General features: G+C 37.8%; 1 pseudogene; it reads left to right on the top strand.

Annotated features, from left to right (window-relative positions):
- Positions 1 to 121802: 121802 nt before the first annotated feature.
- Positions 121803 to 287513, top strand: LOC148214601 (uncharacterized; annotated as a pseudogene).
- Positions 287514 to 288358: the final 845 nt, after the last annotated feature.

The raw sequence follows: 288358 nt of genomic DNA, 5'->3' as shown, positions 1-288358 counted from the left end.
TTTTAGTGCTATAACCATAATTAAATATAGGCCAAATTATTAATAAGTCTTCTGAAATTAAATTGGTTAAAAGTATTCCAAGTTGATTCATCACAATTTAGAAGACTTTTAATTAGAAAAAAGTATGTCACACTGTTAGTTATGCATTGTTTTATGTTGTATAGCATTTTAAAAAAATAACAAAATTAGAATATTGAAAAACATTACTGGCTCAGTGCTCTGCATTAATGTTAAAATCAACAAATAGGTAAGAGGTTAAAGATCATACATATATATATATATATATGTATGTATGTATGTATGTATGTATGTAAATAATATTATGATATTAGAATTGGAATCATTAACGAGATGCTAAATGAATGAACAAAAAGATGTAATTCAACCATATCAAGGGAGAACATCCACTAACTGATTTGTATCACAATAAAGCATCTGTCTTGTTCTAGACTTACAAACAACTCCATAAGTGCTGAAGATAAAGTAAGAGATTAAAAATTAAATTTTCTTCCAGGACATCTCCCAGCCCATCTCCAACTACATTAAATATAAACTTTTACCATTTTTTAATTTATTTAACACTAAATAGCAGTATGCAATATAAGCAAATTATTTATTTATAACTAGGGAAATGAAAAAAAGCAAATTTTCAATACTTTTTAATGCATTTTTAATAAAATTGTTATAAGGAAAAATTGCAAATACAAAAATTTATTGAAAACTATTTTTAATCACCCTTCCAAAGATTATAAGGCAAAATAAGATCTGATATTATCCCTACTGAAATTATATGATCTCGAAAGCATACTTTTCAATTATGAAAATCCTTCAAACCGAACTTTTAAACTTTAGTCACTCACCATGCCAAAGAAAACCTGTTTTTAACAACACAGATTAAAGCCAAACAAGACAGATAAGGACAATTACAAAAAATTTGACTAAAGTCAAGTGTGGCAGTAGAATATTTAAGGGCATGATTGCTAGGGGTTGTGGAGTATAAAGCAAATCCAGGAAGGTTGTACTATCAATAAAAGCTTTTTCATGATAATCATTTTTTCTAGTTGCATTTCAGATGTGTCTCTTCCTTCTAGCTTTCATATGATATTTACTTTCCCATTCTTCCCACCATAATCAAATTAAAACTAAATAGGATCTTATGCATTCAACATACTTGATGGCAGCATCAAAAGTCTGTCCTAGTTTTACATGAAGTTAGGACTGCAGTCTAATCTAATTTTGATATCAAAAGGGGCTGCCTCCCTTATCAGAGTTTTAACTCCTTCCTGTTTGAGAAAGCTTTCAACTTTCATTGTTGTTTTTTACAAATTAGAGTACAGGAAGTGAAAAAAATAAGAAAATAAACAGAATCTGGATATAATTTATCTTTTCTTTGATGGAGTTTCTGTTTCATGCTAACAGTCTAAATAGTTTTAAATGAATTTCTGATTAAAGGTAAAGGTTGAATTTCAGTTTCTGAAAAACTTGTGTTAAAACTAGAAGTTGAATTAACTACTACTGAGTTCAAAGATTTTAGAGAATTGTACTCATGCCTTAAAAAACTATTTGTAAGATTTTATTTATGATTTGTTTGGTTTGTTAGACAGTAAAATGAACAAAGTATCAGAAGAGTGTGGACACACACTTATTAGCATGACAAATAAATAGAAATCTAAACCTGAATGTAAACACAAAATGTTTTAGCTCCTGTGTTCAGCTGCTGTGAAATATTCTGTAGCTGATATTCTAATTATAGAACTGTTTAGGACCGAATATGTCAACTATGGAATTTGTTGTATTACAAAGAGGTTAGAACAGAACTGGGTAATCAAAGTTTGAGTTCTCAAACATGGAGCTCACTGTAATCTTTCACAGCCCAACCTTCTCCTTTATTAAAAAAAAAAATCAAATTAATTAACAGAACAAAAAGTATATCTACATAATAACACATATATATGCAAAAGTATCAGAAATATAACATCAAAATCATAATAGAAAAGAAAAAAAGCCTGGAGAATTTTATTATAAACAGAAGAAAATATTTGATCATATTGTTCAGAAATCTTCCTTGCCCCTTTGTAAATTATTATTATTATTATTATTATTACTACTACTACTACTACTATTAAAATGTTGACCACATGAGGACTAGGTATAGATTTCTATTTCTAGTGCTGTATAACTTCTTTCATCCAGCTTCACACCTAAAAATGCCACACTGATAGGCATGTAGTAAAGAAAAGCATACACATCTTTAGCACACAATGATTAGTCCAAAATCATATTAACAATCCTGTTGATTTCAGCCCAAAATGTGGCAATAATAGACAAGCAGAGAACACATGAGCTAATTTGCTAACTCCTGAACTGCATCTCAACTGTTCTTGGAGGTATCAATTAGACAGAAAGTTTTTGTTATTATTATTGTATTAACATTATTTTAAGATAATAGGAAAATACATTGACATTACTTAAAGCAACTCTCCACACTAGAATAAGACTTTCAAATTTGCTATTTCAGAAATTGAATAAATAACTGCCAATTTCATCTTCTTTCAATTTCCTAAAACATAAGTTACTGGCTTAAAAACACAATTTCTTTCTTCAACCCCAACTGCTATGAGATTTTAGAAAGTCCAACCCAGCTTAAGAAAACTGTTGAGGTAATAAAATGAGGGGAATTATGCCATTTTGTGCTTCCAGAAGGAAGACAGATTATCAATAAAATGAAATTAAGCAATCAATTAAATTTATCCTAGAAGGAACAGTGAATTTTTAAATGGAAAAATTTGAACGTATAATGACTCATTTGTATTGTGAATGTTGCAACTAAGAAACAGATTTAAAACATATAGAAGGTCAAATGTTACTTAAAAAGGTGACTAGCTTTTATGTTGGGTGGGGTGGAGGTCCTAATGAAAAACGAAACAAGGGAGAACGGAGCTGGAGGTCTTTATGCCTTTGCTCCCAGTGTGGCCTCAATTTAGAACAGGAGGCCCACATTCGTAATTCCTCTATTAACACAAATGAAGTCTTCTTCCCCTTCCAAAAGGGGAGAAGGGTTACTCTCCCTCTAGGAAACTGACTTTAAGGAAGAAGAAAAATGAACTGGTTACTAGTTACAGTATATCTTTAACATCATGTGTTATTTTACAGCTAAGCCTGTTTTTTCAGATTTAATATCTGAAAAAAATTAACTTGGCTGTACCTCAAAGCAAGGCATTCATGAGAATATGAATGCCTGTAAGACATGGCATATTGACATATTCCAAAAAACAGATGCTGCCAGAAATGGAAAACAAACTCTCCTTCTGGAATTTACTCCTCAAATTAGCTGGTCTATCTTTTTAAAAGCTCTTTTCTACAACTACAGGTAAAGGATGCCACTGAAATATTGATTTCAGATGGAAAATTAAAGAGTTTCCTCATTTCTACTAAGCTCCCTGGCTTTTGCTTTCATAGAAACCCTGTATGATTATTTGGAGGGCAACAGATTGGAGAAAGGAGCACTAGACTTCCCAAAGTGAACTAATATTCACAAGTAATGTAGGTTGATTTCAAAAAGGTTACTCTTAGTTCAAGTCTTGATTTCTTATAACTCTCCAAGCTATGTTTGTGTGTGTTAATTTTCTATGAAAGCAACTGCATAAAAAAAATAAACTTTAATATTTTTCTCTCCATTTTGGCCTGTTACTTGAATATTGCCCAAGCACTTCATGTAACAGAATTTCTTATAAATTCCCCAGCAGATTATTGCTGCCACAACTTCCTTAATGGAACCAAACATTGGTGGAAGTGTCTGCTAGTGCTTATCGGTTTCCTGCTAGAAAAATACTGTTAATAAGATGATGTCAAACAGAATATGTGGGTAGAGGGATTATTTATTTTATGGGATAGAACTTTTTAATGAAAACTACAAGAAGTCTAGTATTGGCTATAAATACTTCAGAACCCATAAGTATTTCTAAAAGCTTAGAATTTATACAGGCCATACATTTCTGTTCCTGTAAATCAGATGACTTCGTGATTCATATTCATATTAAATATTTATTATTTAAAATAATCCTGCTATTAGACTAACAAGATGGCCTTCTGAACAAGGTACTCTATAACTGTATAAAGAATCTATATTCTATAGATATTTTGGATTCCCGTAGCTTAATATATAACTCAGCATCAGGTTTTCCTTTGTATTTTGAGTTTACTTTGATTTGTTATTCTTGGAATTTCAAAATGTTGGAAATCCTAGAAGAACTGAATCAGGCAGGCAAATCTTTTCATAAATGAACTAAACTATGAAGCAGATTTTTCTCACTCCTGCTTATGGCTTGGATGCAAATTATAACACAGGTATAAATTCACTGAAGACAATAGATTATCACTAGAATAATGAGGGAGAACTTGACCTATGTTTTCTTGTGTCAGAGCAATAGATAATACTAAAATTAATCAAATCTAGAATTCACCAGGCATATAATTCTGTCAAATTCATACAGAAAAGCATGCGCATATACTGCAAATGATCCAGTACAGCTGTTGGCAAAATCCACAAAAGAAACAAAAGAGCATGGTGGTACTTTTAAGGCTATTTAGAAAACTTTGTAGACTTCCTCATTATATGATTATTTTAGAAATAAATACTTGCGTTTTCTCTCTGTCATGTTACCTTTTAGCAGTGGACAACTTGGAAACCTGACAAAAGAGCACAAATAAACTGTAAATGAATGGGTCAACCGCATGCCTGTATCCATGGAGCGCCTTGGCTTCTGCTGAAAATAAAGGCTGGTGCCCACCAGACAACAGAACAAAGGAGAGACAGGAAAAAGTAACTAAGCTGATCCCTTCTTATACCTGTGGTTCTGTCCAGAAGGCAGAAACAGGCAATCTCCTTTGGAAATCAGAGCTACATTTTCTCTGTGGGGTCAAGTGCTAGGGTTTCCTTCAAAGAAAGGAGGCTAGTCAAGAGAAAAATAAATGAAAAACTTCTTTACAAATTCTTTTCAACAAAACTCTTTAAAATCCAAGGGAAGAAGACAGTTGTCTTTTGATTTAAAAAAAAAAAATCAAAACAAATTTTAGTTCTTAAAATGGCATTTATCTACCATCAGCAGCACATCCCATCAAAATGTTGCTGTTAAACTAAGGAAGGGCTTTAGAAAGACCGCATAGATTGCCCAGACCAGTCATGGAGAGACAAATCATACCCCATCAAATTTACCAGAGTATGAGCTTGGCTAAGCCAGAAGCTACTTTATCAGCACATGAAATGGACCATATGGCTTTATATACTACATCCCTCAATATGTCTGATAAAGCAATGCATTAGAAAAAGCATTTTCAGTTTAACCAATAGTTTCCTCGCTGTTTGGGCTTCATTATACTTTAATCGCAAAATGACATACTATATATTCAGAACAATTACATCTACTTCAAGGCAAACTGCTTGGTTTTACATGTTGACTAACCACTAAAAGATGATGGTGTTAAAGTGCTGCACTCAATATGCCAGCAAGTTTGGAAAACGCAACAGTGGCCACGGGATTGGAAAAGGTCAGTTTATGTTCCAATTCCAAAGAAGGGCAATGCCAAAGAATGCTCAAACTATCGCACAATTGCACTCATTTCACATGCTAGCAAGGTTATGCTCAAAATCCTACAAGCTAGGCTTCAGCAATACATGAACCGAGAACTACCGGATGTACAAGCTGGGTTTCGAAGAGGCAGAGGAACTAGAGATCAAATCGCCAACATTCACTGGATCATGGAGAAAGCACGAGAGTTCCAGAAAAATATCTACTTCTGCTTCATTGACTATGCAAAAGCCTTTGATTGTGTGGATCACAACAAACTGTGGCAAGTTCTTAAAGAGATGGGAGTACCAGACCACCTTACCTGTCTCCTGAGAAATCTGTATGCGGGCCAAGAAGCAACAGTTAGAACCGGTCACGGAACAACCGATTGGTTCAAAATAGGGAAAGGTGTACGACAAGGCTGTATACTGTCACCCTGCTTATTTAACCTATATGCAGAGTACATCATGAGAAATGCCAGGCTGGAAGAATCACAAGCTGGAATTAAGATTGCAGGGAGAATCATCAACAACCTCAGATATGCGGACGATACCACCCTAATGGCAGAAAGTGAAGAAGAACTAAAGAGCCTCTTGATGAGGGTGAAAGAGGAGAGTGCAAAAGCTGGCTTGAAACTCAACATTAAAAAAACTAAGATCATGGCATCTGGACCCATCAATTCCTGGCAAATAGAAGGGGTAGAAATGGAAGCAGTAACAGACTTCATTTATTTGGGCTCCAAGATCACCGCAGACGGAGACTGCAGCCATGAAATTAAAAGACGCTTGCTCCTTGGGAGGAAAGCTATGGCAAGCCTAGATAGCATATTAAAAAGCAGAGACGTCACCTTGCCGACAAAGATCCGCATAGTCAAAGCTATGGTTTTTCCAGTAGTAATGTATGGCTGTGAGAGCTGGACCATAAAGAAGGCCGAGCGCCGAAGAATTGATGCCTTTGAACTGTGGTGCTGGAGAAGACTCTTGAGAGTCCCCTGGACTGCTAGGAGGTCAAACCAGTCAATCTTAAAGGAAATCAACCCTGATTGCTCATTGGAAGGATCGATAATGAAGCTCAAGCTCAGATACTGTGGTCACCTAATGCGAAGAGAGATCTCTTTGGAGAAGACCCTGATGCTGGGAAAGATTGAAGGCAAAAGGAGAAGAAGACGGTAGAGGATGAGATGGTTAGATAGCATCACTGAAGCAATGAGCATGAAACTGAGCAAACTCAGGGAGGCAGTGAAGGACAGGAAGGCCTGGCGCAATATGGTTCATGGGGTCACGAAGAGTCGGACACGACTTAACGACTAAACAACAACAACCAAATAAAACAGATCAAACAGCAAAGCCATGTAAGAGATCTATTCTTTTCTTCTCCCACTAGTTAGAAAATCCTTGTATTAACTTAGAAAGTAGGGAGTGATTATTTATGCCTGTATGATCTGGCACTGGCTCTCCTATTTTATCTATCCAACAGGTACCCATCAACATCCAGCAGTCAGGATAGTGCAATGGGAGCTCATATACACAAGATTATCTAAACAGACCATTAAGTGCTAGTAAAGTGACACATGCAAACGTCAGGTCAATACATTTTGTACAACTTGCATTCACTGCAAAGAGCAGGCAGCTTTTGAGCATACTATGTTTACACAAAATCAATTTTTACAAGCATCTAAATAATTCAGGAGCACACCTCAATAATAATTACATTTAGAATTCAATATAATAGCTTCTGACCTAATCTAGTTTATCCACATTTCTGCTTGCTTTCCTTCTATATCCCTATCTTTTACAATAATGAGGAATATATGCCTTTATATGAAATCTTTAGACATGGTTAAATAAGCAGCCACTGCTTATCAATATGCTTATTAATACATTATCCGATAACTCCTGTTATAACCACTGGTGTATGAAAGTATTGGAATAATCAATAAGCTCATTGTGGACATATGGTATTCTTTCAGTTTCTCCAACCCTATTCAGAACTCTCCACTCCACAGCATAAATCACATTCTCTTGAGAAATATATATGCAGAGTGAAATATCAAGTGGGGTGCCACATGGTTTGGTCCTGGGCCTCTATTTTTCAAAATATTTATTAAGAACTTGGATGAAAAGGTGGCAAGAATGCTTAACAGGTTTGCAGATGACAAAAAAGGGAGTAGGAATCAAATTTCCCCAAAGACAAAAAAGGAATTCAAAATTATCTTTGTAGATTAAAGAAACTGACTGAAAATATTGTAATGAAATTGAACAGAGATACTATAAATGCACAGGTATAGGATGAGGAAATACAGGCTCAGTAATTGTAAATGTAAAAAAAATGGGAATATTGTGAATTAGATGTTGAATATGCAGTGTGAGACCTACTTGCAAAAAGGCAAATGAATTTTACACAGCATCCACCTACAATAACTTCTAAATTACAGGAACTAATAGTTCACTTTATTATGAGTTGGTCAGATCCTATCTCAAGTACTATATCCAGTTCTGGCCATCACACTATACAAAGGATTCCGACAAATTGGAACAGATTCAGAGAAGGAGGTTGATTCTGATCAGGGGGTAAAAATTCAGTTCATCGAAGAGGAGTAGGAGTATTTAGCCTTGAAAAAGAAGACAATGTATATGGCAGCTGTGGCCAAGAGGGCTTTTGTACAACTTTGGGTGGTGTACTACTTGCACCCCATTCTGGATTAAGGGTACTGTGCAAAGTCACTTGTGCTTCAGTCACATCCTGTTTGGATTATTGCAATGTGCTCTACATGGGACTATCTGAAGAATATCTGGAAGCTACAGTTAGTCCAGAATACAGTGGTGTGAGCAATTGAGATATGCCTGAGAACATCCACATTATACCTTTGCTTTGCAAACTTCACTGACTTCCAGGTGCAATTCAATTCCAGGTATAAGTTGTCACCTATAAAGCCCATCATTTCATGGGGCTGGGATATTTGAAAGACTGCCTTTCTCTATTTTTTTCTACCTGCCCCATCAGGTCCAGTGGGAGGGCCATGCTCTGGATCCTATCTATTAAAGAATGTCATCTTGGACCCAGGTTGGACCCAAGAAGCATGCCTTTTCTGTCCCTACACTTGCCCTTTAGAACATCATCCCATTCAAGATTATGTATGTATGTATGTATGTATGTATTGAATTTATATGCTGCCAATCTCCCCCAGAGGATGACTCTAGATGGCTCACAATTAAAATCAAACATTAAAAACAGTAAAAATATAAATATCCATATTAAATTAGCTAAAAATAATACTATATAAAAATACTATATACATAAAAAGTATAAAATTCAAGATGATGGGGGGGGCAGAATCAATTATCCTGTGAGCCAAGTCCAACAATGCCAGCCCCCATCAGGCCCCCAGGCCATCTGGCATAGCCAAGATTTCACACTCTTCCTGAAGACCATGAGAGTGGGGTCACACTGCACCTCAGGTGGTAAGCTGTTCCACAGGGGAGGGCCCATGGCAGAAAAGGCCCTCTTCCTAGACCCCCCAGCTGAAATTCCTTGACTGGTGGGGTCTACAACATGCCCCTTCTGCCAGACTGAGTGGGGAGGGCTGATATAACAAGGGTGAGATGACTCCTCAGATAACCTGGTCTTGTGCCATGAAGGGCTTTAAAGGTGATAACCAACACCTTGAATTGGACCCAGAAGCAAACCAGCAACCAATGCAGCTTGTGTAACAGGTGTTATATGTGGCCCCCGGGGGCATTCAAAACTGTCCACACCTCTGCATTTTGTGCCAGCTGTAGCTTCTGGATACTCTTCAAGGGTAACCCCATGTGGAGTGCATTGCAGTAATCCAACCAGGAGGTGACCAGGACATGAGTGAGGGCCTCCCGATCCAGGAAGGGGTGTAACTGACACACAACATGAATTTGAGCAAAGGGCTAGCCATGACTGCCACCTGCTCTTCGAACAGGAGTCATGAGTCTAGGAGGACCTCCAGATTATGCACCAGGTCTGCCTGGGGTAGTGCAACCCCATCAAGAACCAAGGATGATAAGCTCCTAGATCTTGAAGCTCCCTGTAACCACAGCCACTTCATCTTACCAGGGTTCAGTTGAAGCCTGTTGTCCCCCATCCAGGTCCCATCGAGATTACAGAGGCCTTGACCTTACTGATCTTTCAGAAAGCCATTAAGACCTGACTCTTCCCCAGGCATGAGGGATGGGAAATAAGCTGAGCCTATGGCATATTATTAATTTATTGTTGATGGGTTTATCTTGGTTGCTGTTTTTGTTATGTTTGTATCTCTATTTGTTGTTATATTGATGTTTTTAACTAGGTTCACTGCCCAGAGTTGCCTTTGCAAAATGGGCAGCCATATAAATAGATTAATTAATTAAATAAATATTATAGCCCTCTTCCAAACCTGAAAGGATGTCAAACACATAAGATCAATAGCTGCTCCCTACTGTTGATATAGGACATGGAATAATATATCTGGCACACAGAAAGGCAGATTCCAACTGAATGTTAGAATAAACGTCCAGGCAATAAGAACAATTCAACAGTGGAATTTATTGCCCAGAGATGTCATAGGTTCCCCTCCGCTGGATGTGTTCAAGTGATAGTTATTCATCTATCAGAGATGTCATACCTTGGATTACTGCACTGAACAAAGGGCTGGCTCTTTCCAGCTCTATGATTCTATAGGAGAAATTTTAAATGAGCGACTTCCAATTTTATGTCAACTATTTATATGTTTAAGGTAAAAGACAGCTAATCTCTTAACATTTTAGCATCTTTTTTGACATTACAGACAGGAAAGTCTGGGTCAACTAGCAAGTGGATGGCAGATACCTGAACTCCATGAAAATGGAAGCAAGATAGCACAATCTAATTGTGGGGAAGGGAAAACACCACCTCCTTGTGAGTAACCACAGCACCAGAGTATGAATGCCTATAGATTCAGGTCTTACTAAGCATAAAGGCTGCTTTGAAGAAAATGCAGGTGTTGGGAGGTTGGAGCAGATACTTGCAGAGAATGTACCTGCTGGATTACCCATATCAGGGTTCTATAAGCAAGCTGTCCCCCACCCCGGCTACCTGGGACTTAGCTCATTTCCCAGGCAGAGAAGAAAGGTGGTCCCTTATGCTGGGAAGCCTTACTCAGAGGGAAGGAAGGAGGCAGAGACTACTCAAGTCAGGAGTTGCTTATATTCCACTGAGGCTGGAAGGCTGATTGAGATTGTTGGTGTGAGTACAGGAGAACAAGCCTTGAACTGCTGCTGCTGAACCCATTTACTTTCTTGGGTAGATATTTTACTTGCAGTCCTTGGTTTGGACTGCTGAGGCTCCAAAAAGTCTGTTTTTGTTTTCAACCCCTGTCCCTGAATGTTCAAGGGACTGGGAAGACTAAACTTCAGTAGATTCTCTACATGTTGGAGCATTTAGTGTTTGCTTTGTTACTTGCTCGTCAGCTCCCCACCTCTGGGTCTACAAAAATCTCTGCCACACTCATGAACATTTTGTTTTCATGTGGCATAATACTACTGAACTAAGTTAACCTCAATTTCAAGTGCATTTTCTAAATAGATTTGTTCCTTTTTGCCTACAGAGAACAAATGCATTGGAGATATACATTCATATTTGCCATGGAGATGGATGATATTATCTGCTCTGTAAAGTATGCCAGAACAAACCATCTGAAGCTACTTTTGCCTATGAATCTTTGAACAAATATGTGGTGGGTAGGCAATTTCAAATGATGAGCCTTTGAACTGTTTTCACTGTCATTGTTCCAATCACAGACAGGATTGGAACAACAATGAGAGTTTTATAGAAAGCTCTTATCAGAATGTTTTAAAAGGACTTCCCAGAAAACCTTGTATTCAACCATACTCACTGCTTACAAGCATTAGCACAAATAAAGTACACAGAGACACCGAACACTCTAGATCAGGGGTTCTCAAAGTACGGCCCGCAGGCTGGATACGTCCCACCAGGGTCATTTATCCGGCCCGCCCGCCTGATTGGCCGCCGCCGCTGTCTGTCAGAAGCGGAAGTGTCGGGGCTGTGTCGGGAGCTGCAGGCGATGCACGAGGAGGGAGATCGCAGAGCCGGACTATTCTACATGGCAGGTATGCCGGTCTGGCAGCTCTCCTCCTCTCCTCATGTTTTTTTCAAACTATAGTCCCGCCCCCCAACATTCTGAGGGACCGTGAACTGGCCCCATTTAAAAAGTTTGAGGACCCCTGCTCTAGATCTACAGAAAGGGAGCAGTAACACAAGTATGGCAAGGTTAGCAAATTAGGCTGTTAAAGCAGCTCAGGTGAAACTCATAAGTCAACAGGCAACTACATCTATTTTGCTCTTTAAGAAATATGTATCTAAAAGGTCATTAAGACAATATGGCATCTTGCTCTCATCTCCCTTCCTCCCCAGTTGTTCTAAGGGAGGATGTGTTATTTTTCCCCAGTGACTGGTTATTACTGTTTTCCTCACTGCAAAAAGCAGTTCAATATTTGTGCAAATACATGTAATGTTGGACAGAAAAAGCAACTTTGTTTATTGAACAAGATGGTGCAGTACACAAGCTGCTTAAACTAAAGAGCCCATATTGTAACACAATAAAGTGACATGTTTTCACCTCCAAATGAAAGTTGCTAGATTGTTCCTTATTATGTGCCACAAATGGGAGCTAAATAGTAGGGAGGTGCAGTGCTTCAGATCTGATTCAGGAGAGGTTGTAAAGCACCAGTCTGTAATTCATTAAAGTAGCCACATCTTCCAGGATTGCATGGCTGCTTTGTATGATCATTTATAATGTTAAAGTAACAACTTTGCACTGTACATGAGATCAGCCTTTTCTAGGCTGGTACAATGCCTATCATCTACTGTATCTAATATATATGAAAGGCATGAAGTTGGGGAAGGCAGCCGTAGATAATGGGAGAAACAAGTATTTGTATTTTCCAATTCATAGCCTATCATTATCAGGGCAATCTAGACCAGAATTACCGGTCTTTAGCAATTCATGATTAAGGACTGTGGTGCTGCCATGTTTGACTGGCCCAGGAAATTGCCTTCTGGAGCTTTGAAATGTATGCATACCTGGCCAGCTCCCCAAGGAGAAAAGCAATAGTACTGTGTAGGTGAAACACTGAAGCTAAAATTTCCCAAGGTAGGTAGGTCAGTTATGTCAATAGCCAACTGTCACCTACAGCAGATGATAAAAAATGCAAAGCAAGGTGTCTCTTAAAGTGTGGAAAAGACTGGCAGGAACAGTGAGAGATTTAAACTGCAGAGGGCATAAGAAAGGACTTCGGGCTTATGTTTACAGAGGGCAAGCAACTGACTTAAGTGGTTTGTATTAGTATGCAATAAAGATATTTATCTAGCTATGCTCTGTAAAGTGTCCAGGTTGCTTTTGCCAAGTTCTAGCCAGCCCAAAAAGGGAGCCTGACATATTGGTAGGCCGTGATTTGTTGACTAAACATCAATTGGCTGAGAATACTCTACATGTTCAACCAAACACCAAACGTAATAGCTTAGTACAATGTAAGAACTGAAACTTTACTCCCCTTCTTTACAAGCAAAGAGTCATATAGTGTTGCTAATGTGGTCTGTGACTTTGATTGCCATCAGTGGGTTTGTCAATATCCAATGTTGGGTCTAGCCCTGGCTTCATTTATTTATTATTTATTTTTCCTACAGGTCAATAATCCTTCTGTCTCAAGGGTGTTGTGATAGTAGGAATAAAGCTGAATATATGGTGTATAGACAAGGATGCTCCTTTTATGTCTTTAACTAAAGTACAGTGCTATAAATATTGCACAGAAAACTAAAAACACAGGAACCTCAAATTACAGTAATTCTGAAAACAAAATAATGGTTAGCAATTGAAACGGACACCCAATCCATCCAAGCTGATATAGAAAATGTGGAAAATAAAACCAAGAGTGAATGAAAATCTCTCAAATCCATAATGAGCTGATTTTCTTGATCATGAGAGATCAAAGCTAAAGTGATTAACTGATAAAATGAAACTGAGGCAACTAATATGCTTCTATGCTAGTCTGGCTGGGAAAATCTGCCTGTTGTTCACAGAAAATGATTATTCTGAGCCAGAGAAAAAGAGATTTGCAGCTTTAAGTCCATTGCTGAACTCCCCTTCCTATTTATAGATTTGTGCCTGAAGATCAAAGGCAGCAGAACAGTAATGCAAGTAAATGTGCGAAAGGGAATATCATGAAATATGCATTCCTACTCACTAAGTATCATTTTTATTATTTCTTTTTTTCATCAGTTAAAGATATTTTTTTTCTGAACCATTACTAACTGGTTGTAGCAGCACAGAATATCTGAAGAAAGCCTGAAGAAGGTCCAGCTAAATCTGTGGCTGTTAGGATGGGGCTACAATCGATTCAAAGAAAATTATTCCAAAATATAAATTAAAAACAGAATTACTGCTTTTGTATGAATCTTCTCATATTACATTTTCTGTATTCCTGTCTCATTCACTGCTTTCTGTGTGATCAAAAGTTAAGTTCTCCAATTCTCAAAAATATATAATTTTTAATATATAAATTTTATATTTAATATATAAATTTTAATATATATATAAAATTATATATACACACAGACACACACACACTGATATACATTGCAATTTTTTTTTTTAAATAAGAGTGGATTTGCGTGTGAACATGCAATCTATAACACAGTTCAACTGCTACTACAAACTCATGGTGAACTTCTGTTAGTCAGCTTATTTCAATCAAATCTGATTTCTTCCAGGCTCTCTAAAAGGACATGAATTACTGCTCTAATAGAATTTTCAGCCCACTCAGAATTTAAAAAAAAGATAAAAACAAAGTATGAAGAATACCTTTTGTTTCTGCTAGGGCTTATAAGCAGCCTTTCCCTGAACATGTTCCAACAGTAGCTGTCATTAATAAAATGTATTGGTTTGTTCAAACATCTGCAGGTCACATTATTCCTTGACAAGGCAGAAAAAGGGAAAGGAATACTTAGGCAGGTTATTAATCACCTCTTGCAATTTCCTCTGTGACCTAAAATAAATATGTGCCATAGCAGATTGTAAAAGAGGAATAATTAATGTGAATCCCAGTAATATTAGGAAAGAAAAAAAACATAGCTTCATTGATCAAATTAAAACTGGATTATTCCAACAATTTGAATATACAGAGCTCAGTGGGAATATGACTGAATCCTAGGAATGGGCAGAAAATTGTAAATATACTTGGCCATTCTGAGGTCTTTACTTTGATGCATTTTTATTGCATTTCCAGTTATTATAATATCACTTTCTATTCAAAATACAATTTCACTTTTCTTTAACTTCATTCTCCCAACTGTAAATCCATTTAGGCTGTTTTTACATGAACTTGCTAAAAAGGGTCAGTGAGATAATGGTACTTATTTTTCTGCACATTCCTTATAACATACATACTTTTGTATGCATTTATCTTAGTTTGAGTCCTTTTGCAAGCGTATATATATATATATATATATATGAATATGAATATCTAGCACATTTCCATTTCATATATGATTTATCTTGTGAATGATGAAGTTATGAATTACACTGATAGATTCTAAGAAGTGCAGATTTTCAGATATAAGTGCATTCTAGTTCATGCAAAGATTGAGGTAACATATAAAGGTGGTCCTCACCTCACTTACCGACCATGATTGGGACTGACAACTCCATTGCTAAGTGATGTGATCATAAAGTGAAGTGTCATGTGACCATGCCAACTTATGACATCACTTCCAGCTGTAGTCATTAAGCGAATCACCGCAGGTCGTTATGTGCAACATCTCATGACCACAACTTGCAACTTCCTGCCATCTTCCCTGACTTTGCTTGTCAGAAAGTGGCTGTGAAGGGTGAAAATGGGGATCACATGACCATGGGATGCTGCAACTGTCGTAAATGCAAGCTGGTTGCCAAGCTCCCAAATTGTGATCACGTGACCATGGGGATGCTGCAACGGCTGAAACTTCGAGGACTGGTCATAAGTCTCCTTTTTCAGTGCCATAGTAACTTTGAATTGTTGCTGAATGAGTGACTGGTAGGTGAGGACTACCTGTACACAGTAAATTCATATAAAAATATACCCCAGATTCCTTCTCCATCTGTTCTTCCCTACTCAAGATCCATTTGGAACAAAATAATTATGCCAGCTGTTGGTCACTGTAGGCAAAGGATTTCAAGAACAAAAAGGGAAAGTGTTTGGTAGCAGCTTTTCAGATTAACACATTTTATTTCAAGGCATAAGCTTTCATGAACTGTAGCTCACTTCATCAGATGGCTATAACATGCCTTCCTCTTCCAAGGACAAGATGGATAAATGCCTAACATCATAAGGCATGTAGTGGAGCAAGCTTAAACCATGATTTCAGAAGCATGGTGACTGCATTCCATTCCACACTATTTGTTGTTAATTGTTCTGAAATCAAATTCAAGCATGGCTTCTTGCAATGCAATGCAACTTTAACACAGAACAACTTTATCTAAATAGGCTGCAGTCATACAGCTAACTTGAATGATGCAGGTATTTCTCTGATAATACACAGCATCAGTAATTTAAAGAACTATGACACACTTTGTAGGTTTGCTATGTTCTTTGCTTTATAAGGGGGACACCGTCAGGATTCGCAGATGATTAGTCAGTCAGACTTTTAAAGCTTATCTGCTGAAACCTCAACTAAATGATACAGTCCAGTGACAGAAAAGAAGGAACAAATCCCCTGTGGCTGGCCCTCAGGGACACCTTCCATAACATCAGGCACCTTTCATTTAAAATTTACAAAGAGCACACCTGGAAGTCTGCTTGTAATTAGGAAGTGATAATGAATCCCTCTATCAAGCAGGACTCAGGCTGTCATCGGCTTTGGACATAAGCTTTTCCACAGCTTTGGAAACTTATTTATTTAGGGATATGCCAAAATCTGTGGAAGTAGTAGTACAAAGACAGCTCTGCTTTGCTCCCTTTGGAAGAAGCCACATTTTTATAAACTTTGCCTTCCATAGTCAGCCTGAGGATTCAGCCATTCTGTGGAATAAAGACACAAACTTAAAAGGAATTCTAATAAAGGTAAAAGTTGAATGTGACAGATTCTGGAAATCTCTTATGTCACACCGCTGAATTTTTTTGGCATAGGAGCAACGGTGTTCAGCTGTTATGAGGAGGATTCTGGCAGGAAAGTCAAATACAAGATAAAAGCATGGAATTGGGAAACTTATTAGCAGTCTACAATAGTTACAAAATGATGTGTGTGTGTGTGTTTATAATACAATTCAGCTTCCTGACATGACAGTATAAATCACCTATCATCAGGCAAGATTATGAGGTTGATACTAAGACTGTTTCATAAATAATCTGATTAATATAGATTTCTAAAGGAGACTCAGACCAAAGAAGAGTGGGAGATTATGAGCTTAGGAAACTGGAAAAATAGAACTACCATGAAAGGAAACTGTCAAGGTGGATAAAGGGGAAAAGGAAAAGTCATTAAAAAGAAAAGGCATGGCTGTAACCTCTGTAATTTATTAACTTTCAACTGAAGAACTTGCAACCAATAGAACATTATTTTCAAAAAGTTATTCCTACACCTGCAGAAAGGCCAGGTTTTGGGGAGAACCTATCTGGATGTTATTCCCTTGCTTAAGTAATAAAGGAAATAAAATGGGGTGCGCTCTCTCTCTGCCCTTCTGTCATTTTGGCCCACTTTATCATACATTCTTTCACTTGTACTTCTTCTGTTTCAACTTTCAATAAAAGTTCATACATTTTAGCAATTACATGTTCATCATTTGTACACAATTCTATTTCAAACTCAGTCTTAAAATGTTCACAACCATAAACTCTTTTGTCTACTTTAAATCTTTCTAATAATTGTAAATAAGAAAACAATTGACAATTATATCCCTCTACCACCAGATCTTCTCTTGATTTTATCTTACATTCCCCTTGACAAAATTCTAATATCTCACGATAATTTAGCCATTTGTGTTTGCCTATTATTTCTCGTCTATAAAATGCCTCTTGTACCAAGAGCCCCAAAGGTGTTTTTGGGCACAATCTGGGTTTGTATCTATTCCATATTCTCAATATGGCATGTCTAACTTAATGATTTTTAAAATCTGCATTAACCTTGACTTTGTCGTACCACAGATCCCGATGCCACCCAAATCTCAGGTCATGTCCTTCTAACTTCAAGAGCCTTCTATTTCTGAGCAGCACCCACTCTTTCATTCAAACCAAACAGCAAGCTGCAAAATACAATTTCAAATCAGGGAGACCCAATCCTCCTCTTTCCTTTGTATCTTGTAACACCTTATATTTAACTCGTGGTTCTTTCCCCTACCACACTAATTTAGATATATGCTTCTGGTACTGTTTAAATGGTGCATCAGTTGTCAAAACAGGTATTATCTGAAACAAAAACATCATTCTAGGCAAAACATTCATTTTTATCACAGAAATTCTTCCCAGCAATGACAGTTGTAATTTCTCCCATCTTAACATGTCTTTTTTTAACTTTATTCCATATCTAACAGAGTTATTTCGAAATAATATACAATTCATATTTGTCATAATGATACCCAGATATTTTACTTTCTTCTCGATCTTAAAACCCATTTAATTCCTCAATTCTGTTTGATCTTCTATTTTCATATTTTTGTTAACAACTTCATCTTCTGTTTATTAGTCTTGAAACCTGCTAGTGCACCAAATTCTTTTAATTAATTTTTAATTAGTTTCAATTGCCTTTAAAGGATCTTCCAAAACCAACACCAAGTCATCCACAAAAGCCCTTAACTTATAAGTTTCTTTTTTAATCTTTACTTCCATAATCCTCTCATCTTGTCTTATATCGCTATTCAGTATTTCAAGAACCAAATAAACAAGAGAGGAGACAGTGGGCATCTGTCTTGTTCCTTTTTGTATCTCAAAGGGTTTTATCAGATATCCATTAATAATTATTTGTGCTTTCTGTGAAGTGTAAATCTATCTTACCCATTTTATAAAGTTCTCTCCAAAATTCATATCTTCCAAAACCTTGAACAAGAAAGCCCAATTCAAATTGTCAAAGGCCTTCTCTGCATCTAAGAAAATCAAAGTGGCTTGTTTTTCTTTAAGTTGCTCCAAATATTCCAAAATGCCCAATACATTTCTAACATTGTCCTTTAACTGTTTTTTAGGTAAAAACCCACATTGATCCCCATGAATAAAACCTTGCAAAATTATGTTCAGTCTATCAGCTAGAATCATTGTGAACAACTTTTAGTCATTGTTCAATAATGATAGCAGTCTATAGTTTCTTGTTAAAGTCAAATCTTGCCCCTCTTTAGGTATTAGTGATATACTGGCCTCTTTCCAACTCTCTGACATCTTTCTTTCCTCTAAGATAGAGTTCATCATGTTTTGCAAAGGTTGTAAAAGTTCATCCTCAAAACATTTATAATAAAAACCTGATAATCCATCTGGTCCAGGTACTCTTCCTGGTTTAATCTTTTTATAGCTTCAAAAACTTCCCTTATTGTTATAGCTCCATTCATAATCAGTCTCTGTTCTTCTGTAATCCTTTGTAAATTTTGTTTCTTTAGATATTCATCTATTTTCTCTAGAGAGATGTCACTTCCTTTATACAAGTTGGAATAATATTGATGAAATGCTTTTTGTATTGCCACACCGTCCATTAATACGGTATCTCCCTCTTGTAATTTCAATATCATTTTCTTTTTATCTCTTTCCGTAACTTACACGCCAGCCCTCCTTGCATCTCCTTATCACCACATATTGGTAGCTTGTTACTAAACTGATAACAAATAAGCAAGTTAAGACACGTTTATTATCCAGATTAGAAATTATGATGTCTGCAAACATGTGAATGTACTCAGCTTATAATCAAGATAAATGAAACTAAGCATACATTCCTTACTATTGTTATTATTACAATAACATTAATGAACCTTTACCTCTGTGTACAGTCTTGGTTCCAATCAGCCAACCCTGATAGTGAAATGCACAATTAAAAGAGAAGAGCCATTTAGAAAAATCTTAAAAATGCTAGTTCTTCTACAGTACTCCATTACAGAAACAGTCAAATAGAGATAATTGGAGAAAATGACAGATGTTAAACTATGGACTAATTGAAGCACAGCTATATAAGGGCATTACATGATTATCCCAGTGATGGTATAAACATGACTAGGACCTTTGTTTCAAAGAAGTTTCTATCACTTGTTTCCAAGAGATCAATTACTATGTAAAATCATCTGAATAATTTCAGAGCTGGGGCAATTTTTTACACAATGTTATTGATGTCACACAAACTGTTCCAGAGATCTGGCTCATGGTCCTGGCATTAATCTGAAGGAGGAAGTGGGCAGCTACATATGACCATATGCCAAGTGGTTGCTAACATGGCCTGAGTGTAATCACATGGGGAGCCAGATGTTTGTAGCAACCAGTTGCATGGAGATGAGCATTTTACCATGCACTTGCTCCAATTCAGATATGCAAGAAGCCAAGGGAATGGTAACATTTCTTGCACTGTATGGCTTGCCAAAACAGATGGCCAGCTTCTTGGACAGATTACATGCCTACGATGATAAACCACCATTGTTTACACAAGATCTTCGACACAATCATAAACTCTCAGGGGTAAAAATAAAAAACTATTAGGCTTTGGATAAATCTAGTATTTAGTTCAACTCTTATTATTTAAACATACAAAGTAAAAGTAAAAATATGGAGTTAAGTATATGAAATTTCAGCCCCATCAATAAACATGAAAGAGATGTGAGCATATAAAAATAATTGCATAAAGAGCCTTAACATTGGAGACATTATATCTATGTTGATGGAAGAGAAGAGAAGATTCTTACATACAAAACAACAAGAGTAATGCAGGAAACTCTTTTAAACAGGCTTCTTAAAGCCTAATTTGTGTTTTAAAAACAAGAATGAGATTCAGGATTAAGCCAATAAAGAATCAAAATTAAATTCACTAGAATTAAATTCAGCTGACATCAAAACCTAATCAGATGCAACCAAACTGCAGTCATTACAATAATTTAATTTGTGCGGCTGAGATTGGTTGAGAATCAAAAGGGTAAGCAAACAGATGACAAGCAGGGAGAGAGATGAGGTGCTGAAGCAGAAAACAAAGAAATTAAATCTAGTAACAGGTTCCAAACAACCAACCAGAAAGTAATATGTAGGAAATCAGGATATCTTGACCAAGGTGGTGTCTTAGCAGATAAGTCATCTTAGTGGCTCTTTGTCTGGAAACAAAGGATTCCTGTAACTGAAGATGGTAGTTCTATTACTTGGCCTGGATTACATATAATGCTACATATTGAATCTGCCGTAATCTTAATAAAATCTGCTGATGGAAACACGAGTCATATATAACCCATCTACCTAGTCCTCTTCAGTACAGTCTCCTAAAAGCAGATTTTAAAGGGTAAGCGCCAAGGAAGATATGCTATAGCCAGTTGTACCACTGGTCCAACTAGCCCATATTGTCTACTTCAACAGTATGCAACCTGTGATTGTAATGTTGTTGTCAAAATCCTTTCACATAGCCTCCCAAATTGTATTTCAGTTTGTGACATCTTCAGGCATTCAGTGAATTGAATGATTTTTGAGGAAGGGAGGGCCTGAATGGATAAGACTCACATTTCTAAATCACTATACTACTGACCTAATGTAATAAAACAAAACCAGAAAACATACTACCCCTTTCTGAGGAGCAGGAAAAAGATCCTAGTCCCAGCTAACAGATTATTATCATACCCATTCAGGCCCTTCCCTCATCAAAAATCATTCTGTGTGACTCTGGTCATTAAAAGATTGCCCAATTCTGGCCTATACTGATTACTAGCAATAGTCCAGGATTTGAGGCAGTTGTGCAGCTGGCTCATTTTGGACACTACCTTAATGCAATTAGGGGGGATCTCCTTTGGGCAGTCTTGTATATCTCTTTGGAACAAGGACCAGTTTGTTGCCAAAAGGTATAATATTGAGAAAATGAGCACCCTTAATTATATATGTGCAGAACTAGCTGTCCTGTTAATTATTTTTTAAAAAATGAGATGATGGTGAACAACATTAGCCCTGACCATCTTTGCCAACATGTGAATGAAGATCATGCCTATTTACTGCTGCCTTCCAGGTCACTGGAGAGTCCCTTGATTAGTCACCTGGGAACACTGATTTAAGGAGAGTTTCATGCTCCAGTTGGAGATGCCAAGGATTCAACCTGAGATTTTCTACATGTAAACCATGACCTCTATCACTAAGTTACAGCACTTTTCCTCCACCTCATATATGTTGCACTTCAGATAACAAATGGCTAACTATTACCTTCTAATTCTGATCTGAGTAGAATTGCCAGTACAATATCCTTGAGTAATGCTTAACTTTGCGATGAATTATGGTCCATGTGTTGTGGGGTTTTTTGTTATAAAAAGTTAATCCACAATGGCAGCATCCAGCAGAGTAAGTAAACACAGTCTTCCTATATAGCCACATCACCCGGAATGCCAACGTTTCTTTGCAAAAGAGTCAATTCTTGTTCAAGGGATCTTCAGCCTTCAGCTGAAAAAAATCTAGGTGGGAAATTGTCTAAAGACCTCAGTACTGAGCCTCTGGACAAGAAGCAGGGCTGACCTTGTTCTTCTTTAAAAGTTACTTACCCAATAATAATTTATCTAACCCTAAGTACACAGTTTTAATGTCTTCTGTCATGTATTTATACACTATTGCGCATTCTGATAAATGTTGCTTAGTGATTGATCTGCAGTATCAGCTCTAAAATAATAATAAGGAAAAATGTTACTAATTCTCCTAAGCTGTGAAAAAAGTAATAAAAATTAAGCCAGAATTCTGAAATATTAGGACATATAGAAGAATCCAACAAGTTTCCTTGTAAGTTAGGATCAAAGAAGAGGACTATGTAAGATTGTTTTGCACTTGAACACAAGGGTACATGGAGATGTAAAAACTGAATTGCAGGAAACCAAGGATATATGGAACATCAAGCAAAAATAGCATTGGTTTATATTATATCAAACCTATTCAGAGTATGTTTAAGATTATTAAACCCAGACAAACCTATGGGGAAGAAATGTACATTCAGTGGAAGAGAACACTCTTTTCCATTCATGAAAAAAAAAGTTTCAGGTTCAATCTAGGTAGGATTGAGGAAAATTTCAGTCTCAACTACTAAAGAAAAAGTGGCTTAAGGACCGCACGCAGTCTTTGACTGCAAAAAATAAAACAGGAAGAGTTGCTAGGGAGCTCTATCCTTTTTATCCACTGGCCAGCTGATCAGCAGGAAATGGTTCACTGGTTTCTTGCTGCCACTGATGGCAGGACAGTAAGCGGTCACTCAGCAGATTGGTGGGAACCACAATCACTATTTTCTCGCTGTTACATAATCAAATAAACAAAATGCCAACAAGAAATCAATGATTTGCAGTAGTGACTGGAAAAGTAGGATGAGGAAAAGAGACAAATGAAATACACGTGAAAGTGTGTGAATTTGTATATGCATGTGCTTATGTGTGTGTTTGTGTGTTATAAATAAAAGTGAAAGTATAGATGAATAGGTACCAATGTAGCACTCATCTGAAACTAATCACCTGTGTTTCCTGCAGGTCCCCTAAAATCAGCTACCTGTGCATGGAGCTCAGACGGAGTCACATGCTTTTCTGGTTGGGTCTTTTTAGCTTTGTTTTTCCCAAGGGGCTGCAGTGGGTGGGTCATTTGTCCAAGGTGGGAGAAACCAGTTTATCTAATTGGGCAGGGATACTTCATATAAAAACTGTTCTGGACTTCTCAGCAGTAAAATGTTGAAATTTAATTAATATTGTGAGCCTATTTGAAGGCTTAAACAACAATATTTGTTTTTTTCATAACTAACAATACATTTTAAACGGAGGTTTAGGGTCTGTGGCACTGCCCATGTGTTGCTCATTTGTGTCTTACAGAGCCACTGTCCTCAGTATGGACAACCTCCAAGCTAGGTGGACCATAGTCTGATTCAGACCAAGGCAGCTTCTCATGTGCCACTGCAGATGACACTGATACACATCATTTTGTATGAAATGAGATTATTTCAGTAATATGCATTTCCGTATGACAGATACACAGATGTGATCAGCTCGTATTTCAAGAACCAGATATAGACATGCTCCAAGAACCAGATAAGGTCTCAAGCTTTACGTAGGTAAAGAGATTGTGATAGAAAATACTTTTTTGACTATTATGTGGGATGTGTGTACAATATTGTATAATGACAGTAGGTTACATCAAGACACTGTGTGATGACCCATCAAGTATTTGGCAGCAAGGAAGAAAGATCAATAATCAAAGATGTCTCATAATACCTAGCTTGGTCTCCCATCTTGTATCTTTCCTTCTGTAGGAAGTACTATGGCAGTGTGAAGGCTCTGGACACTACTAACACTCCCAGCTGTTCCAGACATCACAGGCAATGATGTGGGATGCTGGTGGCAACTGGAGATTCTCACAATGGACGCCCACACCAATCTCAGCAGACTTCCTCTTTTTTCTTTGTATCTTCCCTTTAATCCCATTCAGTTAAAATCATGTTTATTTCTAGTGCAGCTGGAAATTTTATATTTATTCATCCAGCACAGTACCAAGGGTTTTGGCTGGCAGCAGGCTTTGTGGAATTTTTCCTTCTTTGCTATTTGATCCTTTTAACCTGGCAGTGCCAGTGATTAAAACTGGAACCTTCTGGACACAAAGCATATGATGACACTACTGAGCTCTAGTTTCTCCTTGAACAAGCAGGCACATTTTTCAGAGCGTATCTCTCTTCTCCAGTTTGCCATGAGTTCAAGAACTTGATTCCTGTATCTAGTGTTCTGTACTCATGGCTTGGCTTATACTTTACAGTATGGTATACATTCCTTACATGTAAAATAAGAGTGAATATATATTATGTAATACAAGATGTCCTGGATTATGTGTGCACCATATAGTATACACTGATTTCTTGAATATCTGAACAATGTAAATGACCTGGAATTAACTAATAACACAATGAATATTTTTTATGTATCCTTTTTCACATTTGGCTTTTGGTAAAGCAACAAGCAAACAAAATCATAAAACTGGGCCTTTCTTTACCAACAATTTTAGAAACCAGCTAGGAATGTTAATGAGGAGATGTTTGGATAGGACTATATCAAAAATATAATGATTTAAAAATAAAGTGCAGAGACATCAAAGGCACATTGAGTTTATGGTAATAAAGGTCTGGAAGAGAGGTTGCGATTTATATAATCATTCGTATTAACACTGAGAAAAATCCTCTCTGGCTTTAAACACCGTATCAGACAGATATATTTCCTACACACTAATTCCTGCTATCATCATTGCAGCAAAAATGCAAAGGGGAACAGAAACAGCCATCCCACATATCAAAACGGGATGTATTTCCTCTTCCGCAAAGCTTTCTCTTTAATACGCGCCTCAGCTGATCATTGTCATTGTTCTAGATAATGAATCACCTACACATACATTTTCAAGTGTAATGACACTCTTGCTTATTAAAGACCTCTCAGCTGAAGGGGCAGAATATTATGAACTGGCCATTCCATTCATTTTCTTGAATATGTTATTCAGTATTTTATGCTAAAGCAGCAATACACCATCCATTTTAGTACAATAATCCTTATGTTCAATAAAACTGAAGTGCTGCATCATAAATCATTATACTCATTTATTCTACATTAGACATATTAGACTCTCCATTCCATAATCTATTACAATAAGGTGGATTTAAATATACCCCAAGGAACTGCAATAATAACTTGAAGACCAAATATAGCAACTGAGGATAAAATATAGTTAACCTAAAATTGCACTAGCTGAAAAGACAGTGGTGAACTTCAAATGAAATTCCAAATGTGTTATAATATAAATCAAATAAACAAGCAGCTGAGAAAGAGTTGAACCTGCTCTATGAAGTCTGATTAAATGGTTCCTAAATACTTTGCTTAGATTTTGCTTCTGTTTCTTTAACTTATTTAGGAAGAAAGAAGTTCCCATTTAAAAAGAAAGTGTTATGGGCACCATTATGAAAACCTTCCGGGAACAAGCATATATCCATTCTACTTTAGAGCTTGCTTTTCCTTATGCTTTTATATGATTATCTTACGTAAGGTCTAATTTGCTGAAGGTGTGCATTTTCTCTTCCTAACAGTTTATCTTTCATTTTTATCATTTTCTTTTTAAATCCAAGTGTTCAGTGGCAACATTCCAACTGGTTTTAATGGAGCTAATCTGGCCCCTCTGGCTCTATCCAGCACTTCTTCATGTGGTAAACAGGAAGCTGATAAGTGAAAGGGAGGAACAGACAGGAAGAACCTTATTTCCTCTTATTTCAACATCTTGTTGTTTTAAAACATCAAGAAAATCAATTTAAAATATCTTAAAAAGCATACCAAAGGGAAATTAATAGTGTCAAATATCTAAAATGCATTAAAATATGTAATGAAACATTTTAAAAAAAAACTATCTGGTACCCAAAGCTCATCAAACATACGCTAAAAGAGCCAGTCAGTGGAGTTCTTCTGCAATGAAGAAAAGGGAGACAGAGTGTTTCTTTACTGGCCAAGATAGGATTTGCTCTGGCTTGCCTTAGCAACTGTTGTCCAGTCAAGGAGTTATATTATTTGTGGACCTACCAGAGTGTCCACAGGATATGATAAAAAAATGTCAAGATGGCAGCCACAATGGCATGATGCATGTAAAAACAGCTGGAGCTTTGATTGCATTGTCATGGCCAACATCGTGATTTTTTTACCATACCCTGCAGATACCTCTTGGGCTTACTGTGGAAGCCACAACAGTAGCTAAAACTGTGCTGAAAGTAGGAAACTTTATGTGTGTATTGCTTGATGTGCAATAAAATATTCTTAATATGAATTGGATAGTAGTACAATTTTTAAGAACAAAAAAATATGGATTTGCAATCCAAAAAGATTCTGTATTCACAAGCTAAAAACTTCCTATTGTTGAATACTGAGAAAGATCTCAGAAACAATGGAAAACAGATGGCAGACCTGCAGTAATACCATAATTATTTTGCTATAAATAGATATGTTTGACTCAGGGCTGCCACACCATGATGCAGCATGAATGTAGTACATGGCAGACCAGAATCCTTGTATAGTGACCCAAACTGCCAGCATAGTGTTGTTACAACATTGGAAATCAAATTTTTGGCCTGCAAGTTAATAAATTTAGCAGGTAGACATTAAGACTGGAAATACGTGCTCCAGTGTCAAACAAATTGTATTACTCTTGGCCAAGCACAGAAAAAGTACTCTAAGTGAATACACTCTAATTACACAAAAGCAGGGTAGAAGCCATAAAAGGGCTACAAAACCATATGCAATTCTCTAGCAATTGCATTTCTGGAAGTAGGTGCATTGTCCATTGATCATTTGAGCTCTGTAAATTAATGTAAGTCCTTTACAGGATCAATATACTTACAAATCCAAGTTCTTCTTAAGATTACTTTGAGTATTACATAATATTATCTATGTCAATATTGGATTGAAATTATTATACTACATATAAGTATAGATGCTATAGGCTTTGATGTTACCCTGTGAACTTTTTATTTAAAATCTGGCATCTACTATAGCCAGTCATCACTCAGAACATTTTTCAGGTACAGAATATTTTATGTATACATATACATATACAAACATATACACATAACACTTATACATACATATGCATACACAAACATATGTACACATACACACACACATGCTCATCTACATGGAAACCATACATGGATGAGACACAAGAACTTGGAATTGATAGCATGCTACTACAACAGTAGACCTAATGAGAGGAGATATATGAAACCATGAGAGAACTATGGATGGATAGAAGACCTACATCCACACTAACTGAAAAACAGCTAGTTACCCAAATGCTTCAACCTAGTGAAGAAGAAGCTGCTGTCACAACTTGAGATAGACCAACTACACATTACATCCCAGACTCAAGAAAACCCAGAGAAGATGTGCAGCCAACACCTGAAACTAGAACATCACTGCTACCCCCTCCATTACAGAGCACAGCAGCTGATATGAGGCTTAAGATCATGGATAAACTAGCTACAATCAACCCCTGAGACATATTACCAAGGCTCAGTGGAGAAGTACCATCAGACAGTCACATGGGAACTATGATGAGGTGGCAAGGAAGACAGCAATATACAAGTACCACCAAAGGATAAGATAGGTCCTGAAGACCCAGCTCAATGGGAAGAACAAGATCCATGCATCAACACATATGCCCTGCCAGTCATCAGATACCCTGCCAGTATAGTGAGCTGGTTGAAGGAGGACAGGGAGGCTGCTGATATGATAACCTTCACAATGTACAGAGGTTTCCACCCCAAGTCCAACACCTAGAAACTATACACCAGCTGGAAAGAGGGCGGGTGGAGTCTGGTGAATGTCAAAGCCACTGTCTTGGACAAAATCCAGAGCATCCAAAAGTACATCAGTAAGATGGCATGCAAAGATGAGCTGCTGCGAGAATGTCTGAGGCAGCAAGTTCAAGCAGAAGTGCCATGGCAAGACAAGACTCTGCATGGGATGTACCATTGACAGATAGCTGAGGTGGCTGACACTGGAAAATCTTACCAGTGGCTGGAAAGGGCTGGAGTAAAAGACAGCACTGAAGCACTGATCATAGCAGGACAAGAACAGGCACTAAGCACCAGATCCATAGAAGCAGGGGTCTACCACACTAGACAGGACCCAAGGTGCAGACTGTGCAGAGAAGCCTCAGAGATAGTCCAACACATAGTGGCAGGGTGTAAGACGCAGGCAGGAACAGCATACACTGAACGGCACAACAAAGTAGCTGGCACTGTGTATAGGAACATCTGTAGAGTGTATGCGCTAGACCCTCCCATATCCAGATGGGAGATTCCACAGAAGGTTGTGGAGAATAACAGGGCTAAGATCATACTGGTACTGGTCAATCAATCAGACATCATGGTAGTAGACAAGGAGAAGACAGTGGTGGTGATAGATGTAGTGGTGCCAAGTAACAGCAACATCAGGAAGGAGTATGAGAAGGTGGAGAAATACCAAGGCCTGAAGGAGGAACTAGAGAGGATGTGGAAAGTAAAGGCCAAAGTGGTCCCAGTGGTGGTAGGAGCACTCAGGGCTGTGACTCCTAAGCTGGGAGAGTGGCTCCAGCAGATCCCAGGAGCAACATCGGAGCTCTCTGTCCAGAAGACTGCAGTGCTAGGAACAGCTAAAATACTGTGCAGAAGCCTCAAACTCCCAGGCCTCTGGCAGAGACCTGAGATTGAGGAAGACACATACCACTCATAGGGGTGAAAAGGTTTTCTTTTCTTTTTTTTTACGCATACACATATACACATACATCTATACACACACACACACACACACACACACTCATCTACATGAAAATGTACTTATTTCAAACAACAGTAGAAAGAAAATCTATCAAAATATATTTAGACATACATTTACACTTCTAAAATAGAAGTGTAAAATTAAAATTCTATCTTAATATTTTATAATTCTATTAAAATGAAAGTTCCACAGTAATCTAAAAACCTCCTCCTATGTCAGAATTTAATTTTTAAAACTCCAAAAAATAAACTACAGAAATCAAAGTTGTTTATTTTTCATACATTATTTTTTTCCTTTTTAAATGAACCACCACTTCAGTTTCTTTACAGTATAAGCATATATTTCCATCATTTTGTCCTTTACCACTAATTAGAAATCCAAACAAATTTATCTAGCATGTTGTGTGTGGACCAAAGTAGTGTTGAACATAGATTATGGCCTGTGATTTTACTCTTCTCTCATCACAGGTTGTCATTATTTAAAATGTTACACTTGGGGCTGACTGATAAGTGTAAAAATTGTTCTTTTTTAGAGACAAAGAAAGCAACACTTAACATCCTCTGGCTGTTCAGAACTTTTCAGATGGCTACTGCCCCTCTTTGACTAACAAACTTGACCTACTTCCCTAAAGATTTTAAATACCAATTAGGCAGATGCTCTTGTTTGAAGATCAGCATTTCTTCCTATTCTTTTCTTCTATTAAAATACAATTTGTCTTCTTTTATTAAGAAAAGTAACTGCAGTTTTGAATACCCTTTAATGAAGAAATGTTAGAAATACTACAAAGGCCTTTTTGCTATGGCTACTGAAGTTGAGATATAGATAGATAGATAGATAGATAGATAGATAGATAGATAGATAGATAGATAGATAGGGATAGGGATAGGGATAGGGATAGGGATAGGGATAGGGATAGGGATAGGGATAGGGATAGGGATAGGGATAGGGATAGGGATAGGGATAGGGATAGGGATAGATTAGATATAGATATAGATTAGATATAGATATAGATATAGAGATATAGATAGAGATATAGATATAGATATAGATATAGATATAGATATAGATATAGATATAGATATAGATATAGATATAGATATAGATATAGATATAGATATAGATATAGAAATAGATATACACACACACACATACTTCTGGCCAGCACAGATGCTAATTTGAGAAATACCATGCACAAAAATGCCACAATTTAATTATGTTTTGCTGAAGAATCTATCACAGTCTGGTTCACACATTATGCTAAGCCATTAACTATGATTTACAAACCATTTACTCACTGAACTAAGCCAAAACCAATTAAGCCAGATTCTAAGATGGACTGAGATTCAATCCATCCCCTGACAACTTATAAGGATTCCTAAAACAAATGTATGGTTCACATATAACACTACAGTATAATTCAGCCTTCTGAAGAAAAGTCAAGGTGAATCTTAAGGGTTTACCTCCCCCACCTTTCTCCAGCAAAACTGTAAGGAGGAGCTTTACAGCTTTCCATTTTTTAACAGCATCACTCCACAAATTAGTCTTCTCATTGAGAAAAATAGGATAAAGGAGCATAGCAACGCTTCCCTTTGCCTGGCTCTGAACATTTAATCCTAAACAACAACTAAACTTTACTATTTTACTATTTTACTCAAAAAGCTCTGCAATGATAGCTTTTTTTGTTGTTGTTGATGATGAGCTTTACATAGAGCAGGATGTGCTGGATCAATATTTTGTTTTCAGTAAGGAAACTGGTCCAGCTTATATTATGCAAACTTAATAAGCATAGATGCCCACCTATATGCAGACACAAACCAAAAGAGAGAGGGAGGGAGGGAGGGAGAGAAAGAGAATCGGGCAATAAGCGAATGTGCACGTATTTTTATCCTCAATTTGTTTGGAATTGCAGCTCACATCGGTTCCAACCAAGAGAATCTGGAAAGCATCAGGCCACATGCTCCAGGATAGGCGCACAAATGCATTTTTTTCTCCTTTGCAAACAGATTTAAAAAAAATTCTATTGGTATAAAATGATTGTCACCTAAATAGCACTGGCATTACAAAGTAATCATTTGGTCTTTAATAGATATAAGGAAATGAAACATTTATACAATTCATCATGAGCTAAATTCAAATCCCTAGTAAATATTCTAACCAAATACGCAGCAGTAACTTCTCAAATGCAGTAGAATGAGATAGTATTTGCTGCTGATATTGATCCAACCTTTGAATTACTTCAACCTCTGGATCAATATCAGCATGCAAATCCTATCTCATTCTACTGTGTTTGAGAAGCTGTCTTCCTAAAGACATATATGAGAGATGTTCACATATACAAATAACAGATATACACAATAAATGTCAGGATCTCCAACTGAGAGCTAAGATGGTAGAAAATCTGACTCCTCAAGAGCTTCTGTATTTTGCTGTGTGTGGTGAACTGTAGGCCCACGTGACAAACCTCTCTCATGCATGGCTGAATGCCTCCCCCTGCGCTTTGACCATTAACCCATCTCTTCTATGTCCAATATAGAATACATCTGATCATCCAAACTTCTAAGCAGTTAAACTTTCTCAGTCATAGCTGCTCTGATTCGTGACCTGGAACCAGCCGCTTTCAATCCAAATGCAATGACAGAATTATTACACTTCCTGAGCAACTGGAGAAAGAAACACTAGCTTTAAATTCAGCCGAAAAGACGGAAAACGTTCCTTTCAATGGTACATAGCTTTTTCCTTTTTCATGATACAGTGATTTACTGAAAAGGGAATCAGAATTTAACAGGACATTTTCTTCTTTCCTGTGCCCAAATTCCCCCATAGTTTGGGCACAGTTACTTTGTCTAAAAGTAACAAAGAAGAGGTTTTCTAAATTAATGTTTAGACTCAATTAGAAGAATCTTTCTTCTGTTAAAGCACAATTTAGAACATGTAATGATGGGTTGCTGGTGTTTTATCAAAACTAATTCTCTACTATAAGTACATTTTAAACCCCTATCAAGTCAGTTTCTTCTATTCTGTCTGCAAAGCTCTGCAGTTCATCATCTCCAGAGACTTCCACTCATCTCTATTTATATCTCACTTATGCTCCTGCTGTTACACACACAGCTAAGAAAGATGAAAAAAAAATTAAAGCAGAGCGTCTCCAGAGTCCCTGTGGTAAGCAAACTGCTGTCATGAACTGAAAGAAAAAGGCCAGCAGCAATGGCAAAAAGACAGGGAAATTCACTAGAACTGTGGCTCCCTTAATGGTCAATTTATGCTCATTGCTATTTAATTGGGGAGAACCTATACCCCAGTAGTAAGGAGCATGTTTCATGTGTAGGTTTGACATGCGATATTCTATTTCAAAGAGAACAAGTTTATAAGTAGATGATAGGAAAGACCTTTTCTTTTTTTCAGAAGTGCCATTGTCTTCTTCCTAGGGCTGAGAGAGAGGGACTGACCCAAGCTGGTTTCATGCCTAAGCTGGGACTAGAACTCATGGTCTCATGGCTTTTACCCTGGTGCTTTAACAACTACACCAGACTGGCTCTCCATGTCTGTAATACAATAGTCTAATAATGCTGGGATTTACTAAAAGCAAGATGAGTCCAATAACAGTTTTCTGAAAGCATTCATGACTCTTCATCCATCTTTATGTGCCAGTATTTATTAGGACTCCTGATACAGATGGAAGAACATTTTATCGGATCCCCATTTTTAAGAAATCAATCTACTTTTGGACTAATGTGTAGATTGGAACAGTTATCCATCACACTGCAAAATTCAGGATACTGCACAAGCTGGACTTTAGCTGGAACATTGTTTATTTTTCCTGTAGGTTAGAGGACATTGCATTTCTAAATATGAAAATAAACAGCATATCTTTCTTGTGTTTTTTCCTTAAAATTGGACAGATGTAGATATAAGACAGAAGAGGTTTATTACCGAATATAAGTAAAACTAAAATGGACAAGAAATAAACTGATAAGTCCATCCAAATCCTAATCCAACTAATTTTTCCTAGCATATGTTTTATGGAAATATTGTCAAAAGACTGAATCCAGGATATTTGTCTTGCGCTACTGAAATCAAAGAAATGTAGAATAATTACTCTTTATTTAAATGAATTAAAGCATGGCTAAGTTATCCTGGACCTAAATGAGTACATTTTCCTAAAAGAAGAATGTAAGACAAAAAATAAAATTGAGTTCAGCAGAAAACCTCCATTGCTAATTTTTATTTTTGAGAAATTGAACTAAATGTCACCCAGTTAGTTCCAGGAATAAGAAACAAAATGAGAAAAAGGAAAATGAATGGGAAAAACATGAAGGCAAGTAAAAGGATGATGCCAGAAATTTCACTTTGCCTATTAAAAAGGCACTGCTCCACCAAACTTCCATCTTCCTTTATTGGCATATCACCTATTGGTATTGGAAAGATAATGTAGCACATTTGACATCACATTCATTTTATTGACCATAGGCTGCTATTATCAACACATAATTCCAAGCCTTAGCTTCAGAAATGCTAATGTTCAAAAAATACACAAAGCCCTAGATACCAATATTTGCCTGGAGGGCAAGAACTTCTGTAAATGAGCAAATGAAGAGGGGGGGAGGTTTAAAACGCCCAAACAAAAAAGTGCTGCTATTCCTGAAAGCATCTGAAGACATGTATATATATATCCAGAAAGACTGCAATAATCTAAGGCAATGTAAAGATGCTTGAGGAATTCAACTCTGCAAATTCCTACAGAAAATGGGCTGACCCATACGATGCAAACAAATCTGTGGATGAGAACTTAGGTATCCACTGAATTGCATACAGTACTGTTGTGCTGCAATTCTACTTAGCTTAAACAGATTAAGATATCTTCAAAGAAAATAACATCTTTAAGCTTGGGTTTAATTATATATTTGAGCGTGTGTTTGAAAGGATGTTCTAAAGCACTGCAGATTAATTTAATGCAAGCCCATTAAAACATTTATGGTGACAATACTGTATACAAAAACCCCCACAGATTGATAACAGGCATATTCTCTCACCTCCAAGACAGTTGTTATTTTTTCCAGATCCACACACTTTTATTCTTATGTTTGTACACTATATTCAGAAATCAGGCAGAGAGTATCACGACATCAAGATGAGCAGCCTCAATAACCATTAGCTAAAATAGCCCAGACGTTTATGAAATAGTCCAGGCATAAGCTCCAGAATCATTCTGGAAGCTAACAGGGAATACTAAGATAGTGGGGTGTGATGGTTGTGTCCCTTTAGCACTAATGGAAGACCACTTTGTTCACTCAGACTTTGGGCTGAACCAGATGACTACAGCTACATAAAATACTTTTTCAGTTAATTAAGGCTGCCAGGACATTTGGGTAACCAAAATTTAGGTAATTTATTCTACAAAAGTAGGGATTGGAATAATAGCCTTATGTAGACATCTGCCTACATTGGTAAAGGGAATACTGTATAGGCACATCTCTAACTTTTCTGAATGAAAATCAAGAACCAGCAAACAACTTGTGGATGCTGGTGGTGGTGGTGGTGGACAGTGAATTCCTCTTCCCTGTTCAAGGCAATCAATAAACAAGCGTGAATGAAATAAGAAAAATAAAATAGGGCTAAAGATCAAGCAGAAAATCAAATAAAGACGCACAAACAATTAAAAAAGACAAATGTGCTGCAATTTAAAGCAAAGTATTTGAGACGGAGCCTTGCCATGCCGAGCTCCGAGCCAGGCTTTTGGACAATGGCATGCAAATGCTAGCAAGTCAAGACTTTTCTCCAAACTATGTTTTCACTAAAGATTGTGCTTTTTTCCTGAATAATAGTAAATGACACGTGAACTTCATATGAACTATAGGTCATGCAAGGATTTAGCATTGGCATTTTTAATCTAAAAAGTCTGTTCCAGAAAATCAATATGTTTCAGTCACAGTATTCGAATGCAATTTTCTTCATATAACAGAGCTTCTTTCTTTCTCTCTTTCTCCCCTTCTGTTTCTCTCTTTCCCTGTCTCTCTTTCTCTCCTTTTAAAGGAATAATGACTAATTTCCCATTTTTCTGTGAAACAAGCAGCTGTGTTATAAGGTAATGGCATCAATAACACATTACATGTAAACAGAAAATGAACAAAAAAATCATTCAAGGCCCTTTTCAAACCAGTGTGCTTTTCATCAGTGCTATTACTGGTTCCATTCACATTATCGGATTGAACCATGCTGCATAACCAAGGTGCTGACAAGCCTTGATTACTCAATAACTCCTGTATTCCTTTCGGGCAGGTTCACCGAAAGGACAGGAATGCAGGGCCTTCCTGTGGAGCAGACAGCTTTCCACAGAGACTCAAGTCAATGAAACCCAATGCCCTTGCGGCTCCACGCACCAAAATGGAGCTTTGCATTTCCTGATATGTATTTATGACTTTTTTCCTCCTTTGTTCTCTATTGTTTTAGATAACAATTTATTGTGCAGCAGAGAGGCCAAGCCAAACATTTTAAAAACTCTTTTCATAACACTTGGAAAGGGGCAAACAGCTAAGCCAACTCTGCAGTAAATCTGCGGTTGGCTCTTTCCCATGCTGCAGAGTCAACAAATCTGCTTCTCATCCAGGGCAAATCCAGACATTGCAATAACAGTGGAAACACAAATCCTGTATCCTAAGCCCCCAGGATCCTCCACTCCGCCACTAGAATGTTGATCAGTAGCTTCTATTCTTGGCTCATTGTTCCAGCTGAGTTTCCCCCTTTTCTTAGCACATTCTTTTGCAAGCCTTCATTAAATAATAATAAAATGTTTACTTTGTAAATGAAATGCTGCTTAAATCCGACACTGGAGGAAAGGGAATATGAATTCACTCTTCCTAACAACTTATCTCGAGGTGTTAATGAAAAACAGCTCTCCAGCTTGGCTCACAGATGTGTCTATCAGTCCCAAGCAAAGCAAAGCAGAGCCTTTCTGACTATACTATCACATGAGCAAGCCCAAAACTCTTAAATATCCTGATGCAAAAAAATCAGCCCCTATGCTATAATTTCAGGGGAACTCAAGGAGAGAAAAATAATACTTAACTGTAAATCATTAGCATATATTTTTCCAAAGAATTTTCCAAGGCCCAAGATTCTCATTTACATCCTTTACCATAACTAACATAAAGCATGTATAACTAAAGCTGTCAATTAAGTTCTAGGAGTAGAGGTTTGCCTGTCATTATTCATAATGCACTTTATAGATGGAAAATGTTATATAAACAAAATCAGTAACAGTTATTTACTTTTCATAATGATTATTTTTATCTATGTGTTCCAACAGATTCTCTAGAACAGTGTTTCAATCTGTGGACTTCAGTTTTCAGAATTCACCACACAGCATGGCCATTCCTGAGAACTTTAGTTGAGGGTGCCATGTTGGGAAACGTTACCCAAGATGTTGTGGCAATGGGAGTAGTAGTTCCAAAGTTGGAGATTAGGTTTTACATTCAATAATATCATTATAGTGAAGTGCTTTAACTTTCTTTTTAGAAAGATATGGCACTTGTGCTTTGGAAAGAGAAGGGTGGGCACCCTCTGGGTCCTGTCTATCAACGTCTTCTTGTGGAAACCAGGAGGTGCACCTGCCCTCTAGAAAAAGATATCTCCCTGGAGATTCATGGAGTTAAGATGTTCCAAAAATTACTTAAAACCCATTTTTTCTCCCAGGCCTTGGGTTAAGATGGTTGTGTAGTCTCTTCTAGCTAGCCTAGCTTGTTTAATTTAAGACTGGGTGTCTATTTTTCTGGTTGGCCATGCATCATCATCATCATCATCATCATCATCATTATTGTAAGCCTCCCAGAGTCAATGAGGAATTGAGCAGCCTCAAAATTTGAATGAATGAATGAATGAATGAATGAATGAATGAATGAATGAATGAATGGTGTCAAAGCACATTAAGTTACTATTTTGTTAGCTTAACAATAGTCAAATGATTACACATTTTAAGAACAAAAGTGATAGAACATACAGTATTTTGGCAAAAAATAAGATAATGATACCAGAATGAGCATGACTTCTCTTACAGCTGGAAGTAGTCTGCAAGAAAAAAGTATATATTCGTCCAGCTCCACTTTCTCAATTTCCCATGTTGCCTATAGAAAGATGATATAAAAATCTTGTAAAAAGGATCACAATGAAGGTTCATGGGCTTTTTAAGAGGCATTTGCTATGTTTCATATGATCTTGCTGAGTGTCAGAGAGTAATTCCCTAGGACTTGCTTCTGATATGTCCTTAAGCTGGCTATTGGGAGCAAAAGGCAAATCTGTTGAATCACTCTGCAGTTCAAGTTTCAGTTGAATCTTGTTAGTCTGGTTATTAATTTTAGGACTCATTTACTGTCCTTACCTTCTTTGTCATGTATTTATGGGTCATTAGAGTTCATAATGCTATTAGCTATCTGAGTGGTTTCATTTTGACTTCTATTGTTATTTCTCAACACCGGCTGTCAAAATTGCATCTCACACATGATATCATTGGCTGAAAGCCAGAAGAGAGGGCTACTGTTAGGCTAGGTTGTAAAGCAGCTATGAATTATTTTGCAGGTTGCTGAGATACCTCAGAATTTGTTATTTGAAGTTGGTTGACTTGTTCCTTGTATTATGTTTTGAGGACCAGCTGCTATTGAAGAGTTAAGTGAATCTACATATAGTCCCAACAGATCTTGTTTTAAATCATCTTATCTTGAACAGTGAAATAAAACAGTTTAGTAGCAGAGAAAATAGAAACAGAAATTAAGACAGTGAAAAGCAGCTTAGAAATCAATATTGAAGCACAATGACAAAGCACAGGTGTAAACAAATCATAGGAACTTACTAATAAAAAAAGAGATTTTTCACTATCTAGAAACTGCAACCGAGAAAGCTCTGTTCTGTATTCTTATCACCATTTATACCTCTGACTATACTAGGTACTGTATATTGGGACATGGGTCTCCCCTGCACAAGTCACTAGGCAGGAAGACCACATGAAAACAGACAGTCCTTTCACATACTCTTGTCCCAAATTGGTATAGCTATAAATGAAAATTTGGCTTGGAATTAAATGGAAAGCCAATAAAATTCAAATCATACTGAAATATTGTACAACTCCAATAGATTCTAGTAAGATTCTAGTCTCAATATTCATTCAATTATTTCTAAAATTTCTGTCCCACTTTATCACTAAAATCAGTCCTATCACACCAAAACCTTAATGAAAACTGGAATTTACAGTGAATTAAAAAACTACTTCTCAGTCAGTTCTCCTACTGACCTTTCTAATCTTTGCACCAAGTTATTTCAAGAAACTCCTGAGTCAGACAGAAGGCAATGGCAATAGAGATTTCTTTGGGTATCTCTAACTCCCAATAGAATACTTTTCCCCATTGGAAACTGGATTAGAAATTATAGCTCCACTAATATGGGAAAGCCATGATGTATGATGGATTACATGGATTACCATATTACTATAGATGAAAGGTCAATTTCATTTGTTTGAGTAAATCTGCACATCTAAAGGAACTCCATAGATATTCTATGAGCATGTGCTTTTTCAAAAGAATGCGTATACACTCATTTTAACTGGGAAGGACATTAATCCATATTTCCCTAATGCTGGATTAATTGATTGATTGATTGATTATAAAAACAAAATTTTTAAAAAGTACAAATGCATACAAAAAGTTAATGTTGATTATGCATAATTCTATCCCTGGACATGCCCTTATACTTCAGTAGCCGGCCAAAAAATGCACACCTAGAACAGGTTCAATATTATCTACTCCATTTATTGGTTTTAAGTCTGCATTCGATCTAGTTCCAAAATCAAGGCTATGGACTAAGCTTATGAATGCCACCACTGATAGACAGTTACTGATGATTATGCATAATCTTTATAAGAATCCTAGAATCAAAATTTGATGCAGTATGCAAGGCCATCACACTAATGAGATTCCATCTTACAGAAGAGTGAGACAGGGATGTATTTTAGCTCTCCTGCAGTTTAATCTGTACATAAATCCAAAATAAACAAATTAGAACATCACCCCCCAAACCTAGGAAATAGGCATACTGCAACTCTGTTGTATGCAGACAATGTAGTACTTCCATCACAAATGTTGGACTTAAACAAGCTCTGAATGCTCTGGCCAATTACTGCTCTGAGGAAGCACTTGAAATCAGTTATAGTAAAACTAAGATCCTGATCTTTGCAAAGAGACTTAACTGCATGCCTGGAAGATAAATGGCCCGAGTATTGAACAAGTGAATTCTTAGGGTCCAGTCTAAATTCCTAAGGACAATATTCCAGATAGCCCCTCACGTTCCATATGTAGTATTAAGGAGGGAAGCAGCATGCCTGGATCTGCATCATAGCACATTGGCTTAAGTTACTATTTTTTTCCCCATAGGTTGGAGTTCTTTCCTTATTGAGGACAATTACAAATCAATATGGTTCAGGACAATCTCACAAAAACTTCAACGTCTTGGTTTTTCCAGGGAGGCATTCTTAATGATGATTATGAATGTGCACTCAGTGCATTTAAACAACGTATTAAAGACCTGGAAGCCCAACAGGACCAGTCTCCTCTCCCCAAAAATGTTTTTCTGAGCAGTCAAGCCCCTTTTTACAAACCAGTGAGATACTTACACCACATAACTATTTCCAAATTCCAAAGGGCACTAACTTTGGCACGCTTTAACAGTGTCCCCACAGCAGTTTTGGAGGATTGATACAAAAAAGTCCCCTATGAACTGAGACTGTGCCCCTGTGGACAAGGGGCTATTGAAAGTACAACTCATATGCTGCTATACTATACCCTCTATAAGGACTGAAGGACCACCTTACCTGGGAAATTCTGATCTTTTTTATGTACAATTGTTGTTATCAGATCAGTATGGTTTAGTCTCCTTGAACATACTGCCTGTAAAATTAGGCAGACTTTGACTGTCCACCGATGAACTCACATACAATTGTATTATTTTATCTTCTTGTTGTTGTTTTTTTTACTTATTTTTATTTTTAATGTGTTCCTGTTTGCAATTCTGGTCAGTGACCGTAATAAAAATGCTATTCTTTTTTTTTAATTAAAACTTTTATTAAGATATATTAAAAGTGCAGTTAAAATACAAATCAGAAAGTATTGAAAATTCTATTCTTGAAGACATGTTTTAGTCCAGACTCCCTGCTTATGTGGGCTTTAACTGTTTTAATTGTTTTACTGTTTTTTTGGATTTCTTAAGCTGCCCAGAGTCATCTGGAGTGGGTGGCCACACCAAATCTAATTAATTAATTAAAGTGATGGACAGTTACTGCATTTTAGGAATGATTATCAGCAGGAACTAGCAGTCAAGAAATACACTGTACAGTGGAACCTCGGGTTACGAACGCTTCTGTTAACGAACTTTTTGGGTTATGACCAGCTCCGGCCGCAAAATTTTGCTTTGGTTTGCGAACTCCGCCTCGGGGTACGAACAGGATACGCGGCCATTTTCCCTCCCGTGACACGGTCCGCAGCCATTTTTACGCCCCTGACACGTGGTCCACGGCCATTTTCCGCCCCTGACACGTGGTCTGCGGCCATTTTTCCGCCCTTGACGCATGGTCTGTGCCCATTTTTCCATCCCTGACGCGTGATCCGCGGCCATTTTTCCGCCCCTGACACGTGGTCCGCGGCCATTTTCCACCCCTGACACGTGGTTGTAGGGAGGGGGACTCTCCCTCCAAGCAATAGCCGCCTCCCTGTCCTCCACGCCAGAACGGATTAACGGTAATTACATTGAACCTTATGGGGAAATTTGCTTCGGGTTGAGACCAATTCGGGTTGCGGCCAGAGTCACGGAACGAATTAACGTAAACCGAGGTTCCACTGTATACTGCACTGGTAGGGTAGCAATGAGGCTTTGGAAAAGATATTTAAATGCTGTAACTAATCTATACCTACAAAGAACCGAATACTGCAGGCAATGCTTTTCCCTGTGACACTCTATGGAAGCATAATTTGGACTTGGAAGAAGCAGGATAAAAAGAGAATTGACACTTTTGAACTTTGGTGTTAGAGAAGACTCCTGAGAACACAATGGATACCCAAGAAAATGAACAAGTGGATTGCAGAACAAATCAACCCAGAGTTTTTGAGGCACTAACGACTAGTTCAAATTGTCATATTTTGGACCCATTATGAAGACACAGCTCTTTGAGAAGTCCATAAGGCTGGGAAAAGTGGAAGGAAAGAGAAGAAAAGAATGACCTGAAGGAACAGGTTGGAGACAGATCATCCTCGAGATCTACATGGTTGCTAAGAGTTGACACTGACTTGATGACACATAAATAGGTAACATGAATGGATAGGTTTGACCAAGATGAGAAATACAGAAAAAGTGACTGGATGATGTGGAGACCCAAAAATGAATGAAAATGTGAGTGGTGAGTATTTGGGTATAAAACAGTCTGTTTGTTTTAAATAAATGTTTTAATGTTTGCATTCATGTTACCTTTAAGCATAAGCTCAAGCATAAGCTTTTCGGTATAAAACAGTCTGTTTGTTTTAAATAAATGCTTTAATGTTTGCATTCATGTTACCTTTAAGCATAAGCTCATTTGTACACAAGGCAAAGGAATAAATATAAATCAGTAGTTGATTTGTTTATGGTGAAACACTAAAAAAATTAATGAAAGGTAGATTAATAAGTCCCAAATATAAGCCAGAAATATTTTAATAATATCAAGAATCTGCTGGGGGAAAATAAATATGGAAGGAAAAAAATAAATGAAAGAAATTAAAATGAACTATAGGAAGAGAAAGTACAAGCCCTGTATGAAAACATATTATAAAATAGATTAATTTCACAGCAGAATTACTGGCAAGTAGATGAAAAAAAGAAGACATAGAAGCTCCTTGGCAGAGATTGAAAGTAATTATGTTACAAACAGCCACAGAAGAGTATGAAGTTATGCTAATGAGATTAGAATGTTTAAGAGAAAAACTACCTGTAAAAGAATGGTTACTGTAAAAAATAAATATGTGAGAAAGATTATATATTGTGTATATAGAGAAAAAGATAGTTACAAAAAATTAATAAAAAGTACCTAGGAACAGTTAAGATTAAAAGAGGAAGAGAACATGCAGCACAACAAAAAATGTTCTGGAAGTGGATGAAGAGGGCTAAACAAGCAGCCTCCAGCAGAGTAAATGGAATTAAAAATAAAAGAAATGAAATAATTTGTGATAAAACTGAAATGAGGGAATGCTTGGAGTGTTTAAGAGATTTGTTTGAGAATGATAGTGATGTGGACGTGTGGAACTTAAATAAATGCTATAAATGTTAGAGTCCAAGCACAAAAAAGATGAAAAGGAAATAAATTCTATGAGAATGTTGAAAAATGGTAAAGCTGCAGAATAGACGGTATAACAGAGAAGCATTAAAACATGGATGTGGTTTGGTTATGGAATAACTGTGATTTGATTAATGTGTGTGTGAAAACGGCACCAGGGTCTGATGGTCAGAAGGCTGTTACTCTTTCCTTACATAATGGGAAAGGTAGCAAGGGGGAATACAAAAACTACGCAGTAATTACTTTGGTGGCTGAGAAGGTATTTGGCAGAATTTTGATTGAAAGGGTGCAAGAGGTGACAAAGAGCAAAATTTGAAAGTATGGTGCAGCTGGGGCAAGGCATGTCCAGACCAGGTTTTTCTTCTTCAGCAGATTACTGAGAAATATATGAGCCTGAGGAAAAAGTTTTATTTAAAATTTGTTGATTTACAAAAAGCATATGATAAACTGAAGAGGTTTGAATTATGGATATATTTTGTGAATGTAGAATTGAAAGTTGGTTAAGGAATGCAGTAAGAGCATATATGATAGAAGTAAAGTATGAGAATAAATGGAACATTCAGTAAATGATTTAACAGTGAGCAGGACATAACCCTAATAAAGGATGTGTGATGACCCCATGGTTAATGCATTTATGTATAAATATTAATAAATAAGGAATGCTTGTCATGAGGTCTGTTTGTTACGGACATGAATGTATGTATTCTTTGATTCCATATTGTTGGCTGAGAACCTGAATGATTTACACCAAATGTTTGATAGGTTTTACAATGCAACAAGGAATGTACATCTAAGCATTCATGTATCAAAGACCAAAAAAGTTGTCTTTCACAGGAAAAACTGAGTGAACAATTGCAAGTTATACATGAGTAGCAAAAAATAGAGTAAGTAGATGAACTTGTATTACCTTGGTAAACTGTTTAGTAAAGACAGGAAATGGATTGAGAAATTCTAAGACATGGAAATGCTGATGAAAAGGTAGTGGGTAGAATATGTCTTATGGTGAAGAATTAATATTTGTGAATAAATGAAGGAAAAAAGTCTGCAACAGCCTGTTTTATTACATGGAAGTGAGAGTTGGGCCAGGAGAAATAGAAAAGTAATTTGCATTCAATTTATATTATTTTCTTTGTATTTATTCTTTAATTAAATGTATTCAATTTAGACACCATCCAACTCCAGATGACTCTGGGTGGCTCACAATGTAACAGTGAAGATCAAATCATAAAACAAATATATAAAGGGAGAATGACAATGAGAAGAAAGGGAAGATTGAGAAAGATGTGGTTGGATGAAATTAATGGGATCCTCAAAAAGAAAGTGAAAAGTTTAAAGAAAATCACATAATGTCAAGGTCACATAAATAACTAACATTAACTTTTTTCAGCTTCTCCTAAAGAAGGGTTATTGGCTTAGGAGCCACATATAATTTCTCCAGAACCAATATCCACTGTATAGTTTCAGGAGCAACAATTGCATCTGAATGAAATAGACCAAATAACAAGTGCTCAGATTGAAAATACTGTCAAGAAGTGAACCTCAGACTGCCTCTCTTCTTCCAGCAGGCTGCAAGAAAGGTATCAGAAGCTTTTGCTTCTGCCTTCAACTAATTTCTGTTTTAGTATTATATCCAAATGATGGTTAAACAAATCAATTTCAAAACTTGGTTCTTTCAATAAAACAGGTGAAACATTCAATGACATTGAATTACAAGTTAATGAAAATGGAAACAGGAATATCTGCCTACCACCTTGCTGGAGGAGCAAACCTAAGGTCTGTTCGTATTTATAATAACGTGGTGTTTATTATATCTGAATGTAGTCATTATGTTGCCTATATGTACTAGACTGTAAAAGCTAAAAAAGTAGAGCAAGGTTTTCCACAGTATTCATTTATTTTACAGCAGAGAATATGTCTTCCCATTATATAAATTTACCTCCAATTGTTTGGCCTTAATTGGGTTGTGGATCAAGCTATAACTGTCGCTGGAGCTGAATGGGGCCACCAAAGCCAGCTTTATACATTTGTCCCTAAGGAAAAACTTTACTGAAAAGCAAAAATACTAATCAAACTCGTGTATATTATGCAATACTGAACAACATGTACAGGAAAATAGGGTAAGGGGAATGGGCAATGATTTACTGGTGGAACTTCAAACTAGAAGATGATAAAAGTGGTTGCATAATAAAGAAAATGTGCTTGTATCAGGAATAAAAATACTGCAAGTTTTTAGAAAACAGTAAAGACTGAATGTTTTTATAGAACATGACACAAATGGGTTACACAACAAGAGTAGTATTTTTATATCAGTTCAAATAAATAATATACAGCTTACTTTTAGATAACGGTATATATTCAACAATCCTTTGTCCCATAGCTGAAAAGGAAAAAAAAATTGTATTGGAATAGATGAATCACTTCCTGGCAAAGTAAACAGATTAAATTAAAAACAAATGCTTCTATTTCCTCACTCCTACTGCTATTTCGGTTACACATACACACACACACCACTTCAGAGCAAAATATTTGCCTATCAAACACTAGACATGATCGAGTTCATCTCTCATTTGAACAAGTAACAGAAAAATGAAAATAAATAAGAAAACGGTCTCAGAGAAAGAAATGAATGATCATATAACCATTTATCTCTACATATAATTAATTCTACAGGTAGGCCTAGACTGGATAATTAAGGTGGCATTGAAGATGAAGTGTCAAATGCAGTCTTTTGAAAACAAATATTAATTCAAGCCATCTTCCCAATTTGCTATCTTCCAGATTTTTGAGACTGTATCTCTCAGAATGCCAATTCTAAACATTCTGGAAGTTACAGTGCCAACCTATGTAGAAAACACTAGCTTTAGGAAAATTAGCTAAAAGCTACTTTCTCAAAATCCTGGGAGAAGAAAAACTATTAAAAAAAGAAAATAGCCATGCCTGACAGGAACGACTAAGTTTAGGAGTCATTCTTAATCAGAACTCAATTACAGCACACCTCTCTCTATAAATTTCACTCAGAAGACCAAGACTACAAAATGCTGCACGGGCTATATCCCTCTGGCCCCATGTGATGAATGTTTAGAACTGTTAATAGATATCTTGGATGATGGGAGCTTGTCAAACAGAGGGCAAAGTACCGACTTTACAAGAAACACACTCTCTTTGTTACACCTGTGGTTGTTCATCCACTTTAATATCTAAATATGTTCTGCTCAGAACAGTTGCAGAAGATTTAGGCAACTTTTGGGAACCAATGTGGAATTTTGAGAGAATGCTGAAACATTCTCACATATAAACTAACATGAAGGCAAAGCAGTGGTCCATGCCAGTCTAGCTTATGTCTTTTTTTTTTTCTGTGTAGATGGGCAGACTTCAAACATAACATTGGTCTCTAAGAATATCTAGTCTATGTGGAAATCATTCGACTTCCCTGAAATAAACAAATGAATAGATAACCATATCTAATTATAGTTATCTTGATAGATAACTATCAAGTCAGATTGGGCAGGAAGCTTGATGGATGCCAATGTTCATCAGGAGTTATTCAAACAGGTTGCCTATTCCTTGACCAACAGATTGCCTTACTATGACTACAGTTATGAATCCCAAACATTCACCAATGAAAGAAAGCTAATGTCATCATGGTGAATTGCTGAAATCTATACATAGGAATTATGAAATATATCTCTTTGGTAGACATATGCAAAACTATGCATTTTATGATTCCTTAACTGCATGACATATATACAGTCCTGACTGCATCCTCTTAAGGATGCAAATATACATGAGAGTGGCTACATTTGACTCTTGTGATGACCCTTGAACTGACATACTTTCTCATCCCAAAACTTAGGCAGGAATGCATTTAGAAGCCTGAAAACTCTGCCATCTGTTTCCAAGAAGTTTTACTTTATCATTTTGTCCAGTTCCAGACACTCTTATTTTAAGCTATTATTAGGCTAAAGCAAAACCAACTTCAAAATCATGGTCATGAAGATAATTTGTTTCAATCTATTAAGATCAGCCAGAGTTTCAGATTTGTACACAACGCTATTACTGTAGTTAAGTGAAAATGGAGGTTTCTTATCTTCTCCTCAAGGCTAAGGCAGAGAAGGGAAGGGCACATGTCTAGAAATACATTCACACGAGCCATGATAGGTAGCAGCACCTAGATGATCTTGAAAAAGCTAAGCAGGGTCAGACCTGCTGGAGAAGTAGTTGGGGGAGTAAAGACCCAGAAATGCCAGGGCTGTAGGGCAGACTGGAAAGTATTACATCCCAAAAGAAGGCAAGGCCAAGACAAGTACTTGAATTGATAATGCAAGCACCAGAAGCTGGCCTTGACTTGAAATAGATTTTTTTACAGTTCATCATTAAATTGAATGTCTGAATGTAATCAGTATGTGGCCCATACCCTACTTAAGAATTTCACTAGTTGCCCATGCTTAGAAACCACTTGAATCCTGAAATAGAGAATATTTCTGTCATTGTCACCTGTTGTATGTTTGTTTGATTTTCTTTGAAGAAATATTTCTACTCTACTTTCTGATCTCTACAAGCAAAGGTTAATAGCTCTTGTAATAACTGTACCTTAAAGATTTTCCCCCTTATCTTTGTTCCCTGTGAGAAAGCAACAGAGAGTAAGAGTATTCTGAAGTGCCTTTGAGCAAAATCTTGTCTTGCAATCGATGATCTCTAACTCCCTTTCTTGCATCAAAGGCTTTGAGCTACTTTCATTGCATTCCTTCCTGCCCCTCCTTCGGATTCTGACTTTTTGATGACTTGATAAAACTAGGGATTTTTTTTCCCCATTGCGGTTTTCACAGGGATTGGAAATTACACGTCAGTCACAAATATCCTTACTCTTGTCTGCAGTGACATGAAACAGAAAGCAGGCTTTGCTTATTTTGTTTTCTCTTTTTCAAACTGTCTGCTGAATGAGGGCCAAATTCAAGGCAAAAGGAGGTTTTATGACAGGGCAACCAAGAATCAGGTATTTCACTTACTGTATTTTAGAAGTTATTTGTGTGATTTTCAGCCTCAAGTCAGTCTCCAAGTAACTTGGGCAGCCTTGGGTCCAATCCATCTTGACTGGGGTAAGGAGTGGAATATTTTATAATCCACCTCAGGTAGCAAAGTGCCTTTGGCTGAGTTTCATGTGATGGGAGCAGATTTGTGTATTTAAACAAAGATTTGCTCCAAAACACAAAAGAAAGAGCACCGAAATGTATTTTTAATTTTAGAAAAAGTGCAAATGCGTAGCACAGATTCTGCTGCTCCAGGCATTCCCTCTCCAATACGAAGTTCATTAGAGGTATAGCTCAGTTGGGAGAAAAGCACTTACACAGAAGGCTACAGGAAAGGAAGTAGCAGAAATGACTCTTCATTTGCATACCTTCCTCCTATTTTTTTTTAAAGCCCTCAACCCTTCTTTTAAAATAACTGGGGCATGGAGAATTCAAGGATGTGCTGTGAGAGTGTTCAGTTTGGCCCTAAGAAAACCTTAAACCAAAAGTCTTCGAATGTCAGGCAGCAAGTTGGGAGGTGGGGGTGGGAAATGGGTATAGAAATGATCGTGGTGGTGATGATGATGTAGCCAAAATCTCCATTACAAGGCAAGAATATGGGTAACCAAACACAAAAAGCTTTGTGGAAAATGGGGTGATCAAAGAAGTTAAAGATTAATATTCCACACCAAGAACAAAAGGATGCTCTATTGTGGCCCTGTGCTTATTCCTTTGAATATAAACATTGTTCTGAGAACCATTTTTTCTTTATACAATCTTTAAAGGATAATAAATTAGGCCTTGGACAACCATACAAGCTGCTACTAGATGTGAATGTGAATGTGTCTGTAGAAAAGGCTGACTTTCAATCAAAGTCTATTGAAAGAATAGTTGGATTTTCTAAAGAAGCATGTTGTGCCTATTAACCAACTTACAAAAGGGGCTATTTTCTTGATTTATGTTTGGTTGCTATAGTGATCTTGCAATTTAGACAGGCAGATGAAGCTTTCATTTAACAGTCCCACAGGCTTTCCCTCACTATTCAGAAGGCATACAACTACAGTAGATAAAATACATTACACAAACATATTGTATCTATTAGATATCCTAAACCAGCTTTAATCACTCTCAAAAATTTGCTGTGGATAAGTGGAATTAATTCAGACCCTTGTACTTGGAATCATTTTCACACACATTGAAGAAAGAGTTTTGGATCTTTCTGCCTTGGTTAACAATTTTTTTGTTATTTTCTCCCTTCTCCCAAAAGAATGTCTGTTTAATCTGGTCTTGGAACCAGGCTCGGACCTGGTTAGTGTTTGGATGAATGGCCATAAGGAAATCCCAAAACTGTAGGATAAACTGGGAAGTAAAAGAATTATCCAGAAAGAAGGCAATGGCAAAGCAGTTCTTTTTTACTGCCAAGAAAACCCCATGGAAGCATCCATGTAGTCAACAGGAGTTGAACTGATTTAAATAACAAAACAGCATAAAAATAATACCTTCCATATGAACTTGCTTTGGCCTCAGGGACTACAGTGGATTTCCCAGCAAAGGCCAACTGATCATCTGGAGCTATGTAGGAAGCCTGGGCAGGACAGTTACCTCAAATCTGAAACAGCAGAAATGACTGTAGATTGTCTTCAAGCACCAATTAGCCTGCAGCCCCCTGGGACAAAGTCTGGAGAACTGCAGACCAGGAATCCCCAAATTATCACATAGTGTCAGGTGATGGACACAGCAGCAATTATGCTCAATTTAATATTTGATATACAGCATTATTTACTATTTTTTAAAAAAAACCTAATTAAGGGTTAGCCACCTAGGCACGAACATGATTACAGATACTTATCAGATACAGATATTTCTCCCTTAATCTTTCCTGTAACAAAATTATGCGTATTCCCAAATTAGTTGTGCATGTTACAACTGGAGCAAGGAAAATGCCTAAAGGAGGCCCCCATAGGGTCCATGGGATCAGGGTCCATAGGATCTTAAAGCATACAGACAAAAGGTAGTATCCTGCAAAAGAAAGAACTTCACCAGTATGTTGGAAAATATTCTTCCTTTAGATTTCAAGATATGAATCTGTGCGAGTTGGCAGTGCCTCTTTCCCAAAAGGGGAGGGCAGGGATGTGTTAATCTTAAAGTATGGCAATGGCTGATTATGTATTAGACCAGTGTTTCTCAACCTTGGGAACTTTAAGATTTGTGGACTTCAACTCTCAGAATTCCCCAGCCAGAATTCCCCAGCCACACATCTTAAAGTTCCCAAAGTTGAGAAACACTGTATTAGACATTCCCAGTTTAGGACAAAATCAACATTTATACAATATGCAATATTGAATAAAATACGTTTTCAGGCTTACTCAAGATGAATACAGAAGAGAAAAAGATAATTAGTTTTGATTTCTGTGCTCCAAAATCAGTTCAAAGTCTTTCATGTTCACTCTGTTTCCTTCTGCTGTGTATAGAACATTATAATGTAACATTATCAACACTACCTTTCTGATTAATCACATGCTTTAATTACACATCTAGCATTTAATTTTGTTTTGGTTTTTTCCCTCAAAAGCCATATGACATTGTTAACTATTATTCAAATATTACTTGTTAAGAAGAGAAATGGACAAATCAGTATTGGAATTTAGGTTTTATTCAATGCTACTGCATTGACATAGGTCATCTGACATCTATGCTCATACAGGATTTGGGTACATTGACTTTGACTATATTCTAATATTTACCATGCTGCTAATGTTTCTGAACAGCTATATATCGACTCAGTTCTCAGTTCTTCATTAGAAAGTGCTGTTTGTTTGAAATTTAATCAGCTTTATAAGGCTAGACATCCTGTAGTCTTATATTACTAGCTGAACTACAACTCCTAGCTGATTTTAACAGGCACTACAAGTTGTAGTTCAATATTTGACTTCTGTTTTCTGGAAGTAAACCAATTATGTATTCTTCTAGTGATGTCACACTTGTAAAATGTCTGCCATTTTGATATCTAGCCTAGTTTAAATTAGCCATGGGGCTCTCAATGTGACTTTGGGCAAATCACTGTCTCCCAGCCTAACCAACGTTACAGATTTAATGTGAAGATAAAAAGGAGAAGGGGAAGTAGACAAAAGGAGAGAGCCACCTATACTGTTTTTAGCTCTTAGAAAAGTTGGGATAAAAATGTAATACTAATAAAAATCATATTTTTAAAACATAAAAATAATTTTTAAAATTATGCTTAATATGCAGATTATTATGTTTTATATTGCCAGTACAACAAGATGTGATGTAACCTTGCTTCCCTGTTTTCGAGTCTTGAAGGATGTAAGGTAGGCCTCTAGCCAGCATGGGGCTATCTTTTGATTTTACTTGATGATCCAGACCATGATGCAATATCCCGCTGATACTTCAGGAAGAAAAATTAGGGCTAAGAGTTGCATCCATGAAATCCAAACTTTCCCAGTAACAGAGAGATAAAAATGAAATAAATAATTAAAGTTTTATATATTTCAATCTTATGTATGTACATATGTATGTATGGATGGGTGTATTTGGGTGTACAGGTGGTCCTTGTTAAGCACCACTTGTTCAGTGACCGAACTTGCCATGATGCTGAATGAGAGGTAATTACAACTGGTCCTCGAAGTTCCAGGTGTCACAGCACCCCTGTGGTCTTGTGATCATGATCCAGCGCTCGGCCACCTGCCTGTGTTTCTGACCATTGCCGCGTCCTGTGGTCATGTGATCACAATTTGCGACCTTCCCTGCCAGCTTCCCACAAGCCAAGTCAGTGGGGAAGCTGGCAGGAAATCGGAAGTTGTGATCATGTGAGGTCCTCGCTTACCGATCCACATGATCCTTGCTTGGTAACTAGGGACTGCCTGAACTGCTGTCATTAAGCACCATGGTCCTGTGATATTGCACTTTACAACCACATCACTTAGTGACAGAAATTCCAGTCCCAATTACTGCTGTTAAGCAAGGACTACCTGTATATTATTTATGTATTTGTTAGATTTATATCCTGCCTTTTCTTCAGGAACTGAAGGCAACTTAAATAACATTCCCTCCCACTATAGCCATGTGGGGTAAGTTGGTCTAGGAGAAATGATTGTCCCAAATTCCCCTTCTATGTCCAAAGTCTCCTAAATCCTTATCCAACCTTTTAATTACCACAGCATACTGGCTTTTATTAAGTGTTCACCAGGACTTTGTCTTAAACCTTTGGAATTAGGGCACCTGGCAGTTCACTATCCTTGTAACAGACTTGGATAATTCCCACAACAATCAGAGGAGTTACTATTGTTTATGCCACAACCTGCAGACAATCGTCTTTTCCCCTTCTAAGGTATGTTTTTGCATTAAGTTTTTATTTTATATTTATATTACATTAATAATATAATTGCATCTGTTGCATTTTGCTGTATTTTAATAATTTTTCATTATATCATGATACCCTTTTAATCTATGCAACATTTCAAGATATTTGTAGAGAAAATCATGTTTTTGAATGCACACACATGTGTAAAGTACTGACTTGAGGGGGAGGAACCATAAACTAAAGCCAAGCCATGCTATTTGAACCCAGGGGAACAGTAGAGGTTGTAACACATACAGGTGAGATAGCTGAGATCTAGAAGTTGGTATCTATTGCATAAAGGCACATGTGATACAAATGAAGAAGCAAGAACAGCTAGGAACAAAGAGGCAAGTCTATCATCACAAGAAGGCATATAGCCTAGAGTAGAAAGGGTGTCTTTCATTCTTGGGGAGCTTGAGGAGTGTATGAGCCAAGTAATTATTCTAAATGAGTAGAGCTTGTTCTTTTCCCTACTCTTCTTGGGAAGAGTTTGGTGGAGGCTATTTATTTCAATATTTATGCTTCTTGGGACTTATTAGTACAGAAGCTTAGATAGGGAGACCATGATTGGAGTGGGACTGAGAAAGGACAGAAAAAGTCCTTTCTCAACCCCACTTTTGGGATTGCTCATATTATAAAAAAGTTAGCTTTTGCCCATATTACAAAAAACATATTTTATTAAATGAAGAGGAGGAGTTTTGGAGGCTGCCTGGCTCAGAAATTCATTATTACACTTCTGTGGGAGAAGCAACTATTACAAACCCATTTCTCTGGAAAAACTGGTCCCATTTTAAAAGAAAGATTTAATTTTAAATAATTTGCATTTAATTTCACTGAAAGCAAAGAACATCTCTTACCATTTGAACATGTGACTTTGGGGGATAAGATCAGAAGTCATGGCAAAACTCCATTAAACATTACTTTTTGGTATAAAATCAGCTTTAGCATCACTCTGAAAATGAAGGCAAGCCTTTCACTGTAAAGTTGATGCATTGTTTGCATTCAGGTTAATTATTCAACAAATGTTATTCATCTGTTTTGTATCATTCAACACCTGCAAGCAGGGCCAGTCCCTTTCAAGTGTCTAAACAAAACACAGGTTTAAATTTAAGTGGCAACAAGAGCTCTAAGAATTCAACAGAGACTTAATACTACCCAAGCAGTCTTGTTTGAAGATGTTCTAACACTTTTCCCAAGCTGGTGCCTACAGAAAATGTTGGATTTCTAATCTTTTTCCCAGTCAGTAAACAGCTGCCTAAGGATAATTGACACTGCAGTTCAACAAATCTGAAGAGCACCAGGCTGCAGACTAACAGCTTACTACAATTAATCCAAATATTCTATTGAAGAAAACTTAAGCTACCAAAGTTTTCCCAGACTTCTTGTGCTGTAGTGCATCGATCAACTCCAAAAATGTTTTTTTAATTTTTTGAAATGATACTGATGAGGAGATCATACAGATGGTGTTATACTTGGAACCCTATTGTCCAGACTGGAAAACGATCTCCAAATAATTTTTTTTTAAGCTGAAAGACTGTGTGCCTTAATTATGTGAATTTTTAATGGCCTGCACATTTGTTGTGTTATTTGCTCAATTAGCTCAACAATATTTAATTACTTAGACACTAATTCCTTCCCAATGTACGTTCCTAAACCAATCTTTCACCATCCATCTCTTACCAAGCTTTCTAAAGTTTTGTTAATTTGGGCCATCTTAATGGCAAGCAGGTGATGGAAATTCTTCCTCTAAACATTTAGGAGATATGTTGTTAGTAAGTACAGGGTTTACTGTATAAACATTACTCAGCTAGATGAACCATTAATCTGACTCAGTAGTATGCACCTTCAACTGGAGCTATGAATGGAGAACTTCAAAAAATGTAATGTCCTTTAGAAAATATTTTTTTATCCTTATCCTTTCAGTTTCCATGGCTGAAAAATATAGAAAAATGGAACATGAATCAAATATAAGTACTACTTGTAAAAGCTTTCATGCCATTAATGCAGAGCTAGAATGGATCATGATTCATATATTCCTGTAAGCTCCAGTGGTTTTCTTCAAGGCAGCCTTCCCCAACATAGAGACTGCCGACTATACTTGATTGGCACAATTATTTTTGAATAGGGGTGTATGCTTGATTCAACAAATCCCACAGAATTAACACTTCAAAACAGTAACTGCATGTGGCAAACCAAGATTCCTATGAATTATACAAACCAACCAAAATATTTTATTAATTTTATAGTGCTTTGAAGCATTGTAAAAAGAAAGGGATGGGTTCATACATTGCACTAAGCCAAAATATGATCGCTTTTGGAGTAGCATCTTGTGTTAATTCAGCCACTGTGGTTTGTAAGCCATGTTTAATGGCTTAATGCTAATCTGAATCCAGCCAACTGTGGCTCATACAATAAAGCCACTAAATGTATCTTAGCGCAATGTGTGAACTAGATATGGTGAAACTGAAACAGTATTCAATTTCTCTCTAAAACCCAGGAGAGAAGGGAAAGAATGCAGTGAAGTAATTGGCAGCTCTATCTTCTAAATACAGAAATACAGGTAGTCCTCAGTTAACAACCACTCATTCAGCAACCATTCAAAGTTATGACAGCACTGAACAAGTGGTACTTGAGACCGGTCCTCATAGTTCTGGCCATCCCAGCACCCCTGCAGTCACGTGATTGCAATCTGGGCACTTGGCAACCGGCTTGCCCTTACAATAACTGATGTGTCCCATGGTCATGTGATTGCCATTTGCAATCTTTCCTGTCAGCTTCCCACAAGCAAAGTCAGTGGGGAAGCCAGCAGGGAAGATCACAAGTTGCTCCAGCAAGTCTCCCTCACCCAGCAGCAGCCACTTTAAGCCTCACTGCACTCACTCCCACACCTGGTAACAATCATCTCAAGCCTCACCGTCCTCCTGCCATGCTGCACTGGCCAACCCCACACCCCCGCATGTCCTCCTCCACCTGGCAGCAGCACTTACCTGCTTGATGGCCTCCTTGTGAGCCACCTGGGACTTGCAACTTCCTGCCGGCTTCCCCACTGACTTTGCTTGTTGTAAGCTGGCAGGAAGTTGCAAGGAGGTCCTTGCTTAACAACTTGGAACCTCGCTTAACAACAGCAACGGGCACTGCCAGGATTGCTGTTGCTAAGCAATGCAGTCACATATTGCACTTTATGACCGCATCACTTAGTGATGGAAATTCTGGTCCCAATTACCATCATTAACTGAGGACTACCTGTAGCTTGCAAATAATTTTCTAGTTACAACTCATTAGAGAAAACTTTGGTCTACAAAAACTGGGGGAAAGGACACTGAGTATCAGCCACAATGCATTAGCGTATAATGGATGACCACTGGAAATCATTAGAAGATTTTAAGAATCATATCTAAATAAAAATAAATATATCTAAATCTGGATTCAATCTAATGACATGTTTATGTTTTAGGAGAGTTCCCATTCAATAAATTGAATTTCATGAATACTAGTCATTCAGTTAACCTTTATCAACACAAATTCCTTTTTCCTTCATTTGCATGCTTATTTTTTTCCACTTAGACTATTAATTGATATATCAGTCTTGGTATCTGAAATTTAGGGATGTGCTACATAAGCTATCACTGTTTGAGATTTGTTGTTGTTGTTTAGTCATTAAGTCGTGTCTGACTCTTCGTGACCCCATGAACCATATTGCGCCAGGCCTTCCGGTCCTTCACTGCCTCCCTGAGTTTGCTTAGTTTCATGCTCATTGTGTTTGAGATTATGCTCCCCTAAAGTTTACTGTCTAGTTTCAACAGTGGGCAATTGACAGACCATGGAATATATGCATTTCCCATATCTTCCCATGAGACTCCACAGCCAACATTGAACATTAAAATGGTTGAACTTCACTTCGTTTTTTTTATGTTTATCTATGTATATGTTTATATTCTAGATTTACACATTTTATTGAACCCTTAAATCACTTCATTATAAATGATGTGCCTTCTCTTTGGTTAAATATATGTGGTGGTACATGTCAAAGGCATCCTCTTTTTAATTTTGCTTTAGAATCACTTTTCTGTATTATTAACAATTCTATTTAAAAAATCATAGATCATAGTAGGGGAGGCAGAATTTAAGATTTTGTTATATGTGGATGATAAGTTTTATAGATAACCCAGGAAATTCTATTCCTAATCTCATTTTGTGAACACATCAGTTTAGCTTAGGGCAGCAGTTTTCAAGTCCTGTGCCAAAGCACATTTGTGTGCCGTGAAAGGTCTGCAGTTATGCCACATCAGTGAGCCATGAGTAAATGATGGGAAGTGCTGTGCAGCTGCGTAGACAGAACCCTGCCTCCGTGATATCACCAGGGGCAGACTGTCAGTAATGGCATGTGGAAATGACCTTGGGAGACAGGGAGAAGAGACTGCAGCCAAAGGACCAGTCAGATTAAAGGCAACTTAGCCCGCAGCAGGAATGTGGGTAGGGCAAGCAGCTTAAAGGGACCCTCCCTAGTTTCTTGGGCTATAAAGGGGACGGAGGGTGGGAGTGGAGAAATGTACTTTCAGACTTGCAAGATTCTGCTAATGTAACCTTACAATAAAGTAGAACTATGCAGTTTTGTGACCTGGAAGTCCCGTCTATGAGATGTGTGCCATAAGATGAAAAAAGGCTGAAAACCACTGGTATATAGTCTGATTACTTTCTAAAATGGAATAAATTCAGACTGGTATCATTTAGATTCAGAATAATTTGACATGTTCTGATTCTTTTATATACCTTTATATAAAGGTTCCTAGGAAGTTCTCAATTGGTAAAATTCAAATTTATCTCCTTATTTTAACACAACTGAAGTCAGATAAATGTAAGATTAATTTAACTCTGAGGTTAATTTAGAGCTCTATGTTTATTCCTTCACATTACTTTAAGCAAATTTATATGATATTAAATAACTTTCTCTGGCAGTGACGTATTTCAAGATTTTGATTGTATTTATCTTTTGAGAAAGGTAAATTTTCAGGTTCATTACTGATGTTAAATTTAGTTTGGTCCCTAGAATGAAAAATTTCTCTTCTTGCTCAATTTGAAAGCTACTATTTGACCTCACTGAAATCTGGCAAAGTACTCCTTGTTTAGTGACCGAGTTCTGTTCCAACAACCAGGCCATTAAGCAAAATGGTCACTAAATGAACATGCGACTGAGAGAGAGAGAGAAAGAGATACTGCAAAGATCACTGGTTGCTGCTGTCTCATTCAGATAAAGTTCACTCGGGCAGCTCCTCCCAATAACTAATTTTTAGGAGATGAATTTAATATTAACTGTTTATGCAAAACCAGTTTGAAATAACCCAGCAGACAGTTGCATTTTTTAGTTTTTTTAAATCTTTAAATGTCTTAATAGACCAGAAAATTATATTTAAAGTATATTAGACACACCAGAAATGCTCAGTAAGATTAGGCCATAATTACGGTTTAATTGCACTTTGAGATGCAATTCAGGTGAGAAAGTATTAATTTATGCAGTATAAAATGTCCTGTTATTGTCATACTGTGGTCTGAAATCCTCAGGATTGTAAATATGAATTTAGACTGATTGTTAGAGTTTAAGAATACATACAGTTTGGCTATGTGTGTGATATCTAGAACACATTTTTGATGCCTGAGAGATGCCAAAAGAATCACTGGAAGGACAATCGTATGCATTATTTACAGTACTGGATTACTAATAAGTCTTGTCTTTGAATTCGGCTTCTCTTGAGAAAGGGACCCAAAAGTGAACTTTCAGGCAATTTGGTAAGCTGTCATAGATTACTTTTAAATTGTTGGTTTTTTAAAAAAAAATTCTAAAACAAATTTAAATTGTTAAACTTCTTAAATGTGTGCTTTTTTGTTAATGAACTTACTACAATAAAAAAATGAAAAAGAAACATAGCAAGCCACCCGCCATACCCACTGTAATTTGCTTAATAGTTGCTCCTATAAAATTTGCAATTTTTCAGTTACATAATACAGTTCCAGTGCTGAGTGACTTTCTCAAAATACCAAGAACATTTGTAAAAATACAATATAACTGAGGAAAAATGTCAAGGCATTCCAGCTTGTAAGAAAAATAGTATTGCTGACATTTGTTAAGCAGTCCTTACAGCTTGTAGGGTTATTGGTCTGGCTACAGCCGACACTCAAATCTTCTGTTTATCTTCAGGCCAGGAGACGCAGGCAGTACATGATTTTCTAGGCTGACCTGCTAATGACCTCCATCCAGGCCTGGAGGGACTAGTATCTCTTGGAGTCAGCGGACATTTAACTTTGATGCCAGTTCAACCTGGGAATGGCCCTCAAAGAAACTGCCAGATCCCTTGCCTAGAACATGACATAAACTTGATTAAATTAGGCTTTATTCACAGAAAATATGTCTCTTATGCTAAAGTTAAAGTATCTATTAAAAAACCAAAACAAAACAGGGAAGCTTGAAGGGTGGGAAGAGGAGGTGTGTCAATCTGATTCCTAACTAGTTTATGCTGATTCCTATTATATTCCCTGGGAATATAATTATATTGGATAGGGACACTTTCTTGATCACTTAGTTGCTTTGTGTTCATTTAAATGGTAGGTGATTAAACAATGAGCAGTATCAAATTGACACTAATTTTCCCAGAACTAAAATTCCCCACAGGACAATTTCATCATGTACACACAATCATTTCCAGATGCACTGTGCTCTCTTGATAAATTACAGAGCATTTTTCATTCCAATAGGCAGTTAGGAACAAATGGCAAAGACACTAATATCTTGATATGCACAATGCTGCCAGGACATCAGTACATTGTGTGTTTTTCAAGGTTTGCGCTGGTGCACTTTCAGAAATACATTTGAAACCTATGAACCATGAAGCACTCGGTCTCAGCCGATGTTGACTATGGTGTACGTGTGTTAGATGCATGAAAAATACCTTCTTTTTTTAAAATAACTATATCCCAGTAAGGTTTCCTAAATATCTAAATGATGGCCAGGAATCATAAACTCCCCTAGATGGTTCCATGCCAAATTAAATTAAAAAATGATTTCTACTTAATTCTTTTATTAATTTTTCAAAGGGACTGAAATCTTGCAAGATCTTCAACTATGATTATATTTTGGAGTTCTTTGGCAGGTGTGTTCCCAGGGCAAGATCAATGAAATCTCACAAAATTTGACAGCCTCTTAGTTTCTTAGTATACAAAGATTAATAGCAGACAAAAATACTATAAGATTTCCTACAGACCAGTTCCTGATCTTAAAGTAAAATCCAGCAAGCACCGCTATATAGGAATATAGTACCGGTCATTTTAGCCCAGAATTGTTAACATAGACTAGCAGTTGCTCTGCTGAATTTAAGACAGGAATTCTTCTGGCCTGTCTGGAGATAATGGAACTTGAATTCGGGATTTGCTGCACATAAAGCATGTGCTTTACCACTAAAGTACTCCTGTTTTTGTTTGATGGGACTTCTAGTAAAACCCAAATCAAATTCCTATAGTAGCAGTACTAAGTGAAATGTACCCACAGGAAACATAACAGCATCAGAGGCCTTGTTATTGAGGCTAGGATTTAAACATCAGATTTTAAACACATTATTCTTCAGAAAAATTTATCCTCTGAATTTTTTAGAAGACACTAGATTTATTTTTCAAATAAAATGGTTTACTCCAGTCTTTGTACTATTTATACTATGAAGCACCCATAGCCCTTCCAACCATGCTGTTTTTAGGATTCAGAAAGGAGGCCATCAATAGAGTGTGGATGGCAAGAGACAAATCTGCAGTTGGCAGTGGAAGAGAACTGAAATTAATGCAGAGAATCCAAAAGAGTAGTGGGGTGTGTTCACCATTTTAGATCTTATAAAGGAAAAAAAATCAAGCATATTTTATTCTGAAAATATATGATTTTTAAAAAATATTTCTGCCTGAGATGTTCTTCCACTTTTATTAAAAATACTTGGCCTAATTTTCAAGATTATCCTACTTTCACTGTCTTTAAAGGGAAGCACTTTCTCTAAATCCACTTATACATCAACTGGCTGTAACATACATACATACATACATACATACATACATACATACATACATACATACATAAAAAAAATTCCCCTCTCACACCTATGGGTGGTACGTGTCTTCCTCAATCTTGGGTCCTCTACCAGAGGCCTGGGAGTTTGAGGGTTCTGTGCAGTATCTTAGCTGTTCCTAGCACTGCACCCTTCTGCACAGAGCTCTGATGTTGTTCCTGGGATCTGTTGGAGCCATTCTCCCAGCTTAGGAGTCACAGCCCTGAGTGCTCCTACCACCACTGGGACCACTTTGGCCTTGACTTTCCACATCCTCTCTATTTCCTCCTTCAGGCCCTGGTACTTCTTCAGCTTTTCATGTTTCTTCTTCCTGATGTTGCTGTCACCTGGCACTGCTACATCTATCACTATCGCTGTCTTCTGGTCTTTGTCTACTACCATGATGTCTGGTTGATTGGCCAGTACCTGCCTGTCCGTCTGGATCTGGAACTCCCACAGGATCTTAGCCCTGTTATTCTCCACGACCTTCTGTGGAATCTCCCATCTGGACTTGGGGGGGTCTAGCTCATACGCTGTGCAGATGTTCCTGTACACAATGTCAGCTACTTGGTTGTGCCGTTCAGTGTATGCTGTTCCTGCCTGCATCTTACAGCCTGCCACTATGTGTTGGACTGTCTCTGAGGCCTCTTTGCACAATCTGCACCTTGGGTCCTTTCTAGAGTGGTAGACCTCTGCTTCTATGGATCTGGTGCTTAGTGCCTGTTCTTGTGCTGCTATGATCAGTGCCTCAGTGCTGTCTTTTAGTCCAGCCCTTTCCAGCCACTGATAGGATTTCCCAATGTCAGCCACCTCAGCTATCTGTCGATGGTACATCCCATGCAGGGGCTTGTCTTGCCATGGTATTTCCTCCGCTTGAACTTCCTCCCATGTCTGCTGCTGCCTGAGGCATGCTCTCAGCAGCTCATCTTTGGGTGCCACCTTACTGATGTACTCCTGGATACTCCGGGTTTCGTCCAGGACAGTGGCTTTGACACTCATCAAACACCCCCCCACCACCCTCTTTGTGGCTGGTGTACAGTCTCTGGGTGTTGGACTTGGGGTGGAAACCTCCGTACATTGTGAGGAGTTTCCAGGTCTTCCTTTGGCCAGCTCACTATACCGGCAGGGTATCTGATGACTGGCAGGGCATACATGTTGATGGCATGGATCTTGTTCTTTCCATTGAGCTGGCTCTTCAGGACCTGTCTTATCCTTTGGTGGTACTTGGATGTTGCTGTCTTCCTTGCCTCCTCCTCATGGTTCCCATGTGACTGTGGGACGCCAAGGTATTTATAGCTGGTCTCTATGTCTGCTATGTGGCCCACTGGTAGTTCCACTCCATCGGTCTTAACTACCTTCCCTCTCTTTACTATCATCCTGCCACACTTCTCCAGTCCAAATGACATCCCAATGTCCTCGCTGTAGATCCGTGTCAGGTGGATCAGTGAGTCGATGTCTCGTTCACTCTTAGCATACAGCTTGATGTCATCCATGTAGAGGAAGTGGCTGATGGTGATTCCACTCTTGAACTTGTACTCATATCCAGACCTTGTGATTATCTAGCTGAGGGGGTTTAAGCCTATGCAGAACAGCAGTGGGGACAGTGCATCACCTTGGTATATGCCGCACTTGATGGCCACTTGTGCGAGCTGTCTTGAGTTGACTTCCAGTGTTGTCGTCCACAGTCCTATTGAGTTCTTGAGGAAGGTCCTTAGTGTCCTATTGACTTTGTATAGTGCCAGGCATTCACAGATCCATGTGTGGGGCATTGAGTCATAGGCTTTCCTGTAGTCAATCCAGGCTGTGCTCAAATTGGTCTGCCTAGACCTTGAGTCTCGGGTGACTGCTCTATCTATAAGTAACTGGTGTTTTGAGCCTCTGGTGTTGTTCCCAATGCCCTTCTGAGCTGTGCTCATGTACTGGCCCATATGGTCTTGTAGCTTGGCAGCTATGATGCCTGATAGAACTTTCCATGTTGTGGGGAGGCAGGTTATTGGCCGGTAGTTGGATGGCGCTGTTCCTTTGTGAGGGTCTTTCATGATCAGCACTGTCCTTCCTTGTGTTAGCCAGTCTGGGTGGGAGCCTCCTGCTAGCAGTTGGTTCATCTGTGCTGCTAGGCGTTCATGCACTGCTTTAGTTTCTTTAGCCAGCAGGTGTGGATCATGTCCAGGCCAGGTGCTGTTCAGCTTTTCATGTTCCTGACCCACTGTTGGATGTCTGCTACTGTCGTGGTGACTGGTTCCTGTTCTGGGAGATTGCTATGGTCTGCTTTCAGGTCCTGCAGCCACTTTGCACTGGTGTTATGCGTCTTCTCTCTCTCCCATATGTTCTTCCAGTACTGTTCAGTTTCCACTGCTGGTGGCTCAGCTGTTACTCTGTGGTTGCACTGCAGTTGGGAGTACACTTTGGATGGTTCTTTGGAGAACAGGGCATTTATCTTCTTGGCCTCTGCTTCTCTAGTGTATCTCCTTAGCCTGGCAGCCAGTGCTGTGAGCCTTTGTTTAGCAGTCTCTAGGGCTTCAGATGGAGTCAGGCCCATATATTTTTTCAGTAGCCGAGTCGTATCCTTAATCTCCACATGCTTCTGTAGTTCCACCAGCTGACTGACTTCTCTCCGAGTTGCCTTGATCTTAGCCTCCAATCTCATTTTCCAGGGTGGGTATGTACTGCTGTTCTTCTTGATCGTGTAGCCAAGCATTTCCAGGATTACAGCGGCTGTAGTATATACCAATTCATTGGTTTCAGTTATGGTGGTAGTAGGGATTGTCTGGAGGGCTCTGTTGGCATCTTCTAGCATACTATCTGATGGTACTTCTCCACTGAGCCTTGGTAATCGGACTCGAGGGTTGACTGTAGCTAGTTTATCCATGATCTTATGCTTCATATCAGCTGCTGTGCTCTGTAATGGAAGGGGTGAGAGTGACATTCCAGCTTCAGGTGTTGGCTGCACATCTGCTTGTTCTTCCAGGTCTGCTTGAGTCCGGGTTGTAATGTGTGTGTGTGTGTGTGTGTATATATATATACATATACATATACATATACATATATATATATATATACATATACATATATATATATATTTATATTTTACCAAAGCTTCCTATCATATCCTTTACTTAAATGAAATAAAGAGGCTTTCAAAGGCCAGCATTAAACAAATACTGTAACTTTTCTCAGGAACCAAATACAGTAGGCATAATTCACAGAGTACTTCTCTCATTGCAATGACTGGAATTTGGAGCCAAGATAATGTCATTTGATAATTAAGCAATTTTTCAACAGTTATGAATATGTAGGCTGAAGTCCCACAGGAATTTAGGATAGCATGGTAAGAGATCTCCATACACAGATAGACACTTAAATCTCTTGCCATTTAAGAAAAAGAAATCAGGAGGTCTCAAACTGCAAGTGTTTACTGATCATACATACACAACAAGCCTTGATTTGAGAAACAGAGGGAAGGGTTATTATATCTACAAATGCAGCTCCTTAGGAAAAGACACATTATTATGGAAATGCTGTAGAATTTAATAAAACCTCTTTGGTCACAATTTCATTTTTTACAAAAGCCTGCATCATCTTCTACTCCAGGTACATTGTGTGAAGAACACATCCTCATCACAGAAGCTTCTGAACAATACATTTTGTGTTCTACTTAACTAATTATTAAAATTAGTAATTATTAAAACAACTACATCAACTCCCAGTCATTAAAATCTTCCTGAACAGAGCAGCATGACAGCTTAGGCTATTAGAAAACTTGGCAGCCACCCAACACCTACAATAGCTTCTAATTAATTGATCTCACCTCTAATCTGCTATTGTTGCCGATCATTTGTTTGGCCTACGGATCCTATTGCCCCTTTCATTTGATTGTATTTGTTACTGTACCCTTTCTATCTCTTTCAATTAAGTACAGGTTAAGTGGTTCAACCACAAGAGAATAGGAGATAATGGCACCAATCAAAGTAATCTCTTTAATTTGCTAAATGGATTACAAGGAAACCCCAGCCAAAGTGAAGTCATTGCTGTTGGCCTTCGCTTGAACCATACACAAAGAGTATTAACCCATGAAGTGCCAAACCTAATACTTCAGTACAATTCATGCAACCTGGTACATCCTTATCACAGATCTGGCCATTGTACAGGTATTCTCACTCTAAAGTACAGCCATTGCTGGCATCCGCCCAACTCAGGTACAGCTTTCAAAAGTAACACTTTCATCTGGATAAAGCATTCAAAAACACAGCATAGCTCAAGTCAAAACAAGTAGATTTATAATCTCTTTAAGGACAAGCTTAGACTTCATTTTTCATATTTGTACTATAAATGCAAATTAAGGTTCATAGACATTCCTGCTTTTGCTGACAGAGCGAAATTGCTAACAGTAAACATGCTTTGTCCTTAAAGTGGTGTGCAGACTTTCCTTCTCTCCCCACCCTTTTCTAAAATGTTCAAGAGTAGGCCAGCGGCCAAGAGAGCTACATGTTCACTGTTTTGGCTCTGTGTGTCCTTGACTTATCAATCAAGCAATGGATTTGCAAATGTGAACTGCACAGGACCAGCAGTTATTTTACTTTAGCATTAGACAGCAAAGAGGGACCTAGAAAAAAAAATGGTGCAAATGTGCAGAAATTACAACTGTTTATTATCTAGGATGTTTTTCAGACTCAAGATTCATGTTTAATTAAAAGATGCATTTGAAGATCCACTTTTTAATTCACTACCACTGATTTATACAGGTAATAACTGCTGTTGTTGCAGCTCAACTAAATCAACCCAACAGAGCATCTTTCTCCAAGATGGGGGACTCTAGATGTTGGGTATCAAGCCGCCTATTCTCCAGCCAGCATGGCCATTGCTTAAAGGATTATTGGACTTCAAGTCCTGCACTTAATCCCTGTCTGCTAGAATGGCATCGCTGCTGCTGAATTCTGCACAAAGTCTTCACTTAGAACAATAGCTTGAATGTGCTTTTGAGGGAGATGAAGAAACATCAATAACCTGTAAAAATATATAAACTCACTCTTCAAATGGCTGTGACTTTCACACAGTCCTTGCCAGAAAAAGGACTGTGCCTTTCACCACAATCTTCATCCAGATTCTTGTAATGAGGATAAAGAAACAGGCACTGTATGTTGGATGATAGTGAAGTGCATTAACTCTCTTTAAAAAGAAGTAGGAGAAATATATAACAACAATTGGCTGAGCATTCTGGTGCAAATCGACATCACAGCTTATGTCTAAATCTGGTGAGTTGCTGATAGCAATAGCATTAGTGCGTATGTCTGTATGTGTATGGAAGATGAAAAAGAGAGGGCAAAAGCACATTTCAGTATCTGTGTGACTCTTGCTCCACATAATAGATTTATGAAAGAAAACTAATACTGTATTTCAAAATGCTTCCTTTTAAAACTATTTGTTATAATATCAAATCTTTTATTAATGTTCAACAAAGGACACGTAGAACTGCAATCACATATATAATTCCATATATGTGATTCAAATTTGTATGTGAAAAGTTCTTCAACAAAAGTCAAACAACTATAGGACAGGAGTTAATTCAACTAATTCATATGGGACCATTTTAGGCTTTTGCCAGATGACATTGAGCATTTAGAATCACACTACAAAGCAATGGTTTTCCTAGAATCCGGTACACATAGATGTTTCTATACACGGAAGCTGCTCAGTTGTTGCAGAGTCTTTAAGAGGTCTATCATGTAATGTTTTAATCCTTTAAAAGGAACATACAGTGAAGGTGTCTCACATTGGTGTGCTAATACAAGTCCAAACTTGCAAGATTTGCAAAAGGGAAGAAGCAAACTTGCTTGTATCACATGTTTTGAAGATATTTTTGCTTTAGCTTACAGCATCTGCACTGCCATGCTGAATTATTTGTGACTGCTGGAAAAGGTGTTTTTTTTTTTTAAAGGCTAAGGCTCATAGTGAGAAGAAGGGAAAAAACCCCTAATCAGACAATGTGGGAGGAGGAAAAAAAAATAGAAAGATACCCACGGGAATCACCAGTTGGCCCTTCTCTAATGTGTTGATCAAAATGTATCAGTCATTCATCACAAATGAAAAAAACAAAAGCTGTTCTCAAACCACTGACCAAGCTTAATGAACTGCAGAATTTTGCTCAAGCTGCCAACCACTTAATTCTATCTTATTTGCACTCAGGTTGCTGTAACATTAGCTATAAGGGCATAAAGACAGTATCTACCTTTGCCACCACCACCTGTATAAGATTCACGAACAGAGGCAAAATGCTCAGGAAGTAGTTATTTCTTCACTCTGATATGACCAACTATATGCCCTTTGATCATCATGCAACTGAACCCTTATATTACACAAAAATAAAATGCAAAGACATATCTTTGTAACATAACCGTATGAACAGATTTCTGATCACATGACTGGTGAACAAGTGAAGGCATTGGCTGACCTGGGTCACTGTAATGCTCTGGTCCAGGTCACATGGGTGTACTCATTAAGTCTCATATGAAGATGTAAGCAATGCTGCAGAGGCTAATAGGAAATAATTCTACAAACAATGGTAACTAGTGACACACGTACAAAGGAGCAAAATGCTATTTTAACAAGGGAAAACCTCTGTCTAGACTTAGGAAGAGGGGATAATCAATTAATTAATGTATGCCACACTTTGCCATCCAAATGCTTGCAGGCTGGCATCTTTAGAAGCAACTTTCTGGCAGAACTTAACATTTGGACAGGTGTATAGCAGCAGAGGCTGTCTTCCAGACAGTCAAGGCTTAAATATTAAAATCAAGACCTTGAATTGTTCCCAGAAAACAGTTGGCAATTAGTACAGGTATGATCTTGATATCATGCACTAGTTGCAATGATATCCCATTTGGTATCAGTTAAAGCTTCCAGACAATCTCATATTTATCTACTGAAAAGTCAAATCTCCATTTAATCAATGGTTTCTAGCTAAATGCAAATAAATTGTTTAGCAAAGCAATCAGTGAGTAACTGAATATTTAATAATTGGCACAGCTGGCAGGGTAATTTAATAATGGCATGTATTTCAGTTGAAGACAAGCAAGGGTTCTTTAGAATGAGGTCATTATGCTTGCAATAAGATTTTAAAAAATCATCTCAGTTAATAAAAATAAAAAAGAATTTAAGAAACAGAGAGATCAGGGATTTTTTAAAAGGAAAACAGAAAAAATGTCCTATATCAGATTATGGTACCTCTCGAATAGACCAGCATTATCAATAACTTATCCACATATCCATAACTGGAATTCTGGAATTTATAATCCCCAAACAAGTAGTAGTATCAGGAAGGGGAAGGCAAATCTACTCTGAGAATCTGTAATTTCTATCTGATGCTTTTTATATGAGATGTCAATGAGTGAATGTTCCCAGTAAAATTTTTCAGTGTTACTTTTCAATAACTTCCAGAATCTTTAATTATTTTAATGATTTTAAAGTACTCTATTTTTTATCATATAAATTCAGGTTCACAGATACAGACTTTTATTTTGCATTATATTATTATTGTTGGTCACACAGTCAGCCAGATGTTTGGACTGGATTTGGCATTTTATCTACCTATCGAGTCCTTATTTTCCAACCTGAACTTCCATTTTGGTGGTGCACCGTTTGGCTTTTTTTCTTGTTTGTTGATTTTGCATCCAAGATACAGTGGTGCCTCGGTTCATGAACTCAATTCGTTCCACGATTCTGGTTGCGAACCGAATCAAATTTCCCCTAAGGTTCAATGTAAATAAGGTTAATCCGTTCTGAACCATATGTTTTTTTTTAACCACAAAAATATGAAACAAAGTACAGTACAGTATAGTATGAAGAGAGAGAGAACACTAACCTTGCTTGAGGCGACAGCAAAAAGCTTCACAGCAAGTGTCTGTCTGTGACCACGATCTTGCCTAGAGGAAGCCACGACCATGTGTCAGAGCAGAGAAGATGGCCGTAGGTCGCATTCATCACCCGATGCGGAGTTCGCAAACGGAAGCAAAATTTTTCAAATGCTGCTGTTCGCGAACCAAATTGTATGTGAACAGAAGCATCCGTGAACCGAGGTATTACTGTATTCAGTTATAACTGCAGCCATGCTGTACATTAGATGGCTTGTTTCTTGCAGTGAGCTGGTGCTTATATTTGTTATTACAGTATTGGCTTTTTTTAATACTTGTGCTAGCTGTTTCTTTATAACAAGCTTCAATGCAGGCAACCTTATTCTGTTCTTTTTGTGCTGTTCTAGATGCTCAGTCATTTTTTGTTTCAATTCCTCTTGTTTTCTAGTTAGAGGGCTTTGTTCTTTGTGAGGAGAAGGCAGAAGAGAAGGTGCCTGGTTTGGGAATGAAAATGATTCAGTAGCTATGCTGGCTTCCACTACTCTCCCTGGTTTGCCTCTACAGTCTGAGCTACTTCTGCCAAGGCTTTGATTTCTTTGCCCTGGGTAGACCTTTGCAGTTCTTCTAATTCTACTTCTGTGAATAGTTTATTTTGTATTATAAATCAACATTGATCTGATAGCCTCTGTTCTGTTATTTCTGATTCTGGATGTTGTTCTTTCCAGAACTGGTGCATTCTGTTCAGATATCCTCTTCTTGTTGGACTTGATTTGTAATAGCAGAGTATTATTTCTTTGTTTTCAGTCTTCATATATTTGTGACAGGTAAACAACTTTTCTTACAGTAGTCCTGCAGCTGCTGGTTGCTCAGCCAACAGTTCTCTTCTATCCATGCAAGAAGGAAGTTCACCACTGAAAGTCTCTTTATTGGAACAATGGAAGCTGACATTACTTCTCCACTCTCTGTGGCCCAGTTAACGTAGGGAGGGAAAGGAAGCATGTTAAGAGAGCAAGATCTTGGATCCACAGGATCTAAAGCTGTCCTGCTTCTAAATAGATCCCAAAACAACCTCAATCACTCCACTTTTATTCTCTAACCATTGTATCCAGCCAGGTTTTGAATGAGGGTGCTCTGCCATGAACTTCTCCCCAAGCCCCACTTTAAGCACGGAGGACTTCTCTGTCTAATGCCATTTAAAGTCCATTGCTGTGTATTAACATGTAGGCTGAATACACACATCTGGCCATGTAATTTGTCTGGTTTTGGCTTAGAGTGTTGTATGACTACAACTAGTGTACTTTATAGACTGTCATTAATAGCTTTGTGCAACATGTGAGCTCAATGGCAAAGTCTCTTTGTATGCTGGTATGGGAGCCAACAGATAGGTTTGGGAGTATGCAGAAAGGGCAGCACAGCATTGAACAAAGAGGAAACGGAGGAGGTCTGGAAGCCCACAAAACATCACACCATATTAGGTACACCACTGGGGCTAAGTCTTTTGTGTGTGCTCTCTTTCTTTTAAATTGATAAGGCCACCCAACTCTATACCAATTCTGGGCAGCATGCAATAAAAGCAGGATTAATTGTATTTTAAGAACCCAAACAATGGAAGAAAAACCACCATTGACTCAATCAAACACACAGGACCTGCCACCCACTCTAACCCAAGGCTTGGGAAAAACGTCAGGTTTTCAGGAGTCTTTTAAATATGGCCAGGGTACGGGGCCAGATGTATCTTGAGGGCATGGTACTCCAGAGGGAATATGCTGTGACAGAGAAGGTACACTTCCTAGATCCCATCAGATGGCACTGCTTAATAGATGGGACCTGGAGCATAACAACTCAGCCCAATTGTACAGGCTGGGCAGAAACCACAAAAGGCAGATGATCATTTAAATAGCTGGGCTGTATGCCATGAAGTCATTTGGAAAGACAAGCACTTTGAATTGCATCCAGAACCTTACTGAAACTCATAGAGCAAAGGTGTTACATGGGCCTGACAAGGTACACCCATAATTGCCCATACCACTGCCTTCTGGATCAGCTGTACCTTCTGGGTAGTTTTCAAGGGTGAACCCATATTGAATGCATTGCAATAGTCCATGTACAGGATGATCAAAGTGTGAGTGACTATCTGGATGGCCTCCAGGTCCAGGTAAGGGCACAATTGTCAGATAAGATGAATTTGTGTAAAGACCTTCTTAGCCACAGCTGACACTTGCTCCTCAAGCAGGAGTTGTGAGCCTAATTGCACACCAGTCTATCAACTCCATCAGAGGGGAAGTGTAACCCCATTCGACACTAAGGATATATGCGCTACCCTGGCTCTCCAAGGCATCAGGAACAATATTCTAAGACTTGCCACTAAAATCTTCACAAAAAGTTGCTAGGGAATGAACCTGGAACTTTCTGCACACAAAGTATATGCTGAGTCACTGAGTATGGATCATCTCTATTTATCATCCTATATAAAGCACTTCCACTTCCATAAAAATAACTCTAAGAACATCTGATTAACAACATAGCAGGTTATGGATTTCTTATAAGCTAGCAAACAAGAAATAGAGGAAGTTCAATAGTATAGACATTTTACAAACATGTTAGAAGCTGTTTTGTTCCGATGCCTGGAAAACTCTGCAAGTAAGTCCATATAAAATAAATAAAGGAGAGCCAATTTAGTGTAGCATTTAAAGGTGCTGTATTAGAAGCCAGCAGACCATGAGAACTAATCCTGCCCTAGGCACATAAACCAGCTGGATGACTTTAGGCCAGTCACTCTCTCTCAGCCCTAGGAAGAAGGCAATGACAAACTACTTTTGCAAATGTTGCCAAGAAAGCTATGTGGACTTATGTAGTCACCAGAAGTCAAGTCTAATTCAAAGACAGGCATGCACACACATACAAAAATCTTCACTTAGACGTATATCATTGGGTTCTAGGAAAACTGAATTAAGTCAGAGTTCCTTTTTCTGATCAACAAATGGCAAAGGAGAGACTCTGTCACTATTGCTCTCTGTTGGTTGGGATCAAAGTGTGATATAGAGGTGAAAATATTCAGTTACAGGTAATAGGCATGATGTCAGCTGTGTTAATTTTTCCAGTATCCTTGCCAGCTGAGTTACCAATAAAGTTACACAGTGAAGAGCTTCACTAATGAAACACAATACAGTAAAGGTGCTTAATGCTATCTAGTATCCTGCTGTATTATCCAGATCATCTTTTCCCTTTTGGATTCTATTGTTTAAACAACTTGTTTAACTGGCAGAGATCATCTACAGTTTGATCACAGTCTACCAAAGATGCTTAAATTCAGCACAATTTTATTGATTAGATGGCCAGAAAAATGTCAGATGTTGAGTTTACAGGAGAAGACTGAGGAGATTCTAATTTAGAGCATGAAACAAGTGTGAAACAAATGCTTGAGCGTGGCTAATTCTCAACACTATTTTTCCCATTAGACTTCAGTTTAATTTGAACTTTGAGAAAAGAAAATGATAACAGATGTGACACACATAGACATACTGTAAGGGGGAAAATAATACATAATGAATCAATTCTGTATTCAGATTTTTTAATGCAATGAAAAGCAAATACATGAGAATTCTGTTAGATCACTAGTTGAATTAGTCTGATTCAATTATTAATTTTTAGTGTTGAAGCTGGGACTGAAAGCAGAAGCTGGTTCAGCCCAGTTTATAACTGAGAAGATGCAGTGGATTATAGGCAGTGAATACTGTTGGATAGGAAATGATGCCCATATCCTGACTATAAAGTTTTTATGGTCCTTTCTGGTCAACTGGGTGATGCAATTCCAGAGCCCAGGAACCTTCTATTGGCTAAGATACATATGCACGTAGGATACAGCAATACACTAATCTTATGTTATGTATTTAAGTACAGCCCAGTTAGACCAAATTAAAGACTATCTGTTCTAGCACTATGCCCACAGTAAGCTGGATCAGGGCTGGAAACATCCAGACCACCTCTATATAGCAATAGTTCTAGTTCTTTGCTGCTAATGGTTGTTTGTATTTCTGCAACACCAATCTGGATGCTATATGGTAGGTGAAATACTTATTGAGGACTCAGAAGGTTATGAAAGTATGAGGTACCTCTCATTTATTTTCATAGCAGTTGGTTCTCCCTGGAGCAGCTGCTAAGGAAAGGATTTAGCTGTGTGCAAGTGTGAGCCTTGAAATCTGCAAATTCATCTCCAGAATTCCATTCTTGTGTTAAAACTTCCCTTTTTATTAAAATACTGTAACTAGCAAATTAATGTATGGTTAAGAAAGAAGAAGTTCTAATAACATTTCAGCCATTTTAGAGACTGCCAGATTTGGGATTAGGGGATTTTGCTAAACTCTGACTGAAATGATTCCGTGGAATGTTAGTTGAATCATATTAATGGGATTTTCTGTATTTACCCAATGTAGTCCATTTAGCACTTTCTCTGTACTTTATAACAGACCTGTGTAACCTAAGGGCTTTGGATGTGCCCTTCAAAGTCCCTCCAAAATTTGCCAACAAATTGTTTTTATTATGAAAGAAGAATTATACGAGTCACCATATGAGCTGCCTTAATTAATGTAGTATAATTTAATCACATCAAATTTAGTTCCTGTCCTACCTTTATCTATTCTTTTAGCGTGCAACCCATGACATGCCACACAAAGACTGAACGATCATAAAAAAAATTCTGCACCCAATTTATAAGATGCAATTGCATCATTCAACATAGAGCCTTTTTTGCATTAAGGAAGGTAAAGTAGACAGGAATACAGTAAATGACCCAGACAGAAGTGTCCTCTAATTGTAAAACAATTCGCAATGATATCAATCGAAAGGAGTCACTCTTTAAATGTTGTTAGACTCCATCTCCTCTCCATCCATTCATCAACAGAAACAGCAAAGTCACTGCCTATCATCTGGAAGTCCATTGATGGCTCATGCCTGCTTTTAGTGCATAGAACTACAACTTTTTGCCCTTCCAAAATAACACTATGTTACTCTGCATCTCCACACATGTCTACTCAAATATACAGGAAGCCTAAGTACAGTAAGATTTATTTCTAGGTAAGACTTCATAATCCTGCAGTATTATATTGCTGCAGCAAAAGTATATACAATTGTAGCATCTTATTACGCTTGACCAACTATATATACCATGTCTGCTTTTCACAAAAATTCACGAACTAGGCAGACAACAAGCAGCGAGCTCTGGCTTTCCAATGTGGGTTGACCTTTTCGTCTCTTACGACAACTTCTCCTGAAAAGCACACACACATGCACACATACCGCTAGCAATTCTTTTTTAATAGAAATGCAATCTGTTAAATCAGCAGATGACATTTTGCAAAGCAAGGGAATTAGCATTACTGCCTGATAATGTTTGCAAATTTTTATAAGTCAGGACTACTAAAATTAGCCTTCTTTCCAATCAATGATAAAATTAAATGTAGTGCATACAATCCAGCATTCAATTTAGTAAACCTGTGTTACTTATTGGGGAAAAAAATAAAGCTATCCTTAGTTTTCTTTTTATGGATGAGGTTTTTGTAAAGATTCACCAATATTTTTCTTTGACTCTTTGAGTTTGAATTTCTAGCAGTTCTTAACCTCCCTATGAAAAATGACACTGAAAAGAAAAAATGGTACTATCTAGATAACATGGTACATGTTGAATACATAAAATCAGTACACTGATTAGGAATTTTATCCAAAATAACACAAGATCTTATATGATTCATATAATATGAAGAAGAACGTTTAAAGAATTTTCACTCAAGAATATTTAAAAAGAGCACTCACGCACTTCCTCTCTCTCACTTTCTGTATACACAAACACCTATTCCCACACTTTGTGCATAGCTACATTCTACAGATATTGCCATTAATTTCTCACCTCAGGTAGAATCTTGGTGGTTCTTCCAAGACTGTATCATTTAAGAAAGGAAAGAATTTCTCACTCAAAGCTTCTCCCATGTCAGGAGCATTTTGCCTCTGGACAGCTAGACTGACTATCCCATCCATCTGTCCCTCTGTCCCTCCCTCCCTGGAATTTGCCCATGGCCACAATCCTAGTTGACTCTAGTCAAGCATTCTCTAGATTTATATACATTGTTTTCAACCCAAAAATTATGAGCTCTTGTCAGGATGACAAAGCAGTGTAAGTCATACAACATGATTTATCTATGTCTCCTTTTCTGGAGAATTAGTAACTTTTATAGCTGGTCTCTGACTTCTTGCATTTTTTACTGATCTATGGATGTATATATTCTAAAAGATCACTGAACTGGATCTTCATTTAGAGAGATTTGGTTCACCTCTGTAATGAAAAAACATGATGCGCTATTTTCCTTAGTGTTATTTTCAAATTCTGGTATTGTTAAATGAAGATGGTTATTAGCACCCAATATTACAAATCCTAGGAAATACTTTTTAAAAGACAAAATTGCCATTTTATTTTATTTTTAAATTCTAGAATCCACCTCCCCCGCACCCCAGTTGTCTTTCAGGGTTATTTCTCCATCTGTGCACAAGGCACCTGAGGCAAATGTTTATTCTTAAAAGACCATTTACTCTATTTGGGACCCATCTGCAAACACCACAGCATAGCAACAAGAAAACATTACAAGAAAATATTACCTCTTGTGGGAAAATGATTACCATCCACCAGTTGGACATGTGATTAGCAACAGAGAAAGGGAAGAATCCATCAGCAGACAGCTATTAAAAGGCCGCAGCTGAAATGTTGTGTTTGTGGTGTGCACTTCTGCACAGCAAAATGATTAAGGCACAGTCCAACATAGACACGCACACACACATTTCATAATACAATGAAAAAAACCCAGGAATTACAACCCTCCCCCCTCAATCAAGCTCTAGCAACACTCTTTAAAAACATATCAAGAGGTCCAGCTAAAATCTGGTGGAAATGCTGAATTCTTAAATAAATTGTTACCTCACCCATTTTTGTTGGCACCGGACTTCCCCGAAGCCCAGTTGTACATACCATTTACCAGATTTGGTGTAAGTAATTTTTAGTTTTGGGGGAACTATTTTGTTTGTTTTACTTGAACCCGCAGGTCCATCAACTGGAGTTGGGGTCAGAAGGGTGGATCTGCTTCATGTCAAGAGCTATACGCTGGGATATTTAGCATATACAAACAAATGTATAGTGACTGTAAACAACTGGGAATCAAAGACACTTATTTGTTTGCTTGCTCGTTCAATTTATATAGCCAATATATACATTTGCCAATCTTCTATAAATATTCCAACAATCCCGAGTAAATTAGAAATTACCATTCTGCCCCACTCTTGAGTTGTTTCCACCCAGTTTCTCCCTATATGTTATTTCAATAAATGTGATAAATATGCTAATTCCTACCAGACTGACAAAAGCAAAAATACTTCTGGATTCCTTTTGTATAGCTAAGACCTGCAGTTTTAGCTCAAGAGTTGCCTACAGTGTTGCAGTGATGTATTGAATGGGCAGGACCAGAATCCCCCTCCCCTTTCTTTTTTACTTTGGAAGAAAGGCTGAGGGTTGCTTTTAAAAAATAAGACAGGTGTCTTATGCATACTGCAACTTCACAAACCTATTTTACTTGTATGAAAAAGCAAACATGAATCTCAGCAGTGTGTTTTTGGTAGGAGGGATGAAAGGGACAAGTCTTCACAACCACAAATGAGAACAGAGTAGAGGCAGCAAAGGATTCCCAAGTCATTTGTGTTTTGTGAGACACTTATTTCCAAGACACACATAGCATGATGATCTATACTCTGTAACACAGATCAGGTACTGGTAGTCCCCAGGTTAAGAACACCCAGTTTACCGACAACCCACAGTTAAGAAGGGAGCCTACTGTAGCAAAATTTGAGTTAAATATGTACACAATGATTAAAGTTAAATACAGAATGATTCAAGTTCATTACACAATACTACTTATACAGTATTATACAATAATACTGTTCCGGCTTACATACAAATTCGACTTAAGGACAAACCTTAGAAACGGAACTTGTTCTTAAACTGGGGACTACCCTTGGCCTCTAATGATCAATCAAAGACTGAAATGAGCTCTAATGGCCAGATTAGCTCTCTTATATGATACAACAAAATACTGAAAAGACCTTAAAACGGAGGAGGAGAGGAAAAACTTTTTTTTTTTTTTTTTGCATAGCCTGTTCTTAGTTTCACTTATCTGTCCAGAAACATCTGCCTCACTTGTGTTCTCAAAAAGCCCAGGTTGGTGGCTTTCATTCTTTATTAGCAAGACCCTTCCTCTTTGTCTAACAAACCACAGCTTACTTCATTAAGGAGCATCTTCTGGAAGTGGATAAGCTACATTTCTGACTGATCATTCACACCTAAGCAATCAGTTATATCTTTTGTCAAAACTGTTTACTCTTTCACACTGTGCCAAAACCATTAAGAAAGAACACTGAGCAGGACTGGTTATTTATCCTTCTCCTTTTGACCTCATAGGGAATTAATCTTAAACTTCCCATTTAATGATCTGAACAAAGAACCACTGTAGAAGACAGCCAGTTGCATGGAGCAATAGCTACAGAAAGCCTTTGATTGATAAATATTCCTTCCCACCAATTTTTTTTCAAATGGAAAAGAAAATTAAATATATACATTTCCAGCCATTTCAGCCATGGTTATACAGTACATTCACAAAAAAGAAATAAATAAAAATTGAAATAAATGGAAAGTTAAAGACAGATCTTTACGCTACATTTAATAAATGGAACAAATTGATACTTTTGCAAATGGTTAATATTTGGTTACTTTATCTGCTTGCTAATATACATACAGGTATTTTTTTCATTATAAATTTATAATAAGGAACAAAATTTCCTTGCAAGCTGCTTCCAAGATCACACAGTTTATAAGATTATAAATTTTACTCAAGCACACGTAGAGATTGTCAAGAGAGTCTTCTGCGATTTCTTACACTCTAAAAGTCTTGAACTACAATGCTTAGAATTTATCAGGACAGTCAATATGGGCACCATGTTGGAAAAGGATGGTGTTATTATATACACATACAGTACATACAGTACATACACAGTACATACATACTGTACACATAGACAGGTTTGCAGATGTAACTTAATATTTCACAGTAAATATACAAAAGAGACCTGTGATATTTGTTTCTAAGGTGTTCTAAGTCTCACTGTTTTATAAAAGAAAATATCTTTTACAGAAATAGCTCTATCTAATTATAAGGAATTTCTCTGACGCTGCTTCATAGATTATGTGATTGCTCAGCACATGTTTTAGATAGTTGATCCATTAGGATAAAAATGTATTTTATGTCAGGTGTAAACATATACTGTTAGGGGATGAGAAACATATGCTGCAGATATTTGTATACTTCATTAGCAGGAAGGCTTTATTTAATTACAGTAGAAGCTATTGTTCCTACACTTAAAAAATAATAATATCCCAATTTCTCTGTATCTCAAAGTTCTGTACCAGTCTTCTCCAATAGTCTTCTCCTACATGGTGACCAGAAATCCCAGGACTTGTGTTACCAATATACCTGGAATGTCCCAAATTACAGAAGGCTGGTATAATTTAAACACTGAACTAAATGTTTGTGTTTTCTTTGTTTCCTGCAACTACCAAGAATTACCATGACCCTCCTTTAATCCATATAGCCATAAATATCATAATAATACATCTGAAAAAAAATATAATTCTTCTCTAGAGATAACATCTCTACGTACCTTATACAAGCAAAACTAAACAAAGGTACTTTTGCTCTTTTTTATCATTTTTAGGCCCAAATACCACCTGCTATGCTCATGGAAGACATCCTTAGAGGCAACAGAGATAATGTATAGAAACCACATAAGCTGAAGACAACCACAGAGCAAAGTGAATGTGTGTATCGGTGGGCACAGCCCAGAAGAATGGACAGTGAATTATCCCTGATGGGAGCTGGCCACACAACTCTAAACTTTAGTAGCACTGCCACTAAACATGTCACATTAGACTACATTTCTTAGATGTCATGCTGGGCCTGAATCACAGTGGAACATGATGTAAAAGGTCATAAAGCACAGCAGTATTTCAGGATATGATCAAAAAGATCATACTGATTAACCCTTAGTATGATTTGAAAAGTCATTTTCCCCCTAGAAAAATACATGGCAAACTACATTTAAAAATTCATATATTTCCCTATCACTTTCACCTTCAACAATCTATTTCCATATTTTCTGGTCTTCAAAAAAAAAAAAAGAATCAACAGAACATTTTGCTGCTTGATGCAAAAAAATGAAATGGCAACCCCTCCTTAGCAGAAACCAAAATTTATACTGGCAGGTGATTTTTGCTTCAAAATTGATAGGATAAGAGTTTCTACTGTGGAACATACAGCTCTTTCCTACAATAGCTAGAAGTGGGGTGGAGGGTGGTGACAGTGGAGGCTCCTGAGAAATGGGAAACTAGCATCCACAATGGGAAGCAGCTATCACACTCCATCTAATAACAGGACTAATCTCAACCTGAATGTTTTCTGCGTCCTTAGTAATGTAGAAAATTCTATACAGCACCAGTAGGAATCATTACCATCTTACCATATATCATTTTATTAGAACCATCCACTTTATATGATCCAAAAATGCCAAAGTTATGCTGGCAATTGCCTGCTGTGATAGCTGTCTTGACACTTTCCCAAAAGAAAAAAGGCTAAGAGTGGCAAAGCTATCCTTGCAAGTGTTCTGCCATCAACAAGAGAAGCTCTACTTTATCTGATCTGCAAGTTCCCAAAGAGCAAAAGCACTATATGGACAGCTGCATTTCATCTGCATGGTGAAATTATGACATTATAAGTGGGCCTTTTGAGAAGGAGGCATTGTTTCTCATTTTAAGCCTCCCTCTTAATGTTGGGGGGTAGGGTGAAGATGTCAGTTCTTATACTGAACCATGGTTTACTAACCAAAGCCATGGATTTAACTGAAACCACACTTTATGTTCTGTCAAAACTAAGCAAGTTATTATGGCTTAGTATGATGATGAATGAACACAACCAATACGTTTATGGAACAACCACTTTACCTGTCTGAATGGTTTTTAGAATGCACAGTTTATGCAATGAACTGGCCAGGTTTATTGGGTGCAATGAAATTACAGTATTCTAAGCCCCATCTAAAACTTTCCTGTGCTATGTATGTAAATTGCAACCTGTCTGTCAGGGAAGCATGTCAATCACATCTGATCATCATGTTTGGTAAACCTGATGCTTCCAAAGGAATCTCCCAAAACAGATTTTAACAACTAATATAGAAGATAATCTTTTTCTTTGTGTAATCCTAAACAATTTTAAAAATCTCTTCTATCTTCCCAAAAGCTCATAATAGCACATTTAGCATTAAGAGCTGACCAGAATGTATTTTTTCCCTACATTTTCCCCCTAACATTGTCACTTTGTTCTTTTCTCTCCTGTGTCTGTTCTTTGGCCAGTAGACACCAGATATGTTGGGACCACAAGTCCCAGAAATCCTGCATAGCATAGCCTTTGGATAGCTAGGAATCGTAGCAGTTACCAGCCCAAGGAAGGCTACAGTATTAATTAGCATTTGACTAAATGCTAATATATCTCTTCCGGAGATATATAACTGGCAGGATCCTATGACCAATTATATCTGTCATTTCCACATTAAATTTAGGAGTCAGTATCAAAATATAAACTTCCAAAACTTTAGAAGCAATTTGGCAGCATTTATAACCAGCTTAGATTGACTGACTAACTCCCACCTTTTCATTGAAGGCAATATGCACATTTCTTCTAATTTTCCTCTTAGCAGTCACCCCAGGTAGAATAGATTCAGAAGTAAAGATTGGTCCAAGGTCTTATGGTGTGCTTCATGCCCAAGTGGCAATTTAAACTATCCAACCATTGCACCATATTTTAGAACAGGCACAGGCAGAAGGAAGGTCCTGGTAGATGTTTAAATGATTTGCAATTGATCAAGAAGATTTGGTTCACAAATATGATTCAAACAAGGATCAACAAGTTTGATTCCCATGGAAAGGTCTCATTTTTATCCTATTTAAGGTTTAAGGTTCCTCAAATAAATGAGGAAATTGGAGAAAAAAACCAGGAATGTATTATTCCATGAAAGTCTTTGTGAACAAGCTCCAGCTGTTAACCTTAAACAATTTTCTGGGCTCAGACATCCTTTAACCATCAATACTGTGCCTGCTTTCTTTAACTACTATTTTGCACATGGCTCCACCTGTTAGACCTCAAGTTTCTAGAGTAAAAGAAAATCCCTGAAAGCTCATTTGTCTTACAGAATTATCTTCTCTTCCAGTGTCTCCATGACCACTTGGCTTTCAAAGATGAATATTCTTATTTCCATTTAATAACTTAACCTAAATTTAAACAGTTAAATGAGAGGCAGAAGTCCTCAAAGGAGATTACATGTAATACATATAGCTATTCTCATTCTCCTATAGTAAAAAGTAATTAAATTAATTAGGGTGAATCCATCCCTAAACCTAAGAAAGAAAATCTCCAGAAGTAATTGAACAGGTTTAAACAAACTGACTATCCAGGAACAAATTCTTTGAGAATTTCTTTGAGTATGAACATAATCTTACAGAGCATCTTTGATCCATGTTACTATAATACTTTGGCTACTCAAGGAGTTGAAATGATGATGGAGAAATATATCAAGCTATAAAGTACTATGATTCTTTAAAACAGGAAAGGGTTGTGATTCAAAGTCAGAGACAAAGTCATCTGAAAATTCAGTGTCTTGATATGAATCAAGTGTTTGGCAAAGGTCCACCATTCTTGCCACAATACTCAATTCTCTGGAGTCGGCATAATTAGTTGCTGTCACCATCAGAATCATTATTTATAACAGCATTTGGAAGACCTAGGATAGATTCAGTGATTTACCATCTTCATAAAAGCCAAACGCAATTCCTATTTCCTTTCAGCCAGCTTGTCTATACCTCATTATAGTGCAGCGAACAATAATGATCAGTTTGTTGTCAACAGGATATACCAATAAATGTTCTTTGTATATGTGTCATATGAATTTCTAGTTTGGTTTGTATGTGCATCTCTTTTAAAGAAAACTTTATATTAGCAAAGTTCCATATTTGTATGATGCAATCATTGGATGAATCCCTGAATCCCCCGCTTCAGTGCTAAGAGCTGGCTCTGCTGCCTGAAGGAAAGCTGCAACAGATTGCTGCTGCTGCTGCTCCTACTTTAAGTAAGTACTTAAAGGGAGAGGCCTACAGTTAAATTTGCTATCCTATACCCCAATATCATGATGATACATTGAAAAGACATTAGGCTAATGCCTAAAGGGGACTATTGTACAGAATGGAACTTGGAGATCTCTATATAATGTTCTGACTTTACACTTTTCCCCTAATCACTCAAACTCATTACATTCCTTTCCCCAAATCCTATTCCATTCCAAGCCCTATTTATTCTTCTGATTGGAAGCAAAGAGCAAACCCAGCACAAAGTCATTGTGCAAAGGCTTTTGGGGTGGTTCACCATTGTTCCTACATATGACTATATGAAATACAGTCAATTATGCTAACAGCCCTGCACTGCTTTACAGAGTAACCTTTGTTTTTAGAGGTAGAAATGGGTAAGCAATTGTCAAAATTGTCAATAATTTCATCTGGAGGCAAGTGACTACACAGGGCAGGCAGCAATCAGAAATCAGGCATCTTGAGGTCCAGTGATCAAGGGAAACAAAAAGAAAATCTAGTGGCTTCAAAAAGAAAAAATGTGCAAACTAAGGAAAAGTGGTAGATCCAGAGCCTTGTGTCAATCACCTTCACTAGATGGACCTGCCTTCTTAAGCCAGGGAAATTACATGCAATTTCTGAACAGCCTGGCTACTAGAAATTGTGGATACCAAGGAAGCTACCACTTGATCCCTACTAATAACAGTCAGAGAAGTAGGCTAAAGCTGTTCAACAGTGCTTATGTAAGAAGGAGGGCATGAGCAGAGAGGGGCTTCACTACAGATATAAGAAGTCCCACAGAGTTTTCCTTAGCTGCAAATGGGTTTGATAATTTCTGCATGGGAAATCAGTTGACCTTCCAAACAACACCTTGAGTTCAATGGAAGGAAGATAGTGCATAATTTGTTAAAAATATACCACAAGCTGGGTCATCATTCTGGAGGTCCTTCTAATATTGTGGCATGCTGTATCATAACAATCGCAAGAACCAGTATGAGACTGTAAAAACTGTATTAATTTCTGAAGGAAACCACAAAGGAGAGTCTAACTTCCCTCTTTTCCCCCAAGCAAATGTCTCTGAAGTAAGTCATATGCCCAAGGAAATCATTTGCACTGACTGGATTAAAAAAGACATTTCTCAATAATTTTTGGATACATTTTGTTTTTCCTCAAGAATGAACAGGGAAAACACAAACAAAGTCACTGGGTGGAGGAGTGCTCAGGGAGCCATTTCAAGAAATGACATACAGTATCTGTCTTTTCTATTATGTTGTACTCAGCCTGATGTTATCATTCAACTGTAGCACATCAATTGCTAGACACTTTCTTCATTAGATAGAGAAATGCATTATTAGTTTGGCTTCTGGATGATACATTACTCTAATGCATCATTAGAATGGTGTGTCACATCAGCAATGCATTACTGTGAAACATGATCAGAGCAATAGCTCACTCAATGCCAAATCTTACAGGATGCCAAAATCCTTTGAGGCAATGGGGGAATGACTTTGACTCATTTCAAGGTATCCGTGCTATAGCAGGGATTTATCCATAGGTTCACTATTGTTGAAGAACACACAATTTTGGAACAGATCAACATTGTTGAAGTTAGAATTTGTTTCAGTTACATACATCTTTTCCCCAATATTCTATGCCTTTGTTAAACACTTAGCATCACCACTGCAGAGCAGAGATGGCTGGAAGATGAATCTGGATCCATTGCTCAATTTCTAGGCAAGCTGCAATGTGTCCAGAAGGGTTTGTGGACCCTCCCCAAAATTATAATGCTGTAAGGAAGGTAGCTCAGAGTTACCTGAGTGAATTTTTGCACAGAGGTTTGCAAAAGCTATTTGTAATCAGAACAAATCTCTAACAAAGATTTGGAAAGTTAATTCTACGTTAATGTCTTCTGCAGTTTTGTCTGGTAAATTATTGTATTTAATGAACAAAAACAACAAACCCAAAGACAACATAGGTCTAAATCATTATTTGCATCATTATTGGTTTAAAAATTCAGAAATGGCCTTCTTTATGCTGTTGAACATATAGAAGAAGATACAGGAAGATGCAGACTGGATCCTTAATGATTACTATTAAAATCCATTAAAGAAATATATTAATGAAGAAGATTAATGAGGGCACAAAACCTGCATTTCATACTCCAACATTTTGCTTCTTTATTTTTTTCCCAGATTAGTCAATAATTATCTTCTCATGGAAAAATATAAACCACTACTTATGAGACATTAATGTATTCTTAAAAAAAATCTTTCTTTTACATCATTTATATCCTGCCCACTTTATCAAACTCTGAGCAACTCACGCAAGATTAAGAGCATTTAAAACAATCAATATAATCCAATAATTAAAATGCAGTGGGTTTTAAAAAAATAATAACCATCCCATGCTCTCTGCAATGCAAGTCCAAATGCTTGTTGGAAGACCCAGGGTAGGTTGTTCTAGAGAGGTGTGCTAGTTACCAAGGCCTGTTTATGGATTCTTATCCCTTAACCTCCTATAGAAAGGGGGTCTTCAGTATTCCTTCCAGAACTGATCAAATATGATGGGCAGATTCTACTGGAGGAAGATGCTCTTACAGATTTCCTGGACCCAAACCATGTATGGCTTCATTCCAAGCACCTGGAATTATATTCAAAAACATACTGGCAGCCAATGTAGCACTTATAATACCAGTATAATACTGCAAAGTGATTCTTACCTGTCTACCTGCAGGTTGCTGCATTCTGTACTAACTGCAGCTTCCAGGTAATCTTCTACTGTACAATTGCACTACGTATACCTAAAGAATTGTCTACTCCAAAAGAACTTTCCTATTAGTTGTAATAATCAGCAGAAAGCCTCTCTGTATCTTGCCAGCAAGAAAGGCATGTTATACAATGACATAAGGCAGGGATTGTTTTGGTATCAGCCTCTTCATTATGAAATGTTATTCTGTCTTTATGGCTGCTAGACAGGCAGCTGAAGCTGCAACTGAATGCGTAATGTGGATTGAGATATATTCTGATTAAATTTGCCCCTTATAATGATAAACTTAATTTTTGAATAGTATTATTTCTCACAGTGTTTCACCATAGTCCATCCACTTTAACTACTCTATTCTTATGAGCCTAATAGGAAGGTCAATTACAAAGAAACAGACATAATTTCTCCTTAGGATTCTCCAAGCAGACCATACTATTGATTGGAAAAGATAACCTGTCACTCAAATTTTACATTAAAAATGGCGCCAAAGTCTGTAATCAACGTCTGCAGCATTCACATCTAAGAGGACAGAATTGCTCCATCTGATGTGGACATCCTCTCTGTATCTGCTGGCAATTCCATAAAGGATCCTTTTCCTGAATACTTAAAATACTCAAGTGGGCTCAGAAAAATATGAGTTCAGAAGGTGTTACAGAAGCAGTGGTGAGGTGCAAACATGTGTTGCTAACTCCTTAATTGAAATGTATATTTTGCTAAGCCCGCATGTCTACCATAAGAGCAAGGAAAACAAGTGGGTCCTTCAATGTATTGCTGACAGATTCAGCAAAGTCCTTGTGGCAGATCTGAAGCACCTTTCCCCACTTCGGATCTGAATACTGCATACCAATGAAAACCACCCCACCTAGCCAGCCTGCATAAGCTGCAGAACACTGGCTAAGTGAAAGGAACACGAGAGTCAAATCTGAGGATGTGAACTTTCTCTGCTTTTGAAACTATTAATAAGGAACCTTTAGAGCTTGGATAGGATTGTAGACATGACCTGCACATCTGTAAAACGCAACAGGAAAATTTTGATAGACTAAGATAATAAAAAAGTTATAGCTTCACTTCTCTGGATCAATGCCAAATAAAGGTCTCAGTCATGCAAACACATACACAATTTTTATGCTGTATCATTTTCATTATCCCATTTTCCAATTATGGGATACTGGAAGCCCATCCAGAAATATAAGATCAAGTATATTTTTTCATTATTTTGCTCAAGATAGTATTACTAATAAAATCAAAACTATCCATCTTAGGTTGATGAAATCTGGCCCAAATGTAACACTGAATGAAAGAAATACCACATTTGATGAAGACCGCTTCATATTTGGCCAAAACAGAGCAGTATGAAAAAATGTTTTTAATTTACAATGTTTGGGAAGAAATAATTTGGGGGAACAGCAGACGTAAATAAACTGTACCTTTTGACCATTTAGATTTCTTGCAAACATTTTACCACAATTCTAAAATTGGCTTTTCAAAAAACCAAGATCAGCCGAGAAACAGAAATCTTTATTTGAGGACAAAATCCCATTTTTTACCTGCTCGCCTCTCCTCCTCAAGTCTGATGATATTATCATTTTGAACAAGGCTGGGGTGTGCAAAGATCGTATTTTCCAATTCGCTGGCTTTTTGAAGCGCAAGGGGAATTTGTAAATATTTTGTTCCTGTACCTTAAACCAAAGGATTTTGAAAAAATATATAATGGATATAAAATATAGGAGCAAGGATTACATCATTTTGCACTGGGAAGGAACGTACATTTTGTATTCCTTTCACAGTATGGCAGAAGTATATAGATGCAATTTAGTCAAGCATCTATAGTTGATACAAGATCTGTATGGCTACTCTCATGGTTTCCTGCAAGTTAGGCAATGTCTTGAAATGTATTTGCTTTAAATGTTGTAAGGATATGTAATTTAAGCAAACATTACCACACTGAAATCTGTTTAGCAGAATGTTATAAGCTTCCTCATATTGCCTTTTCATGTGCTTGTTAACAGATAATGCCAAAGGGTCCGCAAATACAGGTAGGTCACAATTAGTGTGAGTCTGAATAATGCGTTATTCAATTTAGTGTGATTTATAAATTGATTGTTGTTGTTTAGTCGTTAAGTCGTGTCCGACTCTTCGTGACCCCATGAACCATATTGCGCCAGGCCTTCCTGTCCTTCACTGCCTCCCTGAGTTTGCTCAGTTTCATTCTCATTGCTTCAGTGATGCTATCTAACCATCTCATCCTCTGCCGTCCTCTTCTCCTTTTGACTTCAATCTTTCCCAGCATCAGGGTCTTCTCCAAAGAGATCTCTCTTCGCATTAGGTGACCAAAATATCTGAGCTTGAGCTTCATTATCGATCCTTCCAATGAGCAATCAGGGTTGATTTCCTTTAAGATTGACTGGTTTGACGTCCTAGCAGTCCAGGGGACTCTCAAGAGTCTTCTCCAGCACCACAGTTCAAAGGCATCAATTCTTCGGCGTTCGGCCTTTTTTATGGTCCAGCTCTCACAGCCATACATTACTACTGGAAAAACCATAGCTTTGACTATGCGGATCTTTGTCGGCAAGGTGACGTCTCTGCTTTTTAATATGCTATCTAGGCTTGCCATAGCTTTCCTCCCAAGGAGCAAGCGTCTTTTAATTTCATGGCTGCAGTCTCCGACTGCGGTGATCTTGGAGCCCAAATAAATGAAGTCTGTTACTGCTTCCATTTCTACCCCTTCTATTTGCCAGGAATTGATGGGTCCAGATGCCATGATCTTAGTTTTTTTAATGTTGAGTTTCAAGCCAGCTTTTGCACTCTCCTCTTTCACCCTCATCAAGAGGCTCTTTAGTTCTTCTTCACTTTCTGCCATTAGGGTGGTATCGTCCGCATATCTGAGGTTGTTGATGATTCTCCCTGCAATCTTAATTCCGGCTTGTGATTCTTCCAGCCTGGCATTTCTCATGATGTACTCTGCATATAGGTTAAATAAGCAGGGTGACAGTATACAGCCTTGTCATACACCTTTCCCTATTTTGAACCAATCGGTTGTTCCATGACCGGTTCTAACTGTTGCTTCTTGGCCCGCATACAGATTTCTCAGGAGACAGGTAAGGTGGTCTGGTACCCCCATCTCTTTAAGAATTTGCCACAGTTTGTTGTGATCCACACAATCAAAGGCTTTTGCATAGTCAATGAAGCAGAAGTAGATATTTTTCTGGAACTCTCATGCTTTCTCCATGATCCAGCGAATGTTGGCGATTTGATCTCTAGTTCCTCTGCCTCTTCGAAACCCAGCTTGTACATCCGGTAGTTCTCGGTTCATGTATTGCTGAAGCCTAGCTTGTAGGATTTTGAGCATAACCTTGCTAGCATGTGAAATGAGTGCAATTGTGCGATAATTTGAGCATTCTTTGGCGTTGCCCTTCTTTGGAATTGGAACATAAACTGACCTTTTCCAATCCTGTGGCCACTGTTGCGTTTTCCAAACTTGCTGGCATATTGAGTGCAGCACTTTAACACCATCATCTTTTAGTATTTTAAATAACTCAGCTGGAATACTGTCATCTCCACTAGCTTTGTTGTTAGCAATGCTTCCTAAGGCCCACTTGACTTCACTCTCTAGGATGTCTGGCTCAAGGTCAGTGATCACACCAGCGTGGACATCAGGGACATTAAGATCTTTCTTGTATAGTTCTTCTGTGTATTCTTGCCACCGCTTCTTAATCTCTTCTGCTTCTGTTAGGTCCCTGCCTTTTTTGTCCTTTATCATGCCCATCTTTGCACTAAACGTTCCTTTCATATCTCCAATTTTCTTGTAGAGATCTCTAGTCTTCCCCATTCTATTGTTTTCCTCAATTTCTTTGCATTGTTCATTTAAGAAGGCCTTCTTATCTCTCCTTGCTATTCTCTGGAAATCTGCATTCAGTTGCTTATATCTTTCACCCTTGCTTTTCGCATTCCTTCTTTCCACAGCTATTTGTAAAGCCTCATCAGACAGCCATTTTGCTTTCTTGCATTTCTTTTTCTTTGGGATGGTTTTAGTGGCTGCCTCCTGTACAATGTTACGGACCTCCGTCCATAGTTCTTCAGGCACTCTGTCTACCAAATCTAATCCTCTAAATCTATTCATCACCTTCACTGTGTACTCACAAGGAATATGATCTAAGTCATACCTGAGTGGTCTAGTGGTTTTCCCTACATTCTTCAATTTAAGCCTAAATTTTGCAGTAAGAAGTTCATGATCTGAGCCACAGTCAGCTCCTGGTCTTGTTTTTGCTGTCTGTATAGAGCTTCTCCATCTTTGGCTGCAAAGTATATAATCAATCTGGTTTCGGTATTGACCATCTGGTGATATCCATGTGTAGAGTCGTCTCTTGTGTTGTTGGAAAAGAGTGTTTGCTATAACTAGCTTGTTCTCTTGACAGAACTCTATTAGCCTTTGCCCTGCTTCATTTTGTACTCCAAGGCCAAACTTGCCTGTTATTCCGATTACTCCTTGACTTCCTACTTTAGCATTCCAATCCCCTATGATGAAAAGGACATCTTTTTGGTGCTAGTTCTAGAAGGTGTTGTAGGTCTTCATAGAAGCGGTCAACTTCAGCTTCTTCAGCATCAGTGGTTGGGGCATAGACTTGGATGACTGTGATATTGAATGGTTTGCCTTGGATACGCACTGAGATCATTCTGTCGTTTTTGAGGTTGTACCTCATTACTGCCTTTCCCACTCTCTTATTGACTATGAGTGCAACTCCATTTCTTCTAAGGGTTTCTTGCCCACAGTAGTAGATATAATGGTCACCCGAATTAAATTCACCCATTCCCGTCCATTTCAGTTCGCTGATTCCCAAGATGTCGATGTTCAATCTTGTCATCTCATGTTTGACCACATCCAGCTTGCCTTGGTTCATAGATCTTACATTCCAGGTACCTATACAATATTGTTCTTTACAGCATCGGACCTTCTTTTCGCTTCCAGATACATCCACAGCTGAACATCCTTTCGGCTTTGGCCCAGCCGCTTCACTCTTTCTGGAGCTACTTGGAATTGCCCTCCGCTCTTCCCCAGTAGCATATTGGACACCTTCCGACCTGAGGGGCTCATCTTCCGGCGTCATATCTTTTAGCCTTTTAACATTGTTCATGGGGTTTTCTTGGCAAGGATACTGGAGTGGGTTGCCATTTCCTTCTCCAGTGGACCACATTTTGTCAGAACTCTCTGTCATGACCTGTCCGTCTTGGGTGGCCCTGCACGGTATAGCTCATGGCTTCACTGAGTTATGCAAGCCCCTTCGCCACGACAAGGCAGTGATCCATGAAGGGGATAAATTGATACCAGGTTTCATTTAATGTGAGCTAAAATACAGTTAGTGTGAGGCTAGCGCATACTCAGTTGCCATTGGGATTGTAGACACTAATGGTTGTTTGTGCAAAATGGAGAAAAGGAAGGCTCCGCTTGAGGAAAGCTCAGGAAAGAAGAGACTCATTTTGAAGAACTACATGCGATGGAAGACATGAGCGGGGAGGATTCTGGAATGGAACTTCATGGTTGCCAGGAGGGGGAAGAGAGGTTCCAGGGAAAGCACCTCCTCAGCCCCAAGCCAGAGTGTGGGAAAGTCAAGAGGAGGAGACTGGCCCCTCCCTAAGGGAATCATGGTTATAGCTGCTGTTGTTGGGAATTAGAATTAGTCTGGCGAGATTCTATTAGGTGTAACCTAATAAAGGAGCTGAGCTGATTCTCGACTGTCTTGCTGTTGTTCTTGGGCTGAACTGACACTACAGCAGAATACAGGAATTAGCAGGTACATTTTGGATATGGATTTATCCTTTTTTACAGTTATATAGTATTTCATTAATAAACATATAAAAATCTATGTTTAAAATTTTTAATTGCCTGTCAAACTGGACCCAATTACCCTATTTTCCATAGAAATATCACTTCAAATAGTGCAAATTCGAATAATGTGGTCATTTCGTGGAATTCATTAACCACAGTAATCGAGACCTACCTGGACCAGCATGCTTGTAGTCTTGCATCAACCAACCTAACAGATTTGTAGTACAAGAACCCTGTTTTTTTCAACAGTTAACTTACAACACACATATCAATGTACATACTGTTCAAACAGACCAAGGATTGCATTTACTTTCTAATATATAAATATCTCTTCTATTTTTTTAATTATCTAGAAAGCCTGGTAAAATACTTGCAAATGGCTCTTTGCAGTACAAGCTTCTTCCGTGGCACTTCTGGAGAGTCCAAGAAATTTCACAATATTGCCATCTTCTCTTTTTCAGTGTCAAAGAAAGAGTGCTTGGCTTTAAAAGGCTAAGCAAGATGACCTGACATCCCCCTATACTCTTCGGCACTCTTGTAGCTGGTATTTTATTATTATGCTTCAAGAATCAAATCATGGCATAGGAAATAATCCAGTATCCAAATCATCCAACTTTCATTGTGCTGACACCACATATATATGACTACTATTTAATGTCAGCTATTAGCACATTCAAAACAATGTTCCAAAGAGGCAAACTTGGTGTTTACCTATATCTGGTGCATAGTATCAGGGCATCTGTCATAGCCAATAATATTGGTCACAATATAATGATTTTAAAAGACTGAAATCATGTGAAATATCAGTGATCTCAAATGAGAAAAATGAAATCTTACAAAATCCTATGAGATGTCACATCATTTAAGTGTTCTCGATAAGGGCTTAGGTTGAGAGCCCAAAACACTGTGAAAGTTTGCAAAGTTTGTGATGTCTAAGTTGCAAAGCCTGTGATGTTAATTCTGATATGTAATGTACGTAGGAAGAGATCTTGGTATTAGATTATTCTTCAGTTTTAAGCCCTTCTTCATCTGTCTTTAATTTAAATATACAATGAAAATGGTAAAAGAGTGGCGGGGGAGGGTGAGTATAGCATAGTACAGTACAATGCAGTATAATACAATACAATAGTTCCTACAAGGAAAAAAGAAGTGTTTACTTTGAGGATTTCTCACAGTTTTTTTGAACAAGATAATTATGTTTGATAGCACATCTGCCAGCATCATAAAAACTTGAAATCTTAAGCTGTTACACAGAAATTACTTTTGCAAATCACTTAGGAGTATTACTGATGTAAGCCTATTCTATGTGAGGAACTAAGTGATTCAAGGACAAAGAGGATGACAATGACTTTCCTTTCCCTTCCGGGCTCAACTAACTGTGTCACTGTTTCAGCATTTTAAATTGGAGATAACTGTGCTTAATAAGCAATTGAGTATAAGCAGATGCAATTGAAAAATTCATTTGCATTACCTCTAAAATAATATGCAACAAAGACATACAATTCATAGCCAAGGCAGGCATTAGTTTTGAGAATTATTTTCTTAATGGTATACCTTAAGTAAAAGTACATGTAGGATTGTCAAGGAATAAGTATCACCAAAATCAATGGGTAGGCAGGTACAAGATTTTTAAAATGACTGTTGCATGAACTTTTTCATTATAAAGCATAAGTATGTATTAGGTGGAGAAGATATAGCTCATCAAAACAACATTTGGGGGGAAATAAATAAATAAATAAATAAATACGGTAATCTCTGTCTTGTATCACTATTTATAAATGTGTTATATTTTCAGATCACTAAGAAATATGCATATACTTAAGGGAAAGATTAGTAGGTGCTCAGATTGCCCAGGAATTCACTGGTATCACTATTAATATAAATGGAGGGGACTACCATAATTGTACTATGAAATATGTTCATGGTTCAGCTTTTTCCATAAAACTAATGAGATTGCCATTTCTAAAATGATGACCATAAAGTATCACTGTTTTGGAGGCATCAAAACATATGGTGAAAGGCAGAGATGAGATATGGAAAGATCCCAAGATGATTATCTTTTGTAAGTAATAAGTGTGATTGAGTATGATCTATACCCTATCAATATTTTTTTCAAGGATACAAAACCAGAGTAACAGAGAATATTAACACAGAATGGTAGTGATAATAAACCACAATTCCTCTTCTAAAATATGAATTACATATAAATTAGACACATTATGAGTATATACACCTGCATGCACGTACACACAAAGTTCTGCAAAAAGCACAGATTCCCTAATTTTCTGAATGTTCACATCTTTTTGCCACTGAATGTTATCAGAGCTTCATGTGATTTTACTGACATATCAAATGAGTCCTAGCAAACTAGTTACACCAAAATGTGATGCTTTTTTGTGTATTTGATAAAATGAAATTTTTAACGGGCAGTGACAAATTTGATATATAAATAAATAAAAATAGATCTTCCAGCATACAATGCACTTAAGATAAAACGTAATCATTCCCATAGAGATAAGAGGGCCAGTGGTATGAGTACTTCACAAACAATCAGGGCAGATTTTGGCCTGTTCTATCCTATGTAAATCTCATAACCAGTAAAGTTCTTACCCATACAGACTATAGAGGTAAGACATGCCTCACTCAAAAGAAATTTCTGAAGATCTTTGTAAAAAAAGTCATTGAATTCTATCAATTCTAAAAAAGGTTAGTGTCAGTGATGCCTATTCCTTCGGAAGGGTATAAAACTGTTTCTAAGATCCTGAAATATTTGGAATAATGGTGAATCTTCTCAAGAGTGGCTGTCCTGTCTAAATCATTCCAAGAGTGAAGTATAAACTCATCCAGGAAGTGACAAAGAAGCCCAGAACATCATTCAGGAATCTGCAGGCCTATCCTGCCATGGCTAAAATCCATATTTATGACTTTACCGTAAGTTTTTTCATGACTCAGAGTGGGTATTTTATACCTGCAGCCCCTAAATTGTTAATTGCCAAAACAGTGGCACAGCAGCCCAGTATAAACTTTCATATACAGGTAATCCTTGCTTAATGACCATTTGTTCAGCGACCATTTGAAGTTATGAGGGCACCGAACGAAAGGTACTTAGCCCAGTCCTTGAAGTTATGGCTGTTGCAGTGCCCCCACAGTCACGTGATCAAAATTCAGGTGCTTGGCATCCTGCCTGCATTTATGACCACAGGGTGCACTTCAATTTCCCCTCAACTTATTAGCTCAAAATCCATCTATCTCCTATAAGGCTCCTGCCCTTTTTAGCTAATCTTCCAATCCATAAGATGCAGAACTGGGTCCAGCAAACTGCTCTGTTTGGGTATGTCACCTGATTTCCTTTTATGCATGAGATTGGATAAACCAAAGGAGGCTATTAAACAAAGATATGGAACTCCAGAAGAATCTTGTAGCTGCCCTGAGACTATGCCAACTCTATAATACACAAGAAAACTGCAACTCAAAGAATACTTACACAAGTTATCCTATTCCCAATATTGCTGGACCTTCTCTAGGGTGACCTTCAATGCCTTTTCCTCTGCAATCATGGATGCTAGATATGAGACACCCTTTTCTCACAGAAGATGCTCCTATGCCAAGTTGTAACCTTGGAACATGTGTTCCTATGGTGTAAATTTTACAAGGAATTGTGCACTAATCCAAACTTTAATAGAAAGAACACCTGGTTATTCTGAACAATGGTATTTAAATTTTTTCCTAAACAGAGGAACCCTGATATCCCCTATACAATAGCTAAATTCTGTACTCAGACCTGACAACAGAAGTAGGTAGTTTACTTAATTAATTAGATGTTATTGTATTTTTAAATGGATAAGTGCCAGCTACAAATGCAATAAATAAACCATTCTAATGGATCACCAGGCTACAAAAGCAATATCATGAGTAAGTACACATCCTGGGGGACAGTATCTGCTACTGTATTACTTTTTGACAGATTCCTACAGCATAGGATCTAATTTGGATGAGCAGAAATTAAAACTGACAGCAACTAAACTTCAAAATCGGATACAAGCAATGATTCTTTGTCATTTTTGGAAACGGACAGTAAAGAGACAATGAAATCCAGCATTCTGCAGCACTACTTTCTTCTTTTCTTCCTCAAATGTGCTTTGAAGAGTCCCCAAAGCTTCCTGAGCAGAGTTCGGATTGCTGTGGTGGGGTAAATTCTCAATTCTTTGTTATGCCAATAGAATTATCTCCACCAACCTACACTGGATTTTATCTAGAAGCTAGTATAGAACGTAAAGATATAAATAAATACTTACTTGCTGGTGAGGGTATGTTGTATCGATTGGTTGATGGATTGCCTTGAATGCCATGAAGAGTTGAAAGTGAAAGTCCTCCAATGACAGGAGGAAAAAGTAATGGGTATGGTGGCCCAGGATAATGAGTCATATGTCCATTGACTGTTGGTACAGAACACGCACGGCTGCTGGTTGTCATGATTATGCCTTAAAAGGAAGAGATGCCCACATCACTGCTCCATAGAAGTCTGGAAACAGGACACCTAGTCTGGCGATACACCATGAGTTAGTTTCTCAAGAGACAATTCCTCGTTTTTCCTCCCTACTGAATTCTTCCAGTCATTTTCCTCGTACATTCCTGCTGCAATAATAATCTTTCGTTTTTGTTTTTAATATGACCACATATGGGGGACGGCTGTTCCACTGTTGTTCCAAGCTTTTTCTTTTTTTTCTTGGAGCAATAGGTTCACTCTACAGTTGCTTGTGGAAGTGTTCTGTAGGGGACAGGGAAAGGCAGGATAGAAATAAATAGAAATTACAAAGACTAGCAACTCTGAAAAATAATCTTTTTAACTAAATAGAAGAATAGTTAAAGTTAATCGTAGTTATCCAATAACAGATAGACAGTTATCGTAAACATGGTAACTTTTATCATGAAGAACAGCCAAATCAGGCTGACATCCAACAGATTTTGAGTGGAAGAAAAAGCTAACACATGTTTTGTTTAGCTCTGCATCCAGATATGTGAGTCTCTTCTCCACATTCCCAGAAGTGTGCTTTCTTCCCACCTCCAAAATGTGATCAACAAGAAGACAAGGCCACTGGGGAATTCTGGATTAAGTATTTATTAATTTTAAATTAGGAGCTCCAAGAACATTACAATGCTGGGTGTGCACAATTAACTAAATTACTATTATTTGGAGCTACTGTATAATATTGCTATTTAGGGTGTTGTTATGTAGTGCCAAGGATAAAACAAAGGAAAAAAACAGGTATCTGTGGGGTTTTGCTATTATGAACTCCAACATAAAATTGTGGAATATAATTTCAGTTATAGCTGAGTTTGGATTGAGAGACAGAATTAGGACTGGGTATTCAAACCTGGTTCCTGTCTCCACACAACCCAGACCCTTTCAGGATCATTTTACTCCTTTAAGGGAAATCTGCAGTAAAATATTGCAGTATTTGTTTTCCAATGTTCCTTCCCAAGAATACATCATTTCATTCCCTGTTTCTCAGTTTTTCTTTTTTCTTACATCCCGTCCTAGGATGGTTGCACTTGGAATAACATAATATGTTTGGACATAACTACAAACACAAATATATATATATGTACACATAAACACACACACACACACAGAGAGGTAGAGACAGAGGTTTGAACCCAATCCTGAATCAGCTTTGCAAGAAGAAAGCCAAATTAAACATTCAATTATTATTTTTGTCAGTATTATGATAAATAAACATTAAAATTTGCTAGTTTTATTTTTCTTAGAACAATAATCTAATCAAACCGTGATAAAGTTAATATATATATATATAGAATCATTTTTCAATTTTTCTTTTTTTCTTCTGAAGTACTAGCAAAGACCACCTTGGAAACAGGAGATAGATTGGATAACAACAGGAACTCAAATGAACAGTAATAACAAATTATTGTGAATCTGCCTCTCTGCCTGCAAAATCTCACAGACACTCCTTAATAAGGATGCATATTTATATTAATGTTGGTAATCCAATATATGAGCCTCTCACTTTTACAGATAGAACTTCAATACAATATTATCTTCTATGCATTCTAGTGCCCAGCAATTTCATTATGATGCAGGCTATCTTCACATTAGTCAAAACTCAACAAATGCGCTAGGAAGAATACTCAATTTGTTGTATGAGAAGCATAGTAGCAGGGCTAATCCTCTAAGAGATAATCCAGAGCTCACCTGAGATATAAGGCTCAAGCAAACATAAGCATACTTTTTCAATGATAACTACCATGAATGTAATATTTTCAGCATAATACCCAAGGAGCTCCAGCAGGCAAGTGAGCCCTGAACTTCAGATAAAAGAGAGGCAATTTCAGCTAATTTTGATCTCAGAGCAGACCACTGGAGCAGAAGTACAGGGTCCAGATCAATAAAATGAGCAGAATGGTCCCCTAACAAGCAGGAATAATTGGAATCAAATAGATTAGAGTCAGACATAGAACTAATAAGGAATTGATCAATGGATCTGCTGTAAGTAACTAACCCCCACACTTCTAAAGATGGGGATCCCAGGAATCACAAAATCACCAAGTTTGGAAGGAGTCATTTAGCTATTAAATTAGTTCTCCACCTAGTACAGATATCCAAAATAAATACTGACAACAGATGGCTCTTTACCCTCTGCCTGAACACATCCAGTGAAAGTATCTTACAGCTTCCCTAGGTAGCTGGTTCTATGTTAAGATGATCAACAAAATCTGCCTTCCTGTAATTTAAGACTATTATTCCATATCCAGCATTCTGGAAGGCTAGAGAAGAGGTCTGGGCTTTCTTCTACGTGACCTCCCTGCATATATTTGAGAAGTTTTATATTTTGTCTCTGTCATCTTTTCCTAAGGCTAAAAGTACCTAGTTTCTTGCAGCCTCTCCTCATTCATTCTTACTGCCTCTCCTTGTTTCTTTTTCACCCATTCTCCGAATCTTCTTTAAAGTATGGAGTCCAGAACTGGATGCAGTACTCAAAGCAGAGCCTGACTAATACATAAAATAGCAAAACTATTATTTTCTATGATTTGGGCAATATAATTCTACTGCTTGTATAGCTTCAGCAACTATGTCACTTACAGTCAGCTTGTGATCAATTACAATTCCAAATATTTCTCACACAAATTGTTTCCAAGCTGGGTATTCCTCATCCTATTATCTGTCCATTTGATTTCTTTGCATTTGTCTCTATTAAATGTCACTTGGTTACTTTTAGCCCTCTAAACTTCAAGATAATTTTAAATTTTGTTTCTAGAATATGAGTTCTTCCAATCCATTTGTGGTATCTGCAAATCTGATAAGCATTCTCTCCATCCCTTCATCTAGTCTAAATGAAAATGTCATGTTCCAGACTGAGGACTGCTTTTATGGCACTCGACTCAATACATCACATCATCATGACTAATAGTTATTCTTGAACATCCTTTAAGTATGATTTTCAAACCAACTGTGGAACCAACTAGTAACCAAGACATTTAGACCTATACTGATTAGTGTCATGAGTTACTTTGTCAACTCTTTTGTTGTGATCCAGATATAGTGATTTCAAAGATAAACTATCTCTTCAACATTCCCACAATCTAAAAAGTGTGAGAGTATGCTGACAAAACTTGATAAATTCATGATGGCTTCTAGTACTTCATTATGACCAGAATATAAAATTATCTTTCTGCCTAATTGATTTCAGCCCTTCTAAATAGAATTAGCAAGTATACAAGCCAGATAGATAGGCATATGCTCCAAGAAGCATATGCAGGGAAGGTAATCCAAATAAGCAACCTCTTGAAGAACTAAATTATTACAGGATTCCAGGATTTTCAAGGTTTCTTTTCAAATTGTCCAAATAGTGAAAATGCATTCTTACTAATATGAACCAAGGCATCCGCACAACCAAAATGAATTAACCTGGAGAAATATGATATAGACATACACAATGTACACATACACACACATTGATAAGGAATACAAATAAATATTGGGACTAAGATTACAGCACAGCCTTCTCTTTCAGTGATAGCCAGAATGCCCGAATAAGTTCTCCAGAGCTCACCAAACAGGTAAGGCTAAAAATGTTGGTCCCTTGGGGAATTTCAGGGGCAAGCTAGGTTCCCTTACATACTGTAGATTTAAGATTCCTTTAATTCTCCTTCCCCTTAACTCTCCTTCCCCAAATCCAGATGACTTTTCTCGCTGAGGTTAAAATGGATAAAATGCAAAGCTTAAGGCAGCAATTTCACCTCGTAAAAACCTACCAAAAGTTTTTTAAAAAAAAAAGTTCAAAAATTTCAGTGCCAGCTACAGTATTTCACTAGTATTACCGCCCCACCCTGTTCAACATACAGGCATGGCAGAAAGTACTAGTGTAGACCTCAAGTTGAAAAAAGTACTCACCGCAACACAATTTAGAAACTCAAGACCTTTTTAGCCTTAGGTTAGCACAGGGAATAGATTTAGGCCTTGCAATGCATACAAGTAACTTCTTATAACGGCATCCAGACAAATCCATTAAAAAGTGTTGAAACCTGCCCACGGATGGCATCTCATACAGTTCAGACTGAATCTTGAGTTTGTTTTTGTGTCTCAAGTGTATCGGTGAGGATATGGCAGAGGGGCTTTTTTTCAGTACACGTTGCTGCTTTGTCTTTGGTACTCCTTTTGTGATATAAGGTGCTAAAATGCCATTTCCGAAACTATTTGTCAAAAAACTAACATTTGTGCACCATCTCTTCTAACTTTTGGTGAATTAATTTCTTGCAGTAAGGAAAGCCACAAAGAAACTGAAAGCAAGTTCAGGATGCTTGAATTTCAGGGATGGAAACCTTCAGATTGCTGTGGGCCACGCCACTTTTTTGTGGTGGTAGGGTACCAGCAGGCCGCCAATAACGCAAAACAATTAGGACTGCATCATATACTTAGGCAGCCTGGGGATTTTCTCTTTTTTCCCCTCCCTCAGAGGCAATGTTTCCCCCTTTCTTTAAAAGAAAAACTGTTCTAAGGCTATTTTTGCCAACGTGTGACAGAGACAGGAAGGTCTCTGACGACAGCATTACATATATGCAAATGTTTGATTGTTTTATCAAAGTTCTGTATCATTCTTACAATATTACAGCTTAAAAGTTCTGTATCATTCTTTTAAAAACCTATCAGACAATTCATTTTATAAGCAACTTTTTCTAACAAATGCATTTTATATTCAACTTCCCCCAATACATGAATTTTTATATGTATTTGCACCAAGACAGGCATTTTTTATAAGCAAGTTTTCCATCTGAGAAATATTTCAAGATGAACATTGTGAACACTGTGAATTGTTTGTCTTTTTGAGCTACAAATTGTTTTGGCAGATTGTTCCATTTTGTTTGAAAAGAAATCCATGACAGATTTTTCCAGTATTCCTAAAACATAGTGGAAGTATTTCTTAAAGTCATCTGTTATATGTCCCTTCTCTGATTTTACAAAAAACAGTATAAACTATAAATATGTTGCTATTTCATTTTGGTGAAAAATATATATCCTGATGCACAATAACCAGTGAGCTATATTTTATATTTAGTTTTCTCTATTACTTCACTTTCAAATAAATTACACAAAAATCTCTCTTGGAAAATAATATTACATTCAGAACCATCTTTAGTGCTCTGGTGTGGAAAAGAATAGCCCATTTGCTGATACTCAAGCAGTTTATTAATTTAATTTATTGTAATTTTCTGCCATCTATGATGCCCTTTTTGTATTCAGAGTTATTTGTTAGGCATATTCACATTTAAATTTAGACCATATGCATTTGCATTTCCACAGAATCTGAATTTCCCCAGAAACACAGAAATATTCAGATGGAAAGGTAACTACTGCTATCTTTAAGACAATATTGCTTATTAAATTTTATGGAAAATACTGAAAGACAAATGTCGTTGTAAATCTCCAGTGCAATAGGTTCTATGAGTAGTTGATTATCTTGATCAACTGTTTTTAAATTACTTTTACAATCCTCACAAAAAGTCATCATCAATTGAATGCAGTTCTGTCCTGTGGACTTGCATGCTTATAAATCAAAGCCTCTTGACCTGAAAGCAACTTTTTTTGCAATTGTGCACACCATCCAAAGGAAGCAATTAGGTATCACTAGAACACATGTAATGCTTCACCTTTTTTTTTTCTTCTCCTTCTTCTCTAGTATTTTGTTCCCTTGCTTTCCATTACATTGGGCTTTTTTTAAAAAATAAGTACTTATCATACAGCTCTTTCTGGTCCCCGTCATACCTTTCAAGAGTGGTATAAGAAGTGAAGCTGAGAAGGCAGATACAGGGGGCTCCAGGATACAGAGGGATTATTAAATATATATCTCTGCCACCCAAGAGCACCAAGCAAATACCTGCTAAACTTGAAAAGGTGGGAGAAAGAAACCAAGAATTTAAACTTTGGAATATATATATATATATATATATATATATATATATATATATATATATATATAAAACAATTCTAAGATTCTTTTCTCTGCATTGGGCAATCAACTGTTACATTTAAGGCTTTATTTTTGTCTGCAATGAAGAATCTACTCTAGCCAAGATTTACTGCCAAGCTGTAGTGTGAGGCTTCTGAAGCAAAACACTGCCCTCTCTTTACAACTGAAATGATACCTGCATCCTATAATTCATTTTATGTTACTTTTATATTTAGAATTGTATATGTCACCCTTTAAAACAAAAACTCCTTTGGACAAGAACAGTCTTATATCCATCTGTGCACTGATCTATCTTCCCTATTGATCAGTGCAATGTATGTAAATATCTAAAATGCATTGTGATTCTTTTTTTCATTCAAAGCTATATATGCACAAGCAAAAAATAGATAGCCATAAGAACCATAAGAATGTCATTTATTTTCAAAATTAGGCTATTACTAAGGATTGTTAAGACGTAGACACGGGGAACAAATATTGCTAGTAAAGTCTTGTTCTCATCCCCTATAAATTGACCTGTATCGGGTTAATTATGTAGACAGCATACATTTCAGAAAGTACTTATTGGTTACAGTCCTTCCAGCTTTAATATTCCAACATACACAATTTCAGTAAGAGGCCACAGAAGCTAAGAACATTCACAGAATACACAGAAATGACCTTGGAGAAGGAATGTGACAGTAAAACATAATTTAAGCATGGAAACGAAGAAAATATTAAGAAACTTAAACTGACTCCACTTTGACTCTCTTCGGAAGGAAGGGAGGGAAAATTCAAGATTTTCAAGATTCTGTTATTATAGCCTATAACAATAAAAAATAGAATTCTAGCATTTCTTGTGGAGCCTTGTTTCCTGACCTAGCCTTCTTTAAGGGCTAAGAGAACATGCCAGCATAGCACTAGAAAGAAAGAAATGGGAAATACAGTCTTCTTCTCTCCCCACTACGATCATGAATAATTGGGAGTGAACTGCAACATACTTCTAAACAAAATGGAGATTTCTTTTAATTGTCAATGTCTTGTCAATTATAAGAAAACAAACTTATTTTTCTAGATGTTACTATTTTCATTGAATTGTACTTCAATGTTAGCTGAAAATATAGTTCTAAACCTAAGAAAAATAGATCTCTCTTACCTGATAGAATAACGGAATTATAATTTGCTTTTCTCAGTATACTGAGATATGTTTCTAACTAGTTCTCTTTTTTTTTCTGGCAGATGCTCAAATATTGTCAAGCCCTTGATATGACAAAGTCAACATGTTTTATATGAAAAAGGAGGTTTCTCAATGCTTCTATTTTCCATTCAAGGAAAGATTTCAAGCTTATCATACTCCAAATGTATGCTAAACCAAAGCAATTTTTGCGGCTTGCATAAAATGACAGCAAATTGATCAGAAAAGGCAAAAGAAAGTAACAATAGCTTGGAAAAACAGACCTTCCATTTTCCTTTCACTTAAAGCTTCTACTTGAACCTCTTAAGAATCTGACAGAAGATGTGTTTACTTCCAGATAAATTAATGGGTCTTACTCCCACATGGCAGCCTGCCCAGTGACCACAAAGCTATTAAAAAAGGCAAAGAGAGCAAAACGCCAATCCATAAAATAGTTCTTTGGGGGGGGGGGGTCAATCACTATACAAGATAAACCATGATATCATCAGCCTGATGTGATTTTGCTTAGAATTGCTGTTGCTTCTAAACAAACTTTAAAATACTTTTTAAAGAAATAATCATAGTTTTAGTCTTCTGACACCAAGATCTGCAGCTTTTTCCAGGCTGAAGGCTGCTTTTGGCCTCATTGTGCTGTAGTGTCCTCCAAAAAGTAGTTGGCAGAACCAGGACAAAAGCAGCATTTGATTTAATTTAATTTACATGTAAACCTAATTAAAATTAATTATATTTAATATGATTACTGTTCAGTCAGGTAGTTGGCAGGAGCAGGACAAAAACTAAATTTGACTTAATTTCATTTACATTTAAACTTAAGTAAAATTAAATATATTTAATAGGATTACTCTCTGGTCATGAGAGTGCAGTGTTCCAGATTTAAAGGCAAAAAAGTCTCCTCGAGTGTGCAGGAGTGTATAGATAACACCTGTTGGCAATTCCTTAAACCAAATATGTCTTTCCTCAGGATTCTGCAACAGCAGCGCCAAACCACCTTCTTTCCTTTGAATCCAAACCATGGCACAGATCTAGTATTGAACCATTTCCCCAGTATCTCAGATCAAAAATTAAAACATGCTAACAACTTTGGAGGTTTCTGGAGGCTTTCCAAGGCCTCCTGTAGCTTGGGGCCTCTTGTCTGCACAGCTCTAGCTATTGGATCTGTGCTGCATGTGAAAATATGGGGAACCAAGGACATCTGAAGGTGAAGAAAAATCCATTTATAAAATTTAATCCCACTAAAGGTAGGAAAAAACAGTTTCATTTGAATTTTTAGTGGCTCACTTTCTTTCACTACTTCACTAAACAGTTTAAAATTAATTTCACCTTAAAATAATGGTTTTCTAATTCTCAAAGAATGTAAAGTAATACTCAAATTGTCTTATAACAGGTAATAAAAATAACATAATTCTACATAAAAGAGAAATCATATTCACTTCTCCATAGTTTATCTATGATTACAAGAAGCTACTTACTGCATCTTACAGTAAAATAAAATCAACAGAACAGGTTAGGTATGATACAAAGGTTTTTTTAAAAAGCATGTGATGTTGGAGATTAGCTGTCAAAGTGTTATGTTTCCTTTATTAATGTATCTCTGCGAAACTAAACAGCATGAGCAATCTAATAACAACCATTCTTTGAGGACTGTTCAGCGAGCAGAAGGACATCCAGTTATTGTTCGACCCATCCCATTGGCCCATATATGGTTTGAAAGCACAATAGAAGGAAACAGGAAACTGAATGGTCCATCGGCATTATCTTATTAGCTACTAATGGATATCTGAGAGGAACACGCATCTAATTCTGAAAGGCCTGTACCGATCTCCCAAGTAATAACTCTTAATTAGCAGATTCTGTTTACAGATGGAACTTAATGTACCCTTTTGTCTGGAAGAGATACAGGCATCTTGAAGGAAAAATACAAATGGGTTTTTTTCTCTCTGGCATAGAGCAGTTGCTACAATTCAAATAAATAAAAATAGCACACTGATAAAAAGAACACACACATACACACTATCTTGTGGTTTAGATACTGAAAGTTTAATTTATAAGATAGTACTTCTACAAGCATTGAACAATATTTTTGATAAAACACTGTCTGCTTCAACTTGGTGTACTTTTGAAATATTCAGCTCTCCTAATGCTCTGACCAACATGGCTATTAATGTGCTGACAGACAACTCCTAGAGTGGCCCATGCTGGAGAAAGATAGTGTAACACCACCTACCTCACTTATCATATAATCGGATGTATCTACTAAACCTTTTCCCCCAAAACCAAAATCATACTAGATATTTGAACTGTAAAATGCTTGTGTGAACTGGATCTTTTTCAGTAAATGCACTGCTATTACCCATATTAAGTTACGTATAAATAGTTGTACAAGCATCATGCTCCTGGGAGTTGCTGTTCTCAAAAGGAATATACATCCCTTTGTTTCATTATCCATTAAGAAAAATCTCTTTTCTGTTTGCATTCCATAACTCTTTCATTAGTCAGCCATAGCTCAGAGAATTCTGCAAGGAAAGATAAATGGATGGGTCAACGGATGGGTTAACAATTTTACTGTTTGTAGAGCCCTGAGAAGCCAGATGTAGGAGAACTTGATTGTGTTTATGTAAAGGATAAGTGGTGAATTTCCTGTGCTGTCAACTTCCAAAACATCCTGCAAGGGAATGCACCATAATTACCTCAACAGAGATCAGGCAGTTTCAGAGAATAGAAATGTTTTATCCTTCTTACATATAATACTGTGATTATACCCTACAGCTGCAATTATGTACACTGTTTTGCACACATACAAGGTATTGAAATCAATGCCTTATGCTAGTCAAACTTTGCCTACTAAACATACATCTTTTCAGAGTTTGATTGGTATTTCCTGCAAAAGCAGTGCTGTGTCAACTCAATATTCTTGAAGTAGTGTGTAAAGTAAGACTAAGTTATGTGACTCCAATACATAAGGACAGAGCCAAAGATATGGTGATCAGTTGTACCAAGCTGTCACAATGATTCTCTTAAATCTCTGTGCTTGACATTTATCTCTTTTGATGTGTGAATTGGTCATGAGCTGCTCTGGAAAGTTATATGGCCATTAAGAATACATGAGGCAGCATCAGCGATGTGCCTAGAAAGGTAGACCACAGGCTACACAGCAAGATTCTTGGCTCTGATAAAGCATATATTCTTTGTCTTAGAGTCAATTTGCACTTCCAAACCAACATTAAATTTAAGGAGCATAACATTTTAGGGATGGAAGGTAGTATGTGTGTCAAATTGAATGTGTTAGGGGCCCCACAGAGGGCGTAGGAACGGAAAAGTGAGCATGTCCAGAGTATAAAGTGTCTGTGTGCATAACATCTTCTTTCATTCTGCCATCTGGAGAATTAAAAGAGAAAGGGGGATGGATGAGAACAGGAGCAGCAAGAGGACAGAAGAAAGAATCTGGTGGTAGCAACTGGATGCATAACCAAAAATCAGTGGGCTGGGAGCTGTTCAACTGTCCTTGGAGGGGTCTCCTGGGGTCCATGGGTCATGCAGTAAATACCTCTTTGTTTCTGATGCACAAGTGCTGCAAATGCTGAGAGGGAGAGATAATTAATGGGACAAAACAGGCATGGAGGGGAAATTTAATTTCACCCTTTCCTCTCTATTGAAGTAATCCTCTCTTTTAAAGCTGCCATATGTTCTGTGGGAAAATCTCCCAATGAAAACCTGCTCATGCAATTTGTCTTTAAAAATTGCACATTAGATGCAGGCATATTCCACAACATACCTGATTTGTCTCCCTGATCTTTTCAAATAATCTTAGCAAACCGCTGCAGTGGTACGGCACTGCAGAGTTTACTAAGAACCAGGTAAAATATTACAAAGCGAAGAAAGCAGGGGTGTGATTTCCTTACCTTTCTCTGTATTCCAAGAGATAAATGAACTATTGCAGGCTTGAGGAAGCAAAAGTACAAATGACTCATACTTCCTTTCTAAAGGCCAGTGCTGAGTTCTGTGAAATTAAGTTGCTAAATTGACACATTATAACAAAATCCAAAGAACCTGTAAAATTAGATCTTTAAAATAACCCAGCAGATGTTTACAATGTAGCGTACAAGTTCACAACGTCACAAAATGTCCAAACATACCATTCCTTTTTCCTTCCTTACATACTCGGAGATCACAATATGCCTCAAAATAGAACCTGGATGATATAGGGGAGAACCAACCCATTTCCCCCCGAATAGAGGATGCACTATTTTTTACTACTTTGCTCCAGGTCCTTCATTTATGAGCTCAAACACACTTCAATCACGCTAATATTTTTGCCAGGTCAGCTAGAGATACTAGTGAGTTGGTAGTGATTATGTATCTATTTTAAAAGCTGTATTCTCTATGTAGTTTCTTGTCAAAAGAGCAATAAGGAAGTAACTCTAGGAAAGAACAACCATTAATTGGGAGGGAACAAAAGGATGTGATGACTCAAGAGCAATTTCATAGTCAATATTTTGCCTAACAGGGAGCCAATAAAGCAACTGCTACATGCATAATATACTAAGATAATTTAGTACTGAATTATCTGCAACCACTGCGGGAAAACCTCCCCACTAATAATGCTATGAAAACAAAAGGAGTATTAAGGACCAATTTTATTATTATTTTAACTTACATTTCTACAACTTGATGTAAATAGGTAGAAGTATCACTTAGAGAACAAGTGGCACCACCACCTTGTATCCAAGGACAGCTGGTAGGACCACAGTGATCTGACACAGTCTGCCCAGGCCATTTTTTTTAATGCATTATTTAATGCAAAATTGGTCCTCTGGAATGCACAGGCATCCACAGAAATGGCTTTACACTCCAAGGTTTTCTTATGGGTGTGCTGTGCATGTACAAAAGGCATGGGACTTGCACTGCCCTACCACAACACTGCGTTCATCTCTCCCTCCCCAACCCCATGGACAATGCTGATCGAATAACTAAAAATGACATATGTAAGGCTCTGAATCTGCCCTAAGAAGTCCATGAAATGAAAATTTAAAAATGGTATCTTTACCATTTTTCTGAATATTTCCTTTATGTAAGAATGCATAATAATGCAGAAATGAGCAAGATGAACCTAGCAAATGACACATGATATAGATACATGGAGCTACATTTAATGTAGCAAAATACGTTGCTTCTGAGTATGTGAAAATGTACACACATCTATCAACAGTATCCCTTTTACTTACTCTTTCAACTGATTAGGGATTTTTCATTGTCACCTAGTTTCCCACACCAGACCTCAGCATACACTGCATTGCTATTACCATAAAAGCATCACCCAGAGTTTGTTTTCAGCCAGTATACTTTTCACATAACAGCCATGTCTAGAATTTTCTTTTTTATGAGAAAAGTTGTGATACACATTCCACAAATAATGTACCATATTCTACTGATATACTGTATATGCGCTAGTGCAGGGATGGAATTATGGCAAGGAAACAGACAGAAGAGAAGCAGGAACCAGCCTTTATTTTTCCTGTCCTCTGGACCTCTTAAAGTCCTCCAAAGGATATGATACCACAAACCCCACACTACATTCCCATTCTGCAATCTTCTCTCTCTGCCCCACTCCTCTCACTATCCTGCCATTTATGCCTGAGGACCTCCCTTCATTTTATAGCCACAAAAATAACCCTGTGAGGTAAGCTGAGCTGATAATGACTGGTCCAAAATCATTCAGTAAGCTTCCATAGCTTTCTGGATCTTGATCAAATTATTCAACTTAATAATCAATAATATACTGAGAGAAAGAAAAAGTGAAAGAGTAATCTTTTCTTTGCTCTTTGGCCTTTGACATATTTTCAGTATCAGTTTTTATATTCTTGAGCATTCTTCTTTATTGTACACATTATTCACACATAAAGGAGATGTGAAACAGTTATATTTTAGAGATTGTTCTGGATGGGGGTCAAGATATTCTTCAGAATTCCTCATCTGAAATTTGGACTAGTTTCAACTAGTTTAATGCATGGCAACAAAAATCAGAATTGCTAATAAGTGCCACTAGGCCACAATCAGTTTTGGATAAGGAGAGCTATAAAAATACAAGTCAGACAATTAAAACTCAGATATAATATTATGTTGCTATAGGACACTAATTTGACCATGTCTTAGAATTGACAATGAAGACATCAAAGTGATGGATAGCGTCTGCCTTTTAGAATCAACCATCAACAGTGAAAGAACAAGTAGTCAAGAAATACGCCACAGAATAGCACTTGCTAGAGCAGCCATAAGACATCAGAAAAGATATTCAGATGCTATGATGTGCCTATACCTACAAAGATCAGAATTGCAAGCAACTGCATTTCCTGTAACACTCTAAAGAAACAAAAGTGGCACTTGGAAGATGCAGGATAGGAACAGTATTGATGCTTTGGAATTTTGGTGTTGGAGAAGACTCCTGAAAATACCATGGACAGCCAAGAAAACAATACAGTGGATCACTGAATAAGTCAACCCAGAGTTCTCGCTTGACGTACATATGACCAGGCTCAGCAGCAAGGTTACAGTGGCAATGAGTATACTGTTAAAAGACCTGAAAGACCAGATCAGGGACAGATAGTTCTGGAGAAAATCTATCTATGTGGTTGCTAAGAGTCGACACTGACTTGATAGCATGTAATCAATCAATCAATCCATTCATCAGTGTACTTAAATTTGAGGAAAGAGAAAGAAGACTCTGCAATATTTTAATGCTTGATATGAGTACAGTAATAGTGATGCAGCTTATACCCAGTGCAAATAAGCCAAAGAGAACTTCTCAAGGTGAATTGGATCAATGCTAACTGTGAATTAAAATATTGGGAAAACAGAAGATATAATGAAATGCTGATGTCATCAAGAAAAAAATAACATATACAATGCTTTAACATGTACCATTGTTTGCACGTGTGACTTAGATGAAAGGGGATTAGGAGGAATGAGAAACTGGAAGAAGCAAGAAGCTGCAGAAAAAATTCTAGTGCCAAAAACCTCCAAAAAAATGATAAAACAGAGGAAGCATCTGCCAATCCAACCCACAATTTACAAAACAGAAGTAAGGATATTCAGCTACTTCCAAAAAGTGAATTATTTCATTTAAACTTCAAAATGTTTTCAACATCTTCCACTACTCAGTTGCTGACCTACTCTAATTCTCAGAAGTCAATTTTCTAGTGGTGTCATATTAGTTTATAACTCTGTAGATTTCTGGTTGAGAACTTCCAGCTGCTGGGCCATCAATCAAGAGTAGTGGGCAATTTCTATAATTAAAAGCACCGGCTTTCCTATCATCAAGTCTTACTGCATACAGAAGGGTTTTTTTAACGTTACAATATGTCGAACATGATTCTCAGAGACAATACACTAGTGCATATGAGCAGGCAAAGTGAATAGTTTCCCTATACAAAGGAAAATAAGAAAAAAATATTCTGGGTGATCATACAGATTACTGTTGGTTATTGTGTTGTTATTGTTAGGATTAGTCAGAAATAGGATAATCCTTAACTGATAGAGAAAGGTATGACACTATGGCACTTGGAATACGAAATACATTTGTACTTTTCACAAAGGTATGAATCTATTTCTTTTAATCCGTGAATGTGAAAGTCCAGAAGCAGTATATCAGTTCAGTTACATATTTAGATTGCCTTAGCATCTGTGATCAAATTTATGAATCAAGTTCAAAATATTTATCAAGTGTTCAATTTCATAAAAGCCAATCTTACTTCACTGCATTAGCAATGTCATTACACTGCGTTGTCATAAATTACCCTATACACTTGGTATTGACCCTGAATCCAATGCCAGATTTTAATGGACCAACAACAAGATGATTTCTGGCACCCTGTGCAACAGCAATCTGATGGGCATTACCAAAGCCTACTGGGGCAAAAGGGATGTAGTATGAAAACTAAAAAGCTGAGAGAGGCATCTGCTTGCTGTCATCATTTTAATTTAGTTCCAGTGCTTCTAAGATCAGAATCATTAGATAATGATGACAGCTGCCATTGTCAGATCTTTCTGTACAGGGGCGATGGAATTCCTGTACTTTGCACCAGTTAGCAATCTATTTGACACATTTTGCGCCAATTTCAAACACTTCTAAAAGTTGCTCCACGTAAAGAACATTACAGTAGTCAATCTTGGCTAGGGATGTAATGATACAGGACAGGATTCAAAGAACCATTTCTATAAAACTGCCTCTGAAACTAGAACCAATCTGTGATACATACGAAAGTTAACTGATCAAACAAAAGTTTAAAAATCCTATTGCATATAATCTGCTTACCTACAAATAAGTGCAAGCTGCATTTGCTGAATAGCCATGGATTGACTTAAACTCTACACAGCTTACTAGATACCTATTAGTATGTAGTTTATATTTCTAGATAAGATTAATCATGTGCATATTTATAAAAAAACACTTCATAGCAAGCTAATTTATGAAATCAGAAACATCACATATTGGCTAGGAATTCTGGGAGTTGTAGTGAAACATATCTGGGGGTACCAGATAGGGAAAAGCATGGCTCAAATTTTAAATAGTAATGGAGCATTGTTACTATATTACAAAAGTGTTGCTGAACATTTATTTAATCACCACCAACCTTATTTGTTCCCATTGATTTCCAATATTCATCAAAATGGAAATTAACATTTTCCGTCATTATGATGGTTATAGTTCCTTTGGAAAAAGAAGAGAGGTACATACTCTTTCATGTTTCATTAATTCTTTTATTAATGTGGTTTGCCTTCCACTTTCCCTTTATTTCCTTCTTACACAACTACTCATACAAACACACATGTACGCAATGTTTTCAGTCATCCGCTCATTCATTCTCTCTTAGGTACTTTGGTATCCAGAGTTCAACAAATACTCTCAACCCTGTATTTCCATGTTTGCACGTGGGCTGTCTTCTTTCTCTAGTGGTCCTTTGATTTTTTTTTAGGACCCCTCCCCAATGCTGCAGACATGCAGTAATTCCAAATGGAACAATTATTTTTATAGTGGTAACCTTATTCTTTCCTGCTGAACCTGCTCTCTACAATGCCCTGTAAGATAATTCACCTTCTGCAGCACTGGAAAGGCAACCAAGATGGACCCAAAAGTACCTCAGATCTGATTCTCATGAATCCCCCCTCCCTTTTGGTATTGGCCTTCCCTGCATCCCAAAACCTTGATATCAGTTCAAAAATGACATTAGACCTGGACTGAAATAAGAGAACATTTTCATTCTTTTTTATGCATACAAATGCTGCAGATTCACTCAGATATTGGAAACAGCTGCCTTTAACCTATTCAATCAATCAATCAATCAATCAATCAATCAATCCCATCACTCTATTCTCTTTCAGGATAACCAACTTTTTGAAAAGTACAGAAAGGGAGTAAGAAATAGAAAGCTGAAGAAATGAAAGGAATAAAATAAAAATGTATTTTATTATTATAAAAACCATTCAGAACACTATTCCATGCACACATTGGCTTTCATTCTTTAAGCATCTCACTCTTTCTTTTTAAGGTTCTCAGTAATTCATCCAACTTTATCTTATGATTCCTCCATTCCTGCTGACAAAAACAACGTCCTTGATCTTTTCACAATGTTACATTTTCTTGCAACAGGAGGAGGAGCCATTGTTTTTGTATGTTCATGTATCCCAGAAGAGAGCATATGCACCACTCCTCATGCTTCTTAGTGCACATGTACACACACAGACAGACCCAACATGAGGAGACAGCAGGAACACAAACACACACACAGTTAAGAGGCATTACCTAACTGTACAGAAAATAGAGATGCTTCTTATGGCCACGGCTGGTAAGGGAGTAGAAAGAATTCTAAATGTCATGTTCTGCTTTCCTTACCTTGTTTTTAATTTCATTTACTCAGCTGTGGCTCCTTCTTTAACCCTCTTCATCCATTTCTAAAGCAACATTTATTTTCATCAAAATCACTCTGTATATTCTCTCCCTGTTTTAACTATTTCTAGTTTTCATTGGCTACATTATTTGTAACTATCTTGTTCTATATATACACAATATACAGTGTCGTTCTCAACTTTTTTTTGCAGCAATCATTCTCTTATATGATTTTTTTTTCTTATATTATTTCATCATTCCATCAAGCATTCTTTTTCATACATCCCACTGGTGTAACTCCACTTCTGTGGCACTTTCTAACATAACTCCTTTCACTCTATCCCATCCTTACTGTCAGGCCCAGCCCAAGAACAACGGGGAAACAATCCAACCAAGTTCAGTTCTTTTATTGCTTATGCCATATAGACAGAATCTTTCCAGACTAAATCTGTACTATGCAAACCTAAGGATATACCCTGGAAGATTCTAGGGAATGGATATTCTAAGTCTCTTCCTCTTTCCACGCTCCTGCTCTGGACTGTGTTGCCTCTTGTCTTCCCCCATTTTCTTCCGGAATGCACTCCCTCCTTCCTGAGAACCTAGTTCTCTACTGTATTCCATCACGCTTACCTTCACATTCCATTAATTCTGTTGGGAGTTTAATCCAGCTTCTAATACTCTCTTCTGAAACTGAGGCTTATAAAGACAATACACCATATCACACAAATGATGGGGTTGAGTTTTGGGTGAATATGGCACACTTCTTTGTTTTTTATGACTATTCTAGGGATTACACATTTCATCGGTTTTCCACTTTCAAATGGGAGGAAACTGTGCCTTCAGATCTGAACAATCAAGGTCAAGGAAGACTGAGGGTTACTAAAAGGGGTCTTGATGTCCACATGTTTGCCCAACACTGCTTTAGGAATTTCTATTATAAAACCTCTGGAAAACAAAAACTAGATAAATGAAATACATTAATGAAAGGAAAAATGAATCTCTCAAAAGAGGTAGAATTCATGTGTGATTTTTACTTTAATCCTCACCGTAACCATGTGAACTTAAAGAACCTTCTAATACTCTTTATACCCTCTTTTTAAAACAGGCCAATGTTGATTAATAAAACATTATATTTGATAATATTCCTCCTGCAACAAGGAGCATATACGTGCATTCTACAAAACACATGAATGTATTTTGAAAATAAATTATTGATTGACTTTGTATACTACTATTTTTAGACTAATTAATCCACAGAGGTAAAAAAAGTATAAATGAAATAATTCATCTATTTAAGTTTATTATCTCCCATTGGCAGTACTACTGGAAATAGACTATAGCGGGCTTAAAATTTCTCCTGTCCTTTGGTCTGACAAAACAGCATAAAATAATTTACTTTCTTAATATGCTTTTCACAAGAATGAAAGGCTGAATGACTTTATGTAAGATTTAGAATAAATATACAATGAATGAAAAGCTTATTGAATACATGCTGTAGAAAATGAAAAGCATTGTTTCATTGAATAGAGACAGAGAAAAACTACACCGCGAAGAGATAAAATGGAGGAACCATGATCAACTGAGAGTAAAGTGCATAGAATAAAGAAGATAATATCTCAATGCTGTAAAATGTATAGAGTTACCAGTAAGATCACATTTGATTTATTTTACCTTCAGCCTCACTTTTAAGACTTAGTAGAGAAAAGTCAAAGAAAAAGAAATTTGCCTCCAATTCTGGGGACTCAATCTTCCCATAGGTGGAAGATATCCATGTCAAACAACAACAAAAATTCATCCAGAACCAAGTAGAGAAGAAGAAAAAAAAGACGATTCACTGTTGAAAAAGCTTAGAAAGGTTAAGTGCCTTTTAAGGGGAAAAATGTTTACATTAGAAATATGCAACTTTGCCTTTGAATGAAGTTGTTTGGGGCAGCAATTCAAAGAACAAGCTAGACTCAGACAAAAATGTGAACAAGTAAAAAATGAAATGGCATAAAAAATTAATTTATACAATATAAGTCCATTCTTATCTTTTAATAATATAACCTTCTTTCACATTAATAATCACAATCTGGCAGGAATTTTTGGAAGGGCTTTAGAAGCTACCATCAAGGCTTACAGGTTATAATACAGTCATAAACTAAAATGCTACACTATTTATATTTGGCTCCAATCCACTGAAATAAAAATTCTGCATAGCAGATGTGCCTCCACATTCATTTTTTTGCTTTGTATTATTAACTTACATTCTTTCATTCTCTTCCATTTTAAATGTATTATTTCTACTTGCAAACATTCTCTAAAAGAAAAACTCTTTTACATTGCTTATCCACTGGTGTTCCATGAGCAGTATATAATGCCAAGATCTTGATGCTCCATGAATCACAGAAGCCACTCTCACACACTAGGGCTGAATTCAGAAGTTTTTTATACAGATGAGCTGCAACAACTGAAGTGACAAAATAGACAGCAAGGACACTGGGGAACGAAGACTGGAATCTGAAAAAGCACAGGTTAAAGCCCTGTTGAGGGTTCACGCTATCACAAGTAAAGGAGGATTTTTTTTCTTCAGCATGCATAAGAGCAGGCCTGCTGAATTAGAATTGTAAAAGAGGTGATTTATATTTCTGCTTCTTCCTCTTTGAATTTGTTCACCAAACTTTTAGTGGCTTGTGATATGATATTTTTGTCATTTAAAGATTCTCACATTCAGACAGCGTAGACCAGGGTTCACCAAAGTGATCAATTTTTTTTTTTTTGGTCTGCGCTCAGTCATTGCTGACCCTGCAGTGACTGCTTGGACGAGTCCTTGCAGTTTTCAAGGCAATTGTTTTTCGGAAGTGGTTTGCCAGAGCCTCCTTCCTAGAGCAGAGCCCAGCTGGCGAGCGCAGGAGGCGGGGTTTCCGTTGCTTCGTGCCCTTTTCGGGCGTGCACGGTTTTTCACGCTTACCGGCAACTGTTCCCAACTCCTTTTTGCAAGGCGCCGCCAGCATTTTTCCTCCCACCAAGTGAGAGTACCCATTTATCTACTCACGTGAGTTTTCGACCTGTTAGGTTGACAGGAACTGGGGAGGAAACAGGAGCTCACCCTGTTTAACGCGAAGGCTGGACTCGAACCGCTGAAGCGTTGACCATTTCTGGCTGGCAACTTTCAGCGTCATTAAGCCGCTGCGCCACCGCGTCCCCCAAAGTGGTCGATATTGACCTCTAAAGATCGATCTGACTATTCATTGTGGTTACTGTTGTTGTTTGTAGTACTATTAGTTAAAGTAGTACTTATTACATTATTTTCATATAATGAATATTTGGAGGTTGATGAACAATCTGAAACTTCATGAAGTAGTCATGAAGAGCTGAAGAGTTTGGGGGCCCCTGGCCTATACAAACCATTTATACTGAGTTCATTATAGTGGTGTCTGGCAGCTTCTCTCATATGGCTAGACTGGATTAGTTTTAATCTGTGATACCAGAGGATCTGGGAAGGCTATTGGGACTCATCCAATACTTCTTCTGATCAGTGATCAAAAGGGTTTGTAATTTCTACCCGGGAGATTATTAGAGAGGCCTTACTTAATATCATCCATGTTTCTTTAAGGGAGGATAGAAAGCTTCCACGTTTAAAGGAGACAATTATCAGACCTTTTCTTAAGAAGTATTAAAGCACTTCAAATCGTGCAATCATAGCATGATCTCTCATCATCCACTTTTGCAAAAAAAGTAATCAAGGAGCTGGTAGATTGCTGTCTGTTTTAGAGAAGCTATTATCATGACTCATTTCAAACTGGCTCCAGCATGATCATTTTAGGATTGAGATTGCCATAATTATCCTGATGGATGATCTTTCAGGATCAAGACAAATAGTGTGTCTCTGCTAGCTCTTCCTGACCTATCAGTGACTTCTGATATTTATTTATTCAATTTATATCCAGGATTTCTTCTATGCTATTCAGCTAAGAATCAACCTTGGTATTTTCTGGCTCATCTAAGGTATTTCAGAATAAGAAGCACTGCTTTACAGTAGTTCTTTCAGGCAGATTTAAAATAGTGTCACTTCAAGGTGTTTGCTCCTACAAACAGGTGTTATTATACGGAATCCTTGAGGGCTCCATTTCATCTCAAATACTTTTCAATATCTACATGAAAGTGGCTGGGAAAGGCTATCAGGAAATCTGGATCTGAATGCTGTTCAGTTGGGGGCTTATGGGATCCAATCTCTTTCTAACATTTTCAGGTAATGATGCGGGGTCCCACTAAATGCCTGCCTGTAATTGGTAAAGGGTCAGGTGAGGCAGATCAAATTGCAACAGAATCAACACAAGGCAGAAGTGCTCACTTTGAGGGGTCATAATTCCAAGAAAGATGTAGGTCTCCTTGGTCTGGAAAGAATTAAGCTCACCAGAAGGAGCAATATACAGTTTAGGAGAGATTCTGGATCTCCCTGGTTTTCCAATGCCTTTTATTAGTTTCAGCTTCCCCTTCTTGGATAACCTCTAGATTTGACTCCATGCAGGTTACCTTGGTGTCTAGTCCAGAAACTTCAATGTATACAGAACTCAACAACAAGAATTCAAAGAGGCCATATCACATCTCAACTAAACTGGCTGCCATCTACTTTGCAGCTACAATATAAAGCATTAATTATTACCTTTGGGTTGTATATGACTTGAGTCTGGGTGACTTGAGAGGTTGCCTGAAAGGTTCACCACCTACAGCTGTCACAGTTATATCTCATATTAACTTGAGTTTGAGATTTTTCTATACCCACCTCAGCAATCTACAACTCTTTTTTGAGATGCAGTGATTGACATATTTGGCAGCTTCTCAAAAGCCTTTAAAATACATATTTTAAAAAGCCTCAGAATATTTTAAAACAGTTTTGATTAAATTTAAGATTTTAACAGCCTGTTTTAAAATTTAAACAAAATTTAAGCTTTTGTTTTAAAATTCTTTTATGCTTTAGTTGATGGCAATAGAAAAAAAAATAAACAAATGAAATAAAAATAATCTGGAAAAATCCCCTCAGGATTGCAACATGCTTCCTTTCATACTGCATCAAGGTGGGTGATGCAATAAAAGCCAAAGTTTGCATTTAGATTACATTTGATTTTTCCATCAGGAAAATACATTTGCTGATATTTCTCTTATGTTACAGATGATAATACTGAACACAATTGTCTTAAGCAAATGATAGAAAATGTACAATAAGCATGACTTGTTTTATGTAAGAACACTTGCATTTATTTGAGCCGTATACACCACAGCAACTATTAAGAGGACAGTATGAAGGGGAGGGGAGAGGAAGGTGGAGATCTGAGAATAGGGTGAATGGACAAATCCTGAATCAAGGTGGTTCTGTAAAACTGCCTGCTCAACTTTTGAACAACTTGAAAAGAAATAGCAAAAGGAAAGAAAGGGTAATCTTTCTATGATAGGGAGAGAGAGAGAGAGGGAGAGGGAGAGGGAGAGGGAGAGGGAGAGGGAGAGGGAGAGGGAGAGGGAGATTGATTTAACTCTACAGTGCTTTCCACCAATACTAATTTCAGAGAAGGGAAAGAATATCCACATTTCTGTTTCCATAGAATGGTATAGAAGCAGAGTTGCCCTTTTTTTTTTTTTTAGTTCTTGAAGGAAGCAACAACTGGCTGGTATATTTTTACAATACATCTCCAAGAAGCCAGAATGAACATTCAGGATCTTATTAGCTGTAAAAAAAAAAAATGAGGCAGCTGAGCATACCATCTCCACAGGGATATTCAACAAAGTGGAAATTGCAAAGAATGCCATTCTCCTCTATCAAGAACAGAAACAAAATGGAATTCTACAATAAAAAACAGAGCAGAAGCCTCATTATCATGGAAAAGACCACTGCCAAATACCCCTTATGCTATTTTTTTTATTTTTTATGTTCTCTTATTAACAAATGGTTGTTTATTAAAAGTGATTTACTGAACAAAGAATCAGGCAGAAACTGGCCCAAAGCAGCTGGTTGTGGAACTAATACAAATAACTTGAATGATATCTTAAGCCGCATTATGCCAATCATATGCCCTGATTGAAAAGCTTAATAAAAACAAAGACAGCTAGTTATCCATCAATTAAAAATATTTATTTTCTTGCAACCCTTTTAATGTTTCAGAAAAGTTCCCAATTAGCTATCATCACAAAACTACAATGGTAAAGCAATCAATCAAAGATTCAAGTTAACATATTATATATTAGCACTTGAATAAAAAGGCAGTTTGAGCTTCCAGGGGAAAGCATTATAAATAGCAGGGGAAAGCAAAGGAACCTCTCCGAGTAAGATCTTGCCTAGCTGAAATGCCAGTGGTGAAAAATCGCTCTCTTGCTATTGAATTCTGTATATCTCATAAAAGAGACACCTGAAGCAGGGACTGAGTCATTTCAAAACACAGATCAATAGGGGAAGATGCCTTTTTCAGCTATTTGAGTCCTGAGACTTTTGGTTTCAGAAGGCTGCATCAGCTCTTTGAAGAAAACAGGCAGTTAGTGAAATAGTTCAAAATTGAGATTGCCTGTAGAAACCTGGCAGTATCCATCAATATGGATTCTTCAAAAGTTGACATACATACAATGTATTAAAATAATCCAGTTGGAATCTAACCAGAGTACAGTTATCTCTGTCCAGAATGGTCAAAGCTGGTTAAACTGCCCTACGATGCCAAGGACACCTGATCTCCAGGGGGAACAATTTACCCCAAATAATTATTTCAGAGGAAAGCAACACCCCCATAAAACTGGACAACCACTCAGAAATTAATAATACTTTATACAAATGTTTAGATGTTGCTCAACATAATTAACAATGCTTTCAACATTGTAAAAGTCATTTTTACCGATATACATCATTTCCATTCATCAGATTGATACTGTTCAGCCTGTTCTAGATGAGGCTTCATCTCCCTTAAAAGACAATGAGTGGAGCTCCAGCTTGGCCACCGAAGGCTGAGCATCAGTTGGGGCTTCTTCTGAGCAGAAATATTAAACAATATCTAATGCTGATTTTGTAAGCTGTTCAAAATCTTTGGTAGATTCAGAATTCCAAATTGTCAACAGGGTCCAGTTAGTGTATTATTTTTCACCAATACTGAAACGGTAACTTGTAAATCTTTTTCCAAGCATAGTCCAAAGCCCTGGTGCTTACCTCTAAAACCTGTTATGGCCTAGAACTGAAAGCCAATGTAGTATTCTGGTCACGATGTTAGATGAGACTAGAGAGACCAAAGTTCGTCCAACTTCCGCCATGGAAGCTCCCTGGGTAACTCTGGGCCATTCACACACTTAGGCCAATCTTCCTTACAGGATTGTTCTGGGGAAATTGGAGGAGGGAGTACTACATATGCAGCCTTGAGATTGTAGAGGAAAGGTAGAATATAAATCTAATAAATAAAGTAATGGCTGTTCCTATGCAAACTATTTAGGCACAGGTTATACAACAAAAGATAGTTTATAAGACATTCCTTATTTTATTTATTTAATTATTTATATTTCAAATTTAGATACCGCCCATCTCACGAAAAAGTAACTCTGGGCAGTTCACAATAAAACAATAAATATTAATTAAAATACAATAATGTATTGTAAAAATACAGTAAAAATAGAATAAAACCAAACACAAATGCAAATAATAATATCTTCCAAGATATTGATGATCAGTAAGATGTTAACATATGGGAGCATCTTCAAGGTGCTAGCCAGCCCCAGGGTTGGTTGCCCTTTTGCCCCATGCCAGTTGGCAGAGCCAGGTCTTCACTGCTTTCTGGAAGGACAATAGAGTTGGGGCCTGCCTCACCTCTGTGGGGAGAGTATTCCATAGGGTGGGGGCCACGGCAGAGAAGGCTCTCTTTCTGGACCCCACTAGTTGCCATTCTTTCATCGACGGGGTCCGCAGCATACCCTCTCTGCCTGACCGGGTAGGACAGGTGGATATAATGGGGGTGAGATGGTCCCTCAGGTAACCTGGTCCCATGCCATGTAGGGCTTTAAAGGTGATAACCACCGCCTTGAATTGGACCCGGAAGCAAACTGACACCCAATGAAGCTCACGCAGCAAAGTTGTAAGGTGTGCCATCTTTGGGGCATCTAAAATTGCCCGTGCAGCTGCATTTTGAACCAGCTGAAGCTTCTGGATACTTTTCAAGGGTAGCCCCATGTAGAGCACATTGCAATAGTCTATACGGGAGATGACTAGGGCATGAGTGAGTGACTGGAAGGACTCCCGATCCAGAAAAGGGCGTAACTGGTGCACAACATGTAGCTGAGCAAAGGACCTCCTGGCCATGGTTGTCACCTGCTCTTCAAGCAGGAGTTGTGGGTCCAGGAGGACCCCCAGTTTATGCACTGGGTCTGTCTGGGGCAGTGCAACCCCATCCAGAACCAAAGATGGTAAACTTCCAGATACAAAGGAGCCCCCAACCCACAGACCCTTCATCTTACCAAGGTTCAGCTGAAGCCTGTTGTTCCCCATCCAGACCCCACAGCCTCCAGGCACCGCAAAAGGGTAGTCACAGCATCACTCAGATCACCTGGGATGGAGATGTGTAACTGGGTATCATCTGCATATTGATGATACCTCATCCCATGATGGCAGATAATCTCACCCAGTGGTTTCATGTAGATGTTAAAAAGGAGCGGGGAAAGTACCAAACCCTGCGGCACCCCACAAAGGAGGGGCCACAGGCTGGACCTCTCGTTCCCTATCAGCACTGACTGGGACTGGCCTTGGAGGAAGGAGGTGAACCAGCACAAAACTCTGCCATCCACCTCCAACTCCCCAAGCTGACCCAAAAGGATACCATGGTCAATGGTATCAAAAGCCGCTGAGAGGTCAAGAAGAGCAAGGATGGATGTTCCCACCAGATCTCACAAAAGGGTGACCAATGCTGTTTCAGTCCCAAATCCGGGCCTGAAACCCGACTGAAAATGGTCCAGATAATCCGTTTCATCCAGGATCCTCTGGAGCTGCAATGCCACCACCTTCTCAACCACCTTCCCTCAAAAGGTGTGAAGGAATGGTTCGATGAAGGCCGTCCTCGAGGAGATAAGCATTCCCTTAGCCCCCAACTGGAGCGTGGGACAGTTAAGAAGATGAGACTGGCACCACCCTAAGGAATTCACGGTGTTTTTGCTTGCTGGCTTGGGAAGTTAGATTCAGTCTGGGGTGATTTCTGTCTGGAGGTGGAAGCTAATAAACGCAACAGAACTGTATCTGCACTGTCTCGTGGAGTTCTTTGGGCTGAATCTGACAAAAGGGAAGGTGGGAGACTGGACAAAATTTGTCCAGTACAGTGGTATCCAGTGATGGTTTCTTGAGGAGGGGGTGTACTATTGCCTCTTTGAAGGCCACTGGAAACACTCCCTCTCTCAAGGATGAATTTACCATTGCCTGGACCCACCCACACGTTACCTCCTGAGTTGCCTTAACCAGCCAGGAGGGGCATGGATCTAATTGACAGGTGGTGGCATTTACAGTCCGGAGGACCCTGTTTACTTCCTCAGGTCCAACAGGATCAAACTGTTCCCAGATAAAATTATAATTTAGAAGCATTAGAAATGGTTAAAAAAGAATGAAATGAAGCATTTCAAGGCCTTTTATTCAGATGATTGTAGGTGATTGGTACCACATCAAATCACTACAACATTTCTAGAACTATCTTATTTTAAGTTGGCATCACTGTATAACAAGGATTCCATCAAGTATCTCTGAGAGAGGCAGAAAGAAAAGCTTTGCCTTTTGGAGAGCTATAATTTTCCAATGGTTACAATAAATATACTCTTTGAAAAGAAAGGTCAATTTCTGAATAACCCTGAATAGAAATATATTTGCAGCTAAAGCAGAAGAGAGGCTGCAGAAAAATGAATTTGGCAGTAACCACAACAATTATTAAAGCATGAAGAGGATGGGTGGATGGTTAAATAATGAAAACTAAATCCATATCCATCCACCCACTTACTTGGCAGTGATAATCATTCAGTAAAAAAAAAAAAAAAAAACTTCCTGTATTTATATTCTATACGTCACAGCATCTTCGAGGAAGGATCTTTGCAAAGCTTCTAATAACCCAAGCCTTTTATTTGCAGAAGACACTTTTCCTTCAGTGTCCAACAAGTTCCAACTTGCTCGCTCAAATGCAGTATGGCGGCATTTTACATCACAGTATACTTTTTAAAAACGCAATCAGAGAGCAAGAGAAAGATTGTGCCTACGTCTAAGACTAATAATATAATATTAAATTCTGATCATTCAGCTTTACATGGAAATACTACCATAGATGAAAAAGCTCAGTACTAATCTAGGGGAGCTCCAGCCACACTAATAGTAACTGACTCTTAACCTGAATAAAGGTTTGTAGGATTAGAACTGACCACACCCCTTCTGAACATAGTGCTGGTTTATGAAGGCAACTTCTAATAGAGCAAATGTACAATGATAACCATTCTCATCTTCTGACTATGAATCCAGACATTTTCATACATATTATGGTCAATACTCCTGCCTCATGGTTCTTAGGAGAACTTTAAAGACAGTTTTATTCACTGGACCTTCAAACTGCACTAAGTTTCACTAGTGTCCATCTTGGGGGAGGGTTGACTTATTATTGTTATTTTTATCATTTTGATTTATAGTTGCTTTCACAATTTTAATGTGTTGTAATTTGCCCAGTCTTTTGAGTTTCAGATTAGATACTGTAAAAGCCTTAAACAGCTTGAGATTAGGATTTCTGAAAGGACTAAGAGCTTCACATGACAATGACTGCACGCTATATTATTGCTGATGACCTTTGGAGGGCTCGGGACAGGGGTGGTGCAACTGTCCTGGCTCTCCTGGCTCTCTTAGCAGCTTTCGATACCACTGACCATGGTATCCTGCTGGACCGCCTCCAGGGGTTGGGAGTAGGTGGCACTGTTTTGTGGAGGTTCTTTTCCTTTCTCTGTGGCCAGTTTCAGTCGGTGTTGGTATGGAAGGAGAGGTCGAGCCCTAGGCCCCTGCAGTGTGGGGTGTCTCAGGGATTGAGTTTCTCCCCTCTCCTCTTTAACATCTACATGAAACTGCTGGGTGAGGCCATCTGACGGCACGGGGATGATACCCAGCTATACATCTTTATTTCTGGCCGGGTAGGTGATGCTGTTGCAGTGCTGACCAAGTGACTGGAGGTTGTAAGAGTCTGGATGGGAACAAACTGACTTGGGCTCAACCTTGGCAAGACAGAGTGGCTCTGGGTTTTTGGCCCCCAAAGTCATCTTTGACTCTGGATGGGGTTGTACTTCCCCGAACCAAGCTGGTGCACAATTGGGGGGGGTCCTCCTGGACTCACAGCTCCTGCTTGATGAGCAGGTGGCAGCCGTGGCTAGAGGGAGCCTTTGTGCAGATTCATCTCATGCACCTTTCCTGGACTAGGAGGCCTTGTACATGGTCACTCATACCTTAGTCACTACCCATTTGGATTACTGCAATTCTCTTCCACTACTTATTCTCCCCAAATATCATTTTTGAGTACTGTGCTAGTAGAACCCAAACTGCATGAAGGCAAGCCATCTTGTCATCTAGAAACATTACATTAACTCAGCACTCTAACAGAGGCCGTCTCTTGTATTAAACTAGACAGGGCTATCTGATGAAGAGTTCAGAGTTGCAGAACATTTACTGTCAAATAAACCGTATGCTATTATTACGGCATTTGAATTTATAAGACACTCACTTGTTTCTATGAAAAGGAAATCCATGATGGCTAGAAACTGGTAAAAATCCTTTGGTTACTAAAAGTCTAATATATTTACCACCTGTAGCAAATAGTTATGGAAAGCACTGAGCCAGTGCAGAGAATCTTATTCCCACAGCAAATCCTACAAAAATACATCTCACTCACTTGCATGAAACTCTGTATTGAATTGATAAGGACTCATTCCAGATACTAACTTATTGTTCCATAAAGATCCCTAAAAAGGCAGAAGTAAAGAAACATTTCCTCTAACTTCTGGTATCAAATGCCTACTATTGCCACTGATAGCAAGAGAAGAAACATCTATTCCCCAATTAAAAATTACATTCTGCATATGTTATGCCTCTTGATGCAGCCCAGCTGTTCTGGAATATACCCAAGAAATTTTGTATTTTACAATAAAAAGGAGTCCATGGATTTTATTCAGATAGCATATTGTTCAGGAAGAAAATATGCTATATTCACCTGCATTTGTGCAAATCATCATTAAGCAAAATTGCTTATTTAACTCAGACAAAATTACTTTCTATTAATCAAGATGTATAGAACAGGGTAGAATTGAGATGGGTAGTTAAGGAGGGAAGAATTTTATAAACTAAGATGCATGTGTGGTGCACCCTAAATGTTGTGGCTATTCTTTCTTTGATTCTTCAGAATCAAAGTATCATCTCAATCATCTCTAAGGGATCTACTAGTTTTGCTGCCACTACTAAAACCTTTCCTGATTTGGAAATTCTTTTGGTTCTCCTCCTTCTCCCCCACACATGAGATAACATCACATGATGGAACATGAAGAAGGTATAAACTATTATTTATATAATTTGAGCAAAGAACCAAATAAACTTTTATTATATACCTCAAGAAAACTTGTAAGAGATACCTTTAAGAATATAACTGAGGTTAACTTCTGCCGAGTACTCTCTCAGCCTTGCATCTTGGGCTACAAACAAAAATCTTTGTTTTCTCCAGCAATAATTATCATTGCAGTGACAGAAAAACAGGTGCTATGTCAGACCCACTAACAATGGTCTACTTCATTTTGTTACCAATTCTAATTTCTCAGCCATTTTCATAGGGAGCTCTGCATAGAATTCCTTTAATACTACACATCAAACTCATAGCAATGTACCATCATATTCAAAGATTTGTTAGTCAAGATTAACAGTTATTGGTTTTTATCTCAAGGAGCAGTAGTATTAATATGCTATTTCTAATCAAATTAATTCACTAATTCCTTGATTCAGAAAAATGAAAAATATCCAGATGTATCAATAAAAAAAATGTTCATTTCCTTTTTCTATAATATGCCTTCTTCCTAGGAGACTGCAAAAGCTGTATACTATGGCAAAAAACTAACTTCTGCAGTACTCTTACACATCTGACTTTCTTTCATCGTAAAGAGAAATTAGAAATCAAAGTGATTAAGGAACTTGGACAAAATAAAAGTTACACTGCATTTAGAGAAAATGAATGGGCTTAATGAAATTATGCAAGAGTATAGAGAAAACTGTTCTCCTTCACTCGTAATATCCAAACTGTGGGGCATTGCATACAGCTGGGGTAGACAGAGTACTCCTATATGAAACACACAGTTAAAATACAGAATTCATTTCCTCGAGATTGATAGAGGCCACCAGCCTAGACGGCTGTAAAAGCAGATTTCATAAATTCGTAGTAGATAAGGCTATCATTGGCTATATGTTCCCTCTGGGATCAGATACAACCTGTCTCTGATTACCAGTAGCTGGAACACAACAGCAGATATATATCCATTTATTTCCTGTCTGTAGGCATCTCATAGTCTCTGGCTCTCCATTGTAGCAAATGGGATGGTTTAATCCAGCAGGGACTGACATACTCTGCCGTTTCTTTGTTCTGCCCAACTTCTGAATACTGCCCTGAACTAGCTGAGAGCTCCAGAGAACCTGGCTGTAGTGTGAATAAAGAATGTTAGAGAATGAAGTAAAGTCTATATCAGTGTTTCTCAACCTTGACAACTTAAGATGTCTGGACTTCAACTCCCAGAATTCCCCAGCCAGCAAGCTGGGAGTTGAAATCCAGACTTCTTAAAGTTGCTAAGGTTGAGAAACACTGGTCTAGATCAGGGCAAGCCAAAGAATCATTAAGACCTTGGAGAATACAAGCCAGAGCTTTCTACCTACATTTCTCTCAATAGTCAAACTGAAGCCTTAAGACAAGCTGGCAGGATCTGACAGTCCTAGTTTGAAGATGCCGCCAAGTCCAATATGGCTGAGGATTCTTCCTCCCAGGCTAGGGGTAATGATAAAGCAGTATAATCAGCTTGAGGAACTCCGTAAGGAAGCTCCTGAACACAGAGCTATAATAAAGGCTTTTCCTCGATGACCATAAACAATCACCACAATGGAGCGGAATTGCCTTTTCTGGTTCTTCCATTATAATATGTGCAATCATAAATTTCCCAACTAGCTGCAAAACTTAATTAGGGTATCCCGAGCAAAGGCACTGAAGACCTGGCTGCAAATTGAAACTTTCTCTTCACTTCCTCAGTACTGAACAATATATTTGTACAGTGGTACCTCTAGTTACGAACTTAATCCGTTCCGTGACTCTGACCACAAGTCGAGTTGGTCGCAAGTCGAAGTAAATTTTCCCATAAGGTTCAATGTAATTACCGTTAATCCGTTCCGGCGTCCACGGACCACGCATCGGGGCGGAAAAACGGCCGCTGACCACTCAGCAGGGCGGAAAAATGGCCACGGACCACGTGGAACGGGTGGAAAATGGCCACGGATCCGGTTCGTAAGTCGAGGCGAGTTCGTAAGTAGAGGTAAATTTTTGGGGCCGGAGCTGATCGTATCTCGAAAAATTCATAAGTAGGGGCGTTCGTAAGTAGAGGTACCACTGTACTGTAAAAATAATGCAACATAAAGCAAACAGTTTTAGTATACTTTTATTTTGCTTTTGTACTCCGCTTTTGTCTTTTTTTTTTTGATTCATGCTAAATTTAGCAATAAAAGCTATCTGGTTATTAAACAGAATAGCCGTTATGTGATATTATTCTCCCTCTTCCCATGATTCACAGTTATTTATATGGGCGAGGAACCTGACTGGTGGGGACTAAACTGTATATGGATCGCTATTTATTTCTCCCCAGTGAGTAAGATATTCTTGTAAAATATCACAGACAAGGCCACTGTAAATGCAAGATAATTACCAACCAAGCCTAGCATTTGTAGAGCTAGCTTGAACATGCCACGAAAATGCAACACTGTTTAGGATTACAGTGAAAGTGTTGGCCAAGGGGTCAGATAAATCAAGATATTTCACTGACACTGCAAGCAGACATGAAAGCCCTTTGATAAAAAAGAATGACAGCTAGCTTGAGTTACAAAAAAGCTACAGTATGTGGGATGGAAAAAAGAAAACCTTTTTTATTTACCGCAAAAGCAAATAGCAAGGCTTCTTAGAGTTTAATCAGCAATAGCAATAGTTGGTTAAGTTGATAAGGGAAAAAGAAACCCAGGTTACCACAATTTGTTGTTTGACATCATACTGTGACTATGCTGTATGTTTTTTCTGCAGAAATTTTCTTCATTCTGAATGGCTTTGTTTTCAAAGACATTTCAGGCACAGTGCTTAAAAAAAAAACAACTTACCTTAAGGGAGGATGCATTCCCCATTGATAAAAATGACTTTATCACAACTAAGACAAATATGGAACTAAGGCCTAAGACACATGTAAATACACGCAGGGTGTAACCCTGGATTTTGTTCTAAGCAGAGTTTGGTAACTTGCAGCCCTCGTTTTTACTTCATGCAACTTTTATGCAAATGTCAAGTATTTTGTGAGCAACCAAATTAAGCCTCTGGCAAAAACCACTGGTCTTCTCCCTGACAGAGGATATCCAAGAGGAAGAGAGGGTGTGCAGGGAGTGCCAAGCAAAGTGGAAAAAAGGTCAGAGAGAAAAGCTTGTGCCCCGCTGTGTGCTTCAACCCTACCCACCTTCAGCATATAACTCTACCTCTAACAGATAACTTTAATGAAAAAGGTTGTTCATGCCTGCTCTAAACTCCATCTCTTTGATCACCCCAAAACTAACTAGTTGGATAAAGAGATGTGACCCATTAAAATTGATAGAACCAAATATATTTATTATTAAACCCAAGTCCAATTCAATGGGTAGCTCTTGACAAATTGTTTTCCCCAAAATCTTCTTGTCCTCAATATAGGATATACTATTTATGTACAGTTAAAATGTGTGCACAAAGAGACCATTTTGACTTTGGTTAGTTTCTTTCACAGCTGCTATGGTATCTGGCACCTCTTATTTCAACATTAGTATATCAAGTGGGGCAGGGAACGGTTAAAATACTCTAAATATCTCCCATACATTAAAAATATAGCCCTCTGGTTTACACCCAGGAATACTTCAGTGACAATTAGAGGCCCAAGGATCATCAATATAATATGGAAATGGATTCGACATGACTTAAGAATCAATTCCCAGTGAAGGGCATTCAGCTCCCAATCTATTATCTGGAGTTGTTTTTTTTTCCTGAATGCAAAATTGTCCGTTTTATATTATGCTGCAACTTTAAATAACATTACTTTTTAGGTCTAAATATATTTTATTTATATTTATATTTTGAGTTGTATTATTTCTCAAAAGCAGTTGGGTTCCTTTTTCTTTCTTTTACTCGATTATAGTAATTCCCATCTCCTTCTCCCTCTCACAGTATTTTATTGAGTTCAAACCCTCTAGCCAGAATAATCTCCATCCCAAAAATATATTGTGATGCAATTAGTGATGCACAAACTACTCTTTTTAATGTTATCTCAATGAATACATTTACTTTAACATCTATTCTCCTAATAAGTCATTTTGCAGGAGTTCACTGTTTTGTTTTCTTTTCACAAACATGGATGCAGTCCGTAAGAGACTCTTCACTATGATTAATGGGCTCCCATTGGGCATACAGAAAATTTCCCAGTCTGGTTCCCTTGAGAATGCCCCATAGTGTGGATTTCTAGGCAAAGCTAGATTAAAAGAGGAGGAGCAATCACTATAGTCTACGTACCCCACAGCCATCAATTACCTACAGTGATAAATCAACGTTTTCAGCCAGAACAAAGACTAGTGTAGCAAACAAACAAGGGCAGTCACAGCAAATTGTTTTGAAGCAGAATATAACTCTCGAAAGGGACAATGGAGCTAGCAAAGACACTGGCAATATCATGATAATGTGCTGCTGTTTCATGAAAAATTAGGCACAGCGCATCCAATTACTTCTGAATTAAATTGAACAGAGGTCAGCAAAAAAAGAAAATGGGGGAGTAGTTACTTCTCTTTCCCAAATCTCCTCTTTGCCTCATTGTTAAATGAAAGCAACCGGGAGACATTTTTTTCTTTATGATCTTAAAAATTATAAGGCAAATGTGTGGAATCTCTGGTCCAGCAGATGTTGCTTCAGAGAGGCAATCGTCAAAAATGATGACAATTATAGTTTAGCAATATTTGCAGGCCACAGGTTCGACACTTCCACTGGACAACAATATTAGAAATTTAAGAGAATTTTCCAAAGAATTTGGATACACCCACAGATATCATGGTTGTAAGTTGCTATAAGAAAAATATATACATTTAACTCACGTTATTCCAGAACTTCCCACTAATTTTTATTACCAGATAATTTATTTTAATTGGGTTTTTTTACAAGTCATTTAAATTTCACTCCATCCCCTCAAATCCCTGTAAATATCAAGATTGCAGAAAACCTCAGGGATACGAAGTGCCAAGTTAAGAGATTTAATAGCTATTCTCCTATTTAAGAACTGACCAATTATTCTTCAGGGGGTTTCATTTGCCTATTTCATAATCTGTGAGCAGATTTAAAGTGTCATAAACTGAAAAATAATCAGAACTGTGGTTAAAGTCTGTGGGAATTTGAGCAGCAAAGAGAATCTCTGGTTATAAAGTCCAGTTTTCCTGGCAATGCTGTGACAGATGTTATGATATACTAACTTCCACAATGCTCAAGGCAGCATGAAAAGGCACCCTCCATTAAATTTCTCCTCCAGACTAAGAAGCATGGGAGAAATTGCCAAGCACTCCTAGAAATACCTTAGATTTCTTGGAGTGTTTTCAGAGGAGCATGTTTGATCTTCAAGAGAACAGAAATGGAATTTCCTGCCTAGCTCACATTCTTTTTCCTGACATCAGTCATTTGCACACAAATAAACCACATTTAGAAATACGATCACCTTGATTGATCCTTGGGATACAACCTGGAAGCATTTTCAAACCTCACTTAATGGTCTAAAATGAGAGCCTTGGCTCTTGGTGGGCAACCAGTGGCCCTAGGATCACATGAGGCCATGGAACCCCCTCTTATCTTGTTTCTGAATTTCACTGGTAGCAGTATTCATATCTCCAACTGGGCATTTTCAGAATAAAATTCTGTAGCATTTTTATGGCCAGTGCTATCGGAAATGCAATGATCTCCTCCCCTTTCACTGGGAATAACAGAAGATTCTCCTTTTCTTCCAGCAAAGAGGTTCAAAATAATTGTGCTTCTGCTACCAATGAAAAAAGCAAAATAATTGGTAGTTTCCACCCAGCAGAGCTGCAAAAAAGAAAGGCAATCCGTACTTTTTCTCTCATATTTGACTTCTTGTGTGCCTAGAAGCTACACAGTTTTTCCAGGTATTTACACCATCTCTGTTAATATGTTTCTATCCACCGAAATAAATGTGGTGACAGGGTTGCTAGGCTGAAACAATGTTTAGATGAACATGTCCTGAGTAATATCTCTTTCACCCAATCCTAGTGGCTTAGACTCATGGTGTTATTTAAATTAAACAATAGCTGGTTCTAATGATAATTCACAACTCTCATAAACTGAAGAAGACAGCACAAGATTCTCAGCACCATCCAAACAGCACTTTCAGGAGAGGAATTTGTATATCTTGGTACTTCTTGGCTGAATTCAAAGCTCTTCGCACATTCAGTTCTTCTTCTCATGTAATATTTGACATAAAAGAGGCACCAGAACACCATCCTGTTACTCAGCAGACAGCCACACAATGGTGCAAGTATCTGTACCAGGAAAGTCTCTGATCCTGACAAGGCAAAATCATACAACACCAAGGTTTTGTGCAAAGATAAACTGTAGGTTAAATTGTCCTCAAATATGGTGTGGAATGCTGCAAGTACACCAGACAGTTGAAGAAGAAAAAGGGCATTGGAAGAATATCTGAAGGACAGTGAAGAAGATGCACTGAAACTAGTACACCATGAAGGCTTACTGAATACCAAAGAAACCAAACTGCCTATAAGAAAGACCAAATGAAGAACAGAAAAGAGACAGGGCAAGGCAAAGTATTACATGGCCAGTACACAAAAAAACTAGTAGGCAAAGCAGATAACAACAAGACCTGGCAATGGCTAAGAGAAGGAAAGTTGAAGAAAGAGACAGAGGGGCTAATTCTGGCTGCACAAGACCAAGCCTTAAGAACAAATGCATACAAAGCCAGAATGGAGAAGACAGCAACAGACAGCAAATGCCGCCTCTGCAAAGAAGCTAAAGAAACTGTGGACCACTTAGTTGGCTGCTGTAAGAAGATCGCACAGACTGACTACAAACAACGGCATGACAAAGTAGCAACAATGGTGCATTGGAATATCTGCAAGAAATACCATTTGCCTACAAGCAAGAACTGGTGGGACCACAAAGCAGATAAAGTAATAGAAAATGAAGAAGCTCTGAGACTTTAGAATTCAAACAGACAAGCACCTGCTACACAACATCCCAGATTTAACAACAGTTGATAAGAAAGATAAAAAAGTCTGGATAGTAGACATTGCAATACCTGTGAACAGTAGAATAGAAGAGAAAGAACTGGAGAAAATTACAAGATATAAAGACCTGCAAATAGAAGTAGAATAACTATATCAAAAAAAAGCAAAGATAGTACCAATAGTAATAGGTGCCTTAGGTGCAATCCCAAAACATCTAGGGTGCCACTTGAAGACCATCAGCATTGACAAAATCACCATCAGTCAATTGCAAAGACAGCTTTACTTGGAACAGCTTATATCCTGCGATAATACCTTTAACACCATCAAACATCTGCCTATCCCAGATCCTTGGGAAGGACTCAATAGGTGGATAAAAATGCCAAATCCAGTCTAAATATCTGGCTGACTGTGCGACCATCCACAGTAATAATAGTAATCATCATCATCATCATCATCCAGAAGTACCTTAAATACCTGGTCCCGGATTGTGGCAGCGGAAGAAGATCATCTACAATTGCTATCTGTCCATAGCTGTGAGCTTCCCGAATGTATCTGGTTAGCCACTATGTGACACACAGAACAGTACACTGTTGGTCTGACCCAACAAGGTCCTTATAGCAACAGTGTCTTATTTCTACTCTATGCATTCCACTTCGTTAGCTTGGTGATTTCCATTGGCTGTGCCAGTTGAGGGATTTGGGAAACTGAACATCAACACATCTGGATACACTGATCCACAATTTCAACCTTCAAGAGGTCACACTGCTTTTAATAAGTGAAACTGAAATATTACTATACATGCTTAGGTGATCAAATCTTATTAAATGCAAAGTGTACATTGCCTGAGAAATCTTTTCAAAGCAACATTCATCTTCAAAATAAAGAGAGTGGAGGTATAGCAAGGAAAAGAAAGCAGAATCTATTTCTATTGTGTTTCTATGGTGGCATAAGAATATTGCTAGAATTGATGATGATGATGATGATGATGATGATGATGATGATGATGATGATGATGATGCTTTTACCATCACAGAGATAAAAGTGTGCACTGAAAGACAGCAATAGAAAATGATAAAGAATGAGCATGAGAAGGCAAAGAAAGGAGAAGCTATGATGGAACAATCAGCAAATCCAAAGTGGGATGTAAATATACCAGCTTTAGGACTTGTTTGTTTTGTCACATTCTAGAGAAGTCGAACATAACTCCAACATCCCAAAGTACAGCCACCATTGCAGCAAAGGCAACAGAAATATTTCTATGTTTTGAATCAAGGTAAGTGGACTTTCATCTCTCCACAAGTAGAAAAGAAAACTCACTAAATCCAGTGGCCTATGGAACACTCCAAGGATTCACAAATGTTGGCCTTAGGTGCATTTTCCAAACACTATCTAATAATCACTAGTTAGTGCTCCATATTTTCTTAGCATTTATAGCACTCAACATATACTGCAATGCCTCTACAATATAAGTACCTATTCTAATCTACTTAGCAGGCAGAAAGAACTGCAAAGACCTCATACTCTTTAACTATAGCTATTCCACATTTTGGAGAAGGACAGGATCATCTCAAAGAGAAAAAAACTAGCTAAGCGGGAAACACATCTGTAAATAACTAGTTCTTCTAGATATCATTGCATATCACAGTCAAAATTTACTAGTCTAAGACTAACAGTTTGGCAACCTGATTTAAAACCTAGAATCTAACTTATAACCTCACAAAAGCCCCTATAGATTTGTGATAACTACTAATCTTGCTGTCTTTTATAGAAATCCATAAAGTCCAAACATCAAGTTGCTTGGTTGTTTCATGTTAAAATTAGTGTTACTGTTGTTATTAAATTAGCTCTGTCCTGCTTTTTCCCCTTGGCAAAGGTCAAATGAGCATGATGTTTCCTTAACAGTCAGGAAGTCTTTATTTTTAATCTTTTTTCCAGTGACTAGCTGTCACTTGAAGACAAAATGTCAAACTTTAAGAACTCTACATCCGTTTGAAATCAATAAAAACGGCAAGAGCTCAGCACATCTGAAAATAGGACCAATTATTTAGTTCTCTAAATATGGATTTAGAGCATACCTAATTTCACAAATATTCGGTTGACTAGTTAAGCTGTGTCTACTGGAATCTATTACCTTTTGAGCAATGGATCTAGCTACTTAAGCACACAGCATGGGCTTCGTAAATATTAAACACCTTAGGCAACATTTCAAAATGTACCTACAAACAAGTCCCATTGAGTTCATTGGACCATACTCTCTGAATAACTGGCTATATATGAGAATTCTAAGTCACTTAGGAGCTTAGCTGATACTTAGTAAAGAGGTAGGGAACCTGTGGTCTTTCATGTTTTGCTAATTACAACTCTCAGCAACACCAGCCAGCATTGTAGTAGAAGCTAGCTATTGTAGTTCAGCAGCATCTGGAATTCAGCTAAAAATTCATCATCTTTGAATTAAAGTTATGATCCCAAGCTACAAAGCTCATTACAAAAAACTGCTATGAATGTTTATTCCAAAGTAAGTCCGCACACAGAACTGTACCCTCACACACTCTGGATAACCCTCAAAATATCATTATGACAGCTACTTTTCCTCTCTGAAACACAGCCTGAAACTAAAAAAGATGTAAACATTCATACTCATAATTAGTGTATTCAGATCGTCAAAATGGGACCAGATATCTACTATCACTGTTTAACCAATTTTATTCATTAAAATTAATGATTGCAGGCAAGATATCTCTAAAGAAATCAGGGCATGCTTCATTCCTGTGCAAATGAGTTTGTCTTCCATATGCTTTCACCTGTGAATAAGAAGCATTTTGAATAGAAATAGGTATATTTGCAGCTCTCAGTTTACAATGTAGACCCATCAATCTTTTCCTTTCTCCAGTGTTACACCTACTAATCCTGAATGCTTTTAATACTGAGAATAGATGGTTCTGTCTTTCACTAAACGGGAATATCACAATTGAATATCCATTGTGGCTCATAGTCCTATCAGCCAGTCTATCCGCTTAACCTTGCTTCCATTCGTCATTCTATAAAGTACTTTGGAATGATGTATACATTACATGGTTGTTAAAATAATGAAATTCATTTATCTACAAAGGTCACATGTGAAAAAAAAAAATCCTTAGAAGCCTCCTAAATTACTTGCTGAAATTGAAAGATGTAGATAGCCGCTGTCTATTTCGTGATGGTTATCTGCTAAAATGTTACCAATATGTAACATTTCTAAAACTATAGAAAATATGGCACAACCCTAACATACATACATGCAGTATATATGCATGCATTATACACACACAGACACACACATGCACAGTATTGTCAGCTCCTAACCACTTCTGTGCACATCTGTAGTCACACCTGTGTACAAAAATTCTAGGCACCAGGCTAGAAACTAAGGTGGGACTATGAGTTCTGGTCCCACCTTAGCCACAAAGCCAGCTGGGTGACCTTGGGCCAGTCTCTCTTTCCTCTAGGAAGGAGGCAAGGGCAAACCTCTTCTGAAAGAACTTGCCAGGAAAACTGCAGGGACTAGTCCAGGCAGTCACTAGGAGTCAACAAATAAACAAATAAATAAATAAAGGGTTGCATTCAAAGAATAGATATGGCCCAGGAAAAACAAACACACAAATCTGTCAGGATTTTCTCATGGGAAGAAATTCATCCCATTATCTGTACAACAATATTATGTCTAGCTTATGTAGCTCATGTAAACAAAACAGCTTGTGACTTGTGTGTTGTGCACACATACTGCTACGTACTGCCACCTATAGGCATGTGTATGCTAGGTACCCAGTGGGGGGGTATTGAGTGACAACATAACTGGAGCATTGTATGCCCAGTCCTACAGTTATAGTTATACAGTGGTACCTCGGGATACGAACTTAATCCGTTCCGTGACTCTGGGCGTATCCCGAGTTGGTCGTAACCCGAAGGAAATTTCCCCATAGGGTTCAATGTAAATCCGGTTAATCCGTTCCGTCCTCTGAATTTGGTCGCACCCCGAGGCACATTTCCCCATAGGGTTCAATGTAAATCCGGTTAATCCATTCCGCCCTCCGCCCGAATTTGGTCACAACCCGAGGCAATTTCCCATAAGGTTCAATGTAATTACCGTTAATCCGTTCTGGCGTCCACAGACCACACGGAAAGCGGCCGGGCGCGGCGTGGTGCGGCGCGAAAATGGCCGGGTGCAGCGCGGCGTGGCGTGAAAACGGCCCGGCGCGGCGCGAAAACGGCCCGGCGCGGCGTGGCGCGAAAACGGCCCGGCGCGGCGCGGCGCAAAAACAGCCCGGCGCGGCGCAAAAACGGCCGCGGACCACGCGGCAGGGCCGGAAAAATGGCCACGGACCACGTGGCATGGGCAGAAAATGGCCGCGGACCACGTGGCACGGGCGGAAAATGGCTCGTACCACGAGGCGGAGTTCGCAAACCGAGGTAAAATTTTGGGGCCAGAGCTGGTCGTAACCCGAAAAATTCGCAAGCAGAGGCGTTCGTATCCCGAGGTATCACTGTAGTTGTAGTAGAGCGTTAGCCACTATGTAGGTATGTAGTTTATGGGTTATGTAGTTGTAACAAATAACCAAGTAGGGTATCTCTTCTCTGAGAGTTTTTGGCTAGAGACTTTGTATTTGTGGATAAGTCTTGGATGCTGAATATATGAGAAGAAGTGTTTTTTCCTATATTTTGAATACAACTTGTATTTTATGAAGTTTTGCATTTTTATCAATAAACAACCAGATAGTATATATTTTCTGGCTGAGTTTCTTTGGAGAACAAGATATGGACATTGCAGTTTGCAAACCTATCATGCTGGTGTGTATTTTTCCCCTGGGAAAAGGGTTTCTGGGAGCACTGCTGTACTCTGCTCAACAAAAACTGGGTGGGACAAAGGAAAACAGGAAGAGACAAGAGTATGACATGTGTCTGAATGTACGTTCATGAATGTTACATATACATTGGGTTTTAACACAATGGTAAATAAATACCACATATTGGTGTTCTTATTGCCCTTTTTCATGTTATTGAAGATAGGGGCATTTTTCCCCAAACCAGCTTTGTATGTTTAAAAACAAATCACAAATGTGCACACACACACGTAATTGATTTTCTCTTCCAAGAAAAAGGTGCAATTTAAAAAGTAAAATGGCCCTTCCATAATATTTCTGAAGTGCAATGCTATACCTTGTCTAAGGAGCCTTAAATGCATACCATGCTGAATATGCCTTATTTCACTTTGCCTTAGAAACCCCAACTCAAGGGAGAAGAACATTTCCAGGAGCCTTTAAAAGGCAGCACTGCCAGCAAAGCATAAATGAATAAATTGATTAAAATGTTTTGGATCTTGTGAGCTTGCCAAATGTTTTTATTTCTTTTCACTTAGAAGCAATGCAATAGCAAAATGTTGACAGTGTAAAAAGTGCTCTCTTTCAAACTTTCATCCGCAAGATTTTGGACGTTTAAAACCAAATGTTTGTTTTCTTGTTTTGGGCTTTTCTGGAAGCCAACTATAGTACTTCAGGATTAGTATTTAAAAGCTGGATCCTCCGAGAAGAAAGAAACTGTTTTCAAGGCATCCCACTAACAGAGAAAATCAGCAATGCGCTGCATGAAAGGATCCTGTTCTTTAAAAAAAAAAAATAATAAATGTTGGCAATAACTCATTCCAGATGAGCTGAAGAACTTTGCATTCAAAACCATTAAATTTATACCAGATCCATCCCTTTTGTCAATGGAGCCAGAGAATGTTATGACCTGTTTTTTTATTATTGATCTAGTATCTTAATATAGCTTTTATTCCAATGACAATGAGAACTCCAACAGCATCTGCAGAAGCCTCACTGCAAAAATGCTTCTATTAAATCATGCAGATTAAGATGCAGGGAAATATTTTTTCCGGGATTCCTATAAAATAACAATGTACAACTTACTGGCCTAAAAATGCTACCAGCTCATGATCCATCTTATCATCCTTTTACTAGGTTTAGACTGGCAACTAAATTGGCTCCTGGAGAATGCTCCTATAGCAATGTGGGATAAAAAGTACATTGTACTGAAAGAAATGAAAGAACAGCTGGAGATGAAAAGCATCAGCTACAACAGCTGCTATTAACTGTGAGGTGAAGAATAGCACACCATAAACTGAAAAGCAAATTCTGTAATAAAAACGGTAATTGCAATTGCAATTTAATTGATTTGTTGAACAGCAAGACTAAAACTTGCTGGGACACTAGGCTACAAAAGATACCTAGTGGCTCCCTTCAAACCCCAGTAAAGAAATTAGAGGCCAGTTTAGGAACATGGACTTCTTCCACAACCTCCATGCTCTGGCGCCATGTTCTCCATAACCAGTAATCCTCAAATTCGAAAACCATTTTCAAAAGCAGATCTTGCTTAGTCAGGGACTCTGGTTAGAATAAACCTTATTTAGTGCAACCTTCCTCTTCAATCACAGTTACTAGAGAATTTGTTTAAAGAGAAGAAAGAACGTGTGCTCACCAATCCATTCAGTTGGATCCAGAACTTTTATACTTAGAGCAGACCCACTGAAATCAGTAGGACTCAAGTTGATCATGATTAAATCTAGATACAAAAGCCTCGCTAGCACAGTATTGATCTGATGGACATACAGCCTAATACCAACCCTTCCTGTTGTAACAATCTGGCATTTAGTATCTAGCCATCCACAAAACCCAAACTAGACTAGGCGGTGCAAGTGGGGAGGGAAATGTAGTTGGAGAATGTGATACCATACCAGTTTTTTTTAAAAAAAAAAAGTTCAAATCCTCCTAGAAATTATTTATAAAATTGGGCAAACAAAGAGCACATTTTCTGGTAAGGAACAGCAGAAGCAGCTCCAGATATATTCAAAACAGAAAATACAGAGGTCAGAAGGCCTTGCAAACTCCATGAATAAGCAGATGTAGTGTACTATAAAATAGGCATTTTGTAATAGTCCCTGTCTTAGAGAATGCAGCCTGAGTTTTTCAGGCCCCAGTGTTGTCAGCTTAAGAGGGTTATGCCTTTTAAGGCATCCTAGAAATGTTTTAAATAACTAAATGATAGTAAGTCACACCTGAATTCACTCATCATCTTATTACAGTAAGCTGCAAGCACACTGGGTGTCATTTTGCAGCCCACTGAAACTGGAAGAAAAAAAAAGAAAATTTAAAAGCAATGTTTTCACTGCACAGCAAAAAACCCCACAGAGATTAGTTTTAAACCCAAAGAAAGCTGGAATAACCTGGGAAAAAATAGGTAGGAAACACATCTCTAATTATAGTAGTAAGTTCTTTAGTAAGAATGGAAAACTAGATCAGAACAGCTACTGGTTTTCGTTCTGATTTAAATCCTTAGCTGAAAGCTGATTAGCACTCCTCAGATAGAAGTCTGCACTGCAAACCACATAAAGCACATGATCTCAATGTAAGACTCCGATTCACTTTCCTGGCAAATATAGCATTATACTTTTATCTTGGAAATTCTTAAATACTTATCCAGTAATACAACCAAAGTTTGACCATACACACAAAAAAATCAGTAGTACATATTCTCTATCCAACAATTTTTTTCATCAGATGGATATACAAATACACACAGGTAACACTAAGCAAGGTAAATCCCATAGTGTTCATCTGGACTCTGATTTCTACAAGCAGGTTATGACGGCAATTGGGACTGGACTTTCCGTTGTTAAGCACTGCGGTCGTAAAGCGCAACATCATGTGTCTGCATCATTTAGTGACATCAATCCTGGCAGTTCCCACTGGTGCCGTAACCCCAGGACTGCACGGGTCATTAAGCAAGGACCTCATGTGACCATGATGTGGGAAGAGGCAGGAATCCCAGGCAAGCAGGCTGTGGGTGAGAACTACGAGTGGCGGGTGGGTGCCGTGAGTAGGTGCTATGGAGTACAAATGGATGGGCAAGCCTGTGAAAAAGTGGTGGGAGTGGGAGCAACTTGCAACCTCCTGCCAACTTTCCCACTGACTTTGCTTGTGGGAAGCAAACAGGGAAGGTTGCAAATGGCGATTACGTGAGCATGGGATGCTGCAACCATCATAATTGCAAGCTGGTTGCCAAGTCCCCATATCCCAATCATAAGACAGCAGAGATGCTGTGATGGCCACAACTTTGTGGACTGGTCGTAAGTCACCCTCATAACTTTGAACAGTTGCTGAATGAGTGGTCGTAACCTGAGGACTACCTGTATTATGTGATTATTTTTTTCCCATTGTCAGCTTCAATTTCCTCTGCAAAATGGTGGTCTTTCATATTTGTGACTTTCTCACCTAAGTAGAGAAAACACAGCTCAGGAAGGCCATTATATAACTCAAAGACTTAAAACAATCTTCCCCACTTGGTGCTTTGCATGTGTGATACATTACAATTCACATCACCCATTGACTTGAGATAATAGAAATTACTGTATGACATTTTTGGCAAAGATAAAGTTAGAAAAAGCTGACCTGGAGTATATAGAAAGTCTTCTTTCAGGGTATGGGAAACTATCCTGATGTTGACATCCACTGTAAAAAGTGACTTAATTGGAAAGACTACAACACCAAGAGGACATACTATTCTTTTGTTAAGAGGATATGACCTGTAGGCTACAATGGTTATTAAAATAATTCTTCATCCTCTCCATTTTATTGGGGTCATTTTCCAGCCTATACTCTTAAAGAATTTTCAGGACAGGGAGAATTTGTCAAATCCTTCATCCAAATACCTAATAAAGGCATTGTAGAGAACCCAGAAGTGACCTCAAAGGAGCCCTATTTGATAATTCATTTTATTTGTTATTACCTTTGAGAATGGTCTTCATAAAAGAATATAGAGCCATATTAAGATGCCCCTCACAATTCTCAGGTTTACATAGGAGGACACCATGAAAGATTATCTTAAATCTTCTGCTAATATCAAGACATATTATGGTGCTCCCACTTAGATAAATGCCTTTTAGCCTTAAAAGGGACTTCATAGCAATTTACATCATAAAAAAAGATTTTTTTTTACTTACTTCATTTATATACCACCGCATTCCGCATAGTAGTGTATAATAATAACTAAAATAATTACAACAGTAATACAGAAATAATAATATTTCAGACAGTAAAACCTGTAAGAGATTGTAGGAAGTCTGGGAGAGGAATGGAAGAGAGAGTGGACATAAAAATCAAGAGATAGTGGGCAAGTCAGATTAAAGCTTATTTTGCAAATGGAAATTTAGCACAGGGAGAAAGAACTTGGGAAGAAGCAGTTTAAATCATTCAAGAGACTCCTCCTTTTAATTAATTCCCCATCAGTGAGGAACTTCCAAGATTCTGTTTTTAGCTGAGACAAGCATTAGTATGGGTCTTGCTTTCTAGGCTTTGCCAAGTTGCATGCAGCTTGACAAAACTCTTCCTAAATGACTGTAATGAAAAATAATAATAGTAACAGACATACAGAGAGACAGTTTGTGTAGTGGTTAAGGCATCACTGTAGAAACTGGGAGACTGTGAGTTCTACTCCCGCCTTAGGCACAAAGCCAGCTGGGTGCCCCTGGGCCAGTCACTTTCTCCCAGCCCTAAGAAACAGGCAATGGCAAACTACTGAAATCTTGCCAACCCCCCGCAGAGTCTTGTCCAGTCAGTCAGCAGGAATCAACACTGACTCGATGTCCCCCACCCACCCAAAAGACCGATGGCAGATTTTGTATGCCCTTCTGAACAGATCTTGAAGTGTTGCTAAAAGTCAGGAGAAACAGAACCTTGTGGATTTCTGGTAAATGGATGTTTTACAGGGTTACCACTACGATAATTATTTAAAGCAGGGGTAAGCAACCGTGGAGCCAATGGCATTCAAATCCTTTCTCATTTACCACTCTAATTTGGCAGCAAACTTTATAACAATTTCAAATTTACGTTTTATGGGAGCAAACACCTGAAAACAGGCTCCAGGGTAGAGCCCCAAAGATCACTGATATATCAGGCATGTAACAAAAGCAGAGTTCATTTTCCTAAAATAAACAGTTGTAAAATTAGCTTGAGTTTTGCAAATCTGTTTCAGAATATGCTTAATTCCAATCTCTTCCAAAGAATGCTAACAGTAAACAGGAGGCCATATTTTCAGAAAGTGACTCTGTCAACTTCCTACTGACGTCAAAGGACAGACTTTTTAAAAAATGTCATTATAAACAACTGTGATTTAGGAAACAGGTAGGATGCAAAAAACTGCAACAGTTAAAAACAATGGTTGGGTACCAATTTTTGACAAATGCACTACAAGTAGGGATTTTGCAAAAAAAATACAACAGGGAATTTTGCACAGCTTAAATGTGTAAGAAAAGAAGGGGGAGACACAAGTTTTATAAAATAGGAAGATACAAAGATCACAGTACAACAGTATTAAAAAAAAATCCCAATATGCAAAGTTGGCAGATGCACAGCCACCCTCCTGCACGGCTGGAATCATTTCTACTTCAAATATAATGGAACTGTACACTTGGAAAAATAAAATATGACACCTGTTGATTTGCAAATATGGAACAGATTGCTTTGATTTAGAAATATACAGAGTTCTTGGGTTCAGTGGCCTCCAACTACCTTCAATACTGAGATTGAGTTTGTTAATGTCACAGTACAAAATTTAAGAAAATGTCCTACAAGCAGCCACTCTGATTTCTATAATGTATAAAATGAAGGGAAGGAGAAAAATGTAACAAGAGCTGCTCCATTAAACAACTGTGATCCCAGATAAGAATGAATCTAATTTTAAGGGGCTGAAAGGCTTGCACTCCACCTTCTTATTTTGCAAAATAATAACTTGCTTCAATGTGACTTATACTGTTTACATTTGTACACAAAAAGGCCTTTAAATAAACATGGCTTTAGATCAAGCTCCTCTTACTGACTGCTTCTATACATTTTTGGCAACAGTACAGAAGTGGCTTGCCACTGCTTCTTTCATATTTTTTTTTTTCCAAATTCCAAGTCTAACCAACAGGTCTGGAATTTCCAAACAGTCCTCCATCCAAATACTACATTGAAATGTCTATGTTTAGTTTCTGAGATCAGCCAAATTTGGACAGATGTTGCTACCTGCTAGCAGAACTAACCTACTTTGGCAGATCTAAAAGCATTAAGCTGAGTCAGTCCTAAGTAAGTACTTGGATTGGATTGGTGGCTACCAGAAAACGTTAGAGCTATATGTAATCTGGGAAATCAGAAGAACATCCAGAAGACAATGACCAAAACTTTCATAGTGCTGCCAAATAAAATTCCATAGATAGAAAAAAAAAATCCACAAAATAAATCAAAAATTTTTAGAAGCTTTTGGTAAGGAAGAACAAGTAGGGAAAAAAGAGAACATCTGATGTTATCTTATCTTACTCCATCTTTTCTCTTTATACTCTACTTCAGTTCATGCACTAAAGTCAGGTCAAAAATGGTGACAATTATGTCAAATCACATCTTCTCTATTCCTTCACATAACTGAGGTTAGCGAGGGAAGTGGGGATGCAGTTTCAGGGTAACTATATACCTCCGATTATTTGTTTTTCCAGTGAAGACTTAAAACAAAATTAAAATATAAATAATAATTGCCTGACAAAAAAATTAAATTATGACCTCAGAGAATAAACTTACTTTATTAATTCTTCAAAAGCTTAAGATTGCAGTCTTTTGCATAGAGCCTCGGGAGGAACCCCAAGATTCCTTGAGGTTTATGTTTGATCAAACTGAACCATGTGCAATTTTTACTAGGGGCAGAAAAGTCCTTGTTTGATTGCATTTTAATGCAAACTTCATTAGTTTGTAATGTCTAAACTTACAACCAAACAAACAGGAAAATTGTGGAGTTGTCATAATTTTTTTCCAAATACTGGGATACTGTTTACAGTTTTTAAAATTCAAATTAAGAATGCATATGTATCAAGGAAAAGTATGCACAACTATGTATAGCATTACACAAATAGCTTGTAAAATGAATATAGTCTTATAATGCATTAAAATGTATACAGTAGGAAAATGCACATATAATCCTGCAAATTTTCATATCAAGGTTCTTGCAGAAATTCTTTAAAAAGAATTACAAAGCACTGCAGAAATAGAATGATTGAAATTAAGGCTAGTGTGCATCTTAATTCCAGAAAAGATGAGAATCTCTGAAAATATTTAAAATTATAGACCACAAATATGAAGAATAGCTTTCACCAAAACCTACCAAAATCTCTTTAAAAATTAAGTTTGGGTTACTAACCAGTTTCCATTCATCACAGATTAAGCCATCTAAAGGTTACATACTAGATTTGAGGCCAGAAAAAACAAGTTAGAAAAAACATGCAGAGCATATCTTCTGGAACTATTTCCACCCCCTTTTTTCAGCAGTGGCTGTAGGAAGCGCCTGCATTTCTTTCTATGTAATGAAGTAACACTTTGCTTCTGGGCATATGTGTGTCTGCTCTCTTCTAGTGTTGCATTTCTATGTGCATGCAGGCTACATAAACTTTGCTCTGCTTCATGCGGCCAGGAGGAGGAGGGAGGCTTAGAATGGAGGAGTTGGCAACACTCTGAGTTGCTGTCCAATTGCCTCTCACATAGGAATGCACCGGTATGTCTTCACAGATGTCTTGTCTTCATAGTTCCTGGCCTGATCTACCCATCTGCATACTAATTTTTTCTTTTGCCTGTTTCTTCCCTTACACCAAATTTGATGCCATTCTGTTGTGTTTTCTGAGCATTATCCTGCTGACAGAGTCATCACTCCATTTACATAATTTCTTTCCAACATGCTGTTGGGTTAGAAAAAATAAAAATGTGACATTGAATCATCATATAGGAAAGGACTTATAATACGTGGACAACAAATAAGAATGGTTAAATCAATAATGGATTGTAACAACCATTATTTAATAGTGCCCTCAATACTCATGAAATCATTATAAAAGGGAATAATTCTGGGCTTATTACTAAAATATTAGTGATGTAGAAGCAAAATCTATAAAATATTTCCAGTATAGATTTTGCTTCTAAATCACTCCCTCTCTTTGAAAAGAACACAGATCTCTGAGATGACAGCTCATCAAGAGAAGTAAATTCTATTTTTTTTCCAAAATTACCAAGGAGTAACAAATTGAGTTGATGGTTTCCAATTCTTGTGCATTAATGCTCCAAGGAATAATTCATAGAATTCAGAAAACTGTAGGTTATTGTAACCAAAACTGTTAAAATTCCAATGGCCTTACTTTGTCGATAGGAACAGGACAAGGGAAGGTGGAAATATAAGGCTGAAGCTCACAGGACCAGGCTCATGTAAGACTAAGCCATTATCAATATTTGTGGAAGTTGCTAAGTTCAGAAAGAATAATTCAACATAGAGTTTCTCAATCTTTCATCTTTTAACTCCCACTCTATCGAATAGCTTGAGTTCGTCTATGAAAAGAACAGAAAAATTACATCTTCATAGAAGGACATCCATTAGTTTACAAGCATTTGGTTGTTTTATTTATAGTTTACAGTTATTTTAAAGACTTACCCTGTATTCCATCTGCTTCTGAGACTCTTTGGTGATATGCACACCACTGGTTCTCAATCACTAGTTTGGCATCGTGTCTGAACGGGATCTTTAGCCAACTTATTGATTTGTATTTATCAGTGAGCAAAAAGAAATTATGTGAGACCAGGTCAAATACTGGATTGTCTTAAAATCAAGCTGAATTTATTAATTGATTCTTTTTTGCCCTTGGCAAAAGGAGCAAGAGGAAATGTGTGAGCTATTAAAAGAATCCAAATGCACTGCTGGAAGAGAAGTGTAACCTTCTATCTTTACAAATCCCAAGGATGCACTTTTCCTCGGTATTGCACAAGTTCTTCCTATTAAAGTGTGTATCATTGAAAAAGACGGAGGACTGAATACCAAGGGAAGAAGAACCAAATTTGTCAACCTCCATCTCTATAGCTCTAACCTGAATCTCTCAGGAAAGAGGGTTATTTCACCCTAAAGCAAGAATATTTTCCCTGTACCATTTGGGAGGACAAGGCCTCTTCTGTAAGCCCTCATTGAAGTGTCAGAATTTGGGGAAAAAAATTGCCACAAAGTGCTTGGCTGTCCTGCCCTCAAATGATGTACAAATAATACTGACTTTAGGATGCTTAACATCATCTTTTTTTCCCCTCCTACAGAGTTTTTGGGTCTTTTTGTTTCCTTATTGCGGTCACATAACTGAATAACCTTATTTCAAATACCAGAGGAAATGAGAAGTGAGAAAGTCCGTAACTGTTAGAAGATACAAGCTGGCTAATAATACCTTGCAAGATAATTTTTCAAAAGAAATAATGTCTACTTAACAGCAAGTCTGAATATTAATTTCAGAATTCAGCCTAGTCTAAATATGTTTTCACTGGCTCCAACCCTCTGCCTTACTTGGACATATTCAGGGCCAGATTGTCAGTCCTGGGAACCTAACCATATGACTCTGGTATTGAAGTTAACTGGAGAGATCAGTTGAAGACAAAACAGACTGGAGGAACAAAAGAAGTAGATGTGTACATTTGAATCTATACAGTTTAGCTGATGCATGGTTTGAAACAAACTATTGCCATGTAATGAATAAAATATTTTGAACTTCTAAAATTTTCAGAAAAAACATTACATTGTATGTATAGACTTGTGTAAAACTGACTACTCAGAAACATCTCTTTATGCCAGATATCAAGAACCATAACATGGGAAGGGGGACGGGGACAGATCCAACTGAAATAACTAACATTTTCCAAATGAACTCTTGATTCGAAATCTAGATGTAACAATGGCTTTTTCAGAAAGTACATGGGAGAGCCAAGATCTATATCTAATATCTCCCCATAACTCCTTTAAAAAAATCAATGGCTGGATTCACACATTATACTAAGCTGTACTTTGTTTAACTAGTGTTTGCTGATAAAACTTAATTGGCTGAACTTGCACAACATACTAAGTCACAAAATTTGATTTACAATGGCTGGTTTATATAACACATAGCTGGTTCACACAATATGTTAAGCTAACATTGGCTTAGTAAAACCGCCCCCAAATTGAACAAATTCTGCATATATGAACAAACTTCCAGAATTCCCAAGCTAGTATACCTATCATTGAGAATTCTGGGAACTAAGATTCACGTACCTGGAAGATGACCAGTTTGGTTTTGTCAAATGTATGAATCAGGTTAATCTATAAGCCTGAAACATTATTTTGCAAGAAGCCGTGAAACAAACTTAAGTATTTGCAAAATATTATGTATTAGCTATTATGCTTGAAAAACAAGATCTATAGATATTTAGTGTTTAATTTACTATCACTATTTAGTATTTAAGTCACTGATGACTCCTGGCAAGTTATAAAAAAAAGAAGTAGCTATAAATCTTTTGCCGTCTTGCAATGAAATCCTCCCAAATGTTTCAGCCTAAATATGTGTACAAGAATATCAGATGTTGAACTGTATCACTGAGAGACTTTACTGCCATCTCTCTCCATGGGTGCACCATCAAGTCTTGCTTGCCATGGCACAAAGACCACTATCAACCATTTTTCAGGGACATGTTTTCAAAATGCCACCTTCATCTTATCCCCAGCTTGCTGCTGAGATATCCTTGCACTGTCTTTGGTTGCTCCAATTGGTGTTTTTCTTCTTCTCCTGACACAAAACTTCCCATGTGGACAATCTAGGGTGCCTCAAAGATGATATGGTGAGGAATAGCAATTTATTTAGCTCCAGTTAGCTTATTAAGTCTCCTATATAAATACCCACTCCCTGCCTGGCCATTTTGGCTTTATCTGTGAGAAACGAGTTGGTATTCTTCTCTTTACAACGGAGTACCAAGCTGTCAGAGACCGATAGGTCTGTCAACTAGGAATCCCACTGTTTGTGTATGGTATTTGTGCAGATGTGGAATAAGAGGCGGGAGAGACAAGAAACTCTTTGAGCAAAAATGATTCAGGTGACTCCTCTAAGCCACCACTGATTCTGGTTAGTTGATTTAAAATCCTAGGGAAAAAGCAGGTAATGAATTAATAGCAATTTTATCCAAGTATCTCCCATAGCAGCTCATATCACTTAAAAGAAGGAATAGAGCATCACCTGATCTAAATCTGTCTTTTCACTGCAAGAAGAGACAATGGTTTCCAGCAAATGGCATCAGTAACTAGAGAGGGCCGATTTCTTAGTATCTCACACAATATGTACTTCTGCCCATGTTCCAAGGAAATTATAGAAGATTTTACACATTATTTATTGTACTGTCCTATTTCCACTTTAACATGTGGAAAAAATTGGGAGCCCCTTTAGATAGGAAAATCATTCTGGCCTAATTCACATAAAATTGAATAATTAATGTAGACAAGGAGATACCACTATGGAGGTTAGCAAGCTTTGCACGGGCTGCTGCTAAACAGAGAAATGATTTTATCAGAAGTTTCTAATGTTTTTCCATTAATTTATCTGCTATAATAACAATGATTTAATGTTCTTACTGATTTTTGCACATTTCAATTATTGTATATTATTAGTATATTATTAATGTTTGGCCACAATTAAGGGATTGATTGACATGAAATTATATTCATGAGTGTATGAAAGATGCATTTGTTGTCACAGGGTTTATTACTGATATTTCAAAATGACAAAATTAACAATTATGTGCAATCATACACTAGCAATTCCATTGTTTCAGCTATGTAATACTTGTCTCCTTCATTCTTTGCTATAAAACCATTATTTAGCATTCTAGCCTTCGGGAACTTCTAAAAGGTGGCAGGAAGTGAGCTTACATATTCTAGAAGCCTCTGTTTTCTTTTTATAACTATATAGGGAAGCTAACTTCTCAGATCCTAGTGAATTTTAAGTTGGACTAAAAGTTAGCAGAAAAGAATTTGAAGAAGTTACTAGCAATATGTGAAACCATCCTTTCCTGATCTGGTGCCATTTGGGAGACTTCATTCCCAGAGAACAATCGACTGCAGAGGGATTTAGTTTCCAGTGGTTCTCATATGCACAGCTAAGAGCAAGATTTAATATATATAAAAAAGTACCAGGAATAGAATGTGATAAAATGGAATCTGAAAATGAATTATGTACAAATAATGAAATGTGATTGCTAAAATGTATAAATTTTTGTTGAGATTTGAAACAGAGGAAGAGAAAATTAAAGAATGTATGGCAAAATGAGCCAAGAATGTTAGTTATAATATTCAAATGGCTCAATGGGAGACAATGTGGCTAAATGGTCTGAAATTCAGATTATCTTACCATTTAAAAGAAAACTTTTTTTAAATGATGTACCATTGGTATATGACCCCAGAGAAATTGTCTAAGATGTATAAAGGTACTTCTAATCACTGTTGGAAATGTGAAAAACATGAAGGGGCATTTTATCATGCATGGTGGACTTGTGAAAAAGGGAAAAAATACTGGATACAAATACATATGGTGATGCAGAGAGTTTTAAAAATTAACATTCAATGAAACCGGAACCTTTCTTATTAGGACTTATGGACACTCAACTAGAAAAGGCTCATGGACGATTGGTTTTATATATGGTAACTGCAGCGAGGCTATTAACACACAAAGATGGAAGACTACAAAAACACCAATAGCAGAAGAATGGATTGTGAAGATGGCTGAGTTTGCAGAAATGGATAAATTGACTTGTCTGATTAAAGAGGGAACTACAACTACTTTTATAAAAGACTGGAAACCCTTTTGCTGAAAATGGATAAAAATGAACTGCTCATTTTGGGATTTATTGATTAAAAAGGTTTGTTTATGGCAAGAATGGAACTATGATATGGAATATGGGAGGGTGGAGATGGTAACTGCTGCAAAGATGATCAGAAGTTGCTTCTTTAGATCTGTTTTTCTTGCTTTTTGTTACTCTTCACTGTTTCTGTTACCCTTCTATAATCTTTCTTTTTCTATTTCTTCTTCTATGTTTCTGCAGTTTTTAAATTTTTGTGAAATTTCTTTTAATAAAAAATATTCATTAAAAAAAGGAAGATTTCATTCCCATAATCCCTAGCCAGCATGAAGGCTGAAGTTTAGAACGCAATATGGCACAAGAATGGGAAAGGTTGTGTTAAAGGTCCTGGAGAAAGGAAATGTAAAATTACAGCCATCCAACTCAAAAACAAATGGAGAGGGGAAGTACTGGTAATTAGGAACTGCCCATCAGTGAGCAGTGGCGCTGAGGAGCATCCTGTAGTAGATCAGTGATTGATGCAAAAGTCCCTAAAGCAGATTGGTGATTGATGAGGTATTCTCCATGCAGCACAGCATGGATGGAGAGAAAGCTCCCTGCAGCAAAAGGCGAATAAGGAGACATGCTTTGCAACACATCAATAATAGGGTGAACAGAAGGTTCCCACTTGCCACACATTTTTCAGTCTTGCTGATAAATGCAATGGTCACAAGCCAGTTAGTCCTACTTTTTGTAATCAATTGTATACCCTCTCGTTCTGGAAGATTTATAACCATGCAAACTGGAAACCCTGAGCTTATGGAAAGTGAGAAACTGACCTCCCTTCTATAGGACACTTTCAAGAGTTCGCACCTAAGAGAGAGCAGGAAGGATTTAATTCTAAATTGGGTTTAACATTAAATGGACAAAGAAATTGACTTGCTGTAATTAGCAATCATTGGAAATGGTTTAATTGGTAAAATAAAGAAATAGAACAGTAGCACCACTTCTAGTGCATACTTTTACAGACATCTCTACCACATTTGAGCTTCTTTTCCAATTTTTGTGCCACCTCTGAATACTTTCAATGTTACCAAATCTATGTTTTAGCCAGTGAACATTTGTTTTTAATTTATAATTTTAAATAAGCCAATTCATACATCTCATATGATAACAGTCTGTATCTTTGCATTTTCAGAGATTTGCATTTGCAGAGAAAGAAATGTACTGTAAACCAAGCAATTATGGCAGAACAAAATAAAAAGCTACAGCCACGGAAAATGTGACTATTGCACACTGAAACAAAAGCTTATTCAGTGTTGTTATTAAATACTGATTGCTATAAAGAAATCTAGGGTGTGGACACAAGGTTTCAGTAGGGCTCTTTTATTCTGGGATAAGAACGACAAGCATATATATGCGGAAAACTTGGGAAATGTTAAATTTGCCTAATTTTACACTGAATTTTAAGTCATCTTTTTAAAGTTGCACTACATATGGATGTTGCAAGGCAGCTGATCAACATAATATATGTAATAAAGTGTGATTTATGGAAATATGCAAGCAAAAATTCTTGAATTAGTGAAAATAAAATAAAATGTGTTCCAACTGTTTGCAGATTGTATGCAAAACTGCATGTATTGGGAGCATATTCAGAGAAACACATGCACATTTTCATATTTTAAAAATGTAACCAATGTACAAACTGGATGAACTGAGCTTCTAATTAAAAACACTTGAGAACAGTTCTAAGTCAGTTGGACATTTTCCTCTTGTGTAAAAGAAATATTTTTATACATCTCAAAAAATTCCATTAAAAAAATTAAAAGATTGGAAAAACAATAAACCAAGACTAGAAGATCTCCAAGGTCCCTTCCAACCCTATGATTCTGTGAAATGAAACAGAAACAGACCAGTTTGTCAATACCTACCTAAGAGCATCTTTGGATCAGGGTATAAAATCGCATATAACAGCAAAATGGGTACAGTGTACAGGAAAAGCAAATTGGATGAAGAAGACATCTAAAAAACCCTGCATATTATTTTGAACTATAACCTTATGCTGCAATTCTGCATTGTCTCATGTGTGTTTTATCACAATGAATTAAATAGTTTTGAAAGCTTGAAAGTGAGATCAAGATTAAAGCCTAATATCATTCAATCAGCAGGATGAGACTTAACACAAAATAACTGTGCACAGAATGGACACTATTTTATTAAAATCCCACAATATTTTTTTTAGATTCACAGCTGCTGATCCTAGTACAAAAAGAAATTAATACTAATAATCCAAAGGATTAAGGAGCAGAGGTTGGTGCACAACCCTTTAATTAGCTGAATATTTAAAGAATGATGAGCACAGTATTTTCTCACTCTGCTGTAATTTAATGCAGAAGTTCACATAGATTATTTAAAAGTCTGCTCAATTTTATTTCCTATATTGAATTGTTCTTCCAGTTCAGTAAATGGTTGCCTGAACCAAGAACAAAATTATTTTATTAATTTTGCATCATTTAAAAACAATTTTACCCTAACTCAAATTGTTCATGTGCCCTCTGAATGCCCTTCAGGTTTTCAAAGGCATGCAGATTATATAATTCCCATTAACACAAAACCTGAAACCCTACAGAGCTCAGTGTTTTCAACCTGAACTTAACCCCATCCAGGTGCATGAAATAAAAACCCCAAAGAAAAAGTTTCACTGAACAAGAAAAAAAGGGGGGGGGGAATAGAGTTGTACAGAAGAATGTATTCTCACCCTGCAGTTTACCTTTTTTAAGAAACAATGTTTGCAATCACACAGTTGCCTTAACATCTTAAAAGGGATCTGAAAGAGCTATTCAAAGTGATCTCTTAAGCCCCTGTCCCACAAAATACTCAACTACGGATTAATGTATAAAATACACATATTTATTTGTGTCCAGGTCAGCATAAAATCCATCACTTTTTAATGTCAAAGTGCTTCTCTTCCAAACAAAAGAGTTCAAAGAAAAATGATTCCACCACTTTCGTTTCTGTTATTGCTTCCAAATTCAACTGAAAAAACAGTTAAAATTTACTTTACTTGTAGTACATCCAAGTATTCAAGTCCTTTACAACAGTGTTCTACATTACAAGAGACTAGACCATGTACATTTGGAAGTTGTATACATTTGTATATTTTATAGTTTTTAATCATATCCTATTGTTACTATTATTGTTGTTAGGTTTTTACCACCTTCAAAAGTGTTTGGAGACAGGGATTTCGTTCACATGACCCTGAAGAGTACAGGTCCATATTCTCCTGTAAGCTTCCTTCATTCCCAGAAGGACCCCTCCATATATAACCCAGCATACCCAAGACCGGATAAAAAGTAGGCACCTTTGCCTCATCACTGACCCACATATCTGTAAGAAGCCAACTACACTTTATGCTGCTCTACTGGTAATTCTGCCAAAAATTCCCCAGTGTTACTTAGTCTATAGTTGGGAAATATTACGTTCTGGCATACCTTCAAGTGACAATGTCACTCAGGGCTATCCATTCCCTTTAAACTAGAGGTAAGGAGCTCTTTGTTGGCCACAATTTTCTTATTCTAAGTCATAATCCAGCAAAAGGGGGAATATAGAAAGACTTGGGACAGTGATGGCAAATCTTTTGGGCTTGGCGTGTCAAAAATTCAGAAAATGCCTAATTTAACTCTGCTGGTGTGTCACCTCCTCCCCCAAACAAAAGAAAAACAATTCTTTACATATTTATTTTTAAAAAATACAGTCGAGTCATGTGTGGTGCTATATCTTATATAAAGAAACAAGTAAAAGAAACTCAGTTTCTTTGGTAACTCAAACAGGGAGAATAGTTGTTGCCGGGTGTTGGTGGACGCTGGTGTGTCACCAAAACATTGTGACTTCACCTTTGACACTCATGTCATAGATTCACCATCACTGTTTGTGATGTTATGTTATGGACAGCCTATTTATCTAGTGGCAACTTCTTAGCATCCCTTGCAACCTAGTTCTGCTATGAAAAGGGAGACAAGTTTATTTTTACTTCATCAAAGCTGCTATTTAAATGCAATTGGTCAGAGTGTGATACTAGAGCAATCTATTAATTGTGCAAGCTACCTTATTTGTGAACCCTAACTTAAGCTTTCTGCAGACTTTCCTTCTACCACAAGCTGTTTCCCAGCCCCTTTAAAATGCTGGCAGGCTTGACTTTCCATGCTTAATTAAACTCTTGCCTCATCTCTTTTTTTACCTCTTGCAATCCTGTGGAAAATGCTTGGCTGCAAAAATGTCACCATGCTATTCTTGCAGCCACACAGGTAAGAAGACCTGTGGCAACTCAAGGAAGGGGCATGGTTTGAATCCTTTAAAAAACAAAACCCTCACCTATTAATCAACTGGAGAGAGAACTGATTAGCTCTTGCTGTTTCAACATTCTGAAGTAGACAGAAGATGCCCTCTCCCTTAAAACTGGTTTATGAAAGACTATGGTGAAAACAGGGTAAAAATATTGTGTGGAAGGATCCAGGAATGAAATCTAGGCCACTTCTATATTAAGAGCCTTCTGCACTACAGGATATGGTCTTGCCATTATCCTTCAGAGAATGAGCCTGTGGCATCTTCCCAACTTGACCTTGTAAAATCAGACAAGGGCTCTTTAAAATCTAGAGTATGTTCACTACACATTATGTTGCTTGCTGCATTCAGCTTTAGTTGACTGACTTAGAATGTTCCTAACCACATTCTTCCACTGTCTTAGTAGGGGAAAAATACTCCCATCAAACAAGGTGTAAATATTTCTCATTGTGCTTGAAAGAATAGGGTTTATACTCTTGATCAAAACATTTTTTTTAATTTAACAAACGAACAAAAAGCATATTCATAACAGAATAAATATATTGGTAAAATAAAGGGAAAAACAGAAGTGAAACATAAGTTGTGCTGTTAGAATTAAAGTATAGAAGAGCTAGCTATAAATATTCTTGTAATTACCTAAGGTCCTATTGATTCACTCCATGATGGAATAACTGTTGCCCTAATAAGATTCACATCTAGCTTATTTTTTAAGTTTCACAAACAGTTTACCTGGAACAGTTCCAAGGAAATCAATTAATATTGACTGAAAGATCCATCTTGGCACAATATGAAAAGCAGTTCTGAACTATTTGGTGTTCACTACAAAAAAAGCTTCAGCTTCAGCTGATTAATGTTAATTTACTTTAAAGTATTTTATTGCACTCAAACTTTAATTAGAAAAGAAATTAGGAAGTCTAAATACTGCAGAGCATCAATAACCACACTGGGTATCTATCTCATCAGCTGCACTTCTTCCATTTGAGTCTTACTAAAATATTTGAGATGTGAACTGTAATACTTATATTCTGTATGTATATAGTCATTCCCTTGTTAACACTCACATATATTTATATTTACGTAAGGCTTTAAATATTAATAATAATAATAATAATAATAATAATAATAATAAACAGTATATTAAACTTGTATGTTGTCCAACTCTCAACGACTCTGGGTGGCTCACAACAATCAAACAAAAAAATTACAACAAAATGAATAAATCTTAAAAAAAAAAAGATAAAAGCTAATAATTTAATGTTGTCATTCCTTAACAAGAATGTAACTGAGTTCCTCAGCATAACATTTTATTAAATTAAAGCTTTAAATACTTTACCTTTACCTTATAATTTCTAACCATATTTGACCAAGCACTTGATTTAAATTCCTTTGTTTGAATGGTCGTCCCTATATGCATTAACAAAAGTCCAACAAGCATGAGATCTTCCTTCTGCTTTCTCCATCTCTAGGAAATTGAATAGCCCAGAACAGAAATAAGGAAAATACATGTTCATTAAATCACAGTTTGCACATCAATTCCTACCTTTTCCTCAGTACAGGAATCCAAATTACAAGTTCGTGTGTATCCAGCCAATGGGAATTTACTACTTCCCTTGGTAGTTTGTGCCACACTTGAACTGCTCTTAAGGAAGGAACCTTATTGTAAGGTTCAACTGGAATCTACCAATCACTAACTTAAGACCATTATTTCATGCCCTACACTCTGAGATAGTACTGAACCAGTCTTGGTCTTTTTCTCTGTCTTTCACACTCTTCTAGGTACTTGTGGAGTATGATCATTGCTACCCATCCCAGTCAGCACAGCAAGTGAGGTATGCTGGGGAGTTGTACTTCAGCAGTCTGTGAAGGTCACAGATTCCCCAACCCTAACCTAGGACAAATGCAACTCAAATTTCCACTCTCTCATTAATTTGTTGCTAGTACCTGATGTATCCCTCACCACAAATCTTGAAGCAGTCTATGGGAAATTCTGAGATTTTCAATTTAGGGGCCATCAGACATCAACATCAGAGCAGCTATATGTCAAAGTGTCTTGAGGCGTATCTTATAAATACTCGTGCAGCGGGGCAGCTGTCTTATCTAGAATGCAGATGGATTTAGGATATTTTTTGGTGTATCACAGAATTTCAGAAATGCCAGATACCAACGCCTTACCTTCATTTATTCTATAGAGTTTGGGGGGGGGGTCTCCAACGGGATTGTGAAAGGCACTCAGAGAAAGTGGGTCCACTTCATTTACCATGGGTTAAGTATTTAACTGTGTTTAGATGTTCTTAGGTTAAATTGCAAGACATGTTTGAAAGATTTAATGTAAAGAATCATGTAATTTTTTTCAACAAATAAGTTCAGCAGTTTCAAAATTCCAAGCCTGCTTCAAGAGCCTGTACGTTTATTTCATGGCAGCTCTGAAGTGCTCTGACAAGTGTCCCCCCTCCCCAGTTTTATTATTAAAAATGCAAAGAATTTTTGTGACAGTGATTTGCTCTGTGGCCATTAAGAGGCTGCAAGCCTTAGAATTGTATCTGGCACACTGCCTGGCATATTTATTGCTACTTATAAATTAGACACTTGTGTAGGAATGCAATTTTTATGTAGGCTTCGCCTAAATGACCCTAATAATAGATGACCAAATAGGGGCGTTATAGGCTTGCTAAATAATTATACTGCACCATGGCTCCTTGTGAAACTAACAATAAGGGAGAAAGCTGCTAACAAATCACGCTAAAAAGAGTGCCTTGTCAAAACTTTCCACAAACAAAAGCATATAAAAATGACAAATGTGGAATCAGGAAACAATAATTGATGACACACCACTGAAAGCCTAAAAATATACGAAGTGACTCTTTTCTTTGTGTGTTATATTAAAGAGCTCATTTTTGTGTGGTGTGCATGCATTAGAAAGGTTTCTGGACTTACAGAAGGAGACTTTAACATTTTTTCCCTCTTTTAATCAAACACTATGTAATGGAAAGAGAGCAAGTTTCATCATCCAAGACAAATATTTTCTGCTAATTCTCAATAAATTCACAATGCTTACTTCCATTTTGTGAGAGCTACACACTGCCTACCTTATGTCAAATAAGGTAAAGAGCAGAACTGCCAATTCCAAATTGCATTATCCAAAGTTATTATTCAGAACATGTTGTGCTTACATCACATTTTATACTATGTCACTTATTATTTTTTAAAGCCTCACATCTAGCCCTAAAAGGTTAGATTTCTTTTTCTTGAGCACTGTTTTGTGTCATATAAACAAATAACATAAAACCAAGGAAAGCACCATAACTCCAACACTGAATTAATATAAAGCAGAATAGAGGAGTGTAATAAAAAGGATATTACTACAGGCCTGAAAAAAAAATTTAATGCTGAAAATTAGGAACTACCTTTTTGAGATAATACCACTATCTATTGACATCCACCTCAGTTCAGAAGGAAAAAGCAGCTTCTAAAATTTAAGGTTTTTAGAATATGATCAGGCTGCCATAGAGATATAATTGCAATTGTCCAATCTGCTGAAATAAAGGAGTCTACCTTGGTGTTCCTGAGAAGTATGTTTAGCTGCTAATCCAGGATAATAAATCCAGTGCTGAAAAATTCTTCATTTTTCAGCTATGAAGAGGAATTTGCTGCTTTCTGAGGAAAGGCAGTTTTTCTTCCATTATATATCAGATACAAGAAATTATTATAATTTCTTATATCTGATCAGCTGCTAATCAGAGATACAATCAAGCCCTGCAAGGAGATCAAGTTCCTGCGAGAGAAAAGGCATGGCCAAGGCAGAAGAAGAAATTGATGCGTGACCTCCACAGGTCAGGTGAGAACCAGAGACAGACAGCCCTTAGGATTGTTTATAAATGTTATAATAAAAAAAGGCTTCGAGACTGAGTATTATGCATTTTAGTAGCAGTGCAATGTGTGTTTTTTTAAAGGCCCTGAAAAAGGCTTTCACTAATTGGCAGAAGAGTTAGGAGGATCATCCCCAGACTTAGTTTCATGCACCAGGTTTGGAGGAGGGGGGGTTGAGGGGGAGGGAATAACTTTTGCCTTCCCTCCTGAACAAGAAGGTAAATTTGATTATTTTCTAGAGGAAGAGGCGCCAAACTTTATGATCACTGATAAGCTTTTCTTTAGTATTTCGGCATGCAGAAGTTTCTCTTAAGTTTCCTGCTCTATTCACTGGGTCCAGTTTAGACTGGCAGCAGAGGTAGATGGGCATTATGGTCTTGAGTGGCAGCAAAATAAAGTCTGAAATTATATCCTGTGAACCTCCAAATGTTGCTGAATAACAACTCCCATCAGTTTCAGGGATGCTGATAGCTGTACCTTCAGGAACATTTTGGAGACCCATAATTTCTCCAATCCTCAGGTAAATTAAAAAAATACCCTCCCAAAGGTTCCTTTGATTAAACAATGTCATCTCTTAGGACCCCAGAAGTGAGCTTTCACTGCGGCAGCACTTGCCCTCTGGAACAAGGTTTCCTCAAGATCCAGATGGCCCCCATTCTGCTGCTGTTTAGAAGAGCTGTGAAGATCTTGCTCTTCACCCAGGCCTTTGGTGACGGAGAATGAGGTCACTTATTTCACTGGTCTTGCCATCTTTTATCTTTATTTTTTGTTTTATTGATTTTATTGTAATTTCTTTGTTGTGGACTGAGAGTCAGGTGACATAAAAGGTATTATCATTATTATTAGTAGTAGTAGTAGTAGTAGTAGTAGTAGTAGTAATCTACAATTAGAGATACACAATCAAACTTAATCTGGTGAAAACTTGATCATTCAAGTCCTAACCAAAAACCTAAGAATTATTAAGGTAGCATCTGAGGATATAGCTAGTTCCAAGCAGGGTATTTTTTTTTTTATTTTTTTTTTGGTAAAATTAGGGTGTTCAGGTCTGATAAATTCAAAATTTCCAAATATTGAGGGAGTCCTTTAGGTATTGCTCCAAGGGCTCTAATCATGATTGGTATAACAACAGATTTCTTTTTCCACAAGCGTTCAACTTCCATCTGCAAGTCCCAGTACGTCGACGCTTCAGCGGTTCGAGTCCAGCCTTCGCATTAAACAGGGTGAGCTCCTGTTTCCTCCCCAGTTCCTGTCAACCCAACAGTTCGAAAACTTACGTGAGTAGATAAATGGGTACTCTCACTCCGGTGGGAGGAAAAATGCTGGCGGCGCCTTGCAAAAAAGGAGTTGGGAGCAGTTGCCGGTAAGCGTGAAAAACCGCGCGCGCCCGAAAAGGGCGCGAAGCAACGGAAACCCCGCCTCCTGCGCTCGCCAGCTGGGCTCTGCCCTAGGAAGGAGGCCTGGCAAACCACTTCCGAAAAACAGTTGCCTTGAAAACTGCAAGGACTCGTCCAAGCAGTCACTGCAGGGTCAGCAATGACTGAGCGCAGACAAAAAAAAAAAAAAAATAGCAACATCAATGAACCAGACATTCTTTTTTTCAATGACTTATGTCAGGCATGTTATGAACAAGATGCCTGTCTTGATTTTAAGGTCCCATAAGATCTTAACCCACTCATTTTCCAAAACCTTGTCAACTTGATAGTCCTAGTGGTTCTTGCTATATTCAAATTCAAACCTCTGGCAAAGTTTCTGATGAATAATTTTGGCAACTCAGTCATGACACTGCTTGTAGTCAACTGTTCCGAGTAAAGCTGCCTTTTGCAATTGACTGATGGTGATTTTGTCAATGCTGATGGTGTTCAAGTGGTGCTCTAGATGTTTTGGGATTGGACCCAAGCCACCTATTACTATTGATACTATCTTTCCTTTGTTTTGCCATAGTCGTTTTATTCTAATCACCCTCTGGGGGAGATGGGCGGCATAAAAATTTAATAAACAAACAAACACATTTCTATTTACAGGTCTTTGTAATTTGTGATTTTCTCCAGTTCTTTCTCTTCTATTCTGCTGTCTCCAGATATTGCAATGTCCACTATCCACACTTTTTATTATTATTATTATTATTAGTAGTAGTAGTAGTAGTAGTAGTAATATTAGTATATGACAAACCAGAAAATCAAGCAATATGTGGATGGATACTAGGTATCAGTTCTAATCTTTGAATGAAGCACCATTTAAAACTAAATGTCACAGATGAAAAGGTTTAATTAATCTGTTTGCAGAGTTTGCAATGCATATTCTAACACTTCCAATACACCTCCAATATCGTGGCTGATAAGTTACTAAAACCCTGTGATTTCATCAGTGCTAGCCCAGTGACTGCCACAATGTATGTGCCATGGGCTCATCCACAGAGATCCTTTTGCTATGCTTTTCTCCTGTCCTGGAGCCAGAAGGACTCCTATCCAGTATTCCTATCTAAATACTTTGGCACTACAGGCAAAGTCATATTCTGGCACCCCCTTTACAAAAACGTGCCTTGTTTCTTTTTTTCTTTGGGTTTTTGAGCTTTACTCCTATGATTCTCAGCCATTTTCACCCTATTTACTGCAAATCAGAGTATTTTTAATTACTGTACATAGCAATTTTAATTACATCAGCACCCACTGTTGTCATATGGCAACAATTCTGTGAAATTACATTTAACCCTTGAGTGGGTGGGTTGGCACAAATAGTGCGCCATTACCACTTTTCCAAGTATAGCCTCGATAAGTTATAATCAAGCGACTCGCTTACTCAGTACCTTTCTATCAGACTTTTGTCTTGCTGTGGTAATATTATCAGCTTCCTGAGATCCACAGCTGTAATAATTTCTTTTCATGACTTGCAACATCTGATTAGTGTGCTGTTTACTACCTCTCAACTGACTTTCTGGGTGTTTTTGAAAAGTGTAGGGGAAAAAAGTTCTAAAGCCATGAGGAAAGATTACCAGAATCAGACAGTGTCCTAGGTGACTACCTAGGCCTAGAACTGGCCCTGTCTTATCCTCTTAAATCTTGCTGTCCTTATAGGACACCTGGAACAGTCTATGTTGCTTTCCATACAGCTGTACTGTACACTTCTGTAAAGGTTTAAATGTCACCAATCATGGGAAAAGTTGACAACAATTACCACATAGAATATATATTTTTCTTTTCCTGTTGATCTACCAACCACTGATTAGCAGCAAAGAGTCTGTCTCTCTTGACTGCAATGCAGTGGTCACTGCTATAATAACTGTCCTTGGGGATTTGGTATATGTCTGAGAAGCTGTGGTATGCTCTATGACATATTCATATATTTTTCCCAAAATAATTATTGAAATGTTAAGTGGTCTACCTATTGAACTACTAAAGTGACAGTGAAGAGTTAGAGATTCTGTATCTCTTTACTGCCATCAAGTGGTCATCTGGATTTCTGCAGCTTTTATGGAGACAGTGTGTAAGCGGTGATGAAGACCTTAAGTTTGAGAAAGAGGCTTCACTGTGTAAGTAAATGTGGACAGATCAACTTATCTTTCCAAATACATCAAATAAAGTGGTGTGGAAGCCAGGATTCCAGTCTCTGTCACAGCTAAAAGCAATGGTAAATACAGAGGAAAGTCCTCTGCTTGCCCTCCATCCTCAACATGTACAGAAATCCCTCCCAGACCACCTGCTGCATGATGTCATTCCATCTACCATAAAACACACACACACACACGCATACACACATGAAAGGAAAGCACAAAAAAAGAGCTGCTGCAGAACAGATGCAAAGCCCAGTGACTAGATGGAAAGGGATGATCCCATAGTAGACCTGCCAGACCAACTGAAGCATCATCCTGAGCTGCTTTCTTCATGTGCTCCAGGTGGTCCACATGGAATGTGTTGTACTAACGTAACATGGAAGACACCAGTTCCACACTAGAATATCTAAAGCCATCCTTGGCCTTAGCAGCAGGCTGACAATGAGACCATGTGAGAATATGTCTTTGGTAAATAGTAAGTGAGGCACAGAGGCAGAATGAATGGATTGTGTGTGTGTGTGTGAACTGCACAACCACAAATGTTTCATGACATCACAGCAGATCAGTAAATAGACAGCCAAGAAAAATATTGCCAGATTAGGATGAAAAGTGGGGCTGACAGTATCTATGACTATCAAAGTAAAAGTTGTTTGAAAGTGTCATTAATAAAACCAAATTGTCTTCTGTGTTTTCTGTACAAGTTTCTAGGAAGTAAAAACCCAGCTTCAATTCAGAAGTAGAATTGTTGTTATTGATCTTACTAACAGTGTAGCATGATATCATAGATATTAACATAGTGCATTTATCGTGAAATTTCCCACAGGGATTTCTCCAATCTATATAATGAATGTCAAGCCAAAAACTATCCATTAGCAGTTTCCCAAGAAAAAAAATCAGTTATGTCTAAAGTCTGGAATCAAGCTCTTAGTTACATATTTGACTGGCAAACTAAGAGAGATGCTGAGAGATTAGAAGATAACTGCTCAAGATCTGAGACTTCACCACTATTAAAGAAAATATCAATTTTAACACAAGGTTTTCTAAAATGTGAGCAACTAAAAAGCACTTGTAAAAAGTCTATGTGCTTTTTTTTTATATAAAATCAATATGCTCCTAGAAACTAATTACGTCCAACTTACATTGAAAAATGGGTTAGCTTTCTTTTTTCTTTTTTCAACTCCTGTTAACCACTGGTGAACCAACATAATTCAAAATTAGCTGGAATTTGCTTCCTTACGAGCGTCACTAACAAGACCGCATACAAAAGGAGAAACTAGATGTTGTCTTAAAATGTGGCATGGAACTACTTTTATAAAAAAATCAAAAATAATTCGAGCTCAATGCTTTGCAATCTATATGGGAAAAACATGCCTCATCAAACAAAGGGAAAGGCATAAAAGTTACCCCCAGTTTGACCTCATCATAACAATCTATAAAAACTTTTTTAATGCAAACAAACCCATATGAAAGCATATAAAAGTAAAATACAAGTAATAAGCTGGTTGCAAGAAGATTGTTTATGCCAAAAAGTTACATTTGGATTTACCAAAGTTGTTAAATTGCAGTCTGCAAAACGGTTTCATATAGATCCCAGGAAATGCTATGTAATCCTTGGATTCCTGATAGAATCCCGATAAATGGAATTTTCTTTACGTTCAAATAAAATACAAAGTCAAAATCTCTAATCCTAAATTTTAAAAAATCACCCAATTTTTGGATTTTGCCTAGTCATGAAGACTGAATTCCTATATATAAACATACATAATATAATCTATACAGATACAGAAGGAAAATCACACAATCAGGCTATAATCCTGTTTCTAACTGTTTTCATGATCCTTACCAGATAATTGCTCACATATATGCATATAATTATCTGTATTTATACCATTTTTAAAAATAAAGATAAGGATTCTCTCAAGTTCAGCTAACCTTCTGATGACTATATGGACGTTAATGTAGTTTTCCTGGCAACAAATCAGAAATAGTTTGCTGCTGTTACCATTTGGGATTTTTTTCAACTTCCCATGTAACCTATACCCTAGGAGTTCCTGGTGGTCTCCCATCCAAATACTATCTCCATTGTAATAAATGTTTTGTTCACTTGTTTTTTGACAGAGTTACCCATTTTTGAAAAAGATACATCCATATTATTACCACTTCTTACAAAATCAGAAGAGATGCATTATGCCAAATCTGTTTAACCTTTAAACTTTCTTAAGAAATTTAATTTTGATTCTGAGAAACTGTCCTAAAAATTGCTGTGTGATATTTTTCAAGATTGTGTTCTCTTTACACAACATTCAGGTTTTCTGAAGTCAAAACATCAGCATTGACAGTTTTGCACAATCTTAGTCTCTTTACTAGCGTTCATACATTATGTTAAACCATCACTCAGTTTGTTTCATTTTGGTTAACAACAATGCAGGATCCCTGCCACTTCAGTAGGTAAACCATGATTTATTGCTTAGCACTACAGATAGTCCTTGTTTTACGATGGCAATTGGAACTGAAATTGCCATTGCTAAGTGACATTGTCATAAAATACAAAGTGATATGACCGCACCAGTTAGCAATGCAATTCCGGCAGTCCCAGTTGCTGTCATTAAGCAAATCACCACGGATTGTTAAGTGAGGATGTCACTATTTGCGACCTTCTGCCGGCTTCCCCATTGACTTTGGTTGTTGGAAGCTGGCAAAGAAAGTCCAAATGGCAACCACATGACCATGACGCACTGCAACAGCCAAAACTCCAAGGACCAGTCGTAAGTACCACTTGTTCAGCACCATCACAAGTTTAACAGTCGCTGAACAAGTGGTTGTTAAGCAAGGACCACCTGTATAGGTAAACCCAGTCACTGTGCTTTATTCAACAAATTATAATCTATTATGATGCTGACCTAGTCACCAACTGGAAAAAATAGTCTCTGAAAAACCTGCCTGTACTATAATCTCTCCAGTGTCAGCAAAATGAATTTATTCCAGAGGGAAATGGACTGAAGCCAGTTGGGACAGTTAAGACATTTTGCTCTAATTTCCAAACAAGTCTCTGAATTACTCTGCGACATTGGAACACCACCACTCAGAGTTGACTATGATTGGAATAGCATATAAACCCAGCAAACAAAAAAACAAACCTTTCCAAATATAGAAGCTTTATGGCAATATCCCTCTTATAAACTGTAAGCAACATGCCCTTCTGGGAATATTTTAAGTAGATTCCTCTAGCATCTTAATCCTGTTCTAACTTACTTGCATTTAAAGTCTATAACAGCTACCATGTGCCAGAGATTTCATTTTATAATCAATAGCTCTTTTGCTCTTTGGGGAATGAGTTGCTTTTTTCCATTTGTCCTGCATTTGACTTCACCATGGTCCACGTTAATAGGAACAGCAGCTAAAGCTGCTTTGAAACTTTATTCACCAAAGGGGGTAGGGATGGGGGCAGATGGGCTCATGAAATTCCTTTAAACATGCTTTAATCTAGCTGGAATGCCAGAAATTGCTTCCAGATGTGCTCCATGCAAAAGTCAATCATAGCTATTTATACTGACACTCTGCAGTCCAAACAATCTCAATTGAAACGCCATGTCTCCGTTACAATAAAGTCATAAATGTCAGTTTTGTTGAATCTGGAAAGGTGTTGAAGAGTTCATGCTCATAAGCTTTCCTGGCTGTTTGTTAGCCAGGGGATAATTAAAAGAAAAGAAATGGCCAAGATGCTTTTCATATACAGATGCGGTGCTTGTTGAGCTATTCTTAAAGTATCCCTGACACCTTCAAGTTCCCACAGATTACAAGATGAAATTCATTTAACAAAATAGAAAAATGTATCAGGCACAAAACCAAAAAAAGCTAAAGTGCTTGGCAGAGTTCCCATGTCCTGCTCCTACACTGAACACACACATAGTACACCTGGGATTAAAATTAACTTCAGTACAGTCAAGCAACAGATGCTCACCATATTATTCCCTGTACTTAAAAAGCTTCAGAGTTGGAGGGGGAGGGTTAGGAAAGACACTTCACTCCTCTTGTCTCACAAAGGGTTTCTGGAAACCTAAGAGGTTTACCTAGCTCAGCAAAGACACAGAATTTTAATACTTGGAAAAATGATAAAATATTCCAGTATCACAAGCTTACTGCTTTCAGATATCCCATGAAGCTAGGAATCTTGGCTTAATAAAACAGGAGAAAATGAACAACTAGGCACAATATCCTTTACTCCCAGGATATTCCACTCCTTCTGTGTGCAAGAAAATAGACCAGGGGCTTTCTGTTAATTCACATGAGTTCCTCTGGTTAAATGTAGCCAAATAAGCAACAGAAATGAGATGTAAGCCAAAATATAAGGTTCATTTACAAATCTTGCCTTATTTATATGCACTTAAAAGCAACCCTTTATTACAGTATAATAAAAAGTTATCCATCTCTGAATATTCCTTGACGTAAAGGAACAAATAAGTTGCAATGTATTTTGCTTGTTATTAAAGCAGTATTCCTTGCTTAAGATAGTATCACCATCCTGCTGCTCTCCACCAAGAACTCTCACTTTGCTTCTGAGTTTCCTGGTCCAGGAAACTAAGTAAGACTGTATACCATTGTTTTAAGTAAAACCAGTGCTTCCAAGAGCCACATAAAACCAAGAATCTGATGGAATGGAAGAGTTAGCTTCATACCTTTCCTGAAATGAATTGCAGTGAAATGGGTCTGTCCATCTATCCTATCCTCAGATATGGAAGCTGCATGTTTTTTATTGTTATGTAGTATCAAGTATTGAGTCCTTTCAGGCCAAAGTTTTGGTTAGATTAGGTGGTCAAATTAGCAGGGTAGAATATTACAAAAATTATCAGAAGGTTCACCTTCAGTAGAAATAATATCTATGTGATCTTCTTGAAAGGTCTAGGTCACTCAATCTGACACGGCAACAACTGTTGGGTTAGTAGACACTAGTACCCATCAGTGTTTCATATAGCAGCTTTAATCTAGAACAGATTTTAAATTTTTTCCCATTTGTTTTATTTGGTAATTTCTCCAAATTGCAGTTAAACTGAATCAGGCATGATACAACCACAAAAATATGTTAAAGGATATTATTCCTCCTCATGAGACAGGAAAAATATAAATTGAGCACATGAAAAAATCACTATCTGATGATAGCCAGTTAAAATATAAATAGGATGGCAAGGTTAACTTCATAAACAAATATATATTTCCTCTGAGCCTCCATCCAGTCTTTGGTTTTGTTCCAAACTAAAGAAATTTGCAATCATGGAGTCTCACTGAAAATAGCACACTCGTATCTTACAATTAAGATGCAGAGCAGAACAACAGGAGAGAAGAAAAACAGACACTTCCATTATTAAGAGACCAGCAACATTTGTAAAATGCCCTGGGAGTTTTTTTGAGTTAAAGAGAAGTGTAAAATGCTTTAGATTTAAATAAAATAATTTAATATCATCCCTAAATCTGGCAGATGTGACATTGCCTCCAATAACTGGAATCCCAAATATTCAATGCAAAAAGAACATTCGGTATATTTATTAAAGCTATGCATACTTCAAGAATTATTTTAGAAGAGATACTTTGGATTTTGAAAACAGCACCACTTAAAGCAGCTATATCTTTTTTAGGTTTATGCCTAATTTGTCTCCAAGTTTTAAAGAGATTCTGTGCTTATGCTCCTGGGTGTTCCAAAGTATCTCTTCTGAGATTAAGCCATTTTTATTTAAATTGTTCTTTCATATTTCTTTCAAGCTAACAGATGTGGCTTGAGATCTTCTGCATCAATTATGCCATCATAGGTTTACTTCTGGGTTGAAAAGAAAAAGGATATATTTCCAAGTTTTCTACTCACTTAAAAGCTTCTTATTATTTCACTTATTCCAGGCCAAATCCCTTCTTTTTCCAGATTTACACAAAAATGAAGTGTGTTTTTTAACCAAATTATCACTCAGTAAGCAACAGTTTTAAAAGAAGGGTTGAAAAGAGAATACCATTTCTCATGGGACAGCTCTGTGTTCAGGTAATTTCACTTCATACCCAGCTCAATATTTGAACAAGGTAGGCTTACACTCTTACTTTGTGTTTAAAGCTGGCCTATTCTGAAATCAGTCACAAATTCAGATGCCTTTTATTCTGCCAGAAAATAAATATCAATATTTAAATAGAGTTTCAGAATTGGAGGGCATGGTTGAACAACTGCCTGAAGATCTAAGACGGATGCTGTTTCACTGCCAAAACACACAGAAGGAAATTCGAGGATCAAAGAAAGACCAGTTGTGGACTTTGTGCTTCACGTTTTTCAGAGTGTGCGTTGGACAAAGAGTGGTTCTCAGTGAAATGAATCAGCCTTAGGGCTACAATTCTTTTATCGTAACTGAAGCTTAAACCTATATCAAGAGATGACAGGAGACAGCTATCAACATTTATGTAAACTTAGTTTGGGTCAAGCTCAAATTTGGGTGACTATGTACTATTGTCTACAGGGCAGTTTCAGGGACTCTGGCTTTTTAAAAACATTCTTGGCTTATTGCACTCATTAAGGATGACAATACATTTAAGGTCACCATTCACTAGCCTGTGAACAAGCATCTGGCCTCCACCCCTTTGCTCTTCTTTATACTTCCTCCCCATATGCTTTGGCTTCTTCTACTAACACTAGAGGTTCCAGTTATGTCCAAACTGGAACTGTGGCTTCATGTCATAGTATTAACTTTGATTGTATATAACATCAATCCTATAGATCACTGTTTCTTAACCTTGGCAAGTTTAAGATGTGTGGACTTCAACTCCCAGAATTCCCCAGCCAGCTTTGCTGGCTGAGGAATTCTGGGAGTTGCAGTCCACACATCTAAAGTTGCCAAGATTAAGAAACACTGCTATAGATCCTATTCTATTACAGAATTAAATCACAATTTCAGTCTCAGTTATAGCTTCAAAACAGGCCAAAGTGAATTGTTTTAGCTGTGTACAAAGGAAGGACACAGTAGGAAAGGGAAACATACAGACTTCCTCTCTGGAGCACTGGAGGATATGCTACACTGCCTTTTTTTTTTAATATTAGACTTATATAAAATCATATAAAAACCTGTTTCTTTTTTTCATAATAAAAGTGCACCTAGCAGTCTTTGGATTTCCATGGAAACAAGACAATCTCCGATGCCTCTAATACCACCATTGGTTATTCATTAGCAGAATCAACCACCAGACATTTTAAGACCTTGGTTTTTTTTACCCACCACGAGCAAATTCCACTCACAAGCCATCTTTTCCCAACATCAAGCAACAGGTTCAACCTAGTTTCAATAATACAAGTCCACTGATGAATTATTTGCTTCTTGTAATTTATCTCAGCCTTTTTTCAATAACATGTGCTTCTATAACAAACTATAATGTTGTAGTTAAATTGGTCAAAAGATGTTTCCACTCTGTTTTTCAGATGTGCAACAGGCATACATTATTCAGTTTTGGAGAGAAACATCTGATGAATTAAGTGGATGAAGCCAAGACACCGCTATTAGATACATTACATCTTTAGCACATCATCTGTAAAAATGTCCTGAGTAAAACTAACGCTCCAGGGGAAACCTGACCTTTAAGAGGCTCGCCTACACTATATCTAAATTAATGTCAGTGACAGCCACTTCAATCTAAACTAGCAGGGGTCTTTATTCTATCTAAAAATCTATTCATCCTCTTCACTTGTGAGTGCAAACATACACACGTGTAAATGAATGTGAGTCATGCTTGGCTTACAGGTTTAAGCAGCAACAGTGTGAGCTGAAACACAAAGGAGATCCGTTCTGTGCTTGCTCTATAGCTGCTAAGTCTCCCTTGAAGAATGGAGAAATGAAGCTGGTATTTAGGAGAAAAATGATGATATTTCTGATAGAGCCTTTAAGGCAGTGTGTGAAGTATACATTTTCTAAACATTTTATTTTAGAAACATTTTCTATAAATACATTTGCTAAACATATTAACCTTAAATATTTCTATTGCATCCAAAATGGTTTATAATATTTTAAAACAGAGGTAAAAACAAAACAAACCATGAATAACTACTTAGCAATGAACATTTAAGGAGGGAAAAGAAAGAGGCAAAAACAGGGAAAACAACCAAAATCCCAAAATATGAAGCTTACCAGGTATCGAAATGACAGCCCCCAAATGAAAACAGACACTTTCACAGATTTAGCGCTACTACATACAATGACAGCCTAAAATTTGTCTCTTTCACGTTTAGGTTGAATTTGTGAGAGTTTTGTTCAACCTTAAACAGTCATTTCAACAAGACAGGCAATGACAAATTTAATAGATAAATAAATAAATAATAAAATAGCCTTGCGTATGCCTGTGTGTTTGTTTATACTGATAAGTTTTTCTGAGTGCTAGTTTTAAAATAATAAATTTTAAAAATAAATTTTATTTTTATTGTCAAAAACGTGGCCTGCATCCTACCGTTGTGCATACACCAAAGGTTTAACTTTTCTAATAACAATTTCCCCTTCCTGACATACAAGTTGAAAAACTGTTGAATCTGAGGGAAATATTGAAGCAACATGCAATAGGGGGGGGAAAAAGGAGGGGGGCTATTTAAAAGAATAGAAAGAATTCAAATGTGATTTTATTTAAACTCTTTCTATTCAGCTGTCTGGGTCTAGATGTTTTATTAGAAAATCAACATTTTAACCACGTATAATATCAAGGCAATGAAACAAGGAGATATAAACAGAAGATGGGAAAATTGAACAGGACAGCTTGCAATAGTTTTAATAAGCAAATAAAATAATAATTATTAATAGCACAAACAGAACTAAGAGACTGCAAAACTCTGGCACCTACAAACCCACTGGGCAATTAATCATGAATCAATTTACCCCCAACTGTCTTCTGAAATAGAATCATCTTAATTTCCTGTCAAAAAGCTAATGAAGATAGAGCAAGATGAGGCTCTCTCAGAAAAGTGATGTATGTTCCAAAACAAACATTCGTTTTGCTGCTGATGTGACATTATATAACAGGTGTATCTATCACTAGATCTGATGTTGCAGGAAGAGAGCTGCTGTTTCTTAGTCAAAATGTCAATTATCTGTGTACCTAGGATTGGATGGTGCTTTCTCCTTATCCCTCTGGTTCAGATGTCTAGGCCCTTGGCTACATGATGTATTTTAAAAGGTACATGCCACTAACTTCTATATTGTGATTCTATGCAACCCTAGAATTCAATCTAACAAATAAAACCATTTAAAGCAGTAGCATAAAAACTCTAAACTAAGTGCTTACCTCAATATCTGAGATAAGCAGTATCTCAAATTAGTTCTTGACTAGGTTAGTTCTTATGTGCTAAATCCTTGAGCTATCCTTGAAATCTGTCTATCACCTGTGTTGGACACCCAGCATATCTCTTGACTTCACTTGGAACTAACTGTGAGTTCAAACTTAGACTGAACTATAATTGTTGCTTACTGAATTAAGGGGTTTGTACAGCATATTAAGCCTAAAGCAAATAAAGCATATTATACCTTAGTGTGCTGTGTGAATCTAAGCCCGCAATATTCTGATCTGCTGCCTTGCTAGCCTTACTACAGGACAAAGTTAAGAATAAATTCAAAATTTTGAATAGCTCTTCCCCAGTTTCAACTCATTCATACACTTCAACAGCTGACAGTATGAAACATTTTAGGCTATCCTACCTAGCTCTCTATAATTGATATGAGATTCCACAAGAGGAAAACGTAAGAGCTATTATAAAGATATACACTTACATTATTTATATAAAGAAAGATGAAATTCCTGTATCCTTATGCATTATCCCCATAATCTCTGAGCTGTTCTTGAAATCTAATTTTTCAGATGCTTTCCCCCCGCTTTTCCTACTCATCTAAATCTGTGGTATGGCCGCACTGCACAAATGATATCATGTGTATCTGCTACCCTACAATATTGCCTCTCATATATTGTGCAGATCACTCTAATTAACTAGGGCTCCCTTGGTGACTCACACTGACTTGGTCAGGTCACAGGGCTCATGCTGCAAATTTCCTTTTGCTTTTTATAAGTATTTATCAGTACAATTTTGGACAGTATACTGTTCCAAGTTGATCTCTCAGCCAGCATAACAACATAGCGGCATCTGGCGGGATTGTCTAGAGATATACTACAACTAAAAATGGGTGAGAATTTTATTTGGTTCACACTGGGAGAAGAGTGTACCATTATTTTTAATTGTGGAAAAAAGAAAACTGACAAGTTGATCGATATTACTCCAAAAGATAACCTACCAGAAAATCTAACCTATGAATTTTTAGATTTATCAATCTAATCTAAAATCTAATCTAAAAAATAAGACATTGAAACTCCAAGAAGGCCAATCATTCTGCTTATCCTTCTAGCTTTCTACTATACCTGTGCAATTTTTCCTACGTATCTTTATTTAAATATTGGTGTGTCACCCACTCCCATTTTTCCAGCTGTAGGCAGCTTACAGACATCTAAAATTCAGTCTAAGAATGAGATCCATTGCAACCAAACAGTGCAAAAAACAACAAAAGACTGGGTAAAAGGGTGCTTTATCAACAAGGAAAGGCCCAGACTCAACTCCAATGGAATAGGCCCCATCTCAGAAGAAGCAGAGATAGCTGATGTTAACCGTATTTGTGGCAAGACCTGCATAAATGCCTCAAATGTGGAGCACCGTGTGCAACTATTTTTTGAAGGATGCACTATGAAGACTCTCACCGAAAGAATAAATCTACTCCTGAAGTGCTTTGGTGAAGAGCTGACATACATTCTCTGTCAACACCGAATTGGCTCAAAAGCCAAAGAGGAAAAATTTTCTACAATTCAGTCTAATTGCATTTGGCTCTCTATGATTAGATCTCTTCTAGAAGTTTTTCCTTTAATATTTTTCTTTATATATTATATATTAGCCTTGTAGTTTTTTGTTTTGTTAATTCTATCATGATGTTATTGGATATTGGTATTTATGGATGGTTATATGTTTTTCATGTAGATTTAATCAAGAAAAATGAAAACAGAGCATAAATAAGAACAAAAAAGAGTTCTTCAAGGATGGTATAAACTAGGCTTTACTGATTCTTAATTATTTCAGAGAAGACAACTCATTCATTTTTGCATTGAACTATTTTTCATTAGGCATTTATTCTTAAAGATAAGATAAAACTCCACTGCTCTATTTTATTGCTCAATTATTTTCATATATGACTTATTATTAAAGATGAATTGAAATAAGCACTGAATTAACTAGTGGGATTGTGTGTGCCCAGAGAACAGATAACATGCCACATCCTTTCAGTCTGACATCTTACTTCAGTCTCATTGGATAACAAGTTCTAAAGAGTAGCTTCAGAAATACAATATTCAAACTATAGTAGACAATAAATGTTGCATCTTGTTCATCCTCTGGGCTTTAAAGAAAGCTTGGTTTATTTGTCTATTACAGCAGCATGCATAAGTGTGCATGACACAGTAAAGATAGCAATCTTTGAAGGCATCAGATACTCAAGTGCAAAAAAAAAATCAATATAAAACCCTGGCTTTATGGCAGTTTCCATTATTTATTTTAGCGCCTCAAGAAAGCAAAGAATGGATGCAATCCATTGGGAATGTTCCTGTGGAAGTTCTATTCAAATAAATAGAATTTATCAAGAGTACAGATACAAAAGTAACAAGACATTGGAACCAGCTGGGAACAAGACCTCAGCAACCCGCCATGGAAACAAATGGAAGTTATTACATACTGTATGTTGGTTACATCTAATATGAAGTTGTGTGTATATGGGATTATGGAGAGCTGGGTATTAAATAATGTGTTTAAGTATCAACAGTTTTCACTGGAGAATATAACAGCAGTTTTGCAGGGATCAAATGAGCACTGCAATCCAATTTTTCTGGGCAAATGAAAATCAGTCCACCAATTTAGGCAGAGATGCAGGAAACTACAAAGAATGAGTGCCTCATCTCATTCTAGATTTGCTTGTCTAATACTGACTACATTTCCAGACAGATTACTGGTACCAATATTGGCGAACATCTCACACCTATCTTCTGACATATAGATTTGATTGACAGCTGCCTATCGATGAGGTAATCAGAAAAGTACAGGAGACTAAGCAGCCAGATGAACATTTGCAAGTTTTCATAGAAGCTTCTAACAGGACAGTGGGGCTAGGTAGCTGCAGATAACTAAAAACAGATGCTCCTGCCATTTAAGGCAAACTAGACAACCTGTGACCCATTGGGTCATCGTTTCAGAGATATTTCCTTACCTAAACAGAGAAACAGAATGACCATGGGCAGGCAAAAAAGCAGTGGGAGCGGGAATGACTTCCCGCAGGCTTCCCCTTGACTTCCCTTGTGGGAAACCACATCAGAAACCAACCAACCAACCAACCAACCAACCAACCAACCAACCAACCAACCAACCAACCTTCCTTCCTTCCTTCCTTCCTTCCTTCCTTCCTTCCTTCCTTCCTTCCTTCCTTCCTTCCTTCCTTCCTTCCTCCCTCCCTCCCTCCCTCCCTTTCTTCCCTCCCACCCTGTTCCTTCCTCCTTTTCCTCCCTCCCTCCCTTCCTCAGGCACTCTCTCTGACCTGCGATTTATCTGCCTGCTTGCCTTGGACCTGCAACTTCCATGCCCGCTTCCCCACTGACTTTGCTTGTGGGAAGTTTGCAGGGAGTGTCAGCAATCACAATCAAGTTTAGACTTCCTGCCGACTTCCCCATTGACTTGTGGGAAGCTTGCAGGGAGCACTGGAAATGATGATCATGTGACCGCAGCTGACTGCAGCAGTGCAGCAGCAGCCCTGATGCAGCAGCAGCGCAGCTGCACTGAAGTGGCCACAACTTTGCCAAATTTCAATTCCACAGGAGTCATGGGTCCTGGATTTTGGACGCATTCTGTAAGTTATCCCATTTGAGATACCTTGGTTCAAAAATGGTTGCCCCATGATGCATCGTTTTGCCCAACTGAAGGTTACGAACAGACAAACTGACACAAGAGTTTTTATAGTATCTAGATACCTCAATTAATAAATACTGAGAGAAGAAACCTGAGCTTCAACAATATGAGCCCAAGCTTATTCTGGACCCTCTGTGTTCTACCACTTTAGCAGAGATTTCCTGTATTTTTTAGCAATCCCGCTCCTACATGTTTCCCTCAACCACTCACTATTTCATCCCATGCTTACCTGTTCTGCTGGTTTCTACCCTTCAGTTATATTTAGCTAGGCCAGAGATTAGCAAGCTTCTCAGACTGATGGCAGAAAACTAAAAATTAATTTTAAAATTGCTTAATAAAATACCTGAAATCTCACAAATTGCTAAAAACTCATGAAATTTATCAATGTCACTGAAATCTTACAAAGTCTGGGGCTTTCTTGAAATTTCAGCCTCTTAAATAAAAAACCCTGATATGATTTTTTGTCTTGATGGTTGTACTCTAACCAGAATTCAAGGCACCATGCTTTATGTATTAGCTGCTAGTATATCAGTGGAAGAAAATTATCACTTTCACATTCTGTTAATGACTTTATTAGATGCAACAGACTGGTCACTGCATCATACAAAATGCTGAACTAGAACATTTACTTTAAACTCTACTATGCCCACATACTTCATTTATTTATTTGATTATATATTAAAACATAATAGATTTTAGATAATTTCAGATTTCTCCTTTTTTCTTTTACACAAGCATTATATTGCTAATAGTTCTGTATGATCCAAATGATAAAGCTTTTACCATTTCCATAAAACAGCCACAAGCACCACATTCATTGCTATATCTATTTAGTTAACAATGTCACTGTAACTCCTATGTGATCCATGAAGCAGGAAATTCATCCTAGAAAAGCTAAAACAAACTCTACAAAGCCATATAAAATTATAATGTTACATTTGTATTCCAAGTAGAAAAGTATGGTTAGTAAATATTGTAATTGCTGAAAAATGCTTAATTGTTGAAGGGAATTATCTACCACATTTACCAAAGCAGCTGATTAAAAGATTAATACAGTGAATGACACTGAATTCTACATATTTTAAGTAATCAGGCTCACATTATTAAAAACATAGAAAATCAATCTTATAATTATAGGTAATCCTCTTTTAACAACCATTCATTTAAGGACAGCTCAAAGTTACAACAGCTGCAGAAAAAGCATGTACTCACACTTACAATCATCACAATGATTTGCAATCTTTTTACAAGTCGTTAAGTGAGTCACCATGGCCGTTAAGTGAATCATGTGGTCGTTAAGCTAATTGCAGCAAAAAACATCCATTGGAAAAGCTGGATTCATTTAACGACCACATGATTCACTTAACAGCTGTGGTGATTTGCTTAACGACCACTGTAAATGGTCATAAAATCAGGTCCGGTCACATGGTGAATCGCTTAATGACTGCCCCACTTAACAGCCAATCTTCCGGTCCCTATTGTGGTTGTTAAGTGAGAGCTACCTGTAAAGAGGAGCTGCATCAGAATACCACCAGGAATTAGTATGCCACATGAAACAGGGTACAGGGTTAGGGTTAGGGTTCTGTTTTACCAAACTGTTCATCTCAATTCCCATTGAGCATAATACTGAATACAATCAACCTGGTTTTAAACAAACAGAGATTCTCAAAAGCTGCTTTTATTAGGAATGAGCAGCTCCACAGTCCTACCCTGTTAACATTCTGTTTACATTGATTACTTTCTACACTAATGTAACTTTAGCTGGCCTGTACTTGGCAATTATATCATAACAAGGAGTTCTGAATAAGCAGGACCTATGTTGCAAACAATAAGGATTCTTGTTCTTAACTGTCGCATGTCAGTTAAAATCTACACAACTGTAAGAGTACAATCTTATTAAATTAAAAACAGACTATTTTCTATGAAAATAAACCAGCCGTGTGCAACCTGTTGGCACATTTCCATAATTCCCTTAAGTCCCAGTCGGGACAGCCAGTGGTCAGGGAGCATAAAAGTTGTTCAAAAATGTATCATATTACTTACTTTTGACATATACCATTATCTTGTATAATGGCAATGTAATCCATAAAATTTTTTGATTACTTGAGATTTACATTATCAGTTATAAATATAGGATCATTCCTGAACATGGATTTTGTACAAGAAATGTATTTCCTGCATGACTATTCCACTGAAAAGCTGGAGTGAGAACACTTTCCTGCACTCAAAATGGTATGGTACAATGACTGACTTCTACGATGCATCTCTGAACAAGAATGGTGGAACAGTCAGTACTGTATGAGGGGTAAATCTGTGATTGTTACAAATATATCTGGCTGATATTCTATGCTTCTAAAACTTACAGAAATTACATCATTTATGTTCATATTTTTTTTACTTAGACTGAATCCTGAAAAAACAGCATATGAAGAATGTGTGTATATTCTAAACATTAAAAGAACAATGGTTTTGCCCAACAGTTCATAAATGTTTGCATTTCTTTGTCTCTTGTCTGTTTTTTATTTTTTCAATCTGTACTTCCATTCTTATGCAATTTTTTGCTGTTGTTAAATTATAAATACCTGTCTCCCTTTAGAATTCTGATTCCACAAAGCTTGAAAATAGCATTACTGAATCTGGCACTTTAATATAAACGATGAAAAGGTTTCCAGGCACCCTGGTCCATCTGAACGTATCTTTTTACAGCCTGTAAACCCCTCCATTTACAATGCAAACAAATGTTTATATTACATTAATAAAATTGCTACATCATTTTTATACTTGCAAACCATCAAATAATTCTATCACCTGATTACTAAACAAAAAGGTATTTTAATCATAAAAAAACATTGTTAACACAAATCTTTTCTGCACGAAATATTCCTGGCTGAAAACCTGGATAATGACTGCCAGTCAATATGATAAGATGTGGCAGTATATTTGAAGGCCATGAACAGGAACTCTTCAAATTCCTGGAAATTGCACACAAGTGCTTGGTGTTCTATTTGTATTTAAAAACTACCACTGAAATTAAAGCTCTTTTTAAAAAATGTTTTAATTTACTGTGGGGATTGCAATCATAGAGTTCTGGCTTCTTATATTCTAAAAAACTGAAATATGTATTCAAGTGTAGTCTAACTTTTGTTGCAAAAGTAACATGTTCAGTTTCAGTTTAGCAATGTGCTGTTTGTTGGCTTCTCCTCTAACACAGTGTTTCTCAACCTTAGCAACTTTAAGATATGTGGACTTCAACTCCCAGAATTCCCTAGCCAGCCATGTACCTCCCTTAACATAAGCTGTTCATTGTTTCACACACAAAAGAGCTGTTCTTACAGTTTCATGCACCTTTCCCTTTAATTTCATTAGACTGATGTTCATCTGGGCTATCTTAATTCAAATCTGGGTAAAATTCCATCTACCTTGTTTTTTTGTTTCTTTGATTTGAACAATCTCCTCCATTAAGTCCTTAAGCAACAACTGAATGACCACTTTGGGCTCCAGCTGTTTGTCAGGACGCAGTTAGCACCCTATCTCAGTCTTTTACTTGTCTGAGTACCATTCAAATTGGTTTCAGGGTCCCCCCACCTTTGGTTTCTGCTTCCTGCCATTCAAGCTATAAAACAATAACAGATGACCTAATTTATAAAGTGGGGTTTACTCTTTTTCGTATATTAGCTCAAGAAGCATCTTTAGATGCCCTTGAGTTCTGCTAAATTAAATTCATAGCACAGACAATTATTTCTGCAATTCACCTATCATCAATTTCTCTGTCTGCTGCACAGATGAAATACATCGTAGTTTTCCCCTGGTGCTCTTCAGGTAAGCTGATCTATCTAATCTGTCTTCACAAATAGTGACTCTGTAAAAGTAAATTGTGAATAAATCACAAAGATAAAACTTTAAGGAGTAGAAATATAATTCAGGTTTTTAAAATGATCAGTTCCTATTAAAAAAATATAGGAATATAATTGCATTTTTTTCTTGATTGATTTGCTCTATAGACAGAGACCAAAAGTAGGCGCTTTCATTCTAATCCAGAAAGCAGAATGCAGAGAAAGCTATATGTATCTCATGATGTGCATCTGGCCACGCTATCAAAATTTTAAGTATCTCATATGTAAACACTCCAATCAGAAAAGGAAGTTAACACCTGGTTATACGTTGCATAAAGCCATAATGCTGCTTGTTTGGTGTTGGCTTTAGCAGGACAAGAAGCCATTTTTTAAATGTTCAAAAGAGAACCAACTGTTGGTGAGATGCAAACTACAGATAAGTGAAAATAGTTTTTCAATAATATTTACTTACTGGACATCTAAAATCAGAAGTTAGCTGTTTCCGTGCTCGCTTTTTCACTATCTGTGCATTTTTCCAATCCTCAGTACTTCATTCTTGTAAAGTACGAGGCTTAGTACATTCCAATACTTAGTGAATAATTTAATGTTTTTAAACTCTTCCAGGATACAAATCCTCTCAAAGCAGCTGATAAAATAGAGCAATACAACAGCAAATTGCATATTAGAAGGGTTCTCCTGGATTACACAGAAGTTTATCCATCCAGTATTCTGTGTCACACCTGACATATTTATAAATGGGAACAGAAGGGCAACAGTCTGTCTCTACTGTTGGTCTCAAGCAGCTTGTTATTTATGATAAGCTGTCAGTGATTCTGAAGGCAAGCAACAGCCAAGTGGATACTAATAGCCCTATGTTCCATTAATTTATTCAGCCCCCATTTAAAACCATCTACACTGAGGGCCATCTACAATTGGTAATAATAAAAAATAGTTAAGTTAGTGATGATAGAAGAAATATCCTGCCACAGAGTTATAAAAACTAGAAAACACTGAAGTCACATGAAAACACAATTTAAGGATGAGACCAAAGGCCAACAACCCTTTTCAGGAAGTTCTTCAGGTAGTGGATTCCATTGTGCTATCCAGCACAGTGGCACAGAAGTAGTCCTCAATTTATGATGGCAATTGGGACCGGAATTCCTGTTGCTAAGCGTGAGTGGCTGGTGCGAGCACAGAGGGGCTGGGAGAGGGTGTATGGGTGGGGAGACTTATCCCAGTGACTTGCAACCTTCCCTGACAACTTCCCCATTGACTTTCGTTCAGTGCCGTTGTAACCTGGAACAGCCTCTGACTGAATGGCTGTAGGTCAAGAACTATCTGTGTATATATACACACATATACTTGCACAGGCATTTAGCAATCTCATCTCTGAGATCTGATTCAAGAATGCCAATACTTGTGACATTTCAGACTTCCACCTAAAATTTCACAGGATCACAAGGGAATCCCTCCTCCTCTCCATGTGCCTTCCTCCCATCCCAGTGTCAAGAGGAAAACATGCCAGGAGAAGTAGAGGTACCTTCACAGTCTGTAGTTAATATGAATTTGAACTGGGTCACTTGTGTACCATCATTCATCTCTGTCTGCACAGCAGTGGATTCTTGCCTTCATCTTTTCCCATCCCATGTCACCAACTTGCAGAAAAGGTCAGCCAACCAGGGCCCAGAATGTGGAATATCAATAGTCTTTATGCCTTAGGTTCTAAACACAGTACTTTACTCCCAACTATTTCACAATTGGCCAGTGGACTTTTGCAGGGTTCTTTCTGTCGAAGTCACTTCTATAGCATTCATTGCCGTAATGGATTCCCGAAAGTCAATCTTGGGACATGGTGAATGCAGATGGCAAAATGATAAACAGCACTTCCCAGCTGCACTTCCATGCCCCCCCACCCCCCTTATGATGTTTGAAATTGCACTTGGGTTTACCTAGACCTTTACCTCATCATTACACAAAGCACAATAAATCCCAACCAGACCTTGATTGAGTACATCCAGTCTGGAAGGGCTGTGATAACTAGCTCCCATTGATGAAGGCAAGGGGCAGCTTGCATGAAAGGGATGGTACTTGGAACAGTGCCTGATTACCAGAATGCATTCCGAGCATTTGACAGTCCAACTGCTATCTGATTGGTAACTCCCTTGAACAAAGACTGTTAGGCAGAATATCCTAGGTAAATGTAAGTAAGAACGAGGCTGCAGAGGCCAGTCCTGCATCCTAAACAACCAAAGCATGATTGGATAAACTGCGTGGGACCAACCCACCAGATGGGAGGGGGAGGTCCCAAAGCAGACTTGTCCATTTGATTGCAACAGGGAGGATGCCAGATCACAACTGTATCATCTACAGCCTTCCTCCATGTCCATTCTTCTGCCTACATAGAAAGGCTCATTCTGCACCAAGAGGTAAAACCCTACTTGTTTTCCCCAGAGCATGACTCTGACATGCAGCAGTGATGGGCTGCTGATGAGGTGGGAGACTCTGGTGCAAAAATACATTGGCAGTGGGTATATTTTATTTATATTGAATTCCATCACACTAAGGAGAGCTAACAATTAAACTCAATACAAAATGGTAGAACATTCCCCAGTGTCACTTCTTGAAACAGGCATCTTAGGAAGGCCTAAAATGATTGTTAAAACAGTATTCCTAAACCCATTCTTGACAGGTCAACTTTGGCAATGTTAAGATGTGTGGACTTCAATCCTGGGAGTTGAAGTCCATACATCTTCAAGTTGCCAAGGTTGAGAAACAATGATCTAGAGGTTTACCATGATTAATGACACTGAATGCTGCTGAAAGGTCCAGCAGCACCTACAGGGACATATTTACCATTCCTCATCTAGAAGAGCAACCAGAGCTGTCTTATTGCACTCACAGACTTGAAGCAGACTAAAATCAGTCTACAAAATTCTCATTCAAAAAGTGCTGGAGCTGAGGTTACATATTTAAACACCTTGCTGAAGAACAGTAAATTGAAGATTGGTTGGAAATAATCAAACAGGCTGCGATTAAGACAGGATTTCTTCATGAACTCCTCTTTTTGGCTAAAAACACACAATATTTGTACTGAAACTATTACACCAGAACTCTGTTTTTATAGGAATGTCCCAAAACTTACCACTCAGATTGATAAGCAATTTAGCAACAAATTTAGAATGCTAACAATTGACATATTTCTAAGCATATTAATGGGCAGTTATATTATGGCAAGAGGAAGAGAGAAAAGCGAAGAGAACAGACATGCAAATCAAACAACCAATACCTTATAAGCCAAGTATTACAATCATAACTTTTTATATGCCATAAAAATTGTATTAACTTGCTTTACAAAACTACTGTCCAATGACAATTGACGGTAACCTAATTTCATGGCTGAAGCCCACTAATTCCATTTAACCAGTAACCAGCAAAGTAAATCTTGACTATATGTGTGCCTGTTTTTGAAAAAAATAAATAAATAATACAATATTCCCTATATTATTTACTAGCACTTCAGCCACTGACAGAGAGGAGGGAATCTTTTACTGATTCATTAGAGAAAATTCTGCTGGAGGGAAACTAATTTAAACTGATTTATGTGATAGAAGCTGAAAGACAACCTTCTCAAATTGGACAATGTGGCAGATGGTAATGGATTTATGCATATTTATGTAGCATGTATTTACTTGTCGACTCAGTTATCCATCTTCCTCCCACCCCACCCCACCCATTTACAATAACCATGATGCTGTGACAAGCTGGCTTTCTCTTTGCAGCCTTTCATATTGCCCAACACAGAGAACAGCATGGTTTGCAAAGCTGTTTTAATGGTTCTACACTTTAATTAGAAATAATTTTAGCTACTTTGCAACCTTTGCCATGCCACAACATGTGCATTACTACTACTCAGTGTTCTTTCCTTGAGTTAGCTTACATTTGGCAGTCCAGTTAAATCAAAAAAATTGCTAATATGTTAATTTCAACACAACTTTTTAAAATGTAGACAATCTAACAACTTTTTATAGCAAAGGTACATGGACCTTTTGACTTAAGTCCTACAATTGATGTTTGAGCAGTATGCTGAGGCCACATATCAATAAGTGAGTCTGCAGGCTGACCCAGAACAACAACAACAACAAAAACTAAACTGGATTTAGTTTTCAATAAAAAATAATTTAATTTAATACAGCTAATACAATTCCTTACCATGTATCTAGTCATTTCACTTTCTGTCACATTAAATTTACAGTCTGATGATACCTTTTAGAAGGATCTATAGACTGTATCCAAACAAAACAAGGGAACAACAAAGCCACCCCCTCAGATCAGCAGAAATGACAAGACCCTGATAACAAGGTGTTTTATAGCACTTAGGCTTCATGAGAGAGAACTCGAAAAAATCAGAAGAAGGGGCGAGGTAGATGTTTTCACCAGTGGAAGTCAGCCCACCCAGCAACTCAGAGAAACATTCCAAAATCCTACTCACAGCACTTCCTATGGAAAAGTAGTGGAGCAAGAAGTTAATCAGCTCCACCTACAAAAAAATTGCAAGATTCATGGCATCATGGAGACACAGAGGCATGGCACTAACAGATCAGCACACAGATAGAAAGGGTCATTATTCATCAGTAGAGTGGCAGAAGGACAAATTGCTTGCTCTTGAAACTGACATGAATGTGCCATAGTGTAATATTTCTGATGCTGCAGTGTCCCTGAGAATATGCTGTATACACCAATAGCTTATTATAATTATACATTGCACTACTATATTAAGATCGAATATTTGAACAGAGCATTAGCAGATTTGTGTAACTGCTACATACTTACCCTCATAGCAACTCTGTTATGAAGGCTATCCAGAGTCCCATTTTGCATGTGAGAACTTTGCCTGCCATCTTGTTCCTGAAATACTGAATGCACCTTTCTACTGAAATCTGCTGGAGAATGTTGATGATTCTTCTCCCAAATGTGCAGGCAGGATAAGTGCACTGATCAATCTAACCAAGGATAATTATGAAAAGTTCTCTTTCATTAGAAATTTGCTTCCTCAAAGCTCTACAGGACAGGAGGAGGACTGCAACCAATGTTTCATTAAGAGCAGTGCTAGCAGAGGAGCTTCCAAGTTCATGGGCCATCCTGCAGGGAGACAGCTGACAGGAAGGCAGAACAAACTCTGCACAACTTCTTACACATCAGGATTCCAGACTCAAGGCTTAACTCCAGTACAGTCTTGAGAAATGCCAACCTAACACTGAAAGAGCCTAAAAAGCAAAACTGGGAAGAAAGGAATGGTCAAATGCTTGCTCTAACTTTTTCACAGAATCTCCATCATAAATGATTTTTCCAGGGAGAGAAGCCCTCTACTGGTTAAGGATTTTTACAAAGCAAATTGAGAGGAAGCCAATTCCAAACAAGATTTATTTTGCTGAAACAGTAGGTTCTAAAAGCTGTGTAAGGATAAGGTGGATTCACACATCATAAATACCGAAACAGATTCCCTGACCCTGCTCCACAGGAAACTACAGGGAAATGCTCACTCATTTTCAAGCCAGGAGTGCACTCTTCATTCTTCACATGCAAAAGTATTGTTGTTTAGTCGTTAAGTCGTGTCCGACTCTTCGTGACCCCATGAACCATATTGAGCCAGGCCTTCCTGTCCTTCACTGCCTCCCTGAGTTTGCTCAGTTTCATGCTCAATGCAAAAGTATAAGCTTAAGGAAAAACAGTTCCTTTCATATTGTTTTCTTCCCACCTTCTGCAGTAGTAGTTTAAAAAATTAATCAATTCTAAATTTAAAGTATGATTTTGCAAAAGGCAAGTAAATCAAACATAAAAGAGTGCTTGGAAACATTAAGGTGATAAATATGGGCTTGGTGGCATCCATCCTGACCAGTCACAAATAAGTGGTAGAAACTGACCAGACTGAAGTGAGTAATAAGGGGAAGGTGTACCATATCAGAAGATATGGTGAATGCACTGTATCATTGCAGTAGCTTATCCTAAGTACAGGCAGTCCCCAGGTTAAGAACACCTGGTTTAAGGAAGACCCATATTTAAGAACAGAGCCTACTGTAGTAAAATTAAGTTAAATACACAATGATTCGAGTTAAATGCACAATGGTTCAAGTTAATTACACAATACTACTTATACAGTATCATACAATACTGTTCTGGCTTACATACAAATTCAACTTAAGGACAGACCTTGGGAATGGAACTGCTTCTTAAACTGGGGACTACCTGTATTTGTGTCAATATTATTCTGATAGTTCAGATCTTGACTTTTCTTCTGCCAAAGGCCACCAGTGGTCCTTCCCTTAAAAACAATTATTTACAAATTGGTAAAAGCTCTCAGTATGACAGCCAGTTTGGTGCAGTAGTTAAGACATCAGGCTAGAAACTGGGAGACCATGAATTCTAGTCCCACCTTAGACACAAAGCCAGCTGGGTAACGTTGGGCCAGCCACTCTCTCTCAGACCTAGGAAGGAGACAATGGCAAAACACTTCTGAAATCTTGCCAAGAAAATTGCAAGGATAATCCAGTCGCCAGGAGTCAACAGTGACTTGAAGGTGCGCGCGCACACACACACAAGCTCTCAGTAGCAGAAATGAGTTCTTGGCAGAAAAGGAAAAAAGCTGATTTTGTAAGACAGACAATCTTACCTTGGACCTAGAAGCTGGCAAAAGTAGACACTGCAGCAGCTTCTTGCTCATGTTGTTACTTCTCATTTTCAGTGTGAAGACAGATCATGTTTTTTGCTTCAAAGAATGTAGTCATGCACAAGCTGAATAAATATTTTAAATGAAACATGGAAATGTTGCATTTTTAAATCAATGGAACCATGTAAGCAGTAGGTTAAAATTGTTTAAGAGATGAAAGAGGTAGTAAGCATGTAATCTAGCATTCTATTCTCATCCAGGGGCCTGAGAGAAGCCTACAAGCAAGGTTGTCAAAAATGTCAATGCACATAAAAACGGGTGGAGCTTTTTTCACATGGTTGTGGCTGCCATTTTGACCCACTCACTGCAGACATATTAGACTACAAGCGACATATTAGCATAATAGATTTCTTCTCCTCTATGTTTCCAGGCAATTGGATCAGCTCCCCCAAAAACGTACTTTGAACCAGGTATGGTTTTATATATTTGAGAGCTATACCAATTTAATGAAAGACTGATTTAAATTATACAAAGTTAAGCATCTTTTCATATATCATGATTCAATTTCAGCAAATAAGGCTAATTTTATAACCAACACAAGCTATTTCTAAGTGTATGGAAGAGCTTTTTTGCAGGTTTGCACGACACACAGTAACAAAAATGTGATAACAAACATACAGTGAGACAAAGGTAGCTGATTACTAGCAGCGAACAGGCAGCTAACCAGGAGCAACAGAGGAACATTATTATAAGCATTCCATTCATCAAGTTTGAACAGCCCCTTGTGCCTTGCTCCCAATGTGGAAATTACCCGTCTGGATTTCAGCAGCTCAAATTGTTTCATTAACAGCCTGCTAAGCATGTGGCCAGGCCTGCGTCTCTTATGACTGACTACACTGAATGCAGCCTATCAATCTCTTCCTCTTTTTGGAATCTCAGGTTGGCAGCAAAAACAGGGGAAAGAAATATTTTCTTCAACTGGGACTCTCACTCATCAACAGGTGGTGCCACTCAATTTTCAGAAACACCTCCTTCCTTTCATTCCGCCATAGTACAGCCTATTCCAGTGTTGTCCAAACTTGGCCACTTTAAGATGAGTGGACTTCAACTCCCAGCCATTCCTATGGCTGGCTGGGGAATTCTGGGAGTTGAAGTCCACTCATCTTAAAGTGGCCAAGTTTGGACAACACTGGCCTATTCTATTCAGCAGAAAACCCAATCCTCTACCAACTTTTCAGAGTTGGGAGAATGAGTTAGAGAAGTTCACAATTACCAGCTGTGTATATATGCTAAACAAGACACCTCCCTCCCCATTTTTCTGTAGCAGTATTTTACTAATAGCAATGAATTTTTTGGCACTAGTGTAATGCTACCAAAAAGTACATCGCACACCCACCCACATACTGTTTTTTTCTTCAGTTTTGTTTTAAATTAACAGGAAAGGTGTTAATGACTTTTGAGTATTTCTATAGTCATAAATACCATTTTCTCTCCTGGCAGTGTTATGTTTGAATTATCTGCATTTCTAAAGCATATTCAAATAAAAATAAGGAGTGCCCATGAAAAGCTACTAACATCTGCTCAAAACCTATACCTTCCCTTTTCATCTGGTAGCACTTACCTGCAATAGGGCTCATTTGTATAATACCTTAAAGCACTAAGTGTTTAAGCAAGTTACATTTTACACAATATCTCATTTATATAATTAGTACTAACATATGGCTCACCATCAGTGTGGGAAATCTAGAATAATTTTTGGCAAGTTGTCAGACCTAAAGGGATACTGTTTCAAAATGAAGCAAAGGGGAATCAACTTGAGAAAGAAAATTAAGGTTCCAAGGTTCACATGATGCACAGGGAAAAATAAATAAACTAAATAATGGCACACTTCAACTGTAACATAAAGCATAGTTTACATTACTTGAACAAGGTAAGGTCTTGAATTGCTATTTCATCCTTGCTCATTTGAACTAAAGATAGAACGAACTGTGGCTTCTGATTCTGGCTTGATCCAAGAGGATCAAAAAGCAACGATCCAGATTCAAACAATCCGACCACACCTAGGTTTATTCTCCATGCATCTGGCAAGAGGAGTCAATAGGAACAACATGAAGCTTTAGAATATTGTAGAATTCTAGCTTACTGTTCTAAGTCTGCCAGAACTTAAGCTAACCCCAATTTAAATCTCTTCCAAGGCTGGATGTAACAGAGAATGCAAGTATCATCTTTGAGGCCATCCCAGAGAATAAGGAGAAGAAATAGTGCATGAGCTTGAAGCTTATTTATGAAATACTAATCACTATATACTGTATCCAGGCTATATTCAAAACAGGACTTAAAAGAAAACCAATTAAATACATGTTTGCAGTGTTATCAAGTAGAACTCTCTATCAATGCTTTTTCTGTAAGCACTGACAACACTGGCATTTTTTGAGCAGCTGTGGATTGATCAATTTCATGTTGAAGGAACACTTAAGACCTGATTCCACATGGATGGATGTTGGGAAAGAGAAATGTGTCAAAGCAGATTTTTCTTGCCAGTTAGAACCTGGAATAATTAATCTATAAAATATAGAGGTCTTCCATGTCTAATGTGGGGAAAGGTGTTTTTTTTTTTTAATTGATTGAAAAGGGAAAGATTTGCAGTGACTTTTTATTTTGTTTATAAATTTTATTAAAATTTTTACAAAGAACATAAAACTAACACAAACTGATAAAGAGTAAAAGAAGCAGAAAAAAGAAAAAAGAAAGAAAAAGTGCAGAGAGAAAAAAAATTCTGATTTCTCTTTTAGCAAATATAAGTACGTAAGGAAAATGCTTCTACCAATGGAGGAATTTTTTTTTTAGAAAATTCTTCTTCCCCTAACAGAAGCTCCTCTAGTTCTAATTCCTTCAGTTCACCAAATACCTGAAACAAACAGTGCTATAGAGTATATAACCACTATAAAGTGGTTTTTAGAAAAGAATACTGTCTAAGAACTGTTCCAGAAATGATATCAGTTTTCCCAAACCTGATGTTCTCCAGATATTTTATATTCAACTTTGCCATGTTGGCTAAGGATGAAGAGTATATATTGTGGTCACATATATATATATGAAGAGCACTTAGGTGGTTTATAATAAGGCCTCCAGCCCAACTACTGTGTATCCAAAATGTTAGCTGTTTTGACGCAAGTGGTTAAATTATCACATTTGTGAGATGGGCGTGTAAGTTTGATAAATAAATAAATAAACAATTTTCAAAACTTGATTAATCATTATGGAAGTTTAATAGAAATTACATTTCCACTAAAGGACCCATTATGATTAAACATCTGAATTTGATAATTCACTGTGTAACTTCTGTACTTCTATAATCATTATTTAAAGCTTTTACATACATCAACCTAATAAAAGGACTACCAAAGACATCCCATTATGGGAAAATTTATGCCAGTCAATCTTTTGTTTCATTCTTTCTTGATCACTGCTTAGTTTCAGCAATTATAAATTGTATATCATTCTCTATGTAATTCATATATAAATGTGTGCACAATCTATAAGAGTGAAGTAGTAAAAATGAATCTTGCAGCGACCATCCAAAACAGCTATGTGTGCCTGCTGTAAAAGTTTAATTAAATGGAAATCTGGCATTTGTGGAAAGAAACTGAACATGTTAGCATCAAGAAACACTGTTAGCATACCATTACCTCTCAGCATAGAGTAGCCTTAGGCAACATCACAGAAAGAATTTGCCATTCTGTCACTATATTGACTAGTACAATCACCCCCAGCAGCCTTGATGTGCTTTCCAAAAACAGTTGGAACAGGAAACAGCTACCTTGTTATTTCATGTCATTGACTGCTCCACCTAGTAAACTGGAAGACAAGTTATAAAAATCAATTGCCATTGTTTGTCATTCTAGCATGCATTATACTGACATCTACCAACCTTGCAGGGCAACTACACATAAGAAAAACCACACCATTGGGTAAAATAGCACAAAAACATTTTATTCCAAATAGGTAACTACAGGAGGGTGGCCAGCTTGGGGACTCCAGACTAATTCCATAGAGCACTTGGTCTTATTTCAAAAGCCTAATGCAAAATATTTCAGAGTGAAGTGCTCCTAACTCTAACCCTTGCTTCTCTCTACTCCTAAATATAGGATGGCCAGTAATGAAAAAAATGAACAAAATGAAGGCCTAAAAATGTTAAACTGATTGAAATTAAGTCTGGCAGGTTTGCCCATTCTTAACAAAGGTGTGCAAGTTCTTTGAGATTCAGTTCAGATTAGAATGGCAATTATGATCAAATGTAAAGAACAGACCCAGTGAAAAAGAGCTATCTCCAAAGGTACCATTGAGCCAAGATTTTCTGGACAAATGGCAACTCCATTTTTTTGGAAGCTTGAGCTTATTTGGACCTACCAAGTCTTTCACAGCCTCCAAATACTGGATTAGGGCTTCCACAATATCTACAGCTCAGCCAAAGATGGCAATGTATAACTGGGCATAATCAGCAATCAAGCTGACAACAACTCACCTCAATTCAGTGGATGACCTCTCCCAGTAGCTTATTGTATGTGGTAAATAGCAATGGGGAGAGAGCTGAATCCTGTGGCATCTCAGACTTAGAGCAACCACAGGCTCAACCACAGTCAATCCACTGACTGTAATTGCCCATTGTGATAAGAACAGAACCACATAAAACGGTGCCATCTATTCCTAAGCAACCCAGCAAGATACTATGATCAAACTATTAAAAGCTGCTAAGAGTTCATTTCTGAGTGAGGGAATGGTGAACTAGATGTCTCCGAAAGAGCAGAAACGATGATGTGGCCAAGACTGATGGACTGGTGGCAAGCTCAGTCCAACAGAGCTTCTCCGGATAAGGAGAGGATGAGAGATCACCCACTTGTGCTTCAGACAGCTGCTCCTCATGAGGAGATAGCAAAACAGCGACAGACCCATGGGTCTGAATGCTGGGAAACGAGGGAAGCCATCAAGCTCTTAACCACAGTGGAGCCTTTAAAGACACTGGGTTCATCCAACCTCACTTTCTAACCACTTTTGGATTTATAATTATTTTAAAGTTAGAAGAGATCTTCCGAGCAACAAGTTTGAAAAACTACCTGTCCCAAAATAGAATAAAAAACTACCTACCACTTAAAGAATTTAAAGAATATAAAACAAATGGCAAAAAGCTATATAAGAATTTAATTCAAGAAAGTTATAAATGAATTAAGGGACCAGACGAATATGGAATATTAGGACTTTTGCTAAGACTTTTGAAATAATTAAGTAAACAAATTATTATCTTCATGGGAATATAAATTGTTTAATCTATCAGGATTTCATGGGGCAAGACTTAGGAGGAAAACCTTTTCTGTCGTGGCCTCTGCCCTTCCCCTGAGCTGAGGTTGGTTCTAACCCTGTTGGTCTTCCAGAAGGCCCTTATATAAAAGCTATATAAATGTAATAAATAAACAAACAAACAAATAAATGGTTGTTTACCTTGGCTTTTGCCACTCTATGCTCTTTGGAAGCACAGTGGCATTTAAATGTTTTAAATAAATAGATGGCATCCATTTTAGTCACTCTGCAAAAAGACTTCTAAACACTTTAAGAATAAATGCATTTACAGGTAGTCCTCGACTTACGACCTCAAATGGGACCAGAACTTCCATCGCTAAGCGATGAGGTCATAAAGTGAGTTGCGCCTGATTTTATGATCTTTTCTGCCGTGGTTGTTTAGTGAATCTGGCTTCCCCCATTGACTTGGCTTGTCGGAAGCCCCCTGGGAAGGTCACAAATGGCGATCATGTGACCCCACGATGCTGCAACCATCATAAATATATGCTGGTTGCCAAGCACCCGAATTTTTATCATGTGACTGCAGGGACACTGCGATGGTTGTTAGTACGAGGACCAGTTGTAGGTTACCTTTTTCAGCACTGTCATAACTTGAAACAGTCGTTAAACAAATAGTCATAAGTCGAGGACTACCTGTATTGTGCCAAAGCTTTGCAAGATGGAGTCCACTCATTAGATGCAGCATTCCCACATGTAGAATTAGGAAGTAAAGACTAAACTGAGATTTCCTCTGCTAGAGATAAAAGAGAATTAGAAAGTCCATCAAATTACTTAATAATCTCTAATCCATAAATGATATATAGCCCTTACAACATTCTCTTTTAAATTTGATTTTTTAAAAAGAGAATATTCTATGCCTAAATTAGGACTTGTGCTAAATCTAACCACCAAGTTCATCTTAAAAAATAAACCTGGTTCTCCTTAATCATATGATGGGAAACAGAAAATTGGGAGATACATTTTAGAAGCTATGGCTACTGTCATTCTCTTTTAAACCAGGAGTGAAAAAAACTCCTTTTCTGGGCTCTCTCACGCAAAACCACTAGACTAAAAAAGACACAAAAAATGGCCATGCAGAAGACAAACTTATCTATACCGGGGACACATTTACATGTAAATATGCTTATCCAAGTCCAAGCTGGTAAAGGATTATTTTAGGCAACATACATGACTTCCTTTCCATTTTCAGCTCTCAGATGCACAGAATGCTAATTTATTTCTTTCCATTTAGAACATTATTTTGTACATTACACCAAATTAAATCCTTGCTGAAAAGGAGCTTAATTATGCTTTTAGACTACTTCATTTAGATTCTAATCTAGTTAGATTCTAGTTCTGTTAGATTCTGATTCTGCCCAGTACTTTGTTGGTATTTTACAAAATTCCTATCATTTTCCTTCTCCCAATATCACCTTGCCTTTAATTCAGCCATATTGTCCCAAATTTAAAACCACTAGAAAAATTAGTTTGGAATAAAACCCTAGAAGTCATTCTCTGATGCCCACCACAGAGGATACCAAATAATAATTTATACTTTAAAGGTAAAGCTTCCCTCGACTCAAGCTGGCAACAATAAGCAAAAAGTTTGCCACTGCTTTCTTCCAGGATTTTTTGGAAGTTTTTTGACATTCCAGTCTAGTCTCCATCCCTAGCATTTCCTAGCCTTCTCCCATCCCAGTAGGACTGACCCTGCTTAGCTTTTTAAGATCAATCAAAGTTGGCTAAGAACTGGAGCTTAAAGAGCGTAAAGAAAAAAGATAAAAACAGGACCGATTTCCACAGGTAAGAATCATAACAGTTCAGAAAGAGAAATCAATTTTTGTTCCTCAAAACTTTTCTAACATAGACTGCTATGTTAGAAATATTACAGCTATATAAACAATAAGAGGAAGTTTGTTTTTATGACATTCTCATCTACTCTATTTTTAATTTCATAGCCTTCTCATCTCAAATTCTTATCTATGCTTCTGCCCTGCTGGTGATTACTTCTAAAAGCAAAACCAAAATTATTGAAGCAACCCTTCAAAATATGCCAGCAATTAAACTCGCAATCTTTTTTATTCACTGGGTCATACTTTTACCAGTGAAAATCTAATTAAATAATTTATTCTAATTCCTACAGCCATGATAACCGTTCTACTTAATTTGATTGAAACTTTTAATTGGCTAGAATAATATTTTACAACCAGGTATTGTTAGCTCATTTCATCAAGGGGTCATTCCTTGACAAACCTTTCTTTTAGAAGCACGTTAGATAGCTTGAGAGACTACCAGGGCTGTGCAATGCTTCAGATCTAGTCCCAAAGGAAGAGAACAACTCATCTGTCTGAAATGCCTTTCCCAGGCTTACACAGCAGCTCTGGAGAGCAACTGGACAATCCCAAAATGCAGATATTTTACGGTACTGCATACAAGTGCTATGCTTGTGCTGGAGCGCTTTTCAGAGATCAAATCCAAAGCACTGCACAGCCTTAATATTTGCATATAACTAACAGATATTATTACTCCCATCTAAGAGGAAAAAAAACATCTATTTACTTGCTTTACTTACATGCTGCCATGCTCTGTATGCTGTTGTACAATAAAAAAAATCAAAATAATCAAATGGGAAAGAATCCTTAAAATTATCAAAACTTTTCATAAATGATAACCCAGCTTTGTCAGGTTCATCCCAAGAACAACAATGAGGCAATCCAATACAGTTCAGTTCCTTTATTAGCTTGCACCTAACAGACAGAATCTCGACAGACTAAACCTATGCCAAAGCAACTAGTGGATATACTCCGTGAGACTCTAGGGAGGGGCCAGCCTCATCCTCTTCGTCTTCCCCCACTCTTGTGGCGGGCTGAGGAAGCGCTTGCTCTGGAATGTCTCTCTCCCCTCCTGACAACCTTGAACTTCCATTCCAGAATCCTCCCTGCTCATGCCGTCCATTACAGCTTAGATGTAATACAGTGAAATTCTGATTTGATGAAGCAACTGGGGGGAAGAAAGTGTCCATTATTCCTGGCTATCCATTAAATTGGATAATATGTCACCTACAATGACACCAGGGTTGTCCACAGGGTATGATCAAGAGGGCAGCAACAACAGCGTGACTAAAGCTCTGCAACGCACATAAAAACAGGCAGAACTTTGATCGTATCACCATGGCCACCGTTTTGACTTTTTTGACCGTACACTACAGACACCCCGAGTGACATCATTACGCAAATCCTATAAATAAAATGGAATTTTGTCTGTTCCATCTGAAATCTGTTGCATGAAATCTGTTGCATGAAATCAAGATTTCACTGAATTTACATAAGCCAGACTTCTGCTTTTCTCTCTCTCCTCTCCCCCATCCTATTTTCTGTCATGGCCATAAGGGAGATTAAAAAGTTTCACATTTATTTCCAACTAAATTCTACGTTCTGAATCTAAGTATTATGATTCTAAGCATAGCTATATAATAATATAACTCTAAGCATAGTTTAGGGCATCCTAATAAGATTCTGACAGGATTCCTGGGCTGCAATTCCCCTTTACTACTGCAATCCAATATATTTGGAGGGCATCAGGTTGGAAAATGCTGTCTTGAAATAAGCAAGGATCATAAACCACAGTCTATCATTTGTTTTCTTAAATGACATTTAAGACCAACTACATAGTGTACAAGTTCACACATGATCATAAACTGATTTACAGAGGTTTCTACAGAAAATTTATGATCTAAATCCTTTCTAGTCATGAATTCGGAGTGAAATATGGAATGAAAACATTACTACGTTTTGGATTTTTGAGTTATCCATTAACTCGTTTTTACTTAAATTCACTTCAACCACTAATTATGAAATTACCTCACTAATCATGAGGTAAATAAATTGCAACCTTCAGTTCTCAAGGAATCTTATCGGTAGATGGAACACAAAGCCATAAGGTAAATATACTGTCTTGTGATAATTCAAAAGAATCCAACAAGAATATCTTGCTGTAACATTGTAGAACTTTTTACCACAAAGGGAGGAGTATTATGTTAAGGTAACAAATCCAGTTCTCCGATATGTAAGCAAAAACCACCATTCTCTTGTAAGTCTCTAATATTTTTAACTCATATAACTTTTTAAAAATAATGAAATTCAGTGCCTTTTAAAAGACTAAAATCATTATTAATCTCTTTTCCCTCTAGAATGTATCCTGTTGAAAGTTTTATTCCATTTATACTTTTAAAAATCTTATATTTGCACAAAAAATACAAAGCATCATAGGCTATAACAATTTGCATGAAGAGCTAGTGCAGAAAATTAGAACTTGAGCAGACCCTACAATATTATGAAGAATGAATGCCCAATATTATTATTTATTATTTCAAAAACCATGACACATTAACACTCTGTACAGCATTACGGAATTAAACTATCAAAGAAATAGATTCTTCATACCTTCTGGGTAGAAATTTTTCCTTGCCACTGTAATACTTCATGTGCATACTTCCAAGAAAGACTCCCGAGCACACAAGTTCATTAAGGGAGTGGGAGAATCAATTGTAAAATGGAAAAGGCTGAGTGAGGTCATAATTCAAAGAGATGAATATGGTACATTCCATTATGTTGTAATCAGTTTCTCTCTTTCATCCTATAAGCTCCAATAGCTTATTCTAATTTGGAAAATGGACAATTTCACCTCCTTCACTGCATCTCTTTCCTGGACAGAGTGAGAAATTCAAATGTGCTGCGGACAGTTTGTACTTAACATGGCCTTTGGCACAGATAATAGTGAAGTTGCTGGCCATTTTTTTCCTTAATAAGAAAAACATTCAAATACTACTAATACTGCTGCCTTAGCAAACTGCACTGAGTAGATGAGGCTTGTCTTGCACATGACATATGGAACATTAATCAATAGTGGATTTTATTTCAATTTATTATAGCTGCTCTCTGGATAGGGTGGGGGCAGTTTCTTGCAATATCATTGCACAAATAATACAACTGCTGGGTTCAGGAATAGATTCTTATTTGAATTTTAAACTATTTCTAATTTATTAAATATTCAATAAAAATAGTGAAGCAAATATCATCAGGGTTAGGAGACAAGAAGAGTAATTCATTCTTTGGTTGTTATTTCCTATTCTTGTATTTGAGAACTCTTATCCTTATGTGGCAATTTTATTATATTTCACTCTTTAAGAATAGTAGGGCTGATATATATCTGAATAATTCATAATATATTACTTTAAACTTTCTTTCATTTAAGATGCATGTGCATCTTTTTTCTCTTTTTTTAAATGTGGCCATTAATCAGAGTCCCCTGTGTCCTAAACTAAGCAATAGCTAGGCAAAAATAGAGTCATCAAGCTGTCTGCCCACAGAAATTCTTTGGTAAAGATCCTGTATACTAACTCGCAAGAGATTTCATGGTTTCCAAGTCACTGGATAATGCTGATTTCTTTACTCTGTCATGTATGACTTGATCTAACCCTGCTAAGACAAAGACACTTATGATAAGCTGTTGTGAAGTCAAACACTGTTTCTAAATGAGTTCATCCAAAGTGATTAGTGCAAAAGAAATGTTACCATGCCACTATGTATTGGGGATTGATTTAAAAATCCAGATCATTACAATAACAGCATCTATTATCTTAACACATCCTTCTAGTATTTCCATTATTTTAATGCACATTATGAGACTTTTTAAGTACAAACATGTCCCATTATCATCAATCAAATTGGAAGTGGGTTAAAATAAAGCATGGATGAGAATGCAATTAAAAATAAAAGCAATGAAATTATTTGGGATGAACTGAAATGAGAAAGTGTGTGAAACAATATTTTAGAGATTATGTATGAGAATAGCAGTGGTATGTCAACTAACAGAGTTACTTTGTGTGAGATGGGCGGGTATATAAATCTGATAAATAGGTCTGTTCCTTCTACCTGATTCAGTTCTGCTAAACATTGGGATATAAAATTTATTATATTCTCCTCCTCAAAGGTGTGATACAAGAAACACACAACTGGTAACTGTTCATTTGCTACAAATTCTAGAGAATATTACATCCTTAGATGACCCATATGAAAAGCAAAATTCTTTGTGTATATTGTACCTCAAAGTTATGTTATATGTTGCTTTTTACACAATTGTATACTTACACTGGGAAAAATGAAAAAAAAAAAAAACACCCCCACCCCCAAAAAATTCTAGTAACTTTTGGCAAATTTATGCCTTATAATGAGTTTAAAGTTCTAATGCTAAATAGGTCATGTGCAACAAACGTGGTTGATATGATTAAGATAAAAGACTGAAAGAATTTGTGAAGGCTACCAGGGCAATTAGAGATTCTGAATGAGAGAGCAATCATTATCTGATACTGTGAAGACTGGATCTTGGGGGAAAAAATGAATATGGGAGAACAGGAATATGTAAAAGAAACTTGTACAAGTTTTGTATTAAACAGTATAAAATAGTTTTCCCAAAAGAATGAATGAAAAACAGACATAAGAAAAGCTGTGGAAAACTTGTGATAAAGAATTGGGTTAGAGAGTGTCACAGAAGTATGTAGAATTACTTTACTGGGAAGTGTGAAAAAGGATGCTTGGTAGAATAATGAAGTGAAACAGACTGTGGATAAGGATAAACCATGTAAAAGAATGCTATAAAAATAAAGGATGGAGATAGACAGATAGACAAAGATAATTGCAAAGATTGTAATCAAGGAGAACAAGAAATAGTTCATATTAAGAGAGGCAGAGAAAATGCAGAATGATCATGATGGAAATAAAAAATTGGAAGCAGGTTAAAATAAAGCATGGATGAGAATGCAATTAAAATAAAAACAATGAAATTATTTGGGAGGAACTGAAATGAGAAAATGTGTGAAGCAGTATTTTAGAGATTATGTATGGGGATGACAGTGGTATGTCAACCAACAGAATTGAAACAAATGCTGTAAATGTTAATGTCAATCAACACTAACAAAATCAACAAAAAATGATTAAAAGGAAATTATAAATACTGTGAGAATGTTAAAAAATGGTGAGACTGCTGGGGTAGATATTTAACTGGAGAAAATGTTAAAATATTACTGTGGTTTGTTTATGAAGCAGCTATACAATTTGGTGAACATATGTGTCAAGAATGCATCTATGTCTGAGTACTGGAAAAAACTGTTATTTTTCCACTATACAAATGAAGATAGCAAGAGCAAAAGCTACATAGAGGTTAGTCAATTGGCAACTGGCTAGGTGTTTGGCAGAATTTTGATTGAAAGGGCATAAGAAGTGACAAAGGGGAAAATTTGAAAAGTCCAGGGCAGCATTGTGCCAGGCAGGGAGTATGCAAATCAGTTTTTTGCTCTTCAACAGGTCATTGAGGAATGTTTATTGCACATTTGTTAATTTAGAAATTCTGATATTGCAGTAAATAGGTTTGAATTACATAGCACTTTGAGCGGATATGGAATTGAGGATTAGCTGCTGTATACAATAAGAGCAATACTTGATGGAAATACAGTAAAGCATGCATTATAATAAATGGATATGTATTTATGAATAAATAGAATGGATTTATTCATAAATACATATGGAATGCATATGATATTACTCTATGCGGATGCCACCATATTTCTTTGACTATTTACTATTTTTCTGGACTGGGGGAGTCAAAATTCATGATGGCAGCCACAATCATGTGATCAAACCCTTATCCTTTTTAATGTGCTTCAACTCACCTAAAAGGGCCAAGGCTTAATTGCATGATTATAGCCACCATCTGGACCTTTTTGATTCCCCCCATGCCCCTGTCTTTGGATGTAAACAATCAGAGATTTGTTATTAGTATTTACTTTACACTTGTAAGGAACTGATACTGTACACCCATTAGTTCTTTGCCAACCGAGAAGGTAATCTTTTCTTTCCACATATTGAACAGGAGAAAGTGACAGCACCTTGCTTACACACTTAGTTTCCCATGATCATGAAAACTCATGTACAGCTTACAGATAAAGTAGCCACGGGGAGATGTATTTATTTCTTTAATAGTTTTTGCATTTTACCCCAACCACAGACTCTGGCCAGTATACATCAAAGACATTAAAAAAAATTACTAACACTCCCCCCAGATGGCTATCACAACCAACTCTGTTTAAAAGCATGGTGCTTTCTTAATTTAATATAAACTAATTCTGTTTAGATAGAAAGGAAGATGTAGAGGGAAGGGAGATGCAGTGAAATACTGTTTGTGTGTGTGTGTGTGTGTGTGTGGATGGATGGATGGATGGATGGATGGATGGATGGATGGATGGATGGATGGATGCAGGCTTAATATAACAGCTATTCATCTCTAGGCAGAGCTTTTGAGCATTACTTAAGCATTTAACATTTATCAGAAGCTTGCTTTTGCAAGCATCAAGAGAACTGGCTAATCAAATCCCACTCAGACTGACTATCCAACTTTATTGCTCTATAGCTCTATAGTGACACTAATTTCATCAAACAATTAAAGAAGGAAATCCGCACTATTACTAACAGGATATTAGCCTGGCTATTGCTTTCCCTCAGATTTAATAAAGCTATTAAGAGAAACAAGGCTATCAGCTACAAGTTGATATATTAAGGGAAATTGTGGGAATTCATACACTGCTTCCAAAACCCATATGAATAAATATGCATTTAATACTTCATTTCAAACCTTATTTCCCCCTCCCTCCATTGCATAGAAATTCAAATGACGTGAGGGTACAGATAAAAATCAAAATATAAGCTATTATTTTTTTTATTGAAAATCTTATTTGGGAAACCTAACCATGATAAAGTATTAGAATTTTTTTAAAAAATATTCGTCGATCTTTTCATTTTACTGAATTTAATGTTTAAATTTTGTACTTCTGTTTTGAATATTGTAAACCATTTGAGTGCTTCTATAATTAGGTTTTTAAATTTTTGGCGGGTTGTGCCTGCAAGTCAGTGTTTACTCCTGGCGACTACTTGGACAAGTCCCTGCAGTTTTCTTGGCAAGATTTCGGAAGTGTTTTGTCATTGCCTCCTTCCTAGGGGGCTTAGAGAGAATGACTGGCCCAAGGTCACCCAGCTGGCTTCGTGACTAAAGTGGGAGTATAACTCACAATCTCCTGGCCTCTTAGCCTGATGCCTTAACCACTACACCAAACTGGCTCTCTATATGTAGAATGGGAGGTTATAAATCAAATGAATGTATGCATGCATGCTAGTGAGTAATTCAGGAAGTTTACAGAGGAAATCATGTTTGCAACCTAGGACAATAGAAGTTCAACTTGTGTGTCTTTGCTTCTGCTGTAGCATTGTGCTTCAAGATGGAGAAGACCCTTTAAAAGATACTTTAAAAAAAATCAAATTCATGCTTTAAAATCAAACATTTAGAAGAATATCTAATTGTTTCTTCCCCAAAATGAAACAGCATGATACACATGTAAATTGCAGTACAATATCCCTTATAACTAAGTTAGCCACTGAGTGGTTTGAGGTAGCATGGCAAAGATTGTTCATTTTCTCTCACACTATTATATTCCATATTCCATTAATTTCTTTGTATATTCATGAAAACAGAAAAAGTCAGGTTGCACTCATAACTTTTGGTTCCTATTTTAACTTTCCCATAATTCAATGACAATATGGAAACAGTCCAGGATATCCTATCTATTTGCATGAGTGCTGCAAACTTGCTTATATATTATTGTTCTGAGCAAGTGTAACTGAAATAATATTACTAACTACCAGGTTTTTGACCCTATCAGTGGAGACAACTGCATCAACAAGCAAATAAAATACCACATACTGGAGAATATACACCTTGTGTATGGAACTTTGGTTAATGAAGACCACCCCAAACTGAAGAGTTTCGGAAGATTAAATACACAGTTGCTGTCTATTCTAATGTAGTCTGATAACTGAGAGGACCAGATTTAAGGGAAAAGAACTACTCCATGATATAAAACAGTGCATAAATTGCATCAGGCCTCAATTAAGAAACACTTTTTACATCATGTATATGGGACATGGATCAACTTGTTAGAGGGTAGGACCACCCTAAGTAGCCCTGTCTCCCCACCAAAACAAATGTGATGATGTCTCTTCAACATCCAGGCACGCAACAGAAATTTCTGTAGAATGGGCAGCTATCCCAGATATACAGTAGTTGTATATGTGAAGGACAAGGGACATTACTTTAGAAGGGAGGACAATTCAGGGTAATAACATCCCAACAGGATCTTATACTGCACACACTTCCAGCAAATAAAACTGATTCTTGAAAAAAAAAAATTCTCAACACATGCGATTTAAGTTTCAGTGTTAAGGTTATATATGGAAGTTCCAGAAATTTAATATGGGAAGAAGAAAGGAGGAGATTCAGATATTCAAAAAATAACATTTTCTCTTTTATTATCCTTCTTGAATATTGCCTTACTCTTCAATTTGTTAATCTGAGTTGCTGACAGATATCTCTGAAAATTTCTGTAAAATTGCACATGCTGGTAAATAAAATGCTTCCTCTTTTCTTACACAGCATATGGTTTTAGATATTTTCTAGGAAACTATTTTTTCAAAAATAAAAAATTGGCAAATCTCTATATTCAATCTAACAGTAACTATGCTATTAACATTTCACCTATGATTTTAATAATATCCTGTTGCATGTACAACAGAGACAGAGCCTACTTTGTAGTCCCTATAATACCAATATATTAACAGATCATTCTTGCTACAGTCACATATGCATTTATATATACAAATGCTTTGTAATAAAATTTGTTAATTGGAAAAGGTGCTATTCCTGTAGACTCTTTCCATGTATTATGGTAAACCTGGGTTTTTTAACCATGCTATGTTGAATATTCTATTTTTGGCTGTGTTCACACAATACATTAAGTCATAATAATGGACCACACTGATTATGCTCATAAACTACAGTGATCCAAAACCAAACAAAATGTATTTTGGCTTAATGTGTACTGAAAACCACACAAGTATGTTGAATTAGCACAACATACATACATATAAAACTGCATACCACACATCCATTAGAGTTGGGATTTTTTTTAAAAAAAACCTTACACTGTAGTCCAGGGGTCCTCAAACTTTTTAAACAGGGGGCCAGTTCACGGTCCCTCAGAATGTTGGGGGGCCAGACTATAGTTTGAAAAAAACACGAGGGTTCCTCCCGGGAAGTATGAGGAGAGGAGGAGAGCTGCCAGACCGGCATACCTGTCATGTAGAATAGTCCAGCTCTGCAATCTCCTTCCTTGTGCATCGCCTGCAGCTCCCGACACTTCTGCTTCTGACAGACAGCAGCGGTGGCCAATCAGGGGGGCCAGCCGGATAAATGACCCTGGTGGGCCGTATCCAGCCCGCGGCCGTAGTTTGAGAACCCCTGCTGTAGTCAATCAGATGCTTTTTTTCAAAGCTTAGTTGTAGAGGTAGAATGATGACATGAGATGATCTTTGTGAGAACTGTAGTATTCCAAGAAAGAAGAGTTACCACAAAAATGACTAAAGAGATATAGAATGTTCCTAAGATACTTGTTTGCTCACCCACCCCATTTTTTAAAAAAAATCTTGAAAAGGTTTAGTGTGGCAAGTAAATCCACTTCCTTGCCCACTAACTAAGGTAAATCAAATGTTTATTCACAACAGGCAGAGCATGGATAAGCCTATGCAGCACCCCCCAATTGTTCTACCTCAGCATGCTGGCTGAGGAATTCTGGGAGTTGAAGTCTACACATCTTAAAGTTGTCAAGGTTGAGAAATACTGTTCTACCTCCTGTCAGAATTGAAAAAGTTAAAAGCTATGCTGCCAATCTGTAGGATCAGTCTGACATTCCAAGGCAAATTTATGTTCAGTTCTACAAATGGTAAAATTGGACCTTTGATGCATTTTTTTCTGGAGATAATTGCGACATTCTTGTCCCCCCACCCCAAGTAGGCTTTTAGTTTTGGAAGAGTGATTCTGAACTGATACAATTTTTATGCAACAACAGGAGATCTCTACCAAAAACAGCGATGTCTCACAGTTGGTAATAGTTCTCACCCAAAGTAATTCAAGAACTTCCTGAAAAGTGGGAAGAAGAAACGAAGTACAGAAACAGACATTCAAACATGCTGGCAATCTAACATACAAACAAACAAATAAATTAAAGAGTACTTAATTTCACTCAGAAGCGTTTTGATAGCAATGGAAGCCTTTATAGAACCCCCTATCACACTTGAATAAAAAATGCACCTTTCCTCTAAGGCTACGTGGCCAAATGACTAATATTTGTCACCAAACAGGCAATGAATTGCTTACTATGATGCAAACTATAAACCAAAAATTTTTTTAAATATCAGAACAATTATAAAATTGACATTATAGACATGATGACAAATGGAGGCAGGTGAAATGTTAGAAGATCTAATGCCATACACAAAAATAATTGATTTTTCTCTGATTACTGCTTAGGTGATCAGAGTGTATTAGGTACTTGTTGTCATGCTTGCACTGTGTTTTATTAATGGTCCAAATCAGACATCCAGTTTGGAAATCAATGCTTACTTCATCATTTTTCTCTGAAAGCTTCTATTATTCACAATTGATTTAACAGAAATGAAAGGCTTACCATTAACAAGAGTCAGCTGCTGACACTTCGAAGATGAATTATTGAACCTTCTGAAAGTGAATTAACTGAACCATCATCAAGAGCATTGTTTGACATTTCTCCCACTAAAGCCAATGTATTTGTAGAAGCTACACTATTGAAACTAGCCTTGCAGTCGTTTTCCCTAACTAAAAATTACATAAATAAGGAAAACACAAAAAGGAGTGATAATTTAAAATCTACTTGCCTTCACTGACTGCCCAAGTTCCTATCAAAAACTCACTTTAAAAAAGTAGAATTTAAAGTTACTTGGATATTCCAAAATATAATTATTTCAGGACAAAGGTCCATATTTTAAATAAGGCCAGTTATATATTTTTTTTCTTTAGCTAAAAGACAAAAGAACTGGATATTAGGAAACAGGTAAATATTGGGATGATTGAAGTTTTACATAAAAAAATCAATCTAAATGTTCCTGTTATAATAACTCTACAGTAGTCTCATTTCTTGGACACAGAGAAACTTTTGATAATTTGCTGAGCAAAGTGGTTGTTAAGCAAAACATCACGATTCCAGGCCAGCAATGGGAGGAAGAAGACAGTGAAGGCCAGCTCAAGGTGGTGGCAACAGGGCGGCAGGGGTAGGTGGTGGAGTGCAGGGCGGCCCAAAGGGGAGAGGTAGGGAATAGATAGGCAGGTGGGGGGAGTTGAGGCAGAGGCAGTTCACGCAGGGCAGGAGAACGTGACCGTGGGACACTAAGAACAGCTGTAAATGTGGGCCAGTCGCTAAGCACCCAAATTTTGGTCATGTGATGGCGGGGGCACTGCAACAGGACCTGTCATAACTACCATTCATTCAGCGACATCATTAACTTTGAATGGTCGCTGAATGAATGGATGTAACTCAAGGACTACCTGTAATATGGTTTCATTCTTCAGATTAATACTACAAGCAAAAGCATTTAATCATAATTACAAATAATTCTTGTCTGAAATAGATACTCCTGAAAGACTGAAACATCACCATCACCAGTCATCTAAAAAGACTCAGGAACTTACCAAACGTTTTAATTTCAAAACACTCAGTTCTGTACAAGTGGTTTTCTTGTACTATAAAATTGAAAGGCATTCAAACTTCTAAGAACTTGTGATATAACCATTCCATCAATAAAATGTATTAAATTCACAAGTCTTGTTTGGGGCTATGCTCCTGTTTACTGATGTTAAAAAAATTAAATCCAATATATTTTCATCAAATGATTTGCATTGTAATGTATTTATAAGAATCATATCTCCCAAAATACACACACACACACACACATTTACTTGTATAAATACTGAACAGGAATTGATGTAATATCTTGTTCATGAGCTAACTGGATGTTAAGGCAATTACCTGGTTTAGCTGCCCTATGCTTTAATTCTGCAGAATATTCACGGTTTGGTCAAACCTACCTCCTTCAGTTCAAAAAGGATAAAGTTCTCCCTAAAAGTCTAATTGTCATGAGGAAAACTTCTCTACAGTGAGTCATGACCAGGCACCTATTCTGCAACAAAGAAAAGAGACACAGGCAGAACACAAGGAAGAAATTGGAATTTATCCAGATAACACAGATAATAGCTACCTACAACTTTCAAATTAATTAAACCTTTAAGCATTATATGGGAGGAAGCGTGTCCCTCTTGGCTTCAAGCTCTTTTGATATGATGATCCACGATATCCTTTGAAGTATCTGTTGTAGTTTGGAATTTGGAGGCATTGCTTTATAGTAACTTCTGAAAGGGGTACTGTTTGATACTATAACCACTGGTCAGTTCACAGTTCCAACTTGTCTTCTGTGGTATTTATTGTATACATAAATCTCTGCAAAAGATTGTCTGGAATTTTGTGGTTTGGTGCCACCAGTTAATTGATGACTCCTCTCAACTAGATTTTGCCTTCCCATCAAAACTGAAGGGTGCTGCCCAAGTTTCAAATCAGTATGAGAAATTATCAATATATACAATGGAAGCAAAGTGAAGGCAAAATGGGATTTTTCTTGATCAATGGAAAGGCCTGAGTATGAAGTGTTCCTTCAATCTGAATGTTCAGATTTTTGGCACCAACCATTACTATACTATCATTACCAAGCGGCAGCATCTCGTCAACTTTAGCTGATTTCAGAAGCTAAGCAGGATCAACCTTAGTTATTGATGGCTGGTGTGGGTCTTCCAGGCTGTGTGGCCGTGTTCTTGAAGTTTGGTTTCCTAACGTTTCGCCAGCATCTTCAGAGTGCAGGAGCACAGACAGGAGCAGTTCTCTCTGTGCCCAGGGTGAATAACCTTAGTTATTCCTTGGATGGATCACCACATGTGCATTTCAGGACTACTGGCTAGATTATGAAGTTGAAAACATCCTAGAAAAATGCAGTAGGAAACCACTTCTGTAAAACTGCCAAGAAATCAGCATGGATGCAGTCAGAAGAAGTCATGCTCAATTCAAGAGCAACTTTTAAAAACATTCTTATTGTACTTAATTTTGCCCATTTGGGGAGATGTTACATCTGAGACATGTCCACATCACATCTTGTTTGAAGTAATCTTATGTGTTTTAGATGAGACTGCTTTTGAAGTGTTTGGAAACTTTAGCTTGTTCACAATGCTGTAGACAGACTATTCTTAGAACCAATTATAGGGAGCACATAACATCCCTATTACAATAGCTCACTGACTTAACAGTCCAGAGTCTGATTATGACCCATAAAACCTTACATGACTAGGGACTGACCAGTTACAAGCCTTCATTCTCATAAATCAGCCTGCCCTCATTTTAAGATCCATGAAAGGACTTACTCACTCTACAGATACCATCTGAGGCTCTTTTAACTCCCTGTTAAGAGACCATAGGCTAGGAGCTTCCCTTTTATCCTCCTTCTAGCATGGCATTTCTATTTACAATATATAGGTTTAAGCCAATTTATTGACGAGTTTGGGGTAATCCAATAGATGCTGTTATTTATTACTTATTGATGTGTTTGATTCAATCAATCTTTAATGACTTTTAATATTTTAATTTGTTGTTATATCTATATTTTACAGTAAATCACCCTACAATTCATTTTTAGTAGGGAAACCAAATAAATTTAGCAAACGAAAAGCCAACTGTTTTTCAAAAAAGTTCTATGCATTTCAGTAATGGATAAGAGTAACCAACTTCTTTTACACTTAGAAATCTGGCTGTAATCCCAAAACATACAAATATGTATAGGTAGTTACACAATATGTATTATATGGGAAAATGTATCTTGAATAATCAAAGGTGCACTTTCCTGTTTTCCAACTCAGATTATCAAGGAGTTATTGTATATTGTTTGTTGTAATAACCATTTGCAGGAATGCATACACAGTGATCCAGTGGGAAAGTATTTAAAGATACGGGATGGCAAACTGAAGGCAGGTTCAAAAGTTCAGTTTAGGTGACTGCCATCACATGTTACATGATTGTTGACATGCACACTAGGTGGATAAAGGCCTAGGAGTGATAAGAGGCAATTGTCACTGATGACTTATCACCATATGGCTGTCGACAGTGCTTTCACACATTAGAATATATCAATGAGTGAATTCACACTTGACAATCCTATCTATGAGAGGGTGAAATTTGATTCCCTGACTTATATTTCTAAAGACAAAATACAGTTCTTCCAGAGTACAGTTGTCAGGAGGTTAGTATAAAAAACACTCACTTGCACCCGCACACATGCCTGACCAAGGTGAGAGAGACAAGGAGAAAAGAGAAGAAATACATGTGCCAATATGGGTATCATTGTACTATAAGAAATGCAAACATTCAATCTCAGGCAACAACAACAACAAGGAGGAGGAGGAGGAAGAGGAGCAGGAGGAGAGGGAGGAGGAGGACTCAAGGTGGTGAAGATACCTAACACTCCTGCCTCCTATTTTCCCCACAACCACCATCCTGTGAGCTGGGTTGGGCTGAAAGAGAGTGACTGGCCCAAAGTCATCCAGTTGGCTTTCATGCTTAAGGGAGGACTAGAACTCAGTCTTCTGGTTTCCAGGCCAGCATATTCCCCATAACACCAAACTGGCTCTCATGATTATTAATAATTAAAATTAGTTAATATTAGTTAATCCCAGAGCCTCAACATTGCGGTTTGCACTATTTCTTTTGCCTAGACATTTACTACTTTCAAGTTAAGCACATAAGTGATTTTCACGTAATTTTAAGGCTGACTATCAGAGAATATAAATTTGAGAGAAATTTCAGTCCTTGAACAACTAGTCTTAGAAATAAACCCCAGGGAAACATTGCCAAAATCCAGGATTTAGAGTAGTCAGTGTATGCTTTCCTCACGGTTTATGTCTACATCCCTAGGCAAATCCCTTTTTGTTATATTGTGCAGTAGGCATGGCAGTTGTATTCCTCATTTTAAGCAGAAAATGCTTTTCTAATTGCTTAGAAAATGTCCTTCTCTGATGAGACTATAAGCACCATGGATAAAAATGCAAAACGTTCTACCAGCTTTAAGTACTATAGTGCATTGGGTTGCTTCAAACAAACATTTGTGCATAAGCCATGGAAATGCATGCTCCCTTTCTCAGAACCTCCTTTTCTTGCATAAGTTCCCCTTCTTTCCTTAAACTGGATGAGCAAGTAAATTTAATGTCAGGCTACATTAGGTCCCCAGTGTTTGTGAAAGCTGTTAGTCCCTGAGAAACTGGAAGGATTTTTCTCAGAGAGTACTGAGAATACAATTGGGAACTGGAAAAGGTCTTTACTTTTAGTGGAGGCTCTTCTGTTCTAAGTGGTTGGAGAGGGTTCTTTCAAAAATAGTATGTTTTCCTCTTTCTCCTCCATTAGGGTTACAGTGACCATACAACACTGCATTTCAGGAGCAGGTGATCATTGGAACACTAAAAAACAGACGGAACTATATGTTCTGCAGAGTGAATGTGTCAGTTTAGAGAGAGAGAGAGAGAGAAAGAAATGAACTCCATCCACCAATAAAATGAGACTTTCCCTCCACTTGATCCTGCAGAGAATTTGGCATACTACCACACCTCTATTTGTTCCATTTCAACTTTATCCAGGGTGAAGCTGAAATCAATGAACTGTTTAGCACAATGCCAACTAAATCAATTAAAAACTTTATCTATTGTTAAAGCTAACCAAATCATAGCTTGCATGTAAGCTTCAAGCACTGGATACCCTGATCATGATTATCTTTAGCTGTGTTTAATGATGACAGTCATGCAATACTTTAGGGCACCAATTCTAGCTTTCAATAGATTCATGCCCCAAGAATGAACTCGAGAAAGGAGCATCCTGAGATGTAAAATCCTGTTCTTGGTTTCTTAACAATGGCTCAGTAACCAGAAGTGTAACATGTTGTACCAGCACTTATTTTTTTAGAACTGCTATAATTAATATTTAAACTTACCTCACATTACAACATACCATCTGAACACCAGAAGCAAAGTGCATATGAAAGTGGCACCTAAAATGTCCTCCACCTTGAAGAGAAAAAGGAAAAAATAAAGAGCCCATTAAAGCACATAATAATAATAACAACAACAACAACAAAACAGGCAAAGGAATAGAAAATGAAAAAGCTAAAGTGCTCTGGGACTTTAGAATTCAAACAGGCAAGCACTTGCCACCAACAGACTTAACAATTGTTGATAAGAAACATAAAAAAGTCTGGATAGTGGACACTGCAATACCTGGAGAAAGCAGAATAGAAGAGAAAGAACTGGAGAAAATCACAAACTACAAAGACCTACAAATAGAAGTAAAATGACTGTGGCAAAAGAAAGCAAAGATAGTACCAATAGTAATAGGTTCCTTGGGTGCAATCCAAAACATCTGGAGTACCACTTGAAGACCATCAGCATTGACAGAATCACCATCAGTCAATTGCAAAAGGCAGCTTTACTTAGAACAGCTGACATCCTGTGACGATACCTTCAACACCATCAAACAACATCTGCCTATCCCAGGTCCTTGGGAAGGACTTGATAGGTGGATAAAAATGCTAAATCCAGTCTAAATATCTGGCTGACTGTGCAACCAACAATAATGTAATAATAATAGCAACAACAAATAGTCCTAGAATTAAAATGGCAAAAAGGAAATTGTACTCAGGTTTAATCTGTGAAATTTTTCTTTTCATTTGTAATGGCATAGTAGCTATATAAGGAATCATACAGTATGAATTCTATAACATCCAGAAACACTTTTATAAAAAGCAGGAGTATCAAATTTAGTCTTCCCAACTGAGTTCATTCTAAATATGCTGGGACTTTAGTTCCCTAAATTTCTTCTGCCCATGCCAGTTGAAATGCTAGGTGTTGTAGTCCTCGTATGTCTTCTAGGAGTTGTAGTGCCCAATTTGTGGAAAACCAAAAAACGCATCAAAGTGCACACATTTTTATGGCTCCTACACTGGAAACAAGCTACAGACAAACTCAACATCCATGAAGACCATTTTCAATCAACCCAACATGCTTAAGTACTGAATAAATGTGAACATTAACTCTGCATTCTGTATTTCTAACTTTGGGTATGGAATATACATACCATACCTCTGATCATTATATTTGATATGAATTGCTAATATGTCTTATTTTCCTTTTTTCTTCCTTAATAACTTTTTGAAATCACTGAATAATGCCACTATTGTCTTTCCTACTACTAGCAAATTTCTTAAATTAGCTACAAGCAAGGTACAAAACACTGTATGTTTATTTTTTTAAAAGCCAGCATTTTATTTCCCGTATTTGTTTGCCCAAATGCAAAACAGGGTGTGGAACTGTACCAACTAATTCCCCTCAACTGTAAATGTAAAACAAGCTTTGGGAAAGCAGAAGAACCTCCTGGCATTTACATCTCTTGCCATCTATCTTGGCAGCCTAGCCTGAAATCTCTGATCAGGTATGCCTGGCCTAAATTCCATTACCTGGGAAGGCCATGCATAAAAGATTTTGGCTTGGCTGAGAGTAGTTAAAGGTATAAAAGTGCTATAACTGAAATTCAAGCAAATTCAAATTGATTTCGACCTGTCTGGGAGGGTACTTCAGCTCTGAGTTACCATAAAGTCACCTGGAGATTTTCTCTAGTCATCACTGATTACTAGATGCACTATAATAAAGCCTACACGTCTGTGCTGTTGCTTGAGTTCATGCCTTACACGGCAATCAGAGCATTCCACTATCTTGGATCTCACCTCACACAGATCAGTTACAGCAACCCAAGCTACAACATGCCTTAAACAGAAAAACATAGCAAAACACTGCTTTAAAAATAATGACTTCCAAAGAAAACATGTTGGTGAGCCACTTCAGACAAACAGAACAACAATCCCATTGCAAATCCTTTCTTATTTTTGAAGGAACCACATATCATTCCAGGAAGAATAGCATAACTTAGTAGATAAGCACATACTCTGCATGTAAAAGCTCCCACGTTCAGTTTAGTTCCATCTCCAGTTAAAAGGGCCAGGAAACAGCCGATGTGAAAGAAGTGTGCCTGAGACCATGAAGCCAACTATCAGAGAAGACCACAATGGGCTAGATGGATGACAGTCCCTATATTTACACACTGCCCAAAGTAATGAGCAGTAGAGCACTATGCCAAGGAACAGGTTCATGGACTAGGTTCTGACTCTTCAGCAGGCCACTAAGAAATGTATGAATGTGAGAAAGAATGTTCATTGCGTCTTGGTTGATCCAGAAAAGCATATGATAAAGTGAATAGACTTATAAATAGAGTTAAAGGTTGCTTTCTGAGTGCATTAAGAGTGGCATATGACAGCAGTAAACATGTGTGATTAGAGCCAGTTTAGTGTAGTGGTTAAGCAATCAAGCTAGAAACTGGGAGACTATGAGCTCTAGTCCTACCTTAAGCCCAAAGCCAGCTGGGTGACCTTGGGCCAGTCACTCTCTCCCCACTTCCCAAATACTTTGCCAAGAAGTATTTAATACTTGCCACTCTCTATCCACTTCCCAAATACTTTGCAAAGAAAACTGCAGGGACTTGTCCAGGCAGTCACCAGGAGTCAACACTGACTTGAAGGTGTGCGTGCACATGCGCACACACACACAGAGTATGTGTGAGAATAAACAGACTGTCCAGCTAATGGTTTGGCACTGAGCGGGGAATAAAACAAAGATATGTGAGGTCCTCTTTATTGTTTAACATATTTATGCATAAACATATAAGGAGTGCTTATGCTGATGGTAGAGGTGTGTTGGAATGTGAACATACTGCATGTGTACCTTTTTATGTACATGGTGCTATGTTGTTGGCTGAGAATCAAAATAATTTTCAGAGAATATTAGACTGAATGATGCAATAAGGAGTATGGATCCAAAAATTATCAGAGATCAAAGTAGTTCTTTTTGACATAAAATGAGCTGAACAATTTCAACCAATACATAAATGATAGCAAGGAGAATTTATGTACCTTTGTAGAATGCATGCTAAATATGGGGAAATGATGGAGAATTTTTAAGAAATATAAATGATGGTAGAAGTAGTAGGTAGCATACAGTGTGTTACAAAGAAAGATTTGTGAAAAGCAACAACAGTTGAGAGTAAACGTGATTTAATCCACTTTATTACATGGAAGTGAAAGCTGGAAAGATCAAGAAAACCAAAAGGTAAATTGAATGCTGTAGGAATGGGCACAGTACCTGAAGAAGAGACTGAGTAAAAAAGGTAAGTGTCAAATGAATGCAGGCTGAATACAGCAATGAACGACTAGTAACATTAGAAGTACACTGGGGTAGTTTGGTCATGGAGATAGTGAATGAGGCTCAAATCATAAAGCAAACATATCAAGAAAGAATGGGTCAAAAAGAAAGTAAGATCAAAGAAAGCTGTGACTGCCTTGATGAGACCTTTAAAAAACAGGTGAGAAATTTCATATGCAAAAGGTGATGTATGAAATGGTATATAGATGTGGTAGAAGCAAGGAGAGAAAGGAATGGCAAAATATAGTGAGTGGCACTGGTATAACTTAGTTTTACTACTGTTTCTTTTCCTTATCATATGCCTTTAATGTAGTTGATTTACTATTTTTTATTCTTTTTCTGCATCTGTGTAACACTGCTTAATCCAAAAGGGAGTATTGTGATTGGCATGTAATTACATAAGTATATTATTAACATAATATTTTCACAAATGGAAGAAATATAACCTAGCAGAGTCACTACAAGAATGATCTAAATTCCCTACCGCATCTACTTCTGTGACCTTGCAGTTAGAAGTATAATTCTACAATCAATCACTAAGATGCTATAAATCAGTGTGCCTCTTGTCCATTTTTCAATTTATATATCATGAATGGTTATTTACCCATTTTCAACATTTTAGATTTGGCAAATACTCTTCATTTAGCACTGCCTTGGATTGTGAAAGCAGGTGATATATGAAAGCTTGACCGACCCACCATTCTATAAAGTTCTCACTAGAGATGTGGAACTGTACATTTCATTTCATGCCACAAATATCTGTTCAGCTGCAAAGGCAAGAAAATGATTACATATTTTTAGGCTCTCCAGCAGACCTAGAATGAGTCAAATTTAAGTGCACTTTCTTATGAAGCAAATTTTCATGAGTGTGTAATGAAAAGATTTTGGTGAAATAGGCTGATGCTTAATTTGGTAATCTGGGAACCACACAGCTCTATAGCTATCTTATTTGATAAAAGAATTTCATCCATGATCATAGGGAAGATATTAGCAGACTGTATTTTTAAAAGTATTGACATTTTTCTTTAAACATTCAGGAAAAAAGAAAAGGCTAAGGAACTCCAGAAAATTGCCCCATTGAGGCATGAGCCTCATTAGTGGACACAGAAGACTGACAGGCAATGGAAACCAAAGGTAAGGATAGGAGAAAATAATTGTATCCTGGTAGGTTCCAAGTTATTTGGTGGCATAACTGATGGGATTTAATATGCAAAAAGTTAAGTACGATTTGCTCTAGATCAGCCTTCTTAGATGACTTGCTTCTCTTCACGTGTTGAATATTAATTCCTTTAATCCTCAGCCTTCACAATCAAAACATCTAGAGAATACAGACTGTGGAAGGCTTCTCCAACTCTACTTAGCTGGAAGTAATGCAACTCTTATGCATTTCTTTTTAATTTATCTGCTTGCATGCATGCATGTATACATATCTACATACATATATAAAGGCCCTGAAAACCAATGAATATTTAGCTAGGCTTATCTTCTTGTAAATCTATCATTCAAATTATGGTTTCTCTAAGTAACAAGGTAATATTGGGCATTTAGAATACAAGAATAAAACTTACACTATCTGTACTTTCTTTTGATTTTCCTTTGTTATTTTCCTATAAACACAGGAAATGGTTCTTATAGGAACCTTATCTTACAGGAATTTACTTCTTATATTTACATCCTAGTTTTCCTCTAAGGAGGTCAAGGCACCAAGATGCGACTGCATCCTAATGACGTTGTAAGGGAAGTTGAGTTGAGAGAAAGTGGCTGGCCCAGAGTCACTCAACTCCATGGTTGACTGGAGATTTGAACCAAGGATTTGCCCAGCCCCACTTTAATTACCATATTGCATCAGCATTCAAACAGTATTCTGACTGATGCTTGCTTTATGTATCGAATGTTACAGAAAATATCTATTTATATTATGCAAGTTTATTAGAGACTTCTGATCATTTATAATAGAAAGGTTATTCAAAGACAAATTAGGATTCTGTATCATCTAGACACTAAAGTTATAATTTTCCTTTATATGAGAAGAAATCAGTGTTAGATAGTAAGATGTTACAGTCAAGATAGTAAGATATTACAGTTTCCAAACAGCTTTCAACAATTTAGAAAGCTGTTTACACTTTACAAATAATTACATTGTACATTACACATTACAATAATCTATCATCAAAGAAAGGACTGTTATATAGCCACCAAGAAGATTTTTTTTAAAAAATCCTACTTGTCTTCTACCTGAAGATTATGCTGCTGTATTTGTTCCAGAAAGGCTATACGGCTCAAAGCTTGGAAAAGTAAAGCTTGAACATAATCTATTTTACATCTATCCAGTCACATAATGAGAATTTCTGCAACCTATTATTTCAATTTTCTTTAGGCTTAAATTTGAATCAATTTACTTGCATCAGTTCCATAACAAGAAAAAATATACATTGGACAAACTAGGCCTAAGTTAGGGCCTTCCCAAGAAAAATGGTTTCTCTCTTTCAGTCAAGATGCAGTTTTGAATATAAAGCAGAAAATTCCACAAATATCTCTCCTTCTCTCTCTCTTCTTGGTGGTTAAAATACAATATTTAACCAGTTGTTGCCCCCTTTGTGACACACAAAATCAACTTACTCTAACAGCAAGTTCACCCTGGCAACCTAAAAAAGGACCTCTGCAGATCAAAACTTCAGCTTTGTTTTGACTTTACTCATTATGGCTTATGCTTTGTTTTTTATTTTTTTATAATTTAGCAAATTCTGCTTGCTTCCACATTGTTCTTCTCCCATCACAGCAACAGCACTAAGAATACAAGTTGAAACAAAATGATGTCCAATTCAATATTTGGATCATTCCAGGAAAAGTGACCAAAGTCTTGTTATTTTGTGTGATATAATGGATGAGAACATTAGAGCCAAGGCAAAAGTGAGGGCAAACTGGAAAATGCTGAAAATGAGCCTGTTTGCTCTGAGGGGGTTGAAGCCTTCTCTCTTCCACCAGCCACTCAGAATAGTGCCGTCATATTTATCTGTTATGCTTGTATTACTGCCTAATCTTGCGACGCATGGTATGCATGGTAGTTTACAATAGCCATTAAAAGCAATTAAAACCCCAAGCCATTAAAAGCAATTAAAACTCCCAAACAGTAACATAATAAATTAAAACAAGTAAACAATAAACATTTTCAAATACTGACACCATCTCAACAATCAAACAACAATAGCTATCAAATGCTGCGCACAATAGCCCTCTCTTGGCAACTTTACAGAGAGACATCAAGACTGGTGCCAACCAGACCTCCAGGGGAAAGGCAAGTCCACAAAGTGGGTATCACCCCAGAGATACACTGTCTCCAAACCTCTGCAATCACAATGTGACCTCCAAATGAAAAGTATTGCTTATAAGGATGGTGCTTTGTAAGGCACTAAAGCAATTAATCCTGGGAAGCAAGTTCAAATTCTCTTTACCAGCGTTAAGCAAAACTTCCCAACTCACTAAAATATATGTTTTGAGGAAAGGAAAAAAAGGCTAAATGTAGTCCTAGAATAATCTGTTAAAGTGAGATATTAGGCTGTGTGAAATGGGCAAAGTTGTGAAATCTTTATCAAAACAAGACAGTTGGTAATCATGGGATGGCACCCTCTATCACACCTAAGGCAGTATTTAGGGGCTCTGGACAGGCCATGTGGTCTTTAGGGTTCTTCCTTCAAGCCAAAGGAAACATCTAGAAAATTCAGGAGGACCAATCATAGGGTGCCCTTTATGGTAGGGCAGTCATTCTCTTAATTATCTCGCTTTTTTAGCTTCCCAAACTTAATGAACATAACACACAGAAAAAAGGCGTCCCCTAGGTAAAATGATTAACACATACCCCATCCCTCAATCTTCAATGGCTCTTTCCTAGGAGATAAACTATTCTAGACAGAATTATTCAATTCATTTGGCACCATGTTTTTATTACCTGCAAATCCCTAATATCAGTGACTTCAGAAAGCAACCTAGGAAAATGAAGTTCCAATTTAACACTCAGGCAAGGTGAGACTTCAAATTAAAATGTTTATTTTACATTTTGTAAAATATGTCCTCCCTTAATAACCACAATTGGGATCAGCGACTCTCTCACTAAGCGATGCGGTTGTTAAGTGAGATATCATGTGATCACAACAGCTTACCACTTCACTTCCACTGCGGTCGTTAAGGAAATCACCAGCAGTTGTTAAACAGAACATCATATGACCACAACTCGCGATTTTACTGCTGGCTTCACCATTGACTCTGCTTGTCAGAAGTTGGCTATGAAGTGGGCAAATGGTGATCACATGACTGCGGGACACTGCAGCAGTCATAAATGCCCACTGGTTGCCAAGTGCCAGAATCTTAATCATGTGACCAAAGGGATGCTGCAAGAGTTATGTGAGGACTGGTCATAAAGTTGCTTTTACAGCATCATCGTAACTTTGAATGGTTGCTAAACAGGGCAGTCGCTAAGCGAGGAATACTTGTATTTATTTATTAAAGATGTATTCTGCCTTTTTATTCAGGAGCTCAAGGTGCATATAGTGATTTTTCCTTCTATTTTTCCTCACATCAACCACCCTGTAAGTTGAACTGAGAGAAACTCAACTGGCCCAAAATCACCCAGTGAACTTTTATGGCTAAGGGTGGACTAGAATCTTAGTCTCCCCAATACCAGTCCAACATCTTAACTGCGACGTCACATTAGCCTATCCCATATGCACTTGAACGAAGGAGATTTCAAGATGATTCTTCTACCCAAGCCTTATTATATCACATCTACACTTTTTTTCTGACTGCAATAATTATTCTACAAGACAAAACCAGTGGGGGGGGGAATGCATAATTAAGTCAACTTCCTTTTCCTGAAGCAGAATTCAGTTGTGTGAGGACTGGTCATAAAGTTGCTTTTACAGCATTAAATACAACATTAATACCACTTTGTGGTATTAACGTTGTATTATTAGCCACAGTAGCTGAGATTTACGAATTGGGAATCTCTGTCTTCTGGAGGGCACCAGGTGGCCAACTTCTGGCTTACTACTCTGCATCAGGAGAAACACTGCCCCAAAAAGGTCCCATTACAAACTTACAGCACACCAAAATCAAGAGCAGCAACATTTACAGTACTTAACTTTCAGTCCATGCATCAGGAACAGGGGGAAATGTTCCATTTGCAGTTGTGATCTTTCTTTCATTATCAGTGAAAATATGTACCTACTTTTCTTAATTTTACTAGCCATTTGAGAGTTTAAAAACATACGCTTTATCATCGCTTGACCTCACAGAAACATTAACTAAGCCCACACGAACAGTCTCCAAAAGGTAGATAATGTTAAATACAAACTCTGGTGATAAAGCCCCATTTTCTGTCTGGAAAGTGAACAGATAAGAGGCCAGAATGATGTGAAGGTACCAATTTCATTTTAATCTAAAACTGATCAAATGGGAAATGTTACTGCTTCAGAGAACACATTTGCATTCTGGTTCAATTTCATTCCATAAAAAGTTCAACCTAATCTAAAAGAGGAGCTTTTTACCGAAGTTCCCAAACAGGGCTGTGCTAATCTTTGAACAAATCTGTGCATACTGAAGGTTCTTTAACCCACAGAAATGGGGTTACTATACAATTTAGCTATGCCTTTATGTAAACGATGGTAAACAGAATTATAAAACACAGATAATAAACAGCAAATGAGGTTGTTTTGTTCTTCACTTTATGTTGTCAGACTTCTGAGCATAGTTTAGTGTTTCCTATTCATGACTTTAGATTATCAAATTACTCCCTCACGATGTCTCAGATGTGCTATTGTCTGCAAATGAGAAAGAATAAAATACCAAGGCATTAATGTTAAATTACAATTGTTAATGATGTAAATACGAAAATAATTACTGCATCGTATCATCAATCGTTATGTGTTCATTACCGAAGTCCTTGCAAAGCTTTCATTTTCTTGTTACAATTATTTCGACTTTATTTTAGGCTGACTATTTTATTGCTTCATCAGTACTTTAGCAGCGTTCAGCAGTTACACATCCCATTTAATCCTGCTTAAAGCTTCACTTAAAAACTTCCCTTCTGATACTTCTTAACTGCCTGTCCATGTTTTTCATGTATGTTTCAAGGCTTCAGAAGCAGCAGAGAGAGTAGGAAGAGACATTTATTATGCAAGGTTTTTTTTAAGGAAAAAAATTAGCGGAGTTTAAAAATCTTCCAATGCACTTTTGTCAGTTTTTAGGAGTTCTGCTATAAAAGCAATCAATCTCAATTGCTACCGGAGCACATATTTTTAAATTCCAGTGGCCCATCCAGCAGGCACAGCACCAGTTTTATCCGGATGTCTCTTTATTATGATCGCTGCCCCCCTTGCCCTGCGGGAGAAACGTGCAACTTTCCTACAAGCTGCTAAAAGGTGAGCTCCTCCGCATGTCCAATCAACCCCCGTCCAGAGGTTGCCCGTGACAGCTCAAAATGACCAGTGCCGCTGTTTTGAGCCTGAGGTCCTTTTTCTCCAGCTCTACCGCATCATCTTGATGGCTGCCGGCTCTTCATGTCAGATAAGCATCTGCGCCGCTTGCAGACACACATCTGGGTGTACGCAGAAGAGACACAGCGATGCAGACGAGGAAAATCCTCCAACCAACCTCCTGCGCCCTCCCAACCCTCGGGCTCTTGAGTCAATATCAAACTTTGGAGAGCGCTACTCTTGAATTGCATGAGGGGTGGGTTTGTAGGTAGGACGGGGCAGCCTAGCAGGGACCACTCTGTTCACACCACGTCTGTGCTTTCGAAACACGCTACCCAAACGGGAAAGCTGGAACCGCTGACAAACCGTGCGCAACCCACGCGCCCCAAAAGCCGGGTGTCCGTCTGCCGCCCGTTGCAAACTTTATTCTAGCTCGCCTCTTGTTCTGCTGCTACAGAAAGGGGACGAGGAGACCTACAGACCCCGGAAACTGCTGCTCAGTCTCCGACCTTCGGCTTGCAGCACCCCCACCTCCGGGTTTGTTTGCTTGCGCTTCCACGCTGCGCTTTACAAAAGGCACGCCAGCTTCTTGGAACTCAAGCGGGCCAGCTCGCAGGAGTTACTCTCCCAGCGGGGTGGGAACAGGGCCAGTTTGACACCCTGTCGATCTACCCCCTCCCCATTCTCCAGATTACAGGACAGAGTGGAGTTCGCAGGCAAAGTAAATGGTGAAAAAAAAGACGCATACGCTGCATTTCGCTCTGCAAAATAAAGTGCTCGGGAGCCGGGATTTCATGCTAAGAGAGGCAACGGGAGCCACGACGAAGGCTGAAGAGCATCCTTCTACCGCTCTCACTTTTTCTTTGTTTTCTTATTTACTCCCTGCACAATTAACCATGCAGTGGGATGAAAGAATACCAGTATAAATGCAAGCACGAGCAATTCCCCAGACCCCAGCGCGGCCTTTACCTTGGTGGGTGTGCGCTCGCCGTCGCCTCCTGCCAGCAGCATTCGCCGCCTCTTCCGAGACCAAGAAAGAGCAACAACGGGATCCCCGCCGCCGCCGCCGCCGCTCTTGCCCGTCCACGTGCCGCCCTGCCACGCCCACCGGCGCGGTCTTCAGGCTCTTTGATTTACCTCTTCCCCGCCGGTGCGGCTCCCTGCGGCTTCTCCTTAAAGCCTTCCTTCATCGAAGCCGCAGTGAACGAAGGGCAGCAGCAGGACAGCCCGGACACCGAGCAATTTTTTTTATAGTTTGCCTTCCCTCGGAAGGGAGGCTTAGCTACTGAGGCAAGGTATGCGTGGAATCCTGCGCTTCCTTCTCCTGCTCCGTCTGCAGCTGCGCGGCTTCAAGATTCTGTGGGGTATGTTGAGGGCGAGGGTCATTCAGAAAAGGCACAAGCCCATCTCCTAACTCCCTTTCTCCCATGTATGAGCGTCTGAATGGTGCCTTCTCTAACCATAACCCCAACTATTAGGTGCGACCGTGAGGACTGGGGCAGGGTTCCCAAGGAGATCCCAGCCTGCTTGGCATGCTTCCTATTAATAGGGACTGGTTTGAATGTCTGAATACATTCTTCTAGCCCCGAGCTGTAAATATCTTTGAATAATGTGCTAAACCAGAATCGTTGGTTAACAAATTGCAGTGGCTGTGTGGCTTTACACCCCATGCAAAACCAAACCAACCAAGTATATGTGGGCCTGGTGAGCACCACACACTAAGACATAACACGCTTTGTTTGGTTTTAGCTTAGCAGATGGCGCATTCTGCAAGCATAGACTTAGCAGGACAAGGACAAACTTAATTTTGTGAGAATATGTGAAACATACTTGTTTGATTTTTAGGCCAAAGACTGAGAGCTTTCAGGCACAGTAACTGGAGTCAGATGTAAAATCTTAGGCAGGCAAACCAGATAGTTCATACATTGCACAAACTCTAATATGACTTGATTAGACTCTGCTTTTTGGTATTCTACAAACCTAGCCATTATCATTCCAGAGTGTGCTTTATGGCATAATATTTATGGCTTTAAGATATAACCTGTCATGCCATAAATTGTGATTTAGTTAATAAACTAATTAAATAGACTATGGTTTAGTGATTTGAACTACTAAGATTTAAGAAAGAGGGTGACTCTGTGCACATATGTGGGGAAGGAGTTTGTGATAAATACATAACCACGTTTACAACTCCTTTCATATAAAATCCAGCCATGCATTCCCCTCCAAGCATACTTTTACATTAAAATGTGGAAAGGAGGTTTGTTTATATATTTTTATTTGTCAAATTTATGTAGCCGCCCATCTCACAAACAAGTGACTATGGATGGCATACAACGAGGTTTATCTGTTGCTCATAAACAGAAGATAGACCAAGGACTGCACCCCAGCTCTTCCTACCCTGTATTTAGCAACCACATTTAATTTAAAAGCAATTGTATTTTTAGAGATCAGTTTGTTAAAATTAATCCCAAAGAAGACATGTGAAGAAGTTGCCAATGTCTTTATCAGTCATGTAAGATAAAATGTAGGTAGGAACTACATGGGCTGAAATTCCTTCCTCTCTATAGCACTAGACAGCCTGTGACTAATTGGGTCATCCTTTCAGAGATATTTCCTTACCTAAACAGAGAAACAGAATGACCAAGGGCAAAAAAGCTCTGGGAATGTGGCCACTTACAACTTGCTGCTGGCTTCCCCATTGACTTTGCTTGTGGGAAGCTGGCAGGGAAGGTCAGAAACCTTCCGTCCTTCCTTCTTCCCTTTTCCTCCCTCCCTCCCTCCCTTTCTTTTCCTCCCTCCCTCCCTCCCTCCCTCCCTCCTTTCTTTCTTCCTTCTTCCCTCCCCCCTCCCCCCTCCCCCCCTTGCTTCCTTCCTTTCCACAGATAATATAGGCTTGCGCCATTTGCCCTCCCCCACAACCCACCCCATCACAGCCTTGGTGAAGTCTCCTCTTCCTCTTCCTTGGCTGACCCGTGGAACTGACTGCCACTTTGCTAGGGGAAGGTGGAACAAAGGGAGTTGCGGACCGTGAGGAAAACTGCACCCTCACTCATTCTGGTGTGTCCCCAACGGCCTCCTCCCTCAAGGGAGGAAGAGGGCTCACCTGTTGACCACTTGTGCCCCCCCAGCCAGCCATACCTCACCAACAGGCATCTGAGTTGCTCCCTCATCCTTCCCCCAACACCCACAGCCGTTAAGAGATTTCAAATTTCTGCCTTGTTTCTAAAGCAGCCAATCGCCACTCACCCATTGGGCCTTGCCGCCAGCCAATTGGGTGCAGGGATTGGCAGGGTAGGAAAGAGGTTGGGGATATGTCCATGACGATCACGTGACCTGAGCTGACTGTGGTGGTGCAGCAGCACAGTAGTGCTGAAGCAGCCACAAATTTCCCAAATTTCAATCCCATGGGAGTAATGGGTTCTGGTTTTTGGACACATTCTGTAAGTTAGCCCATTTGAGGTACCTTGGTTCAAAAATTGTTGCCCTGTGACTCACTGTTTTGCCCACTTGAAGGTTATAGACATGAGAGTTTTAGTAGTATATAGGTTAAAGATGCAGGAGCTCAGTTTTCTTTTTTACCTAATCATTCTAGATAAATTAGGAGACCATTTGCAATGCCATGGCACAGACCTTGAACATGTCAAGGACATTTCAAGATAGATTCATATAACATGTTAAATCACAAAAAAGCCAATCATATTTTAGCCAAGCAGGCTATATGAATGCACCCAGAGTGATTAGTTTACAATTCAATGTGTCATACAAACCTAGACAACTACCAAATTATAAACCTTAGCTAAATAAACTATTGGTATGTAGGTCATGCAAACAAAATGGCCTTTCCTTGCCCAATCAGAATGAATATAGATTAAGATGGATGTGTTCAAGTTGTCTCGCCACTGCTGTTCTAGACATTTTTATGCAGCATCAATAGTTAAAGCTGTGCATTGTTTCAGAGCACTTGTAGTACCCAGGAACAATTTAACAAACCACAGTGATATCCACAGGTAACCTGTGGGATGTGTCACCATGTAGATGGCAGCTTTACATACTTCTGACATAAGTCACAGCATTTGCATGAGGACATCATTTATCCCTCTGCAGACACCCATGTAGGACATTCTTAGCACCTATGGGAAATTCCTTAATCAATGCATGTGCTAACATGGGTTTCTCTGCACACTCAAATACCCCTTTTCCCCTTCAAATCCAAAGGGTTGAATAGCTCTATTAATAATGATACGAATGTCATATATAAGCTATAAGTCCTAGCACAGAGTGCTGCCAGAGCTTTGTTTGGAAAATAATATCCAGCATGTGAAGTCCATCACATTCAAATTTTCAGAATTTTTTTTTCAAAAATCTACAAATATCCTTAGAGCTTTCATAGCTTGAATATCAAAGGCTGAGGAAGTACAGGTTCAGGTCTCTACTTAGCTGTGGAGCTTATCAGTTCAAGGTTCCTACCTTAGTTAAAATATTTCACAGGATAGCTATAAGGATTGAAGGGGAACAATAATCTAGGCTGCCCTAAACTCCTTAGAAGCAGGGTCAGATAAAAATGATGTCAATATATAAATATTTCATATGGAAGACTGAGGGAAGACACGAATAAGGGGATCTCATACCTTTTGCCTCTATACTACATTCTACTCTCAAGCTATAAATGTTTCAAAATTAATAGACTGGAAAATCTATAAAGAATGTTCCATCGTTAAGGAACTGTGAAGAAATAGAGCTAATAAACCTCAGTGGGACCATTGCTATTGTTGAGATGCAAAAGAAGAGCAGTTTTCAAGCAGTTTGACTGTCAGATTTGGCCCTGTGAGACCTCAGTTATAGTTGCATCCTGAATGCCTGTGGGCAAGTCACTGTTGCTCACCAGAATAATGAACTCATTGAGCTTAAATCTATAGGCTATCTTTGTACAACATGCTTACTCGTGGCTAATTTGGTAATGGAATTAGCCCAATTTCCTGAGTTCACACTCAGCCGTCAACTAAATGCACTGTCAGGATTTGTGCAACACAGCTAAAATAGGACGGGTTAGTTCATGATTCAGTCTACCATGTATGTACAGGCATTTAAGACTGAACACATGAGCTTACTGAGGGATCTCAGTAAAGATGCTCACCTGATTTAGCTTAAGGCATGGACACAGGGCCTATACAGGGCTGGAAAAACCTGTGGCCCACGAAAGTTGCTGAATGACAGCTCTGAGCAGTTGTAGCCTACATGCTGAACTTTGTTGTTCATTAACATCTGGCAGTCATTGGTCTTCTCTATCCAGCACTAGCAACTGCTGAAGTGAGCAGTCAACTTGCATTGCTCTCATGCATTATGTATTGTTCGAGTGTTTGCTTTTTGCTAATACTTGCTCTGCTTTGCTACCTGTCTGGCCGACCGATCTGTACATGTGCGTCTAGATCAATAGTTTTCTTAAAATTATTCACTGGAGTGCTTTCTTCATATTATACAGAACAAGGACACATTTTTTATTTTTTTATTTGATTTCTATAGCTGTCCATTCCAAACAAGTGACTCTGGGCAGCAAACAGTCATAAAATCAATTAAAACCAAGCACAACATGATACAAAAAATAAATATATATAGCAGCCGAGGAAAATTATAACCCTAGATTAAGATGTTCATGTTATGGTTTACATAACAGTGGTTTACAATACATGTTTGGGGTTTGCATAGTACACTGAATTATAAATTAATTACTAAGGCTAAAATGTAGTTTCTGATATGTTATGAACAGAACTCTATCTTCCTTTTAAGTTCTTAAGAGCAGGTAATGCCTAACAGGAAAAAAGTAAATTCTATTAATGATTGGAGTGAAATTTAGTGCTGCGATATATTATGTAATGTCACATATATGACAGTACTCCCATAAAAGACTGAGACTCTTTTTCTCAGTTCCTCATCTGAACAAATATATTGCTTTCTGGATGTGTTCACTCAGCATGTTAACTGAACCATGGTCTATTGACTTGACTGATTTTGTACAACACAGTAAGCCATTAACTAACCATACTGATTATATTCACACAGTATGCTAAGCTATAAACTTAACCAATCAAATTTAAACCTTGCTAGTTGTACAAACCTAGTGTCTTGACTATCTTTCTTAGAAACATAGGCACTCTGTTCAGCTGCTACATTTCAAAGGTACATAATAGGCATTGCTCTGAGCCAAGTTCTAAACTGGGGAATAGAGCTTGTGGCTTTCTAGATGCTGCCGAGATACAATTTTCCTCAACATTGTCTTTTGAAATGTGAAAAAAGCATGCAAATGATTGTGGGTTTTTTTAAACCTAGGAAACAATCTTTACCCATACAATATAAATTAGTATACCTGTTTAGAAAATAACCCTCATTATGTTTAGTGATGTAGAACCAGATAAATAACAAAGTTGGCAAGCATTTACAAAGGAAGATATTCAACTACAGGGAGAGAATCTGTGGCCTCCAGATGTTGCCATATTACAGCTGTCAGTATCTCTCACGGTTTGTCCTGATGGCTCTGGCTGTTAGGAGTTATAATTTAAGGGAACTGTAATGGCACAAATGTACCTGACACTTGTACAAAGTTGAAGATAATTTTGATAAGTTTAATGGTGATCTGGACTTGCATTAAATTACTCTTTTGTACATGTTCTTGAATGCAGATGTTTATAACTATATTTTTAATGATTTTCTTCCAGTCATGTAATAATGTTAGCATTGCTGCACATTTGCCATATGTAGTTCATTACTATGGCAACATAATATGAATTATTTATAATATGCATAATATGCCATAATATGTACTTATTGGAAAGTAAGCCTTATGTGTTAGGCAGCCTTGGATATTTTTTGACTACAACTCCCACAATCCTGTGCTATTAGTTGGCCATCCTGAGTGGGGCTGATGGAGATGATCCAAAATATCTGGAGAAAATAAGATGTACTTCTCAGGTTTTACAGAATGTAGCATGTTCTATATTCTCTACATATATTCTAAGTAAATATATATAAGATTTCACTGTGTCCTTTCTAGTTTTGTAACTTTCCACCCAATCTGAGAACTCTATCACCTTTACAAATCAACTTTTAAAATTTCTATTTTGAACTCAGAGTCATTGGGAGTCAAGCAGCATACAGATGTAATTAATAAAATAAACACGGGGACACTGCAACAGCTGTAACTACAAAGAACTGTTGTAAATCCTTTTATTCAGTGCTGTTGTATCTTTGAATGGTTGCTGAACAAGTGTATGCTTTATTGAATAAGCAACAATTGACTGGGTTCACATAGTAAAGTAATAAAGAAAACTAGGACTTACTAGAAAGAATCTCAAACTTTCAGATACCCCAGCTATCTAAATGAGAAATGAATTTGTGCCACCTCCATTAATAAAATTAAATAAAAATAAAACTGTTGTAATTGATGGATGATTTTGACAGAAGGCTAGATTCATGGATTAGCTACCTCTCACAACTCACTCCACTCTTTGCTCACCAGCCAGCCTAAGCAAGCCTGTGTTCATTCAGACGACGCATGAGTGTCTTAACAGAGCTCCTGCTTTGCCTGTACAATCGTGATCAGCTTTAAAAAAATGTTATCACCCCTTTCTAAGTTGCTTATGACTCCCAGTTTGAGATCTCCTGGCTTTATATGATGTGTGAATCCTAGCATATCCCTCCTCGTGTATTAACCCACCCTATCTTCATTCACCACAGAAAGATCAGCAATGGTTTTATTTGCAATCCAGTCAAGCCTAGTATCAAGACTACATTTTTACAATATCTTAGAACAGGTAGAATATATTATTAATCAAATATATATGCTCTTTGACTTGATGAACAATAGCATTGACAAGCAAGGCAGAGTTTTGGCCACAGAAGTAAATTGGTTGTATGGAGAACACAAGGTTCTCATCTTATAATACATCTCATGTATTACATCTCACGTATTATGAGATATGGGATATGGAAGGACATGGAAACTTGGGTTGATGTAGGAATGTCTTTGATGTATCAACACTTGTCACATCTGGGTTTTTTAAATTTCTGGTTTATTGAAAAGATTACAACAGCTGGAACAGATGACATATTGTGCAATAGAAGTTGAATTAAAAATATCTGTCATGGCAGGCTTTATGGTAATTTGCTTATCTGTTGTCCTCATTTATAAAATTTTAATTAATTGGTCCTTGCCTTTGAACAAATATTTGTGCAACTCTATACTTTGAGAGTTTTGAATAAGAATCCATGATCTATAGTAGATCAGATGTCAATTGTACATACAGCTTATGGGTCATGAAATAAAGTAGATGGAACTTCACTGATCCTATCCACAGAAATGTTGTTTGAACCAGCTTATTTGAGTGAATCCTTACTATTCTTGTTCAAGCACCTTTTCTCTGCAAATTAATTAGACCAGGTAAGGAATTCATCTTAAAACCAACATTGAGGGAACTGAGAATGATGACTGAATAAGTCTTTCAGTTTATTCTGCAACATGTTTGCATTCACATCCAATATTTGAAAGTGATAGTTTTGAACTGCCAGATACTAAAGATAAAGCTATGAGAGAAAAAGTGAATCAGATACGATCTAAATATTTGTCTTCTTTGATAGGTTCCTATTTCAAACTTAGCATTTTAAACAACAGTTTGAAAGATGGTTTGCATTTCTAAAAGAAATATAAAGACAATGTCCAGCCTTTTTTAAATAAATCTTCAATGGGTTAGATCCAAAATTAATCATACTCTGAATAAATCATTAAGTCAGAAAATATCAATCATAATTTACAAAACCCAAAGATTTACTCCTTATACTTAAATCTAAAGCTGACTGTCACACTTTTCAAGTTGAATCTATGCACATTGATTAGAAATTAGCACTATTGAGTTAGAACAATTACAAATTAAGTACACACTTTAGTAATTGGAATGAAGATTCCCATCAATGCCTCCATTTTTTAAATCAGAAAACTTTACATGTTTTAATTAACAAAACTTGAGAACTTTTGAAAATGTGCTTCAGTAAATAAGACTTGCTTAGTTAGAATCTTTCTTTAAGCTATATAAGCAGCCAGGGTATGAAGCACCGACAAGGTTTAACAATAGCCCAGGAGTCCATCAAAGCAGCAAGAGAGCTCTGACACTAGAGGGTACAAGAGAAGAACAAGATCTAGACCCAAGAAGTTCATCGTAGGGTTACGGTTCTGTAGACAGTCAAGGAGTATACAAGGTAAAAAAAACCTAATCCAGCACCGAGTTGTTTTCCGGTCATGAGATTCACTTTAGGAGCTATAACTCTTCGGTCCTTCACATAGCTGGGTGCAAAACTACATCTAGAATAAGATGTCCTGAGAAGTAATGTTGACTTCCATGCAGATAATTAATCCTGTTCCTCTCAGGCATGCACTTCAATGCCTGTCAGTCATATAACTGTCCATTGACAAGACCTCCAAAGGCATAAGGATGCTGCAGGTGCTTGCTGATAAGATCTGGAGCTATAAGGCCCATACTGTTGTCCATCAGAGGATGAGTCCCCTATGGAGGTCATGGCACTTTCCATGTGAAGCTTTATCTTTCTTGCCAAATTCTGGATTTGTTCACGAGGCATTCAGAATGTATAACTTGAGATAATGGGATTTCTTCTTAGGACGGCTGTTGAAGAAAGAAACAAATTACTATCTTAAGGCCTTGTATAAGAGTTTACCAGTAAAATACTTTCAGCATGAATTTTAATTAAAAATCCATTCAGTGTAACTTCTTAAAAATCCTATGGCCAGAGAGCATTCTGCACCCTTCTTGACTGCATAAATTTCTCACAGCATAGTTTTAGCTTGTCAGTTACTTTTTTCAGTCGCTCACCTGTTGACAGCACTACATGAGCAGTGAGCAGGCAGTGCTTAGCTACCTCATTTAACTCAAAAGACAAGACTGCTTCTGTTGAAAGCGGGCAGAAGTTGAAGTGAATTTCAGCGTATCATCCTCTGAAAATTCAGTACTTTCAATGAAGAAATTGTTCTACTCGCTAAACAGTACAAAGCCAAGTTTTTGAGTTAATAGATTTATTTGGCATGAGATACAAATCTGAACAATGTATTTGTTTTCTCTGGTTTATTGGTTTATTATGTGAGGATAAATCTCCTTTCTTCCATTGTTTGGTTCCCTTGTACTATTGTAAGCCAGAATTCTTATTAACTCTGTTCTTGAAGTTTAATTATTTTGTTGACTTAGATGCTTCCAGCATTTTAATTATATTAGACCCCTTGGTTTTTGTTTGGAATATTTTAATAGTTCTGTTTCTTATCCTGGATCAGGAATCAACAACTCTTCCCCAACTGAAGCTCATCAAACAAATCTCCTCTGGCCAGAAAATTAGCAGTGATTCATCTTGAAAGACAGACTCAGTGATCTGTTTCACATATTCCACTGAGTTGTGCGGTGGTCTTTTTTTTGGTTTCTGATATTATCTGAATTTAACCAATTATGATTAAGTTAATTATAGTTTGGTACCAGGTTTGAAAGCACAGGGAAACAAAATAATTTAGTGTTTAAGCTACTGAGGTTTCCTGTTCGAAAAAAAAAGTATGCCCCTAATTTTTGTGATAAACATTTAGACAGTAACTTAAACAATTAAAGAAAATTAAAATAATTTCCCCACATTCTATTATACCAGAACAGCAAAATAAATATTGCTTAATAGTTATTAAAGAGTGGGTGGGAAGCAACAATTTTTTAAACATTTGAGGAAAAAAAAGTATCCTGGTAAATGTTGGGAAATTTTTTTTAAAAAACCCTTAAAATGCATTTATATAAAAGCTTGGTTATATAAACAATATAACTAACTTTAATATTGAACAATATTATAAATTTAAATGATAAATAAGTACATAGTTCAAGAATGACAACTAATATAGCTATTGAAAAATATTTACCTATATAATATACTATCCGGATGGGGACTGACCATGCTAACTGTTTAGGATATAAACATGGTTACCAAAGTCAACCATAATTTTTGCTGATTGAATGGAAGGACTCGGAAGTAAAATTAACTAAACAGGACCGGGCTGACATACAGGAGCAAAATGTGGTCCTTTCCTGATATGCTTCTCTCAGGGCAGTTAATTATAAGATTTTTAGCAGATGGCCTGTAACACCTGTGCACATTTAACAGTTATTAAAAGAGGTTAATGGGGCTTGTTTGAAAGTATGTGAAACCAGATGCTTCTCTTAAGTATTTGTCGTATCCCTATAATTGTATTAAGAATGGACCAAATAAAAAAAATCATAGACAACAATATTCTCTTCAACCCAAAGTGATTTGTGTTGGGAAAAATAGGATGTTTTCGAAGATACAGTTTGTCTCTTAATTGCAGCAATGTAATATGTATATTAGGGGCACCTTATTTTACCTTTTAGAAAAAAAAGATCTTTGAGAGAGGAAGCTGTTTATGCGGTATCCTGCACTATGTGCAAACTTGGTGTTTTCTCCTCTCTGATTGAGCAACAGCAACTGGCTTATTAAATACATTATAGCTTCTTTGGTCACTCCCACCAAAACTACCTAACTAGATTTTAAATAGTATTTGAGAATCTAAAGTCTATGCTACTTCAATAAGTGTATCTAATTTGAATTAAACCCATGTTTGTGGTATGAAATGTTGGGCAGACCTCTTCTCCTTTATGAACCACTCAGGAAGCAGAAGGGTAAGGCTTGATCCCTGATTCTACAGCTAGGAAGCCCTGCTTACGTTTGAAATCTCTGTTTGCTAGAGCCCCTAACTGCCTACCACTACCCCTTTCCCAAATGGACAGGAAAAAAAGTGTGGTTTTGCTTTTTGGGGAAAAAAAATCTTATTGGTCTAACAGAGGGTACGTAGAGCAAAAAAGAGGGGATATCCAGAGAAATACATATTTAGATGTAATTTATATTACATATACATATGTAGTGTGATGACAGAAAATAATGCACCGCACTTCTATAAAGTTGATATAAACAGTGGAACACTACCGCGATCCTCAACTAATAAATCAAATGAGTCTGATTCAGGGTTTGCAAAAGAAAATTTTAGATTAGGCTTCCTTAAATTTAGGTTGAACAAATTAAGAGGAGATAAAGTTGCATATTATAGCTATTATTAAAAAACAACAGATCTACTGTGTGTGTGTTACCAAAAGAGAACATATTTAAAAATATATAGTTCACTATAGACTGTAGTTTTGAATGCAATGTTTTTGAGAGGGGATAATGTCATGTTCTATTTCCAGCTATAAAATATTTTTCCTGTTAAAAAACACTAAAAATAAATCTGATCAAATTATTTATTGTTTCAATCATTTCCAACTTTTATGTCTAGTTTATTTTATATAAATATTTTCTTTTGTCAGTTTTAAAAAATGAGGTTAATCGGCCAATTTCTAAGAGCTTATGATTTGTTTATTCGGTCTCCAAGGGCTGCAGGGACACGAAGATTGCAGGTGGAGTTTTCAGTGCCCTTCCCCTTTCTAAATATTTTTCCCAGCTTGTTGGGTATTTTTTCTTAATTACAAAATAAAAGTGGGAAAGTTGCAACACTGATTTTCACGGTCCTGTCACTAATTTTCACAGTTTGCTGCTGAGTTTTAGCAGCATGATCTTGAGCCTTCAAATGGCTTCAGAAAAAGACATGGAGCCACATTTGGCCTATGGTCACCAACTACGTCTATATGTAAGCTAGCTCTGAGATGAACAGTGCATTTTGACAGTCTTTAACCAGGAGGTTATTGAATGCTTATATTTCAGATAAGGCCATTGTATTTTTATTCTCTGTTGAAAAACAAGCAGTTCAAGTCCTTGTCATAATGAGAAACTTCCAATAGTGTTAGGAAAGCCAGCTATGTACGTTCCACTCAACCCACTCCAAATGAGAATATGTGAAGATCCAGGGACACAGATGGCAGCTTGCAGGTGGAAAGACTCTGAGATCAGAGGAAATCACTGTAACTTTCTGCCCCTTCCTGCCCTGTCTCCAGATTTCACAGGCAGTTAGCTAGGTTAGTTTAATGGTTGGTACCTGATTGGCTATAAAGTGACTTAAAAAATCCTTAATTTCTTTGTTCTTAATTTGGCCAGTCCAGATTCTGCAACCTAGGCCTTGTCCAAAATTTATGCCAGCTGGTAACTAAAAGAAAGAGATATTCATCTGGCAGAGGGAAGGTTTCCGCCTCATTCCCTTCCATATATAGGTTACATGATTATTTAAAAACTGCAATTAAGATTATACTGAAACATGGAAATATACTACCAACTTTTTAAAGCAATTGCTGTCTTGTGAATAATTAAAGTAAAAATTGCCAATGGAGTTGATGCCTGTAAAGAACTGTGAATCAATTAAACTGTCAAAATATTGCTATGCAGTGCCCTCAAAGGAATGTTGCTGCCAAAGTGTGTATTTAAGGACAATTTCACTGTATTCCTGCATAATTAACAATTATTTCATATTCGCCTTTCATGATGATTTAAAAACCACCCTGTACATGAATATGCTAATATCTAAGTCTGTGGAAACAAGCAATTGCTCCATCCTCTAATATCCATGGCAAAAGCTCTTTTTCAATTATTCCTCACTGAACATCTTCTGCTTGACTTTGGATATCAGACTCAATGTCTTAGTGTAAAACAGAATAAAATGAGGTTTACAGCTCTATGGGGATTCATAATAATTAAATCTCTTACTCCTCATCTGTGACAGTAAATGTCTGAAAGAAAATTAGTTTGATGATCCCAAGTTAGTTTGTAGCAAGCCATGGTTCTTTCCTCAAATCTATATACTTCCTCAAATATATATACTCTAAAACTGTTGTGTCATAGGGCAACAGTTTTTGAACCAAGGTACCTAAAATGGGCTAACGTACAGAATGCGTCCAAAATCCAGGTCCCATGACTCCCGTGGGATTGAAATTTGGGAAATTTGTGGCTGCTTCAGCACTACTGTGCTGCTGCACCGCCATGGTCAGCCCAGGTCATGTGATCGTCTTGGGAGTATCCCAGCCTCTTTCCTGCCTCCCTCTGTCCCCTATGCCCAATCAGCTGCCAGCAATGGGTGAGCGGTGATTGGCTGCTTTGGAACTGAAGCCAAAATTTCAAATCACTTAATGGCTGTGAGCATTGAGGGAAGGATGAGGGAGTGACTCGGATGCCTGCTGGCAAGGTAGGGTTGGCTGGGGAGTGCCGGCAGTCAATAGGTGAGCCCTCTTCCTCCCTCGAAGGGAGGGGGCCTTGGGGTCACGCCAGAATGAGGAGTGGGGGTGCAGTTTATCTCATAGTCTGTGGCTCCCTTTGGTCTACCACCCCCTGGCAAAGTGGCAGGCAGTTCCATGAGTCAGTCGAGGAGGAGGAGGCTTCATGGGGGCTCTCCTGAAGGTCACAATATGAAGGCAAATGACGCAAGCCTATATTATATGGAGGGAGGGAAGCAAGCAAGCAAGCAAGCAAGGAAGATTTCTGAAGCTCCCTGCCAGCTTCCCACAAGCAAAGTTAATGGGGAAGCAGGCAGCAAGTTGCAAGTTGCGCTCACTCCCACTGCTTTTTTGCCCTTGGTCATTCTGTTTCTCTGTTTAGGTAAGGAAATATCTCTGAAACAATGACCCAATGATGACGGGCTGTTTAGTAGGATATGATAATGGCTGTTACTCTGTTGTGGACTCCTTTCTCTTTTATCTGAACGGTCCCTAGGCAGCAACTCTCCCACCCACCCCCATCTTCCAAGATCACCCTCACATTCCATCACAGTAATTGCCGATGAGCTCTACCCTTCCGGTCATTGCTGGGATATTGAAATAGCTTCCTAGAATGTGCTGTAAGTCGTAGGATATTCACTATTATGGTCAAAGAAAAATTTATTGAGAAAGGACTCATAAGGGTCCTGTAGGGAAGAAATGTATTAAAATCAGAGATCTGACTCATCTTGGAGAAAAATCTATCTCTTTCGTCACTAAGAATTGACACCAACTTGACAACACATAATCATCAATCAGAGATCTGATAAAAATTATGATCAGAAAAAAATAGAGCCTGTGGAGTCCTTGGGGTTCTCTGAGCTTGGTTGTTTTCTTGCAAACGTTTCGTTACCCGGCCATGTGATGTCTTCTATAGAGCCTGGTCTAAAGTTGAAAAACAGTATGAGTAAAATTGGCCCCAGTGAGAAGAAGTGTTTACAGAAACAGCAGAGCCATTATTATCTGGAAAATGGTAGTGATAGCAGTTGTGGGACTGTTAGCTCTGCCTGTGAGAGCAAGGCAGCACTTCTCCAGCCAACTGGTTGAGATGAGGAATAACAAAATGTCCAGGTTGCTTAATACATTAGCTCTTAAACCCCTTCCAGCCCCATGTTGGAGCCTATTACACTCCATTGCTACACATTTGAAGATGATTTAAAAGAGGGCTTGATGTCATTTTGGGGAATGCTATACTTAGGATATTCATCACACTGCCTGCTAATACAGTATATGTCTGAACATTACTTTTCCCCTGAAAAAGTAGATAACATTCTTGGTTCTGTTTATGCCAGTACTTGCTTACTAGATTCCTCCCTAGCTTGTTTTTTTAGGGCTTAAGTATTCTGTCCTGTCAGTGGCCATTCATATTATTAATATTTCCTTTTTGCAGGCAGAATTCCCTACCAGCTTGTTGGGCCACACAATTTAACAACTATTGGCTTGTGTTCAATATACCAGTTTGCCATGCTGGTTGACAAGTGTACTGTACCTCAAGGAGCTCTTAAATAAAGGATGATCTTCATTCTTTCCAATCTGGGATTAGTTGTAGATGTCATGGAAACAGACTTGGTCATCCTGATCAGTGATCTATGCCAAGAAAGAGACACCGAGATTGACTCTTGATATTATAGAAATCTCAGCAATTGATTAACCACATTATCTTAGATCATATTAACCACATTATCTCACAGAAGCACTTTGAAGAACAGAGTTGGAGGTACTATTGAATGGTGGTGATGGTGGACTTACCTCTCTGAGCAAAACCAAAAAGTAATAATAACTTTTGTTTAACCCCTTTAATATCATATTTCTCATGTTATTTATTATCTGTTCCCCATGTTATTTAATATCTCTTTGAAGTTGCCAGGAAATAGCATTCGTGAATTTGGCGCTAGTATCAACAATATGCCAATTATATTAAGCTATGCTTTTCCTTTCTTGCAAATCATCATAATCTTTATATGCCTATAGCTGTAAAGCACTGAATCTGTGAAATAAGGCACTGAATTAAAACAATACAGGTAGTCCTCACTTAACATCCATTCATTAGCGACTGTTCAAAGTTACTATGACACTGAATGAAGGAACTTATGACCAGTCTTCAAAGTTCCAGCCATTGCAGTGCCCCATGGTCACATGAACAAAATTCACTCAAGCCCACTCGCATTTATGACCTCCTTTTGACCACCTGCCTACCCCTGCCGCCAGCTGCCCCTGCCACCTGGCCCTGCCTGATGCACCACGCACCACTACTATACCAGCCAGGGCCTTTTTTGCACCAGTGCAGGCGGGGCTTCTCAAGTGCCCCACCCAGGGCCTCCATCTGTGCACCAGCCAAGGCCTCCACTTGTGCTGCAAACCCAGGATGCAGTGGATGGGGTAGATGATGTTGTACACCACCCAAAGTCGCTTTGTGAGATGGGTGGCTATATAAATGTGATGGAGGGAGGGAGGGAGGGAGGGAGGGAGGAAGGAAGGAAGGAAGGAAGGAAGGAGTCATTCCTTCCTTTAAGAAGCCTTAAAAACCTTCAGAGATACTGCACTGCAGATAATGGATGTAAAACCCTATGGTAAAAATTGGGGTCTAAGGATCATTTGGGCTTGTTACCACTGTACCAGCCTCTTTGCTGCACGGTGACAAGATCATTTCAGTATACATCTCTGGCATGCAACTATGTGCTCAGGAACAAGGCAATTTCCTTGCTTTAGCTTGCAAATCTCCTGGTTTGCTGTTGCTCTCCTGGCCGAATCATCAGAAGCAGCTTCTACATTTTTGTATAAAGTTCTGGTAATAATCCAACAGTGCATCACTGCCTTCAGTGATTAGCACAGCCCACCTAGCTGCACCTTCTTTCAGCAAACCTTAGTCCAATCTGTAGAAATTGCACTGGTCAATCACCATAAACTATTCACAGTGCATCATGAAAGTTAAAGATTGATCTTGAACCCCTCCCCCACCAAACTTCTTAGGTAGACTTCCAAGAGAGCAAAACATTACTAGTTGCGCCATATTTTATGGAGCCATCCTGGCTAAAGTAAGCTTTGTCCCAATTGCTGCACTAACTATATCATGGCATTATACAGGCTTATCATTTGTGTATCCACCTATGTTGATGCCTCAGCAACATGTTCTGCAGACAGTAGAGTGCTTTGATGATCTGTCAACATATTCTAGGTCTGGACAGCAAAATTAGATGCCTTTTGATGAGAGAGTAGTAAGGCTTGTTGTCAGGTCTTGAAGGTAGCCAGGGTAAAGAAACAGGCACAAGGATTCCAGGAATGTTCTTTAGTGTTGTTTGTTTATTTATTAATCATATTTGTATAGCTGCCCCTCTCACTTATAGTGACTCTGGGTGCTGTACATAATAAAAATACATACAAAACAAAATACATTAAATACATTAATACATAAAACCACAACTTAAAATAAAAAAGAAAAGAAAAAGAAAAAAGATAAAAATGGCAGCAAGCATACAGAGAGTGTGTCATCATACAACCAATGAACAGGCTCTACTCTATTGTGGGATCCCCAAGCTTGTTGACAAAACCATGTTTTGAGGCCCTTCCAGAAGGCCAGCAGGGTTGGGGTCAACCTCGGGGAGGGGGGGATGATATTCCACAGGGCAGGGGTTACTGCAGAAAAGCCTTTCTTCCTAGGTCCCCCCTGACAAAACTCCCTAGCTGACAGGACCCACAGCATGCCTGTCCTGGTGGGACTGGTAAATGTTACTGGGGAGAGGCGGTCCTCAGATAAGCTGGTCCCATGCCATGTAGGGCTTTAAAGATCATAACCAGCACCTTGAATTGGACCTGGATGCAAACTGGTAACCAATTCAGCTTGCAAAGCATACATGTAATGCATGCAGTTCTTGGAGCACACATAACTGAGCAACACATAACATTTTGCACCAGCTGAAGCTTCTGAATACTCTTCAAGGGCAGCCCCACATAGAACATGTTACAGTAGTCCATCCAGGAGGTGACTATGGCATGAGTGACAGAGAGGAGAGCTTCCTGATCCAGGAATGGGCGCAGCTGACACACAACATGAAGTTGTGCAAAGGCCATGACTGCTACCTGCTCTTTGAACAGGAGTCATGAGTCCAGAAGAAACCCCAGATTGTGCACTGGGTCTGTTTGGGGCAGTGCAACCCCATCCAACACCAAAGATGGTAAATCCCCTGATTCAGGAGGCCGCAGAACCCAAAGCCACTCAATCTTGCCAGTGTTGTTTGGGTTTGTTGAACAATCTTGCCAGTTTGTTGAACCCTGTTGTCCCCCATCCAGACTCCCACAGCCTCCAGGCACCTGGAGAGGACATGAACAGTATCACTTAGTTCACCAGGGGTGGAGGTATACAACTGAGTGTCATCAGCATACTGATGATACCTCGCCCCATGGCAATAGATGTTCTCACCCAGTGGTTACATATAGATGTTAAACAGGAGCAGAGAGAGTACCAAACCATGCAGAACCCCACACAGCAGGGGCCAAGAGCAGGACCTCTCAATCCCAATCAACACTAACTGGAACTGGCCTCAAAGAAAGGAAGAGAACTGGCACAATACTGTGCTGCCCATTTCCAATCCGCAAAGCTGGTCCAGAAGGATACCATGGTCTATGGTATCGAAAGCCTCCAAGAGGTCAAGTAGAGCAAGGATGGATGCATCACCCCATCTCACTTCTGCCAGGAATCATCTAAAAGCATGACCAATACCATTTCCATCCCATATCCAGACCTGAATCCTGACTGAAAGGGGTCCAGGTAAGGTCCAGGAATAACCTACAACAATAATCTTCAAAGCCTGTCAGTTTTTTCTCTATTCCACCTTATAACAAACAAAACCAAGGTGTAGTTATTTTGAGTTTCTCATGCTTTCCTCTTTTCAGGTTGAGATGGTGGCTGGAGCACAGCTTCAGAGGGCCTTGGAGGAAGCAGATTATGTGGACCCTTTTCAGTTGGGTTTCAGGCTGGGACATAGTATGAAGATGATAGTGATTGCACTTATCAGTTATTTCTGGTGGAGCAAGGCTGGAGGTGGTACATCTGTCCTGGCGCTCCTTGATCTCTCAGTGGCAATTGATATCATTGATCATGGTATTGTTTTGGACTGACTGTGGATTTAGGGGTGGAAGACATGGTGTTGTCATGGTTCTCCATTCTCCACAGCAGTTTCAGTTAGTGATGTGGTGAAGGGGGAGGTTGAGACTGAGGCATCTGACTTGTGGGGTGTCATAGGGCTCAACATTCTCATTCCTCCCATTTAACATCTCCATGAAGCCGCTGGATGAAATCACCCATCAGTATGGGTTCAGGTATAATAAATATGCATATCTCAGTATAACAATGGTGCATATCATAACCAGTATGTATATCTCAACTCTGGGTTGACCAAGTTATGCTACCAAGATCTTGTCCCAGTGCCTGGAGGCTGTTGGGGTCTGGATGGGGATGAACAGGATTAAACTCAATCCTGACAAGAACAAGTTGTTATGTATTCCTGGTTCTTCTGGTACCAAGGATTTTTCACCTTTAGTTCTGAATAGAATGGCATTTGCTCAGACAGAACTGGCATGTAGTTTGGGAGTCTTCTCGGACTCACAATTCCTGCTTGAAGGGCAGGTGGCAACTGCGGCCAGGAGTGTCTTTACCCAGATTGGTATGACAGTTGCATTGTGTCCTGGACTAGGAGTCCCTAATCACTCATGCCTTAGTCACTTTGTGTGTGGACTGTTGCAATGTGCTTTATTTGGGGATGCCCTTGAAGACTACTCAAAAGCTGCAGCTGATCCAGAATGCAGTGGCCCAGGCAGTTATGGATGTACTTACTGTAAGTATGCTTCTGTAATATGTATGAGCTGCATTGGTTACCACTAAGCTTCTGGCTGCAAACCAATGTGCTGGTTGATATCTATAAAGCCCTTCATGGCATAGGTCCTGGTTACCTGAAGGACCACCTTTCTCCCATTGTTTCTGCCTATCTGCTAAGATTTGGTGTGAGTGGGCATGCTCCAGGTCCCATGTTTAAAGCAGTGTCATCTAATGGGACCTAGGAGATGTGCTTTCTCTGTCACAGCACCCACCCTCTGGAATAGTTCCCCTCGTAGGTTCAAGTTGCTCCAACCTTCAATTTAAATGAGCTTTGAAGATCTGGCTTTTTTCCTCATGCCCTAGATTAAGTGGAGGATTTGTCAACTAAGTGTCATGGTGTTTTCTATTGGAGTATTTTGTGGGGGAGGGGGGGAAGGGTTATTGCCTTCTTTTATTTCATAGTTTGCACGTTTTAAACCTATACACACATTTAGAGTCATCTTGAGTTGGGTAGCTTTATACATGTGATTTATAAATGAGGAAGCAAGCAAATAAATACATGGGGCAGCACAAGTGTTGAGTGGGATCTTCTTGAGGCACCATATTACCCTTGTTCCAGACAACTTCACTGTTTGCTTCCAGTGCTTAAACATGGTTCCTACATGACAACCCATTCTTGGCATACCTTTTATAGGCTTCACCATAAACATCAGCTACCAATTCAGCTTTCTTTGTGGTGGATTAAACTTGCAAAGTTTAATTTAGTGTATTCATAGATGCATACACTAAATTTGCCTTGTTTGACTTGTATGGCCACTGAATGAGAAGGACTCAAAGTGATTTATTTCATGACTCTCTGCAATTTTCCTTTACTCCTCTGTCATGTCACTTCCACTTTTTTAACCTAAAAGTTGATTTGTTGCTAAAATGCATCACCTTATCATAGTAGCTTGCACTAATATGATACGGTTGTTGCATTTCACTCATTGTGCAAAGATTATATTTCAGAAATACACATTTCTCTAGTATGGCTATATTTGTTATTTTTAATATATTCACTCTGTATTTGACTAACTGATAAATGCTTATATTGCACTATTACAGTCCATATCCTTTTCAATGTCCTTGATATCGTTTGTGAGATTTATATTCTGTTTTTCCTTAAGGAGCTCAAGGTAGGAACTCCCATAAGGAACTCCCATCAGCAGGAATGTAATAGGTGCATAATAAGCATTTCCCAAGTAATTTGTTTAAGTTTTATATAAGAATTTCAGAATATACCAAAGAAGCTCAGATGGAGGAATAATTTTATTTTCACATTTAGAAGCGACAGTAATACATTCTTGTGGATCCTCTGAACACCTTAATAATGTGACCTGTGGATATTTGGAGAAATGTTCAACAATAACATGAGTGCTAGTCTATGTGCTTTTTTCTGCAGATACACAGTTGTTGGATTCTCAATTGCACAAGGCCATGATTTTTGCTTAGTGAGAACTGTGAGCTCAGCTTTTTTTATTTATCATGGCTTAGTATACTGTGTGTTGTAGATCTGTGAACAATGAAGAAATTCAGGGGTGCAGAAGTGTACCATTAATTGCTATTAGTCACGATGGCTTCATATTATTTTCATTTATGGAGGCAGCAAGTCCTTGTTCTAGTTGCTGGGGAACTAGAAGCCTAGAGTTGGGCCTAACTCCCTGCTCAGTGCAGAAATCCAAATTAAAGCATCTCAAATAGATGGGAATCTGTCCTCCCTTTGAACACATCCAATGAAGAGGAACCCACTGTCTGTCTATATAATTAGGACAATACTGTTCATTTCATATTTCTAGCTTCCAAGAGCACTTGGCTAGTTACAATGAGAACAGAATACTGGATTATGCAGGCCTTTTTGATCTGTTCCAATATGGTTCTTCTTATGTTCTAATGCCAACCTAGCTGTTTGACAAACCTTAGTTAAAACACACTATGGTTTAGCAGAATACATGGCCATCTACTCTATCATGTTTCTTAATGTAGTCATAGTTACCTTATAAACACATTAATGCCGAAGGCATAGATTTAATTGTCCTGAATTGCAAATACTGTATTATGTTATATGCCCTAGTTATTACATAACCTTTATTACAACTCTGCTCACTGACTGAGGTTGCTTTCACTTAAAAGACAGTTGCATTGGGATCTATTCTCTCCCTTGTTATACTTAAATTTATTCATTTGACCCTGTTGATCCAAAATGCATCTGCTGTTGATGAGAGAATATTATTGAAAATGCCAAACCACTACAAACAGGAGGAGGTCAAGGTAAATATGTAGGCCAGTTGCATTAGTTTGATAACTTTTCTTTTCAGCAGAGCGCATGGCCATCTACTCTATCATGTTTCTTAATGTAGTCATAGTTACCTTATAAACACATTAATGCTGAAGACATAGATTTAATTGTCCTGAATTGCAAATACTGTATTCTGTTGTATGTCTAATTATTACATAACATTTATTACAGCACAACTCTGCTCACTGATTAAAGTTGCTTTCATTTAAGAGACAGTTGCATTGTGGATACAATATATTCTCTCCCTTCCTTGTTATACTTACATTTATTCATTTGACCCTCTTGATCCAAAATGCATCTGTTGTTGATGAGAGAATATTACTGAAAATGCAAACCACTACAAACAAGGTAAATATGTAGGTCAGTCACATCAGTTTGATAACTTTTCTTTCTCTTCACCAACCCTTGTTGGAAGAGGATTTATCAAGATGCTTCGATACTTCAGATGAATATATTCAGTCAACTAAGAGAAATGCTGTTCAGCAACATGATTATACAACAGCTACCTACAGAACAAGGTTAAGAAACTTGGTGTTCTCCAGTAGTTTTATATGATTACTAAAATAATTCCTGACATTGCTTATGCTGTCTGGGATTTAAGGACACGCAGTCTCAAACTTCTGGAGGATACCAAATGTTCCTCTCTGCTATGGAGCATGGGTAAAGGATAATGATGAGAGTGAATGCCTTTCATCTTGACTGAAATAATCCCCAAACCCACTTTCACTTTTTTCATCTCATAGGGATAGCCTGCACAAAAGTAACACAAGTGTAGCCCTTAGCATTTCAGAGGGCATCATGTGAAGGGTTACTTTTGCTACAAACATTTCCAGCTGTTTCCTCAATTCTGGAAAGAGGAGATTATAGTTTAGTTCACAAAACACAGTAAATCATAATCTGGTTTTGTTTTAGTATTTGGTTTTGCAAATCAGCCATTGTGGATTATAACTTAAAATGCAAATTTAGCCAATAGAGTTTTATTTAAAGAAACCATGGCTTAGTGCAGGGTTTCCCAAACTGTGAGGTTTACCTCCCTTGGGTAGGTGCAGACAGAGTCCAGGGGAGGTGTGAAGAACCTTTTAGTTACATTGTTACAATAAATCCACCTTCCCCAAAGTTTCATTGTATTGTTTCATTGTTCATTTGTATTCATTTTGGTGTTTGGATTTTTAGGGGAGGTGCGATTACTAAGTGTAAGTGTAATTAATTACTAAGTGTAATTAAGATTACACTAAAGGGAGGTGCGATGGCAAAAAGTTACACCCTGGCTTACTGTAATGTGAACTTGGGGACTGTGAGTTGTCCATTTCTGCCAGAAACCATGTTTTACAAGACATAGTAGCTGAATTCATACAACATAGTAAACCAAACCAGATTATGGTTCAGCACTATGTGTCAACTGAATCATATAGTACAAAAGCAGGGTATAGTATGAAAACTCTGTCTTCTTACAATTCCAGTGATAATTAATGTTTTCTGTTAAATGAGCAGCATTACATTTTGTATTACAAACATGGGTAGGAATTCTTTGCAGCTTGCTGTCATGTAATGCTTTATAAATGATACTGGATAAACAACAGCTGTGTGGTATTACAGAAGTATTCGTCAAGGCATACATTCATTAGCAGTAAATCACTTTTGACTTGTAAGATGCTAGTGGCTGGCGTGTAATATTTTAATCGCCTATGCTCCGAGTAATGCAGGTCAATTCCTTTGTCATAAAATAGCACAGTAAGAGTAATCAACTTGCATTTTTGTTTAATTAAAATAGGTCAGAAATGTCACTGAGTTATTCAGATAAGCAAGCATGTCCTGTACCAAATCTGTGATGCACCTTCACAATGACACTTGTAAAATTAAAACTTCATTAAATCCATGTTCACAGTCTGTTTTAAATTTGTCAGCTGGATTTCTGAACAACAGATACCAAAAATGTTACTGATTAATTGAATTTCTACCCCACCTTTCTGCTTCTTGATCCATCAAGTTGACTTTCAATGAAAAAGAGAAACCTGGAGCAACATTAATACAATTAAAAATAGAATTAAAATTAACAATTTTAAATAAATTGTTAAAGAGAAGCTTGGTAGAAGAGATGTGCTTCTGTTGTTTTCTTGATTATTGGAAGAATGGGGCCACCCACATCTTCCTAGGGAACATGTTCCACAGTCTTCAGGAGGAGGCCTTTTACCTTCCACCAGATGGTCAGGCTTCTGGCAGGAGGGGCCAGGTGGGGAGGTTCAGAGCAGAAAAGGTGGTTCCATGGATTATCAGGTGTGAGCTGTTTATAATGTTAAAGATCAATATCAACATCTTGAATTGTGCTTGAAAGGGAAATGGTTGCCTGAGCAAATCTTTCAGAAGAGTCATCAATCAACAGCTTAGTTACCACAGTTTGCCACCCCCAACTGCAGTTTCTGGGCACAATTTAGGGTCGGCCTCCTATATAGCACATTGTAATAGTCAAGGCAGGATGTAACTAAGGTGTTGCTAATTGTTGCTAAGTCTTGCAAAGAGCCAAAATTGGTGCACTAACTCTGTTGCACAAATTATTGACAATTACAATGGCATCAGGTGGATGTATGTCAGAGGGTTGCTGCCTGTTGATGCCTCACTATTGAATAGTCAATTGATGTTACACTTCTTGGAGTTACCCAAACAGTTAAGTAATTTACAACAAAAGAATTTAACAATTATCAATTGTTATTAGCAGTTATGCCAGAGATTGCAGAAGGTAAAGCTGAAAATTTATCTTCCTTTTCTGAACACAGGGCCCAGCTTGGACTGGCTGGAGGTGACATTGGAGGCATGCCAGAGAGTTTGGATGGTTCAGGTGCAAAGCTTAAGGAAACTATAATGGAGTGTGGAAGCTGGTGCCAAACGTTGGCAGAAATGGCTATAACAAGGCTAGTTAAGTCTCAGCCTCTGAAGGCTGTGGAAAGGATGTTGTGGCCCAGGCTGAAAAATTGGAGCTTCAGAGGCAAAGCCGAGAGGTGTAGACTTGAGATCACAGGAACTGACATTGTCATTGCAGACATTATTATCTGCAGTCTATTCTGTTAGCATAGGAGGGTAGCATGGGGTAGAGAGAAGTAGTTGTTGGGAGTTGGATGGTGTACAATTCAATTCAATAAAATAATCACACACACACCCCTCTAGACTACCTAAAAGCTTACTCCAGAGGAGGGGGAATGAGTGGAGCTACTGTGGAGGAAGAGGAGATAAAAGAAAGGAGTGACCTCTGTGGGATACGGGGGGGGGGGAAGGACCCCACTGCAAAGCTAGTTTGGGGCTAGTAAGATGGGTTGTTGCAAGAAGTCAGTGGAAGTCATTCCGTTCCACTCTGCTATTTCTGTTATTATTGTAAGTTATTGACTGTTTGGGGCTTGAGAAGAGGAAACCACTTTTTTTTTAATTGATTTTTACAGGCAGTGTTGGATATGTAGGAGACTGATAGGGGCCAGATAGCAGAGCAGATAAAGATGGAGAGGAAGATAATGGTAGTGATGTTCACAGGGAAATTTGCAGGAGAATGGGGGGCGGGGAGGTTAAAACTATCCCCCTCCTGCCCCCTGTTTCACCAGGGGACCCAGATTAAGTATATTGCTCCACCATCAGGATAATGCTATAGAACGCTGGGTTTGTCTGTAATAAAACCAGCTTCATTCACAATTTAATTGTGGATGTGAGGACAGACCTGGCACATATTACTCAGTTCTGAATGAAAGGCGGGGGTGCTGGTCTCCTCGTGGAGGTGTGTCCAGCTGGATTTTGGGTTTTGCATCAGTCCCTCCCCAGAGCATCAGAAACTGTGGCAATTGTATACTGAAAGACTCTAGCTATTGTGAGGAGTGCTGCTCTGAAGGCACCCAGATGTGAGGCCTTACTAGTGATGCTGATCCAAAGGGAAAAACAATGTATTGCTATTGTACTGTTGTTACAGGTGCTCCCAGGTTTGGCTTATGGTCACTCACTCACACACTCATAGCCTGTTGAGGCAGGTGGATTTTATAAGCCCCCCTTGCTTTCTACCTGGGTTTTCCAGATAGGTGTGGCTTGAGCAGACAAGACACACAGCCCTGAGCAACAGCTGGGAAATAATTAGGGACACACACAAATCACTTTCAACTGAACACTGAGGCACAACAGGTTTTTTGGAATACAAGGAGACCCAATGAATTTAAAATAACAGCAAAACTTTACTGGTTACAATGTACATTTGCTCTTTCTCACATGCACACACGCTCATCTACTTGCTGTCAGGCACTACCTAGACGGAAGGAAACCGCCAAGTCTGGATCCAAAGATGACTCAAGGAGCAGGTGGGCTTCAGGAACTCCTTTTATCCCCAAAAATCCTTGCTTTGTTGATTCACAAGACTGGCAGCTATTCTTGCCTTTGTTGATTTACAAGTTTGGTAGCTGTTGATGGGATTTGGGGGGGACTTTCCATGTGCTCAGGCGCAACTTCCTTTGTCTGGTTCAGGTGACTTTTTTCCCCTTTGTTTCCTGAATGACTTGTTTCCTTCTTACTTACCTCCTCAAAAGGATCTTTTAAAAAAAGATTCCTGGTTTTTGTCCTCTCTGCTTATGTGCCTGTTTCATCTTTAGTTATAGCAGCTTCAGTCTAGTCTCACACTGTCCTCCCAGCTGCACAGCAGCATCCCTCACTGAGCTGCTCAATCTCATTGTAGGGGTGGTTGTGGATTCACCCAGACTGTTAGTACCAGGTGATTTCAACCTCCCTCTCTGGGATCGGAAATGGCTTGGGAATTCATGGCTGCCATGACAACCACGAGGTGATCACTGGCTTAACTCACATGGCTGGTCATACTTTAGATCTGGTATTCACCTTAGAGCAGATGTATCATGATCTGATTGTGGGGAACTATTAGTCCATTATCATGGCCAGATTACTTCCTCAATCCCTCTTTAAATGGGATTAATCTCAGTGGGGTTAATACATCTGAACACAAGTAAAAGCACAGGTGTAAGTGATAAGAAATGCGGTGAAGCATAATTACTTCTCTGCCCTTATTGCATCTGTGGAATGTTGGCCAGCTACAGCAAACATTTCTCTACTTTCAGAGAAGGATGACCTGGAAAAGCCAATCGGTGTAAACTGCGATTGCCTGGCCAAGTATTTTATGAAAGGATCACTGTGAGTTGGAAGCCAGATGGACATAATCTATTGAGGTGTCAGAGGTGATGTCCTGTGGCGCTATTGATAAGCTGTTGAACCTGTGGATACCAAGACAGTAGACAGAGTCCTCTGTTATCTTAGGGTCTGTGCACTGGAACCCTGCTCTACCTGGCTAATTAAAGTGGTCAGGGAGGGGAGTACGAGATGGATCCAAGCTGTAGTCAATGCTCTGAGGGAAGAGGAGATGCCAGAGGTCTTTAAAGAGTCACTTTTTCACACACACCTTAAGAGGCCAGGCCTGGATCCAACCAAACTAGACAACTATTGTCAAATCTCTAACTTTGGCTGCAGTTGCAGAAGGCGCTGGAGGATACAGTTTATCTGGACCCTTGGCAGTCTGGTTCAGGCCTGGACATGGAACTGAAAATGCATCGGTTATCCTCATGAATGACTTATGGCAAGGCATGAGCATATTGGTCCTTCTAGAACTCTCTGTAGCATTTTATATTGTCAACCACAGTATCCCTAGTTACTATTTTAATTATTTTTATTCTGATTTTGTATTCTGCTTTTATTATGTAAAATCTGTAAACCTGTAGAGTCTGGTTGGTTTCAGGTGGCCAAATAAACTTAACAAGCAAATAAATAAACTCTGCAAATGCATTCCTTGCCAGAACTTCCACTGGCAAATCCTCAGCATTCCTAAATTGTGAATCTGAAAGGGTACAACTATATCATCACCACAATTCTAGAATCCTGCTTTTTTCCTACCAAGGCAGCCTCAGTCTTAGCTGGATTTAGTTTTAGCTTGTTCTCCTTGATCCAATCATTATCAAAATTAAGCATTGCTCAAAAGTACAGATTGCTTCCTTGGAATTAAAAGATAAAGAGCAACAAAGCTAGGTGTTATCAGCCTACTGATAGCACTCCACTTCAAAGCTCCAAATGACCTGCCACAGCAATTACAAATATTGAATAGCATAATGAGGAAGATAAAACCCTGAGGGCACTACAGATCAGAGCTTTAGTCCTCTAGCACCAGCCTCTCAACATCTCCCAACTGTAAAGGCAGAACCACTGCAAAGCAGTATTCCCCAAGGCTTAATCCAGCTAGACAACCCAGAAGGACACTATGGTCAATTGTATTGAAACATGCTGACTCAACAACCTTAATATGGACATTGAAATCCTCCAAGAGAAGGCATCTGGGCTGGTTCAGTCCCATGCCAGAAATAACCTCAGCTGGCCCAGGAATAGAGTATTACATAGCAGGGTGGACAGTATACTCACATATTCCTGTACTGTCCCAGCATCCAGACACAGCCACACTGAAAAATACCAGACTGTCAGTGAGAGAGAACTCCTATTGACTGCAGCCATACCATTTCTCTCCCCCCCCCCCCCCCATTTCAGTTCAAAGTATTCTAGTGGACAAACCTGGGAAAGATTAAGTCTTCCTTCAGCCAGTTAATACACGTCATCACTTGCAGCTTCGATTAAATCTTGGATAATAGGTGTTCTGCAAGCAACTGGTCTAGTGTTAAGTGTTAAGAAGCAAATCATCTTCTAGTGTCAGTGCCCCACAGACTTCCTTGGTTGACCGCAACCTAAAAGGAAAGAAGGTTAGTCATAAGCTTATCTTCTTTTCTTGCAACATCCAGCTTGCAACCTGCCACTATGCCTCCCATTGCCTATCACAATCATTTTCCCCATGCCAAGATCTATTTCTTACTATTCCACCATCTCCTGATGCATCTCCTATTGCTAAGAAACAATCCAAGCTCTCCCCAATACTGATACTTAGCAACAAGCAAGATGCCCCACCCTAAAGAAACTCCTAAAAGAACAATCCCCAAAGATCACCTCTTTGGCAACATTTCTTTTAAGCCCAGGATCTGCTGGTACAATCTCTTTAAGTAGAGAGATTCTATCTGGATAGTTGTAAATAACCTCCAAAGAGCAGAGAACAATGCAGCTTCTCTGATGGATGCTGAAATAATTCAATACTGTGCATTGATTCATTTGGTTTCCCCGTGACCCTTTTGATCACTTTGTAATATTTGTTATAATGTCAGAAAGCTGAATTGTTCTAGCAAATGGTTAGCTTTGGATGATCAAAACTAATAGTGTGCAAAACATTTCAAATTTGTTTCAAGCTTAGAACAGTTTGAAATGGTCAAAACATTGTCAGGATACTCTGGTGAGGTTGGAACAATCCGTTCGAATTCATGGTGACTGTTTTGAACTCACTTTGAGTTTGAAATGTTCCAGATTTGAATTTCTATTAAAAACATTCCTGAAGATATACAGGGCACAACAGTTTGGACAAGCATTTCCAATCTGGCACCCTCCAGATGTGTTTGTTTACAGAGCTTATAGACTTTTCCAGTCTACTGACTCTGAGCAGCATGCAACTTCTCAATATACAATTGGGATTGAAACCATACAATCAGTTTAAAAACAGCAACTACATAATATTCCCCTGGGGAATTCTTCACTATACAGACTAGATGTGCCCAAAAATTAAACTAATACACCTGGAGGGCTTCAGATAAGGGAATGGAAATATGCCAGCATTGCACTAAACCAAGGTTTATTTTAGGAATGGTTTATTGAAATAGGCAATATTGGTTGGGTTCGCACAATTCACTAACTCATAAACTATGGTTAACAAACCACATTGGATAGATTCACATTCGGAGTTTGCAGCCCTTCAGATTCAAAGCCAAATTCTGCTTCAGAGCAAGTATGAGTGTGTGTGTCATGCCTGTTGCCACCCTTTTAAGGAAGCTGTATCTTTTCACATTCCTGCTCTGAATCACCTTGTCGCATATGATCGGCTCCTCTAACTCAAACATTTATTTTCCTTGGATTGCACAGCTACAGTGTAAGCCCAGGAAGAAGATGCAGCTCCTTTAAAGTGATACTGACAGGTGTAGTGCCCATACTTGCTCCAAAGCATGTTTTGCTTTCAGATCCAGAGCTCTGCTTAGTTCTCATACTGTGCTAAGCTAAAACTAAACGTTTATGACTTAATACAATGTAGACACCCAGCCACCCTGACATTAAAAGCAAAGGTAGGATAAATCCACAAGAATTGGCTTAATTTTCAATATGTAAATGGCACCCAATAAAATGAGTTTTCTGGATCATTTACAGGCCAAAATTTTAAATCATAACATAATATAATTAATAGGTTACATTTAAAATGGGAAAAATCTTAACAGAAAAAAATAACAAAGAATAATATCAGTACAAAATTCTAAAAATATTTGCAAAAAGACAGGGTGCATTTATCGTACTAATGTGTTTGCAATCTGTGAGCGCAGCCATTGTCATCTGTAAATCATGGTTTATAGTTGTGTGTTGTATAAACCCAACAAGTGTGGCTTACTCAGTTAACCACTGTTAAGCCATGGCTTAGAATAATGTTTGACCCACCCAGTATTAAACACAGAAAAGGCTAGGAACAAAAAAAAAGTCATCACATATTGTCTAAAAAAGCTTTAATTCAAGTGCCTAAAATTTTATAAGAATAATTTTTTTTTGCAGCATAATCTTAGATATTTTTACTCAGATATGATTCCCCCACTGAGTCAACAAAATTTATGTTCAGTTAACTGTGCCTAGGACTGCAGTCTTAATTAACCTTTGTTTTTTGGAAGAAGTATTGGAGCATTCTTGTCAGGATCTTTCTCTCTCTGTCTCTCTATCTTACATATTCACACATATCTCACCACAGTTAAAACCTGAAACTCTCCTGCATTCTAAACTTGAATTACACTTTCTGTTAGTGGAGTGCCAGTATTTCAAACTCTGGTTGTGCCTTTTGCTTTGATTCTTATGAAGCCTTGTTAACATTTGTAGAAATGTTTCAGACTTTTATTATTAAATTTTGTTGCTTTTAAAATAACAAAAAAGAAAAAGAAAACACAAAGATAATTATGTTAGAAATACATATATTATTGAAGGGAGAAAAGAAATACATAAAAGTGAAAAAAATGCAACATAGAAAAAAAGGAAAAATGTGATATATTATTATAACAATAAACAGTTACAATTCCATATATATTTTAATGCAAATATTATTCAGGTACGTAGTGTATATATTTCTAATACACTTATATAACTGTCCTGTTTTTTTTTAAGCTATTGTATTTTGTATAAATGAGTCACATATTTCATTATATTTATCCATACAAAGTCTATGTCTGCAGGCAATCCATTCATAGATGGCAAGTGCAATCAGGTCTTCGATCCATTGAATGAATTGGGCCATAGATTTATCTTTCCAATGCTGCAATATCAGTCTTTTGGTCACAGGGCACCTAGAATCCATTTACATTGTCTGGTTGTCAGATTCCATGTACTAGGTATGTAGTTCAAGAGAATATTATCCTCTGAAAATGTTAGTTTTTGTCGCACAATCATATTTATATATTCCACTACTTTCTCCCAAAACTTAGTAAGTATAGGACATTGTAAAAAGATATGTTTTAAAGAAGCATTATCTTTATTACATCTCCAACAAAATGCTGTTTTTGACAATCCTTTTCCATACAAACGTAATGGAGTCCAATAAATTTTAAATATTTTTTGTTGTATAAGTTGTAATTTGAGGTCCATTGACACTCTTGCTATAGAAGTTAAGACACTCTTCCATTGTCTAGGCAATGTACGAACCTCTAGTTCATTTCTTAGCATCTCCATATCAAATTGATTTATTGATAACAAATATCTATAAAAACTAATAGGTTTTTTAGTTTTAAAGGATTTCACAAGTTGTTCTAGTATCTCAGGTGTCTCAGAAGCTGAAAATACTGCTGGTTAGAAATGTTTCAGACTTGATGTTTTAGTTCTGCATCTGTAACATCAATAACAAAATCTAAAGGGCCACCACTTTTTATTGCCTGTACAGTCAAATCTGTAATGTGGTCATTTTCAGACAGTCTATTATTTCAGCTGCTTTCATCCTTTATGGTTAGTTCAGATTTATGGCTTCCATGATATACTTCCCAAAGGACTTACCACTGAGATTCAGCAGCTCTACAAATCTTTTGCCAGCAGACCTTCATCTTCCCTGCTAATTTGTGTACTTGTGAAGGAATGTAGTCATAAATCATGAAAAACATCTTGGTAAAAAACAAATGTCATCCTGTTCTCAGGCACACAGATGCACACCCAGTGGAAAGTGGTGGCTAAAAGCTTACACAGTGGTGTACTTAATTCTTTATTTGTCATATTATATCAGCTCATTGTCTTCACAATTGTGCCACTTAGCCTATGTGGAGGAGTATTTGTCAATATAATATCTTAAGATATCAAAGAATATATTTAATCAGCAGAAAACAAGAGCGAATCTTTCCCCAATGAAAAAAATTGAAGAAGTAGCCAATATGGCTCTTTTGTCTTAGAGAGTACCTACAATCTCAAATAAGCACACTTTTCTGATCTTTTGCACAGCTGTGTAGGGAATTTTTAAAGCTTTTCTTACCCACCCAAAGAACATTTAAGCACAGAATGAGTATGAATATAGGTGTGTGTGTGTGTGTGTGTGTGTACACACATACAGTACACACAGTATATTTTCAGATAAGACCGCTGAACACCAGATTCAACACAAGGACCTAAAGGACCCCCCCGCCCCGCCATAACATGATTGTTTAATAATATGGTTTGGGATTTTATTGATAGCATGGGAAGAATATTGACCTTGTGTTAGTAAACACACATATACAAATCACTAATTTTCTCGTATCAGGTCTTATCTGTCAGAGAATATTATACTTTACCAAGGTTAATTTGAACCATGGCCCAGTCTTGAAACCTAATGGAAATGCTATGCATTAGCCTTAAAACACAGGGGAACACTTTTTAATCACAGCATATGCTCTTTTGGTTATATATAAGAGAATATATTTATCCCTGTGCATTAATCTACAGAACTTGAGCATTGTATCTTCCTCAAAGTGTGTCTATGGAGGCTATGGTACTGGGTTTATATATTTCAGTATTTGCTACTGACCATGAGGTGTAAGCCCAACTATGTATTGAATTCTATATAGTTTATTGGAAATCAGCTTCACTGAAATTCACTTAAATTAACAGGAAGTTGGTAAGACCTTCCGTTTTAATCTGCTTTTTAAAAATATTTAAAATACAGTACATTCATGTAGCTCTCTTTAGTATTCTAGGTTTAATAGTAAAATAGATAGTCTGTTTACTAATAAGGCATTCCAGGAACCATAGGGTAGATTGAATTTCATCTGTAAGAAACCCAGCATCATTTTCTTCCTCTTGTCTTTTTTGGCAATACCTGCTACCTTCTCCAACCAACATTGGAGCTCTAATGTTTGGAAAGAGGGGAAATCATGATGTGGCAGATCAGTATATATGAATTACAGAGCAGTCCTAAAGGAGTGAATTGTTGGACCTTCTGTTTCTAAAACACCACTAGCTAGTTATGGTTCAGATAAGTAGTATGCAAGGGAGGATCTGAGTGAGGCTTCTATTCTTTATTCTTCACCACTAGCATTGTTGAAGAAATTAGTTATCTTCTCACGGGTATGGAATGGATTGGATCCAGTGAATGCAAAGATAGCTTTGTCCTGTTCCCAGAATGTCTTAGTTGGTGGTGTACTGTTGATTTTCAGCCTTAGAGGGAACGATACATTTATTTTGAGTCCTATTTTTAGCGACGCTAAAATACACTAGCCACATTGCCCTATTTTATAACTTCAGTTAACTTTTACATTATTTTTATAGTATGCTGCAATTCCTCTACTGTCTATGTCTCATGAACAGAATACCTTTTCTCATTCATTTTTCTAGAAATTTCAAAATTCTTCATTACATTTTTGCACAGTATTTTAAAAGGGTAAGGTATCAAAATATGATGTTTTACCAATCTGAAACAGGGACATTGAGAAAAAGTATGCTTCTTATAAGAGAGATTATACTGCTGTCTCATCCACCTATTACTTTCTCCAGATAAATTGAGATATTTTGAATTACCTCAGACTTTTCTGAAACTTCTATAAATGAAGATTTAGGAGAAAATATATATATGGCAATGTGGTTATGTTTTGTACTTACTGCTGTGTACACAACAATAAATAAAGGTTAGCCCCATCCCTGTTAGCCTTTTGGAAGGTCCTGAAAATGTGGCTTTTCCAGCAGCCTTGGGGATCCAATGGGGAGCCTATGTGATGGTTATATCGTGTTTAGATAGATGTTCTTCTCCAGCAATCTTGCTTTTATTTACATTTTAAAGTTTTTTAACAGGTGTGGCATTGTTTTAATTGTTAGTTGTACGCTACCCAGAGTCACATTCAGTGAGATAGGCGGCCATATAAATTTATTAAATAAATAAATATGAATGTATGCAATCAATAGGTGTGGCATTGTTTTAATTGTTAGTTGTACGCTACCCAGAGTCACATTCAGTGAGATAGGCTGCCATATAAATTTATTAAATAAATAAATATGAATGTATGCAATCAACAGTGCATTGCTCATATAGGTACAGTGGTACCTAGGTTCACGAACTTAATTCGTTCCACGATTCTGGTCGCCAACCAAATTGGTCGCCAACTGAATCAACTTTCCCCATAAGGTTCAGTGTAAATACAGTTAATCTGTTCTGAACCATATGTATTTTCTTTTAACCACAAAAATATGAAACAAAGTACAGTACAGTACCGTATGAAGAGAGAGAACACTAACCTTGCTTGAGGTGACACCAAAAAGCTTCACAGCAAATGTCTGTCTGCGACCGCGATCTCGCCTAGAGGAAGCCATGACCACGTGTCAGAGCAGGGAAGATGGCCGTGGGCTGTGTTCATCACCCGATGCGGAGTTCGTGAATGGAAGCAAAATTTTGCAAACACTGCTGTTCGCAAACCAAATTGTTCATGAACAGAAGCGTTTGTGAACCGAGGTATTACTGTATACTGTACTGCCTGAATGGATTCAAATGTCAATGTAATTATGGTTTACAAATGTTCAGCAAGACAGTCCCTCTTACATTACTATCTGAAATAAAATAAACACATCCCTAAACTAATGTAGCTTGCTTGATCAGGTTTTTTTTTTACTTTTTATTCCTTTTTAGTGGGTACCATGAAGAGAAGGCGACATATATTTGTTTTGCTGAAAATACGAGGCATGCTGGTGCACTTATTTCATATTTAGAATGCTCTGGAGTGCCATCACGGCAGTTTGCTATAGGGGCCTGCTGTAAGAATTGTGTTTTACTGGGCTGAAGTAAGCAAAATTAAGTTGCATAAGGTGAAACAAGATAGAGAAATATTCCAGGTCACTCAAAGGTACCTTGCACATACAGATACTTTCTGTGTTTCAGTTCAGTGGGTTATATTTATTTAACTATCTCTTTGGATTAAGATAGTTCTGAATAGTATCACATCAATAAAGAACAATACACAGAAGGCTGAAAACAAGAGCTAAAAATCTGAGCCATCCTAAGAACTAAAACAAGAAGTAAAAATCCTGAGAATATCCTATTCTCTTTGCTGTAGAGAAGGATATACCCCATGACTAGTTTTCAATTAGTATTTAATTGCCAGTTTGAAAGGGAGAAGGTATCAAGTAATTATTCTCCTTAGGCAACACATTGACTTGTATTGGTCTTTTAAGAAATATTAAGCAAATTTTAAAAGCTGTTAAAAGCACAAGAGAAAGGGACAGATATGCTTGGTGGATATGCATTTGTTGGGTGTAGCCTACTAAAATTAAGATTGTTTTTAAGTGTTGTTTTAACTAATGGCTTTTTGTCTGATCAAAGATTTTGAAATTATTAATGTTAAGAGACATTAACAGACACGTGGAGATAAATCCCATCTACATACTATTTAAAGTCAAGGAAGGACACAAAACCCAGAACACAGTCTCTCTAGCAACCAACAGATTAGCGGGAAACAGCACCAGATAAACAATCAGGGAAGAAACATTACCCTAATCAAAGAACTATCAGGGAAGAAGTAAGATCCCAATCAAGATTGGCAGAGCAAGTTACTATATATAAACAACGAGCAAACTTCAGTCTCCCATGCGCTGCTGATGTTACCTACCCTGGTAACAAAATGTGTGCAGGAAAACAACCAGGCTTAGAGAATACCAAGATCCCAACAGTTCAGCTCTGAGCTACTACATTCTCCACTATTGGACACAGCAGAATAAATACTGAAAACGTTAAATGTTGTTACTTACACAAAGTGTTGCAAACACTGATGACATTTAAAAAAAAAAAAGGGATGTTTTCAACTGGATATAATTACCAGTTAATACTGCAAGAGATAACAGGTGTCATGAGAATTGTTGTCGTTGTTGTTATTGTTGACTTTTAAATGACACAGTCTTAAGTAATCAGTAGAAGGAATATCCCTCAGTTTGGTGGGAATAAATTTCACATGATGTTGGTTTGTCCATCTAAGACACTCTGCCACATAAGATAGTAAAAATATTTGCATACTTAATTCAGCATTATTTCATGTCAAAAGCTAGGTCCATCCAACTACAGCTCAATACAATACAATACAGTACAATATAATATATAATACAATACAATCATATTTATCTTATTCTAACAATATAGGGCAAGCTGTACCAGCCACTGATAATGCTGAGAGGGAAAACAGTCTGTTGTTAAGTACTAAGTTCTACGCTAACTAGCTTCTCTACATTTTGGTTGCATCCACTGTTTTTTCCAGATCTCACTCTCACAGGGTGGGAGAGAGATCTGCCCTTGGAAAGTGAAATTCATTATTTAAGATGATATCCCAGATCCTCTAGGATCTTTCCACATGACTCCTTTCAGGTCTAAGAGCACAGAAGATATTCTGTGGTCTTACCCTCTTGTATCTCTAATACTCCTGCAGAACAAGGGGAGATCACATCTATGCATAATCTCTTACAAAGCAATTCAAATTCCTTATGAAATATCTTGCTTATGTTTTTGGTTTGCTTTACAAAAAAATGGAGTTGATGCTATTATCTAAAAAGGTTCATTCCTCGTTGTCTCAAGAAGTTCAGTAGCTGTTAAAATACTTTGGATAAGAAATGTTAATGGACCAATTATGCATATTTCTCTGCTTCCACCTTATTCCAGAAAGCCAAATAATATGGGTTTATTTTATTCTTATTTTGTTTCCTGGTGTCTTATATAAATCATGATTATTCCCTTTCCTGAAACCTCTGGAAAAACAGAGATAAAAAAGAGTTTGGCAGATTTTGGCTATCTCACATGGTTCATTGTTTTAGGTTTTGTTTGGTTGGTTTGTGTTGTTTTTTTAAGAGTGTGCACATACACAGATAAATCCTATATTTTGTGAAGTATTTAAAATACATTTTGAGTTGAGTAGAAGCTTCTTCTTTCAGGCCAGCTTTATAAGCAAAATGATGTTAATCTTTGTTAGTTGGTTATAATCTACTTGGTTAATGACATGCAATTTTTATATTTATTTATTTATTTATTTATTTATTTATTTATTTATTTATTAAATTTTTCGGCCGCCCATCTCCCCCCAATGGGGGAACTCTGGGCGATTCACAAAAACATTAAAAACATAAATATATATAAATACATCAAACATTAGTTAAAAACATTACTAAAAAGGAGAAAGAGAGTCCAAGAGGATGAAAAATCTGAGGCTGAAGACAGAAGGCCTCTATGGAGCTAGCCATCCCCATGCTTGAGGTATTCCCTCCCCACCCCAGGCCAGGTGGCAGAACTGGGTCTTCAAAGCCTTATGGAAGGCCAGGAGTGTGGGGGCCAATCGCACCTCCGGGGGCAGAATGTTCCAAAGAACGGGCTACCGCAGAGAAGGCCCGCCTTCTGGACCCCGCTAATCAAAGTTCTTTCACTGAGGGGGTCCAAAGCATGCCCTCTCTGTGTGATCAGGTGGGATTGGTTGAAGTCATAGGGGAGAGGCGGTCCCTTAGGTAACCTGGTCCCATGCCATTAGGGCTTTAAAGGTGATAACCAACACCTTGAATTGGACCCGGAAGCAAACTGGCACCCAATGCAACTCACGGAGCAGAGGCATTACATGGGCCCTCCTAGGGGCTCCAACAATAGCCCACACGGCCGCATTCTGGACCAGCTGTAGCTTCCAGATACTCTTCAAGGGTAGCCCCATGTAGAGCGCATTGCAGTAGTCTATCTGGGAGATAACAAGGGCATGAGTGACTGTTCGAAGGGCATCCTGATCCAGGAAAGGGCGTAACTGATGCACAACCCGAAGTTGTGCAAAGGCCCTCCTTGCCATGGCTACCACCTGCTCTTCAAGCAGGAGCCGTGGTAGTGGTGTCATCTAACACTGGAGCAGTTGTTTTATTCACTGCTGGCTTTGGGTGTTCTAGGTTTCTTTGCTAGGTTTATTGATTTAGAGAAAGGATACAATAAAATGAATAGGCTTGAATTATTATTTTCTATGAATATTGAAAGTCAATTATTAAATGCAGTAAGGGCAGTATAAGACAGAAATAAAGCACACATTAGAAGAAATGCTTAGCATATGGTTCAGCTATGCATAGTAAGACAAGGATCTGTGATGTCCTCTTGGGTAGTTTAATGTATTTATGGATAAAAATATAAAGAACACTTGTGGTAATGGTAGAGGGGTGTTGGTCAAGAAATGCACGTTTATTTTTGCCAATGGTGCTCTGTGGTTAACTGAGAATTGGAATGATTTGCAGCAAATGTTAGATAGATTGTGTGATGCAGTGAGGAATACAGATTAGAAAAATAATGTATCAAAAACCAAGGTAGTTAGTCAATAGAGAAAATGACAAATGCAAATGCAAATGGCCCCCCAAAAATAGAACAGGTAGATGAATGTGTACCTTAATAGAATGTTTACTAAAGATGGGAAAATGGGTGGAGAAATTTTAAGACTTGAAGATTCTGATAAAAAGGTAATGGGGTAGTTTGCAGTCTCTTGTGAACAATGCATGTTTTTGAAAGAAGCAAAATGGCTGTATATAAAAATGGCTTTCACCTGGAAGTGAAAGTCAAATATATAATGAGAAATATAAAAATAGGTTGAATGCAGAGGACTTGCAAAATGTGTGGTATAATGAGAAAAAATAGAGTACAAATGAATGGTGATTAATAAATGTGAATTGAGTAGAAGTGAGTGACTAGTATGAAAAAAGTACGTTGAGGTGGTTTGGTCATATAGAGAGATTGAATGAGGGTCAAATTGCAAAATGTATGAAGAGGGAGGAAAGGGAACAGTGAGAAAGTTCTTATTGGATGGAGTTGATGAAAGCCTCAAAAAGAGAAGTGAGAAGTTTAAAGAACAAAAATGCAACATATCATCAGTATGTGGTTGTGGTGAAAGATGTGGAGATATATAATGAATGGTGTTGGTGTAAACTGGATAGAGGGATATTTTCTTTTCTCTTGCGCCTTAATTTCATTGGCTTATTATCTCTTACTCCTTCATTTTTCATAATGTTTCTTACCCCAAAAGGAAATAGCATGATCCAGTATATATCCATAAGAATATTATTACCCAGTTACATCCAAAAGTGGAGAATTTTTTTCTAATCACCACATGCTTTGAGTGTTTCCCTTGTTTATTTTCTTTGTTATTTTTGATGTAGATTCTTAAAGTGGAATAAGTACATTTTAAAATATTAAATCAAATAGACTTTCTGAGACTTAGTTGACTATTTTTTTTTTTAAAGGGGACAATTTTCAGGAACATTTTTCTGCTAAACAGTTGTCTGAACAAACTTCACAATCACAGACAATGATGGTAATGTCCTCAGATATTTAGTTGTAGTGCACTACTTCTGTGAAGGTCATCATTTCTTTCCATCACAATGAATAACTGACTGAACAAGAAGTTCATATTGCACTGTGTATTTTCAAAAAAATGATTCATGCTAATGGTGAGTCTCAGGGGATTGATGCCAAATAGAAGGAACACAGCTAAAGCTTAAAAAATGATTAGCAATAAGGAAGCCTCATGAGCAAGAGCTCATGTAGGCACAGCTGATGGTAAACATCAAAGAATAAATACAACTGGAAGTCATAAAACTGGATAGACCATAAATCTGACAGTTCAAGACCTTTTGGGACGCGAATCATAAAATATAAAATTACTTACACAGACATTTCTTGATTTTTACCATACGTCTTTTATAGGGTAGCGCACGAAAGACATTTTCAGAATTCTGACATGTTGGTGCAGCATAAAGAGGCAATTGTGCCAAAAGAATCAAAGGATGCTATTGAGGAGACATTGCTCTCTCCCATCTTAACTATGATCACTTGTCATTATCTGATGTTCACAGGAAATTTATTTCAACAAAGTGGTATTTGAAATGGATTTTTTTTTTCACTTGCTAGATACCACTCCATAAATAATGACAGGAAAAAAGAAGTGACATTTTTGGGATATATTTCACTGACCCTTTATGAGAAGCGTAACCCCATTTTCTTGTATGGCAGTATTGGACTGCAATTCCATTTAAATATTCAGAAAATTAATAGAATGCATTTCCTTCAAAGGCGGTAGTATACTGAGATAACTGATAGATGATTGCAGTTTTAAATGGCCCATTGTGTCAGAATTCTTCATATGGAAAACTAGTGTGTCATCTACTCCAATTAGACTAGGTTCACTCATCATGGATGATTTGTTTGGTTTTAACTCAGTGTTTGGTTTGAACCTGGCTATTGTGGTTAGTCAGCTATGGTTTATAACTTATATGTCATGTGAAGCCAGCCATTTGAGTTATTCAAGTAACCATGGGTAAAGCAAGCCATGGCATGTCATGTGAACGCACACTATGGTTTTAACCACTACCCTTTTTTTAACGAAAGGAGATAAATTGTATTCAAAGAAACATCTCACTTTTTATAAGTGAGAGCTGTCTCTCAGTGGAACGCACTGCCTTGATAGTTATATGTTCTTCAAGAATATAATCAGTCTGGATACCTATCTACTGAGGAGATCCTGTACTGACCAAGGAGTTGGACTACATGAAACCCAAGTTCCTGTCAAACTCAGTGTTACAGTTCTAAAATTTCTATACACGGAGTTTAGCATTTGTTCCTATGTTTTATTGTATCCCAGTTCCCACCTGTAAGTTTATGGAAATCATAGCAGTGTCTGACCTATAGCAACTAAATATAATAAGGTTGTGTAGTGCTTTGGATTCAGAGGCAAAAAGGTGCTTTAAAGCAAGCGTGGTTAACTCCTTAAACTGAACACACCTTTTGCCAGATTTGTACAGCTGATCCTGGGAAAAGACCTAGCTCCTATGTTAAGGAGTTGCAAACAGGTGCGTGCAATAAGGTTGCATAAGTCACCAATAAATAAATACAAGTATGAGACAAGGTAATGTTTTCTAAGAACTGAAAGACACTGTGCTCAGTATCATTGAATTTCATAATGGCTTCCAGTTCATTGGCAGCTTTGGGTTTATATGATGGATTTCCTCTTTTAGTGTCTTAGCCTAATAGCAAATCAACATTCACCCCATTTTCTTCTTGGTATTCTAAATGCTCAGGTGAAATGCTAATCTTACTGGAGTATGAGTTCAGTACGGCCGACTAAAAATGCAGATGAGATCATCCAGGTCAAATGATGGAATTATTTGGATCTATTGCAGTAAGTCAACTGCAGAGTGGTCCTTCTTGACCCAGATGTAGATATTCCTGCTACTATGGTTATTCTGCTTCTAATACAATAAAGCGGACCTGATGTTGATATCATAGGTGCATAGCCTGAGGCCCCAAGGATTCATGCAGCCTTTAAATACTTTGGCTACAGTTTTGTTTTGTTTTTGTCTGCACTCAGTCATTACTGACCCTGCAGTGACTGCTTAGACGAGTCCTTGCAGTTTTCAAGGCAATTGTTTCGGAAGTGGTTTGCCAGAGCCTCCTTCCTAGAGCAGAGCCCAGCTGGCGAGCGCAGGAGGCGGGGTTTCCATTGCTTCGCGCCCTTTTCTGGCGAGCGCAGTTTCGCGCTTACCGGCAACTGCTCCCGACTCCCATGCAAGCAAGCGCCGCCAGCATTTTTCCTCCCACGGGAGTGAGAGTACCCATTTATCTACTCACATGAGTTTTCAACCTGTTGGGTTGACAGGAACTGGGGAGGAAACAGGAGCTCACCCTGTTTAACGCAAAGGCTGGACTCGAACCACCGAAGCGTCAGCCATTTCTGGCCGGCAACTTTCAGCGTCATTAAGCCGCTGCGCCACCGCGTCCCCCTTTGGCTACAGTACCCAGAGTCCTTCTGAGTTGCAATTGTTAGTCTGACAGAACTGCTTTAAATACATGGGGGAGAATATATTAACTGTTAAATGTTAATTATGTAAATTAATGTAACTTTTTTTTTTTGGTCCTTGCCCTGTCTGCTCCACCCAGTGTGGAACTTGGCTTGGGAAAAAAAGTTGGATACCACTGGTTGAGATACAGAAATGAAAATAAAACAAGATCCCCTGTCTCATCAAGAGGGGCATCTCTTTTGATTCAAATCGGCCTCTAAGAGGAATACAACTGGAGTGGAGGAGGGATAATTAGGCCAGAATAACCAATTGGGTAAACAAGTTTCTAAGATGAGCTAAAAAAGGAAAATCTTTTGTGTGCATCTGTGCAAGAGCCAGTTTGGTCTAGTGGTTAAGGCTCCAGGCTAGAAAGCAGGAGACTCTGAGTTCTAGTCTCGCCTGAGGCATGAAAGCCGGCCGGGTGGCTTTGGGCCAGCCCCTCTCTCTCAGCCCAACTCACCTCACGGGGTGGTTGTTATGGGGAAAATAGGAAGAAGATGGAGTGCTAGGTTTGTTCACTGCTTTGAGTTATTTATAAAAATAATAAAAGTAAGATTTTAAAAAATCTAAAAAAAAAAGCAACAATCCAGTAAAATTATAGCTGAATAGACAACATATTCTGTGTGAGCTAAAGTCAGTGCCTGCTGTGCTGAGTCTTTTCACAGTTCCCCAATCTCAGCATTTCAATTTATTGTACAATAATTAGATACCATTGTTGGTTGAAATAAAGGAATCAGCGTCCAGTAATTACTTCACTGTAAAATGTAATGAGTTTTCAAGTACTGGCTTACTGTAAAAATTGCACGGTAATAAATAGAGCACAGTTTTCCAGCAATAAACTTGCAGTGAATTCTCTTAGTGTATTTCTTCATGAAACATGTTTATGTGATAGTCTTCCAATTTTATGGCTGAGGTTTATCACTATAAGGTGCATTTCATGACAGCCGAATAACTACATTCAGTTAGACTTGTCACCATGTGCCTTCAGTATCAAGACACATGCTGATTGTATCAAATACTGTTGACTGTCTTAGAGCCTCAAATAGAAAAGATGATTACATTGTTCTTTTTAGATGTGATGTAATGTTATTCACATTGCAAGAAAGTAAAGGTCAAGGTTGTCTAAGGAATATCGGATAAATTGGCTGCTGAAAGGTTTGTAATATATTGATTATGCACTAATAGACTCAGAACTAGTTTTACATGAATGTTTCTGTGTTTTTTTTTATGCAAGAGACAGTATTTGTGAAAAACAAGTGAGCCGCTAACCGCACCTGTGAAAAGAGAATAAAGCCGCTAGAGCCAATTAAAATATTCACTGATGTGGCACAGATTGGAAAGGAACCATTTTGGTGAAAATATATGACATGGCAATGGCGGCAAAGAGAGTCTCTTTGCATAGACAGGCTGTAGGAGATATCAATTCAACTGGTTTGTGTTCAAGTAAACTTTTTAATAAAATTGATTGCAAGGAGAATGGTAAATGTCCTTGGTCCTGGAGATGGGTTACCAACCCCATGTGATGGGCACAAAATGGAGAGCAATTCAGTGGATCAGGTATTAGCTGTGCTAACCCATCTGCCGCTGGACCAAGCAGTCTGAGAGGCCACAGTGCTCAGCCTTGAAAGGTGCTCCTACCTGCTTCCATCTTGACTTTAGATTTATGGCAGCAGTGGATGGAAAGCCACTTGTCATTTAATTCTCCCTTAGGGTTTTGGGACAGCTGATTTAATGTCACTCCTGGCACTGCAGGAAAATGTAAAGGGTAACCAGTGTTCCAGTGGTGGCTATTGCCAGGTAATCCTACATCTAGGGCAGTGTTTCTCAACCTTAGCAACTTTAAGACATGTGGACTTCAATTCCCCACACTGGCTGGGGAATTCTGGGAGTTAAAGTCCACACATCTTAAAGCTGCCAAGGTTGAGAAACATGGAATAGATGGGTTGCAGCTTGAATGAGGCTGTCCAATGGCAGGGCACCTTGTCAGACCCTCTTTCATATGCAGTAAAATTGAGAAGTACAACAAATACAGTAAAATACTGATTCTCAAGACCTCCATTCAACATATTTTAGATGCAATGGCCACACATTACTTTCAACTTTACCCCCCAGCAGCAAATAAAGTCTCTTGTTTCCAAACACTTGACAAAAATTACACAATTTACGTAATTATACACATAATGTAAATTGATGCAAGTGAAGTAAAACTGTCAGTGATGCCAGTTCAACTGAACTCCTACTATATAGTAAGCCTGAACACAACATAACAGAAATTACAACATCTTTGTAAGTTTATTGGTACAAGAAGGACTCTACAGAACATCAGTTTTCTTCAGTGCAGTTGATTCAGCTTAACTTGTCTTGTCTGTCTTCTCATTATTAAGGCTGCAGTCCTGCATAAATGAACCTGAGAAAACATCACATTGAACTTAATGACTTTTACTTGTACTTTTACCTTGTACTTTTAACCAAATATTGGTTAAAAAAAAAGTGACTATATTTTCAACTATCTGATTATCAGATAATCAAATAGTTGAAAATATAGTCCCTCTTTTTTTAACCAATATTTGCTTATATCAGAGGGCTAGGATGGGCATTTCCCCATGACTGGATTCATGTACTGAACTAAACCATGACAATCATAGTTTGTTAAATAAGCTATAATTGGCTGGGTTCACGCAACACACTCAGCCATAAACTATGATTTAGAAAAAAATGGCTGATGTGTGGACTTCAATCCCCCACACAGCCACAAATCTTGACAGTGGACCTGAGTTATTTTTCTCAGATAACTGATAATGTGAACAAAACCATGTGCTACTATTAAAGTATAGTTAAACTATGAAATGCATTGCTACAGATTTTGTGATGGACATCAACATTAGATGCTTCCAGATAATATTTTTATTATCTCATGAATAATCTCACCCCATCTCATGAACTTTTATTGGTTATCTAGATATCATTCTATTTTGTAACCCATTTACCTTTTCCTGCTGTTTCTTACTCTTTCTTTTGACCAAGACAGCATCTGCGGTAGCAATTATATTTTCTGCACAACCTTGGTCAGTATTGATTAAGGAAATGGAGGCCGATACTTATCATTGTTTAGATCTCAATGTGTTGTAAAGAAGGCAAAGAAAAAGCCATTGCTGGATTAGTAGATTGAAATAGGATAGCTGATTAATGTTTGTGTGGTGGAGGTTTCAAATGTTTCTGAGAAAGAACTACAGCAACCTGATGTACTAGCTTCTGTTAATTGTTGTGCCAGAGATTTCGATTTTGAATTCAGATGTTCCGGAGTATTAAATGTTTTAACTAGAATGCATGTATCTATGTCATAAACTGAGGATGATGTAGATCTCATTAAGCTGTTTCTAGGAGGATGCAAGGCTAATGAAGGAGATTCAGCTGGAGCATGAATCAGTGGTTTGAGAGTTATGCGTTCAGGAGTCATGCTCTGTGGCAAGGGATTGAGTTTGCCATCATCAGTCAAAACAGTATTGAGGCAATTTTTGCTATTGACATTAGAGATACATTCCTGGTGTTGCTTTTCCATCTGTGAGATAGATTTAACATGAGTTATAATAAATGTCTTCTCTCTTTGTTTACATTGAACATTATGCCATGGTTCAGACTCCAGTGAAGACCAGATAATACCATTAGATGTCATCACAGGCATTTCAGTAATCATAGATTGCTTAAGAGTATTTATAGAGACAGGTATTTTGGGTGGCATTAGTAAGGTTATGGCCCAAATGTTTATGGTGCACAGTTAGGCCCATTTCCTAATTATAAACCTCTAGAAACAGTCCAAAATAGGTTCCTACAATCAAGTTTCCATGTACCTAAATGTGTACCAAATGCATCACTAAGGTTGGAGGGTTGGATCACTGAATGTAGAGGCAAAGGTATGGCTACTCATATTTAATTATTAGCCTATGCACCATTTTTTCCATCAGGATTGATTCCTCTAGTTTTGACAAATCAATGTCAGTACTCCAGGTATCTACTAGTACTCAAAAAAATTGCCTCTCTTGGCCTCCCCTTTGACCAGCTGTTGTCCTTAGAATATAAACAAGTCTTTCAAATTATTAAGACTAGATTACTTGATATTGAACAACAGAAGGAACTTAATTTAATTTCACATCATATCAAGTAGGGAACCAAGTAGATATTTAACCACACTTATATCCCCTTTTATCAGCAAGCCTTTTTTAGAGCCAGACATGGTGTTTTACCAATGACAGTTCTCAGTGATAGATTAACCAAAATTCCTTTCTCCAGAAGAACTTGTCCCTGCGATTCAACTTCAGCAGAAACCACCCATGTACCTTGTTATACTGCTCATATTATCAAGGTAGGTATACATTTTTCATATCTCCCTTGTTGTAACATATGCCAAAATGACCAGATAATTTTTATCTTGCTTTCCTCTTATCAGACAATAAGCCTGACATCACATATAATTTACCTAAATGTTGTGCCACAGCTGTTAAAGCACACAAATGATTACAGAATTAGATCTGCAATAATGAAAAATAAATATTATACCCAGGGCAAATTATGCTACATGCTATTTCATTAGAATTCTGCATACAGTTTTAAATCAGTTGTTATTATGCTATATTATTGTAATGTAATTTTGATGTCCAACTCTTATTGTTCTGAACATTGATCAAATAAATTTATCTCTGTGTAGGTCTTTCTTTCCGAACGGTTTTTTCTTCTGCAGAAAATCAAAATAGTTATGGAATGGAGTAGAATTATTCCAATCACATCTCCTTAAAAATTTCCTTCTTGGAATGATTTTTTTAAAATGGTACTAACCCAGAGTTTAACCATGCTTAGTTGACAAAGCCACAATTTGCTGGGATCACGTGTTACATTAAGTGAGAGATGAACAACCTATGACCCACGAGCGATATGCAGTCCTAGTACTCTGAATCCATTTTATGCACTTTTGTTGAATTTGCAGATTACACTGAGTTGAATACAGATATTGAATTCCAAGATGGAATCAGTGTGAGGATGTAATCCTTCAAAAGCAAATTTATTTACAAAACTTCATCAGGATTTTTTGGTGAAAGGAAAGATCTCATCTGCCAGTATTCACATATTCTCTAGTCTCTAGATCAGTGTTTCCCAACTTCGGCAACTTTATGATGTGTGGACTTCAATTCCCAGAATTCCCCAGCCAACACTGATCTAGATTGTTGATATCCCACCTCTTCTAACAGTGGCCTGATATATTTTTTTTTTTAATGCATTTAACTTACTCCAACTTTGTTTCAAAACAGCTTTGATGCTTCAACTTTTATTGAAAACAGAATAAGAACTAGTTGTGCTTTAAGAGAAATCATCCAGCAGGAAATTGAAATCTCCTTGTCAGCCTTTTGAGATAGGCAAGGAAACAAGCGTCATTGGGAGTCTTGGAATGTAATGCAGTTAGGGTATTGCAACAGAGTCCTGAAAACCTGTCAAAGCTCCTCTCTACTTATACTTAACGCAATCCAGGTGGAGTTTTTTTGAGTTTTTTTCTCATGGTTTCTACTTTCCCAGGACTCAGATATGTTTTTTGTAGTGGTTTAGCATACCCCTCCCTTTCTCTGAGTCAAACCCACATTCCTTCACACTCATGTTACTTTTTGGAAGCAAAATTATTGATACCAGGCATTCACATTTATAGCAGTAAACATTACATGGAAAGGCAACATTCAACTGTTCCTTAGCATCTCTCTAAATGCTCTTACTATTTCACCTATCTTGCATTATTCCCAAGATCATATAATGTGCAGTCCCGCCTACTGAACACACCTAGTGCTATTTCCTGGGTTTGCTATAACTATTCAAATGAAGGATTGAAAAGACAAATGGTCTTTCATTGTAAAGTCTTAAAACAACAACAAAAAGGCATGATACTGCCACTTTAGGGACCTATTTGTTGCCTGCTGATACTATTACACATGTCATTTCTGTCCTGCAGTCAACAATAAGCCTTATATTTTCTGTTTTCCCAAAGAGAAATAGGTGCCCAAAGGAAAACAAGAATCAAAAGCATCCTTAACATGTCTGATTTACAATTGATAGATACAGTATGAAAATTATAGCTTTCTTATTGTGTCATATTCCAATATCACTCAGGGTTGCTACCTGAAAAGGAGCCTATAGGCCATCTGGCTGGATAAATCTGTATGGTATCTAAACTTTCTAAGTGGAGAAAAACATTCTGTGTTGGGACATGAAGAGAATAAAGATGGGAGAGAGTTGTTCAATCATATGCTTTCCTCACAAAAGATTTCACTAGTTGGTCAATAGAACTCTGGTCTACAGCAGTGTATTCTGCAATTCTTCCTAGAAAAGGACAAGGAAGTTGTCCAGATCACTCCTCTTTGGGGGATGAGAGATGGGTATATAGGTCAATTTTTTAAATTAAAAACATGCCTTGTAATGTTGACTGGGAAGCATTCAAGGAATATATGAGGAAACAAATGATTTCCTGTACTATATGCCAGCCTGTTTATGGCCCAAATCAGCAATAAACACAAGGGAAAAGGCAAAAAAATCAAGGGTCAAGGCAGCCACATGGAAGTCAGGTAAGCAATGTAATGTGTATCAGATTATAGGACAAGCATGAGCATAATCTGGATATGGTCAAAAAGTTGAGTTTAGTAAATTAGAACACAGATTTTTGGCATTCATGCATGGACCAAGGAAGTGCTTAGCAACAGAGCTGAAACTTTAAGTTGATTGCAGCAAGGAAGTTGCCCAGGGCAAATTCCTTTATACTGAGTGGAGAAGTGTCTCCATTGCAAACATGACTGAATATAGTTACAGGATATCAAATTCTATCAAGCCTCTGCTTTAAATGAGCATTATACTTCATAGCTTGCATGTTCAAACTTTTTAAAAATCTTTTGGATGAAATATAACAGAAAATAACCAACAAAAAATTAATTCAATAGTGATGATACAGTCAGCAAAGAAATATATGCATAATACTGATTAAAATGAAGTAAAACTGGGGGAAAAGATCCATATATTAATATCATTCTTCAATATAGTATTAAATCTAGACTACTTAGAAAGATATTATTCCATTCTGTTTTTTACAATATAAAGACATTTTTAAAATCCACTGGAATCCACTCTTTAAATACAGGAGTATAAATTTATTTCCATCTACATAAAATAATTCTCTTTGCTGAACCCCAGTCTTGATATAGCCAGATATATCAACCCCCAGTCTTGATATAGCCATTCTTCATATGATGTCAACTTCCATATTTTTGGAGTATAACTCAGTCTTACATTTACATATTTAACTGCTATATTTTTCCCCCAGAGTTGTAATAACACATATAATGACTAGAACTGTGTCCCTCCCAAAAGCTAAAAAGAAACATGACCAAATCATGTGAGTCAGAGAACCCAATTTCTTGCAATGACAATAAAAGTAGTCAAATATCCAGACTTTTAAAACTTTATTTGAGAAGACCAAATCACATGGAATAAGGTTTTCTGGTGAATTAACACATTTTCAAAAGCCTTCACTTTCTAGGGTCTGAAGGAAGCTCCACAAGGTCATCTTCATTTGTTATGTTATCCACAATACTGCTTGGTTCAGCTTCTGACCTTCACAAGCCTGGAACTGCTGGCCTTGATTCTTCTGTTCCTCTTCAGATAACGAGTCCTCCAGTGTTGGTATTATACAGACAAGAAAAAAGAAATGGCATTACAAGAAGGCTAAGCTTGCCTTGCCTTAATTTCCCATTCCAGTTTTGCAAAAAAAAAAAATAATAATTCTTTTTTCCATCTGTTTTTTTCATTTTGCACATAATAGTGTAAATCAATAAATTATCCATAACTTTCTGAAATGTCTCAAAATATATAGACTTAATTTTTAAAAATCTATATGAATTTATATGTTTATTATTAATTTAAAAAGTTACTTACACAAAGCATAACATGGAGGTGAAGAAATGGAAGCACAACATTTAATAAATGTATGCCATAATTTTGAAAGCTATTTCACTCTTTACTGGTGCTGTAGAAATAAGTACAAGTTTGCTGTGGTGAACTGTGTCCACACAGGCTAAATATATCTATGTGGCAACACACTTTTTTCACCAATACTTTGGAATGTTAATTTATGACACAACTATGCTACAGTATACTACTTTCACGTGTCACACACATGGATTAGACATCAAAGAGGTTAGGTGCTGATTTTTACTTTAATCAGCAGTCAATTTAAGACATGGTCCCACCAACTTGGATTAATGAATCAAAAGTAACATAGAATAAACTTCCCTAATCTGTATATTCTGTATGTGTTGATCCCACCACTCTCAAGTTCAGGAAGGTTGCCCTACAATAGGAGAGGATAATGTTTTGGCTGCTGCAAAGCTTTTTTCTTTTTTGAAGGCCAATGGTGATGATGTAATATAGACAGTACTGGGATTATCTGTGCCCCCTTTCCCAATATAATTTTGAGGTTTCCTTTTAAAAAAATGAAAACAAAACCCTGTTAAGCCTATTTTACACCATGATCTACCCTTTTTTATGTTTCTTATTTAAAAGTGGCACAATGATTTCCACTACTAGTCATGCAGGAGGACCACAGAAAGCTCTGGGCTACAGATTGCCTACTTTGCCATAGAGTTAATCTAACTTTACTTCCTGCTATAAAGTTCCCAGATCTTCTTTCTTTTAGCCTACCTCAGGCTCATGCAAGCACTTGGAATAAAATGCTTGACAAGATAATCATATCTAGCATTGATCAGGAAAAAAGAATATACTGTAAGGTCTTCAACTTTTAATAACAACCTATTGCCAGTTGATGGTGTTTCCTTATGTTACTTTCTGTGATTTTAGCTTCTGAAGCTCCAGTTACATAATGGGTTCATTAACTCTGGTTTGTTTACTTTTTCTTTCTGGCTTCTTCTCTGTTTTCCCCATATAATCTTAATGTTCTATTAGCACTTCCTTGCGTAGAATATAAAACAATTCTGCCTAAAAAACTGCCATGAAGAGAAACTAACCCTCCTGAGGCGTATACATGAATTCCCCTGACAGACACTTGAGAAATGCTGCACTAATCCTGATGAATAGAGACCTTCATGGTTTTTATGTCCCTTTAACTTACCATTTTCCCCATTTCAGTGGTTGTGACTTACAGACAACAAGTAAATTGACTATAAGAGAACTTGGTTTTATGTAGCGCCTTTCACACTCACGGAATTCCAAAGCTATTTAAAAAGTAATGGGCTGTTTAGTGATTGTATAGATGAATATAACACCCATCATGTGTTTCTCAACACTCAGTGCCGTCAGACAAAATCACTTATTAAGAATGAAGATACTGGAATTGTCTACTTGTTTAAAACATTGGTGTAATTTGATAGGATTTTATTTATCTTTGGAGCTGCATTTTGGGGGGGGGGGGGAAGCACAGATCATTCCTAACCAAAGACAGAAGCAACATGTTCCTATGTCATCAAGAGTCAGAGTCAGGCGGCATCAAAATTGAATTGAACGGAACGGAACTGAACTGAACTGAACTGAACTGAACTGAATGTCACATACGATAAGGCACTGAAAGCCTAGACTATAAATCTTGGCTTCTTCGTCAAGCAAAATGATTGGCAGATTGTTAGTTTCCAAAAGCTAGATTTATTTTAGTTTCTTTAAAATGGGAAACTATACTTAAATCCTATGTTATGTAAATGAACATCCACTGATGGAATAGGACTCTATTTCAATCTCATCTGCATGTGATAAAAACATTTCATTGGATGATCTGGGGGTTCACAGAATGTATGGTGGGATTTTAGAATCTATTCCACTAACAGAATGGCAGCTGCAAACCAAAGAACACCAAATATAACTTTCCTGGATGACCCCTAAAACACCCAGAGCAGATCTGAGATCGCATGGGAGACAGAACTTAAGAATCTGTTTTACCTTCAGAATTATACATGCCAATTGAATTACTACCCTTATTTAAATGCTCCATTGCACCTTATTGGAAGCCCATGGCTATAAAATACAGAGGACTTACTGTTATGCTTAGAAAAAATTAAATTAGGCCTATATTTTGTATTTTATTTTTCTTCTAGCCCAGGACATAAAGTAAGGTATAGTACAGAGAATCTCACTCAAGGAATATTACCTAACTAGCTGAAATAAGATGAAATTAAAGTGAAAGTTGTTCTGACATAGCAGTTGGAAATATGAACAGTGGGTTTTGCAAACCTTGTGGATTCTGCAAGAAATCACATATCCAGGGAACCAAATGAATATTGATTTTTTAGACAATCCTGCACATATTACATCTTCATGTAAGTTCTTTGAGAATTATTTTTTCTGTTGAAGTATTTTGTGATAATCAGAAGAGAGATTAGGAAATAAGAAAGAAAATGTTGGGTTTGTGCTTAGAATGCCGGGATAAAACAGTGCACATGGTTGACTTGAAGGGAGGTAGCAATTTTATTTGCTGTATTGTACTACCAGGAAATCTGGCAAATGTTTGTTCTGATTTTTAAAAAGTGGCAAAGAACCTTGCATACAGATTTGTATACAGAATATAAATTTAGCCAAGGGAGTTGCATTGTGCAGCGTAGAATACCTCTGGGTGATATGAAATATTACGTTGAAGTCTATCTGCTCAGATCCATGATCATCGAAGCTAGCCAGCTAAATTGGGTTGGTCCTTCTTCAGAATAAATAGTAATATACTGTAGTAAATATTAGGGTATAGCTTCCATGTGAGTTTTGCCAGAGAGGATTAGAATGTGACTATCTTGGGTGAAATGTGAGAATCAGTTGCGTTAAAGTCAGTCTTTTCCAATCTGGAATCCTTCAACTGAGTGAAATTGAAACTCCCAGCGCTCCCAATTTAAAACAAACAACTATGCTGTTTGGGATTATGGAAGTGCCAACACATTCAAAAGTTTCTAGGTTGGCAAAGTAATGGTTTACATTCACTATTTTATGATTTGGCATTTTTTTATAACTAAGACTGTGCAGCCACTTTACTTGAACTGTTTCCCTATTAAATATACCTTCATTAAATATATATATATAGTTTTGTGCTAAATACATGGAGTGTATTAAAATAACTTCATTTCCATTGGTGAAAGCCCAGCAATGTTTATATATAGGATAGTCCAACAGTTAAGTTTGATTGGAATAATTGTTAATTTCATAAAGGCGCAAGTCTATGTATGCTACCCTGAGCTTTTGAATGAAAATTAGGATACTGTATATATCAAATAAATACTCAGACTATATTAGGCAAATTCAGAAATATTTCAGTTCCCTCAAGATCAACTAGATAGCTCTTATTTGCTTTGTTCCCTTTTCAAAATCCTCCAGAATCTTTGCTCCAATATTAAGCTTAATAACTCTTTCACATGTGAGAATGGGTTTAAAGAAAAAAGAAGTGTTTACTTTTGTAAAAGCCTTCAGTGGGAAGAGCAAGAATAGAGAATATCAGATTCAGTGATTGATGGTTCTGCCCTCAAATCAAAGTGATTGTTGTGATCAAATTTAGTCCAATCATATTGTCTTGGGAGTGGTGAACAGAACTTATAGTAGATGTATCCTTTTGTCATATGCTTCCCACTTCTGTTACTGTCTTGTGGCTGTTTCATTTACCTAACTGGCTGAAGAACTTTTTATTAAGGAAAAGGTGAGTGAGTAAAATTTATTTCATCGTGCTCTCAACCACTAACAGTACATCTACTGCAGTCAAGAAGAGACAGCATTATTCCTTGTTGCCAGTCTTTTGCATAAAAACTCATCCTGTCTGCCCAAAATTTGCCACACTGCAATTTAAAGAAACATAATTTGGATGCTTGTGTATCACTTTGTATGAAATATTCAAATATTAATATTGGTCTGTCTTTCCTTTAATTTCACTCCATTGGTATGAAAAGCAAAAATGTATATAGTTTTTTTGGTGCAAAAAACCTTCGCACCAACTTCTATGAAATGTGGCATTCATCATCTTCTTTAAAATGTTCTTTTTTCAGAAGTCATCCTTTTCTAATAAAAATAGAAAAGCAATACCATCTTTAGTCAAAAGTAAGAGATCGTAGATTTAAGATGATCTCGTCCCAAAAGGAAGTATTCAGGTAGACCGAAGCCACGCTCTACAAAAGCGCAAGGCCAGGAGAAAAAAAAAAGAAGAAAGAGAGAATAAATAACTAAGGATTAAAATTAATTGGGTGTAAAATTAGGTACTTCATTTATAAAATTAATTGACCTCCCCTGGTCCAATTGCATATACCACCCATTCTCTCTCTGACTTATCTGTTTATAGTGTTACTTTAACCACTAAAGAAATCCCATAATATTTTAGAACCATTACTTTGACTTACTGGCAGACTTTGGGAGATTCACGTTAGCTCAGCGTTTGGCTCTAGCCCTAATAATACCATATCAGATATAAGAATGTTGTCCTATTACACCTGAAAATGTTTAAGTATTAACATTAATTGGCAATAGTGGAGGATATTCCACTCCATGTTTCAAGCTGTGATTGTTCTTTTCATTGGTGCTTGGTTTTAAAAATAATTCTTCCTGGGCTATAGTATAAATTATGGGCCTAAAGCTTTAATTTGAATTTAATAAACCAGTTTTTGTCATGTTTATTAAACTCACTTGACTTTTCAAAGAGCACCCACTGAGGCTTATGAATATGCAAATTGGAAGTGTGGTTGAAAAAGAATGAAACTAAATTACACCTATAATAAAGATGTAATCACATTTTTAATTATCAATTAACATTTAAGTAACTTGATTAGCATACAACAGGAAGAAGAATCCACTAGAAAATTAGATCTCACTGGTGATTAGGATCTGCAGAAGCTAATTTAAGATTTGAACTCAAATACTACAGAACATGATCAGATGTTCCCAACTATGCAAATTATCAGTGCTATATACAGCTTTCAATAATAAAATAAATGACAATGCATCACTGTTGTTTCCTGCCATTCCTCCTGGGATTGCTTCCTCTACTCCCCCACGCTAGAAAATGAGGCTTCAGTCTCATTTCTCAGTAAAAGGAACTGCAAGGATGGGCCACTGGGTTTAGTTCAGGACCTTACAACGTGAAGAGCCTCAGTTCAGCATCTCACCTTATCTTCCCTCTTTTTTCTTTCTACTTATCAAAGAAGCTTTCTGGAACATCAAGAATGCAAGGTGCAAACTCACAGCATTGTAATGCAAGCAATGGATAGCTAGATAGGGAGGTAGACAGATTTAACAGTCTAATCTACAGCCCTGGTATTCTCTTGAGATCTCAGACAAGGTCAGACAGGTGCTGCCACCTACTGAGATGCAATCCACATACATTCTTTGAAAAGTAAAGGCAACAAAGAAAGAATAGGGTGGATCAGGTCGGAAAAAGAGAAAGAGAAATGGAAGGTGGAACGCTTAGGAGTAAGAGCACCCAAGGACATTTTGGTCATAGTTTTCTCAATTTTGGTAGTACTATTGTTCTCAGCAACTTAGGAAGCAGCCAGGGAAATTAAATGACATAGGAGGGGTTGCCAACTGACTATCTTCAGAGTTAGTTCAAGAGCTCCATCCGTGAGGTAAATATAGCTCCAAGAAACCACCACACTGTTGTTTTTCATTTCTAGAGCCAGCTTAGAAATTGACCCAGAGAGTTTGCCTTCCCTTGGAGTCATTTCTTTCCCTTCATCTTCTGTGGATTTGTGCTTTCATCTTTTATCCGTCATCCAAGACTGGTGTCCAACTGCATCCCTACACCTTCATCTGAGGAAGAGATGAGACAGCAGGACTACCTCCAATAGCTGCAACTACACTCTTCTCTTTTTCATGGTTGTATAAATCAGTAGAGGTCTTTGTTTTAGGTTGAAGGCCTTCAAAGTTGAAAGGTGTAGTACTATACATAATAAGCTCACACACTTCATAAGAGAGCAATTTAAGTTTCTTGCTACTCATTGACTTCTCCAGATCCCACCGCTGCATCAAGAATCCTAGTTCTTACTCTGTGAATGATTTGAGTCAACACCACAATGCCAATTCAAGGAAAGAGGAGGGAGAGGGAATGTGATTGCATGTATCCCACAGTTCCAAGTGTAAAAGGATAAATACTGTATATAGTGGTGTAATTTAGAACATTGTAGAATAGGTACTCAATTTTCGTAAATTGTGTTAAATCAGTGTGCGTTTCCACTTTAGATGATAGTGTATATTTGTGATGGAAGGCATGAGTGGGGAGGATTCTAGTACGGAGTTTCAGGGTTACAGGGAGGGGGAATGACATTCCAAGCCCCCTCCTGGACTGTGTGAAAGTAAGGAGGAAGAGACTGGCCCCTCTGTAAGGGCTTAGTGGTTATAGTTGCTCTCATTGGGGAATTAGTCTGGCGAGATTCTGTCTATTAGGTGCAAGCTAATAAAGAAGCTGAGCTGATTTCTGGACTCTCTCGTGATTCTTGGGCTGAACCTGACATATTACTTCATCTACTTCAAATTAGTAAGACAGTTGATACAACTGGATTTCCTGTTAATTCTCTCTTAGATGGTGGGGGTGTCAGAATTACACATATCACACCTTATGATGAAAGCCCTGCTTTTTTTGTATGCATATCCTGTGGACACCAGTGTCTGCACTTCAAAATTATACTTTCATGATAACTCTTCAGTTGCATGGGAAGAATGGATACCTGTCCCTTTAATAATTCTGCAGCCGAGGGGAATTTTACAGCTTAAACATACAATATTAAATATTTGCAACTCTGAAATTTATCTGTGGTATCAGTCTTATACCAACCTTATCAATGTTTATAAGAGCAATGTCATCCAAAATATTTTTTTCAGACCAAAGAACCCACTAGGCCTGTGTATGATATGCTGGAAGGTGGGGACGTGAAAAAAAAGGACAGAGCTAGGACAAATATGTGAGCATGCCAAGGACAAAAATGAAATTTGTCTTAATTTAAATGTAGGTAAAATTACATTAATTAAGAACAGGTTAATCAAGAACACTGTATATGTTCAGTCTATCAAAATGGTATATATAGTCCATCTTCCTTTAAGCCAATTTCCTCTTTTTGTCCCTTTACAAATTATAGCTTGGTGGCATTTTTTTTAAACACTCCAGAGCCATACACTTTGGGGCTGGCATGTAGCCTTAGCCTTAAGTTCTCATTCCGACAGTAGAATATGCAATTAGCTTTCCTTACAGTCAGACAGAACTAGCTAGTAGCAATCTTAGAGTTTCTCTCTGGGTTTCTCATGAGTGGAGTTGGCAGAACTAGAGAAGAAAGACATCAGAAATAGGTACCCAGTTTACCAAACAATTTTGATTTCTAAATGGGAAAGAGGTTTGGATAACTATCATTTTAAATATTTAATTTTTAAAAAATCATATAAGCTCTTTTGTCTATTTTTCTAAAAGCTAGGTGTGTGTGCTTCAGTTGTAATCTAAGATAGGTATGAAGTAAACAGTGTTTCTTAAAGACACTTGATTAAAAAGCTATTTCTAATTTTAGGTTTTATTCATTTTTATTGTAATGAACATTTGACTGATTTCTGTTTTATTTATTTATTTATTTATTTATTTATTTATATCAGTGAATCAATTTATATGCCCCCCCCCCAACCTCACACAGTGACTCTAGGCAGCTAATATAACATAAAAGGCCCACTTCCTAGGGCCTGTCAGATGACATTCCCTAATAGATGGAATTGGAGCATCTCCTTTCTGTTGGACCAAGTGGGGCAGGTAGAAACAATTGGAGAAAGGCAGTCCTACAAATAACCTGGCCCCATGCCATGAAGGGGTTTATTGGTGAGAACCAGCACCTTGAATTGCATCCAGAAGCACACTGGAAGCCAGTGCAACGTGTAACATGGGCTTATCAAGGAGTACCCCAGACTGCTCACACTGCTGTTTCTGGGCCATCTGAAGAGTCCAAATGTTCTTCAAGGGTGCATTGCAATAATCCACTGGGGGGGGGGGAGTGATCAAGGCATAAATGACCATAAGCAGTGCCTCCTGATTCAGGAAATGGTGCAGTTGGTGCACAAGTTGTAGCTGTGCAAAAGCCCTCATGGCCACAACTGCCACCTATTCCTCGAACAAGCACCACGAGTCCAAGAGAACTCCAAAATTTCACATTGGTTCTGTTTGGGATAGTACCACCCCAAATAAAACTAAACATGGCAAATCACCGGATCCAGAAAGCTCTAAAACCCAGAGCCATTTGATCTTGTTAGGGTTGAGTTGAAGTCTGCTTTTCCCCATCCAGGCCCCTACAGCCTCCAGACATCAAGAGAGTAACTCAACAGCACCTCTTAACCCAGGTGGAGATGCATAACTGATGATACTTCACCCCATGGATGATGATTATGATAGTAAAACAGGTGCATGGAGAGTGTTGAGCCCTGAGAAAGACCTTTGGCTAGAGCTCTGCTGCCTTCAACAGCAACTGGAACCGCCCCCGAAGGAAGGAGAACTACCATAGCACTATGTCCCCCAGTGCCAATTTCTGAGCTGGTCCAGAAGGGCACTATGATTGATGGTATTGAAAGGTGCCATGAGGTCTAAGCTGGCTGGGTGCACCACTCCCCTCTCACTGCTGCCAGATATCATCCACAAGGATGATCAATGCTGTCTGGGAGCTGTATCCTGGCCTGAAACCTAACTAAAAAGAGTCCAGGCTTAAATACCAGTTTTTCCACATTCACTTGCCTTTAGAGCAGTGGAATTTCTGTCCTGGTTTTATTTCTTAAGTTTTTTCAGTTCAATATTTTGAACTTTTTAGACTAACAGGTTTTCAGTAGATAGATTCAGAAAGTAAAGCATCATGACTATGAACTTGTAGTGAGCATTACAGCTTTGTTTGTTGAGATACAAAGCCTTAAGGCTTTCACCAACATATTGAATACTGAGTTGAAACTGATAATAGCACGCAAGATTCCCAAGAACTGAAAAAAGAGAGCCAGTTTGGTCAGTTAAGGAACCAGGCTAGAAAGCAAGAGACTGAGTTCTAGTCTTGCCTTAGGTATGAAAGCCGGCTGGGTGACTTTGGGCCAGTCCCTCTCTCTCAGCCCAACTCACCTCACAGGGTTGTGGTTGGGAAAATAGGAGGAGGAAGGAGTATTAGGTACACTCGCTGCCTTGAGTTATTTATAAAAATAATAAAGGCAGGATAAAAAAAATCTAAAAAAAATGTTTATTAAATCTATCATATATTAACATATCCCACATTAATGATTAAATAATAATGCTTTTTCCAGCCTACTGTATATTCTTTCACTTGGTTTTAAGATGATCCAGCCCCAGTTAAGCCCACATCAAGATAATTTTAATGTATGATTTTTTTCTGTGGTGCTGCAGGTGGCAGTAGTGTTATATTAGAACTCCAGACCTAGGAGATTAACTCTATTACAGCAGGACTCAGACCATATCAAGAAGGGTTTTTCCCCACCCACCTTCATTCACAGAAACTTCAGACTGTATGTCTTTGTTTAGTATAGGCTGAAACGATTAATTTGGTCTCATGGCATCATTGATTTATGCTGGCATAAACGTCTTTATCCTAACCCTAGCAAAGTTAATTTGGAAATAATCCAGATGGTTGCCTCATTTCTTGGCTGGAATACAAGAAATTCCTCTCATTCCTAAGAATTTAAAAACAAGACAACAGGGTACACAGTTTACTGCTTGGGTTTACTCCAGACAGTTCAGTAAGCATGAACAGTCCTTCAAACATGGTTGTCTAACAGTCCTTCAGATGAATAGATGGCAGATGCCAAAATAAGCCTGCAGGAGTCCCCTCCATGTACAGTAATACCTCGGTTCACGAACACTTCTGTTCACGAACAATTCGGTTCACGAACAGCAGCGTTTGCAAATTTTTGCTTCCGTTCGCAAACTCCGCATCGGGTGACAAACACGACCCGTGACCATCTTCCCTGCTCTGACACGTGGTCATGGCTTCCTCTAGAAGAGATCGCGGTCGTAGACAGACACTTGCTGTGAAGCTTTTTGGTGTCACCTCAAGCAAAGTTAGTGTTCTCTCTCTTCATACTGTATTGTACTGTACTTTGTTTCATATTTTTGTGGTTAAAAAAAAAACATATGGTTCAGAATGGATTAACCTTATTTACATTGAACCTTACGGGGAAATTTGATTCGGTTGGTGACCAATTCGGTTCACGACCAGAATCGTGGAACGAATTAAGTTCATGAACCGAGGTACCACTGTAGTGGCTGATGCTGGTAAGGTGTAGATGGCAAGGGAATGTAAGGACAAGAAAGGAAGGGGGTACTGTTGGTCCTTGGGGCTATATTTGGACCATGATGGGCAGAGTGGGGAACAGTGAGTAGGCCATTATTAGAGAATGAAGATCTGCCTATTGGTGTAGCTCTATTCCAGGCCAGTTGCACTAGCACTGGCCTGTGTGGCTGAATTGTGGATAAGACTAAGCACTGGTATTAGCTCATGTTCCAGCCTACACAGTGGCATTAAGAGCAGTAAAGCACCAATTTTTCTCTGTACTTATTGAATCCACAGGTTCCTTCCCAGCAGCTGAGTTCAGAATGAGACAGACCCTTTTAGGGAAGAATACAGTAGATGGAACAAACTGGCCACTACATGAGTTTGTGGCTTCCTTCCAGATAAAGTCACTTGTATCCTCTCTGGTTTGAATGCCAGTTTGGCGGGAAAGCATCTTGTGTTATAATCTGGCCATTATTTCTTATGACTTTGTGGAACCTGAAGAAGTAGGTCGTGTTGCATACAGTATGAACTCTTCCACCTGCGGGTTAGACCCATGCCCATCCTGACTCTTTCAGGCAGCCAGGTAGGGTGTATGCAGTTGGATTCAGGAGATGGTCAGTGCTTCTCTGAGTGAAGGTATTGTGCTACCAGCAGTGAAAGAGGTAGTAGTAGACTACCTGTTCAAGACTCTTGATCTTGGCTATATGACAAATTTTGCCCTATCTCCAACCTCTGCTTTTGGGAAATGTTGAGAATGCAGTCCACATCCTAGAGGAAACAAGTTATCTAGATCTTTTCCAATCTGCAATCAGGAGTGGACATGGTTCTGATGATCTTTGTGAAATACTTGAGGGGGGAATGCTCTTTTTTAGTCCAGTAGGCTTGTTGGTGGTGTTTCATACCATCAACCATTGTATTCTGGAACATCTGCAGAGGCCCAAAGTGGGAATGTTACAGTAGCCCCATTTCTACCTGAGCAGGCTGCACCAATCAGTAGTCAGGGGGTGTGAGCGTGTTTGACCCCTTGGTTGTCACCCCAGACTGAGCCTGAAATGTAAAAATCCTGGAGAGAAACATGCTCAGATTAAAACCTGCCATGACAGAGTGCTGTTTATCTGTAAACATCCAGGCTATCCAGTAACATCAACCACGTTAGTTACTTTGCTTGGGCTCTTGCTTGCTCTAAAAAAGTTATCCATGACTTTAGGATCCTTATAGATTCTTGGCTTCTGCTGGAAGCTGAGGCCATGGGACCTTTCCGCAGCTTTGGCTGGTGCACCAGTTATAGCCGTACCAAAACAGTGGCTAACTGCTGCAACACATTTTACATGGGACTGCTTTTGAAGGTTATTTGGTAGCTGCAGCTAGTACAGAATCCAGTGACCAAACTCCTGGTGAGACAGACATGCCACTGCAGAGCAACACCTCTTTTGAGGTCACCCCCTTAGTTCCTGGGCTCAATTCATAATGCTGGTTATCATCTATTAAACTATTGGCTTCCTTTTGTCATCATTACTCTCATGGGGCTTTCTGTCTCAAATTATAAAGGAAATACTGCTGGGATACTGAAATCAGCCAAGCCATCACTTGAATTGTGGCTTGTTTGTTTATGTGTGTATGTAAAAATAAAACAAACTCTATCCATCTTGTGCTTGATGAGAAAAAGATAATTAGTTGAGGATCTGGGCTGGGGGTACAGTCATCCTTTGTATCCCATTTGAACGCTCACTATATGTTGTTGGATCTATGATACTATTCACATGTTTGTGACTAAAACAGTTTCCACCACCACCCCTCCAATTTGGTTGCAAGGTTATTTAACAGTATCACTGAAGCATATGCTTATTCAAGCATGTGGATCAAACTTGTCTTTTATTTGTTTTATTTCTGTAAACAGAGCTTGCTATAATTCAAGCTGTTTGATTATACAGAAATCTTTATACTGGCAGCCTTCCATCTTTTTCCTAAAGGCAAAGTTGCAAATTCTAAGGATTTTCACGTGCTGCCTTAGCCATCCTGCCTCAGACTGAGAGAAATCAGTCTTAAAAGTCATCTGTATGAGAGGTGCTAATCAGCTTAAACCTTTAAAGTAAAGAGTCTGTAACTGGTTTTGTACATCGTGTTAGGCAACAAGTAGGTGACTTGGTACCAATGAGCACCAAATTATCTCCTTTCTTAATGCTCTTGGTTCTTTCTTAATGTTTCTTGTTTATATTATGAAAATTTGCCTTATTTTCATAATATAAATAGAAACTAGCATGGTGCAAGAACCAGCACCTAGCATGATATAATACTTACAGTATTTTCAGGAGTGTCTGTGGGGCCCCGAAAGATTATACTGAAATGGTAGAACTTATCTTGGAAGCTAATTTGCCTTCTATAAATGTGATTTTTCTGGCATGTTGTACCTGCCATGGTAGCCATTTTGAAATCAAGCAAGTCTTCCACAGCAGTGATTTAACAAGTGTGCCCACCATATGCCCTCTGTTTGCTTAAGTCTTGTTCATTGAATAAACACCACTGGATTTACACAACATACTCCACCATAACCCATAGTTTTGGTTTACTGCGTCTCATGAGTTTATGCTTTATGCTTATCAACTATAATGGCTAGCTTCATGAGATACAGTAAGCCAAAACTAAATCATAATTTAGCAGGGGCAACCAGGCAGAGGGAGGTGTCAAAAAAAGTCAAGATGGTGTTTGTAACCATGCATCACAGCCCTGCAGTGCACATAAAAAAGGATAGGCCATTTTTCACAGAATCACAGCAACCATTCTGACTCTTTGATCCACCTACCATAACCCTTGTAGTCTAGCAAAACAAAAATAATAGGATTACTGTATATATCTTTTCTGCATTAAAATGAGTTATACACATATGTATTTGGAGAGAGGATTGTCCTCCCTCCAAATAACACAAGAAGTGAACATAACCCCCTTATGTATTTTATCTGTACAGCAAACAGGTAAGATAAATTGCACTGAGAAAAAGGGATAGTCATTAGGTCACCCAGTCACTAGAGTGGATAAAAAGAGAATGACTAAGTCCAACATCCTAGCCATGATCCCAAATTGGTTTTCATTTACAACTTGTCTCCTAATTGCAGGAAATTGTATACTTTCTTCACATGTGGCCCAGTGTGGAAAAACAGAAGCTTGAGTTAAACGTACTGTCAACTTTTGGCCTTATCTCAGAATTTCTTCTGGGCTGACATCCATATAATATTTAAGCCCAAGTGATTATATTTAGGTCTTGCTATAGAACTAACCCCTTCATGGATCACTGCCTTGTCGTGGCGAAGGGGCTTGCGTAACTCAGTGAAGCCATGAGCTATACCGTGCAGGGCCACCCAAGACGGACAGGTCATGACAGAGAGTTCTGACAAAATGTGGTCCACTGGAGAAGGAAATGGCAACCCACTCCAGTATCCTTGCCAAGAAAACCCCATGGACAATGTTAAAAGGCTAAAAGATATGATGCCGGAAGATGAGCCCCTCAGGTCGGAAGGTGTCCAATATGCTACTGGGGAAGAGCGGAGGGCATTTCCAAGTAGCTCCAGAAAGAGTGAAGCGGCTGGGCCAAAGCCGAAAGGACGTTCAGCTGTGGATGTATCTGGAAGCGAAAAGAAGGTCCGATGCTGTAAAGAACAATATTGTATAGGTACCTGGAATGTAAGATCTATGAACCAAGGCAAGCTGGATGTGGTCAAACATGAGATGACAAGATTGAACGTCGACATCTTGGGAATCAGCGAACTGAAATGGACGGGAATGGGTGAATTTAATTCGGGTGACCATTATATCTACTACTGTGGGCAAGAAACCCTTAGAAGAAATGGAGTTGCACTCATAGTCAATAAGAGAGTGGGAAAGGCAGTAATGGGGTACAACCTCAAAAACGACAGAATGATCTCAGTGCGTATCCAAGGCAAACCATTCAATATCACAGTCATCCAAGTCTATGCCCCAACCACTGATGCTGAAGAAGCTGAAGTTGACCACTTCTATGAAGACCTACAACACCTTCTAGAACTAGCACCAAAAAAAGATGTCCTTTCATCATAGGGGATTGGAATGCTAAAGTAGGAAGTCAAGGAGTAATCGGAATAACAGGCAAGTTTGGCCTTGGGTACAAAATGAAGCTGGGCAAAGGCTAATAGAGTTCTGTCAAGAGAACAAGCTAGTCATAGCAAACACTCTTTTCCAACAACACAAGAGACGACTCTACACATGGACATCACCAGATGGTCAATACCAAAACCAGATTGATTATATACTTTGCAGCCAAAGATGGAGAAGCTCTATACAGACAGCAAAAACAAGACCAGGAGCTGACTGGCTCAGATCATGAGCTTCTTACTGCAAAATTTAGGCTTAAATTGAAGAATGTAGGGAAACCCACTAGACCACTCAGGTATGACTTAGATCATATTCCTTGTGAGTACACAGTGAAGGTGATGAATAGATTTAGAAGATTAGATTTGGTAGACAGAGTGCCTGAAGAACTATGGACGGAGGTCCGTAACATTGTACAGGAGGCAGCAACTAAAACCATCCCAATGAAAAGAAATGCAAGAAAGCAAAATGGCTGTCTGATGAGGCTTTACAAATAGCTGTGGAAAGAAGGAATGCGAAAAGCAAGGGTGAAAGGGAAAGATATAAGCAACTGAATGCAGATTTCCAGAGAATAGCCAGGAGAGAAGAAGGCCTTCTTAAATGAACAATGCAAAGAAATTGAGGAAAACAATAGAATGGGGAAGACTAGAGATCTCTACAAGAAAATTGGAGATATGAAAGGAACGTTTAGTGCAAAGATGGGCATGATAAAGGACAAAGGCAGGGACCTAACAGAAGCAGAAGAGATTAAGAAAAGGTGGCAAGAATACACAGAAGAACTATACAAGAAAGATCTTAATGTCCCTGATGTCCACGCTGGTGTGATCACTAACCTTGAGCCAGACATCCTAGAGAATGAAGTCAAGTGGGCCTTAGGAAGCATTGCTAACAACAAAGCTAGTGGAGATGACAGTATTCCAGCTGAGTTATTTAAAATACTAAAAGATGATGGTGTTAAAGTGCTGCACTCAATATGCCAGCAAGTTTGGAAAACGCAACAGTGGCCACGGGATTGGAAAAGGTCAGTTTACGTTCCAATTCCAAAGAAGGGCAACGCCAAGAATGCTCAAACTATCGCACAATTGCACTCATTTCACATGCTAGCAAGGTTATGCTCAAAATCCTACAAGCTAGGCTTCAGCAATACATGAACCGAGAACTACCGGATGTACAAGCTGGGTTTCGAAGAGGCAGAGGAACTAGAGATCAAATCGCCAACATTCGCTGGATCATGGAGAAAGCACGAGAGTTCCAGAAAAATATCTACTTCTGCTTCATTGACTATGCAAAAGCCTTTGATTGTGTGGATCACAACAAACTGTGGCAAATTCTTAAAGAGATGGGAATACCAGACCACCTTACCTGTCTCCTGAGAAATCTGTATGCGGGCCAAGAAGCAACAGTTAGAACCGGTCATGGAACAACCGATTGGTTCAAAATAGGGAAAGGTGTACGACAAGGCTGTATACTGTCACCCTGCTTATTTAACCTATATGCAGAGTACATCATGAGAAATGCCAGGCTGGAAGAATCACAAGCCGGAATTAAGATTGCAGGGAGAATCATCAACAACCTCAGATATGCGGACGATACCACCCTAATGGCAGAAAGTGAAGAAGAACTAAAGAGCCTCTTGATGAGGGTGAAAGAGGAGAGTGCAAAAGCTGGCTTGAAACTCAACATTAAAAAAACTAAGATCATGGCATCTGGACCCATCAATTCCTGGCAAATAGAAGGGGTAGAAATGGAAGCAGTAACAGACTTCATTTATTTGGGCTCCAAGATCACTGCAGATGGAGACTGCAGCCATGAAATTAAAAGACGCTTGCTCCTTGGGAGGAAGCTATGGCAAGCCTAGATAGCATATTAAAAAGCAGAGACGTCACCTTGCCGACAAAGATCCGCATAGTCAAAGCTATGGTTTTTCCAGTAGTAATGTATGGCTGTGAGAGCTGGACCATAAAAAAGGCTGAGCGCCGAAGAATTGATGCCTTTGAACTGTGGTGCTGGAGAAGACTCTTGAGAGTCCCCTGGACTGCTAGGAGGTCAAACCAGTCAATCTTAAAGGAAATCAACCCTGATTGCTCATTGGAAGGATCGATAATGAAGCTCAAGCTCAGATATTTTGGCCACCTAATGCGAAGAGAGATCTCTTTGGAGAAGACCCTGATGCTGGGAAAGATTGAAGGCAAAAGGAGAAGAGGACGGCAGAGGATGAGATGGTTAGATAGCATCACTGAAGCAATGAGCATGAAACTGAGCAAACTCAGGGAGGCAGTGAAGGACAGGAAGGCCTGGCGCAATATGGTTCATGGGGTCACGAAGAGTCGGACACGACTTAACGACTAAACAACAAATAGAACTAAGCTAGGTCAAATTCAAGTCATCAGTTTCCTTTAAAAGAAAACAGATGGGGCTGGTTTCTTTTTCTGGGACAGACATCTTTGAGATGTGAGAAAACAAAAAAACAAAAACAAGAAAAGCCTTATGTCATTGTAGTATATAAAGACACATAAGCTGCATTATGGGAATATGGCCAGGACCTTCCCTACTCTAATTTTAGCTTGTAGTTAAGGAAATTCCCATAATGCAGCTTATGTGTCTTTATATACTACAATGACATAAGGCTTTTCTTGTTTTTGTTTTTTTGTTTTCTCGCATCTCAAAGATGTTTGTCTCTGAAACCCCAGAGGGTTTATTCTGCTTAATTTAGAAGTCCAATTGCCTAGCAGGGCTATGAAATACTTACATTGGGAAGCACTCAAAAAAAAAATTCACATAGCACATTGTATTCAGACATGTCTTAAATACTGCAATATGCCGCATCTCACAATCTGTCACTTTATTTCTTAATTGCTGTTGCATTTCAGCCCCACTGCAAACAAAACTGAGTCTAAAGGCACTGCCAGAAAGATATATTCATCTAAATGTTTTGATACAGTTTGTATATAAACTGACCAATGATTAAGGCAAAAATGTTACATCATCTCTCCTCATGTAAGGTGCTGCTACCCAACTTTGAGAAAAACTTCCTTTTCTCTTGCACTATAGCCTGTCTTGTTCATCAGGGTGCCCTAAACCTGTGTAATATTTTAGCTCATGGAAGGATGGTGAAGAGAAGGTGGAAAAGTGCACTGCTGTGAACTCACTCTTAGCATTCTGAAGCTGAATCCAACTCAGAGAACCATGGTGGATAGTCTGAGTTATACTTAATAAATTAGAGTTTGTGAAGCACTTGTCTCTTTCTCTTACATCAATTATATTCGTTTTCCCACATCACGAAACTGCCCCCTGCAATAGCCACATGTACCCAAGGACATCCACTGTGTTCCTATCCCTCTATGCTGCAAAGCATAGATCACAGGCAGATAATTTATACATGATTTTGTAATTTTCATGGGATAAATGGACACCTGAGGAAGTGCATAGGGTCCTGTGGGCTGTCAATGCTACCACTTGTCAATTAGACCCATGCCCCTCCTGGTTGGTTAAGGCTGCTTGGGAGTTGACATGTGGGTGGGTCCAGGCGATCATGGATTCATCCTTGAGGGAGAGATTGTTTCCATCCATCTTTAAAGAGGCTTTGGTGCATCCCCTCCTCAAGAAACCATCACTGGATCCCACCATATTGAACAATTTTCGTCCAGTCTCCCACCTCCCCTTTTTACAGAAGGTGGTTGAGAAGGTGGTGGCATTGCAGCTCCAGGGGATCCTGGATGAAATGGATTATCTGGACCCTTTTCAGTCAGGTTTCAGGCCCAGATATGGAAAGAGCATTGATCACACTCATGGATAATCTCTGGCAGGAGCGGGATGGGGGTAGTGCATCCATCCTTGCTCTTCTTGACCTCTCAGTGGCTTTCGATACCATCCACCATGGTATCCTTTTGGGCCGACTTGAGGAGTTGGAAGTGGGTGGTACAGTTTTGCGCTGGTTCACTTCTTTCCTCCAAGGTTGGTCCCAATCAGTGTTGATTGGGAGCAAGAGGTCCAGCCCACAGCCCCTCTGTTGTGGGGTACCACAGGATTTGGTAATCTTTCCGCTCCTTTTTAACATCTACATGAAACCACTGGGTGAGATCATCTGCCACCATGGGATGAGTATCATCAATATGCAAATGATACCCAATTATGCATCTCCATCCTGGGTGACTTGAGTGATGCTGTGACCACCCTTTTGCAGTGCGTGGAGGCTGTGAGGGTCTGGATGGGGCACAACAGGCTTCAGCTGAATCCTGGTAAGATGGAGTGGCTGTGGATTGGAGGTTCTTCTATATCTGGGGTTTACCATCTTTGGTTCTCAATGGGGTTGTACTGCCCCAGACAGACTTGGTGCATAATCTGGAGGTTCTCCTGGACTCACGACTCCTGTTTGAGAAGCGGGTGGCAGTCATGGCCAGGAAGGCCTTTGCTCAACTTCGCATTGTGCGCCAGTTACGTCCCTTTCTGGATCAGGAGATCCTCCGGTCAGTCACTCATGCCCTGGTCATCTCTTGTTTAGACTATTGCAATGCAGTCTACATGGGGCTACCCTTGAAGAGTATCCAGAAGCTACAGCTGATTCAAAATGAGGCTGCGCGGGCAATCTTGGGTGCCTCAAGGATGACACATGTAACACCTCTGCTGTGGGAACTGCATTCTGTGCCAGTTTGCTTCCGGGTACAATTCAAGATATTGGTTATCACCTTTAAAGCCCTACATGGCATGGGTCCAGGTTACCTGAGAGATCATCTCATTCCTATTACATTGACCCGTCCCACCTGGTCAGGCAGAGAAGGCATGTTATGGATCCCATTGGCGAGAAAATGTCGACTGGCAGGTCCAAGGAGGAGAGCCTTCTCTGCCATTGCCCCTGCCCTTTGGAATATTCTCCCCCCAGAAGTGAGGTGGGACTCTACCCTCCCAGCTTTCTGGAAGGAATTGAAGACCTGGCTCTGCCAATTTGCATAGGGCAAGAAGAGATACAACCAACCCTGGGGTGGCTGGCACCTTGAAGATGCTCCCCAAGTCTAATAACTCCTAATTAACATCAGTCTCTTGGAAGTGTTATATAGGAATCTAGTTGTTGTAGTGTATTTTAATTAATATTTATTCTATTTTAATTAATATTTATTCTTTTTACTGTAAACCGCCCAGAGTGAGATGTGCAGTGACAAATTTGAAATATGAATGATGGAATGAATGAATGAATGAATGAATGAATGAATGAATGAATGAATGAATGAATGGACTTTTATATCTATTTGCACATTATAATTTAGCTTATACAGACTCACAATTTTTATTGCATCCTAAAGCCTACTAAGCTTAAAAAAAAATCCCAGGAAATAATCAGGGACATTTTTTTTTCAGGTTGGAATTTATAAAGTAGTACTATTAATACAGGCCAGGAGTAAACATGAAAGTTAATTTAATTAATATATTTCCTTGTGATGGCTGAGAACTGAGAAGTTGGAACTGCCTTGATGGCCAAGTTTCGCATTTCTTCATGATCTCAAAGCTGACTTGCTAACTTTCTAACCTGCCACTTGATTTGCCATTTGATTTGTCTTGATCTTTGTGTTATGAAAAACTTCATTGTCTGACTTCTGTAGATCAAACTGCTGCTGAAGGTCTAAGAGAAGACTTGGCCATTTTCTCAAGGCAGTGGTCATTTTTAAAACTAGTTTGGCTACAAAATTACAAAGAATTGGTTTTATGCATTGGAATTACTGGAATGGAGTGTGAGCTACGGAAAAGTACTTGCTGATCTATTGCCCATTGGTGTTTTAGATATTTTAGATTGGTCTTAGGGAAAGCTTTGTCAGTTTAATATTCCAAGAGCTGGTAATGTTGTGCTGCTGTAAGCAATGAATACTGTAAAGATTATTAGTTTTCAGTTACTATATCTTCAGAAAGTTCAGCCCTTTCCTAAAAGAAGTCTAGAGTCTTACAACTTGAGAACAAGTTTAGCATGCCTTACTGGTGTATGTTCTTCATAGCCTTTTCTCTGAAGCTGGAAGACCCTCTTTCAGAGATAATACTAAAAATGGCTTTATTTGTTGTTTAGAGACCTGCTACAGAATAAACCACCAATTGCTAAGAGTTCCTGGAATATTTCAAAACAGATGGTTTAATCTGGGAAATAGTATATAAATCTATCATCTATCAAGAGCCTCAGGTGTATTTTGATATTAGCCCAGCTAGTTAAATATCAAGGCAAAAAAGATTTTGAATTCAATATAGAGCACATTCAAACTGCCTTGATATAGCTTGATCGAATGAGTACAATCTGATCAATGTACTCTGAAGGTTATCACACACATTAAGGTGAACATTTCCATGATGATTATCAATTCTTGGTCAGCTAAAATGAAGAAGTATGTAAGTTCTTCATAGGTTCATGAGACTGACATAGGTTCATAGGGACTGACACAGGTTATTACTGAAGGAATTCCTTTTTAATTGTGTGCACTCCAGTCTT

This window comes from Python bivittatus, unplaced genomic scaffold (genome assembly GCF_059951505.1).
Source record: "Python bivittatus isolate LINGU-HERP-01145 unplaced genomic scaffold, Pbiv_v1 ctg000610_np1212, whole genome shotgun sequence".
NCBI lineage: Eukaryota > Metazoa > Chordata > Lepidosauria > Squamata > Pythonidae > Python > Python bivittatus.
This window is presented reverse-complemented; position numbering and strand designations above follow the sequence as displayed.